The sequence below is a fragment of the Pseudorasbora parva genome, chromosome 6 (assembly GCF_024679245.1).
Source record: "Pseudorasbora parva isolate DD20220531a chromosome 6, ASM2467924v1, whole genome shotgun sequence".
Classification (NCBI taxonomy): domain Eukaryota; kingdom Metazoa; phylum Chordata; class Actinopteri; order Cypriniformes; family Gobionidae; genus Pseudorasbora; species Pseudorasbora parva.
This window is the reverse complement of record NC_090177.1, coordinates 18819215-19033249: the sequence shown is the minus strand read 5'-3', so window position 1 is coordinate 19033249 and position 214035 is coordinate 18819215. Positions and strand designations below refer to the sequence as shown.

Sequence of the window (214035 nt, the reverse complement as noted above, 5' to 3'; positions counted from 1 at the left end):
ACTTCCATATATATATATATTTTCCACACTGTGGAAGTCAATGGTGCCAACTTGAGGGTGAGTATACATATATATACATGTATGTATGTATGTATGTATGCATGTATGTATTACAAAGCATTGATGAATTACAACCATTTATAGTTTAGATCTATGCTCAAAATGGGTGACAGTTACCAGGTTAATGTTTTAATAACCCAATCAAAATAAAGACAAATGACTGTCTTCATTAGTTTAGTGGTGAGGTTATACCTGAGCCTGATTGTAATGACTGAGTGCAGTGCGGGCCACTCTTTTGCACTCCTCCTCCAGGGCATTCAGCTGCACTACCCTGAGGTCTTTTTCCACCAACTCCCTTTCGGTTAGCAGCTCTGCACACACAAACACAGATATAATACACACGTTTAGAACCAACTCTGCTACTAACCATGGTTAAATATACTTACATTACCATCCTTTCTATATTAACATTAAAGGGCTAAAGGATATATATATATTTTTTTTTATTTTATTTATTTATTTATTTATTTATTTATTTATTATCTGTTTACCTCTGTTTTTCTGTTCCCTTTCTTGTTTCTCTCTCTCCTCCCTTTGAGCTCTCAGGTTTCTCTCGTTCATCTCCATCTGAGCTCTCTTCTTTTCATTCTCATTAATTCCTTCTCCCTGACCGAATGGGCATAAACATATTCATAGAATATGAATAGAGGTGTCCTGGAGTGTGACATGCTGTATTTCTGATAAAACATCTTTTTTCTATTATAGAATTATTGTTCAGTTTTTAATTGAGAGAGTACATTGAATATTAAACTTTTCAAACAGGTGCATAATAATTGAATCCGAAAAAATACATGCAGAAGTTCATAAATAAGAATTTATGACCCTAACCCTACACATTCAAAATCAAATGTAAATTATAACTTAAAATGCTGATGAAAATGTTATGTCCATGCCATTTGTTGCTGTAACAGAATCCTATAAACACTTAAAGGGTTAATTCACCCAAAAATGAAAATTCTGTCATTAATTACTCACTCTCATGTCATTCGACACCCATAAGAACAGAGCTCTCTGACCCTCCATAAACAGCTATTTAAAGTCATCTTTTTTTTACTTTGTAAGCACATATAACAGGTCTTAGGGTGAACAATTAATCCGTGCAAGTTAATACACAGAAAAAAATTGCTTGCCGCAGTAACTTTAATCAAAATCTGAAAAGTAACTTCCGGTCTGGAAACTGCGTGCGTTCCTTCTCAGATAATATCATTTTGACGGCTTGCGGTTTAAAATGCTTAACCACTTCCGTCCAACCATTAGTCTGTTATGAGTGTGAGATGGAGAGGAGGAGCGCTGAGGTATAACCCTGCACACTGTTCAATATTCCGTTTCACTTGGAAATACGTCACAGGCACAGCACTGAAAAAAACTCACTCGCTCCTTCCAGTTCACAGGGACTTTAATCACCACTTTCAAGGACCAGAAAGATACTCATTAAAATAGTCCATGTGACTCCAGTGGTTCAACCTTAAAGGGGTGGTTCCGTGGTTTTTTGTTTATGGGGCCAGTATACAATGTCTTAATACTTCTTTTTTTTTAAACGCTGTATTTTTCTTAAATTTTACCTTTATTCCACACTGCTGTCTCCACTGTCCTTTGAACGGCTCGTTTGCTTCCTGCTTCTATGAAGACCATCCCTCCGAAAAACGCAATGGTCTTAGATTGGTTAGATGGCCAAATGTAGTTTCATGTATTTTTATTGGCTGAAGTGCCAAGCACAGGTTGTCCGGAATCGCCACGCCTCTTACCCTTACTTGCAGAAGTCACATCTGCAGCGACTAACCCTGAAAGAAGCTTGTTGTAGTCCAAACCGGCCGTTTTTGTAACTTTAAAAGACACTATCTCTGTTTGCAGCCTTCAGCGCTGTTACTTTGCAGATACTTTTTATGCTCAAGCAGCAACATTACACTACAAAAGTTACAAAAGTGAAATTGCATGCAACCGCTCCTTTAATTTAATGAAGCAACAAGAATACTTTTTGTGCACAAAAAAAAATAAAATAACAAAAGTATTCAACTATTTCTTATAGTCTGTGTCAGATGCTGTCAACAGCATAAGACATAAGACATCCTTCATAAAGTTGATCCACTGGAGTCACATGGACGATTTTAACGATGTCTTTCCTACATTTCTGGGCTTTGAAGGTGTTAATTAAACTAGCCTACTGTCTATGGAGGGGTCAGAGAGGTCTTACAGGAACACGGTCTTACAGTTTTGGAACGACATGAGAGAATTATTAATGACACAATTTTCTTCTTCTTTGGGGGTGAACTGACGTTAACTCTTTTACGTTATAGTCTTACCAAAAACACTTGCATACTGGCGGGTCCCAATGCTGAGTCTGAGACAGATATACAGGCATCTGGCGCTTCCTGTCGGTCATAATTGATATCTGCATCACGACTGTCCTCAGCGCGTTGATGTATCGCTCGATACTGTACCAAGTCCAGCGCCAGCTCTCTTCGCATCTCCTCCTCCTCTTTTTTCTGTTGCAGTACCATTTCATCCAGAGATAAGCGCAAGAGATCTGAATAACAAAAAATAGATAATTTCTGCATTTCACAGACTATTATTTTTGTATCTGACTGTGGTCGATCCATTGTGAGAGAGAGGTTTGTAGCCTGTTTTGTCGCAGTAAGTTACAGAGGTAACGTTATTGAGAGACTGAGAGACAAACAACCTCTCAGAGTTGTGTGTGTCTCTGTCTCTCTTACCATGTCGCAGTAAATTACAGAAGTAAGTTATAGAGACTGAGAGACAAACAACCTCCCAGAGTTGTGTCTTTCTTACCATGAGCCATGTCTCGCTGTTTCTCCATCTCCAGTCGTTCCCGTTTCTCCTCCTGTTGTTTGTGGAGCGCGCGCAGGTCCACGCCGATCACGCGGTTTCTGGTGTTGAATATTCGGCTCTTGCGCTCAGCCTCTGCGGCCCGACGCCGCTCCACCGCCTGCTGCACAGACTCATCCACCGGCAAATCAACCTTGTACATGTTCTGTCATGTATAAGCACAATTTCATATTAAAAATCATACTTCATTATTTTAAATCATGAATAGATAGAGATGAAACAATAAAACGTTACTGGTGAATTATCAGTTAGGTTCGACGTACGGCAGTGTGTCAGCCAGCTCTCCTGTTGTTGTGTGAAGCGAAGTTTGGCGTTGCCATGGTAACTGCTGCTGCACGGTGGGTAACAACAACGTAACAACAACGTTATGGGATATGTTTGAGATGTTCTTACAGTTAACTAAACTAAAACCATAAAAACTAATTAACAGAATAAATATAACATTAAAGAAAATTATTTAAATCATTACAAAAAATAAGTAATGAAGTAATTAGCAAATGAAGTAATGCATATTATATATATATATATATATATATATATATATATATATATATATATATATATATATATATATATATATATATATAAAAATAACCAAGCAAATTTTTGATGCAGGATTAAGCTAAAAAAATTGTCATAGTTTTTTAATTGGACAAATCCAGGCTAAGTTTATTCCGGCTGAAATTGTAACGGTCTTTTAAACAAAACGTGCTGTGATGCAAAATTGTAAAATTAAAAACTATGTTTCTTTGTTTACAGTGCGTATTTTGCTGTTAATACCTTACAAAAAATAATCCAGGATTCAAGGACTATGCGGGGACCATGCAGGAATCCTGCAAGAGCAGAATGAAAATCCTACAAGACAGGGTACATTCCTGCAGGAGTCCTGTATGAATGTCCACTGCACATTCACTGTAGGATTCGATTCACAAGATCTCCCAAAAGTGTCTGTAAGACTTTTATTTTGCCTGCATTCTGCTCTAGACAGGGGGGCGTGTACCCGTCTGGACCTTCATTTCAGTGCGCGTTGATGACCTTTTATCAGAATTTTACAGTTTCAGACATGCAATTCAGACGATATATAACATATCTAATTGCCAGTTCGTTTTAAATCCGTTTGGCTCCAATCAAACAACGTCTGGAGGAGAAGCGCATCACAGAGACCCAGAGCATCAGTCTGACACGCCTCTCCTGAGATACAGCAGTCAGCATGGGGTATTTAAAGCTTATCGAGATCGAAAATTTCAAATCATACAAGGGACGCCAAATAATCGGACCGTTTCACAAATTTACTGCAATAATTGGGCCAAATGGATCTGGTAAGTGCTTTCTCAGGCGCTGTAGCCATAATGTTACCGCAGTGAGTCTAGTGAGCAGGGTCTAGTGCAGCATTAATGCAGTCGCTATATTTTTCATAATTTAATAACACGTTATTATTATAAACTGATATAATTTGTAGACAAAGTTCTTAAATAATGAACCATGTAAGCGAACGGGGTTTTTTCTGAAAATGTGTTGCTGTTTTTGTTTTTTTGTTTTTCTAAAAATGTACGTTCACTTCATAACTTCGTGTGTGTCAACTCTGTCAGACGCATTAAAAGCAGGCTATTTTAATTTGATCCATCAAACAACGGTGTAAAGTATTCAGTTATGTAATAATGAGGTTCTTCATTTATGGGTCACACTACGAACCTTCGGGTCAAAAATGACCCGGAGGGCCTAATTAAGATTTTTAAAAAATTGAGTAAAATCAATAATAATAAAAAAAATTTCAACAATATTTTTTCTTTTCTTTTTTGGTGTTTTGAGATAATTTAAAGATTTATAATTAATATTTATTAAATAATTATGACCCATTTTTTTTCAATTTAAATTAATAGATTGAATAGAAACGTCCTAGTCTAGATATGACACATGAGGTGTGAGAGAGAAAAAAAAGAGAAGCCAACTTCATCATTTGTTTTTTTTCTGCTAATTCAAATATTAAGCAATATATTAAAACTATACATACTTTGCAGTGAAAATATAAGACATGTGATGTGTGGGTAAAAAAATAAGTAGCAGGAAAAATGCAAGGTATAAGCAGAATGTCTTATTGTTCATTATTTCCAATCTAATTTAAATTTGTTCAAATGATTTAAAACAACAACAAAAAAATTATTGATAATGTGCTGGTACTCCTGAAGGTTAAAATTGCGTTCTGAGGGCGGGGCGGCCAGAGTATCAGCAATATGTGAGAAGTGCTGCCGTAGTGCTGAATTATGTGACCCTAGTAGGAGCTGTATTGAGCTAAACTGACCTACTTCCTAATCCCAATCCTACTTCTAACCCTACCGTCACTACAGCGCTTAGGGTCACAGAATTCGATGGGTCACAGAATAAAATACTGGTGCGTACCAGCCCTCTTCGAGCACTGTCCAGACATGAGAGTCTTGTTAAAAATGTTAATTAATTAACAATGCCCCCAACTCAATACCTAAAATCACTGCTCTCTAGGGAAGTCAAACCTGATGGACGCCATCAGTTTTGTATTAGCAGAGAAGACCAGTAACCTGCGTGTTAAAACCCTGAAGGATCTCATCCATGGAGCACCAGTGGGAAAACCAGCAGCAAATCGTGCCTTTGTGAGCATGATGTACTGCGAGGACAATGGAGATGAATGCACTTTCACACGCGCCATCATTGGTAAATGTTAAAAATAAAGTTACTAAATTACTAAAACTCCTGAAAGTTGTTACAACTTCATGATAGTAAGTGAAACTACAGCAAATCTGCATTAATTACTAGTTCTAGGAATCATTTTTACCCTGTGAGACTAACTATCTTTATGTTACAGGTTCCTCCTCAGAGTACCGAATCAACAATAAAGTGGTCGGGCTTTCAGAGTACAGCGAGGAACTGGAGAAACTCGGTATTCTTATAAAGGCCAGAAATTTTCTTGTGTTCCAGGTATACATGCACATCTGCTTTTTCCAGAATTATAGAAAATATAAGATAGCCTGTTTCAGATATAAGAGATTTTGTCTGTCTTTGTGTTTTTGTTGTGCAGGGAGCAGTGGAGTCAATAGCGATGAAGAATCCTAAAGAGAGGACGGCTTTGTTTGAGGAGATCTCCCGCTCTGGTGAGCTGGCCCAGGAATATGATCGCAGAAAGAAAGAGATGGTAAAAGCAGAAGAAGACACACAGTTCAACTACCACCGTAAGAAGAACATCGCAGCAGAGCGCAAAGAGGCCAAACAGGAAAAAGAGGAGGTAAACTTACGTCTTACTGCACCCCAATGCTGCAGTGAATGTTTAAATCTTTGCTCTCTGTTCAGGCCGAGAGGTACCAGAGACTGAAGGATGAGGTGGTCAGGGCTCATGTTCAGCTACAGCTCTTTAAACTCTACCATAATGAGGCGGAAATCGAGAAGCTGAACCGTGAGTTGTCCCAGCGCAACCGTGAGATTGAGAAGGACAGGAAGAAGATGGATCATGTGGAGGAAGAGCTCAAAGAAAAAAAGAAAGAGCTTGGAAGAATGATGAGAGATCAGCAGAATGTGGAGAAGGAGATAAAGTGAGTGATAGGTTTATACGCGTACACAGAAATGTATATAATACAGGGGTGCTTCCGCCAAGTATTACAAACAGAAAACATCACAAATATTACAAAATGTGATGAAGGAAGTGTATGTAAGATTGTGGCCAAAACTGGTACTGCAATCACTTTCAAATGATTAATTGAAATACATTTCTTACATACAGTTCCTTTAAAACTGCCCCCCTAAAGCCTGTGGTGAGTTTAGTGGGGGGTGATTGAGAATGAATCGGGGAAAGTCACGTGAAAGGAGGCAATGGGCGCGTCTCAATCAACTCCTTAGTTCGCTAGTCAGGGCACTGGTCAGTACATAAGTCAATGGGCTGACTCTCTGACCAGTGCCCTGACTAGTGAACTAGGGAGTTAATTGAGACGCGGCCAATGTCTGTCTTATAATTTTGGAATAAATGTAAACATGCATAAAACACCTAACTTGATTACTTTTAATAAATTGTAAAAAAAAAATATTTAATACTATATATTTAATACTATTTTTATACTATTTATTATAATAGTATATATTTCTTTGGGATATTTGTTTTTAATGACCTTATATGATTAAACCATCAAATTATGACGAGTATGTTATATTGTGAAGAACAAAACACCATCTGATAAAATTATTTGGCAAAAGAAAGGCAAACTACAGCCACAGTATTAATTTACTATGAAAAAGCATATATAATTCTACAGCAGCAAATAACAAATTGTTATTAAATATTTTTTTATATTTAATTGTTTATTTTAATTTCAGTTTCATTATTTTTTTAGTTTAGTTTTTAATTTTCATTTCAGTTTTAGTTATTTTAATACATAGCTGAAATAAAATAAATTACATTTCATTTTAATTTAATTTAACATATATTTTATTTCAAGTAATAAAAATGTTTTTTTTTATGGTTTTAGTTTTAGGTAACTATTATAACCCTGCATTAGAAAACTTAGGGCCAGATTTACTAACAGATTGCACCAGCGCAGGCATTAAAAAAGTACTGTCAGGAGGATTTCCTAAAGACATGCAGGGAAAAATAGCGCTGAACAGGTGTGGACAGTTATTTTTGCGGCTGACCTTATTGCATATGCATTTGTAGGAGTTTCCCTTTCAGACGCAAAATTGATGGCAGGGGAGTGTTTAAAATGAATGAATCGCACACATAGTGATTTATTAAGGTTTGGGCTCGTTAATTTACTGGTATTTGCACATTATTTACCTCTAAAAAATGCATGTCTTAAACCTGACACTAATTTGCGCTTATCTTGTAGATTGTGTTGGTCATTATGGAAATGATCCGGCTGTGTCAGTAGATCACACGCAAAACTTTCCACTCCCATCAGTGTTTTTCTTTTTTTAAAATTGTGCTCTCACGCTAATGTGCTCTGTTTAGTAAACCTGGCCCTTAAAATATTATAGTTATGATAGGCTAACTATAACTCATGGATACAGTTGGCTAAAGAAGGACTATCTCAACATGGGACAAACACCCAATAGAGACTCTGCAGACCGAGCTGTGCAAAATCTTGCTACGAGTTCAGCGCAAAACCCCAAATAATGCCTGTAGAGCAGAATTAGGACTATACCCCCTGGTAATAACCATTCAAAAAAGAGCCATTAAATTCCATGCCCACTTAAAAAGTAGCGATGAACAGACCCTCCATCACAAAGCCCTGACCTACCGAGAGCTGAAGCCAGAGAACAACGCCCTCGGCCGACTGGTCTTAGAGCTGACGTCACCAACTGACAATAAAAACATAGCCAGACCAAACCAAATCATTAAAACACAAAAAGAAAAATACCTCAAACATTGGACAGTTGCAACAGAGAAACAGAGTAAATTGGAATGCTATTTGGCCCTAAACAGAAAATATGAATTGGCAGGATACCTGAGTAAAGTGAGCGACCCTAAGCTGAGGAAAGTCCTGAGCATGTACAGACTCAGTGAACACAGTCTGAGCATAGAGACAGGCAGACACAGACAGACCTGGCTGCCGAAGGAAGAGCGACTGTGTCCTCACTGCACAGAGAAGCAGCTGGAAACAGAGCTACATTTCCTGACATTCTGCCCCAATTATAAAAACATTAGAGACACATTCTATCCCATTTTCACAACCCATCAGAAAGACTTCCTTCAATTATCAAATATGGACAAACTCCCACTCCTGCTCGGAGAAAGCCCAGCGAACCCAAACCTGGCTGCCAGATACGTGAAGTCCTGTCACGACAAAAGAGCCTCCAGCAGGACAGAGCTAACCACTTTGTAAATATTAGAAGATTGGACATTTTTATTGCTATGTTTATTTTCATGTAATTTTATTTTATTTGTATTATTATTTATTTCGTATAGTGTTATGAATGCTTTGGCAATGTAAAGATTTCCTTCACCATGCCAATAAAGCTATTTGAATCTTGACTATCCTCCCCTAGAGAGAAAGATGCTGAGCTGAATCAGAAACGGCCACAGTATATCAAGGCCAAGGAGAACACTGCTCATAAAATTAAGAAGCTTGAGGTGGCTCGAAAGTCTTTGCAGAACGCCCAGAAGATGTACAAGAAGCGTAAGGCTGACATAGAGGAACTGGACCGTGAGCAGGGGGCCGTGGAGATGGCAAGGCAGGAGTTTGAGGAACGGATGGAAGAGGAAGCACAGAGTCAAGGCCAAGATCTGACACTGGAGGAGAACCAGGTTACCAATCTCAGGAAAGATGAAGAATGTAATTATGTCAATACAATTCAGTGTTTTATTTGACACTTTTTCTGTTATCTCAGGTGAAGCAGTATCACAGGCTAAAGGAAGAGGCCAGTAAGCGGGCAGCTACCTTGGCACAGGAGCTAGAGAAGTTTAACAGGGACCAAAAGGCCGACCAGGACAGACTGGATCTAGAGGAGAGGAAGAAAATTGAGACCGAGGTACATTAAGAAATTATAATAAAGGATTTGCTTTTTTGCCTTATTGAGACAGCTTTCTTAAATCCCTTTCTTTGGATTAAAGGCCAAAATAAAGCAGAAGATTCGCGAGATCGAGGAAAATCAGAAGCGCATTGAAAAGCTGGAGGACTATATTGCAACTAGCAGGTGTTTCAGAGATGATTATAAGATTAATAGTTCCTAAAATCAGATTTTTTATTTAATATTTGATAAACACCCATTTGTGAAATACTTCCATCTGTGTATAATTTGCTTCCTCCTTAATATATATTTATGTTTTTGAAATAAGTCTCTTATGCTCACAAGCCTGTATTTATTTGATTCAAATACAGAAAACAGTAATATTGTGAAATATCATTATATTTTAAAATAATGTTTTTTTTTATTTGAATATATTTAAAAAAAAATGATTTCTGTGATAAAGCAGAATTTTCTTCAGTGTCACATGATCCTTAAGAAATCATTCTAATATGCTGAATGATATGATAATCCGTTATCATCACTGTTGGAAACAGTTGTGCTGCTTAATTTTTTAAAAGGTTTTTTGGAACCTTTGATACTTTTTTCAAGATTAATTGATGAATAAAAGGTAACAAAGAACAGAATGTATTCAAAATATAAATATTTTCTAAAAATATATATATATATATAAATCTTTACTATCACTTTTTATTTATTTAACACATCCTTGTTTAATAAAAGAAAGAAAATAATTTACTGAGCCCAAACTTTTGGACAGTAGTATATATACAGTAGTATTATATTGTTACAAAAGATTTCTATTTTAAATAAATTCTGTTCTGGAAGCACAACTGTTTCCAACATTGATAATAATGGAGTATCAAAATATCAAAATAGCATTCTGAAGGATCATGTTACACTTAAGACTGGAGTAATGATGCTGTAAATTCAGCTTTGCCATTACAGGAGTAAATAAAATGTTAAAATATATATAAATAGAAAACCAATATTTAAAATTTGTGATTTACTTTTTTGCTTCTACCTTCAATTTCATGTCATGGAAAATGTGAATTTTGACCCATCTCTGTGTTTCTCTCACAGGCAGTCTCTGGATGAACAGAAGCGAATGGAAGAGGAACTGACTGAGGAAGTGGAGCTGGCCAAAAGAAGGATTGATGAGATAAACATGGAGTTAAACCAAGTAATAAAACACACATTTTCTCATACTCTTTGGTACATAATATCACCAAGACTTTGCTTTCATTGCTGAGATGATTCTGGTCACAGGTAATGGAGCAACTTGGAGATGCTCGCATTGACAGGCAAGAGAACAGCCGTCAGCAGCGCAAAGCTGAAATTATGGAGAGCATTAAACGGCTTTACCCCGGCTCAGTGGTGTGTTACTGTGTGTATAGACACATTTTCAGTTTAAGCTTTGCAGCAGAAATTTTGGAAAGAACTTTCACTGTATTGTTTCGGTTATTTGCACTTAAATCCCATTTAAATGTTCATATTTAAATGTTTGTCCGAACAGTATGGCAGACTGATCGACTTATGCCAGCCCACTCAGAAGAAATACCAGATTGCAGTGACCAAAGTCCTGGGAAAAAACATGGACGCCATCATTGTGGATTCTGAGAAAACCGGCAGAGATTGCATCCAGTACATTAAAGAGCAAAGAGGAGAACCGGAGACCTTTCTGCCTCTTGACTATTTGGAGGTACAGACAGATTTTAATAAACAATTCATGAGGTCTAAATTTTCCATCAAGGATGCTGAGCGGCCAGTGGAATGTGTTTCAATAGACACATGCTTCTCTCCCTAAAGGTGAAACCCACAGATGAGAAACTCAGAGAGCTACGGGGGGCAAAGCTGGTGATCGACGTGATCCGCTATGAGCCGCCACACATAAAGAAAGCCCTTCAGTATGCCTGCGGGAACGCTTTAGTGTGTGAGAATGTGGAGGATGCTCGTAGGATTGCCTTCGGCGGACCGTACCGTCATAAGGTTTAAATATGTAGTATAAGTTAAATGTAAAGCACATATCAAAGGATATCGGGTTTCAAACTTCAAATTTTGTCTTAATCCTTTACAGACCGTGGCCTTGGATGGAACTCTCTTCCAAAAGTCAGGTGTGATCTCTGGAGGAGCTAGCGACCTGAAAGCAAAGGCTCGGCGTTGGGACGAGAAAGCTGTGGACAAACTTAAGGAAAAGAAAGAGAAACTAACAGAGGAATTGAAGGTGGCATATAAAAGAACTACAGGGAAACTTCACACACAGCTGGAAGATTTTCCCTCATTTAGGGCTGTCACGATCATTTAAATGTTCTATATAAAGTATAAAATGGCAAAATAGTTTTATGCATTTCAAATTTGTAAAAAAAACAGAAAAAAGGTTTAAACATATTTCTTTACTTTGATTTCTATTAACGCTGTTGTTTTGCATGCCCAATGTATAATACTAATAATAAAGTAATTATTTATAATAGTATCTATGCAATTTGTATAATTTGAGAATATTTTGAATTTCTAAAACTGTTAAAAATTGTATTTAAATTGGATAATAAATGAATAATAACATTTTCAGTGTGGTCTCAGACATGTGGCTGGAATTTAATATGAATTCAATAATAGCGGTTCATGCAAATCATCACAGTTAGAGCAAATAATCTTGATCAAGTGGCTAAGTAATAATTGCGACAGGCCTACCACAAAATGTATTAATTTGTGAAATAAAGGTATTTGGAAGTAAAGTTTTTTGTTACTTTTTTAACAAGCTAGTTTTATATTTTTGTCTTGTCAGGAACAAATGAAGGCAAAGAGGAAGGAAGCAGAGCTCAGACAGGTCCAGTCTCAGGCTCACGGGCTGCAGATGAGACTGAAATACTCTCAGAGTGATCTGGAACAGACAAAAACCCGCCACCTCTCTCTGAACATGCAGGTACACCTGAAAAACAACACCTCAGTCAAGAAGTGACATCAAAATATACAGAATCAGATTTATGTCTTACGTTATTTGTGTTACAATGTGTTTTTTTTTTAATTTGTATGTCTTTGTAGGAGAAATCAAAGTTGGAGAGTGAGCTAGCAAATTTTGGCCCACGAATCAATGACATAAAACGAATCATCCAATCACGAGAGAGGGACATTACAGAGTTAAGAGATCGCATGAACTTGGTAAGAGCTCTGGAGAAAAGGAAGATTTTGCCTTCAATTGCAACCAGATCTGTAATGATGCTCTAATAATGATTGTTATGGCCATTCATAGGTGGAGGATGAGGTCTTTGTTGAATTCTGTGAAGAGATTGGTGTGCGAAATATCCGAGAGTTTGAAGAAGAAAAAGTGAAGAGGCAAAATGAGATTGCCAAAAAACGGTAACCCTCTTAAGGACTGGGTCAGACAGGTTACCAACTCCTCAGTGGACTTCAGTGATATAACTTGTTTTATATGGCAATTCTAGGCTTGAGTTTGAGACACAGAAGACCCGTCTGGCCATCCAGCTTGATTATGAGAAGAACCAGTTGAAGGAGGACCAGGAGAAAGTGATGATGTGGGAACAGACTGTAAAGAAGGATGAGAATGAGATTGAAAGACTTAAAAAGGTGACGGAGGAGGAGAAAAAAGTCTTGACAAGCACAGATGTAAAATCTTTTAGCATGAAAAACTAGACAGTAGCTCATGACATTCCCTATCTCCTCAGGAGGAACACAGACACATGAAGATCATTGATGAGACAATGGCACAGCTACAGGACCTAAAGAACCAGCATCTCACTAAGAAGGGAGAGGTCAATGACAAGAACCGAGAGATGGAGGAGATCCGCAAGAAACTAGGCTCTGCCAACAAGTGAGAGATATTCATATTTTTTTTCTTAATTCTTTCGATCTTTTCAAATACACATAACAGGCATAACATGTCAGTGGAGTGAAGAACACCAATTATCTCGTCATCATGACACCTGTTAGTGGGCAAGATATAAGTGAACATTTTCTCCTTAAATTTGATTCTCCTTATAATGTACAAACGTAACGATTTGAGCGATTGTGGCAAATTGTGATGGCTAGATGACTGGGTCAGAGAATCTCCAAAACTGCAGCTCTTGTGGGGTGTTCTCGATCTGAAGTGTTCATGAACTATCAAAAGTGGTTCAAGGAAGGAACAGTGGGGGACCGGTAACAGGGTTATGGGTGGCCAAGGCTCACTGATGCACGTGGGGAGCGAAGGCTGGAACATGTGGTCCGATCAAACAGATGAGGTGCTGTAGCTCAAATTGCTCAAGAAGTGTGTCAGAATACACAGTGCATCACAGTTTGTTGCGTATTGGGCTGCATAGCTGCAGACCAGTCAGGAAGCCCATCCTGACCTCTGTCCACCGCTGAAAGCGCCAACAGTGGGCATTAGAACTGGACCACGGAGCAATGAAAGAATGTATCTTGGTCTGATGAATCACGTTTTTTACAAAACGCTTTTACATCACGTAGATGGCGTGTACATTGCTTACCTGGGGAACACATGGCACCAGGATGCACTATGGGAAGAAGGCAAGCCGGCCAGAGGCAATGTTATGGTTTGGGCAATGTTCTGCTGACAAACTTCCCAGATCTCAATCCAATTGAGCATCTGTGGGATGTGCTGAACAAACAAGTCCAATCCATGGAGGCCCCACCTCACAATTTACAGGACTGAAGGGATCTACTGCTAACATCTTGGTGCCAGATACCACAGCACACCTTCAGGTGTCTAGTGGTAGCTGTTTTGGTCAGGGGGACCCACACAATTTTAATGTTATGCCTGCTCAGTGTATAAAGTTAATACGTTATAATTTATTATTATTTATTACATTTAGATTTATTATAATAATACGAATATTTTTGTGTGTAAAATGATTTAGTTAGTGCTGGTTACATGCATACAATATTTGATGTAATGTTATGTTATACAATACATGTGTGATATGTTAGAGAGCTGACGCAGCTGCAGAAGGAAGTAACCGCCATTGAGACCAAACTGGAACAGAAACGCAGTGACAGGCACAACTTACTGCAAGCCTGCAAGATGCAGGACATAAAACTGCCCCTCAAATCAGGGACAATGGATGACATCAGCCAGGGAGAGGTACAGACAAACACATACATACACTTTTTTCACACACTCATGAATTCTGCTTTTGCAAGCACAGACATACACATCGATATGTCTACATAGGGAAGCTCGCAAGTTGAGGATTCGATCAGCAGCCCGAAGGCATCAAGTTCTGTGCATGCCAAAGAGGCTCTCATAGAGATTGACTACAGCAACTTAAATGAGGACCTCAAGGTAATTTAAATGTATGAAATATTATGAATTTGTCATCTGACAAGCAACCTGGAACAAAAGCTATGTAAAAACTTTCTATAGGATGCTTTGTCCGAAGACGAGATCAAGGCAGAAATGAACACCCTACAGCAGAGGCTGAACGAGCAGCAAAGCATCCTGCAGAGAATCAGCGCTCCCAACATGAAGGCCATGGAGAAACTCGAGAGCGTTAGAGACAAGTTCCAGGAGACCAGTGATGGTGAGCCCAAAAGTCCAGGCTCATCTCTCTCTAGCAACATGTTGAGCACATGAATGCAGCGGTTGATTTCGGCACACTAACGAATGCTTTCATCATAACTAACAGTGCAAACACAAAGTAAATAAGAGATTCTTTGATTTTAACGGGAGTTTTGGCGAGAGTTACTGATAAACTTGTGCTGTTTGATTGACACCTCCAGCTATTGCAAAGGAAGCATCCCTTGATCCCTCGATCCTTTAATCGATGTGTGGTAGAACAACTGGTCTAAATTATAACCGATCTACTTTTAATGTGCCTTTCAGAGTTTGAAGCTGCTCGGAAAAGAGCCAAGAAAGCCAAACAGGCATTTGAGCAGATTAAGAAGGAGCGGTTTGACCGTTTCAATGCCTGTTTTGAGTCTGTTGCCACTAACATTGATGAGATCTACAAAGCGCTGTCACGTAACAGCAGTGCACAGGTTCATAAAAACACTCTGAACTCTGATCTCACTTTTTAAGATAATCCTACAATTAAACAAGGAATTTTAACTTAGTTTAAGGGATACTTTATATCCTTTCAGGCATTCCTGGGGCCAGAGAACCCAGAAGAGCCATACTTAGATGGAATCAACTACAACTGTGTGGCTCCAGGAAAGAGGTTCAGGCCCATGGACAACCTGTCAGGAGGAGAAAAGACTGTGGCTGCTTTAGCTCTGCTTTTTGCCATTCACAGGTGCCATTTATGCAATTCTAAGTAAGCTAGAATGGTTTTTCCACACCTCAGATGAAAATAAAATGCATTTCTGTTCCCTCACAGCTACAAGCCTGCACCTTTCTTTGTCCTGGATGAGATTGATGCTGCTTTGGATAATACCAACATTGGCAAGGTGTGTGTATGTTAGCTTATAAGAAGCTCTTCCATATGCAAATATGTGGATGCAGATATGGCATAGATTTAAAATTGGTTTTTAACTTCTTACTCTGCAGGTGGCTAACTACATAAAGGACCAGTCAGTCCAGAATTTCCAGGCCATTGTTATCTCTCTCAAAGAGGAGTTCTACACAAAAGCCGACTCTCTAATAGGAGTTTACCCTGAGGTTTGTATTTCAGCAATGGGCTGTATACCCATGCAAGAGTTCCACCAAAATAAAACCCATCCCACCCTACTGTTATATAGTTATTGTATGCCGTCCTTTGGAGAGATTGCAACTTGATTAACTTTTTTTATTTTTATGTTTTTATTTCAGTTTAAGTATTATGTTGATTTTTAAAAATGAATAATAAATTGAACCTTTTCATTTTTTCACAGCAAGGAGATTGTGTCATCAGTAAGGTGCTGACCTTTGATCTTTCCCAATATCCGGATGCAAATCCCAATCCTAATGATTAGGTTGTGTTGATTTGAATTTGTCGGTAGACAGCTGAGAGATTGATCAATAGTGACATGTGAAGGCGAAGGCCAAGTATGGTAACCCTTACTCAGAATTTGTCCTCTGCATTTAACCCATCCAAGTAGGTGCACACACATTAGTAGTGAAGAGACACACACACTGCAAACCGTGGACACACATACCCTGAGCATTTTTGCTGCGGTGCCTGAGGAGCGATTGGGGGTTAGGTGCCTTGCTCAAGGGCAACTCATTCGTTTTCTGATGGAGTTGAGAATCGAACCTGCAACTTTAGGGTTACTCTTAACCATTAGGCCACAACTGCCACAACTGATACAATAGTATCTTTTAAAAACGTTGTAATCTTTGATGTTTACATAGATTTTTTTTTTTCTTTTAATACAGGATGTTGCTATATTACTACATAAGTGCTATATTGTCTGCTATATTGTGTTCCATATAGAATGCATGATTGTGTAAGTATTCTGTTGTTCTGTGAATATGGGATGCATATGAACAGGTTTTTTTTATGTTCAGTCAACAGAACAGTCTAGATCAGTCAGTGACATGACTCATGTTTTGTCTAGACTAGGTCTCAATTGAGAACATATTAGCTGCCTATTGTCAAATGTGCCTTGTGGATGATTCATGATTCATTCAGTACAATGTGGAATGACCAGTATTTATGAAATGTTTTTTCTTCTTTGTCTTTATGGGAAAATATGTTACGTGTATACCGTATTCGAACTGAAAATAAGAGCTTGTGTCGTGCTCATGGCATGTTCCACAAATATGACACCCTTTTCCTTTTATATTTTTCCAGGATTATAGGCATAACTCCCATTATTTGTTCAATAATTCCCATAGAAATAAATGAATAAATAAACCATCTGAGGTTCATAATCAACATTTTCTGAACAGCATCTCCTTTCTTCCGTATGGAAGCCTTTTGGTTAATCATAATTAAAAAGCCTAAATGATTCCAATAATTCATAATTATGACCACTTTTTAAAGACTTTTAAAATCATAATAATGACTTTTGTCATAATTATCACTTAGTATGTCACTTTCGACTAACTCATAATTATGGTTTTGTATGTCATAATTTTGGCTTGTTCTAATTTCTACTTTGTCATAATTATGACGTTGCCATAGTTCATCATTAAGGGCATGGTAACTTTGAGTGGCAGGTGGATAGCCATTTATCCGCCGTCTATAGTCGTTGCGTCACTTAAGCTCCACCCACATCCCGCCTCTTTGCCCATTTTCTGTTATCTGGGAGTGACACACGATGAAGTGCTATCAAGATGGCAATGGCCAGCTTGTCTCTACTTTACGCTTTTTTTCTGTCAATGTTCAGAACAGTGTCATGACAAATCCTGTCCACCTGTGAAATCTTGTCCGCTTATAGGACCCAGCTTGGTAGCTAAAGCTGTTATACTATGAATTCACTGCCATACTAAGTACACACACACACACAAACACACACACACACACACACACACACACACACACACACACACACACACACACACAAAAACATTTATTTGAAATATGTAATTGATTGCTATAATGGGAGCAATAACATGTTGTAAATAATTTCAACTGATAAGTAATAATACCAATACAAAATCATGACATAATGTACCAATAATGTAAATAATAAAGAATAATCTTTTTAAATAATAATACAGAATAATACAGAACAAGTGCACAGCATAAATAGATTAAATACGAGATATGATCGTATATATCTTATATACTTTTATAAACACTTGTAACTTCAGTTATATACTAATAGTATATAAAACATATGATTTGCAGAGATACTTCACCGCTTTTTTCATATTAAACTATGTTATTCCCTTAACTAAGTCGAGTTAATACATACCTCTCTCGTCTGAGTGCACCTAATCTTTCTGACGTGCTGTGACGATCTGATAGCATTTAGCTTAGCCCACTTAGCCCAGTTCATTCACTATGGTACCAAACACAGATCAAGTTAGAAGCGACCAAACACCTCCACGTTTTCTCTATTTATATACAGTTACACGAATAATTGAACGACCTAGTATGGTGACATAAAATAAAACGTGGCGCTTTTCTAAGCGGATTAAAAAGGAGAACTATAATGTATGGCGGAATAGCACTTCTGAGAGTACTTCGACTCAGCGCAGTAAAAAGTCACGCCTGAAAAATCCTCCCTCACATCGCCCCCTCCCTCTCCTTTGTTTGGTACCATAGTGAATGAACTGGGATAAGTGTGCTAAGCTAAATGCTATCAGAGCGTCACTGTGCTTTAGAGAGATTAAGTGCACGCATGCACTCAGACGAGAGAGGTATGTATCAACCTCCCGCGATCTCTCTTGAAGCCAATATGGAAGTAATGTAAACTGCAATTCCTCAACTGGCCACTAGAGGCAGGCTCCAGAAGGGAGCAGAATCTAAATGAGCCCCATGTTAAAACGCCCAACTTTACAGCAGAAAAAATACATGTTTACAGCCTGGTACAAATCGTGTTTTTTTTCCCTATACGGCTAATTTTGACCTTCATGACAACTGTGAGGGGGGTGGATTTTTTTCAAACTCATTCGTTTACATTATATAAAGCCTTAAAGTTCTGCATAATTACGGGCATGGTTATAGGTGGATAGCCATTTATCTGCCGTCTATAGTCATTGCGTCACCTAAGCTCTGCCCAAATCCCGCCTTTTTGCCCATTTTTTGTTATCCGGGAGTGACACGTGACGACTCGCTCACAAGATGGCAACACCCAGCTCGCCCCTACTTTAAGCTTCAGAACGGCTTATTGGAATCCTATGGGTGACATCACGGATACTACGTCCATATTTTTTTTTACAGCCTATGGTTTTAGTTAAGGGAATAACATAGTTTATTATGAAGAAAGCGGTGAAGTATCACTTAAAGATTATTTTACACAATTTAAAAGACGAAAATCTAAACATGATTTTGTAAGAATTGTAATCAGGCTCTAAGCAGATTGCCCATTAAAAAGTTCTTTCAGCCAATTGAATCACTCTGGGGTCCTAAGCGGACAAGATTTCACAGGCGGACAGGATTTGTCTGTTTTACTGTCTATGGATTTGTCATGACACCGGTGATTGGTTCTGCGCAGATTTTGCTCATCTCAAACAAGCCTACTTTTTGTTTCCCGCAGTGACACTTGCTCTGTGTTTGCATGCTTTATCACAGCTGAAGTTAAATAAATGCAATATTTCTCAAATACACAGATGTAAGAAGACATTTGCATTCAATACTTTATGTTCTGCTTAATAAAGCATCTGTTTGGACAAGAATAAAGTTTAACATATAAACCTACACTATCAGTGAAGCGGGGTCTACAGTTTTTAATCAGTTTTAGTTTGATAAACATGACAATATAACATTGCGACTACTTGAAGAGGTTTTACTGTTATAAATAAATGATTTGTGAGAATTTGTGGTTTTAGAATAAACACAGTAACTAAAAAACATTAAGAACGATATGCTTGATTTCATAACTTATAGCTTCAGTTATATACTACTAGTATATGAATATGATTCGCAAGACATTAAATACTATTTTAACACAATTTAAACAGCAAACATCGAAACGTGATTTTGTAAGTATTGTAATCAGGCTCTGAACAGACTACCCATGAAAAGTTCTTTAAACCAATAGAATCGCTCTGGGGTCCTAAGCGGACGAGATGTTTTTTTTACTGTCTATGGGTGCGTCTCAATCAGATCCCTAGTTCACTAGTCAGGGCACTGTTCAGGACATAAGTCAATGGGCTGACTCCCTGTTCAGTGCCCTGACTACTGAACAAGGGAGTTGATTGAGACGCTCGCTATGACGATTTTACAGGGGGGCAGGATTTGTCAAGACACCGGCCAATCGTGGATCCAGCTGTGTCGTCATCAGAGCTCGTGCAGCCAGCCGCCGATTGGTCTGCACATCGCTGTATGAAGAAGTCCGTCGAACTAGCATAAGAGCTCCAGTTACTCCTTGCACTGTGGACTGGCTTAATCAGACTATTTAAAACCACCGCTGCTTAGATTTAAATCCCCCCCGCAATGGACAACATTAAAGACGGGTGGTTCACCGAAACATGCACATTATGGCCTGGCCAAGCGATGAGTCTTCAAGTGGATGAAGTATTGTATCATAAAAAATCCAATTTCCAGGACGTGATGGTTTTTAAAAGGTGAGTCCTGGTGCAAAGTGGCTCAATTTAACATTGTTGCTAACTCGTCGTGTATCCTGTCAGCGGATATGTGACGCTATGGCTCACAAGTAATGATTTTCGCGGAGGTGTCCGGGTTCATGAGTGTCTTGCTGTGTTGGTGCTAACTGCATGTAGATCTGGCGTGGCATTGAGAGTTGAGACTATGAGACCGCGTTGGTTTTGTACTTTCAACGTGTATTTTACTCAAAACATAACACTGCACCAATTCTTATATGTCAGAACGTTAAGCATGTACGTAATTGTACTAATTATAATCACCTATAACTGTCTGGTACATTAAAAAGAACACCATGTCCATGCCCTTTATCTGATGTTTAAACTCTTATTCAGTCATTAGATTCATTCACAGTGTTCAAAAGATATAAGGCTGCTGTTATATTATCTGCCCTGAAAAGCAAGGAATTTGTATTTGCACGTGCCAGGTTTTGCCCATTTGGATGTGATGAGCTGTCATCTCAAATGACATGCTTGGTTGCAGAGCTTAGTAGAATGCATTGAATGAATCTGTTGTTTCTTTTTATCTTTTTGCTATACCTTTTCATTGTTTTATTTATTAAAATGAACATGAATGATCACATTATTGCTTCTCCTCATACAGTAAGACATATGGAAATGTGCTGGTTTTGGATGGGGTCATCCAGTGCACAGAACGAGATGAATTTTCTTATCAAGAAATGATTGCCAATCTTCCTCTCTGCTGCCACCCTTGCCCAAAGAAGGTGCGTGATTTAATTTTGTGCTTCATGTAAATGTGATTTTGAAGAACTGAACTGGGTGTTTCCCCTCATACTGCTTGTTGGTCTGGGAACGCCCCGTCACGTGGTGTGAATTTAGCCCGTGGGGAAAACCAAGCCTGCAGCACTCCTCTCAGAAACTGAAGCCTCCGCGCCTCGATCGCCCCCAGGTGACCGCTCCCAGTATAGCCGCAGCTCCGTGTTTTTTAACGGAGGCGAGGCAAACTAAACAATCAAATTACACTTCAAATATTTTTCCCCCAAAGTTAGTTTATGCCATTGTAGGCAGTTATCACAATGATTTCATTTCAAGTGTTAGTTTTTTAAATAAGTTTATTTATAGTTAGTTATTTGATGCTATAAAAACGGGTGTGTGACGTGTGAAGTTGTCACTGAGGCACTAACAGACTTTTTTCAGAATTTTTGGGAGCAGATTGGAGCTTTAGCTTTAATTTCTACATTTCCATAACTGTTTATTTCACACCAACATAATTAATTGTTCTGCATCTGTGAGAGTGTGGGCGGGCTTTTGATATCGCAGCTGTACTTCCTGCTCTCTACTGCACGACTCCGGTCCCGAAATCACTACTGCGCAGACTCTGTCCCAAGATGTTAGCGCTGTGCAGGCCGTCTGAATGCTTCAACTCTGCTCTGCGGAAACGAATGAAGATGCGGCATCCATATTTTTTACGGTCTATGAGAAAAGCAAAACGGCAACCTCCCGTAATCTCTCTTGAAGCCAATACGGAAGTAATGTAAACTATAATTCCTCGACTGGACACTAGAGACGGGCTCCAGAAGGGAGCAGAATCTCATTGAGCCCGATGTTAAAATTTCCAACTTTACAGCAGAAAAAAACATGTTTACAGCCGTGTACAAAATGTGGTTTTGGTCTATATGGCAAATTTTGACCTTCATGACAACTGTGAGGGTGGTGATTTTTTTTTATTTTTTATAACTCATTAGTTTACAATATATTAAAGCCTGTACCGCCACTAAACAAACACATTATGAATTTTTCTACATCCTTCCAAATAATCACACAGAACCAGAAAGAAGGACAAAATGGCTACAAGAAATAAGAAAAAAGAACTTAATCCTATAAGATTCCTATAGTAGTGTTTAATACTTCTGTGATGTTCTGTAATACCTCTATTGTACTTATATAGGATGTTCCCAAATACTGGCATTCCTATAGGATTACTATAATATTTTGTCCCGAAATACTACAAGATTCCTATTGTTGTTTTTCATAAGGGATGTTTCATTCACATTAGCGTGCCGTGATCAGCTAAAGGCTCGCTCCCTACGGGCGTGAGCTGTGAACTGATCACCGTAGGTAGGAATGATCTAAACACTTGTCCAAATTTGTTTAAACTTTCTTTAAATGTCAATACATAATTAAAATGTAAGTACTCAGTATTAAAATCAAGTGACTCTAGACTTTTTAATCTACAATAAACACTGCTCATTATTTTCGTTCGGGACGAAACAAATGGATGGCTTGGGCGACTGTCACTCTCTCTCGCTACCGTGGCAACCACCGCTTTCGCTACAGGATCTGCCCACACATGCGCGCACCCCTAGGAAGAGCAAAAGGATTCAAAATGCACGGTGCCGGGTTTTGCAGTCAGCGCAGGCAAACACTGCAAAAAAAAAAAAAGGAACACAGTAGGCCTACATGTAAAGGCAATGCACAAAAAGTCTTTGGATAAACAAAGAAATAAAACGCGAGTAAATATCAGCGTGGCTTTCCAACGATGTCGAGAACCTCAAGGGGCTGAAAATAATCTTTCATTTTGATTATACATTTTTTCGGTTTATGTTTTCATGAAGCATGTATCACTAGCACATGTAGCTGCCTAATATAGCATAACATTACTTAGCATAAAGTTACAATATTATACACTTAGCCATTAGTAGAGATGATAAATACTCTATATGTTTAGCTCAAGTTGATCACTGTTGTGTTGAATTTCGCAAAATTTAATGTTTAGCTAGTACACTTCATCCAGGAACTTTTTTTTAGAACTAAGTTAGCTTTAGCTACTACTAATCAACAATGCTTTCATCATGGAAACTCTTACATGCAAAACACAGTATATGTTATGAATCTTACACGAAATTCATCTTCATCACAGTATAACATGATGAGAAAAAATTATCAATGCTACCTGTTTTTAGCTTTGCCTTATAAATATAACTAGCTCGTTATCGAATTAAACAAAAATATATTTTAAACTTTACCAGTATCGGTATTCTAGCTTGATAGTGAGTACTAAAAGACATCTTATTTGTTTATATTCATACTGATAAAGTTCGTTTTTTTTTTTTTTTTTTATTATTACATGTGATTTTGACATGATGTCACTACATGCATACCGCTCCTCTCAGGTAAATAATGCTTCTTCCAGCTGAGCGGTCGGTGAGGCACGTTCATTTATTTTGTGGGCGTGGCTTTTGAAAGAGCCCAGAAGGGAGAAGGTGGAGTAAAAGGAAATAATGAGCTGTCTTTAAAACAGTCGTGAGAGGTCTGCAGACACTCAATTTTTATAGTTTCTTTTTTAGAGTACTTGCATTTTAATTATGTATTTATATATAAAGAACGTTTAAACTTATTTGGAAAAAAAAGTTTTTTAACCAGTTCTTACCTACCCTACCTTTAATAGTTTGGAGTGAAGGATATGTACAATTAGTAAGTGACAAGGTTTTATGGAGTTAAAGTATGCAACATATGTGAAAGTTGATTGAGTTATAGGGTAATATAATTACCCTATAATTATATATAATTATATATTATATAATTCGCCACGCCCCCAACTATGACTAGATGCCGACTGTATGTATTCCTGTCGTTAGGTTCTCATCATTGGTGGAGGAGACGGCGGCGTCCTGAGGGAGGTTGTCAAGCATCCGCTGGTGGAGTCTGTTGTTCAGTGTGAGATTGATGAGGTTTGTATCAAACTAAAACTTGATAAACTGACCGTAAAGACATATTATAAAATATTACTAAATATTTCAAATGTAAAAAATAAATAGTTTATTTATTTATTTGATCTATTCATCAAAAAAATCCTGAAAGAATGTGTCATGGTTTCCTCCTAAATCTTAAAGGGTTATTTCACCCTAAAAAATTAATTTACTACATGATTTACTCACCCTTAAGCCACCCTAGGTGTGTATGACTTTCTTCTTTCAGACGAATACAATCAGAAGAATATTAAAAAATGTCCTAGCTAATCCAAGTATTATAATGGCAGTGAATGGGAGCCCAAAATTTGAAGCTCAACAAAGTGCATCCATTCATTATAAATGTACTACACGTGGCTCCAGGGTTGTTAATAAAGGCCTTCTGAAGCATATCATGGACAAATGTCCATATTCAAAATGTTATAAAGTAAAATATCTAGCTTGCACAAGACCGCCTTCTGTATTCAACTTACAAAAAAAACATAACTGGCATGACGTCGGCCGTAGTGTAAGTTTTTAATTGTGAGAGGCGCTACACTTTCTTCGTATGTTGAATACTAAAGTAGAAGGTCCGGTGGAAGCTAGATATTTTACTTACTTTATTTTACATGATAAATGTGGCTATTTTTCCTACACAAACGCATCTCTTTGCTTCAGAAGGCCTTTATTAATAATCAGAAATGTTTCTAGAGCACAAAGTCAATATATTATAATGATTTCTGAAGGGTCATGTGACACTGGAGTAATGATGCTGAAAATTCAAATTCAGCTTTGCCATCACAGGAATAAATTACATTTTGAAAATGGTTTTTAATTGTAATCATATTTGCATTAAAAAAAAATCTTATATCAGTTTACCATCTCTAATGGGTCTTGTGCGTTTTAACCTTCTCAAGTCTTCTGTTTTCTTTTATGGTTGTTGTGTGCTAAACAGCTGCAATGGCTGTTTCTCCTAGTTTTAGTTTTTTAATTTACATATTTATATTTGGTTAATCTCATCTTATTTTATCTTAATGTACAGCACCTTGTGCTATTTTTGTATTTTCCAATGTGCTTTAGAAATAAATTTGACTTTGACACATTTAATGAATCAGAAACAGAAACATTTTTTTTTTTTCTCTCTCTCAAATTATTTCATGCTTTTAACATGCTGATTAATTTCATGAATCACATTTTCTCCCAGGATGTAATAAATGTTTCCAAGAAGTACCTCCCGGGAATGGCAAAAGGCTTCTTCAGCCCCAAACTTACTTTGCATGTAGGCGATGGCTTTGAATTTATGAAAAAGAATCAGGATGCCTTTGACGTCATCATCACAGACTCATCAGATCCTGTCGGTATGCAGCCCACTGTGTGGCGTTGAAGTTTCTTCTTTGCATTGGTAAATAATGATTTAGCCATTGACTCCCAGACAAAACATGGTGTTCATTTCAGGCTGATCTCATATCACCCTGTCACAGGTCCGGCTGAAAGCTTGTTCAAAGAGTCTTACTATCAGCTCATGAAAACGGCACTTTGTGAGGGAGGAATTCTCTGTTGTCAAGGTTGACATAACTGTAGCTCTAGAATAAAAAAGCTCAAAATAAAGAATATGAATGACCCGTATGTTGCATATTTGTAATTTTCTGCCTGATTTCAACAGGAGAGTGTCAGTGGTTGCATTTGGAGTTAATCAAGGAAATGCGGATCTTCTGTAAGACTCTCTTTCCTGTAGTGGACTATGCATACTGCACCATTCCAACATATCCAAGTGGACAAATTGGCTTCATGCTTTGCAGCAAAAATCCAGTAAGGTTTAGTTTTGTTTGAAAAGCTTTACAATTCCTTCATTACTTTGACACGCGTTGTTGTTGTTATTCATACTACTGTTCAAAAATCTTTTTCAGCAAGGATGCATTAAATGGATCAAAACAGTAAAGACATTTTATAATGGTACAAAGGATTTCCATTTCAAATAAATGCTTTCTATTTGAATTTTGATTTGAGCAGCAAATCAGCTTATTACAATGGCTTCTGAACGATCACGTGACTGGAGTAATGATGCTGAAAATTCAGCTTTACCATTACAGCAATAAATTATATTTATTAGATATATTAAAATTGAGATGTTATTTTAAATTGTAATATTTCAAAATATTAGTGTTCTTACTGTATTTTTGATCAAATATATGCAACCTTGGTGGTCATACAGACCCCAAACTTTTGAACTGTAGTGTATTATATAATGATAATAATATTAACATTACTAAGTGAAATTAATCAATTTGTTTATTGCAGAAAATAAATTTCCGTGAGCCAGTACGAGAACTGACAAGGGATGAGATTGAGGGCATGAGCCTGAAATATTACAATCCTGAAATCCACCGTGCTGCGTTCATCCTCCCAGAATTTGCCAGAAAGGTGAGTCGCAGCTCATTGTTTTCTATTCATTGTGCTTTTTACTTTGCATCTGTAGGGAGAGTTAAATGACCCGATGTTTACACAGGTACTAAGTGAAGCATAAATGGCTTCATTGGTCCAGTCTTGTCAACACGCTGCCTTCTGTGAAAGCGGAACAAAACCCTCAGCACAGTCGCAGTAGCTCCCACAGCGCATCCCTCTCCGGCTTGGTTTTGATTGGTCAATGGATGGCTACAAGTGCAAATGCCTTCTGTGGGGACATGCTCTGTTTCTCTGTCCATTTCCATCGGTTCTTCCGTCAAGTCTTTTGAGTTTGTTTTTGGTTTACTTTTACAATTCCACTTCCCGCATAAGAACTATACAAACAGACAATCATGCATGTTCTTTCTCTAACTCGTATGAATGAAAAAAGAGGGCAACTTTCCACCAGAGCTTTACTCACTCAAACAAATACACAGGTATTTTAAATAAACTGCATATCTTCTCTATACACCTAAAGACTAACCGGTCAAAGACAATTATACATTTTCTTAACATGCTGTTCAAAGGTTTCATATTATGGGTTAGTTTATTAGCACTAAACCATTGTCAAACAAAAGGAAATCCTATTTAGTACTGTAATTTTTAAAGCTATTACTATAAAAGTTTTTTTTGTGTCTTCATTTTTACCCTGTAAAGATGGCAAATCCGTTCTCAGTGGGTGGCGACTTGTGTGTTCTGGCTCTCATGAAGAATTCTGATTATGTGATGTGTAGAGGAAATAGATGTTTGGTATGCAGCCTTTGAGTGATATTCTATAGTGTATTACAAACATGCTTATGGTCAATGGATGGGACAATTTTGAAGTGTCTTTTAAAGTTTTTTTTTTTCTTTTAAAATACTGGAAGTCTCCAACGTTGTGACTATTTATTGTTGAACATAATCATGAAGGTTTACTTCAGGAAAAAAACAATGAACAGCGTACTTGTTGGATAGCTGATGATGATCATGTCTGGTTGCATTATAGGACAAACTATTTTGTATTTTGTACTGTTAAGGTTTACTATGTGGAGGGTTTATCTGTACTTTTACCATTTAAGGAAGCAAATTTCATAAAAAATAAAAAGTTGTAATCACAAATTGTTGATCTAAATTTACTGCTACAGTTAAATTCAACCATGACGATGGACAAGTTATTGTAAAGTGCCATTCTGACCACTAGAGGGCGTCATTGTTACTAAATGCGCCCTACCTACATTGTGCATGTGATCACATGGATGAATGATGTCTTGATGTTTCTGAAGGTTATCAGGAGTCACTTAGCAGGAATCATGGCAGGTACATATTTGTGGCATTAATAAGTATCTGTGCTCTTTATTTTAAATTGTATCTAAAACGACACTTTCGCTAAGAAAGTGATAAATAAGCGTCAACATATTTCAACTAGCCTACGCAATTAAGTAGGCTATGTCTGTTTTATATAGGCTACGTTATTGACTTTTTTTTTTTTTTTTTAATTGCCTAACCAGGATATAAACCATAAATACTGGCTCAAGTTGTTGTTTTTTTAGCTTTTGTCGATATCCACTATCAAAATTAATAGAGGCTATAAAATACATCTTTATGTCCACTTTAAGCACTTTAGAAAAGTGGACAGTGTTAAAGCTACAACACAAAATTGTTATACAACAGACTATGTTAATTGTGGATGTAGGCATTAATTATTGTTTTATATAAAGTAGGCTAGTTTTAATGTTTAAATCATGGTCATTGAAATGTAAACTTTTGACACATTTTTTATATTATTATTTTATAAAATATTATTTATTTTATTATTAATTAGGACTAGCCTGAAAGTATTACGTTTGCCAAATAAGTAAATGGTAGGATTTATGAAGCAGTGTTATTTTAGTTGGCTAATCGAGATAGGCCTACTTTTATTTATATTTTGAATTAATGTCTAGTTCCTTTTTACATTTAATTTTCGTTAACGTTTTGGTAAGTTTGTTTTTTGTATTTTTGTCATTTTTATTAGTTTTGGCTTTAGTATTTATTATTATTTTCAAGTTAATTTAATTTTTCCTGTTAATCTAATTGAAACTAGGCAATTTGTTTAGGCCTATTTCAAGTAGCCTAACAAAAATATGTTTTTTAATAGGCCTAGTTCAATTTTAGTAATCAAAACTCCCGCTGAGACAACAAGAGAATGTGGATTGGCATTTTACTCTGACGTCTGATATGTTTGAAGTTGGATGGGAAGTGAACGTTAGATGTGTTTTGCATCTGTCAATTGGCGTGAATTCTTCAAACGCACTTTATCACGATTCGGCTGGGGGCAGCTCATCTCAATGCTGTGTTAATCTCTACGGAGCCCCGGGCCCTGACGTCTGCCAGTATCTGTCTGCTGTGAAAAATGTGCTAAACCGCGAGTATTAGGGCTTCTAGCTACATGTAGGCTACTCAGGCGGGGTGTGTGTATGCATATCCAAAGAGGTGTGTGGGTGCCAGGAAGCTGACCAGAATGTGAACATCTGGACCCAAATTACAAAAGTATGCGTTTCATTTTCCTAACTGGTAGGCTACAATTTTTCATTCATTCTGGTTTAATTACAGCGCAGTATGAACACAATACACATAGACTGCGTATGCACGGCAATTTTGGTGTACTGCGATCAATCTGCCTATATTTAAACCTTTAACTCGAAATTCAATTTGGAAAATGAATTGTCTGATGACGTGTTCACCGTGAGGGTGGGACAATAATCCCTCCGTCATCATTCACATGATGATGATCAACAGCAAAACGACAACAATCCAACCAGTTTGCTAAGGATAAAATCAAGTCCACAACACTTAAAGGAATTTAGCAGTGATATTGTTAGGCTTTTCTATTTACAGCAATAGTATAACAATATAATATATAGTTTTCTAGGTAAAAACTGCACATGAACGCCCTTCTATTTCAAAAATTTCAGATAGCACGTGAAGGCAGTATAATTAAAGGGTTAGTTCACCCAAAAAGGAAAATTCTGTCATTAGTTACACACCCTCATGCCGTTCCAGACCCGTAAAACCTCAGTTCATCTTCAGAACACAAATGAAGATATTTTGAAATCCGATGTCTCAGAAAGGCCTTCATTGACACCAATGTCATTTCCTCTCTCAAGACCCATAAAAGGCACTAAAGATGTAGTTACAAAGCCCATCTCACTACAGTGGCTCTGCAATAATTTTGTGAAGCGACGAGAATATTTTGTGTGCACAAAAAAAACAACCAACGAAATAACGCCTTATATATTGTTGGCTGATTTCAAAATACAGCATCGTAAAGCTTTGGAGCTTAATAAATCAGCATATCGATTCATGAAATCATGTGACTTCGATGATCCAAACCGCTGATTCGATACACTAATTCAGCTCTCAGTGTTTTGAAATTGGCCATCACTATATAAGTCGTTATTTAGTTGTTGTTGTTTTTTTGTGCACAAAAAACTATTCTCGTTGCTTTAGAACATCATTGTAGAGTCACTGTAGTGAGATAGACTTTGTAACGACATCTTTAGTGTCTTTTATGGGTCTTGAGAGAGGAAATGACATTGTGGCCAATGAAGGCCTTTCTGAGCCATCAGATTTCAACAAAAATATCTTAATTTGTGTTCCCAAAATGAAAATGAGTTCTTACGGGTGTCGAATGACATGAGGATAAGTATTAATGACAAAAAATTTTTTTGGGGGGTGAACTAAACCTTTAAGAGAAGTATTCTGGCATATTACTCTGAAGAAATTGACTTGAACGCGCACGATGTCATAAACACAACCTCCTACGTTGTAAAAATGAACTTCACTAAAGTTTCACTCAGCTATACGTCACAATGGGGAAGAAAATATTATCACTAGGCCTATTTCCATTCCATGCCGACTACCATGCCTACATGCAATGCCTGCTATGTTGTTGTATATTGTTCCACTTTTAAGTTAGAGGAATTTTCCAGGTTCAATACAACTCAAGTAGCAAAAAAAACCCCCATAATTTGCAGCTTAATGCTGATTAGCAGGGGTCTTAATTCCCAAAATATTTTATTGCCATTTATATATATATATATATATATATATATATATATATATATATATATATATATATATATATATATATATATATATATATATATATATATATATATATATATATATATATAAATGGCAATAAAATATTATAAAAATATTTATATTAATATATTAATATATATATATAAAAAAATAAAAAAATAAAAATAAACCACATCTCTGCTTTTCACAGGACTTAATTTAAACTAATCCCCTCTTAATTATAGTGAGGCATTTACAATGAAAGTGAATGGGGCCAATTTATGGATTTGGAAAAAAAAGAAAGCTTATAACTAAATTCCTCTTAATACTATGTTACTTGAGCTCTGAAGATGGTTAAATCATAATTCTACAGTCATTTTCGTTATTTTATAATGACAACTAAATTGTATATGAAATTTAAACTTTACACAGAAATTGTCAGTAAGAGTTTGATTACTTTGGAATTATGATGACATATTGTTTATGTTTAGTGGATATACTATTGAAATAGTGAGTATTTTCATGTTATGGATTAGCCGTATTCATTTCTATGGTAAGTGCCTCATTGCTTTTTTAAGAGAAGGAAATTAATTTTAATGGTAATCAAAGTTGTTGTTATTAATCAGTAATGGGCAATAGTGATTATATTGAAGAAAATCTATAGCCTACTGCCTTAAGAGACCGTTTTCCATACTGTTAACTTATCTAAATGTAAATGTAAATCTTTACATTACATTAGCTTTTTTTCCACCATTAGATTTACTCCTGTAGTATTGACTCATAATCTCTGTGCATTTTGTGCTGTTTGTCTCGCTTGATATTCTTACATGGTAAGATTTGCGGTTACATTTCCATAAAAGACTTAATTCTTGTTATTCAGCCCCTTTTCATCCACCAATCAAAAGCAGATTTTCTTTTCCTGAAGACAGTTTTCTCAGCTGTTCCAGGTGCCAGACGGTTCAATAGCAATCTGAAGGAGAAGGAGGAGGAGTTGTGCTTAATTACATGTTGGAATGAGAGCATACTGCCACTGACTGTACACAACAAAATGGCTTAGTTTGATTTACTTGTATTGATATCACAATGCAGCTGAATGAGAACATCACGTAATTACAGCGTACGTCTAACCGTGTACTTTCTAAAACATGATTCGCTGCCTGCATGCCATTTCACTCCTCATAGATGTAAATTATAATTAGTATAGACAATGAGAGGCCCACAGAACTTTTCAGAATCACTTCACGTTATCGGTAGATCCGTCGTCATCAGTGTTTTTTTCTCCTCGCATCCGCTTAAACTGAAATTGGGACCATTTTTAGAGCTATGACGCGAGCATTGTGGCGCAGTCCTCCCCATCGGCACAGTGTCTGGTTTGTTGGGGGGTTAACTACTCAATGCTTTTGTTAGTTCCTAAGCCTCCTACTCCCCCACCCTCTCCCCTCCGTCCCTCTAACCGCTGCGTCAGTAAGGGACTTGAACGAGAGGTATATAAGGACCCTGCCACCTGAAGCTCTCAAAGACCAAGATCTTTCCAGCTTTACTCTGCACTAGGAGCTACACAGACTTCGAGGTTCCTGCTTCGCTTCTCTGACTGACCTTTCTGCGCACTTTAACTTCAACTATTTTGTCAGTATGCAGCTTTTGGCCAGCCTAGTGTCTCTCTTGCTGGTGCTGTATAGTGTCAGAGCAGCAGCTGTGCTTCCAATCGAGGAGAGGAACCTGGCACAGAGTAGGGTGAGTGACTGCGATGAGCTTTCTATGTTTTTCATGCTTTCCAGTTGTAGCAAGCAGATGTTTGTATTTTAGACACATCTTGATGTTTACCATCCAATTAACAGACCGTTCAGTGGCCATATTATTGTGAATAGCTGAGACCTTTAAAAGCGTAAAAATCGAGTTTCTTTCTTATCAGGAGCTGAGTAAAGAGCGTAAGGAGCTGATCCTGAAGCTGATCTCTGGGCTGTTGGATGGAGCAGACAACAGCGTGCTGGCCGGGGAGATTGCACCGGTCCCCTTGGATGTGGAGGAGCCCTTGGAGTCCCGTCTGGAAGAGCGAGCCGTTTACAACCGGTTATCACAACTGCCACAGCGCGACCGCAAAGCCCCCTGCAAAAACTTCTTCTGGAAGACCTTCACATCGTGTTAACGGTGCCAGTCCTGCAACGATCCAGCGACCCTCCCTGAAACCTGACATGAACTGTGTAGACCTCCACTGTACATACCATCTCCAGTGTCTGAAGAAAGGTCTCTGTGGACTTACTTTGACACAGTCTGTTTGTTAAAGACATTGATGAATATTTATTTATTTATTGATTGATTAAGCTATTTATGGACCTTTGTTGTTTTTCAGCATTAAAAAAAGAAAGAATAAAGCATGGTTATGATAGTTTCTTTTTTGATAAAAGATGTCTCTTACTGTGGTTAACATTGAGAAAAGCCTCAAATTACAGTATGTTTACTGACTGATGAATAAATATAACTGATCATGGAGCCAGATGCATTACAGATTGTGTAATTGTGCTATATATAAACGTTTTACCAAAAGAAGAAATCTTGCAAAGGCTATTTGTTATATTCCCGTCTGGCACTTTCACAAGCCGTGATTATTTTAACACTTAATACAACAGATTAATTGATTGACAGTTTGTGTGGTGGTCATTTTTACTTGTCAGTGAACTATATGTAATTGCATTTGATGAGAGGGTGTGCTTGAAGTCCCTAAACCCTTGTCTATTAATTATTTGCTGGTAATTACTAAAAATATTAAGCATTACTAAATTCAAAGCATTACTAAAATATCTTTCGGTTTGCCTTTTTTGTTAAACAAATGCAGATGCCATACATGGGGGGCGGGGGGTTGGGGGGGGGAGGCGGGGTTAGAGATAATCTGTCAAATACAGGCATTTTCATTTTGAGTGTATTTTGAACGTTTCGGTTCAAGTGCATAAAACAAGGTTTTGTCCCGTATTAATGGCACTTATGCTGCAATCATGCTTTAACAGAAAAAAAATCTAAAAACTAGTTAGACTTTCCAGCTGTAAACGCATGCATTAGGACATCAGTACAGTTGAATTATTTGTCCTCCAAGTGGAGGCATATATGGTTATTCAAAATGTGTCAGCATATGCAAGTACCGAGTTACTTGCGTCATTGCTCTTGAATATGAAACTAGTTTGCGTAATAAATGACATGAAAATGCATTGGAAATTGCGTGGAGCCATGTGCCTCCTGGATTTCCTATCACCTCTCTACCATCCTTTCAATTGAAATGACCAAAAAAGGAATGTAGTTATTTGTTGTATTTTGTAAATCATTAGTGTTTAAGATAAATGCTAGATATATGGTCACAATGCGTATGGTCAGAAACATACGTTATACTGCTACAGTAAGAAAAGAAAACTTGCTTTGCTTTGAAATCTCACTGAGGTGAAAGTACAGAGTGAGATAAAAAGTTCATTAATTGTTCAAACTGCCACAGATATATAACTATATCTCTCTTTAGCTTCAAAGTTCAATTTGTGAATGACATGACTGTTCATTTAAATATAACACCTAAATAAAAAACACCTTATATGTTGGCAAAATCTGCTGTTTTGTCACCAAAGGCCAACCATATAATTTCCTTGGTCATACAATGATTGCATGAAATTTACTTGGTGTGTGTGTTTGTGAATGCCTTTGCATGTCTGTGTGTGTGTGACACATTGGCAGCTGTTCTACACACAGCTGAAGACATCACTTTATAAATTGAAAGAGAAAATGATGTCTGCGGGAGATATTTGATGTATTTGTTGCTGTAGCGTTGGGCTCACCCTGACCTCAATATTCCTCTATTCTTCAATAAGAGCAAAGGCTGAATCCAGATGATCGTGACAATGTAAACTGGCTGCTCTTCTCTCACAATATTGATGACAGATAGTTACTTAAAGGGTTAGTTCACCCAAAAATGAAAATCAGCACATGATTAACTCACCCTCAAGTCATCCTAAAAGTGTATATGACATTCTTCTTTCAGACGAATAAAATTGGAGTTATTTTAAAAAAATCCTGGCTAATCCAAGCATTATAATGGCAGTGAATTGTTGTCTCGTATAAAGTCCATCAAAATGCATCTATCCATCATATAACTGCTCCACGGAAAGCCATATGCAATTCGACTTACCACAGATAGGGCTGGGCAACAAACTCAAGCCCCTCTTCTCTTATATCGAAATCTTCTCTTTAAAAATTCTCATTTTAGACTCTTATTCATAACCGGTGTTTTATTTTGCTCTTTCCTCAGCGCTTCTGCGTTCAACAATACGCATACGTCAAGGGTCAAGAGTTACTTTTTCGTCGTAAATCGATGCGTACGGCAATCCTCCGGAAGTAAGTTATTTTATTCTATAAAGTTTTAAATATGGATATTTTTCCTATACAAACATGCCACTTCACTTCAGAAGGGCTCTTTGAACCCCTCGCAGCCGTGTGGAGCAGTTATATGATGGAGAGATGCACTTTTATGGACTTCATACACAAGACAACAATTCACTGCCATTATAATGTTTGGATTAGCCAGGATTTTTTTAAATATAACTCCGATTGTATTCGTCTGAAAGAAGCTATACACCTAGGATGACTTGAGGGTGAATAAATCATGGGCTAATTTTCATTTTTGGGTGAACTAACCCTTCAATCTCTAGATAGACATAAGCAAAATTTCCGTACAGAGTGATTCTGACCTTTTACTGTCGACAATAAAAACTATTTTAAGTTGACAAAATGGAACTTGCAAGGTTTTCTTGCCTAAATATGGTGTATATTAGAGTGGAATGGCTCAACCAAGAAAACATTTAGGGCGAGACTTGATTGTGTCAGATTGATTGGGAATTGATTGGATCGTTGGATTGCCCTTGCCAGTAAACAAGGCAAGTTGCTGCAAGAGGGAGAGAAAGTTATTTTGATGAAAAATTATGAGGGCACATGAATTTATTTAATATATGTGTGCACTCTGCAATAATAAGTTTTAATATATTGGTATGCACCCCAATATGCCATCGGTGGTTTGGATTTGATATGAAGAAATATAGTAAAATAATTTAATCAACTGTGGGATCATTGTTGTTATTCAGCAGTGGCATATGATAATGCAATATCTTATTAAACTGAGTCTTTGTTATGGCATTCATATATTTGTTGAGTTTGCTTGAAAAGTCAGATGGGGCCAAATTTAATTAGATAATGGAACAATACACATGCTGGTCTTGCCCAGTACAATGTTTATGAATGAAGACAAAACAAACATCAATACACGTGAGGAATTACATATCAATCATATTACCATGCAATATGGTTTTGGTTATTCCACGACGAATGGCACATTTTCTAAAAGTATAATGTTCTTTTTGTTCTTTCTACCTTTTTAGGCAACAGATGAATGGGCTGCGACTCAAATAGATGACTCTAGGATATGTTTTATTTGCTCAAAGATTTGTGTGAAGCGAAAGAAAAACTGCCCATTATACAAGTGCCCTGAGAACATTGTGAGGGGACATCAAAGCTGCTGCTGGTAAGCAAAGCATTTTGATTGCTTTGCCTTTGATCTGAAGGCATGCTCCCACCTGAACCTAAATTTGAAATTCATATGTAATGTGTTGCATATTTATATTTGGGAATTCTCAACTGACTCACTCCAGTATTTCTAGTAAATGTGAAAGTAAACTATTATAATTAATCAATAAAATGCTGAAAACAAGAAGGACTGACTCATCAGTCAATAAAATAAACAGTAAAATAAAATTAAGTTGAGTATTTTTGTAGACACAGAACCACATAAGGTAAATAGAGGTCACTGTTTTTGGTCAAACGTTCTGGGTTGTTTTCTATTTGTCAACTTCATATAAGAGGCGGCCCTTAAAATCCAAATAACGTCAGTCTCTGTCAAGCATGGGTCAAAATAATGATTAATTCATGTGTATTTAAAAGAGCTGTAGCAAACTCATCAAAGCATCCAGTTTAGATCATACAATCAGTATTATAAAAAATATCTAAAAGAAGCAAATCTGATATTACAGATTATTATATATTTATCACATTTACGCTTATTATAATGAGCTGTCTAAATTAAATGTATCATTTATCATGTTTTCTTGTTTTTTTAGACATAAATATAATTAAATGAGGTTTATCCTTAGTGAGGTTTTATTAACAAAGTTCGGGAGGTGCATGTTCTCGTAATTAAACCTAATTAAACACAAGTGAAGTTTAATCGATAATAAGAGGTGCATATACAGGAGATTTACCTCCTTTCGTTGACAGTTGGCATCCCTCCACCACCCCATCTTCTCACTTTGATAAACTCTTATTAGACGTCAACACAATCCATAATACAATGCAGTCTAGTTCTACCAGAAAGACTCGGGAGGCCGGATGAAGTAACAGTGAGTTAATTTCTTAACAGACCAGCAAGTATAGAGGTTTTTTGGCATAGGTTCCATCCTTAGTGCTCGTCCCAAGGGTAACGGACTCTGCATTTCCTGCCTGACGATGAAGGTAGGTGTACAGCCAAAACCCCCTGGGAGGTGGGGAGGATGGAGGTAAATGTTGACGCCACATCTGCGAATTCAGACATGTGTAAGTACCGATCTTTTATACTCCAGGTATTAGGATTGGTTAGGTAGGTCTGGATGTAATAAGTGACGTAACATTGAATCTTCCTGTCAGAACTAATGCTAGAGCTTTAATTTCCAGACTATCTTTATCACACGGTGATACTTTGGGTTTGATATAGTGCTTTTAACAGACCCTATTGCCATCCAAAGCGCTTTACACATCACCTCACATTCACCCACCGACAGCGATGTCAGCCATGTAAAGCAGCTGGGGTTAGGTGTCTTGCTCGAGGACACCTCGACACTTGTTCAGGTGGAACTGGGGATCGAACCACCAACCTTCTGGTTTATAAACAACCTACATGAACCACTGCCGCTCCCTCAGGGTCAAAAGTCCTTCCCCGGAGCCCTCCCCCGGACAGCATGACAAAAATCTTTACTCTATTTAATTTGATGTAAGTGTGAACATGTGAAAGTAAATAAGAGAAATAACAAATTTTGCTTGTGAAGTGAACTTGTCATGGGGCTGACGCTTTCGTGTGAGCCTGTTGTCGAAGCACCAGTTAAAATGAGCCAATTTTGATTGGCCAAGCTTTATGGACATCGTGATGTGGTGTACTCCATAAATAGATGCCTGAAATGCATGTCACCAGAGTCAATTTGTCTGAAGAAGTTGTCAGGTGTGGCCAAGTGCTTGGCAATGTGACACAGTGTGTCTTTCACTTAACAGGGAAAGTTTCTTTTCAAAATAAATTTCAGGTTAAGTTTCTTTTCGAAATAAATTTCGACACTGCATCGTGGTGTTGACGCTGTGGGAACTTCCACACAAACTTCTGATCAGATGCAGATAGCATTATAGAGCTTGGAAGATCCAGGATATTTTTTTTATATAACTGATTGTGTTGAGCTGAAAGAATAAAATCATATACACCTAGGATGGCATCAGGGTGAGTAAACAATGGAATAAGTTTAATTTTTGGGTGAACTATCCCTTTAACAGACTAAACTGCAGACCAATATTTTCAGACACACACTTGAGAATAGAGAAACACAGACAGGCGCTCAAACATACAGCTTCTGAAGACAAAGGAGCTAATGATGTGCATTTTAGGCATCTATTTATGGACTCAGTAATGCACTTTCACTTCACAGCGTCCACAAACCTTGGCTAATTGAGTTTGCTGTGCTTCAGACACAAGTTTACAAGGCTCACAAGGGCAACGCAGCTAGGCCTATTGGATTTGCAATCGTGAAAAAAAGTTTTCATTCATTTGTGTATCATGTCGACAAGGTTTAAATCGTTTTACTTTTTAACGAATTTGTTATTCGTTTTAAAAAAAACTTCTGAATAAGGTGTTAGGTTAGGCCACATCCCCTGCTATCTTGCATAAGGGATATTTAAAAAAAATACTGATTAAAAAACACATAAATGAAAAGTTACTTATTCAAAGAGTTACTTATTCAAAGAAACTCAGTATAGCCAATATAACGTTTATCAGTAGGCTATATGTGTTCCCTCGTAGACTGAATCCATGAATCCAGCACCATTCACTACCAGCTGAGCTCCAGGCATGTTCTTGTAAATCAATCTATCTACAATCTCTCCAAAACAATCCATATTCGTAATCCCACCTCCATATGTATTCTTAATTTAGACATTATTTCTCACAGTTAAATATTGTCTAAAGGAGCAAATGTCAAACATTTAGTCTGCCATAGGTGACAGGAGAGCAGAATTTTTTTTGAAACCTCATTTTTGAAACGTTTTCCTCCAAGCGATTGTGTGAAAGGCTGACACAGGCTGCGCATTTATTATGATGCTCACGCTCTCTTCAATTTCAATAACACTGTTTAGAAAGAACAAAAATATGTGAATGGTAAAATGATAGCAATTGAACACAAGTTATTTAAAAAAAAAAATGATTTTCAGATTGCTTTGCCTTGTTTATCCAGAAACCGTAATATGGTTTGGCTGAAACAACCATAAGGCCCCAATCAAAATGTCTTGTTTCTTTTCTTTTGATAGACTTCCTTTTATCCGCAGGCGAATGGTGAGTAATGTTTCAGTGCTACGTAAATGCCATTACACTCCATGTTAGATCTTTGTCATATGGTCAGAGGGCATCTGGGAGTGCTCTCACTTCATTAGTTCTGCGTTGTCTGTGTGTGCTTTTATTGCCACCAGCAATGTTTTCTATCATCATCAATAATTCTTGATTTGGTTCTGTGGTGACATTTGAAGGTAGGATACTGAAAAGACATATACCATGGGTGAGTAACTAAGACATTTGAGTACAAAGGAAGAACACAGAGGAACATGAATGCCATTTGTGAAGAGGGAAATATTGCCACTGGTCATCAAAAATCTATATTTGATGTTTCTAAATTACTTCAAGTTTTTGTTCATAGAGTTATTTGCCCTTCATTGTGCTGTAGTTGGCTCTGCTGGCACCCTAGATGTAGGTCAGCATAATCTCTGCTTTTCTGATCATCAAAGAACAGAGTGAGTTTAAAGTTGTTGGCTTGTCAATCTTTGTTCATCTTCGGAACATGAATTAAGATATTTCTGATGAAATCCGAGAGGTTTCTGAGCCATCCATAGACAGCAACGTCATTGCAACTTTCAAGGCCCAGAAAGGTAGAAAAGACATTGTTAAAATAGTCCATGTGACTACAGTGGTTCAACATTAATGTTATAAAGCGACGTTACGACGTTAGGAGTCTGATTCAAACAAGAAGAAATTGTTGAATAAAGTTTTGTTTTTGTGTACAAAAAGTATTCTTGTCACTTCATATAATTAAGGCTGAACCACTAGAGTCACATGGACTATTTTAACAATGTCTTTAGAGGCCTTGAAAGTTGTAATGACGTTGCTGTCTATGGATGGTTGATCAAAAATAGCTTAATTTATTTTCTAAAGATGACAGTTCTTACGAGTTTGTTCTTAAGGGAAGTTATTAATGACTTTTAATTTTTAAGTGAACCAACCATTAAATTGGTATGCTAGTACATCATTCCCGTCGTTGGATTGGCCACCTGCTTCTCCCTGCCTTCGGCCTACTGGGATAGACTCCAGCCCTATGACCCTTCAGAGGTTGTATAAGGAAGGAAGAGTACTTCATTAGCTTACATGATTGCATTTAGCCACTTAACCTAGCAGCGACATTACCCAGCAAACATTGGTTTTACGGCAACATCATGTTGCTGGCCAAAAATAGTTGCGGTCAGACAGTATACATCTGTAAAATTCTGTTACACAGAACTTTTCCTAAAACAGCATTCAGATATTTCCATTCAAACTTTCATATTGGAACTATTTTTCAACCATGACGGGACGTGTCGAAGGGATGTCTTTTCAGTGTTCATTAAACGTCCAAATATTTGCTGGGTAGCTGCACAGATATATTTTGTGATGGTCTTATTAGAAAGGAAAATAGTTCATAATTTTATTTAGCTCTCTGTAATACTTGATCCGGATTAGTCAGTTGGGGCATTGAGAGGTCAGATATTTCCTAATATTCGTTGTTACCATTTTAATGCATGTCACATTTACATTTTTTTTGATCATCCTCTGCCGAAATCCAGTCATTTCAACAGGAACAAACACAATCAGGTAGTTCACGTGAGGATGACAGATTTCACATGATGAACCATAAAATTACCCACTAAATTTCTATGAAATTTCGTTTATGTCACCACACTGGAAATCGTCTATTCTTGATGTCACTTCTGATCGTGAGCATGCGTTATTTTGTTTCGTAAAAGTGATGGTCTTGTTGCTTGATATTTTTGTACCTTGGAATTTATGTTTTTTCCCCTCTAAAACATATACAGGTAAAATTACTTGAAAATAAAAAATACAAATAACATGATGAGTAAATAACAGAATATTCATATTATTTGGTAGCCTGACGTGGTCATACTCAGTTCTAGTCAGAATATGAGTCTGAAACTGCTCCATTGGGCCTAAGCAGGAAAGACCTCAATTGGATAGACCGACAACCAATCAGAGCAACGAAGCATTGTAAAATGTCAACATAATTCAACTGCACTGTGTTGCCAAGTCCGCGCTTTTTTCCCCGCGGGTTGTTTTCTATGTTCGGGGGTTGAAGCGACTATTATGAGATATATAGACCCATGAGTGTGAATTTTAGCAGGCAACCTTGCCAAAATAACACATTTTACCCCCAAAACCATTTTTTTTTCATGAGAAATTGTGAAGGTGAATGCAAATACAAACAAGCTCTCCGTTTAGGATTCGAACAAATATAATCCAAGCACCTTTGATGATGTGCATGATTACGTTACTGTTTATCATCTGTCCATCATCGTCTTAAGCCCGCCCTGATGATTTCATTGGTCTGAACAGTTCCTGTTCGGGGATAATTACTCCTCTGTGGATCAAGGCCAGACCGAACCGCCTGATCTAAAAAATCTTGTGGGCGGGGCTAAGTTCGGCTGGCATCCAGGCTAATTATTTGGTTGCCTACATTTAAATATATAAAGAAAGTAAACATCTTGTTTTAATTATTTTTTTAAAATTATTATTATTTTTTTACATTTTTAATGCAATCTGTGAGTTCACCATTGAATTCTGTGGTATCAGAAGTTTGCCTTGCATTTTCATACACAGCCTGTATTATTCCACCAGATTGAAGGGTCTGAAGGGAGTAAAAATGAAACAGTAATTGCCTTCTCATAGACACAAATAATGAAACAAGCCACAGAATCAAACCCTTGTCAATATCTCAAAGGGCATGATGAGTTGGAGGGTGACAGAATGGGCTGCATAGACCTAAAGTTTTAGATTTTGTGCTCAACAGCTAATGATGCCTGATGTGTTTGTGTGCTGTGACTGCATTGCTAGTCAGCACCAGCTAAAAGCATATTATTATCCCTCTCAGCGCACCCTACACCGCAGCGAGAGCTGAGAAAATTAGATGTCACAGACATGAAGAAGGGATGCAGGATGCCCGTAACCATAGAGACCCTGCCGATCACAGAGGGGACCAGTTCAGGAGGAGGGACAGTGTCCTCGTAAGGGGCTTATAAGGGGACAGAGGACACAATCCTGACGTTCCGATGCCTTTTAAAATAGGTGCTGAGAATATAAGAAAACATGATCCCAACCAGTAGTTTCAGTTTAGAAGCTGTCCACAGTTTCTATTCTGTAGATCACTGGGACCACTTTGGGATTAACATGCATTTCATATCTACATAATATCAGATATTTTAAGGAAAAGAGATCCAGTTGCGCTTAATGTAAACGTCATCATATAGAAACTAACAACATTGTTTCCAAACATTAAATTTCTCGCAATAAATTATTTTGTATTACATTTTTATTTTTTCAGTGGTGCGGCTACATTTTCTTTATCCTAATTGAATTCAAAGCCGTTCAAAAAGTAATTGTAAAGTACAGTAAAAATAAAGGCAGAAATTGAATATCAGAAGTTGTGAACATTACTATTTTTTTATGTTTTTAAACAGAAATATCGTGAAATATTATTTCAATTTAAAAAAAAATCTATTTGATTACACTTTAAAATATATATTTTTTTATGTGATGCAAAGCATTCTCTAGTGTCATATGATCCTTAAAGGGATAGTTCACCCAAAAATGAAAATGTGATGTTTATCTGCTTAGCCCCAGGGTATCCAAGATGTATAGGTCCTTCTCAAAAAATTAGCTTATTTTGATAAAGTTCATTATTTTCCATAATGTAATGATACAAATTAAACTTTCATATAGTTTAGATTCATTGCACTCCAACTGAAATATTTCAGGTCTTTTATTGTTTTAATACTGATGATTTTGGCATACAGCTCATGAAAACCCACAATTCCTATCTCAAAAAATTAGCATATCATGAAAAGGTTCCCTAAACGAGCTGTTAACCTAATCATCTGAATCAACTAATTAACTCTAAACACCTGCAAAAGATTCCTGAGGCTTTAAAAAACTCCCAGCCTGGTTCATTACTCAAAACCGCAATCATGGGTAAGACTGCCGACCCGACCCTGTCCAGAAGGCACCCTCAAGCGAGAGGGTAAGACACAGAAAGAAATTTCTGAACGAATAGGCTGTTCCCAGAGTGCTGTATCAAGACACCTCAGTGGGAGGTCTGTCGGAAGGAAAAAGTGTGGCAAAAAACACTGCACAACAAGAAGACCGGACCCTGAGGAAGATTGTGGAGAAGGACCGATTCCAGACCTGGGGGGACCTGCCGAAGCAGTGGACTGAGTCTGGAGTAGAAACATCCAGAGCCACCGTGCACAGGCGTGAGCAGGAAATGGGCTACAGGTGCCGCATTCCCCAGGTCAAGCCACTTTTAGGCTACAGAGAAGCAGCACTGGACTGTTTCTCAGTGGTCCAAAGTACTTTTTTCAGATGAAAGCAAATTTTGCATGTCATTCGGAAATCAAGGTGCCAGAGTCTGGAGGAAGACTGGGGAGAAGGAAATGCCAAAATGCCTGAAGTCCAGTGTCAAGTACCCACAGTCAGTGATGGTCTGGGGTGCCATGTCAGCTGCTGCTGTTGGTCCACTGTGTTTTATCAAGGGCAGGGTCAATGCAGATAGCTATCAGGAGATTTTGGAGCACTTCATGCTTCCATCTGCTGAAAAGCTTTATGGAGATGAAGATTTCGTTTTTCAGCACGGCCTGGCACCTGCTCACAGTGCCAAAACCACTGGTAAATGGTTTACTGAACATGGTATTACTGTGCTCAATTGGCCTGCCAACTCTCCTGACCTGAACCCCATAGAGAATCTGTGGGATATTGTGAAGAGAAAGTTGAGAGACGCAAGACCCAACACTCTGGATGAGCTTAAGGCCGCTATCGACGCATCCTGGGCCTCCAGAACACCTCAGCAGAGCCACAGGCTGATCGCCTCCATGCCACGCCGCATTGAAGATGCGCCATTTGACATGCATTGTACGAGCAACGGTTGGAGTTAAAAATCTTCATTTGTGTTCTACGGAAGAAACAAACACACCTACATCTTGGATGCCCTGGGGGTAAGCAGATAAACATCAAATGTTCATTTTGGGGTGAACCATTGTAATATGCTGATTTATTATGAATGTTGGAAACAGTTGTGCTGCCTAACATTGTTTTTATACCTATGATACTTTTTTTCAGGATTCTTTGCTGAATTTAAAGTTAAAATCCTATATTGTTACATATTTTGTAACAATATACACTATACAGTTCAAAACTTTGGGGTCAGTAATTTTTTCTCTCTCTTTTTCTGAAAGAAATTTCTATTTTAAATAAATGCTGAGCTTTTTATTCATCAGTGAATACTGAAAAAAAAGCTTTGCATCACAAAAATAAATTATATTTTAAAGTATAATACAAATTTATCTTGTAATAATGTTTCACAACATTACTGTTTCTTTCTGCATTTTTGATCAAATACATGCAGGTCTGATGAGCATAAAAGACTTCTTTCAAAACATTTAAAAGTTTTCAGACTTTTGACGGTATATATATTTATATATATACAGAATGAAATAAAACATTGTTATCATAACATAAACTAAAACGTTTTTTTTAATTGTTTTACAGTGTGTGTGAAATTAAAAATTACAGTACTTGAGTTTAGTTGTTTGCAAATAACTAAATTAGATTTTAGATTTCTTAGCAACGTTTAAAATTAATACCGTTGGTGCATGGCTTGTGGACAATACAACTTAATTATATTTTAAACCACAACCACAAAAAACTCTATTTTTCTTTGTGAAATGATTAGCCAAGTAAACTGAATCACAGAGCTTGATAATTACCCCGTAATCTGAGCATTTACTGTTCAGTTGTGCAGTGCACTGAATCACTGTGGTAGGCTACTGTCATCAGGGGCGTAGCACCAAATTTTGGGCCCTGGGTACAAACCATCTTGCTGGGCCCCCGTACCATGTATGTGTATGTATAGAAAACTGACTTCTAAGGCCCCCCCCCTGCCTCGGGCCCTGGTTACTCAGTACCCTTTATCCCCCCAGTCCCACGCCCCTGACTGTCATTGAGAGGTAGCCAAAATTTAGATAATTATTTGGAAGATCATATGAAAACAACAGCCTGTTTTTTTATAAGCCTCAAATTTGTCGACATGTAATAACAAGCCATGCAGTTTTCTGCTCTAGAATTAGCATAATTACTCTTTGACTAAGTGTGTTTATCAGGGGAACGGATCCAGATTCAAGCTGGCCTCAGCATTATAAGGGAAATGAAAGTAAAGCAGCGTTGCTAAAAGCTCTCCTTTGACATTGCGCTTGTGTAAGTCAGTATCACAGATAGTCTGCTAACAAGCAGAGTGGTTGTTGTAGCAGCAGCTCATTAGCTGCGCAATGACTCTGTCATATCCCGACTCCGTCTCTCGTGCTCTGTGCTGTAATTACCGAGAATGGACTGTGGAAAGAGGGAAGGCCACTAAACACAATATTGACCGTCTTGTTTAAGCACAGAATTGACCTGTGAGACGTGTGCTTTAAATATCTCAATCACAGACGGGCCACTTGTGGAGCAGAGCAAGAAATGGTCCATCTGTCTGTAAAACGTCTGTAAAGCGTTGCTGCAGAAAGAAAGGAGAATTTCATATCATTTGCTGTAATGAAGTCATCACAGTCAAGACACAGACAAAACGACTGAACCCTAATGATACAACATGATTAGAATGAGAATAGTTGTTTGCGATGTCTGAAAAGGCTACTGCATGTCTAAACACCGGATGAGCACATGGGACAACACCCATAGCCTACATACAGAAAGAAAATACTTTCCCCTATTTATGAATCATCAAATGATATAACACTATATTGAATAATACATTGTTTATATATTAAAATATATTAAATAATACATAAGGTTTTTCATATATTGTAAAAATTATTTCATAATACAGATGTACATGTGATAAGATTTGGTAATGCATGTGTATAATATATTAGCCTAGAAATCTAGACGCACCCTAGCGGCAGATAATCTAATCTGCCGCGAGTATCATCTAGCAATTTTCCATACCTTCTGAGCTGTAAAAACCAAACTCTGGTCAGGCCAATCACATCGTGTATAGAATCGGTGGGCGGGGCTTAACATAATGACGGCCGAGTTGCGCTTGCGTGCTGGTAAACACAGAAACTGGCGAACGGCGGTCTTTCGAATAAGCTTTGACCGCGACTCTTGAATACTTGGAGTTGAGCTTTTCTCTAAGAAAAGAAAAAAGAACGGCACTTAAGTCATTGTTAAAAAGGCATGATGTGTTCGGAGTTTTGCGGACCGGATACAGCGAATGTTTAATCTATCAACGAGTTCCCTTCACGTTGCTCTGATTGTAGCTATCCTATCACGTGCAGAGGGAGTTTGAAAGACAACCGTTTATCCGCCCCTCGGATTGAGCCCTGTCTATGGTGAGTTTCCAGACCAAACATCTTCATGTGGGTCTGGTTTGTCAGGCTAATAATATATTGCATTTATTTACTCACGCAGTATAAACACATAGATAAATATCTAATGTAATATATTTCTGTAATATACTATTTAAATTTACTTACATTATAATTGTTCCATATTTTTAAACTGACAGGTTAACAAAAGTACAATCACACCAGCATGTAAGTTAAACTACTGAAGTATTTAGCAACGGGACTATTACCGCTGAAGAAAAAGTATTACTTTTTAAATATATTTAATTTTTACTTTTGAAATACTTTAAAAAATATTTACTTATATATAAGTCTTAATGATGTTCGGCTAATTGTCAACCTATTCTTTAACACAGCGGTAACCCCAAAAATTTACATCCTATTAATACTGAGCAAAACACATGAAATAACTATTTATTTTAACATTTAGTTCTCCTTTAACAGTCTGAAGCAAAGCATGCTGGGAACTAGAAACCGCTGTAACTCATTCTGTGAAGTATGTGTGTGCAAATGTGTTTACAATATATTCACATTTATATGAGAACATGATTGTGCAATATGTGTACACATAAAGGATAAAACTTTAAATTGGCTGGTAAAGTGGATACTTTATGAATATTACAAGTAATGTTTTTTTTGTCTTCAATTCTAAATATTTAATATGTATCAATAGCCATACATGGTCAATGCATATACTGCCATATATTGAAAAATATAGGCAGTTAGGCACTTGTTTTCCATTTATTGAAATGTGTTATGCATATTTCCATATATTTTTATGGTCAGTGCTGGTGATGAATGAGGGAATCTCAGTGAGAGAAACAATAACATAAGCAACATAAGTTAGTGTCAGCAGTGCAGAAATTCATTCTGCATATGAAATTTAATAATTCAGAGTTATGAAACTTCTTTGCATAAAAAAACATAATTTTGAGAGAAATTAGCTCTAAAGGCATTATATTGTGATGACATTATTTGTTATTAGAAAGGTTTTGTCTTTTATATACAGCTGTAAGCCTGTTTCCAGCTTTCTTATTAGATTTCTGCATGTTTGAGAAAATACATCAGGGGTGTAAACCAGAAATGCCATGGATAAACACAGGGAAATGTAGGCTCTCTTAAAATGGGACTGTAAATAGTGTGTCAAAACCAAACATTACCATATCAAATACATCACAAGACACTTGTAAACAGCTAAAGACTGTGATTTAGTTTTCGTCTTCATTGACATGTCCCCGCAGTCCAGCATTAAATACACTTTGTCATGTGTTTTGGGCTTCGGTATTGCCTCATATGTCAATCACAGCTATTAAAGTAATGGACTTGCTGCAGTATCTAAAAATGTCATGGTTTGTATTGATAATGAGTGATCCTGAGGTTGTGATGAATAAAGAAAGAAAGTTAAATAGGATTTTTTTTGATGTGAGGCCAAATGAAAAACACCATGAGTCTCCATCTGCAGCTGTATGGCCTTTTAAACAGTACAGCTAATGATAGGGAAATTACTTGTGATAAATCGAGGCTGAATCCCCCCGCATTGAGGTTCGCCCCGATGTCGGATTGCCATTACTCTTTCAATTTAGTCCTTGATGCATCTTTCACAGATTTAAGTCCCCATATGGCCATTTCCGTTCTCCTGCGAGCCTGTGGCCGTTTGCCAAATCAGTGGCTCAGCATCAATGACGGAGAGTGAGGTGGCAATGACGAGAAATGGTGCCCAGGTGCAGCAATCACAGCTTTAGGGTAGAATTCAACTTGACATTAGTTTAACCAGACTATTGAATAATATCTACCCTAATTACAAACAACAGGACACCCATCATTAGACACAGAAAACACACCAAAAATGCTTCAAGCACACTCAGCAATGCGCACTTCAATTACACTGGTAGAATGAAGTTAAATCTATAGGTCTAAAGTTGCATCAAACTCCAATTAATCCAGTTGTCTGAATTCTTAAAAACTCTTATCAAAAGATATGAAACAGACGAGGAGTGGAAAAAATACATGCATATTTATTGCAATTACATCTCTCAGCAGCCTGTTCATTTGAGATTTCAGTAGAACAAATATAGGGCCTATCAAATCAGTACATTTCAGTACAAATCAATACATTTATTTCTTTTAAAATGCGTATTTACAAAATGTTTCACAGATATTTTATTATTATTAAAGGGTTACTTCAGCGATTAGCATATGGCTTTGTATCAGTAGAAACCCTGGAGTATATTCAAATGATTGTGCTTTCCCCCCTCATATCCCGCTGAGACAAGAGATTTATGCATTTTATTTCTGGAAAAATTCCTCCTATGATGCCAAAGGCTAAAGACTACAGCCAGCAGAGGGAGCTATTTCCGCATGTTTTGAACCTGCACATGGGGGATGGGAGATCACACTAAAAGCTCAGCTCGCAGCTACAGGCACTCATTTAAACGGAGCTATGGTGAGCAATGTAAGTCTTTTAACTTCTCAAATTCATTTCAATGAAAGTTAAGCTTGCAAAGGCATGAACTGAAACGCGCCAGACTGAACTCGCGTTGTGAATGTATGCCGCGAGTGTAGTCGCGATTACCTCAGCTCTCATCATGAGAGCTCATCAGCTCATTTATCTCACTCCTGCAGCGAGTATCAGTTCTGTGATACTCGTGCGGTGACTCACTCATTATATTGAACAGACACGTTCAGTTTTTAAAGGACAACTCCGGTGAGAAATGAACCTAGGGGTAATTAACAGATGGTTACTGAGTAGATCGTTCTCTGGGATGCGTTTTAATGAAAATCGAATGTAAAGAGTTTTATCTCTAAAAACAGATTAGCTTATAACGCTAGTCTATAGGGCACAGGGTCGACACAGGGTGGTAAAATTAAATCGCTAGTTAATACGACTAACAAGGCTCAAAATAGCCTCACACTAACACGGTAGCATAATGAGGGTCCCTACATGCAAACCGAAGCATTGAGAACTTTGTAAGTGTACAAACAGTTTAATAAGAAGATAATTTATAAGCATAGTGCCTTACACGTCTCGACTAATCGATCCACAAGCGCTGTTCTAAGTGAGCTGGTCGATAGGAATTAAGTTTGTGAAATGTAATAACATGGACATTTTTAGTTTTATTTATTTATTTTCTCTGTTGTGTTCAGTGTTTTCTTCCGGAAACAAAGGACCATTGAGATTCCAAGTCACAGTTCATCACTTAGCAGAGCGCTCGTGGCTCGATGAGTCGAGACTGTTTTCCAAGATGGCGCCTGTCCGTGAAAGCGTAATGTTCTATGTTTATAAAGTGTCTTCTTATTAAACTGTTTGTACTCTTACAAAGTTCACAATGCTTCGGTTTGCATGTTGGGACCCTCATTATGCTACTGTGTTAGTATAAGGCTATTTTTAGCCTTGTTAGTGGTATTAACTAGCGATTTAATTTCACTACTGTGTGCCCCATAGACTAGTGTTATAAGCTAATCTGTTTTTAAAGATAAAACTCTTTACATTCGATTTCCATTAAAACGCATCCCAGAGAACGATCTACTCGGTTACCATCTGTTAATTACCCCTAGGTTCATTTCTCACCGGAGTTGTCCTTTAATTGTAGTGTCTTCAACTCAGTCACAGTAATCCAGTAGCGGTGGCTTTGGGAATGGCCTCACAGGGCAGTGAAGCATTCCGGGAATTGTAGTCTTTCATCCCCATGATTGAGTCTTTTCTCAGTCTAGAAGGCACCAAATTCAAAAATAATTTCACATTTCTACTACATTGATGACCCAGTTTAAATACAGATTCATCTTCCCAGCGCTCAAGTACCCCTTTAAAGTAAGAGTGGGTGCGGGCCGGGCATTTGTAAATTGAATGTGCGAGGCTTGTGGTGTAATTTTATGTGATAGAGCACACTTTTATCTATCTCCTAAAAGCTTGCCAACTCTTGTGTGTAGCAGAAGGATCAGATTTAATCAGTTGTGTAGGGGAATTTCTACCACACTTCACTACAGAGCAATGATGCAAAACATTCATTTGTTCTGGAATCTGACTACATATCTTACACAAAATTTTCTGGCCTATATTTGGTAGCTGTGCTGCAGCGTAATGTTAAACAGTTTTGCATCAGCGGAAGAACTCCCGTTTGAGAACTGTTAAAGAACCCAAAAGCCATGAAAATGATTTGTACTGTATTCTGAACCATCAACATGTTTCAAGGATATCAACGTGACTTTAGTTCATTCGTTGTCTTTATGTCTCTACAATACAACTGGGACAGAACCGTATTTTAACATTAACAAGCCATTTAAGGCTCATTTGTACTGTTATGGTGTTCGTATGTGGTACTTTTATTCAAATATGCTGCTGTTAAGACAGGTTAAGAGGCCAAGGAGCACCAAATCACAAGGGACCATCCAATTTAAAAGGCAGCTATACAATAATCAGCCATAACATTGTGTTGGTCCCCATTTTGCTGCCAAAACAGCCTTGAGCCATTGAAGTATGGACTCCACTAGACCCCTGAAGGTGTGCGGTGGTATCTGACATCAAAATGTTAGCAGCAGATCCTTTAAGTCCTATAAAGTTGCGAGGTAGGGCCTCCATGGATTGGACTTGTATGTTCAGCACATCTCACAGATGCTCGACTGGATTGAGAGCTAGGAATTTTAGAGGCCAAGTCAACACCTTAAACTCGTTGTTGTGCTCATCAAACCATTCCAGAACCATTTTTACTTTGTGACAGGGTGCATTATCCTGCTGAAAGAGACCACGGCCACCAGTGAATACCGTTTCCATGAAAGGGTGTACATGGCCTGCAACAATTCTTAGGTAGTTGGTATGTGTCAAAGTAACATCCACATGGATGGCAGGACCCAAGGTTTCCCAGAAGAATCATCACACTTCCTCTGCCGGCTTGCCTTCTGTGTGCATCCTGGTGCCATGTGTTCCCCAGTTAAGAGACACACACGCACACAGCCATCCCTGTGATGTAAAATAATTCACAATTTATCAGGCCAGGCCATCTTCTTTCATTGCTCCATGGTCCAGTTCTGATGTTCACGTACCCACTGTTGGCATTTTCAGAGGTGGACAGGGGTGAGCATGGGCCTGCACTGACCCTGTAGCACTTTTCCTATCTTCAGAAACTTGGACATGGCCCACATTTCAATTTACCCTAGCACGCAAACTTTTGATGACCAACCAGAAAATAATTGGAGTGTCAGAAATTATGGCACATTTTGAGGCCCCTGGTCAACACGCTGATTACCCTTCTTTTCTGGTTTCTGACACCTGACCCAAAGGTAGTAGACACACCAATTAATTCTTAGAGAAAAATATGAAATCCTGTTCTATTACAGGAAAACCGTGAGGCTGCAAAGACTATTTCTTTTTGTTTGTTTGTCAGTTTATGACACAGTTAAACCATGGGGAAAATGAAATTTTGTGAAATGGATTGTTGTGATTGTAGTAATTTATTTTTTAAGCTGGGCAAATGGAAAGATGGTGATACTGCTGATTACCTCGTCAATCAGCTGAATAGAAGCTATAGAGAATTTGAGTGTATGTGTAAATAATATAGCTGACAATGATAATGATTATAATTTTTTACATTCTGGTTGTTTGTATTTTTAGGTCACCTTATTGACTTGCAGAAAATTACAGTGTTAACGCCAACACCTTTACTTCTTCACAGGATTTAAACAACAGAATTGAAACAAGCATCCGATAGTGTGTTTTTTATGTTGTATTGTACATTTAGTACAACATGATGTGTGTGATATTTCAGCAGTGTTTCTGTCATTGCCTAAAGTCTCAGTCACAAGTGTGATTTTGTCTACTTCTGTTTCTTCATTGGTATTATTGATCTTGGATATGTATTTTGTGTTCACAGTGCTCCTGTTCCAGATCAAAGTGACAGTACTAACTGGTGTCTTATCAGAATGCACTTCATTATATGGTACAGCAAGCATTACTGGGATGCCCAGAAGCAAGGTTTTGAGGCTCTGAATATGTGCATGCAAATATCCTTTTGTTAGTTTCGTTGGATTCTGTGCAAAATTGCTAGTTCTTGCTTGGATCCATGCACTTCTTGTTTCCAGGATGAACCTGAGATGTTTTTTTCAATTCAAAGCTACACAAAAATATATAAAACAAGGCTAATGGGATAGGATATGTCTACCATGGCTGGATAGAATGATGAATTGTTTTAATTATAGTTCATAAAATGCTTCATGCTGTCCTTACGGTTCTAGTGCACACTCATCAACAGAAGATACAAGTACTAGAACAATGACTCATCTTTTCAAAATGAACTCCCTCTATACTTATAAAAGGAAGTAAAGAGCTCTAAACAGTGTTTGAATTAGACATGGGCTAACAGTTACTAATGCACAGACAAGAATCCGGTCTCTGACGTAGAGTCACTTACAAGTAAACAAATGTGTAGTAGTGATTGTCTAATTCGCTTCAAGTGTTGTATCTAGTCTCTTAATGAGTCGTGGGTGTGTTTTGTGCCTAACATGCAATATACCAATCAAAGTGTCATCTCCCATTCCATTTAAAAGCCAGGTGTGCTTGCACCATGGTGTATTGTTATTTACATGGTGGAATATAGACACCCTCAGGACTTTATTTTATCGTCTGGAGCGCATGGCGCAGGTGTACTCAGGGCGTGTCTGAATTCACTTTTGCTAGTTTAATGACGAAAAATGGTTGGCACGCCAGGTTCATGGTCCAAAAGGATTGTACCTAGACTCCTAATGAGTCATGGGTGTGCTTTGGGTGTAATGTGCAATAAACCAGTCAGAATATCATCTCCCATTTACTTTAAAAGCCAGTTGCGCTTGCACCGTGGCGGATTCACTATTTACATGCTGGAATTTGCAAGAGACTGAACGAGGAATCCTTTTATTTTTAATATTTAAAAATGTTTGTGCGCTGCTGCCCCTGTGTGTGTAATAAGCAAAATGTATGCGTGTAGACCCGCCCATAGGCACATATTACTAATGCACCCTTTAAATAATAATAATTAAAAAAATTGCGCCATTGACTTTAGGACATGTTTTTGTTAGTCAATGGTGCAGTCGTTTTCAGTAGCCACAAAATAGCAACACGCCAACAATGTGCAATATTAAACTAAGTGGCACTGTAAGTGATAACCCAGATAGCAAAATTGCTCTGGCCCAGATCCGGCCCACACTTTACACTTTCATCTGGCCCACTACCCGCGTGGAATGATGGCACTTGGGCGGTCCGCTCCCGTTTGTCAGATTTAGGCCACAATCAAGCCATAGCAACGCCGCATGTCAGCCATGAACAAAACGCATGAAGCAGAACTGGCCCACATGTGTCGGGCTGAAACCAACAAAAAACCTTCATTGCATTGCGCCGGGTGTATGATGGGCCCTAAATGAAAACAGTCGACCATTCAGGTGTCTTTGGAATACTCATTTCAATATAATACAATTTGGGACACACTTATTCAAATTTTGAATACTGTTTAGGATCGATAGGATGCAAATTGGGATGCAGCATTTATTTACAGATATGACGAGAGTGACATATGTATGTACACAATTTCCCCCGAAAAACCATCCTGCTATGTCTAAACACTTAGTCTCAGTTATAACACTTATAACAGGCTTACCATCAGGGATGGAAATTAGCACCCGCCACCAGCCAAATGCGGGTGATTTTGAGTTGTGGCGGGTAAACTCGCTTCACCTACCGGCCACCGTGGCGGGTAAATAAAAATAGCATACTGTTTCCCCTCTTTATAAACGTACTCGGTTACTTTCGTAACCTCGGTTCCCTGAGAGAGAGGAACGAGTATTACGTACGGGAAAAACTCCTTTTCTCGAGAATGTGAAGCAAAACTTTTAATAAAGGTATCTATGTAAAGCGCAGTGAGCTGCACGGCCATAGCCCAGCGCGAGGAGCGCTCTGATTGGCCGGGCTGCGGCAACTGCAGGAACCTATGGTGAGGCGGCTGAGAGGAACGAACCAATGGGGGGCGTTCCAGAAGCCCGCCGAAAAAGGTGCTTATATTTGCATACAGGAGGCTATATAAGACCCTAATTCGCCATAGGTGTCAGGTTTTAAGATCGACTGAAGCGATACCTGAGAAGCATAAACACGGCACGGAACGTAATACTCGTTCCTCTCTCTCAGGGAACCGAGGTTACGAAAGTAACCGAGTACGTTCCCTTTCGAGAGAGGTTCCTCGTATTACGTATGGGAACACAATGTAAAGCGCCGTGTGTGCTGACTGACCCAGTATACCCAAAGCACATGTTATAAACCCCCGAGACACCGACAGAGGCGGCTTATAAGGGGAATGAAGAACCGGAAGAGTCGGTTCGTTTGAACAGCTGATCGGACATAGTCGGATCTTATGATGAATGAATAGTGCTTAAGGACTAATGTGTACAGGCCAAAATGTAAGGCAATCTGTTTGCCAGGGTCAAGATAGAGCCTAGATGGAGAGAAGCCCTGCTTGTAGAGCTGGAACCTCCAACTTGTAGAATCTGATAAAAGTGGACGGAGAGGCCCAGCCTGCCGCCGCACAGATATCTTCCAAAGAAATGTCACACGACCAAGCCCAAGATGAGGCCATGCCTCTAGAGGAGTGGGCTTAAATGCCTGTAGGACAGGTTAGGTCCTGGACCTATATGCTAGTGGGACTGCATCCACTATCCAGTGTGAGAGACTGTTTCATGACAGCACAAACTTTAGTGCGGCCACCGAAGCAATGAAGAGCTGATCCGACTGCCTGAAGGGGGCGGAGCGCTCTAGATACAATCTCAATGCTCTGACTGAGCAGAATATGTTTGCGTCTTATTCTCTCTGAGACGCGGGTTAAGCAGTGCAAAGAGCTGCATACTGAAGGGGTTGATAGCACTTTCAGCATAAAACCATGCCTCGGTTTGAGCACAACCTTGAAGTTGCTGGACCCAAACTCAAGACAGGAAGGGCTCACGGAGAGTGCAGGTAAGCCACCCACTCGGTTAACCGAGGCCACAGCCAGCAGAAAAACGGTTTTGAGTGATATGTGCTTCAAGCTCGTGTTCTGAAGTGGTTAGGAGGGGGAACCCTTCACGGCCTCCAAAACCATGGCGAGGTCCCAAATAGGGACCGAGGTAGGGGCAAGGCGGGCTGAATCTCCTGGCCCCTTTAAGAAAACACACAATAAGATCACTTTTCCCTAGTGAATGTGCCGCGATAGGAGTCTGATCTCGGCTGCCCTAGCGATTTTATGTACATTATCAAGACGTGGTGGTTCTTATGCCGTAAGTCTTGAGTCTATGACAATGACTGTACTGATAAGCCTGCCCCTCGAAGGCGAATCTCAAGAATGGCCTGTAGTGGGGGTGGGGGGTTATCGTAACGTGAAGTATGCGTTTTTCAGATCTATTGAGAAAACCCAATCCCCGGGGCGAATGTGCGCGAGGATTTGTTTCACCGTCAGCACCTTGAAACGAGCGTGTCATAAGTGCTTTGTTCAGATGCCTGGAAAATGGGCCTGAGACCGCCACCCATTTTCGGCATGAGGAATTAGCGACAGTAAAAACCTGACTCGCTAGCGTCGGGTGTACTGTTTTCGCCGCTCTCTCCTTTAACAGTCTCAATGCCTCAGCGAGAAGCACGTGACTGACACTGCTTCTTACAGAGGGCTCGACCACGGCTTGAATCGCGGGGTCTGCGAGCAAAACTGTAGCGAGAACCTCGTTTTATATGTTCAACACCCAATATTATATACCAGGAATGGCCTGCCAGGCCTGGGCTCGTAAAGCCAGGGGTTGAATTAGATTCGGGGGCTGGCCGCTTAGTAATAGGGGCCTGTTAGCCGGGTTGCTTGTGCTGTAACACTGCTTTTAACACTGTGGGGATAGTGTTAGTTTTGGCGGTGCAGGCTTTGCAGTGGGCGCACGCCTCACATTTATATTGTGTGTGCGAGAGTGAACTTTGTGAAAAGTGCTTGGGTGCAGGAGTGCAGACTGTAAAGTGGGCACATTTCCTACATAGAAAGCTCTTTTGTGTGTAGTGTAAACAATGTGCAGTGGCGCACAACCTACGTAGAATACCCACGGTGCAAACCAGTGAGCAAATCCACAGGGGTAAACGCACACAGCATTAGTGTGCAGACGAGCGTGTTTAACACAGGCTAGTTGACTGCAATATTTCATCTCCAGTCACTAACTTAAGGGAACTGGGAGAATGTAAGGAAGTGCGGGTGGTATGTGAGCCATTCCACAATGCCGTTATGCTCTAGTCTAGACTGAAAGCGCGCATGCAGACAAGCGTGTTTGACCACAGGCTAGTTGACTGCAATAAGGCTAGTTGACTTTATATGGTGTAATCCGGCCGCGGCGGGATTTATTTGTGATTTTGTGAGGCTGAATTAACAGTGCTTATGTAGGGGTGCACACTGTGTAGTGGACACTTTGTCTACAGTGTAAAAAACCTTTCCAGCCGCCTGAATAAAGGGGACTGGAAGTGATAGAGTGAAAAAAGGGCTTAGCTTGGCAGCCATTTTCCGACGCCCTTATGCTCTGACAGTGAGCGCGTGCTATGACGTAAGCCGCGCTCTAGTCAGCAACGCGCTGTGGAAGGGGCGCGCGCTATCATGACAAGGCAGCCATTACAACTTCCTTGGCAGTAAGCGCGCGCTGCAGCGACATTGTTCTTGACATACCCAACAGCCCGAGCTCGCTCGTCTAACTTACTCTAGTATTCTCTGTCCGCAGCGCTTCAGCACGGCGGCGGTAGAATGAGCACGGCGAGAGCTTCGGCTCGAGTTAGTTTATTCACTCTAGTATTCTCTGTCCGCGGCGATAGAGCGACAGGACGAGAGAATTGGAAGCGTGAGGTAAAACTCTGTCCGCGGCGCTTCTAGCACGGCGAGAGCTTCGGCTCGAGTTTGTTTATTCACTCTAGTATTCTCTGTCCGCGGCGATAGAGCGACAGGACGAGAGAATTGGAAGCGTGAGGTAAAACTCTGTCCGCGGCGCTTCTAGCACGGCGAGAGCTTCGGCTCGAGTTTGTTTATTCACTCTAGTATTCTCTGTCCGCGGCGATAGAGCGACAGGACGAGAGAATTGGAAGCGTGAGGTAAAACTCTGTCCGCGGCGCTTCTAGCACGGCGAGAGCTTCGGCTCGAGTTTGTTTATTCACTCTATTATTCTCTGTCCGCGGCGATAGAGCGACAGGACGAGAGAATTGGAAGCGTGAGGTAAAACTCTGTCCGCGGCGCTTCTAGCACGGCGAGAGCTTCGGCTCGAGTTTGTTTATTCACTCTATTATTCTCTGTCCGCGGCGATAGAGCGACAGGACGAGAGAATTGGAAGCGTGAGGTAAAACTCTGTCCGCGGCGCTTCTAGGACGGCGAGAGCTTCGGCTCGAGTTTGTTTATTCACTCTATTATTCTCTGTCCGCGGCGATAGAGCGACAGGACGAGAGAATTGGAAGCGTGAGGTAAAACTCTGTCCGCGGCGCTTCTAGCACGGCGAGAGCTTCGGCTCGAGTTTGTTTATTCACTCTAGTATTCTCTGTCCGCGGCGATAGAGCGACAGGACGAGAGAATTGGAAGCGTGAGGTAAAACTCTGTCCGCGGCGCTTCTAGCACGGCGAGAGCTTCGGCTCGAGTTTGTTTATTCACTCTAGTATTCTCTGTCCGCGGCGATAGAGCGACAGGACGAGAGAATTGGAAGCGTGAGGTAAAACTCTGTCCGCGGCGCTTCTAGCACGGCGAGAGCTTCGGCTCGAGTTTGTTTATTCACTCTATTATTCTCTGTCCGCGGCGATAGAGCGACAGGACGAGAGAATTGGAAGCGTGAGGTAAAACTCTGTCCGCGGCGCTTCTAGCACGGCGAGAGCTTCGGCTCGAGTTTGTTTATTCACTCTATTATTCTCTGTCCGCGGCGATAGAGCGACAGGACGAGAGAATTGGAAGCGTGAGGTAAAACTCTGTCCGCGGCGCTTCTAGGACGGCGAGAGCTTCGGCTCGAGTTTGTTTATTCACTCTATTATTCTCTGTCCGCGGCGATAGAGCGACAGGACGAGAGAATTGGAAGCGTGAGGTAAAACTCTGTCCGCGGCGCTTCTAGCACGGCGAGAGCTTCGGCTCGAGTTTGTTTATTCACTCTAGTATTCTCTGTCCGCGGCGATAGAGCGACAGGACGAGAGAATTGGAAGCGTGAGGTAAAACTCTGTCCGCGGCGCTTCTAGCACGGCGAGAGCTTCGGCTCGAGTTTGTTTATTCACTCTAGTATTCTCTGTCCGCGGCGATAGAGCGACAGGACGAGAGAATTGGAAGCGTGAGGTAAAACTCTGTCCGAGGAAAAACTCCGTCTGTCCGCGGCGCCTCCTCAGCGCGACGGTATAGTGACGAGAGCTTCGGCTCGAGTTCGCCTATTCACTCTAGTATTCTCTGTCCGCGGCTGTAGCGCGACGGAATGAGAGAAGAGTGGGAACAACTCTGTGGCAGCGGCGGAAGAAGAGCCGCGGCGGCGGCAGAGTGAAGAGAGCTTCGGCTTGAGTGTGCTCATGTCCTCTAACATTCTCTCTTTCCGCGGCGCTATTCAGCGCGACGGGACGAGAGCAGAGGGAGAGTGAGAAGAGCTCCGTCTTTCCGCGGCGCTTAACGACGCGGCGGAACGAGAGAGTCCTCGAGTAGAACAAGCCTGTAAGCTCTAGAAGTGGCGTTGCAGCGGCAACACAAACACATATAACACTCAACATAGACACAGTTTAAAGGATATATAACGCCGGATGGCGTAGCTGGAACGGCAGAGAAGGCGGAGAGGGAGTCCGTCGTCCTCAGCTGCAGGTTCCGCTGGTGCCTTTTCAACGGCGGTGCTTCTTCCGGAGACCAGCGAAGGTATCGCTGAAGGAGATAAAATCTGACACCTATGGCGAATTAGGGTCTTATATAGCCTCCTGTATGCAAATATAAGCACCTTTTTCGGCGGGCTTCTGGAACGCCCCCCATTGGTTCGTTCCTCTCAGCCGCCTCACCATAGGTTCCTGCAGTTGCCGCAGCCCGGCCAATCAGAGCGCTCCTCGCGCTGGGCTATGGCCGTGCAGCTCACTGCGCTTTACATAGATACCTTTATTAAAAGTTTTGCTTCACATTCTCGAGAAAAGGAGTTTTTCCCGTACGTAATACGAGGAACCTCTCTCGAAAGGGAACTGTGTTCAGTGCATGCGAGTGCGGCCGTATGTCCGAATATGACCAGTCGTTTTCGCCGTCATTACCCGGATGTAGTGCCAGAAGACGCGAATAAGAACTCGCGCTCGCGCTGAGAGAAGGTCCGTCACTGTCATCCGGAAGCGCGCACTCGTCTCACAACGCGCAAATATTGAGTTATCTTTCGAGTCTTGTGCTTAAACGGACCAACTCACACAAAAAGTATGCCAACATGTCTATCTTGATGAGTATTCTAGCAGACATAGTCTGAATATGCCTTAAGAGGACTTTATACAGTCGAGAAAGATGACGCATATCCTTCTATTAGGTCTTAAAGGGGAAGTCGCCTTTACTCTGTTTAATGTCAAACAAAAGGACATCACTCACTGCTCTTGATTGAATAGCTTTTGTAAGTTTATTAAGGATTAATCTTTCATTTAAACAGTTAAATATGCAGTTATTTTACATTTGATTACTTTATTCAATTTCTGTACCTTTCTGCAGGCCAGTAGACCTGTACATTATTATTTAATACACACATGAGTGAGGTCAAGTTAAACATTTTAGTTTGAATTTTATTTTATACTGTGGGTTGTTGCAATGTGCTAAATAAATATTTGCATAATTTGTAATTGTAACTTTACTAAAAATCAAGGCATTGCAATTGCATTAATTAATATTAAAGTTTCAAATAATGAATCACAGTCATAGCATTAGCCATAAATGCAATGGATAATTGGCATAATTTCTTTTAGTGCTTCGGTTTCAGCCAATAATTTTTATTTTGGTGCATCCCTACTGACAATGTTCTGCTATCTATGTCGTCAACACGCTTCAGGAGATGCCAAAACTAGTAGTTTCATTGTTGGTACTAAAAACCTAAAACTGGAAGCCATAAAAGACCACAAATCATCCAAATGCCACATCCAGGTAAAAAAAAAAAAAAAAAGAGCACACAGAGCCCTACTCATTTAATGAAATGTATATCAGTTCATGGTTTGTGTGTGTATTAGAGTGAAAGAAAAACATTTCAGTATTTCATTGAGATTTGAGATTAAATAAACAGCTTAAGTAGTGTAGAGCTTGTAGTATTAATTTTCACGTGCAGTTACACATTGTCGGTTATAAACAAGAAAGTGGCTGGTTAAAACATTGAGTGGCTGGTAGATTTTGAAATCCACCAGCCACTGTGGCCGGTGGACAAAAAAGTTAATTTCCATCCCTGCTTACCATAGTGAATCAGGGTAAGACAAAAACAATTGGGTACCTTTAAAAAAAATCTGATTTTGTGAAAACATGCTTGGATCACTAGATTTTTATGGTTTTAATTTTTACATCGTCATTTTAATCCACTTTGCAGCTGTTTTTTTCAAATTATGGCTTTTTTTAAAGAAGCCAAATATTTCTCTTATAGCCACACTATGTAACTTTTCCGTCTGCTAGAGGGCGCCTATTTAAAACAAAGGCGTAGTTTGCTGACGCCAGGTTTGAGAGCAGAATGGGGACATGTGGTCTTCAACTCACAGCCGGTGGAAAAGAATCAGGATAGGACTCAGGCAGAAATCATGTAAATGGATGTGATTATTAATGTTACTGTAGAATGAAGCAGAGCAGGACCGAGTGTTGAGGGAGCTGAGCAAGGCCGCTGGAGCGATTGAATGGCAACACACGGCTCACAAGCAGCGGGACTTTTATTATGACGGGACACAGTCGCTGGCGCAATTTCCATGTTTCCAGTCATGAGTGCGAGGTAACGCAGCTCTGTTTATCATATTTGATACATTTAGGTGTGTTTAAAATTATGTTATGATACTCTGTGTGTTCGTTCAGCGGCTGCTGTGACACTTGTTCACACTGCTAAGAGTAAAGAGTTTCTGCAGATAAAATAAAACCGGAAACCGAGGGTAACGCAGATATGACGCAATTGACAGGTGACTTCCTCAGACATCCCAGTTCCTTGGTTAAAATAGCAATTTTCTTACAATTTACAAATAGTTGGAAACATTTGGGATATTGTAAGAACTCAACTGAACAATATAACAATATAATCTAGTGTTTTTTGGATGTTTTATATATTTGGATAGTGTGCCTTTAAATGTTTTTCCAAATAGCATTAAACCCTTAAATCTTTTTCCCTAAAACATGCAGATGCCTTAAGAGGTTTCCAGTCGGAGTACTCAAGGGAGTCTCATAAACCAATGTGAACGTTTGTTTCCTCCTTCGAATCACTTCAGCTGTGTCCCAACAACCTGTGACCTCTCAAGCAGGCGTGATGGCAGAGGTCAGCACATTACACCTGACAGCCACAATCAGCATAGGCATGTGCAGCTGGAAATTACCATTGTCATTTATGAGAATAATTATTGTAATCCCCTCATACATCAGCCATTACCAGCATAGTGTATTGTAAATGAGGGGTCTATTATAAGCTTGTTTATGGAACATTTGTCGCTTTATTCACTTAGTCTCTCTCTCTTGCTAACCCTCTTTCTCTCTTTTCTCACTCATACTGAAATCATCTTTTTAAATCATTAAATAACCATCTCATTCTGTGCCAACACGTTTAAATGAAAGGGACTGTGGCATTACAAAGGCATTTAGAATTAATTCTGCTCTCAGGGTAATTGGCACATGCAAAAGCAACAGGCTTTCAGTGTCACCTGTTGTTTTTTCATCACAAACATCTGTCTGTGCGCACCGCAACGCATATGTTTGAAAATGTCACAGGGCTGTAAATACCTTTTTCATATAAGTGTGACTTACTTTTATACATTTGCAGTTATGAAACTTCTCTTAGTCATTATCACAACATAGCCAAAAGTGAGCAACAATTGGTGTTAGAAAAGCCTATTTATAATATTAATTTGGTCCATTTTTTAGCAGGATGATAGATGACAGTTTTGTTGGAGTCTACGCCATGATTAATATTTGTTCTTATCACACTTTTTCCTTGTATGCTAACACACAATTCACCATTTTCTCACAACTCAATCTCGGAACTATACATACCAGCATATTCAGCATCCTCAGCCAAGTTGCTTTACCGTTTTGGTGACCATATTTGCCATACTACATAACATTTTTTTAGTCTTCTGACAAGACTTCCCTCCCCTAGGCAGTCGTCTCTCACTTCTGAAAAAATACCAAATATACAACAAATGTGCTACAAATCATTTTGACGATTATGAGTTGAAGTGTACGACGTGCTACAGTATTTACTGTATAGTAAAAGAAAGTTCATTTAAAGTACTGCTGTTATGTACTGTAATTACACTGCATGTGTAGTATAAAAAACATTCAATGCACAAGTACATGGTCAACTATAGTGGTTTGTATTTCATCAGGAAAAAATGTCCTTTGACCCTGTCTCCTTCATTGTTCTTTCCCCCTCCTCTTCCTCTTTGTCTCCCATCACTAGGATTCATTTTCCCAAGTACATCATTACCTGTGGCCCTAATTATATTATCCAGTGTCCATATTATCACATGTCTTTGTTTTTCGAGAACTAAATGACTGGTTTGGGAAATCAGGCCAAATAAATCAGTTCATCAGGGAAAATATGATTATCCTATCATTACAGTGTCACTAAAATGTAGTTGTTTATAAAGTTTGTAATGTTAAATTGAAACTATGTGGTGATAAACCGGTTTATAAATACCTAAAATATACAGTGGGGTCAAAAATCTATTTGTATTTTTCTTCATAGTAAATTATATTGATAGTAATTTGAGTGAAAAATGTAAATGCATTTCAGAATATAGTCCAAATACTCTACAATGAAGGCTACTTATTTGATCAGTGATTTTCAGAATTTTTTTTTCAGAAGGTTTTTCACAGGTATCAGACTTTTAGACCTCATTTAAATAAGCATTGTAAAACTTGGATGTTTGATAACTAAGATATAAAGAAAGATTGTTATTACAATTTATGATTCTATTTTGTTCTTTTGAGTTAATTTCTACAAACTAAAGTTGGGTTTGCATGTACACAGAAAAAAATCTATTATTGACGACCGGTCAGAAGGACACATTCCAAAACTCAAGAGTTCATTGCTGTGAGAATACTATGTATATAATAGTCAATATAAACATCAGAATCAAATGTTTGATTTACTTGTTCTGAATTTGTTTACTGCTTTCTTGTGTGATTGTTTCTCTTCTTGTTTGTAAAAAAAATATGTTGTCAAGCTTGACAACAGATTAACTTCACTCATCTTCAACCCAATAACTGATATTGACACTTGACAGAATGGACGATAATGAAAACCAAAAGTACTGTTGCTGTTCAGTGCCGTGTTTACACAGAACCATTTACTCAGCTGGTTCATTAACCTGGAGGACATGAGAGTTCTGCAAAGGTGATAAGGACATTTTTAAGTTTGTGGTGTTCTGGAATGATGAACAGGTATGCGACATGTTCAAATGTGTTCACTGCGATGTGTTAAGTTTGGAATGGGAACAGTCCTATTTATTGTGTTAGAATTGTGAAAGCTATATTGTTATCAGTGATGCACCTTTATGTTTTGCTGCTGTTTCAGTGTATCTTTGGCTTTCGTCACCCTGCTTCCATTAGCTTTTGGCTCAGAGCTGACTGGACTATATGGAAGCTTCATATCACCAAACTTCCCAAACGTCTATCCTAACAACCAGCGTATGGTGTGGAATATTACAGGACCAGAAGGATACAGATTACGCCTCTATTTCACTTATTTTAGTCTGGAGCCATCTCATCGCTGTGAATATGACTATGTTCAGGTTAGATCCATGTTTAAAACAGCAATTTAAAAGTTGGGTCATTTTATGGGAAAGAAACTTTACAAAGTTTAACATAATATAAAATGTTCAGTCTTTTTCAGATTAAAATAATCTTTCCTGTTTTACAAGAGAATAATCATTTCAAAATCAGATGAAAAATTCTGTCATAATTTACTCACTCTTGTCTTGTTCCAAACCTGTAAGACTTTCATTCATCTTCAGAACATATGAAGATTGTTTTTAATAAAATTTGAGCCAGTTCTGTACTCTCCATTGACAGTCTACATAACTACCACTTTGACGCTTCAAAAAGTTCATAAAGAGATCGTAAAGTGAATCCATGTGAATTAGTCCAAATTTTATGAAAAGACACGATTGCTTTTTGTGATTTAGGCTTTTATTCACCTATATAAACATTGATAAAACAGCACCTCAACCGAACCTGCTTGACATGCAAGAACAAATCTCATTGGTTCTTTCGGAAGCGCAAACGTTCTGTGTAACACACGAGAATGAACCTCATTGGTTCTCATACGTCAAGCAAGCATGCTTTAGCTTCCGTTTACCACAACTGATGTATGTGTTGATAAATGTTTATACATTTTAAAAAAATGCAGGTCTCCAATTGAAAATTTCCAAATGACTGATCACATCTAAAAAAAAAAAACAGTTGGCCGAATTGAATTTCTGTGAATTAAATTGCATCAATTCACAGAATTTCAATTCGGCCAAATGAAAAATTTGTCATTTTACAGAATTTCAATCCGGTCAACTGAAAAATGTAGATGTGATCAGTCTAGTGACTGATCACATCTAAGTTTTTAAGTTCAGTTTTTCAGAAATGTTCAATTGGAGCCATTTTTTGTATGTGAATAAAATCCTAAATTAAATCTGTTAAATCTGTTAGCGCATAAAGCGATCATGTTTCTTCCGAAAATTTAGAGTAAACCACTCAATGTCAGCCGTAGGCCTATGTTCTGTTTCGTTTAAAGGCCAAAGTATACTTCACTTTTTACACGTACATAGGAAGAGCACCACTGGATTTTTGTAATCTTCAAAACAATGCAACAAACACCTGTATATGCTTACGAGTCAAAAGAACTTTGCAAGGCTGTGCGTTTGACTGTGTATCATAAAAAAGTGTACTTTCTGCTTTAATCTTCCTTGTGCTAGTTTTCACTGTTTCATTGATTGGTCCTGTTCACCTGTTGTCCTCTTAATGAGCTCATTAGCTCTTTTGTTTGCACTTTGTATTTAAGCCCTTCCTTGTTACTGTATTGTTGATCATCTAGAGCCCTATTCGGACGGGATTAGTTTAACATGGGGAGATGGGGGTAAAGTAATTAGAGGTTCTCGATGATTTTAACAATGTTTTTTCCTACCTTTCTGGACCTTAAAAGTGTTAATTAAATAGCTAGAGGGCTCAGAGAGCTCTCAGATTTCATCAAAAATATCTTAATTTGTGTTTCGAAGATAAAGGAAGGTCTTACAGTTTTGGAATGATATGAGGGTGAGTAATTAATGATAGCATTTTTTTTCCCGGCACTTTAAGATGAGAGTATAATTTTTTAACATGTACGTGAGTGTATGAACATGCAGTCGAACGCAGATCCTTCTTTTGACTATACACGTACATGCGTTCAACACATGCGCAATATTGAATGATTTCTAGCCACAAGTAACAACCCATGTAAATACTGCAAAAAAGCAGCATTTTTATTTTTTTTATTTTTTACTTATTTGAAGCATCAAAGTGGTATTTGTGTAGCTGTCAATGGAAGGTAAGGAATTGCTCAGATATAAAAAAAAAAAACAAAAACATCTACATTTGTGTTCAGAAGATGAACGAAATACTTAAGGGTTTTTGAACAACATAAGGGTGAGTTAATGACAGAATTAATTACAGAATTTTCATTTTTTTCATTTTGAACTAACCCTTTAATGTTAAAAAAAAAAAAGATTAAAAAAAACATTACTTGATCCATAAGTTTACAAATAGATTTATTTGAATGATTTATCAAATGAAACACTAAAATTATATAATGTAGATTTTTACTAAAATACATCAGTATATTGATAATCCGATCGAATATTTAAAATATCAAAACACAGTAGCCAAGCATGTGTAGACCTAAGTGCCCATCTTTCCAGTAAACCTGTTGCCTATAAGCACCATTTTAAAGTAATAGCAGAAAACTCAAACCCTGATCATTTGATTAAACCTTTATCATGAAATGCCCAGTTAGGTCAATGCTGGATACCGATGTGTGTTTATAATAATTACTACTTGCTGAAACTTTTAGGTCTTTACAGAAGGAAAAGAGACGGTTCGGTTCTGTGGCGAAGCAGAGACAAATTACGGTGATGCGCCCAAAAACACTGTCATCTATTCTACCAGCAACACCATGTCCGTGCTCTTCAGATCAGATTACTCCAATGAGGGCCGTTTCACAGGCTTCCAGGCATTTTTTTCTGCTGAAGGTGATGGAAACAATGGATTCACAGCATGACTCTTCCTCTGTCTCACTGCATGATTGTTTATCTCTCGTCCTCCGTAACATCTTGCTGTAAAGGCTAAAGGAGATAATAATTTAATGCTAAATATTGAATGTTTACTAATTTTGTATAGTCTAAAATGAAATGGGTTTGAAGTGTGTATATACAATATATCCTAAAATCGTTTTAATTGCATCTAAATACTTTAATTGACCTTAGTGGATGTCAAAATCCAAATGAGAACTGTTGCTAAACGACCCTTTTTTACTCTTTACAGACATTGATGAGTGCCTGAGCACTATGGATGGAGAGCCTATGTGTGACCATAATTGCCATAATTATGTGGGGGGCTTTTACTGCACTTGCAGATTGGGATACCAACTCCATGATGATAAAAGACACTGCCCTGGTAAGGCTGATATCAGAACAGATGAAACCACTGGCCTGTAGCTTTTCTGCTCATTGATTATGAATTGTATGGGACATTATATAATACAATATATTATGTTGTGTACATTCATGTTCACAAAATAGCCAGTTATAATAAATTCATTATAAATGGCATATTAAGTACTTGAATAGAGAGTGCTTATTGTTTTCTATTCAGATTCAGATTCTTTTCACAAGTTTGTTTGCCCATAACAATCTTTAAGCTATTAAGGTTAAATGTATTGAGGAAGCAGCTTCAACTTAGATTTAATATGAAAAAAAGTATTTTACATAGATAGGCTACTTGCATAAAAACTTGGTTGCTGCTGGAAGAGTTGTTACTGAGGCCAGTAAGGGGTGCTCACTCTGTGTGGGTCCTAATGCCCTGGTATAGTGATGATAAGAACACTATACTCTGTCCTCGGATGAGATGGTAAACCGAGTTACTTACTCTCTGTGGTCATTAAAAATCCCAGGATGTCCTTTGTAAAAAGTAGGGGTTTAAGCCCGGCATCCTGGTCATATTTGCCCATTGGCCTCTGTCCATCATCATGGCCTCCTAATCATCTTATATACTGATTGGCTACATCACTTTGTCTCCTCTCCACCAATCAGCTTGTGTGTGGTGAGCGTTCTGGCAATTAGCGGCTCCTAGCAATAAATTTAGGCTCCAACTAGTTAATGACCTTATGCAGACACTAGGGATGCACGATATTGGATTTTTGCCGATATCCGATATGCCGATATTTTTCAGCTCATTTTGGTCGATGCCGATACCGATGCCGATATATGTTTATTTTTTCCCTTTGTTTGGAAACAACACCATTTTGAGCAAAAACAATTTTTTTTCATTCTGATTTCAGATTTCTGAGGTCTCCTTACTAAAAGGATTCTTGTTGTAGATAAATAAATGTTAATAAAGTTCTTTTTATGATAAGAGTATATTAAAAGCTCTGAAAATAACAATAATAAAGTCAGTAATTTTTCACCCCAGATGCAGCTGTAACCTAAATATTGTATTTTTGGATTTAACGTTTGTGCACATGAAGTGGGGGTGGCATGACATCCATTGATGCTGTCTTTTAATTCTACAATTATTGTAGAGCTCCTTGGATTATGTTTCATCATCCATTTCATAAAATTTTATTACAGATTAATACACTAGATAAAAGTATTTAATTTACAAGTGTCATGCTTGTGATTTATGACATCATTACTGATTTGTTTATTCAGAACAAGAAGTAACTTCAATTTATTTGTGTATTCTACTTTTCATTGTATTAGTGTAACAACAGCGCACCCACTACATGTATAAATATATAGCGGTCTAGCTGGAGGGCACTAGGACCTGGAGGAGCTTCTGCTGCTGTGGAGGCTGCCGCACGCGCTAGAGAGTGGGACTGGGGAGACGCGATTGGGCATGTTTTGGGCTAGTTTTGTTGTGAAAACGTGGCAAATCTGCTGCTGACGGTCACGTCCTTCTGTACCTGCATTCAGAAATTCAAGGCAGCATTTAAAAACAGTCAATATAAATCACTGTACATGCAATGTATTTTCTTGTTTTCACTTGAAGAATGACTGCAGTGCTGACATGGTCTTATCGCTGTAGCACTCCTTGCACACGTGAGTTATTGCAGGCACATATCAACACGTTATCATATCGGCAAGGCATATCGGCATAATGTTTTCATATCGACCGATGCCGATTTTTATATTTTAAGCGTTTATCGTCCGATTCCGATGTCGTGCCGATAATATCGTGCATCCCTAGCAGACACATAGCTGAAGTGGACTGATATCGTCTTGGTCTGGAGCGAGGTTTACGTGAGGTAACACAGGTTGAGCCCAACAAAAGTAGCCCAATGGCCAGTTAAAAGTATAGTGGCTAAATTCTCCACAAAATTTGTACATCTGGGGAGTGTTTTGGGGGTGAAAGAGCGTTGAAATCTTATGTACAGGCCAGGGGTAGAAATCAACTGGCAAGAAAACTGCGGACTTGGCAACACTACATGCATACATACGTAAATACATTAAAATACACAAGGGATAATGGGCAAACAAGACACCCATGGCAACAATCAAAGAACTAATAAACAAGAAAAACTACAAAGGACTACAAAACATGGCGTAAAACAGGAAGTAACACGTCCACACAAGACATGGGGAAAACAAGACATGAATCATGACACTGCCCATACAGATGAGCCTCGGCTGGTTCTGGTGAAAAATGGCTGCTGTTGCATCATTCAGGTTGATTATGTACATTGTTGGTGGTTGAGGAGATTCCCCCTTCCGTGTAAAGCACTTTGAGTGCTGAGAACTGTGCTACACAAATGTAATATCAGTTATTATTATAATGAGCTATTCGGAAGCTTTAAATACCTTAAGTGTGCAGGTGCTTAAATTTTGTATTTTGTGCTTTAATTTAATCACTATTTCTATACTCTGTGCTGCACCAGAAGTTGGTGGCTCAAACACTCTGATTGTGCAGCTCTCTTAAAGGGGTCATGACATGGATTTATTTTTATAATTTCAAAATGTTCCTTGAAGTTCACTTATATGTAAATTAAAAAAAAAATTGCCCAAAAAAAGCAAAACAAATATTTTCAACCCTCATTCTGACTCTGTGTCTGGAATGATCCGTTTTAAGGGGCGGCTCCTTTAAGGCTTGTCAGTAAACGGCCACTGTTATGATTGGCTAACATCATTGCATATGACAGTGGTTTTCAAACCTGTCCTGGAGGCACCCCAGCCCTGTACATCTTGTGTGTCTCCCTTATCAGACACACCCATTTTTAGTTCTCTCAGTCTCCTGATGAGTTCACTCAGGTATGATAAATGAGGCAGGCACATAAAATGTACAGGTCTGGGGTAACTGAAATACATCTTAGAAAATGGGGTAGTCTTATGTTTCCAGGGTCTATAATACACCCGCAACAATGGGGAGTGCTAAATATGTGTAAAACAAATGTTCCGGCCAGGACTGATGAACGCAAACAACTCTCATTAAACAGACAAGAAGTAAAAGCGTCTGCTTTGAAGAAACTGACAGGCAAGTGTGTCAGTAGCTGAAAAAAGAAATGAGAGGTTGCCCATAACCAGAACCGTCATCCAGCTGAAAGCACTAAAAAACGGCAAAGAGCTGAACTTACCAATCGGCGAGGCCTATCATTTTCTTCTGTCAGCTATGCACTGACGCACTTGCCTGACCTGTCAATATAATAGAGTAGAATGATGGGGCTTGCCCTCCGACTTCAGGGAGAAACTGCTGTCTTTTCAGCGCTGTGTGATCAGCCTAAGGAAAAAAAAAACATTAATATCCCCAGGATCAGATTTGTTTTTTGACATTCCATTATCTGTCACTGTACATAAAAAAGGTGAGCAATCAGTCATAGTGAAATCTACTGAAAGAGAACTTCATGTTATTGTTATGGTCGCTATGCCAAAAGTGGTTATTTTGGAATGTGATTGTTGTTGGTACATTTCACTAGTATTTAGCCTACTTTAAACACTAAAATGAAACATTTAAATAAATATCCAATTTTAAAATTATTTTCAAACAAAGTAATTTTCTTTAAAAGACAAAATTTGGTCTTGTTCTATTTACAAGAGGTACAAAAGGTACATCTTGAAAAGGGTGGGTCATCTAATATTCAGGGTCGTCTTATATTCAGAACTAAACTGTACTTACGGTTTGTGATGGAGCTTCTGTCAGTACAGTTAGGTATTTCATCTTTCAGCTAAAGTTTCTTAGTGAACTCTCTTCCTTCCCAAAAAAAAAACTATCTATTACGCCTGCAAAACAAAATGCTCCAAACAAACATCACTGATGCATTAAAGTGAATGTTCTTTCTCCGTTCCATTTGTCCTGTTGTCTACAGACTAGCGCATGGAATGTCATAAACATGTCATAAAAATGGAAAGTCCGAGCTTGATTAAATTGTGTATTATCATGCTTTTCACTTGAGAATACTCATCCAAATAAATAGTTTGTTTTTTGATTGTTTGGTAATCCTTGAATCATTATTGAGTTACTAAGATCTTTTAGAATTATTTATACATTATTCACATTAATTATGAACCTGTAGTGTAGTTATTAGTAGTCCACTGGGAGGTATTAAAAATAGTATTGATTTGCTAGTAGTGAACTACCACATTCAACTGAGTACTATTACTTAGAAATCCATTAATCAGAGTTTATTGTTAATAGTATACTAGAATGTTTATAGTGTGTTACTCATTTGTACATGTGTAGTTATTTATTAATGACGGAACAGTATTCTAAATTGTTACCAATAATTGCTTTGTTTATGATGAGGAGGATGTTGTAAGCTTTGAAATTGGCAGGATGTCTTAATGGTACAAAGACCGCTTTGTCAAAAGATTAGGCCCAAGGCAAATTAGATTTGACATGAGGGATAGTTAACCAAAAAATGACAATTATATCATCATTTTATTACTCTCATTTAATTCCAAAACTATAAGACTTTATTTATTCTATGGAACACAAAAGAATACATTTTAAAGACTGATTCTGCTGTTTCTTGCGTCCATACAAACAAAGCAACATTGAACCACAAATACTTTTTGTACCACAGAGGAAATTGTTATACCACTGATATATCCAGCAACAAACAGCATTAAACTCATATATGAGTTTTTGTCTGTAATCTAAGATATGTAAACATTTGTACTCAGAAGAAACCCAACTTTTAAGTCCTGAACAAATCCTGATATGTTTAGGGCATATTGTCATGCAGCTCTGAAAAACATGATTTATGCTCCAGTATAGTGACTCTTGTACATAACAGACCAATGAAACGACGTTCACAGCAGCAGGCGGTGCAGCCACGGCTCACCACACACTATCTATCAGCCCTGTCAACAGCTCTTGATTGAGCTAGCATAGTCTATAATCGAGCAGGAAATAGAGTCACCAAATAGTAAAGGGGTTTGTTATATCATTGATAGAGTGGATACAACTAACTGCACAGCGTTTTCCGATATAAGCCAGGGTTGTGTGGGGTTTCGAATAGGCATATTTACAGTTTCGACCTTCAGGTTGTGAAAACTTTTGGCAGAAAAATGGATTAGTTCCAAAAACTCCTCTCATTTAACGTGCTAATGTTCACTGCGGCTCTGGACAGCGCTAACTGGCTTTAGCCTGAAGCACGCTTCAGCAACAGACTGATGATACGGTGGGCAGCGTCTCGCTAGTGTGCCTGTATAAAGCAGTTGATCTCTGTCACTCCGAGCGAGTCCAGGTTAATTACCATTGGTTCCTGAGGGAACGGCATTGTAGAGATCAGTTGAAAATTGATACCTTTTTCTAGCTGTAATACTGTGCTAATGATGGGTAATTAATCACAATTACCAGCCCAGACATGCCTCTTAATTGTTTTTCATTGCTAATGGGGAAGATAGAGACATCACATCATATCACACCGAAGGGAAGACAGAAACAATGACTTGTGTCTGAATCATTTAATCATAGACCTTTGCCCTCCTCAGCTGAGATTCGCCATTTACAGCAATTACTTGTAGCATCTGCACTTGTTGGAGTTCAAAATAAAAAAATCTGTAACCATTAAATGTCCTGCTTTTTCCAAAAAAAACAAAAAACAAAACAAATGTGTTAAAAAAAATGGGACATTCTAAATGTTACTCCTGCGCTATATTCCAAATCTTCTGAAGCCACTTTTTGTGAGAAATGTAAGCCATTGTTCATTGAAAATCTTCCTCAATCATTGAGTCAATTCATGAGTGAATGTTTGACTGAATCAACTGATTTGTTTAAAAGATTCGACCCAATAGATTGATTTGTGCCTATTGAGTGTGTGGGAAGGTTTTAAGTGAATATTACTTTTATAGATTCAGTAAATTATGCGTTTATGAAGTATAATTTTTTTAAACTTTCAAGCTTAGGATGCATAATAAACTTTTTATTGTCCTTTTTCTAGTCCCCATTACTTTTAATGGCATGGGAAAGAGCAAACAAAGAAATGTGTCTTTTGTGTTCAATGGAAGAATGTAAAAGAAATAGATTTGGAACAACATGATGTTGATGACCTTATTTTCATTTCGGAATGATATAGAGGTCAAATATCAAAGCTAGAGTCCTAAAGCTTTCTGATGATGCACCGTTTAGTTGGTAATAGCATGCAGTGAACTATCTGGAGCCACCAGGGATTTTTGCATCTAAAGTGGTTAAGGTTTGAGTAAAGCTGTTCATTTATTTTTTTATTTTTTTGCACAACTCTCATTCATGATCTCATTCAAATACAAAATAATAATAATAATATAATAACAATAATAGCAGCAAATTTACCTGAAAATCTGTGCTGCTTTGCCTGCTTCCTAACCATTTTTAGCTGTAAAAGTTTGCATTTTCCAAAGTATTTAATTGTCATACATGTAATGTTTCTCTTCATAAATGTCACTCTAAATGCAGTGCAGAAAGCACTTTCTCTGGCCATTTTACAGGTGGAAAGGTTTATTTACCCCTGAGTATCCCAAATCAATGTTGCTATTTCCTGTGTGTTAAATCTGGCATGGATAGTTGTCTGTCTAATGCTTGTTTGTGTGCTTTTGACCATTCCCAGTGGGTGTGAAATGCTTTTTTTCCACTTTAGTTGAGTGTAGTGGGCAGGTGTTTCAGGAGAGGTCAGGAGAACTGAGCAGTCCAGAGTACCCAGGTGTTTACCCCAAGATGAGCCAGTGTGATTACACTATCAGTTTGATGGAAGGCTTCCAAGTGACCCTGGACTTCCAAGACCTGTTTGATGTGGAGACTCATCCTGAAATCCACTGCCCTTATGACATCCTCAAGGTTTGTTATTTCACAATCAGCAAGCTCTGACAACACTCCAGCTAGGATGACAGTTCAAACCTAAAACAACAGCCATAATAGCATGTGTGTGGGGACACATCTGAGTCACTTTAATGGGGTTATTGTGGGTCCTTTGGTAACTCTATACTTCTACCTGATTAAATGGAGATTAAAAAGTTTGCCAAGCTTATATATATATATATGTATATATAGTCTTATCTAAACAGATTACATGGAATATTACACTCAAAAACGCAATTTCGTCATCATTTAAAAATATATATATAATTGTATTTTTTCTGTGGAAAACAAAAGAACATACTCACTTCAGTTTAGGGTTCAATTCTCATTATAAACTAACTATTAACTAAAATGGTTGCCTTTATTAAATTACTGCTTATTAATAGTAAGGTAGTTGTTAAGTTTAGGTTTTGGACAGGATTAAGTGATGATGCAAAATAAGGCAAAGTCTCCCTGTGGTGAAAATCAAGTTTTTAATGTTGTTTATATGTATATGTGGTGTTTTTAATGTGCTTTAAGACAAACCATGTGCAAATTCAGAAGTCAACACCACTGCTGAGTATTTCGTCTTTAAAACGCCAGTCTCAAAAATGGTGAGCTGGTGTTTCTTATGTCACAAACTACATTGTAACCAATCAAGTCGATGTTCCTTCAGCATTTCATTAACTACGAGCTCTGAAGCAGGGGAGTCTCAAGAGAAGCTAGGTTATCTTGGTATATTTTTCTTTTGATATGAAATGTATGATGGGTACTGTTATATGAACTATATGCCTTTTTCCACTGACATTCTAAGTTTTTTGTAACATTAGCAACACATTATTAGCAACACTATTAGCAACACTATTAGTTGTTTGATAACATAGTCAAGCCAAACGCTAATCATATTAATTACTGTTATGTATCCGACATTGTAAAAAGCAATACCATCATCGTGCAGCATTTAGTTCAGTAAGTCGACGGAGTGGATCTCTGAGCTGTTGTGAGTGAGTGGGAACGGGGCTAATTAGCATAATCACTGACCTTCATAGTATACTCCATAAAAAACAAACAAAACAATTATAAAATATTTGTTGTGTTCTACAGAAGAAAGAAAATCAGACATGTTTGTAATTGCATGAACGACAGAATTATTTTTGGGAGTTCACTATATTCCCTATACAATTCCTATATTATGTTGTTGAGGGTCAATTTGAAGAAGAACTTTAAGAAAATTGTGTGTATTACTCATTCATGTGTATTAAATGTAATAAAATTGTATATGGTTCATAAAATCACCACAAAGCAGTCATAATGCTGCACTTTATATTGAAAACTCATTTTAAGCTTAAGGAAGATTATTTACAGTACAAGTACTGTTTGAAGAGACACATAATATGCCTTCTAGTGCTCTTGTTGAGTGTTAGAAAAGATTGGTTTTAGAGTGGTTTACACAGAGAAGATTGGCTCTCCATGAAAATATGCTTGAGAAGTGTTTGAGTTTACCGATTTTTATACTCTGCATCAAAGCTCATTTGATTTTAATGACTGAATCCTATTCCTTTTTAATGGCTTTAAACATTTTGTTATGGCTAAGCAAATATGTAATCTTTGAGTTTAGCTGTTTTCCCCTCAGTGCCTCTAAAAACAAAAAAGGTCTCCTTAGCACTGGCGTTGAGAGTCAGACTACTCCACTAATCACTGACCTGAAGGCTGTTGAATACATAATGTATGCTCTCTCATGCCCTCCACAACTACCTATTATTTCTCCTCACCCTCCTAATCTCCCCAGAGACTTATTTATCTGCTGCCATTTGTATCCACTGACAATTCAAACTGTTTTGTTTAAGATCACTGCAGGTGGAAGGGAGTACGGCCCATTTTGTGGCAGGACCCCACCAAAAAAAATAGAGACAGGAACTCACAAAGTGCATGTAACCTTCCGCACAGACGGTTCTGGGAAAAACAAAGGCTGGAAGATCAAGTATACCAGCACAGGTACATTTACAACCCCTTTTCTGTACCTTTATGGTAATTAATGTATCCAATGTATCCTACTCTTATTTGTATATTAATCTTACCTGCATATTATCTTAACTTCAATTATAATAATATTGGCTTTACATTTACAAAACAAACACTGCAACATGCATTTGTAGAAACGAGAGCAGGTCCACAGTGTTCCGGCTTCAGTTGCCAAATGAGTGGTCTTGAGCCGAAAGTATACTTTTAGTTTTTTTTTACTCTTTTGATGACAGAATTTGCAACACACACACACACACACACACTGTACGATGACCCGTGCGCGTAAAAAGGTAATTATACTTTGGGTTTCAAAGTTGCCATTCATAACGTTGAATACAGAGTGCAACAGTTGTTTTAAAATGGAATGATACATTGTGTAAGGGATAGATTTTAATGCACAACGTGAAGTTTGTATGGAAATCTCCTAATGCACAGCTAGCTTTGGATTATCCTGCTTATACCATGGTTATTTGCCAACAATGACAGCTTTAAGGAATAGTTTTCCCAAAATGTTTTATTTGATGTTATCTGGTTACCCCCAGGGCATCCAAGATGTAGGTGTGTTTGTTTCTTCAGTAGAACACAAATGAAGATTTGTAACTCCAACCGTTGCACTGTACCAGTCATATAATGCATGTCAATGGGGTGTTTTTCTATGAGAGCCACTATAAGAGTAAAAAACACATACAAATCCATATTAAACCCTGTGGCTCGTGACAATATATTGATTTCTTAAAACACGAAACGATCGGTTTCTGCGAGAAACCAATCAGGATTTATATATATATATATATATATATATATATATAAAAATACACAGGTCTATGATGGCATTGGGAAGTAATAGCATTGGTAATACTGGATGAGATTCGTCTGATACGAGGTAAAAAAAAAGTGTTTGTCTTACTTTTGTGTGTGTGGATTCTTTCTCAAGCATATTTCAAGGATGATGAATGGTGTTCAAGCTAAAAAATAAAAATAAAATAAAAATCTGAAGAAAGTTTTCAGATCCGATGGCTGTCTGCAGACATTTTGGACATGACACATTAAGAATCACATACACATTTAAATGACAAGTTAATGGTCTGGTTTCCAGAATGTGTGTTTTCATTATCAGTGCTCACTGTTCCCTGCTCTCATAGCCCAGCCATGCCCAAACCCTGTGACTCCTCGAAACGGACATATCCAGCCCAAGCAGTCTCAGTACATCATGACAGACACTTTCAATGTCACATGTGATCTGGGCTATGAATTAATACTGGTAACCATTTTTCCTCTTTCACTTTCTCTAAGATTTTAGAAAAAGGGCTTGGTATGCTATATAGAGAGTTAAAAGTGACTTTGTGCGTCTTAAGGGGGAGGAAGTTTTGCCCTTTTATCAAGCCACATGCCTGAAGGGTGGATTTTGGAATGGACCGCTGCCTGACTGCATCAGTAAGTTGCTCAAGAAAGCCAGATAAGCATGAAGTGTGTATAATCGTCAATGGGGGTTTACTGCTACAAAGAGGAGGTATGTTTTAATACCTCAGGTGTTATTTCAAGCTGAAGTGAGTGAAATTCTGACTCTGAACTCAGAACATATTTCTGTGATGAGAAAGGGATACTTTAATTTTATTACAAAAGCATAGTTTTATTACAACATTTCAGATATGCAGTTTATTGTAAAAAAAAAAAAATTATAATGGAAAAGGAAATAATAAATGCACTTGGTAAATTGACTATGAGAAAGTATACAACAATATTTTCTTTTAATTTTTTTTGCATGAAAAATCTAAACATGCAAGTACATTAAAAACGACTTCAGAAATAGTCTTTAGAAGAAGATCAGTCTCTTGTTTTCAGAGAAATCTATTTTAAGATTTTTTTGAGACGTGGATTAAACATGTTGTTTTTATGTTTTATTTTGCTTCGAAAGTAAATTTTATTTAATGTAAGTAATTTCAACACCTTTATTAGGAAAAAAACCTAAAATAAGGATTAAGAAATTATTGTGAATAAACAGAGATTAAGAATTGCGTATTAAATTATTGATTTAAAAAAACGAGTTGTGATAGGACTGATAATAGTTTATTAAAAAAACACCTTAAACACCTTATTTGCTGAAATAACAAACACAAATAATAAGACAAGACAAAATAAAGTAAGAAAAATAGAACCAATTAAATTCAAAATGAAAGAAACAAATAGCAAGTTTTAAAAAACAAAAATTTATTAAACTTAAATTAATATGATTGGGTTTTGGCAACATTGTGCCTATAAACTGTGTCAGTTACCAAATGTCCCTCTTTTGCAGTTGTTGATTGTGGAGAGCCTGTACAAGTGCATAATGCAAGTGTGAAATTTACCACAACCAAATATAAATCCGTGATCAAGTATTCCTGTGATGAATTCTACACAATGGAGGCTGGGAAAAATGGTAAGATGCATATGTCACAGTACAGTCCCTGACAAAAGTCTTGTCGCTTATCAATTTTCTAGAAATACCTGATATTAACCTGACTTTTAATAAATTAATTGGTGTTAGAAATAGCTCATATGAAAAGCTAAAACCCTCCCAAATGATGTTTAATGCACTGAAATAAATAATTTTCATAGAAAAAATATTATCATTTAATCAAGACAGAAAGGTCAAATTTTGGCAAGACAAAAGTTTTGTCGCCTATACAGAAATTGAACAAATTTACTGCAAATACAAAAATATGTCAGCGAATTAAGTTGTGGTGCTGTGAGATCCAAATGTAATATCTTGTATGACTTCCATGAGCTTTAAGGACTGCATCCATGCGGTTTGGCAAGGATTCATACAATTTATTGATGAAGTCATCAGGAATAGCTAAGAAAGCAGTCTTGCATGCCTCCCAGAGTTCATCAATATTCTTTGGTTTCGTCTTCCATGCGTCCTCTTTCATCTTACCCCACATATGCTCAATGATGTTCATGTCTGGTGACTGGGCTGGCCAATCCTGGAGCATCTTGATCTTCTTCGCCTTGAGGAACTTTGATGTGGAGATGGAAGTATGCGATGGAGCACCGTCCTGCTGCAGAATTTGGTCTCTTTTATGGTTGGGAATAAGAGATAGCTAAGATTTCTTGGTATTTTAGACTATTGATGTTGCCTTCCACCCTGCAGATCTCTCGCACACCCCCATACTGGATGTAACCCCAGACCATGATTTTTCCGCCACCAAACTTCACTGTTTTCTGGGTGAATCTCGGATCCATTCTGGCTCCAGTAGGTCTCCTGCAATATTTGCGGCGACTGTGGTGTAATTCAACAGAAGATTCATCTGAAAAATCCACCTTCTGCCACTTTTCCAGCGTCCATCCTTTTAGCAGGCTGTGGGCCTTGGCAAATGCCACACGGTTTTTCAATTGTCTTTTGTTTAGTGCTAGCTTCTGGGCACTGATTCGACAATGGAGGCCATTTCGAGACAGAATCCGACAAACAGTTCTGGTTGACACAGGGACTTCAGGTGACCAGGTCTCATGGAGCTCTGCTGCAGTGGAAAATGGGCTGGCCTTGGATTTTCGAGCCAACAAACGGTCCTCTCGAGCAGTTGTCTTGCGGGGTCTGCCTGACCTGGGCTTGTCAAAAACGTCTCCAGTCTCTTCAAATCTTTTTTTTATCCTCTGTACTTGATGCTGAGACACATTGAAGGTGTCTGCCACATCAGCAGTGGATCTGGTCTTCAGCCACTTGATAATCAAAACTTTAGTCTCAGGGTGAATCTTAGGCATGTTTGCAGAGGTCTAGTAGCAGTTGATGTGAAGGTCTAGTGTACTGGGGTTCTTTTTATACACACTTGAGACCTAATTGATCCAATATTAGTCACAGGGGAAGCTCATATGACAAGGCGACAACACTTATGTCTTTGCAAAAATTGACTCAATGAGCTTTACCAAGCTGTGAATATTAGAATACTTTTTGAAAGTTTAGTTTTTCACTGAAACATTATCACAAAAGCTGGTGGGATTAAAATGAGCCATTTCTTGTAAAAAAATCTTGATTAGAAATATATTCCAGCGGCACTTTAGGTCAATTTGTACACAAGCGACAAGACTTTTGTCAGGGACTGTATGTGGACTTCAAGACACTGCACTATGAATCAATCATCACTGGAGGTTTGCAGCAATCGTTTTTCCCCTCTGAAATCAGGAGTCTATACCTGTGCACATGACGGCTACTGGAGAGATGCCCTAGGTGGAAAAATACTCCAGATATGTTCACCCAGTGAGTTTTAATTTTATGCATATGGTTTAACAGATGGTTTATGATTTTTAATATACACTACTATCAAAGGTTTGGACACATTTGACTGAATTTGTTTTACAGGATCTCAAAACCTTCTGATCCAAAAAGCTTGTGCTTGAATGCTCAAATTAGTTGTGTAGACATGCCAGTATACACTTTGCCTACATTTAAAGGAACACTCCAACGTTTTTAGAAATAGGGCTTATTCAGCCTCTTTCCTACATTTAGATATGTGGGCAAATGTATTTTTATCTCAGTGAATGCATTGTTTTAGTTTGGCAAGGTCATCGCTAGCTTAGCATAACATAATGAATGCAATCCTATGTTGCCAGCTAGCATGTCCAGAGTAAAAGTGATCAAAAAAGAACAAACCCACCTAATTACTTCTTGTGGCCTGCATATTCCCAACGAGTACAAATAGCGACGCAGATTAATGCTGCCTTCATGTGCTATCAGAATTATCATAAATACGAGTTTCCTAGGCAAAAATTGCACATGAACACCCTCCCATTTCAAAATTTGAATGCAATAAGCTCGTAATCATGACTTCAGAAGTGGGAATTATCAAATTTCCGATAGCACGTGTAGGCGGAATAAGATATTGTCTTGGGACTATATTATGGGGAAGCACAGGCGAAGCACTGCTACTTGGGCACGGAGATATCACGCACCACATTGCGATCGCTCAACAGCTGGAGAAGGATGAGAGCCGTGATCACTTAATCTGCATCGCTATTTGTACTCGTTGTGAATACGAAGCCCATAAAAAATAATTATGTGGGGGGTTTTTTTGGGATCCCTTTTACTCTGGACATGCTAGCTGGCAACATAGGATTACAATCAGTATGATAAGCTAAGCTAACAGAGACGCTGCCAAACTAAAACAATGCATTTGCCCACATATCTAAATGTAGGAATGAAGTTGAATAAGCCCTATTTCTAAAAACGGTGGAGTGTTCCTGTAAATGTCTTATTTTTATACTGAAGTTTTTAAAGGGATAGTAACAAAAATGACAATTCTGTCATAATTTACTTACCCTCAAGTTGTTCCAAACCTGTATGAATTTCTTCCTTCTGCTGAACACAAAAGAATATATTTTGAAGAATATAGGTAACCAAACAGTTGATGGGCCCTGATAGTGTGCAGACCTGTTATATAAAGGGTGGCTCAGATATAGGATGTTTTTTTTTATTTGTTTGACGCTTAGTGCATCATAAAAATGGAAGTATGAAAATTATTTTACAGATTGGAGCAGTGCTTCTCCAGGGGGTCTCTATAAAACAGTCAATATATTGCTTATTTTAATTCTTTCTTTTATTATTTGTGTATGTGTGTTTGAAGAACCAGGATTTCTTTAGCCTTACTTGGATTTTTTTTTTAAAGTGTGTTTTATAGACCTGGAAATTTATGTAAATTAATCAAATAAATTAGCATTTTTAGAATTTTTCATCAACATTTTTTAGTTATGCCAACCTCTAAAATTTCAGTATCATATTATCCATTAAATAACAAAGAACTGGAATAAAAATCATTGGGCCTTTGAAAATGTTTGGTGTCAAAAAAGTTGTGAAAAAAATTAGCTTTGTGTCAAAAAATGTTACTGGTAGTTTATATCAGTATCATATTGCTGAGTCTAAACACTAATCTGATGTCTAATCTCTGAAAGTTTGTGGACAGCCTGAGAATAAGCTATCCAAGGTGATTGGCGGGGAGAACGCAGAAAAGAACGAGATTCCTTGGCAGGTCATGATACGACTGGGTCCCAAGTTCATCGGTGGCGCTTCTCTCCTGTCAGACAACTGGGTCCTCACTGCTGCTCATGTCCTGAAAAGCTACGCAGACACGTCCCAGCTGCAGCTGAAGATGGGCTTAGTCAAACAGCAGGACAATGAGGCGGTAGTTGGCATTCCAAAGAAAATCTTTATTCACCCTCAGTACCATCACGATAACGTTAACTTCAACCATGACATTGCCCTAATTAAATTGGAGCATAAGGTACCTGTCAGTAAAGCTGTCATGCCTGTGTGTTTGCCTGGGAGGGAAGAGCGGTTTGTTTTGAAGGCTAATGACGTAGGGAAGGTGTCTGGGTGGGGTGTGTGGAATACAAACAGACCAGCATTATTTTCCAATAATCTCCAGTACGTATATTTACCCGTTACTGATTTTGAGGACTGCAAGGCTAAATATGACTCCGTAGTGATGGATAAAGGGAAACTAGTAGTGACAGAGAACATGATATGTGCTGGGCTTGCTCAGGGAGGAAAAGATTCCTGCCAGGGGGACAGTGGAGGGCCTTACGCATTTTTTGACAATCAGAGTAAAAGCTGGTTTATAGGCGGCATTGTGTCATGGGGTCATGGCTGCGCTCAGGCTGGGTATTATGGGGTTTATACCAAAGTGAGCAATTACCTTCCATGGATTGAAGAAATCATGTCAAAAAACAGTTAAAACAGCAGTAAAAGTCCTTTAAAGTTTGGCCTTGATTTGACAGGGATTTATCATTGGGCAAATTATTGTTAATTACTTTTACCTTGAAAGCTTTGCATGTGTCTCAGTCAAACATTTGTTTTGTTATTATTTTAATAATCTTGGTTTTGTACCGCACTTTAGTGGGCACTTGCCGTTTGTAAAAGTGCTATATAAATAAACTAAACTAAACTGACATTTTGTGTTCACTTATTTGTTTTTGGTGTATACAGAGTAAATAAAATATACACTTAATAAAGAAATACAATAGAAAATATATAAATAAATAAAATAAAAAATACACACTTTTAAACACTTGATCGCATGTCAGGGACTATACTTTCTAGCAGAAAGATGCCAGTAAATGAATTTGCTATTATAGTTTAAAGTTTAAAGCATAAACAACAACTTCAACTCTTCTAGGAAGGCTTTCCACAAGGATTAGGAGTGTGTTTCTGGGAATTTTTATCCATTCTTCTAGAAGCGCATTTATGTGGTCAGGCATTGATTTTGGACGAGAAGGCCTGTGTTGCATAAAACACGGGGGTAAGCAGATAAACATCAAATTTTCATTTTTAGGTAAACTATCCCTTTAAGATCACACTTAGGTTTCCCTTAAGTGGAAATAACCCTTAAGTGTCACTGAAATGTCATAAACCTAGAATTACCCTGAAGTGTCTATTTTTCACTTAAGTAATCCATTAAAAAATTATAAGTGTTGCAAAGCACCTAACTATCATTTCCCTAATTATAACATGGTTTGGAAAACTTCACCTTAAGTGTTAAATGGAGCATGCATGTTCAATCCAAGTATTCTAACGAGACACGATCAGCCGCTTTATATGATAAACAAATTGTAATTAAAGCGGTTTTCCCATAAACATTGATCAATGGAAACGCAAAATGTATGTGTGTCACACAGAACCATTGGTTTGCCTTACCTAAGAGAACCCACTCTTAAGTTATTCCCTTATGTGACCTACTAATCACGTTCTCTAAACCCTTAACCATTTAAAAATACATAGTTAGGCTATCAAAATCTGAATATACACTCACCTAAAGGATTATTAGGAACAGCATATAAATACTGTGTTTGAGCCCCTTTGGCCTTCAGAACTGCCTTAATTCTACGTGGCATTGATTTAACAAGGTGCTGAAAGCATTCTTTAGAAATGTTGGCCCATATTGTTAGGATAGCATCTTGCAGTTGATGGAGATTTGTGGGATGCACATCCAGAGAACGAAGCTCCCGTTCCAACACATCCCAAAGATGCTCTATTGGGTTGAGATCTGGTGACTGTGGGGGCCATTTTAGTACAGTGAACTCATTATCATGTTCAAGAAACCAATTTGAAATGATTCGAGCTTTGTGACATGGTGCATTATCCTGCTGGAAGTAGCCATCTGAGGATGGGTACATGGTGGTCATAAAAGGATAAACATGGTCAGAAAAAATAATCAGGTAGGCCGAAGCATTTAAATGATGCCTGACAAGCACTAAGGGGCCTAAAGTGTGCCAAGACCCCCACACCCTTACACCACCACCACCAGCCTGCACAGTGGAAACAAGGCATGATGGATCCATGTTCTCATTCTGTTCACGCCAAATTCTGACTCTACCATCTGAATGTGTCAACAGTAATCAAGACTCATCAGACCAGGCAAATCTGATGAGCTTGTGCAAATTGTATCCTCTTTTTCCTATTTGTAGTGGAGATGAGTGGTACCCGGTGGGGTCTTCTGCTGTTGTAGCCCATCCGCCTCAAGGTTGTGCATGTTGTGGCTTCTCAAATGCTTTGCTGCATACCTCGGTTGTAACGAGTGGTTATTTCAGTCAAAGTCGCTCTTCTATCAGTTTGAATCAGTCGGCCCATTCTCCTCTGACCTCTAGCATCAACAAGGCTCTTTCACCCACAGGACTGCCGCATACTGGATGTTTTTCCCTTTTCACACCATTCTTTGTAAACCCTAGAAATGGTTGTGTGTGAAAATCCCAGTTACTGAGCAAATACTCGGACCGGCCCATCTGGCACCAACAACCATGCCACGCTCAAAATTGCTTAAATCACCTTTCTTTCCTATTCTGACATTCAGTTTGGAGTTCAGGAGATTGTCTTGACCAGGACCACACCCCTAAATGCATTGAAGCAACTGCCATGTGATTGGTTGATTAGATAATTGCATTAATAAGAAATTGAACAGGTGTTCCTATTAATCCTTTAGGTAAGTGTATATCTAAGAAGGCCAATACAGGGATTCCTCCAATTAAAGGACAAAAGGTGGGCACTGACTGGTGTAAGAAAGTGAGAGATACACTTTATTTCTGATTACACATTACATATACAAAGTACTAATATTTTTACTCGGAACATGACACATTAAAAGGACATAATGAAATACACATGGCAAGGGAATTAGTAAACCCTTATAAAAGGTTAAAAACTCAATAGCCTATACTTCACACTCACGTCCTTACATCATAAATTGATTGATCACCACAAATGTAGTACACAGCAAGCCACACACACGACTGTGATAATGTAGTTGATAATGATAATGAAGTAATCAATGAATTCCACTCAAAGAAAAACTCAAAGAACGAAACAAAATACAATAATAAATAAAAAAAAGATTAATAATAATAATAAAATAATATTTGCCCCGGTTCTCCAACCTAGGTGCTTGGTCTAAACAAACACATTCATTACTTTAAATGTGGAGGCAAAAGAAAACTGGCTTACAAACTCTCCTGAATCTGAAGACACAGATAAAGACTGCACAATTGTGTCCTTGACAACATGACCACACGCCACTTTACTGCATCAATTCATTTAGAATCAAACTCTAGAACTGGTTGTCACACGAGAAGTTTCTGTAAACAATTAACGTCTCCACAAAATGTCAGTCTCAGACAGCCTCAAACAGTGGTGCTTCACACTTTCATTCCCCCACGCTGTTGAAACGCAGTACTAACTCGCTAAAATGGTTCAGCGCACTTTAAATTACGTCACAATAGACGGCTGCCCTGACGTTGCGTTTGCTAACACAGCCTACATGACCTCACCTCACATCCACCACACTTAGTTAAGGGGAAATCATCAATTAAGGAAAAAACGTAATGTGCTTTATGCAACCGGGCACTGGCTCACAATCTCCGCTCTAATTCATCTCAAAGGTGTTCTGTCGGGTTGAGGTCAGGACAGCCCAGTCAAGTTCCCCCACACCAAACTTTCTCATCCATGTCTTTATGGACATTGGTTTGTGCACTGGTGTGCAGTCATGTTGGAACAGGAAGGGGCAATCCCCAAACTGTTCCAACAAAGTTGGAAGCATGAAATTGTCCAAAATGTCTTGATATGCTGAAGCATTAAGAGTTCCTTTTATTGGAACTAAGGGGCCAAGCCCAACCCCTGAAAAAAACCCCACACGATAACTCCCCCTCCACCAAACTTTACACTTGGCACACTACAGTCAGGCAAGTACCATTCAATTGGATTACCAGACAGATAAGCATGATTTGTCACTCCAGGGAACACGTCTCCACTGCTCTACAGTCCAGTGGTGGCGTGCTTTACACCATTGCATCCGACGCTTTGCATTGCACTTGGTGATGTAAGGCTTGTATGCGGCTGCTCGGCCATGGAAACTCACTCTATTCACAAAGCTCTCTATGCACCTTTCTTGAGCTAATCTAAAGGCCACACAAAGTTTGGTGGTTTGGAGCTATCGACTCTGCAGAAAGTTGGCGACTGCTGTGCACTGACCCCGCTCTTATTTTACGTAGCCTACCATTCTTTCACAAATGTTTGTAGAAGCAGTCTGCATGCCTGGTGCCCATGCATGCCTTTATACACCTGTGTCCATGGAAGTGATTGGAACACCTGAATTCAATCATTTGGAGGGGTGTCTCAATACTTTTAACAATATTGTGTATATACATATAAAAAAACTAAAATATTTAGAGCAGTGATTGATCTTAGTGACTGAATCACTTACTGATTGATCAGATGTGACTTTCAACCAGCATAACAAAAAACTATTTTTAGGAAAAAAAAAATATTCTTTATATTTTTATGTAGTGGCAGTTTCCTGAAAGCTAAAGACAAAAGAGAGTGTGCTATATTATGAATTATTTAACGTTGATTCATAATTATTTTCTTTAGTCAAAAAATGAAAATGGCATAAACCAGTGCTTATTTCATTTACATAAAGCCATTGGTGTTGATGTAGAGGTGTTTGTTTAAAACTCAAGTAAGGTCAGGCATTATGATTTACAGTCATTAAGTTTTTATGCATTATGCATCTGATCTCAAAGTTACTCTTGTTGTCTTCTATCAGCAGGGACCGTATGGTCTCTCCAGCTCGGTGTAATTACCTCTCCAGTGCTATTTTGGCCCTGTGGAGTTCTAATCATTTTCAAGCCTACTTAAACCTCCTTCCTATCGCAGGAACTCAAGGTATGAACAGCTAAAAGTTTACTGCAAATACAGCATGCATTCAAAATGACATATCATCATACCTACATTCATAACTTCATAACAATACCTAAGACACGCATCACTAATAGTAGCCTATTGCTTGGGATTTGAACAAACTCTTAACCCTACGAATAAAATGTTGTGCTACATACATGAGCGATACCTCGGATAGCATCACTTGTTGATTAGATGTGTGCTATAATGATTTTTGCCTTTCACGCATTATTATGATTGAATTGATGGTGTTAGCAGAAAATATCAGTAGTAGCTTGTGAGTGAGTCATTCATTCATTCAACGGATTTGTTAAAAAATACTATCTCATTCAGGAAAAAAAATGTAACTTTCTTCATTAAATCATTCACTCCAAAGATTAGTTCAGAAAAAAATCTCATTTAAAAATTATACACTGTGTCACATTGATTCATTTGATTTATTATGGAACCATTTTCATTAGCGGAGTAGGAATAGACAAAATAGCTTTAAATATTATGTTTAAAATGTGAGCTACTCAATACAGAAAAGCCTGAATAACGGCTGTGATTACTGCCGTCACTCGTGCTTATGAATATGAAGTTCACACTTGAGGAGAAAAGGCACATCAGTTTTATTCAGAGACCCAAACTGAGCAGAAATATACATTTTGTTGCAGTTATTATTTATATGGGGGAAAAATAAGACTTTTGATAGCTTGTAATGTAAATCAATTATATTTTTATAGGCCTGTAAGTAACAGACTATAGGCCATCATAAAATGCACAGCCTATATCAGTTGTCACTCTATAAATGATGTTTTTATTAAACAAGGTTCGGGAGGAGCTCATTCAGATAATTGACACAGGTGGAGAGTACTTAGATAATCAACAAAAGAGGTGTATATATACACGCAGCTGTCTTACCTCCATTTTGTTGACTGTTTATCAGCATCCCTCCACCGCCCTGTCTCCACATTTTGGTCTTTTTAGTTTCAAATCACTACTTACATGTATGTAACTGGGGGGTACTCTGGGTTCAGGCCGAAGTCTGAGCTCGAAGCCCTCCCCCCGGACAGCACGCCAAATACGCATTTAAATTTACTTTTTATAAATTATATGCAAGTGAAACCAATAATAGTCTAGGTCTTGTCTTGAGACCGGTCTTAAGACTATTTTTTGAAGGTCTTGGTCTTGACCACATTTGTATTCAAATTTCAAGATTTGTATCACAAAATTTAATATTGTTGCAAAAAGTTACCTGTATGAGATCTGGGTTTTTTAATTAAGCAACAGCACAAGAGCAAGAGAGCCGTTTTCACAAATTTGAGCATGACTGGAAACATGATATGGCTTTTATACTAACATTTAATAAAAAAAATTTCTCAACATTATTTATGCATACCAATTCAGATGCATCTTCTGTACCACATCTGCAGTGCAAAAATGATTTTTGTTGTTAATGATTCATGGTAACATCTCTATAGTGTCTTATTCCAATTATATTTATTAATTCAAAATCAGTCTCGGCTTCTCATGTGTTAATGTGGATCTTTATTATGATATTAAAATAAAATGTTTATACATATTAATTCTATATTAATTTAAGGAGTGTTGGTCTGGTCTTGACTACAACACTAGTGGGGCAAAACTTGCAATGCAATACAATGATGATGGAGAGAAATATCATTTTATAGATAAATAAAAAAACAACAACCTTTAATTGGTTTAATTGCTTCTATTATTCTCCTCAGTTGTAAGTCGCTTTGGATAAAAGCATCTGCTAAATGACAATTAAATGTATTCTTATGTTTAAGAATAATACATATATTTGTATGTTTACTGTAATATCATTAAATACTCCTTAGAAATGAATGCACCAATATGATACAGTATAGGTTAAATATATATATATATTTTATTTTACTTCGACTCATTCTGTATTCTCTCTTTCTCACTTTTCTAGACTCTTTAATATATTGGTCAACCTGTGACTCTCAGTATGCTAGCAGGATTCAGTGAATGATCAATGCACTGTGGTTGTGCCCTGCATGACACAGCCAATCCATCATGCAACAACAGACCCCGGTTGAAGCTGTGGTCACGCTTGTCTGGCAGAGAGTACATAATTCACAGTTGATTTGCTTGCTTCTGGTGGTCAGTGTTCAATGATGTGAGGGCAAGGTTGTCGCAGTGTCACACATTGATGCGGCACACTGACATTTATACCAACAATCAGTGGCAGCTAATAAAAAGGTTCTTTAAAAAGAGCATTTAATCTTGCTGCTTATTTCCTAATATGTCAAATGCATATTATAAAGGATGACAGATGAAGACTTAACCTATAATTACTACACATAAATAGGAAGCTTCTCAAAAATACAAGGTATGGCTTTGAAACCATCTTGTCTTTATTTCAGATTACTGAGGAAACATGTGTAAAACCATCTGTTAAGGATTTTACGTCAGGAAGCCAGGAATACATAAATACCCGTTTAATGAATTCCTCAGGAACATCTACATCCCTGTTGAAGTGACATTCTGATCACTAGCACATAGTCTAACAATGGCCAGAATTCAAAAATTCTAATCAAAAGTACATCACAGCCACAAAAAAAGCACAAGACAGGCTTTACAACCCCACCCAACACATGCTCATTAGAACGTAGGTAGTACTACATCCGCACAGAAGATGCTTTAACAAGACATTCTTGGTGAATTGGAACAGACTAGCAGGTCTCTTCATTAGTTGATCAACAAATGGAAATTTTATCTACGTGCATTACCATTTTGAATGCTTTCTGACAAGCTAAAATATTTTTTATTCATCATGGAACTCGATAATGCAGTTTATATTCATGCCCAAAAAATAAATGTCAAAATATAAGTTTAAAAAGAGTATTTTTATATCATTTGACGTTTACTCTAGTGTTGTGAATAGCTCCACAGCAAAATGTTCACCCCATGGGCTTAATTGCTAACATTTCCAATTTGACACATTTAGTGAACCTTGCAATACCACTGTAATACATTGCTTCCCGGAGCAACATTATAAAAGCATTAAAAGCTTCTATTAGGTATTAAAATGTCATTTCTGCCAGTGCCAGCATATATTACAGGTGATTAAATTAAGATTGGATATGTTGTATTTGGTACAATCAATAATGAATAATTTAACTCCCCTTTGAAATAATGATTAACATTAGATTTTCAGTCAAATTATTTGCTTTATTTTTTTTCACCAATTAACTTGTAAATTCCATAATGTAGGATTGTTATCACCAAACAATTTCCTGAATAACTGGTGATGTCCTAAATGACTTAATGGATAAGAACCAATTAATTTGATCAAATAACCAGTACCGGTATCTAAAAAATAAAAAAATAAAAATGTTCGAGCTCAAGTTTATATTTTTGACATGAAATGCAATGAAGTAGTCCAAGGACATAGACTAGAATAAATGTGTTGTATATTGTCAGTGTGTGTTTTTTTTGTGGCGTTTAGATCGGGTCTCTCTCTCCGTTTGTGGTTGTGAAGTGGTCTGGTTTCGAGCGCTGAGAGATTGCAGGGCTTGAACTCGCTGTAGGCGTTTACTGAGCTCACTTTCACATGCCTGGACCAACGCTGATGTCCTTTCACTGTCCCAGCCCAACACCTCCATCATGACCCCCTCTCCTTGCCTCGCCACCATCTGCATAAGCAAATACATCAATAATACTAAATTAGTACTCTTAATTAACCACACACACTCACACAAGTTTACCTGTTTTTATTACGTCATTATTCTATTTTCATTAATATTGATTAATTAATAGGTATTTATCTTTTACACATTTTTATATGTTTGTTTATAAATGACATATATACTCCTGTCTTATGTTCATACCACTGAAAAGAGTGAGTGCCCCCTACTGATATATGACTGAAAGTACATGTTTATATATTTTAAAATGTTCAGTAAACATGATCAAAGTTGATCCTAAGGTATGCAATTCCTAATTTTCACAATCCAATCAACTCACAATGGATAAAATCAAGTTCTGCCTTCATTTTTTTACTTGAATATCCTGTTACACTCTGAAATATGTCAGATTACAGAAATAGAATGGGCTGTGAACTCTCTAGTGTAAAATAGTCGTGGCCTAATGGTTAGAGTGTGAACTGGCAACCCCGAAGGTTTGATTCTCAAAACCGACAGGAAATGACTGAGGTGCTCTTGAGCAAGGTTATCAATACTTGGCCTTCACATGTATGAGGGTACATGAATTTGAAGGCCATACTCTTGAGTCTTTAATCAAAAGAACATCCCCTCCTTCTTGCAGTGGCATCTCTTCTCTGATGACATGTGTACTGTCATAAGGGCAAGACAACCTGTCACTTACTTAAGACCCCGGCAATAGCAAACCACAACCACCCAGTCAATTCCCAATGGACAAAATCAAGTCCCGTCCTAAATTTTTTTCTTGTACGAGAATGTTTTACTCAGATATACACAATAAGAAAGAAAAGACTAATCACAACTTCTGTTTCATGCAGACTTTATGAAATTGTGGGAGATCCTACAACACTGTTGTGGTTGGATATCATACCTGTAGCTCCTCATTGGACAGTCTGGTCTCTGGGTATTTTTTGTCCTTCAGAACCATTAGCGTTGTGGAACTGAACCCTGCTGCGGCCTCCACCTGCACCCCATCTGTCTCATCTAGTTTAGCACCTGCAGCAATGACAGTGGTTAACATCCCGAAAGCGTTGGAAAGATTAGGGCTGTCACAACATTAGATAAGCCGTTGATCATCCAAGCTGCTACTTTTCTTCATTCCACCAAGTACTGATAAAATGAACGTGCATGAACTGGTACAATATATGGAAATATCTCAGCGACACCATCTAGTGGCAGCAGAGTCAAAGCAACACAGTAAATAACCTGATGTCACTGTTTACTAGGTTATCTTACATATACTTCTGATGTCTAGTCTCTAATATTCGCTTTAAAGAGGACTTATGCTTTTTTACATTTTCTACTTTCTTTAGTGTGTAATGTTACTGTGTGAGCATGAAAAAGGTCTGCAAAGTTATATAGTTTTCAGTTGTTCAAAGTGGGCGCACAGTGCTAAATTTAGTTCTTTGTCGCTGTTTATTGCGTTTAAACAGTCAAATACACACAAAAATTCATCTAAATACAGTCAGTTATGTTTTAAGTGAACTAAAACGCACGTGTAACAGTTTAATGGATTGGTGCGTCAGATCTTAAAGTGACAGCAAATTATAAGATAATATTAAAAATATCGATATGGCATGTTTCCCATATGGTATCGATGTCAAATTTGTGGCCAGTGAAAATGCTGAGTGGCTAGTAACTTTAGAAAACCACTAGCCACATTTGCTGGTTAGCAAACATGTTAATGTCAAGCCCTGGCTGCAACAATAGCCGAACAGTAGGAAATGAATACACTTGTATGTCCCCTTCGAGCTTGGTTCGGTGCGGCACAATTACAAAACTTTCTCGGCCTGGAATTTTCAGCGCGGTTGGCTAACCATGTTGAAATGTGATGGTAGAATGCATGTAGTGATGTTGTCACTCAGGATTGGCCACTTGTTTGTTGTATCTAAACATCTGACCATCCTCCATAACACGGTCGCTATTTACATCTCCTTATGTCTGTAAACGCTTGCGTTACCAAAGCAAAGACTGATGTATTTATATTGCAATCCAAAGAGCTGTTATCAGCCCCACAGTGGAAAATTAAACCATATCTATATCTGCTGGGCCGGCTCAGCATGGAATGGATCGGTTAAGCAACGAGAACAGTACGGCCTGACGGTGGAAAAGCTGCAAATGTATATGTGAAAAAATGTTTTTGAACATTTAAGCATGAAAATCTATTCTAGTAGACCCCGAAAACCAAATCAAGAGTTTGTAAAGGGCATAATATGGCATCTTTAAACATATTCCTACTTTCTTCCGGTGAGTCCAAGGCGCCTTCTTGCTCCATGGCTTTCAAATAGAGTCTCAGTAACTCTTTGGACTGTCTCTCTTCTTCCCTGCGGTCCAGCATTTTCTGCAGCGTGTCCTGTAGAACATGGGTTTTCTGCTGAGAGAAGTCCAATGCTGCAGCCAGATCTGAGCATGCCACATCAATCAAACTCTGGAACACATTTTTATACAATTATTCTCTGAAAACCACAGAAAAACATTGGCTATTTACACAATATAATCATACATGTAAATTATAGTGGTTAGATATGTCACAAAATACCAAGGCAGAATCAAACAGACCTGTAGATCTGCCTCGGACATGAGGATAATACTGGCCAAGTTCTGTCTGAGCTGCTCTGCCAAACTGTGCCAAGATTCAAACCCATCAACATCATCCTTTCCATCTACCTCCAGATTATCAGACTCTCTGCAAGGCTGTGCAGTCCCTCCATCAACTAGACAAAACAGATCAGTTTAGATTAGTAATGATGAGCTGAACAAATAGTAATAAAACATCCTGGAACAGGCTAGATCTCACTTTGATGAGTATGCATCCATATTTCATCGGCATGCAACAGCATAAATTTTGTATTTGCTGGGAGACACAGAAAGTAAGCCTCGTCTTCTACGATGGTCCCATCTTCTTCTAGCACCACTGAGGTTGATGCACTGGGACTAAACCCTAGAGCTTCACCCCCTGTGAGAGATGAAGAGAATGCGTAAAATGGCAAATACAGCATAGGATGAACTGTCAACCTTTAGAAATGAGTAATGGCTTATTAGATTTATTTTGCCTGCTTTTTGAGTTATTTAATAACTTGAGTTATTATTAAACTTAATAAAAAGACAAATTTAACCTTAACTTTATTAAAAACATTTTCATGGATATCCTATCCAATATTTTTTTTCCAGAGCTATGCAACAGAATGTAAAAAATTATATTATGGGCTTATTGTATGCGTGTGTGTGTGTGTGTGTGTCAAAAGCTTACTGTATAAATTCATTTGCCTGTTTTTTTTCTATGTGTTTGTGTTTCTAACGGCGTAACGTACTTAAAATAAGGCAACTTTCACCTAAATTCAGGATGAAGCAATTCAAGCAAACTCATTGATTTTCAAACCTACCTTTTAATTTGAGTTGATCCAGAGAGGTCACCGCCAGCCCATAACACTTCTGTCGACTAATGTTACACACTTTACATACTTTTAATTCTGTCATAGTCAAATTTCATAATTTAGTATCTCCAGTGCCTCGCGATTTTTTCTTGGCTGTTATTTTTGTGTCTAAATACTCATAAATCACGTTACAATATTCCCACCAGCTGTTTGACTGTATCTCGCGAATTGAAAATAAACATATTTTGGCTTCCGTGTTTTTGAAACGTGTTTGAACGAATTATAACAGCGTGTGCCCTAACGTGAACGAATCGTTCTTTCTTTTTAGTGAATCATTTAAACCGATTCACAAGGGGCGGACTGAACTCTTGGTAAAATAATAATCCCGTGGAGCTTTGAACTGGTTCTTTGAAACGAACTGACTCGAACGTCTCGTATCTTTAGTTCAGACCAGAGCCATTGAGAGAAGAATGGTTGTGCTTCAGACTAAAGCAATGGAGCTCAATTAAACAGTTAGCATTGTTAGCTTCCTGGCTAGTAGCTCTGTGAAGATGGCATCCTCGGACCAACCTGACCCGCAAAATCAGGTAGTTGATAAAATTCCTCCAGATAGAGACATATATTTTGGTTGTTCAACCGTGGACCTGCACAGTAAACGCACAATTTGTCACGTTTTAATTACTGAGATGCTCATAATATGGCTGTCCCATGCTTTGGAAAAAGTTTTAGCTGGTTTGCTAGCGTCCTGCTCACTGTCATCTGTGCAGATAGACAGATGTGTGTGACAGGTGCAGGCCACAGACAATTTTCACTGCGGGTCTCAGTGAGTCAGGCTCTGTGAAAATTAAGCACAATGGGGACAGTTATCACCTATTATTTGTTATGTTCAGTCAGGGGTCATTGATCCTGAAAACATGACACAGGTCACATCAGGGGCGTAGCCATCATTTCAAAAGGAAGGGGGACAGAAGTGTCAAGTGTAACTTAATACCTATTTTTTTATTTTTTTATTTTACCAGTATTTTACCTTTTTTCTTCTTCTTATATCTTGCTTTTTCATTTGGCTAATATATCAATATGCACTGCTGAACAATAACCTTTCGTTTTGTATTTTAAAATATTTTTCCTAATGCCAATTTTATAATTGGTTTATATACTAAAAACAATTGTGCATTCTCATCATGGATTGTATACAATGTAAATAAATTAATTTAGATAACAGAATAAAGAAATATATTGAGTAAGAATATATTTCAAAGTTTCTATACTGTAATAAAAGCTATGTCAATTAGCACTGCATTATTCATATACTTCATTGTTATGAAAAAAATCCCCCAAGATGGCTTGAAAACCACACATAAACCATATATTGTTGTAATCGTGTGTTTATTGTTTCCACATTCAGTCAAAACCAAGCCTGCCACGAGTCTTGAAAACTGAGGCCAAAGCTTTTCAGTCGCCCTCTCGTGTTTGGAAGCAGTTGGCTATAGGTCATATAGCCTACCTTCTTCCATGAAGTGAAATGGGACATAGACAACAATCAAATTACATTTTTGTCAGCTATTTTATGCTATAAAAACAGGGGTGTGAAGTTATGACAGACATCTGAGATTGACAGGTTCACTGAGGGATGTAGTCACTGAGGCATTAATGGAATTTTTTCGGGAACTTCGGGAGGAGATTGGAGCTTTAACTTTAATCTCTACATTTCCGTAACTGTGTATTTCACAAAAATTATTGGATTAGGCGGGAGTGTGGGCAGGACCCTGATATTGCGGCCCCACTTCGCATTCACTACTACTGTGCACAGAAATACTTGGCAAATCTTGGCCGGTGCCGATAATTCTTAATATCTAAAAGTCAATAACCGATATATTGGCTGATAATTTTAAATCCTAAATTGATTATTTTTGAGAGCCTGGTTACAAAAACAAAAGTCTCACCAAGCACACAATTATGTTCTCATTATAATTTTATGTAGCCGATATGACATACTTGTGCTGCACATGTTGCTCTTAACTGTATTTTCTGTATTTATAACTATAGTTGTATTTATATAATAATATATATAATATAAATATATAATAATTATAACTGTATTTATAGGGATTTCAATCATATTTTAAACAATTCAAAATCATCATGGCGAACAAAGCATCTTAATTGTCTTAGTTTAAGGGAAATAATACAAATAATAATAATAATAATAATACAAAAAAGTAGTATTCAGATTTAAGATTAGGATATGAATCTTGGCTGAGTATTTGTATGAAGTTTTTTCTATTAAATATTAAACATAAGTTTGTTAATAAATAATTGCATATAAATGTGGGTGAATTTTATTGACCGTTTAAGATGCTTCTTTTTAATTTCTTTATTGCCTGGCCTGTGTTCATAATTCTAGTCAACAACGGCTGCAGAGTTTTGTTCAGTCAGTGTGTTAACTCTGTTGTTTGGGCAGTGTGAAAATGACAGTTATGATTCTTAACATACTACATTTATCTATTGCCAACTTTAGAATATTTGAAGTGTTGCCATTTGTTGGGACAGTGTGAACCAGCCTGAATATTAAGGTTAAATGTGTGTGCTAATATTTGCCCTGTGTTTGGCAGTATTAAGACTCTCAGTCTACTACCTACATAGCAGACAGTGCAGTCTAGGTTATGTATTTATGCAGGTATAAAAAGTGATGTGAATATTATTGATGTAGGCCTACACTTTTGTTGTCAGTAAGATTTTAAAAAAAAAATGAATTTGCGCTTGATGCTTTTATTTAGAAAGGGTGTATTAAATCCCTATAGGGTGTTCAGGGAGTTTCAGGGACGCTAGCAATAGCAAATGCACTCTCCAAGGCCACGCCTCCTTTAAAACACATGACCACCAGACCAGGGCAGAGTCTGCAAAACATCACGAGACCGAGTTAAATTACCTCACATCTCAAAGCATATAACATTATAATAATAATGAATGTAAACTAGGGCTGTCACTTTTTATTTGATATTCGAATATGCATTCGAACATGCTGTGAAATATCCGTAATCAAACTATAAATAAACTGTCCGGTTTTTAAAGTGCCATGTAGTGCAATTTTTTACATGGAGCACTGTAATCGGTTTAAAAGTCCAATCTGAATGAAAATGTTCCATATAAACACCTCAAACGTAATCAAAATGAATGAAATTGTAATCGTTTTGAGATGGGTGGGATAAACCTTTTCATGAATCGATCAAACGAAACATTTCACCATGTAAACGACCTGATATATATATATATTCTAGTAATCAAATGTAAAATAACACTGCATAGTTTATCATAAATAGCCTAAATTTATGCTTATTAAAGCTGAAGTTATTCATTCAAGAGCTGTGAGTGATTTTTGTCTTTGCATTTGGTTGTTTAATTCGCAGTAATTCATCAGCATGTTTATTCACACTGCTGCCTCTTTAAGACAGATGTGCAGATCTATAGGCGACTGATAATAGGCAGATGCTCTACATTTTCTCCCGACTATATCCATAATAACTACGTCCATTTTAGACACAAACTGTATTGTGTTAAAGCTTCTCCAAGCCGGTCATTTTGACATAGATGTTTGTGTACATTTGATCCTTTAGACACGAGTGTGAAACCGAAAGTGTAATTTGCTCGTCTCGTTGCGGGCTGTTTCAGAGCACGCGCGGCGACTTGGGAACAATCTCTTGCGGACATTTTTGTGCTTTTAATCGCTCTTTTTATTATTAAACGCATCCCACAACCAACAGTAGCTAGACTGTATTTTACAACAATCACTGATCGTGCTGATTTTTTCATTTCGTTTGAGTTTTATGGAGAAATGACAGCGTAGGCTACTGCTGCAAAGGGAATTAAGTTGCGCTAGACATAAAATTATTATTATTATAATGTTTGGAAGCCAAAATCTAAAATAAAATAGTCTAAAAAGACTAAAATAGTCTAAAAAGACTATCACAAATCTAAAGTGTAACCAGGCTATGTTTGAATGTTTAGTTCTGTCCTCGGCTGTCGTTTGCGTCTCTCTCTCTCTCTCTCTCGCTCTCGCTCTCGCTCTCGCTCTCTCGCGCTCTCTTTCTCTCTCCCTCTCTCTGGTCACGTGTATTTTCAAAAGTACCGACAGCAGAACCGATAACATCCGAGCTTATCGATACAACGGTCTTTCAAAATTTACCTCCGGGGCCGTTTAATACCGGTTTTTGGTACCCATCCCTACATTTAAGTGTGTTGAAAATGATATTATGACGTTAGGCTACTCCGTGCGTTCACTTGTTCACACTGCTAAGAGTAAAGCGCTCCTGCCAAATAAAACCCGAGGGTAACCGAGGGTAGCGCAGATATGACACAATTGACAGGCGACTTCCTCAGATGCTATGCTGAAACGTCCCGGTCCTTAGTTTAAATAGCAATTTTCTCACAATTTACAAATAGTTGGAAACATTTGGGATATTGTAGGTACTCACCTGAACAAAATATATAACACCGGCCTAGTGGTTTTTGGATATTTTACTGCAAAAATACTACATAGTGCACCTTTAACATGATGACGGTAGAGTTGCATGCTACTTGAAAATAAAGAAGCTGGTGAATGGCGTTCTTTCGAATCGGCTTTGGCCGCGACTCTGTAAGACGTGGAGTTAAGCTTTCCTTTGATAAAAGAATGAAGAATGGCATTGAAATAATTTTTTAAGAAGGGAAGATGTGTTCTGAGTTTTGCCGACCGGATACGGCGAAAGTTTAATCTGTCAACTAGCTCTGCTTCACCTTCGTTGCTCTGGTTGGTTGTAGCGCTATACACTTGCGTGCAGCGCCCCATGGATTGAGCCCTGTCAATGGTGAGTTTCCAGACCAAACATCTTGATGTGGGTCTGGCTTGTCAGGCTAAAGCCCCGTTTCCACCACAGGAACTTTACCCAGGAACTAGGAACTTTGGGTGGTACTTTGTGTGTTTAGACCGCAGGAACCAGGGTCTAAATGAAGTTCCGGGTAAATATTTCCCCCCCCAAACGGCCCTGCTCGCGAGGTAGTACTTTTTCAAAGTTCAGGAACTTTCGAGGGCGGGACTTGGGCGCTGAACATGCTGATTGGTTGAGCTCACGCAGCATTTTTAAGTTCAACAGGCATTTTTAAAAGTCTTTTGCGAGGTTCGTTCTGCGTTCAGTAAATATCAGTCTTGCTCTCTGTCTGGTGGCGCGCGGTCGTCTCAGCCATCTCACGTTCAATGTCCGTAATAGCTGATAATAATATATTGTCATTTTAAATCTAGCTTTAAGCTTTCTGAATATGCTGCATGCTGCTGAATCTGCATATTAGTGCTCTTTTCTGTCGTTGTTAATTACCTCGTAAACCTATACATAACCAGCAAAAGCAGCACAGCTTGAATCTCTTCCATACTCGTTATTAATTTTTTTTCACCATGTAAACGAACTGACCGATTACTTTTAAGTGTGCGTCCTTACATGACGTGACGGCGTCACGGCGCGCGCCGCGCTCATGTTGACAAGAGAGGAAAGTAAATTTTTCTGAGGGGTAAACTTTTTATTTCGTGAGTTATGAAGATAATGTTGGAGTAATGACACAACGTATATTGCCCCGGGCAGTTTTTACTTTAACTGCGCGCCTGACAGAAGATTTTTTTCTCTGGGATGATTATTACACTTTACAACAAATAGATATAAATAATACTGTATTAGTCCTGGTGGCCGTTAAGAGTTGCTATGGCTACAGTAAACACATTCAGCTGCTGGAGAAAACAGCGGCGACATTTTTGATGCGGCAGACAAACTGCATGTGACAAAATGATTGCGATTGAAAGTCATCACATGTAAACATCAGATCGGTTTAGATAACGTCTCATGTAAACAGTCCTTTCAATCGGTACACTTAAAAATGATTACATGTCCTTCACTGATTTGGAGGAGCAGTCGCGTGCAGTCCTAACGTTACATCACCGGACTAATTTGCCTAATCTTCTCGGAACTTTATCGCGAAACGCAGACAGCTGCAGGTCTGGGGGGGAGAAAAGTTCCTGTAAAAAAGTTCCTGGTACAAATTGTTCCGGGTAATTTTGGTGGAAACGGGGCTTAAGTCATGTCTACTTTAATGAGGGAATCCTGAAATCTCAAAAACTGCTTGTTGAACTCAGAATTAAGTAACATATTTCAAATCAGCAACAAAATCTGACATGGACTACCCTATAAATGTTGTTTCTTACATTCAAATAGCACAAAAAAAGCTTTTTTTCATACTAGATCCTCCAATGTGCATGTGCAGTCCTGTCTGTTTCTATAGCAAGCTCAGCTTCAAGTGGCAGCTGCAGTGATGTGACAACTATTATCAATCAGTGATTGGCTCTTATTTAGAAGGCGGGACTTAATCCGTTTCATTTCCCCCCATTCGTAAGTAATATGAGTGCACCATCTTTGTATATCTAAAGTCTTTGCTTGTACCACCTGACTGCTGCAGATTTATTTGGCATTGATAGTGTTGTTGACAGACAGAAATTGCCATAGAGTCTGGGGACATGAACAGCTCCGAGTAGAACGGTAGGGTGCCATCTCATAAATATGACAAGGTAAACGCAGCATATAAGCTCAATGTTTTGGTTCACGAAGAACTGTAAAAGATGGCTGCTGTTTGTTTACAGTGCTCTGTGACTGTTTAATACTCTGCTTAGCCTCATGGAACATGCTGAGGACATGTGATGTCTGTCGTAGGTTGAGAGACGTGTAGCGCATCCTATCATTGCATTCGGAACGGATCACATGATGAACAGTTTTTTGACCCTCAGACTTCCACAGAAGATATTTATATAATATATATATTTAGACCACTGCTGTTATTGAGTAAGTCCATGTCAAATCAACCAAATTTCAGAAACTTCCAAATTTTGGCTCTAGCTAAATTTTTTGATTTTGTTAATATTTTTTTCTGAAGAAAGCCAAACAAATAGTGATGAAACATAAAAGTCAAAATATTAAAAGTAATGGATATAAATGTAATATTGACTGTGTCCACAATTTTCTATTCCAAATTTTAAATTATATTTGAAGCCAAATTACAGGGGGGTAAAATTACTTTTTGATTGACTGTATTTATTTTATTTTTAAACAGATAATTTTTTACTTTAATACTTCATTATTTACATTCATGCAAACTTAGGGTAAAAAAACACAAAAGATGTGCTGTTTTCCATTTTTGAACGGTCACTGTTGGAATAGGCTGTAATTCAAAAAAAGAGGGCTAAAGTAAACATATTTCATTTTGAAACCTAATCTCTGTGTAAAAATAAAATAATGATGCTGCCATTTTTTAAAGTCATTTTTACTCCTCTGTAATTTGGCTCCCAATTAATTGGCTCTTGTTTTTAAATCAAAATCAAAAAATGTAGCTGGGGACCTCTGGTTGAGTTGACATGGAATGACCCAATTGCTATCATGTTGTGAAGAGAATTTCAACCAGTAAAACACGGTTGGCTTTATGAAAGTTTTTTTTATAAACACTACCTCTTTAAATGTATCACAAAAAAATGACAATAAATAATTATTTTTAGATTCTTTTAAAAAATCCTGAAAAATACAATTTTCATTAAGCAGCACAAACATTATGAACTAAAAAAAAAAAAAAAAAAAAGTTTCCTAAGCAGCAAATCAGCATATTAGAATGATTTCTGAAGGATCATGTGACACTGAAGACACTGAACTTTTACTATTTGTTTTACTATTGTAGAAAAAAATAAAACTATAAAATATTAAAATAGAGATTGTAATAAATTGTGATATTTCATTGTGTTACAAAAAAATCTTGAATTGTGCAGACTTACCCAGTACTTAGTGCTCTCAAGGGGATCTAACCAATGGTATAATCCACTGATTAGAACTAAAACTGTGATTGTGAGTGTTAATGGAATCTATAGCAATTAGTAATGCAACAAACACTATAGTCTTTCAGAAACTGGGTAGATCCTATCTGGATCTTATCATTTCTGTTCTTTCCCGTTTTTTAATGCTTTTGAGAGAAGACCTTTTTGCTCGCCAAAGCTGCATTTATTTGATCAACCGTTTTCTATTTAAATATTTTTTTAAATGTAATTTATTCCTGTGCTGATAAAGCTGTATTTTCTGCAGTTATTAGTCCAGTCTTCAGTGTCACATGATTGTTCATTATTCTAATATGCTGATTTGGTGCTCAAGAAATATTTATTATTAGGCTTAATATTTTTTTAATGGAAATCAAGATAAATATATTTTTTGGATTTTTTTATCAACAGCATTTATTTGAAGCAGATATCTTTTTTAACATTATACACTTTTGATTAATTGAACACATCCTTGCTGAATAAACATAACATTTTCTTTTTAAATACGTACACGCATCTTACGGATTGCATCTTACTTATTTAACATTGGCGTACATTTCTGGTGAGGTATTATTCATGTTCATAGAATTACTATTTAAAGGCCTTTTTTCATGTAGACAGTATGAAAGCTGGCTGCACAGAATGTATTTTTCCCCCTCCTGTTAGAGGTGTCATTTAAGAGTCAAGCACTGTGCTGTATTGTAGAAGAATCACATGTACGCCATACGTTCGGCCACTAGATGGCGCTGTAACACAAGGCTCCTTGTTTCTTTCAGAATGCTGCTCCTGCCAGAGAAGACACGGCTCCAAGAGAAGCATTGGTAAGTTTTTACGAGTCCTGCACGCTACCACTCATTATTCACTACAAAGAGACTTGTTGAAACACTGATTTTTTTTTGCATTACCGTTGTTATTATTATTACTAACATATGCAATAGGACAAAACAAAGGTTGTCACAAATTATATTTTGTGCTTTTTTTGTTTTGTATTGCCTGCTGTTTAATTGGCTATTTTTTTATAATGTAATAGTTCCTGCTCTGAAATATGATTGGTGAACTCAAGCCACGTTCAAGGCCGATATTTCGTGCTTATTGGCGTATTTTATCAAATTGCTTTTGTTGGTGTGTTACAGAAGCATTAATCAAGTTGAGGCTGTATTTTATAGATATTTTTCTTATTGGAGTTTACTTTGCAGTTTTGACAATTTTTGCTAAATTTAAAGGAAATGAGCATGTTTAAAAAATAAAAAAATAAAAAACTGTGATCTGTAATTATATGAGTGCCGGGTAAAATTTAATGTAAGGATTATTAGTTTTATGTGAAACTTTTTGTGCTGCCATTTTGGTCGGCACAAAAAGGACTGATTGGACTGATTTTATATCTCAATGGGACTATCCTGGTAAAATAAAAGATAAATCAAATCTAATGTATATTTATTCAGCAAGGACACATTAACTCTTTCCCCGCCAAACAAAGAATTCTCTGTTATTTGTGTGAACGCTTCCCCGCCAAACACAGAATTTTCCGTTTTTTCACTGCTGTTTCACTGTCAACTGACGTTAAGGAGGGCTATAATGCATCTTCTGAATGAGTACAGAATCTCCTGATCAAAACACACACGAGGAAGACGCAATAAAACAAGCGATTGTATGCAAGCAGATGCATATGAAAAATAACGTGATCAACATTAAATATCATATAAATCAAAACGATCTAATGTTACTGAATGAAATGTGGACCCAGGAGAAGCTACAGGACTGTGAAAGTATTAGGGGTGTTGATGGACTCGATCTACTCCATCTGTGTTTGACCATCGTTCTGAATCTGATTTGGATACAGTCTTTCACAAAAATGTGATTTTTCTCAGCTTTTTGTTCAAAATGTTGCTTTTTTTATTAAACTTACGGATATTCAAGAGTTGATAAAAAAGAATGCATGGAGCTAGAATAAAAAGTTTTTTTTTATCTGTTTGTTTAAAAGAAGAGGGTCAGCTCTTTCTTTTGATATATTGCATGCTTAGATATTCATAAAACAAAATATTCTATGGCCTATTAAATTTTCGTGAAAATGGTCAAAAACCCTTCATGTGGCTGGCAACTGTTTTTTTGTTGTTGTTTTTTTTATGCTGGGGGGAAAGAGTTAAATTGATCAAAATTGACATTAAAGACTTTTATTTGAAGATTACTTCAGATAAATGCTTTTCTTTTTAACTTTCTATTCATCAAAGAATCATATCACAGTTGTCATATATAACACTGTTTTCAACATTGAAAATAATAATAATAATAATAATAATAATAATAATAATAATAATAAATGTACAAACGGTAGTTTATGATCCTGATTTTTCATTAACTGTAATCAGTGTTGCTTTTCTTTAGATTACTTTGAGTAACTATTAAAGTAACATGTCACTTTTAAAAACAAAATATCTGATTTAAGTGTCCTTTGTTTTCCCATTTATCGACTGACACATCTCCTGTTTAAATGTGAGCAGGCATTTACTCATCTCAATTCAACCATGTGAATAAGCAAAAAGTATTTTAGATGAACATCAAATTTGTTTCATTTTGTTTGTTTTCTATTGCCAAAGTAAGTGCGTTGAACTTTCTTCTCCTGCTTCCTATTTTTCTGCAATCCAGCAGTTGTCACTTTTCGTATGTTATTAATATATTTAAATCCATACAATCAAGCCCAGCCCAGGGTTTGAAAAAGTTACTTCAAAGTAACTTAATACATTCATTTCCATAAAAGTAACTAAGTAACTCAATTAGTTACTTTTAGGGGGAGTAACACAATATTGCATTACTTGTAAAAGTAATCTTCCTCAACACTGACTCTAATGAAACTGAAATGGTATTTACAAGTAGGTACTGTAGTTTTGTGAACCGACTGTATGTGAATGTAAGTAATCCTTACCAATCCCCATAGTGTGCTTCTCAGGAGCGGAACTGCTTTCTTTCTTTTATTGCTCTTAAACCAGGCAGTTCTTGGATTATCTATGGCACATTTACTATCATTGGACAATTAGACTGTGCATTGTTCGGTTTTGTGTGATGTGATTTTCTGCTATGAATGATATCTAGCCATGCTCAAAGCACTGTCCTTAACAGCGGGGAAAAATGCCGATTATTAAGGCTTCTTGGCTTTCTAACTGCTTGACAAGTCCCCCTTTTTTTCCTCTGCTTTTCTCTTTTTGATGAGCTGCTCTTTCCCAGTTAAGTGGATTATTACAGCTCTGGATAATTCATGTCACAAGGCATTATTTGGATGGGGTGAATAATTGAAATCTGTGTCTGAAAGGATTTGATGTGGATGAGCGGAAGGGGAATAGTGGCAGGGCTGGAGGGAGGCTCTGGGCGCGAGTGCCGGGGTGTCAGGCTGGGGACACCAGTCATGTTAACAGGTTCTGACTCACCTCGCCGGATGGGCGGCCCTCGCTCCTCAGTGGCAGGCGACTCTGGCTGGAGTGTGAGCCAAAGCAGGTTTGGACCTGCGCTGCACTCTGGCCTGTCACTCAAACCCAGTACCAGTCGCGTTCAGGGTTGAGCTCCTGCCTCCAGGGGTTGTGCTTCCTGGCCTGTCCCTCTACCACACACTGCACACAGGACTTCATTATTTCTTTTTTTTTAACCGCCCACTCACTTTTTCCTGTTCTTAACTTTCTTCTCATTTCATTTCATTTCCTTTCCTTTCTGTTCTTTTTCTTTTCTTTTTTGGTCCTTTCCCTTTTTACATTTTCACTTTAATTTTCTTGTCCCTTTACATTTACATGTTCCTACCTTTTCGATTTACATTTCTTTTTCCTTTTCCTTTTCTTTTATTTGTGTTCTTTTCTTTTTTTATTTACTTTCCTTGTGTTTTTTCCTCTTTACATGTTTAGTTTAATTTCCTTTCTCGTCTTTTTCTTGTACCTTTGTCCCTTTTACACTTTAATTTGCTCCTGCCTTTTTCTTTTCCTTTTCCCTGTACATTTCCCTTTCCTCTCCTTTTCCTTTTCTTTACTTTCTGTTCCTTTACCTTTGCGCTTTCCTTTTCTTTTTTTCTTTTTTTACATTTCTGTTTTCTCTTTTACATTTCTGTTTTTTTGTTCTTTCCCTTTTATTTTATTTTCTCTTCCTCTATAATTTCCTCTTACTTTTCCCCCATTTATTTTTCTTTTGCTCTCTTTTTATTTCCCCCTTCCCTTTTGCCTTATCATTCCACTCACCTTTTCTTTTTTTCTTTTCTCTACTATATTCACATTCCTTTACCTCCCCCCCCCATAGAAGAACACTTTGGTTCGTTTTGTGATTTTTTTTTTTCTAACATTTTATAGTCTAAAGAACCTTTTTGCACTACAAAGAACCTTTTGTGCAATGGAAAGGTTCTTTGGATATTAAAGGTTCTTCATCTTCAAGTGTGTACCCTGAAAGCCACTACCATAGACAAATCAGCCTTTGTATTTATTATTACATCTTAGATTGCTCCTACATTCCCAACTGAATAACATATCTGAATTAGAAAAAGCCAATGATTTAACCATATTCACAGTGGAGTTAAATATCACCTCAGGCTGTCAGAGAACCAGTGCTGTTTGACTCACAGAATCCATGTTTGTCCGCTCTCTTGTTTGCCTTTTAGTCTTCTGTGGTGGGCTTTCTGCCTCAAAGGTGTGTGAAAGGTTAAATATCTTTCCCTCCAGTGGTGTTTTGCGGTACCCTTCTGGGATCCACCGCTAGTAGTGACTGTAACGTTCAGCGTGTTGGCATGGTAACTGCCGGCTCCATGGGATGCTTTCCAGCCCTACTCTGCCCGCTGGGGCTCCACCGTGCGCCCCAAATATCACTGGCCTCCTGTGGAAAGAGCGAGGGATGCAGGAGCAGAGGGAGGAGGTGAAAGGAGGGGGCGGGGGAGAAAAAAAGGAAAGTTGTTAGAAGAACATCCTGGTCTCGCCGCAACTTCAAAAGCTCCCCTTCCCCAGGATATTAAGCAACTGTGATGAAAAATTTAGCAAGCGTTAAATAAGGCGCTTTGAAGTGATCTGTTTTGGCTCTGCAGTCTCTGAATTTCCGGAGCCCCTCTGCTGTCACCACCACGCTGGAAAAAAGAGACAACTTTCCCAAAGCCGAGGAATTGGGGTCTGCCTGACGAGAGGCCAATGTTGACATTTAGACTCTGGCATTGACCATTCCATTGACTTGGCACTCTGTCTTAATTGTACCATTATTTTCTTTATATCAAACACCTTGCTGTTACCTCTTGCCCTCAAGGCATGGAGACATCTGTTGCTCAAATGTTGGTTTTGGGAATGAGCTTCCACCTCGCAGGGATTCTTCTAAAATAACGCTGATAGCAGAAAGTATCGGTGACCCAGGAGCATTCATTTATTTGAGGTTTGATCCATGGGCTACTGTAGACATTTTGGGACAGCATTTCACTTTTGTTTCAATTCTGCAATTCCTGATTATAAAACTTGAAAGTTAATTATTAAGGGAATGAGGGGTGGTTAGCCAGTAATAACCCAAAAGACTTACTCTGTGCTCACTTTCAAACTGTGCTGCAATTTAATTTGCCTGGGGATCCATCCTCGGACTTTTCTCTTTTTTCCCCCGCCTTTGCTCATTACTTTAATTGTAATTGTAATCCTTTATTGGAGCTGTCTGCAGTAAAGGAGAGTTATGGTTGGCATGGGGGCACAGGCCACAGAGATATTTCATGATTGTTGGGGATGATGGTCACTAGGTGGCGATGAGTGGCGGGGGGTGGGGGGGTCTCATTCCTGAGAGACTGCCTTGAGGATCTGGCTGGGTTGATGGAAGCAACCCACATTGGCATAGGGGTGTGCGATATTGACAAAAAATGACATCTCGATATCTTCTGGGATATTATTGATAACGATAATTGTAAATTGTTTATATGTATGCATGTTAAGTTCAATCTTTTGTGTCAAATTCATACATTTTAATCAATAAATTAAATTCTAATAATAAGACACAATAAGGCTGTTACCAATCAAATTAAATCTATTAACTTAATTAATCTTTGCACTGAATCTTGATGTGGAATTTAGATGTATTTACACAGTCTGATTAATGCAGCTCAGAGATGACAAATGAATAACTTGCAATAGGGCTGTGCAATGGCACGCAATTTCTGAATGATTTCAATATGCTACTTCAACATTGTGAAAATGTTAAGGTTGACGCATATAGCAGAGAATAAACGGGGCAGACAACTGTTACTTATGTGATTTGCTTGATGTTAAAAAGTGTTATTAAAGAAGTAACTTGTGAAAAACAACTCCTTGCAGTCTCATGCTGTCTGGCACATACATTTAAACTGAAGTGTGATCTCTTCAGTTCTTTTTTGTGTCTTGTTACACACTCGAACTGTCAAATACACACAGTTATGTCAAAATGGCTGTCTTGATGAGTATAGACCATTTCAGAATGTTAGTGAACAATCGTAAAATGTTACTTCAGGGTGGCAGAACGCGAGCGGCTTCTACTGACAAACTGAAGAGATCAGCCGGCTACTGTAAACAGTTACAGAGTTAAGAACATTGTTGTTGATTAAAGTTGAGAAACTATAACGAAAACGTGTTGTGTTTGGGGTTTCGCCATCAGATATACAGCAAAAGGTGTAGGATTGTATCTCTTTTCTTCAGAAAATAGTAAATATATCTAGCAAAACCTGTGGGTGAGGAGGCTAAAGCGAGTGGACGTCGTCAAAAGTGGCGCAACAGAGAAGTGTTCTTAAAACGGTCCATCTACAAAATCCTAGCGGAGGATAATTATCTTCAGCTGGGGAAATTCGAGACGAATATTAGTAAACTTTAGATCTCTTTTAAAGATCGAACTCATTGCCAGTCACTGCCTGAAGTAAAAGTAGGAAGAGACAGAACTTCTAGTGTCATGTAAGCTACTGATCAAATGTCAATGGAAGAAAAAGGAAAAGCAAAACATAGTTGTAGGCTGATGGATGATAGATGCGTGTACCACATTGGCTTCATCATAACCACAAGTTTAGTTTGAGTGAATGGCCATAACGATAGCGGAGTAGTGCTAGTCTACAGCACGCTATTCTTTTGACCGTCAGAATCTCACGTCTGTGCCATCTGATCTGACCCCGACTCAGAGCAACAGAAAACGATCATAGCCTTTTGAGTTATATAACAGGGAAATAGACCATCTACGATAGCCTAACATATTGTAAGTCAAACAGCAACAGTCACTAAAATAACTACTCAATGGTAGGCTGAGGCTCATTTAAAAATTATGGTATTAGACTAGTGCTACATCTACTGGAGCAAGGTTAGGCATTTCATGTATTGCTATCTCCTGAATTAGTTAATCAGTCCCTCAATAATCATGTTAACCAGGTCTGAAACCCAAGCAATTGACAACCCCCTGCAGTCTCTCTTGGAAGTGACTTAAACTGCAATTCATCGACTGGCTCCAAAAGGAAACAGAATCTCATTGTGCCCCATGTTAAAATTCCCATATTTACAGCAGAAAAAAACATGTTTACAGCCTGGTACAAAATGTGGATTTGGTCTATATACCAAATTTTGCTCTTTATGACAACTGTGAGGGGGTGAATTTTTTTGTTTTAATGCATGCATTTAAATTATATTAAGCCTTAAAGTTCTGCATAATTAAGGTCGTGGCCACTTGAGTGATTGGTGGATAGCCACTATGGTCGAATTAGGCGTGCGTGGTTTCAGCATCCATTCACCTCAGCTCAACCCACCTCCCATTTCTTTGGCCATTTTTCATTATCTGGGAGTGATGCACGATGATGCGTTTCGGCCGGCTTCAAAAATGCTCTTCGGAAACCTACGGGTGACGTCATAGACATTTCATCAATACTTTTTTACAGTCTATGCTTAAAACATCAAAATATATTTTAAATGGGATATTCAAGTCACTGTTAATGAGTGAGTCATTAAGATTCAACCGATTCATTTTAACGGCTGATCCATTCAGGAATGAGTGAGTCATTGAATTATTCATTCAACTAATTCAACTCAATTTTATACACATTCAAAGTAACACCTGCTGTGTGTTGCTTAGAGATGGGGGACATACCTTTTTTTTTTTTTTTTTTTACCTTTTTCATACCTTTTGCCACCTTTTCTTGAATTTTGGGGACATTTTAGCATTTTAACAGACAAAATCATGCAGACTATAGATACATGCAGATATATGCAGACTAGTCTATCCTACTAGACTACACGTAGTGTAAAGTTCATAGCTAAAAAAAAAACTATAAATGTGTTATTTGAAAGAAATTAATACTTGTTCAGCAAAGATAGGAACAGCATAACAATTATGTTATTCTGAAGAAAATCCAGCTTTTCCACCACAGGAATAAAAAATTTTTTTTTAGAAAACAGTTATTTTAAATTGTAATATTTCACAGTGTTGCTGTTTTTTAGGGCTGGGTTTTAAAACAAATTTCACGGCTCGGTTCAATTCCTATCTTGATTCAATATGTTATTGATTCATTTGGATGTATATCAGATACATTACATTACAAGTATAATACATATTAATAATTTTTTATGACATTTTCTACGTCAGTTAATTAAAAAAATAAAAATTAACATTTAAATGGTGGCTGTCATAAAAGAACATGTTTAGGTAAATATAATAACTATGTAATATAAATATATTTAGCAAAATGCTCCTCTCAATAGAGTTTCTTTTACTAGCGAACTATCAAGATACTTACTTTTTGGTAAGTTCTGTATATTTGTTCTGTATCCTTCTGATGTTCATTCATTATTTCGTGCCATAACTAGAAAAGCGGAAGATGTTCATGTGCTCTCTACTTTAAAGTCGCTACAGCGATCTGTCACAGCAAAAAAAGAGCATAATTTCACTTTCATATTAAAAGTTGTCAAGTGATCTTTATTTATGTAGTGCTTTATACAAAAGAGATCATTTCAAAGCAGCTTCACAGGGATAAACTGGAAAATAATGATTCATTGTGTAACATTTCTGTCAGACGGTTAAGGTATTTGGGCCAATCACAATGCACTGGATTGCTGGCCAATTAGAGCACAGCGCACTTTTCAGAACGATGCATTTCTAAAAAAAAAATGCTGCATTTCTGAAAGGAGGGGCATAGAGGAGCAAAAATGATGTACAGTATTTGTAAAATTATGACTTTTTTTAAACCCAAAACCACAAACACATTGCATTAAATAAAATACACAAAATAATGATCCATCATATGACACCTTTTACATTTTTAAATTAATCTTAAAGACCTTTTGAATGGTAGTATAAAAAATAATAAATGTTAGTATATATTTTTTTATTTTTATGGTAGTATATATAAATTGCATATTATCCACAAATTCAATGTTTAAAAAATATGAATACAATAAAAATATCCTGTTAGTTAGGTCATAGTTTAGTCATAACTAAACTGTGGAAGCCTTTATCCTTTTCATACAGTATGTCCATTTTGGAAATGGATAAATAGGTTAAGGAGTTATCGAACTCAACCCACACGTGTTTGCGAGATGTGGAAGTTTATTTTGTGGTGTTGCAGTTGGCACTGTCGTGTCCTGAGCTGTTTGAGCTTGTGGTTAATGATACAGGAAAGGTCTGCGGTTTTATTGTTGCTGTGTTGCACTTTTCCACCCCCACCAACCTTGTCCCAGTCGCTTTGGTGGGGCTCTGTGTGAATTTTCACTGTCACGTCCAAGGGCGAGCAGCACAGGGTCAGCTAATTGCTTTTATAATTATGATTTCACGTCAGATTTATTGTGCATGCTTGAAGTCTGCAGATCAGGGGCTTCGGAAAATGTGTTTACAGCTTTTGGCTCGAGTCATTCTCCTGTTTCAGTCAGCCTTTTTGACTCAATTTACCAGATTAGAGGTGAATAGATGAGACCTGGCCTGCTCTTCAAGCCCCACTGTGTATAATTTCACAACTCCATCTGCAAAGTCCCCTACTGAATGTGTTTGTTTACTGCTGTGAAATGCTCATTAAATGAATGAGGGATGACACAAACCAGAAATCCCAGTTTTGCGTTTGAACCGTGAAATGGCGTCTCCAGAATCCTCAGTTGTTTTCGGCCTGCCTCTATGACACAAGTCTGAGTGATTGTGCTATTTAGCCTCTTTTCAAATAGTTTCCATAACTGTAAATGGTTAGGTTTTTTGATGTTGGTCATATATATATTTTTTTGGTTCTCTTTGAAAAGGCTGAGAAGATAAAGACGAGTGGCGCCCAGATTCCTTTACATTGTGGTTTTGGTCTCGTGTGCTATTGGACCAGATTTCTGGAGCCGGTCCCCCTGAGGCCAAATTCAGCAGATTTATGGCCGGACATCTTCCCACATGAAAAGCCCATTTCTTTTCTTTATATTTTCTTCAATTTTTTTCTTTTCTTTTTTCTTTTCTTTTTTTGACAGTCAGTTTTCGTTTATAATCTGTTAAGGGGGTTCTTTGCTGAGATATGAAATCTTCCAGTTTTTTCATGTTTCTCATGTCAAAGTCTTTTAAATACTTCAATACCACAGCAAAAACTACTAGCTTAACTTATAAATTTCAAACATTATTAAAGGCAAGTGAACAGTCACAGAAGGTATGTATAGGCTTATAGGCTGCTGTCACATTAATAACTAATGCACTGTTCCAATATACACTGTTTAAAAAAATTAAAGCAACACTTTGAAAACCCATCAGATCTCAATGAGGAAAATATAATGCTGGACTGGATATCTATACTAATATGGACTATGTAATGTTTTATGAACGAAAGGATGCCACATCGTTTGATGGAAATGAAAATGATCAACCTACAGAGGACTGAATTCAAAGACACCTAAAAAATCAAAGGGAAAAAATCAGGCAGCAGGCTAGTCCAGTTTACATTGCATTGCAGCAACTTAAAATGGTACTCAGTAGTTTGAATGGCCCCCACATGCTTGTATGCATGCCTAAACAATGTCGGGGCATGCTCCTAATGAGACAATGGATGGTTTCCTGGGGTATTTCCTCCCAGATCTGGACCAGGGCATCAATGAGCTCCTGGACAGTCTGAGGTGCAACATATGCCTCCCCAGACCATCACTGACCCACCACCAAACCAGTCATGCTGAACGATGTAACTGAGAGCATAATATTCTCCACGGCTTCTCCAGACCCTTTCAGGACTGTCACGTGTGCTCAGGGTGAACCTGCTCTCATCTGTGAAAAGCACAGGGCACCAGTGACAAATGCTAATCAAGCTCCACGGTGCCGGGCAGTGAGCACAGGGCCCACTAGAGGACATTGTACCCTGAGGCCATTTTGTAGGGCTCTGGCAGTACTCATCCTGTTTCTCCTTGCACAAAGGAGCAGATAACGGTCCTGCTGATGGGCTAAGGACCTTCTACGGCCCTGTCCAGCTCTCCTAGAGTAACTGTCTGTCTTCTGGAATCTCCTCCATGCTCTTGAGACTGTGCTGGGAGACACAGCAAACCTTCTAACAATGGCATGTATTAATGTGCCATCTTGGAAGAGTTGGACTGCCTGTGCAACCTCTGTAGGGTCCAGGTATCGCCTCATGCCACCAGTAGTGACACTGACCCTAGCCAAATGCAAAACTGGTTATAAACAGTCAAAAAAGATGAGTTGGGAAAAAATGTCAGTGGCCTACACCTGTGAAACCATTCCTGTTTTGGGGGTCGTCTCATTGTTGCCCATCTAGTGCACCTGTTGTTAGTTTCATTAACACCAAAACAGCCAAAACTGATTAACAACCCCTTCTGATAATGAACTGACCAGATCAATATCCCGGGAGTTTACCTGACTTGATGGTATTTTCTGATTAAAAAGTGTTTCTTTCATTTTTTTGAGCAGTGCAATAATATACATTTAATTTATTTCTCATTTGTTTACGTTCGCTTAAGACATAAACGACTGTGTTTAGGATCACGATCAACTAGGATCAGTTTAACTCCTAAATACCATAGCCAAAAGTTTTGGCAGTGAAACATTTTTGCTGCTTCAGTTGTTGTGGTGTTGATTCACATTGTTTCTATATTATTGTGCAGAAGTGATCAAATGCATTTAAAATAATTGCAAAAATCTTTATTGGCTAAAAAAGAGAAGAAAAAAATACTTTATCACACATCCCAAATTTTTTTTGACCCTGGCACAAAATAAGCAGGAAATTGCTACAAAGAAAATTGCACCTGAAAGAAGCATTTAACTGATAATCAAGAAGTTCAAAAGCGTCCTGAGACCATCCATGTGTTGGGTTGCTTTTCATCCAAGGGAGGGGCCTCTCACAATTCTTCTCCAAAACACTCCCATGAATAAAGAATGGTATCAATACGCAAGATCAGCTTCTCCAAACGATCCAGGGGCAATTTGGTGATGATCCATGCATTTGTCAGCATGATTGAGCATCATGTCACAAGGCAAGAGTGATAATGAAGTGGCTCGGAGATCATTAAATTGAAATTTTGGATCCATGGCCAGGCAACTTCCTGGATTTTAATCCTGTGGTCAATCCTCACAAGACCAGTGGACAAGCAGAAGCCCACAAATTGTGATCAACTTCAAGCACTAATAAAGCAATAATGGTTCACCATCAGTTAGGATTTGGACCAGAAGCTGATTTTGAAAATGATTATCAAAACCTTTAAACTTATGAAATGCTTATGACAGTTTTCCAGCATACCTTAGAAACATGTGAAAAAAAAAGTAAATATCTTCAAATACTAAAGCACCAAACACAACATTTGACTGAATTCAAATGTACAGCTTGTTTAAATTTTCTAAAATCTTCTGTTTATTTCAAGGTTTAAATTATATGTTAGTTAATATTTTTTATTTATTTATAATAATAATCATAATAATAATGCATGTTCATAACACCCATGGTCACCTCACAGGCAAAAATACAGATCACTAGACACAAGACAAAGTTTCAAGACGTTCACTGAAAGCCAATCTTAAGTTTCAGCTAAACAGTCGGTCTGGCAGACAGGTAAAGTTGATTGTCATCCACTTCACAATGAACATGAATACTATGTTTTCTCAAAATATAACCAAGAGGAAGCATATACATAATGAAAAGAAGTGGGCCCAAAACAGAACCCTGCGGAACACCAGTGGTGACTGTAGATGTTCTTTATTTAAAACGTTTTAATTTAATACAATGAGTGGGTCCAGATAGATTATAACCCTAGATATATATATATATATATATATATATATATATATATATATATATATATATATATATATATATATATATATATATATATATATATATATATATATATATATATATTATTTTATTTATTTATTTTTTTATTTTTTTAAATGGCATTTTTCTATTTTTATATGTTAATATTTTATATAAAACAACAAAAAAATAGTAGCCTGACAAGCCAGTCCCACATCAAGATGTTGAGTCTAGGAACTCAACCATTGACAGGGCTTAATCCGAGAGGCGGAATAAACTGTTGTCCCTCAGCATGCAATAAGATAGGGCTACAATAGTGTTAATTTCGTCAGACGAGACTAGACGAGATGAAATATGTTCGTCAGTGACCTTTTTTTCCATGACTAAGACGAGACGATGATGAGACTGCACCAATGTCCAAAAAACGCTGACTAAGACTAAATTAACATGCATTATTGTTGACGAAAAAGGGTGAGACTAAAATGTTTTGCATAAAATAAAAACTAAGATTAAAATCTCATTTAATTTTCGTCTACAATCGTCTCTACTTTTTCATCACGAGACCAGAGCTGTTATGCCTTCAAAATATTCCGAATGAGTTTGCGCTGCTGCTCAAGTTCAGATCTCATCTCAGTCTCATATTCCTGCCATCCTGCGGCTGCAACACGAAACTACATGAGCAAGAAAACAGTTGCCAACGGCATTTTGCATGAGTCACACGTCAGGCTCGGACTCACGCTCTCACTCTGGCAAAGTAAATCTCACATCAAATTTGGCTGAAATGGTATTAGAAATAATCTCAGAAATAATTTATGTAAAAAAAGACTAAAATGTTTTAACTAAAACTCAATATATCTTAGTCAAGTTTTCTTTTGACTAAAACTAGACTAAAATGACGAGACTTTTAGTCGACTAAAACTTGACTAATTAAAAAAAGATATGTGTGACTAAATATGACTAAAACTAACAAGGACATTTAGCACGACTAAGACTAAATAAAAAATAGGTGACAAAATTAACTTCGCTGCAACGAAGAAGGTGAAGCGGAGCTCGTTAAAAGATTTAATTTTCACCGTATCTGGTTAGCAAAACTCTGAACTCATCTTCCTTTCTCAAGAATGACTTCAGTGCTGTTCTTTGTTCTTTATCTTTATCTCCTCAAAGAAAAGCTCAACTCCAAGTCTTCCAGAGTCGTGGCCAAAGCCGATTCAAAAGGCCGCTGTTCGCTAGCTTCTTTGTTTACAAGGAGCCGTCATAACTCTGCCAACATTATGTTAAGCCCCACCCACCGACTTTTTACATGATGTGATTGGCCTGACCAGAGTTTTTTTTTCCAGCTCACAATCCAATAGAGAGTTGCTAGACTACACTCGCGGCTAATTAGATTTGCTACCGCTAGGTTGTGTCTAGATTTCTAGGCTATAAAAATAGGTTATGAAATAAAAAAGGTGCTTTTTGCATCAGTTTTACATTTATTTATGCATTTTTTATTTTTTATAGAAAGAAATGCACAGGCATTTTGACTTTTTGCTTAACTTTGGCCACAAAATAAATTCAAAATGTCCGCCTCAGCAAGTATCCTTGTTAAGGGTATGTGTCGGTTGTGTGTTGTAAACAATTGATGAAGGAAATGGATGCGTGTCATTTAGGTCCATGACTCATAAGGGGTAAAAGGGATAGCAGCCTTGCGTACCGGCAGCTGTTTGGGTCGCCAATGGTGACCAAACAACAAAAGAGAATGAAAAACTGACTTTTGTAGCTTTAACAATGGGTGCGTTTACATGCACGTTTTTAAGCCGATTATGCCTAATAAGCCGACAATGAACATTGTCATGTAAATGTGGTAACCCGTTTTCTTTTATCGGAGTAAAGTCATAAACGGCGTAAGCATACACCGGTCGACACAGGTAGTTTTTTGCCTCTTACCCTGATTTTGCGCTACATGTAAACACATTATCCTGCTTTCTGTCGGCATATTGAAGTGCGCATGTGTGATAGGTGACAAAAACGTAAACTTGGAGATTTAAATTCTTCCAGACAGAGCGAGCTAGCGCTTTACATGAAATAAGGACATATATAACAAACGCAGACTCTTTTAAGACCCAGAAAATTGTAAAGATGTGTTCTCATCTCATGCAGCAGAAATAGAAGAGGTTCAGTCAAAACGCTGTAACTGCATGAGGGATAATATTAGCCGTAAATCTCACGCTGACATGGTGCACATTCTATTTAACATCACAACTAACGTAACATTTGAAAAACTCAGATACGGATATTATTATTTTTGACGTCACTACAATGAAATAACCCGGTTTATTAATAAAGTCATGTAAACGCGGTTTACTTGCATTGGCAGGTTTTTTTTTGAGTTATCAGCTTACTGGTGTGCATGTAAAAGCACCCAATGATACAATGTATTAATTAATTATATTAGTTATATTTAATTTATATAGACGAGTGAAGATTGCTATTTTAAATTTTTATTTTTGAATTTCTATACCTGTTAAATTTACCTAAAAAACAAAGCACTGCTTATTTCAATATTATCTCTCTTCTATTGTATTTATCAATGCTTGTAATTTGTTTTATTTTCTATGCAGATTCATTCCCCTACAAAATCACCCCTATTATTCTAGAATGATTGATTCATTTTCAAATAGAGCTATTCAAATCATCTGGTGAAAGTTTTATATTGCAGCAAAACAAAATATTAAAATGTATGTTTGTTTGTTTTTTCAATATCGTGCAGCCCTAATGACTAGCCTATATTATATTATGTTATTATTATTTTATTGAATGTCTGGTACACAATATGTAATTTTAAATCCTTGTAGGAGCTGCATTTGTCTCTATTGTTTGTCTCCAAATGGCTCTGGTTTCTTAACATCATGTGACGTCCAGTATTTTGTTTGTTTGACGCTCATGTGGGAAGATTCATTAGATTTGTCAGGTGAGTCAAAGCTCAAGGAAATCAATTAAAACTGCCTGAGTCACCAGCGTCTCTGGTTATTTGTCCATTTCTTCTGATGACCGACTACTTCATCAGAACGAGGCTTTGCTATCTGTCAGTCACAAGCTTTCATGATGGTTTCGTGTTTGCTTGTATAAGCTGATAATTAAAGTTTGTGTTCAGTTTGACCGCAGAGTGAATGTTTGTTAGGAAATTGTTTTGACATCTAGCCTGTTAAACATTACAATCTGTGACATATTGTTCTCAAAGCCAAGATTTTCCAAGCCAAATACACTTGCTTCATCTTACTTCCTTTTATGGCCTGTCAAAATGACTGAGAATGTCTTGAATTTAGGAAATTGTGGGTTATAGACCATTAAATTCTCCAAGGTTCCTTAATTAAATCCTCTTTTATGAGGTGCGTCTCTGTTTGTCAGTGCGTATTTCTCCCCGTCTGCTGCTTTTCCATGGGTCTAGATTAATTTTGTATGACACAGTTTAACGTTACACTATCCTCCTTTCACATTGCTCAATGACCTGATGAGGTCTGGCCGCACTGCATGGAAATGCAGTTTATTTTCTGCACTTTCCTTCAGATGTCTGTAGTTTGCCAACCACTTTGAAGGCAGGTTTTAATTGAACTCTTTGATTACCCAGAAATCAATAAAATATAATTCATACTTGTCCCGTAATTTGTAAAGTCCTTGCAAATATATTAATGCCAACAGAACTGCAAGTACAGATCTGTAATTTCTAGTTTTGCTGTAGCCTGCTGAACTGTGTCATTATATGTTGGCCCGACACGATGATGGAAATATGACAGGATTTTAATTATAGCGTAGCCGTGTTTTTAAAGAGCATGGAAGGAGATCTGTGACACCAGTTTGGGTTGCGCTTTGTAATTACTTCCGTTTGATGTGAAGGTTCTCCTTGGCGGCAGATACGAAGTCGAGCAGGCACGTCGAAGAGAGGTATAAGCATGTGATGGAAAGAGAGGGACTCGCCATATGACTGACGATCAGGTCGAATCAGTGACTGCCTTCCCCCGTCAGCGCTCTTGAACGCACGCACACACGCGCGTACCCCTCACCCTCCAATGTCACTTTCAAGGCATAATTACTCCAAGTTGTGTTGATTAGTCTAAGAAGCAATTATGCCAGTTTTTCCGCTGCAAATGAGGAGACATGATGGCCCCCTGATTGACAGGAAACATCTCTGCTTTAATAAGTAAATGACTATGGTAATGCAGGTACAGAGAGCCTTTGATATGTCAGCATCTTTTTCGTTGCCGGCCCTGTCCCTGTGATTTTTAATGAACAGGAGTGGGACTAAAGCCCTGTGTTTTTAACTCCCAGGATCTGTCAGGAGAAAGGGCCGACCGGCAGCCAGCGTTTAGTTTGGAAACGTCTCGTTTTTTACAGCCGTTCCTCTGATTTCTGCTAGTGTTTGATCAAATGAATAAGGGAGAAGGGAAAAAAAAGAGTCTCCTTGGTGCACTGCGAAAGCCAAATTTTTCTAGTTGTATCTCTTTGAAGTGCGCAATTATGTTTGGAAGTCTAGAAATCAGAGAAAAATGCAATGTAATTGACACATTGGGACTGTTCTTTATCTGCCTGCGCAGTAAGTTATTAGCTGTTAATTCATCTGCCAACTCCCCTGCAGCGCCCGTTATTTGTTTAAATGGAGGGATTCCCATGGTGCATTTGTAACTACACTGCTGAAATGCTCCTCTCTATAATTATTTAACATTACACGCTGACTTATAGTGGTTATCGGTGCTGGAATATTAACATGGGAAGAGGCAAGGCTGTTTAATCACGACTGAGACTTTGGGCCAGAGTTGTGTTCAGGAGCACAGGGTTTGCTATGATCTGCTTTTGAATACTATGGCAAATGCTAATTTCCTTTCACAGTACGTAAAGTTTGGCCTGATTTGAATGTCACACGTCGGAAAACCTCTCTTACCAATAGGACAGCAAGGTTTATGGAAGACCCGCTGATGTGGCTGTTGTGCATTAGGTTTGGTCTGATCCTCTGATTCCCATCCAGAAATAAGACGTTAGTGTGCAATCAGGTAGTCTACTCTTCACTTCTCTTTCAAGTTCACTCCATTGTACTTTACTGTACTCTACTGTAATCTTGTGTTCTATTTTCTACTGCGCTAGTGTAGTCTTGTCCAGGGGTTTTAGGATGGTGCTGTTTATTTATTTGATTGTTTACTATGTTTGTTTATGCATTAGAGATGATGCATATTAATGAAAATCAGTATAAAAATACAAAATGTACAAAACATGCTGGATCATAGCAACATTGCTAAGCTACCTAGTTGCATTTCCATTACCTTTCAGATTGAAAATTGAAAATATGCCCAATGGAAACGTGTCAATTTCGCAAAACTGCAATGGGAACATTTTTTAAAGATGGCGCGGTATGCTTGGACAGAAGAAGAAATTATTCATTGTCGCATTGCACAGCTGAAAAAGTGAGTCTGTTCATCTGGAAATTCTGAAATCATAGTTCCTCTGTGAAATTGTGTACTATAGCCTACCAGAAACACCTCATAAGTGACCGCTCCCAATTATAAGGGGCTTTCCTTGCCATTAATATTTGGATAACTGCCTATGCCTCCTTTGATTAAAAATTACGGCTAGTGCGGTAGCTGGGATATACATAAACCTACCAACATCCGTCGCAATGTTTTCTATAATGACTTATTGTGGAGGGAAAAATGTATGTTTAAGTAGCATAAATAAAATCAGTTAATGAAACGGCAACATTTCAGATTTTTTTTTTTTTTTAAAGAAAAAACATTATGAAATATTGTTTTGCTGAAATGTCATGGCAACCTGTCTTCTGTTTGTAAAATTTGTGGGGGAAAATTTACAAAATGTGTATTTAGAGGTAACTGTAAAAGTGTGTATTGTTAAAACTACACTATGTAACTTTTCTGTCCGCTAAAGGGAGCCTATTCAAAATGAAGGTGTAGCTTGATGACGCCAAGTTTGAGCTCAGAATCTTGGGACATGTGGTCTTCACCTCACAGCTGGTGGAATAGAATTGGGATAGGACTCAGGCGGAAATCATGTTAATGGATGTGATTATTAATGTTAATGTAGTATGAAGCAGAGCAGGACCGAGTGTTGTAGGAGCTGAGCAAGGCCGCTGGAGCGATTGAAGCGCAACCCACGGCTCGCAAGCAGCGGGACTTTTATTATGACGGGACACAGTCGCCGGCGCTATTTCTGCTTTTCCGGTCATAATGCAGCTCTGAGGTAACGCAGCTCTGTTTATCATATCAGATACTTAAAGTTGGAATCGTCTTTTTCTCCTTATTGTGACCTATATCCGAGTGAAACGGCCTCTGAAATTAGAAAAAATTTAGGGCGGGGCTTGATTTTGTCCTTCGGGAATTGATTGGATCATTGGCAGTTGGGCATTGCTAACAAAATGGAGGCAGATTTGAATGCCTTCAGCGACTGGCATTTGAGAGCGCAGAAACGATACAGAGCGTGATAGCCCCACGCCATAGTACAAGACCAGGAGAGGAGAAAAGTCATTTCGAGGGGGGAGGGGAGGTTAATGTATTCGATTAAAGATTATACGGGTAAATGAAGTTTTAAAAATTAATGAAGTGCACAGGTTAATCATTTATAGTAAACACTACAATATTACATATAAAAAAAATACGAATTGTAAAATTTGATTTCGTGCCGTCTTTAAGTGTGTTTAAAATGATGTTATGATGTTACTCTGTGCGTTTGCTCAGCGGCTGCTGTGACACTTGTTCACACTGCTAAGAGTAAAGAGTTTCTGCAGATAAAATAAAACCCTAAACCGAGGGTAACGCAGATATGACGCAATTGACAGGTGACTGCCTCGGACATCCCAGATCCTTGGTTAAAATAGCAATTTTCTCACAATTTACAAATAGTTAAAACATCTGGGATATTGTAAGTACTCACCTGAACAAAATATATAACACTGGCCTGGTGGTTTTGGAATATTTTACTGCAAAAATCCTACATAGTGCACCTTTAAAGTGTTTGCTCACCCAAAAATGAAAATGATGTCTTTTATGACTCACCCTAATGTCGTTCCAAACCCGTAAAACCTCCGTTCATCTTCAGAACACAGTTTAAGATATTTTATATTTAGTCCAAGAGCTTTCTGTCTCTCCATACATATGTATACGTATGTAAGGTATACTGTCCCTTTCCAGAAGGACCAGAAAGGTAATACAAACATCATTAAAGTAGTCCATATAACAAAAACTACGACTTTATTCAGCATTGTTTTCTCTTCCGTGTTTGTTTGTAATCTGCGTTCGCGACTGCGCAGTGACGCTGCTGATGTGTTAACTGGTGCGTGCAAGCTTCGTTTACAGTCAGAGGGAGACTGCATAGTCGCAAACGCGGATTGAAAACAAACCAGGAAGAAAAAATAATGCTGCATAAACTCGTAGTTTTTGATATTTTGGGACCAAAATGTTTTTTCGATGCAGTTTCTAACTAAACCACAGATGTCACATATGGACCACTTTGATGATGTTTTTATTCCCTTTCTGGTCCTTCTGGAAAGGGACAGTATACCATACATAAAATACTTTTTTTTTCATACTTTTCCTTGCGAGTCTCTTACAAGGGGATCATTATCAAGTCTGAAAACCTCTGGCCTAGTCTACTGTACTATTGTTTAGTTTAGCCTGGTCTGTTTTACTTTGTTTTACTCTACTCCTCCAGTGCACTTAACCGTACAGTCCAGTGTACTGTAATTTTGTCTATTCTACTCCAGCTCTCACTACTCTAATTCTCTCCAGTGTACTGTACTCTAGTCTTCTTTGCTCTGCTCTAACAGGATTCTCAAAGAAGCATGCCGACACAGCCTTTTATACATTATTCCACACTTTTTATTCTTTCTGTAGGTAGCCACTTTATGGATTAGTTCATAAACAGGACGCCCGCCCCCCGAATAACCTCTGCGGGCACATGCGTGTACCGCCACATAAATGTAATAGAATCATTTGCACCAGCACTCTCAATCCCTCGCCGTAATTTATGCGGATTGAATAAGTGCCGTATTGTGGAAAAGCGCGAGTGGACCAAACACTCATTTGTCACCTCTAATAAATGTTGGAATGTAAATTATGAAGTTATGCTTCAGATGTAAATGCACTTTGTTTCAGTCTCTTAATGCAGAGGCCCCCTCGCCAATACATTAAGAGAGTGAGTGAGGTCGGCAGAGAGAGAACATAAAAATTCAGTCTGTTTTCACAATCAATAATAAGCTCAAAAAGGCTCAGATGGAGGAACATTATGAAATATTTGAAGTCAACTTCATAAATTATTGCTGGAAAACTGGCATGTACACTAAAATGTAAATACATTAATGTTATTAATAATGAAGTGACTAATAGTTCTATCAAGACTGTAATAGCTGTTTAATAGAACGTGACAGCAAGAATATATTGCACTTCGCTCTCTGAGATGGGATGGTGCAGGACATTTATCAGCGCTCGTTCAAAAACACTATTTTGATTATTTTGTTCAACTAATTGCCCACCCCCCTTCGAACCCAACATCTTACCCCCTCAAAGGGAAAAAAACACGAGTAATAGATATTAATTAATACGTGTCAGTTTTAACCAGTTTGATGAAAAATAATGTAGAGAAGATGCTAATAGGCTTCTCGTTTCTCTCTGTGTGGCGCTGGTAGATTACAGCTTTAACAAGCCAATCAGGAATCAGTCAAGTGAGCTGCATTATGGCATGTAAAAAGTCTTATAGAGTGAGTGAGCTCCGTAAATGTACAGGAAGTTGTAGAAAAAAGATAATAAGAATAGGTAGAAAATTAGCACAAGTGCAATTGCAGTTATTATTACATATGTATGTGTGTATTTGATATGCAAGTGTATGGGCACCTGTTGCTTCCCCCTTTGTGAGCACTAGGGGCTGCTGGAGACTGTATTATAGATCCGTACTTGCTCCACTCAGAGTAAATCCCCTCCGAGGGCCTTTAACTATGCGTTTTATAGGTCTCGAAAGGGCAAAGGCGCTGCTTGAACTTGCTTATATAAAATCGCAGTTGCCTCTGGGCTCTAGTAAGTGCAGTGTTGTTGATGAATTCTCTTTGCCATGCCGATTGATTCAGATGTGTGTGTTCTGTACAATCAAAAAAAGTAGAGTCCGTCTGAGGACTCGAATGTATCCAAAAAAACACCTTTTTTCTTCTTTATATATCATCAGGAGCCCTATCTTAGATTCTTTCTGTTTTTTTATTAACACTTCTTAGAAGTCAGACGAGAAACAGGAACCCGCATGTATCTGCTAGCTGCTGGCAGCCTTGTCAAACACCTGGACCAGTGGCCCGAGGGCTTTAAGTGTTGTGACAACAAGAGAATGGCAGACAGGCCTAAACACCCAGAATAGGTGCTAAATGTGGCACGTGTCATCATTTTGGGTGAACTCCCTGGTTAATCAGCAGTGGTCATTTCTGGAGAAAAGCTGGCCATGAAAGAGGTGGGGAAAAGGTGAGAACTGTCAGCAACCTCAGAGACCTTCCTGTTATTTGTCACAACTTTGCTCTTATTGTTGCTGCATTTTCTTGAAGTTGAAGATGAGGTCGTTGTTGAGAATTGTCATTTATTTCATCACAACATAGGATGACAAAAGAAGACATTTTGAAGATTGTACTGGCCATTTTCCCCCACACACTTAGAAAGAATGTGAGCTGAAGATTTAGAGCTTTAGAAAACCTTGACACAAAAAAAATATTGTACAAATATGTTTATACACTATTTTTCAAAAGTTGTACTTCAGTCAGTTTTTTTCATTAAAGGGTTAGTCCACCCAAAAATGAAAATTCTGTCATTAATTAATTATCCTCATGTCGTTCGACACCTGTAAGACCTCTGTTCATCTTCGGAACACAACTGAAGATTTTTTTTAAAAATCCGATGTCTCAGACAGGTCTTCATTAACACCAATGTCATTTCCTCTCTCAAGACCCATAAAAGGCACTAAAGATGTCGTTACAAAGCCGACAAGAATAATTTTTGTGCGCAACCCCCCCCGAAATAACGACTTATATAGAGATGGGCTGATTTCAAAACACCGCTTCGTAAAGCTTCTGAGCTTAATGAATCAGTGGTTTGGAATGCCAAAGTCACGTGATTTCAGCAGTTTGGCGGTTTAACACGTGATCCGAATCATGAATCGATACCCTGATTCATAACGGTTCGAAGCTTTGTTTTGAAATCGGCCCATCACTATATAAGTCGTTTTTTCTTTTTTTTTTCTTACAAAAACTATTCTCGTCACTTCATAAAATTCTTGTAGAGCCACTGTAGTGAGATTAACTTTGTAACAACGTCTTTAGTGCCTTTTATAGGTCTTGAGAGAGGAAATGACATTGGCGTCAGTGAAAGCCTTTCTGAGCCATCAGATTTCAACAAAAATATCTTCATAATTGATCAATTAGTGACCAAATTTTCTAACCCTTTTTCAAACTAACCCTTTAATTCAGCAAGGACATTCAGCAAATTCAGCAAAAATTTATCAAAAGTGACAAAAAAATTATCAAAGTATCCACAAACATATTAAGCAACTTTAGAATGATTTCTAAAGGATCATGTGACACTGAAAACTGGAGTAATGGCTACTATTCTGCATTACATTTTAATATATAACATAATATAACAATTATATTTCACAATATTACTGTTTTTACTCTATTTTTGATCAAATAAATGCAGCATCAGTGAGCAGAAGAGACCAAAAACAAAACTCTTACAGACTTCAAATTTTTGTAAAACAGATCTGAATTCTGATTGAATAAAATGTGTTCTGTTGAAAAACATGATTTTGTCTTTGAAAACCTTTATATCGAAGTAAAAATTCTTTTTTTTAAATTAATAAGTCCACAAAACTGTCTGAATAATTTGGTGTAGGTTATAGAGCTGACTCAATGATTCGGTCCCAGTTATTTGTCACACGGATGATATTTTGTATCCCACAGAAGAAAGTAAGTCATATAGGTTTGAAGTGATTTGAGAAACGAATGAACAATAACAGAATTTGAGTTTTTGATTGAACTATTCCTTTAAAGGAGTTGGGGAGAGAGCAAGAGAGAGTGACGACAGTCCCATGAGACTCAATGGAGAGGTATTGTCATGTGTTTTTCTCAGTCAAGGACAGCAGGAAATGTCAGAGCAGGTGTGTGTCTGTCAGTGAGTGGCCTGCCAGTGCAGCCCCTGGGCTCCAACACGCCATGCTGTGACACTGGAGCAGGACACACACACACACACACGCACACGTCTGAATCCTCATGCCCCATAAAGCCAGTGCAGGTCACCTCCGGCCAAGACTCACGTAGAGCCATACGTATTGAGCACATATTGCATCCGATACTGCAACAAAGCCAGTATGAATTGTAATAATTCACGTGTGTTTACTATTAATTAAGTTGCTTTTAAAAGGAAAACTCAAAAATGAAGAGTCTGTCATCATTTTACTCACCCCCACACTGTGGAACGCAAAAGAAGATAGTAGTGAAAGATAGATAGTGGAAAAATAGTTCCGTTTTTTTTTTTCCTCTCCATACAATGAATGTTGATTTGGACCCCATTGACTGTCATATGGACAAAAGCATTCCGTCTTTTGTGTTCCACAGAAGGAACAAAATCATACAGGTTTGGAATGACATGAGGGTGAAAATTCTGTCATCATTTATTCATTTTGGGTTGAACAATCGAGGTGTGTCTATATGCAAGTTACCTTTGAAAGCCAGCCTGATCTGTCAATCTAGTTTGAACTCTCGCATGTGTTCAGATCTCTGCTTGTGTATTCCATTGTGTTTTGGTGGTTATTGTTGCCTGGGCAGGGTCAAGAGAGTTTTTGCACAAACTCAACTGATTTATACGCAGGTTTGAGAACAGGGTGGCACCATCTAACCGCAGACATGCTTTGGGCAATAATGCAGTAAAACCTGTACATTCTGGCTGAACCTTTAGAAATCCACCATTATTCTCGCAGACAAGCATTTCTCAGATTCTGTGGCTTCGGTTGAGTAACAGCAATTCTCCATATGAGTCAACAAGCATAAATCACTCTGCTACGCTTTTATTTTGTACCCCTTCCAACCCATTTTGCAAGAAAAACAAAACCCAACTCATTTTTTTAATGCGATTTTAGTCACTACAGTAATTAAAATGTTCCCAGTTGTTTGGATGCACTAAATTAAAACTGCAAACCTGAATAGTTTTTTTATTGGGTTGCTGTGCCACAGCGGTTTTGAGGGAGGCCTAATCTTATTGGTGGATTAAACACTTACTACTCTTCTCAGTCATGTGACTCTGATTGTGGCCTGAGTATCTCTTTAAATGCGAGCTCCATTGTCATCTAATCGTTCCTGACAGCTCTGACTATCACAAAGCCTGGGAGGCCTGTCGGTTCACTTGGACGAGCCACACGCTTTCCTTCGCAACCAGTAGATGGTGGTATTCATCTTCTGAGATGTACCCATAGAGCTGTGGGAGGCCAGGTTGCCCTGTCTTTGTCTGTTTCCTTGTCTGATCTCTCTTCTTTAAACTTTCTTTGCCTTTTTACTTCCTTCTACAAACTGTATCCCCCATACGGTGCGCTTTTGTTTTACTCAACGCTTTATTTTTTGCTCTCCATCCAGTTGTTTCCACCCTCAGACTAATTGAGAGGAGGGTCACAGAGCAAGAAAGTCACAGCACCAATTCTTCGCCTTTACGAAGACCGCAAAACTGTTGATCCGCAACGTGCAATAAGCGTCCCGAGCTATTGAATACAGGCCGCCGTGAGATGATAATGTCAGCGGAATGTCACAATCTGTCTGCCGGTGGCGTGGCCGTCCCCTCTCAGTGTCATATTGTGCTTATGCCTAATCAACTAACCACCGGAAAGCACATTTCCCTTTTAATTGTCAATGTACTATATGTCTGTTATCTAGTTTAGTGTAAGAGACGGCGGCACAAAATTGTACACTTTGATTTTGTGTGTGTGTGTGTGCTAGGTGGGCGTCTGGAGCGGAGAGGGAAGACACTCGTCAGGGTTATGGCAGTCGTTGCTGACAAGAAGGCTCTTCCTTCCTCTCCATAAACCCTGCATTGTGCGGTTTGGACATGAGTGCACCGTTGTTGCCATTGGTGCTGTTTTCATTTTGCTTCAATTAGCTAATTAGATGTGAAGGGTGGTAGTGTCTCTGAAAATGAAGGACAAGGATCCAGCGTCGGGTTTAAGACCGCTTTTGTGTTTATCTATGAGCCGGATCGCAACGTGTTATTAGGATGTGCCACCAAGTCATGATAGGCTGCTATTAATTTATGCCCTGTTTCCTTTAGATTGTCTTGAAATCGGATGTTTGCTTTTTCCCCCCAGGTTTTGTTCCGAATTACACTGGCAGTTTGTGTGTGTGTGTGTGTGTGTGTGTGTGTGTGTGTGTGTGTGTGGGCATGTTTTTGTGACATATGAGGACACAAATGTGTATAATGACATGGGTATGACACGGTTTTTACAAGGAGATGGTGACTTATTAGGACATTGGCTATGTCCTCACTTTTCAAAATGCTTATAAATCATACAGGATGAGTTTTTAAAAAAAGTCAAAATGCAGAATGTTTCCTATGATGGGTAGGGTTAGGGGCAGGGGCAGTGTAAGGGGATAGAAAGTACGGTTTGTACAGTATAAAAACCATTACGCCTATGGAACGTCCCCATATGTCCCTTTTATGTGTGTGTGTGTGTGTGTGTGTGTGTGTGTGTGTGTGTGTGTGTGTGTGTGTGTGTGTACGTACGCCCTGCTCATTTGCAACTCGGAGACATTTTGCACGTCCTGTCACCGAATGTCATCATTGACTGTAAAAGTAGAGAAAAAAATGCCTCAAATTACAGGAAAGCAGCACTGCATTAAAGAACAAAGAGGATCGATGGCAGTACATTAAACTTTATACAATTGGGGGGGAATCAACTAATTAAAATTGATTACTCTTGCTTTGTAAAAGTGTTTCTGAATTAAATTATTGTATGAAAACATTTTGACCAATTGAGGAGCTGAGGAAGTATCCATTACTGGATTACTGCTGGAATATTTGCGGTGAGCTGGGCTAAGTACTGTTTTTTTCCCCCCTCACTGCCGAGTCCAGGAGCCACAGTTTCATCTTTCTGTCTCTTTCTCTCTTATACACACACATTTCACACTTTTTTTTTCTTATCAAAAAATGTCTAAACAGATTGTTAAAATGTTATCTAAAAAAATCTATTAATATTTTTTTAAGGTTAATTTGACCTTTAGACCTCAAGATTCATCTCATTTTTTTTAAAGTGTGACATTTATGTTATTCATTAAGCAATATTAAATTAAATTAATTTAACCATATGAACTAGTATTCTGCCTTATATCGAATGCCTCTAGTACACAGATTTTACCCTTGAGTATGTCCAAAATGAATGGTAAAAATCATAATGAATGTATTTAAATATACCTTTTTTTTAAGATTAGACCTTAAGATTCGTGTCTTTTTTTAAATGTGTAAGATTTGTTATTATTTATTAAGCATGTTGTGTATCTTTTTTCTCTCCCTGAAGAGATCAGAATAAATGAACACCCCCAAACTATCTCTTTTTTTGTTTTTTTAAAACCACACTGAATTAGCCAAATGAACTAGTAGGTCTTATATCAAACACCTCAGTGAGCCGGCAAAATGCGTTGGAAGTATAATTCCGGCACCACAGACACTTTGGCTCTCTCATTAGCGGAAACAAATGATCACATGTGAAAGCTGGACATATCTCCCAACAGTTAATAATAACGATTAAGATAAATTTGCCCCACATTAACAGAAATGTTTCCAGCAAATGCTCTACTTTACCGTGTTCTATTGATTTACATGTTAAGAGGAAATATTTCAGGTCTGTAATCGAAAGTATTGAGTACTAGTTAGGCTAGTGTTACAGATTAGCCTGGGCTGAGTGAGGCAAGTCGCTGGCAAACGTCTATGTTTGATGAGCGCATGTGCATCTGTGTGTGGTCAAATGTGTGTCAGTGCCGCCATAAACCTGTGACTCTCCACTAGAGATATAAGGATTAATCATAATTGTGATTTCCAGACTTGTAAATAAAAAGTCCTCGAAATACAATTTTCACAAGATCATGTGTATTTCCCTAGTCAATATTTAAATAAATTATTATTATACATATGTGTGTGTATGTATATATATGCATTAAAGAACATATATATATTTGTCAGCCCTAATATATATTTGACAGACCTAATATATATATATATATACATATATATATATATATATATATATATATATATATATATATATATATATATATATATATATATATATATATATATATATATATATATATATATATATATATATATTAGGGCTGTCAATCGATTAAAATATTTACTTGTGATTAATCGCATGATTGTCATGAGTTAACTCGCGATTAATCGCAATTTAATCATACATTTTTAGCAATTGTAGAAGTATCCTAAATTAAGTTTTTAATACTCTAATCAAAGATCATAGATGTTTATCAAAGAATTTTTTTCATGTCTCTTAAGCCTAAATGTAAAAATTAAGAGTAAGCAGTGATTTCTCTCGTTTTAAGAATATAAAGGGAGTTTTTACACTGGCAGTTTAATTCAGAGTAGCTGTCATGCGGACCTGTGGTTGCACCAGTACCATACCATGAACTGCCGGTATTTTGTGTGTGTGTGCCGAACTGGGCCGCGATTCACGTGGACAGTGTGAAGAACACGGACGACTCGGGAGCGCGCTTGTTCAGAAAAGTAACCTGTGCATTCGTTTTAGCCAATTGTAATGTGTTTAGTTCAATAAAACATACTGTTTACTGTAAGTGGTGATGTGTTAATGATTTACCTCATAATGAGTGAGAATGAGCTTCAGTGCATCGCGCTCGGACTGCAGAGAATGTGCTTAGTGAAAAAACACACTTTTCTTTCTTATAGACCTGGAGTCTAATAAAAGTTAAACAGAAAATATGGTAGCTTGTAGGCAATGCACTTTTGGTTTAGAATAGAAATGTTAATGTCAACCCTTTTTTTCTCTATTAATGTTTGCTGCTGCATCCATGTCAAATCCAAGTCATCCAATCATGGTGGAAAGTCTGTTTGGTGGAAATGTTGTCCAGATATACATTTTTTAATTTAATTTTTTTTAATTTATTTAAATTTATTTTATTTATTATAGTTATACCTAATTTTAACATATTTATTTGGATAATCACATATAATTTATTTGAAGTAAGAATCCTTATCCACATCCAGTCATTAGAAACAACTAAAAGTTGTGAAAAAATCATGGAAGTTCTTTTGTGGAAAGTCTGTTTGGTGGAAATGTTGTCCAGAAGGCTTTAGTTCCTTCATACTTTTGCTTATTTTTAAATCATTGTATATCATATAACAGAACTGTCTTTTTCTCTGCTGTTGTATGTATTGTTTTTTTGTTTTGTTTTGCTTTGGTGGTAAACTTTGTTGTGACCTTTAAGTCGTCAAAGTTCAGAACATTCATAAAAAATTGCCTCCACCGTGATTTGAATATCAGCGCTGTAATCGCAGATCTCTGTGCTCAATCCACTCGCAGCACATGGAAAATGTGTGTCGCTCTACTTTGTCATCAGTAATGGCTCTTTTTGCATATATCTATTTATCACGAATGTGACCTTTTGAAACTGGATTTGGTTGCATAAGGAAGATGGGTAAAGGCATAACTGACTGAGATATTCCCTTTTCATGCACCTTTTTCAGTAGTTCAAAGTCGTAAACAGACTGCACAGTTATCCTGAAGACCGGTTGGAGTGACTGCTAAGATTTTTGTGATGATGATGAGGTGGAGGCAGAACATTTTAAAGGGATAGTTCACCCAAAAATGAAAATTCCGTCATCATTTACTCACCCTCATGTCATTCCAACCCTGTATGAATTTCTTTCTTTTGTGGAACGCAAGAAAATATTTCAGAAAATATTTCAGGATTTTTTTTATTCAGTGTTGTTTTGGACCCTGTGAACTTGCATTGCATGTATAAAACATTTGAAATGTTTCGTTCTCTTCGGCAGGAAGGTTTGATATGGCATCAATTCTTCCAAAAAATCACAGTCAAAAGAAAAGAGAGCAAAAATAAAATACTGCTATATGAAGAATGGTAAAGGTTTATTGATGTAATGTCTGTGTCGTGTGGGTGTGGAGTTGATCAGTAAGAATTGATTTCATACAGCTGTTTAGATGAACACACTCTCTCTCTCTCTCTCTCTCTCTCTCTCTCTCTCTCTCTCTCTCTCAGTTTGCTCAGTGGGCTCTCCTCGATAAAGGTCATTTAAAGCGGAAGTTGTCATAATTAGAAGAGCCTTTTAAGATCTAATTATAAAAGATTAAAAACAGCATTTTGTGCATCAACCCATCAGGAGTTGAAAGGAATCTGACTGCATGGAAACCCGCATTGCGATTTCAGAGAGTTGGAGCGCTTAAAGCGTCCCAGATATCCATCTACGTCATGGAATCATTCACGAGAGAGGTTAATTAATATAGAAAGTCGACTACGGTCTCTTTCTCCCTCTCTCTTCTCCTGAAACCATTGTTTTGTAGGAATCTGAGACCAACCTAACACAATTGGATCAGTGTCTATTAGGCCTTTATTATATCAGGGGTGCTTCTTCACAAATGTACAGGGCAATTTGAAATGAATTGATTCACGCTGAGACTGGATCCCCAGACCTGCTAATGATTTCCTTTTAGCTTCCTTTACCCTTTCCTTTTAAGTGCCAACTGATGGCCCCCACCTTCTGCTGCGGTAGCCCTTGTCCTTTCTCACGGAGCGGTCATTACTGTCAACAGTCCTGTAGCCGAAGATCAAACTCGTATACAGTCAGGAACACTTTTTGGTCTACGGCTTCATTTCATGACGTCACGCGGCCCTCCGTAAAGTTTAGATTTGCGCAAGTGATTTGTCGTTTAAGCAACAAAAGATAGGCACAGCTATTCACTCTCAGAAAAAAAGGTACAGTGCTGTCACTGGGGTGCACTGAAATAAGTTACCTGGTTGCCTTAATTTTGAGTTCATTGAAATTAAAAATTTGAGTTAATACAATAAACATTTTTGAGAATCAACCACACTGAAAAAAAAATATGTTCAAAAGTTATGTTTTTACATTGTTTTAACTCGTTTAACTGCCTTTGACTCGTTTTTTAAAGTCAGTTTAACATAATTTAAGTTGAAATAAACATTCAACTTAAAAAAGATTCAACTTCAAAACATTCAACTTCAAATAAACAAGTCGATTGTACTGCAAAGGTTTTTTTTTTTTTACAGTGCACCTTTATTAAAATATTATTAAAAGATTTTAATTGTGTGTGTTTTATTTGTGAAGATGCAGTGAAACATGCCAAATTTTGTTATTTTCAACCAGGTTCTTACTTTAAGTTAAACTAACAATATTTTTTTTACAGTGTGGTACCCTAAGGTACATCACTGAAAAGGTACTCCTTTACCTTCCTCACCTCTACATGGTGTATATTAGTTCTTTAAAAGGTACATATCAGTACTTTAAGAATGTGTATTAGTACATTAAAGGTATATAGTAGTTTTGTACCTTAGGGTACCGCCACAGTGACTGCAATGTACCTTTTCTGACAGTCTTCATACATATATCATGATGTGACAAAGCTTAAAATTAGATTTTTTTTTTTTTTTTTTTTATGCACATTTATGAAAAAAATTAAACTGAATGAAATCTGTAAATTGTGTAACGTATTTTGAAACAAAAAATGTTCAAGGTGTGTCTGTGTTTTTGTTTTTGGGTTAAGAGTATATTAAAAAGGCAAAAGATATTAAAAATTATAAAACTGATAGACCATTTGCTGTTTTGAATCACTATATTTACACGTATATTTCCATGCATACTTCATTATATTCTCCAATTGAGAAAGACCCCTCTAACTGCCTTTTAAGTGTACATTATTTGTAGTTCTTTATGATAGCACATTTTTTTCCCATTTAAAAACAAAACAAAATATAAATATTTAATATATAAGAGAAAGGAAAAAAAACATTTATTTAAGAGTGTTCATCCCTACCTCTTCACACACACTTTTGTGATAAACTATTTTCCCCATCTACAACTGATTTGGCTTAATATTACTTTTGTAAGTTTGTTGCCTTAAGCAAAAGTATATTTCCCTGTTTGACCTGTTTGCAAAATTGCAAGGGAAGTTTTCCTTCTTATATCTACTTGGCAGCATCTATAAGCAAAACTTCCTCTTTAATTCTTACAGGTCAGCATTTATTTTGTGTTTTCCCCCCAAAATTGTTTTAATGCTCTTATAATAGGAAAAGAGAATTGACTGGTTGTTCTTAGAATTACATTTTTAGGTTAAGTAGGGTAAAATCAGGAAAATTGGGACACTTTTTGACATTAAGCTGACAGTTAAAATGCGGTGTGATTAATCTGAATTCACCCTGTATAGACCAGATATTGAACTTTTAACTTGTTTAAACGGGACTCAAATGATGAAAGCATCATACGAGGTTGTCTCTAGAAATTTGGCGGCCCTAATAGGACATTTATATTTCCCTCCCGATCAATATCATCATGTTAAGGAGATGACCACCTCCTCCAAATTTAAGGCGAGTGTGAGGCAAAAGTGCTCTGTTAAAACTCGGTCCGATCCAAACTCAATAAACAACACGGCACGATTCGCAAGACCTTGTCCAGTCATCATGTTCACGGCAGGCTTGTCTCCAGACGTGGCCCTTAATGTTGCTTGGCCCCTATGATTGAGTTTTCACCACTTTTTAGGTTGCACCTGACACTTGATCATTTATCTCATTTGTAAAGATTATCGGTTAGAACAGGGAGCACTTTCCGTGCATTAGCAATTTTAGCCTTACAAGAAACACTAGAAAATAATGGTTGATTAACAAAGAGTATTTACTGGTATTCAGCAAAGAAACATGCACCCACCTTTTTAATTTGAGTTAATATTTTGCTTGCCAAACCAAATGTGTCTTGTACTGACATGCAGTGATACAGCTCTCCCCCTTAAAAGCACAATCGTGCGCTGCTACCTTATACGACGACGAGGGTGATCTATACGTCAATAAGTAGACAAGACTAAAATCTGTGCAATGTGGTTATAATTGATTGAGATGTCTGGGTGGAACTTGCATAAAGCAGCCATGTCATCTGCAAAGAAAAGCACTTTTCTTCTCCCTGAAGAACAGACGTAACACTCTTGAAAAATAAATGGACATCGCCCTCATTTGTTATCCCACTTTGATCCCATCTTTTAGAGAAGTGTTTACAAGAATGCCGTGCCCCTTCCATCCAAGTAAAAGCTAGTCTCAATCACAAAAAGGAGTCGTATTTCAAGCCAAGGAGCTGCGACTTTGACCCCTTTGTCTTTATAATCTTAAATGAATTTTTTTTAGCTGGCGGTGACTCAATTGAGAATGTTCTTTTCCTGTAAAATATGATTTACTGTACGCAACGTCATTTTTGTGCAGTGAATAAAGAAATTGATGGTTTAGGCAGTTTATGTAGTGTTTATAGAGCGGGGAAAGCGCGTTTCTGGATTGTAAAAGGCACTTCTCGTGTGATTTTTCTCGAACAACTCAAAACCCTCATCCATTCAAATACTGATTTTCACTTGCGACTTCTCAGAACTGAGCTAAACTGGTTGATTTGAAGCAGGATGTGCTTCAGTTTGATGATGTGGACTTTTTCTTGTCATAAGTTTCTAGGTGACATTTAATATGCCTTCACCTTAGTCAGAAATGAATGGGTGCCCAGGGCAAAACCCGCCCTACAAAAACCACAACCTTTTTTTCCCTTTCTTCTCTTTTTTTATTGCAATTCCCTGAATTTATTTTTTACATAAGTAATTTTCCTGTAGTATTTTTTTTTGCCCCATTAAATATTTCATAAAGTGTTCATTTTCAAATATATATATATATATATATATATATATATATATATATATATATATATAAAAAATGAAAAACCATCACAAAAACAACAACAACAAAAAACAGCTGTGGATCATCCAATAAAAAAATATGTGAACTACTTGCAGAAAATGTAAAAGATTTTTACTAAATGTTTTCTTTTAGTACTGTCCTGAATAAGATATTTTACATATATATTAGCTGGTTCTTTTTAAATGACTTGATTCTTAATATTGTGTGTCATTCTTAATATTGTATGTTGTTTATTATGCAGGACTTTTTTTTGAGATGCTTGTTCTTAAGTCCCATTTTTTTCTGAGCAGTGCCCAATGTTCAGAAAAAATCCTTCACATATTTGAACACTCTCCAGCAATAACTGCTAGAGAGGGATCAAGTATGCAAAAGATGCTGGAAAACTGAAGAATGTGCAGGACCTGGAGGATTTTTCTAAAGAGCATTGGGCAGTTTAACTGCTCAAGACAAACAAGGGATCAAACAACAAAAAAACACCCATGGATCATCCAGGGAACTACCCTGTGTATTGAGAATCAAGGGTACATTAACTTTTGAACGGGGTCATTTTTATAAATGTGGACTACATTTAAAAGAAGTTTATTCTTTGTAAAATATGATATAATTATGTAAACTATTACATACTTATTCAGGAGATTAATAAATTAAAAATAACATGCATTTTGTGCATTATGATCTCTTATTTTGTTAAAATTATTCCCGTTTTCACACATTCTGCAAGCGATTCACATACTGTTTGATTGTATAATTTTCATAAATTAGACTATTTGACAAACAGATGACGGTGTGCTTCTGTTTTTTGGTGATTGTCAGAAAAATATGCACTTGCAAAGGCAAAAAAAGCCTCTGAAAATGACCTCTAAGGCTTCATTTCTGACACTGATACAGAGATCCAGAGATGTTCAGAAAGATTCAAGTAAACCATTGTCCACATGTGTTCTGAAACCAGGTGTGATTGGAGTTGCGTTCTGTGCAGACACTGCCTCAGATATCTGAAGACGAATGCGACCTGCCTGCTTGCTTATTCCAATTATCGGAATCATAATCTCATGCCGTTCCCTAAATCGGCAGTGCCCCCCGTTTGGTCTTCCTTCTTCATCCAACAAAGTCAAAGTTGTTCCCCATAAATTGAAGCTGAAATCAATATGATGTGTTTTTGAAAGGAAAACCCGGTCCCCGACTCACTCTGTCTTGATTTGTCGCCGCAGAATTATACAGCCGGCCCGACTATTACACATTCTTCTCAGCCTATTTTCAAAATGCAATCCTTTTGGATTGAAACAGGTCTTTAGTATATGCAATGCATTACCTAAAACGGATTACCACAGACAGCGCGCTCAATCACTTTTTATCTTTTGCCGCTTAAAGAAAAAGAACAGTAATCAAAACCTTTCAACCTATTAGAGGGATGACTTTTACAATTGAATCACAGGGACCACAGGTGCGATAACGAGGCGGCTCGGCTTTATCCTTGAGTGTGCGTTTCCCCCCCTATCTCCAGATGTTATTTCATGTTTATCTGTTCTTTAAAAGCACCACTTCAGAGCCCGCACTTCAAATTCATGCTATAATGGTGTTTGAGGAGGAGACCCTTTTTTAATTCTAGGAGAAGCAAGCTAAAGTGGCAGATCAAGGTGCATCTCGAAGGAAAACGCGATGGAATCGATGGGAACGGCGCTGCACTTCCGACTACACGTGTTCTGATGATATTTAATTTTCTAGTGCATTAACACTCAGTCATTACAACATGCTGCCTAGGTGATTTGATCATAATGCATTTTGTTCTTTAAGAATCGCTGAAGTTTTTAGCCAGGTATTCTGCCGTTATTAGATACAGATGGGCACTTCAGCATTAAGTATAGATTTTCAGTCCCTGCTCACTTAAGGCTAGGAGTTTGTCTTAAAGAGGATAATGGCAAATTAAACTCCATACCCCATTTGTTCAGCAAACCTTGATGGGATAATTTTATAACTGCTGATTCACTCATTTCCTAGATTTATCTCTAAAGTGGTTTGGTGGTCTGGCCTCCATATACTTATTGGGAGGGGAGGGCTATTTTATAAGTTCCTGTTGTTGGCTGATGATATACCTTGGGGAGTTGAAAATGTACAATAATTCAGCCGCCTTGCAAGAATTCCTGAGTCTTCCTCTCATTTCCAGAGAAGTTAATTTACTGATGACTTTCTATTATACTGATGAGCTCATTTCACGCTGCAAATGTATGATTATTTTTCCCCCCCCCGTCTTCGCAGATTGCCACGGCAGTGAGGTTTCTACAAAACCAGCAAGTTCGTCAAAGTCCCCTGGCAACCAGAAAAGCTTTTTTAAAGAAAAAAGGTGAGTATCAACAGTATGTTCCTGAACCTAATGTGTGAAATATTGCGCTTTTACAGGCAGAACGGCTACAAGATGGCTCATTTCCAAGAATTTGACCTTAAATTTGAATGGCCAACTTGAATGGTTTTGTTATTTTTTTCAGGCATGATTAGAATCAGTTTATTTAAAAAAAAAACATTTTTGCAATATTTGGTTAAAAGGACAGTCCACCACAGAAATTTTATATATTTGTTTATATAAATTCCAAACATCCTTTTTTTGTAGAATGCGTAAAGAGAAGTTTTGAAGAATGTCCATGCTGCTCTCTTACTTTAATTTACAATAAAAGTAAATGGGGACTGATGCTGCCATAACGGATTAAAAAAAAATGTTAATATGACTAATATGATAAATGTTCTGAAGCCATATGAAAGGTTTATGTGGCAAAATGATCTAAATTTTGTTTGGCAGGCATGTTCACATCTACTTCCTAGTTGTTTGGAAAAGAGCAGCTTTTACATTCTGCTATAAAAACGTTTGTTTTTTTCTTCTTCTTTTTTTTTTTACCATCTTGCACGTCATAAAGATTTCAGGTGAGTAAATAATGACAGAATGGTCATTTTTTGGTGAACCATCCCTCAGTTTTAGGAACAGCTTGTAGTCCAGTGTCCCAAGATTTTCATGGGGTGAGGTCATTTGCTTTTAAGGGTCAGGGGTCGAGGCCATTGTTGCATGCCCTGGAGGGTCAGGTAGGGGTCGATCGGACTGCAGAGAGCTTGATCCCAGCTGTGTGGATAAATGACCCATCGGTTTGGACGCTTCTTTGGGATCCAGAAAATTAATATTGACAAACCCTCCTGCACTTTCAATGGAATTGTCAATTATGCTACCTCCCAGCATTTTAAAGCTTTTACTTAATTTAGCTGTTATCATAAATATTAAAGCGCTGGAATGCATCGGAAAGTTTTATCGACCAGAGAAGTAACGTGTTGTGAGCATACATATGCATTCACTCTAAATTCAGAGCAGTTTAGGTATCAATCAATATGTGTGTTTGATGCATAACCCACCACTATCTCTCCTATAGCACAAACCCCTTTCAGATCAGATCACCGGTCTGAGTGTGTGCTGGATAGTAATCAATCCTTACGCTGTATTTTGATCTTTTTTTTCTTTTCTTTTTTCAAAACCAAGCACCGAAAATGACATTGTGATGCTTTAGTGAATCACTTTGGGGGCGGCAGTGATGGAAACCGAGAGGCACAATGTAATCTGTCTCACTTTACGGCTTATTTGAGTGTTTTGCAAGCAGGTCTTAAAACTTAAAAATCAGTCACATAAAATGACGATCACTTCGGCGCTGAAATGCATATCATTTTTAAAAATAAAATATAGTCCTTCACAAAGGTCAGATTAGTTTTATCTTGATTACATTTAAGTTTAGCAAGGTCAGCATTGCCCTTTATAACACGATAACTCATCTCTCTCCGCACAGTATTGATAATTGTAAATCTTAGCAGAGCTATGCTTATCTGACATACAGTACTCTCACGACTTTTCCTTTTAGTTCTTATTTAAAATGAAATTTGTTCTGTCAGGACTAATTAATGGTAAAGGCAGGTGGATCTGGCCTACGATGGTGCTAGTGGAGGGGCAGAGGAAAGCGAGCCTAATAGCTCAATGACCGGTGTAGGTAACTGGAGACAAAATCCATAGATGCCGGCTGCTGTTGTTCACATCAGTGGCTTATTATGACTTCTCAATATCTTTAGCATTTTCCTCGGTCAGTGCTTCTCGTTAGCAGAAGATCGGCTTCATTTATAATTCACAGCTGGGTTATGCGGCTTAATATGCAGTATGTTCACGGCGAAATGTGGTTATATCATGTACGACTGAAATTGTACCCAGCTCCAGGTATTTGCAGGTTTTGAGCGATATGCATCGTGTTTGTGTTTTGTAGCAAGTGTGTTTGGTGGTTCAAATGGATTTCTCAAAGGGGTGCACTGGTACATCAAATATTAATATGCTAGTGTGTCACCGTTTCATGATAGGATAGGTCAACCCCCCAACTGTAGTCAATAGTGTTCAATGGGTCCCTGAATCTGACTGAATGTTTCATTACGCTTCCTAAACATGATATACAATTATTATATTCCCTCTTGCCAAACATTTTTTTAGTTTATTTTTAGTTTGTTACATTTTATAGTACTGTTTATTTATGTTTTGTTTAGGTTTTTAAATAAAAATAATATTATCAACAACACTATTGAGAGATTTTCTTTTTGTTACACTGTAAAAAAAAAGGTTGTTTTTTGTTGGTTTAACTTAAATAGATAAGTACCCTGGTTGCCTTTAAATTGTGAGTTTATTGAAATTAAAAATTTGAGTTGATACAATGAAGGAAATTTGTTTAATAAATAGAAACTCAAAATATTTTTTTATCTGAACCACACACAAAATTTGATAAATCATGAAAATAGTGCAGTTTCACTGCGTCATCAGAAATAAAACACACACAATTACCCAATATGCTTACAAAATCTTTTAATACATATAGTTTATTTAGTGTGTGTATATGTATAAACATACATATATATATATATATATATATATATATATATATATATATATATATATATATATATACATATATACATATATATATATATATATATATATATATATATATATATATATATATATATATATATATATATATATATATATAAAGTATATTTAAATAATATTTTAATAAAGGTTGTCGAATCTCAAAAAATGTTCATTGTATTAACTCAAAATTTTAATTTCAATGAACTCAAATTTTTAAGGCAACCAGGTAACTTTTTTTCTAAATAATTTTTTATAGTGTAACCTAAAGTTTAATATTTATTAGTATTTGACTTGTCCTTTTTCTCAAGCTGCATGAATTCCAGAAAAAAAAACTGATCATGTGGTATTTCTAATTCATACATACATCAATCCATGTATAACTCTCTGTTTTGTTTTGTATGCATATGTAATGTATATTTAGATTGACTTTGACCCCTCCGAACAGCTAAAGCAGGTTGTAATGGGGAACACGGTGAACTCAGGACTATCATGGCAATGTGCCCCCAGGGTGTGTTTGAACATCAATAGATCTATAGCTGGAAGACTCGGCCTTGTGCTATTGCTATTCTAATCTGATGTTGTACTTTTTATGCGGGCGTTTGGAGATCTTTGAACGAGGACACTATTTCCAGGTCACTAGCCTTTTAATTACCGACCCTTGTAACCGAGAGGTTATTGATAGAACTCAGAGCACAAAGCTGTTTACAACCACAGCGGACGAGTCATCACCAATGCTTCAAGTTTAATTTCTTACGTTTTCTCTGCTCGCTCATGCAATTTTGGGTGGGACGCAGCTGCTTACACCCTGAGGACGACTTTGCTGTGATATTACCACTTGTCACGTAGTTATGAAAATATGCTAAACATTGGAATAAACAACTATTCAATATCCTCTCAATGGACGTTCCCAATGGGACGATAAGACCATCTATCAGATGGCTTAATTAAGCCAGTATGATTTGGGAATGATTTGTAAGTACTGTATGTACAGTTCATAATACCTGTCGTTAAGGACGGATTTCGGATTAAAGTCACAATGACCTTTTTGTTTTAATTGTGCTTCGCAATCAGCAACCTTTTGTCAACATGCAAACGTTGTTTTCTTCTTCTTCTTTTCTGACTAGTACCAAATGGCAGAAGAGCACAGACTTTAAAGTGAGCCGGGTGTAAATTTGCATGTGCTGGAAAATCGTCTTGTGTCAGCACGGAGCCATTTCTACTGAGCCTCACCTTCAACAATGTAATTATGTCACAATGTTGTATCACTCTGAAAGCAACTCGTGCAATTTGAAGGGTAGGAGGGAGACTAATCTAGAAGCAAAGTGCTGAGTAATCTTAAGCCAATTTCTCCTTATTAAATTTCTCCTGAAATTTACCATTTTCCCAGTGCCCTGCTGAGCTCACAGAAGCAATTTTAACGTGCTGCTCTGTGTGGTTCATGCGAGTGTTTTCAGCGTCATTCCTGGAGTTTGCTCGAAAGTTTAATTTGATTAACATTGTTCATATTAAAGCATGCCTTAAAAACGCTAGCTGAAATGACGGATCAGTGGTTATGAAGGTGACCTTTAATTTTCACTGTTTATGGCTAATACCTATTAATTAGGGATAGGGTTAAGCCAAGTTCATTGTAATAATTGCTAAATGCTGGAACAAATTCTTCAATAGTAATAGTTGATGTACTCGTCTAGATTATCTTTGGCATTTAAGAGTTTTTTTCTCTGTCTTTCACACTATAGTTTTGAGCATCAGTGCTTAATTTAACCATGTGTGCTCCGTTTTATCTGTTTGATCCGTTTTATCATTGCATTTTATTGAGACAGCTTTTTGCCACTGATAAGTGCAACGGTTTCCAAGATTGTTTCTTATATATGTACTGTACACCCTTAGCCACATCACTAAGCCTTAAGTACCCCTTCATCAACCCCAGACCAGAAATGTGTCCCTTTTAACTCACATTATACTGTATATAATTTAGCATTATCTTTAATGTTATTAAAGTGGCATTATTACAATGAGTCACTTTTAAACTAAAAGCAATCAATACTGTGGGTGAAAAATAGACTCACCCAGTTGCTTGGAAGCAGTATGAGGAATATAGGCTAGAAGCTGATATTTTATAACTGCATTTAGTTTGTTATTGGTAGGTTTTATAACCTGAGACATTTGATGAGATGGAAATATGAAAGAGCGGTGAAGTGTGAGATGAGTATAGAGCACTTTTGCAGAAATTGACTTAAATCCACACAAATTGAATAAATGTAGGCTATGCCTATTATTATATAGTTATAGTCTTAGTTCCTTAACAAAATAGGTACACAAGCTGTCATCTACAGAAAATTGCATTGTTATTTTTTTGACTGCACTGATATTTGAATTTATTGTTTAAATAACTCAAGGGGGTCAAAAGGTCCACAAGAGATCGGGCCGGTAGAGATCAGCTCTAGCGTCACCCGAATCCGCTGTAAAAAAAAATCAAACAAAAAAAAATCATCCGCCTACCACCCACCCGCATCTATGATTTACATATCCGCAACCCGATCATCACATTCCAATTATTCAGATTCTCGTAAGCATGATGAAATCATAACATGAATTACGCTGCTTTTAAAAAAAGTTCTTCTTTGGCGAAATTCATTTAAACCAGGTGTCTGCAACCTTGGCTATATGGCGCACAGAGTAGTAGGCTAATTGCTGGGACGTGAGCAATAGCGAGAGATGTGTTTGTATTTAATTCAGATAAAGTACATCGCACATACAGATCTACATTTTGAGGTAATCATTCATCATAGTAACACATCTTGTTTTATTAAGTTAGGAGCTGTAAATATGATTAAAGTGTGAGATTTAAATCACGCAAAGTCAATGAAAACGCTCTGAAAGCACATGCTGAGCATTACGCGCACACAAAAGTAACTCACTGACAGCTTGCAGCTTGTTACTTTATTACGCTTATCTTTGAGAAAAAAAAGTTTATGGTATATCATCCCTGCATTTTGGAGATATCAAGTAGGCTACTATATATAAAGTTCCATTAAACATTCTACATGGGGATGCATGTGCAAACTTTATGCTGTTTGCTTCATGAGCATCTCTTCAGCACACTGACACAAACTAAACTTAAATGTTCAACGTCGCATCCTGAAGCTCAACACTTGGTTGTCTTCATTAAAAAATAGCGAGACTATTATAATTATAACTATAATTATACCAGTGCTGATGCTGCTTTCTCTCCCATTGTGGTCTTTAATCGTGAAATTAGCTGAAAACGAAAGTAAAAGAGTAACATAGACCTACGTTCAATGCGTTTTACTGTGAAAAGAGTATTTTTGGAATTATCATTTTTATTACTTGACATGCCCGACCCACGGGTTAGCAGCAGCGTACGTGGATATAACCGCAATCTGTACGTAACTACCGGCTACCAGTCTCCCATATTTCCGATTCCAAGCCAGTTTTTATTGAGAGCGACACAGAGGCTGCATTTCCAGGACCACATTTCTAGAACCCTAGCAATGATTTAGTTGTTTAATTGATTAAGTTGAATTGATATATTGTCCTAAACAACCCCTAGCCCTAAACCATTGGTAACCCTGTTGAAATTTAAACAAATTTAAGCAATTAAGTTTAAAATGGTGGTGCCTGCTGTTTTGTTCAAAATTAGGTGGAAAAAGTTTGAGTCAGGTCTCCTCTGTTGGAGTACAGTTGGCTAGATGGTGCTGTCACAAAAAAAACCCCCAAAAAACAAGGGTCCTAAAAATGCGGTCCTTAAAGTAAAAAGTAAGTAATATTAGAGACACGGGCTATAACGTCAACTGCGTGTTCACAATCTCTTCTCTTCAACAGTGAAGCGACACACGAGATACTTATATTGCGGATAATTCAAAAACAGTTTTGGAGCACCACTGATCTGTAAATTTGCACCGCAAAAGCCACTTCTCGGTCTCAAACAGCTTGAGTGTCAAAAAATACCAAAATCAGTGGCTCACTGCACTTAAACGTTCAAATGCTGTTGTGTAGTAATATTTTGGGTCCGTGCATAAACTCTTAATAGGACAGCAGTCTAATGTTCTTGCTGCTGTCTGTCATGTTCATCAAAGAACAAAAGAAAATTACTGAATGAGATCTTGACTGAATGAGTTGTAGAACTTTAGTTGTAAGCATTAATCGGTGTGTATTTGAATTTTTTTTACAATGAAGACTATTCAGTGTTATTTTACATTTGATTACTTTAATGTTTGTATTATTTCTTACCTGAATTGCCTACTTTTAAACTTAGCCATATGATAAACTTAAAGCAATGCTTATTTCAGACGTATCTCTCTTTATTATATTGTATTTATTTGTGCTGTTGTTTGAAATTTGTTCCTATTTTATTGCTTTTTACTTGTGTTTTCTTGTGTTTTAAAATAATACTTTGTGTTGAAGAAAAGCACATTTTTGTTAGTATATGCTATCAATTATAGTTCTTAGAAATAAAATCAGAATCTGCAAAAATCGGTATCGGCAGGTCACTTACCTAAAAACAACCGGAAACGGCCAAGAAAATTGCAATCTCTAATTTCAACCTATTTAAGAAAAGAGAAAAAATAATAATTTTAAGTAAAAATATTTTTTGACTTTTATGCCTTCATTTGATAGGATATTATGAAAGGGAAACAAGATCAGGAAATTACATCAATGAGGCGCCAATGCTTTTTTACATTATATGACATTTCTGTTTTATAAGTTTATAAAAACGTTCAAATCTTTTCAAGTGCTACCTGGTTGGGAATCAGTATAAGGTAATATTATAAGGTGACGTTGTTGAGCTGTCTGTCATGATGCAAGTAAATGAGAGGAGCATTGTGGACGTTACAAAGATCAGAGATCAGATTTCAGGTCAGTCACTTCCCCCAAACAAAGACCTAAATATCCATCCATCTTAATTTCTAATACAGTTTAATGGCATATTTATGTAAATATTTTCCAGTTTTGCTCTATATTAACGGTGAGAAATGTCAAAGCTCCCATAAAATAAAACAATACCATCTTCTGGTGGAGTGGGGAGTTAAATTGGATTCCTGCAGCAGGCAGCCATAGTGGCGGGCAGCTGATGAAGGGGAAAATAGGAAGCACTTTGATTACATGTTGCAGCGTCTTTACACAACAATCTCTCCTACACGTATTATTTACATGCCGTTATGCTCTAATCCGTGCTGAAGGATACCTCCGTGATTTCCACCCCTTTCACTCTCTCAGTATTTCTGTCTCCCTCTCTTTTCAAGGGGAATGTGATTGGTCTCGGTAAGCATTCAGAGATATGCGCTAATGTTTTCTAAGCAGGTCATTTTACAGTGTAAATTGTGAATTACTGATCTCCCAGTACATCATTACATCACTCTTAGATTGAGTTTTTCCAAATGTGGGTGTATATGTACTTATTATCTAGGCTTGCGTTAATTGTATGAGCTGTCCTTAAAGAAAGGTGTTTTAAAGAAGCTGCATGTTATCACTGCACTGTAATTACTGTGGTCTGTACAATTTTACCAATAAATCCCAAAATTATCGTACTGAGAAAGCCCTGTAAACTAACATTTCTTAGATTGAGCCATAACTGCCAGAAAACTAGCAATGTCTCTGTATCTTGATTTTCACAACTTGAGGTACACTACAGGCATGTGGGTTTAGTGATGTCAACTTAGTGGGTAGAACTCTGTCATCACTTTACAGTGTTTTCAGTGACTGTTTTCAGATGCATTTTGTCCGCATCAGTTCTATATTTTGATTTAAAGAGTTTATTAAATAAACATTTATTTTATTATTTTAAGTTTCATTATTTTATTATAATAATATTATCGTATATTTAACCAATTATTTTTTTAAACGATGTGCTTCTTGAAACGCAGATATACCAATATTTTATAAATTACTATTCGGCTGTGCCAATGCTGAATTTGCATTTTGTTGTAGTTTAGTACAAGTTTTCAGTATGATTTTAATGTTTTGTGAACAAATTGAACTGCTGACTCTTAAGAGGTTGTTATTTTTAATGAACACATGACAAATTAGTCTTAAACTTGTGTCAACATTTTGAATCTCAATCTTTCAATGATTCATTCACTGTATGATAAGTTAGTACTTTAAGTCATTGCTACACTGTATACCTGCAGTTGGCAAAACTAAAATAAACTGAGGCAATTGAAAGTTTAAGTAAGCAGACTTTTTTTTTTAATCATACATTTTAATTGCTCTGAACTTGAAATATTTCAGTAAGCTAGTGCCTAGTTCATACATTTAACTTAAAATATCATGTAATCTGAAGTAATTTTTAGTAGTGGAAACTTGACTAGCTTTAAAGGAACACTCCACCGTTTTCAGAAATAGGGCTTATTCAACTTCTTTCCTACATTTAGATATGTGGGCAAATGCATTTTTGTCTCAGTGAATGCATTGTTTTAGAAAAAGAAAAAAAAACATAACAGAAACTCTTCTAAACTAGCATAACAAAGCATTAAACACTACTAAATCTCCCACTTGATGTAAATCTTGCACACAAAAAAACATATTATAGCACTTCTTTTTTGCATTTACTGTCCCTTTTGAGATCATACTGGAAAATAGAAACCCCAGCCCAGTTTCGGTTAAATGTAAAGGTGTATTTGTAGTAAAGTTTGTTGTGTTTGGAAGGAAGAAGACAGGGGTCGGCTTTGACTGGGACTGGGGCTCTCTTTATTCAGTCTTTTCAAATAAACAATAAACACACGTGTGTGTGTGTGTGGTAACTCAGTTTCTCCACGATATGGATCGCTCCGTTCTCAATCAGACTCTGTGTCAGGCCTCTCAGTTTCTCTGCTGTGCACGCGAAGTCCCAGTCCAACTCTCTCTCTCTCGACTCTCTCCCGGCCGTGGCTTAAATGCGCTCTCTCCACGCCAATTACTGCAATCAGAAACAGGTGTTCGTCATCTGTGCTTGACCTACTTACCTGCCGCTCCCCTCTGAGCTCTCTCTCCCGCTGCAGACCTCTTAGAACCACGCCCCCTTCGCCACAGTATTATATATAAAGGTGTATGTATATATGTATGCTTTTGACTGTACTGTCACCTTTGGCTTGGCTTGCTCAGTTGGGGACACTAAAATGATGATCTGAAGTTTTTCAACTAAATATACAAATACAATTAATTAATTAGGTCTTATTTAATTCTATAAACTATATTACTGATCTGCCAACATTGTCGCTATAGACCATTTCAGAATGTTAGTGAACAATCGCCTCAAGATACTTCCGGGTGGCAGAACGCGAGCGGCTTCTACTGACAAACTGAAGAGATCAGCCGGCTACTGTAAACGTTTACAGAGATAAGAACATTGTTGTTGATTAAAGTTGAAACTATGATGAAAATGTGTTGTGTTTGGGGTTACGCCTTCAGATATACAGCAAAAGGTGTTGGATTGCATCGATTTCCTTCAGAAAAAAGTAAATATATCCAAAAATTCGGGAAATTCAAGACTAATATTAGTACATTTTAGATCTCTTTTAAAGATCAAACTCATTGCCAGTCACTGCCTGAAGTAAAAGTAGGAAGAGACAGAACTTCTAGTGTCATGTAGGCTACTGATCAAATGTCAATAGAAGGAAAAGGAAAAGCAAAACATAGTCGTAGGCTGATGGATAATTGATGCGTGTACCACACTGGCTTCATCATAACCGCAAGTTTAGTTTGAGTGAATGCCATAACGTTAGCGGAGTAGCGCTAGTCTACAGCACGCTATCCTTTTGACCGTCAGAATCTCACGCCTGTGCCATCTGATCCGACCCCGACTGAGCAACATAAAAACGATCATAGCCTTTTGAGTTATATAACAGGGAAATAGACCATCTACAATAGCCTAACATATAGTAAGTCACACAGCAACAGTCACTAAAATAACTACTCAATGGTAGGCTGAGGCTCATTTAAAAATTATGGTATTAGACTAGCGCTACATCTACTGGAGCAAGGTTAGGCATTTCATGAATTGCTATCTCCTGAATTAGTTAATCAGTCCCTCAATAATCATGTTAACCAGGTCTGAAACCCAAGCAATTTACTAGCGTTGCCATAGGAACGCTTCGGCTTTTGCCACCCGGACGAGCGTTTATTGCTGTTGTGACGTCATGGTGAATTGTCGTATATGATAAATTAAAATAAGCTGATGACATCACTATTTTCTCCAGAACGACTGTACAGCCAAATCAAATTTTGTTGCAATATTGTCCTGTTTAACACTGTGAAGCTGCTTTGAAACAATCGTCATTGTAAAAGCGCTATATAAATAGAGTTGGTTGATTGATTGATTAATTGTACTAAAGCATAAAAATACCATATGTTTGCAGATATGAAGGAAACATGCTGATTTCACATACTGATGTTCTCTGAAAAACAAAGCTACAGCCAGTTATTTTACTTTGAAATGTGCGTTCCATGTCAGAATGTCCGTTTTTGTTTTGGTCTGTGCGATAACGCACGTTGCCAATTTACCCAATTGTGTTTCACCACCACAGGTTTCCATCTTAAAATATCTATGAACAGAAACACATTACAACGTGGATAAATTAACTCGGCGTACAGTGTGTCCAGTGAGTCTCCTCATCTTCCATTGTCAATTGTGGTTGTTCCTGTTAATTATGTGCATTGAGTCTGAGGACACGAGGGCAGGGTAAACAATAGAGATGCTCCGATCAGCATTTTTGGGGCCGATTACCGATCACCAAGATCATGATCTGCCGATTGCCGATCACTGCCGATCACAGAATGGCAGGGGAATGGGAGTTTGCATCATTTGTTGAAATGAAACTAACTCTAAATTAAAAAAAAAAAAACTGTAGAAATGGGCTAGAGTGAAGATCTTGAAGAACCACCAAGTGTTTCTTTTAAAAAATGAGATAGCTTAGGCTACTGTAGGCCATCTTTCCCAAATAAAGCAGAGTAAAATAAAATGATTCCAAACAGAGGGGTTTGGCAGACCAACACGCATCAGATCAGCTTAATGGGATGTAGCATCTTAAAACACTGATTATATTTAATTATTGGCAGCTATATGTAAATGGCTACTGTCACAAAGGACAGTTTTTTCCTGTTATTATTATGAACATCTGATGTAGTTAAGGAAACAAATACATCAGATCCAAAAAATAAAATAATGTAAGGTACTGTATGCCAATGCCATTCTTTCTAAATAATAAAGGTGCTCTGATCAGGGTTTTTGAAGCCGATCACTGATCACATGAAGCAGTATCTGCCGATCTGATCACAGATACGACTTATTTGAAGCTAGAATTATTTAAAAGGAATTTTACAGACATTCATTCAGGGAATTGATTATTTCTGAAAATGGGGGAATTCCCCTTGATAGATGACTCTTGTTATATATTATCTCACTTAAATCTTTGATTATGCAGTGCATTTTTTTCCAGCTAGGTCTAACATTAGTATTGAGGTAAGAGATACTAAAGAAATTTAATAAATAATCAAATGTAAATTGGTCCTTACAAAAGTTGCAAAAGCTACTCATTACAAAAAAAACAAAAAAGTTAGTCCTTACAAAGTTGCAAAAGTTAGCCATTCAAGAGCAGTGAGTTTCATTAAGGTTCATCAAACAACAAGACAAAGAGAAACTGAGAGACAGCAGCAGTTTATTCTACTGCTTACACTTTAAGAGCGAATACACCGAGACGGTTAGACTACATGCAGTTACACACTCGCGAGTCACGACAGGGTTTACGTGCATACTCGTCAAGAGTAGACGGTAAATTAGTACATACATTTTTGTGTGTATTTGACCATTGTAGCGCAATTTGTGTTTGCAAGCTTTTTGTGAGATGGGCTGTGTGTGTGTCAGGTGAGTGTGTGTTAGATTACGGTCTCTTTTAGAGCGTGCGTAAGTGCTGAATGAACACTGGCGATACTTAAAAATAAATGCAAATGATAAACTTTAGGGACGATGCAACATTGTGCCTCGATTGTGTAAGTGGCAAATACTGTGTCAACTGTGCAGCTCGATTTTAGTTGCAGATGCGATGCGCTGATGTGAAGCCATTTGAGGATTTTGAGAGTGAAAGAGAAAGAGAGAGAGAGAGCGCGCTGTTTGTGAACTTAGGTCTCACAGAAAGTTTTCAAATGACTTTGTGAGTTATTTAATACAGAATATGAATTGTACCTCACCTTCATCATTTTAATTATTTTACCCGCACCGGAAAGAGAATGGGACTGCCGCCTCTGCATATCATGCCCTCACTCTCACTACAGGCGCACATCTTTGTGTCGTCAGCATTAGATCGGTTTATGAGATCGGCCTTTTTAGAGACCGCCAATCAATCATCCCAAAGCGATTATCGGCTGATTGAGACTGGTTGCCGATCGATCGGAGCACCCCTAATAAACAATATTTTGAATTTGGACTGCAATACCCATTTCAACCCCTAGCTGCCATCTTACATACAGCACATTTAAGTAAGTCTTAATTAAAAGAAACAAGTTCATAAAACTCCAAACAATGAAAGAATTTAAATGCTTAAAATTTCAATTTTAAAAACTCAAAAGAAAAAGAAAGTTTTAAATACTCATAAAAGGTCATTTGTTTGAACTAATTTGTTTAATTTGAGTTGACTCTACTTTAACCAATTAATTATTTTGAGAGTTGGGGTTTACAGTGTATCTCTGATTCAAAGAATGCACATTTCTTTGGGACTATTCACACAGAACTCGGAAAAACGTAAAATGGAATGGGGGGAAAATACAAGATCTTGTGACTTCTTTTTTATAATCAAACTTCTTTTAACATGAGCGCTGCATTTTTAGAATGGTGTCATGTTGCAAAGTATACGAGATGTGAACACAATGGTCAAAGGTGTTCGTCTAGCGCAAGTATTCATAGAAAAACAATGGAAAAGCAGCGAAGAATGCAAAAAAAACATGTTCTGTGTGAATGGCCCCCTCACTGTGTTATACGTGCGCTTGACAACATTTAGTTAAGTGTACACACATTCTCCACAGAGTTTCTTTTCTAATAAATTATATTTTAATTATGAACAACATTAAATTGTGTTCTCACTCAGGGGAAATCACTAAAAATGAAGTGTGCCCGCTGATACATCGTTATCTTAAAAACTACAGGCTGAATTTTTCAGATGACTGCTAGTTGGCAGCGGTACAGAAATTACTGTCCTTCATTTACCGTCTCCAGTTGTGTAATCAGGGATGCAATTCTGTAATTTCCTTAGCTTTCTCAACAGATATAATATTTCTATATTGTCCTGTCACAAACTTCACACAGTAGCTTCCTGCAAACTTTTAAGTGGACGTCCGGGTGCGACACAAGCTGTTGAGTTGAGTGCTCAGATCTCTGACCTCACTAGTGTTCTTCCTGTAGTCATTTCATTATGCTCAAAGGGCCATGAGGGACACTGGTGCACTGCAGGTGTAATACCGCTCACACCATAAAGTTAAAGAAATGGTTCATCATCCCTGATATTAATAGGAAAGTGTTTGCAAGTAAGGTGATGCGACTCACCTCTTGGACAGGAATGGCAATGACCAAGGCCTGCATAAAAGACAAAGGGATTGATGTGGTTATAAATTACTCCACGGCGCCACCTAGGCCAGTCGCTTTTCACTTTGTCATCAGGAGAAGGCGATAAAGCAGGAAAATGACCAGAGTCCTCTTTTTTTTAATACATAAATGAATACGCTATGAGAGCGGTCATTATTTAAGGCATGCAATCATGTGGGACATGGACTTGACATGTGGAATCTCACAGAAACGCTCTCGGTGACCTCCATTTTTACGACCTTAAGTATTTTTCTTGTTGTTCAATCTGGTATTATTATAATAAGTAGTAATATTCACGAAGCAAATTCGTCCAAGCCTTGTTGGTCTGCTGAAAAAAGAGCAGGCACCTTTGACAGCCTTTCAGTAAGCAATTTTATAATTGTCCCTGCGAGCTTGTTCATACGCTATGAAGTTCACAAGTGCCAAAATTGGAAAACTGCACTTTATGGCTGGATGAGTCGCCTCATCACTCTTTAAAAAAAGGGTGGAAAAAAAAAACATCCTGGAAATAAGAGCCCAGAAAATAGAGCCATAAATAATACAGAGAGCAATGGGTTTTCCTTTAAATAAATACCGATCAGGTTTATGTTGAAAGACAATAGAAAACGTAGCCCAGATATGCAGTTTACAGTATTTATAGCTGTAATATCGTGGTGCCACCACCGTAATTTCATGCCCCAATGAGAATGGCAAGGTCAAAGCAAATGCTTCGACTGAGCATCTGCTAATATGGTGACTCATAAACAGGCTCTGCGTGTATCAGGTGCACCAAATAATACAGTATAATGAAATACAGAATAGCTTTCCATTATTGTTCTTTTTTACGGTGTCGTCATTAGATGTAATTTATGTCTTAAAAAAATTCATCTACCAGCGGGTCGATCTGAAATGGAGGTCTGAGGGGTCATTCCACAGGTTTTGGAAACCGTAATAAATATCTTGTTTCCTTTTTTGTGTCCTTTTCCTTTTATATGTAAAATTCACTCTTGTTGTCCTTCTTTTAAATTGGATCTCAAAGGTCTTTCATTTGTCGTCCCATTTTCTTTGTAATAAAGGCATCAGAGGAGACAAAACAGCTGAGTGAGTCCGAAAACCCGAAAGAAAAGCAAACGCGTTAATGAATTTGCATGCATCTTATTCGGAGGCACGGCGGACCACTTTGTAGTTGCGCAGTGGGTGCTATTTAAGAATTCAAATGACATTACAAATATGTACATATTTGTTCATTACGTCCTTAGAAAACGACCTGCTCGTTCTGAGGTGAACTCACAAAAACGTGAACTTCCTGAGAGTGTCTTTACGGTGAGGTGAGTGAGAGGAAATGAGAGGGGGGCCTCAAAGTCTCATTCAATAGTCTGCCACCAAGCAGTCTAGTGTGGTCAGATGAATAGGGAGTCCAGGGACACATTATTGCTTATTGGACAGTACAGGCTGACTGCACCAGCTCAGCACATGGACATGGCTGCTTCCTGGCACTTTGGATGCCATGGAAGACAGGATGACCAATATTTGCCTTAAATTATTCAACATTTTCTCAGGGCCATCTCAACCTCCACAGAAACTGCCCTCCTTTTAACTTTGACCTCGACCTAGAGATTTCCACAAGAGAGGTGAAACTGGCTACATGGTCATTTTATTGAAATTGGTGGCGGTATAAATTTTGTTAATATCATTCTTGACAGTAAAGGAGAATATGGTTATATGTAGAGAGATCTGCGTCATAAATTCTGGACGTTAAAGTTTTGCTGCTGTGTCCTCTTGCTATCTCAAGTGGAAACCGATTCAAAAACCTCCATAAAATGTTAAATAACTAGGTCATTTTTATCTGACTACAAATTCTGATTGGATGAGCCACATCTGAAGTGGTTATAAAATACAGATAATTGCTTCCCCATGGCTGCACGTTCTCTGTTATTGCGCCTTAAGTTGCAACATTTGTTTTATAACTATAACAGTCTGTAGTTAGCTAAGAACTACACTAACGTTCAAAACATTTTAAGGGGTGGTAAAACACGATTTCACTTTTCTATTGTTAGCTAGTGTGTAATGTTGTTTGAGCATATGCAACATCTGCAAAGTTACAACGTTCAAAGTTTAAAGCACAGGGAGATATTTGCTTTTAAAGAAATCAATTTCTAAGGACTACAGACTTTTCCTCTAGGGTTGCTGACATCATCAGCCCCAATATTTACATAAACCCCTCCTCATAAACGGAATGCACGATAGATCAATATTCACCACTAACTAAAAGCATTTCACCTAGCTGCCTCAAGATCTCTCACTGTTCTACATCTGCGTTTGATGTACGTACTCGTCGACGCGCCTGCCTCGAGATCTATCACTGTTTTACAGCTGCTTAGACCCAGATAGATGCAGGAGAGCAACAGACAGTGCAATCTTGGACTTATTTACCACTTAACTTATATTTTATCCTGCTATTTTTGTTTGTAATAAGAACGCGTCGTGTCATCTAAGCGCTGCGCCTGCAGCAGTCTTTACAGACTACCGGTAAAGGTACGGGGTTTCAGAGATACGTGAATAGGCAGTTAGCGAATCAGAACACACTGGGCCAGCTAACCAATCTGAGCCCATTGCGTATTTTTGAGGGACCGGCTTTATAGAACCCAGAAACCATCAGACCGTTTTTACAAGGAGGGACAGAGCAGTGTAGAATAAAGGTAAATTTGTATAAAAAATACAGCAAAACAATAATAATGTGAAATATTATTTCAATTTAAAATAACTACACTCTAAAAAATGCTGGGTTGTTTTAACCCAATGTTGGGACAAATATGGACTAACCCAGCAATTTAACCAAGCGATTGGCTTGTTTTAATCCTGGGGTTGGGTTAAAGATTTGCTTAAGACAACCCAATCGCTGGGTTAAAACAACCCAACTGCTGGGTTAGTCCATATTTGACCCAACATTGGGTTGTTTTTACTCAGAATTTTTTTAGAGTGTAGTTTCTATTTTAATATGTCATAAATGTAATTTATTCCTGTGATGGCAAAACTGCATTTTCGGCATTTCTCCAGTATTCATTGATGCTCAAGCATGTCGTTATTATTATCATTATTGAAAGCTGTTAATACAATGATATTTTTTTCCAGGACTATTTAATGAATATTAAATTAAATTTAATTAAATTTACACAATATAAAATACATTTGAACAGTAGCGTTTATTATTTAGAGGAGGACTGATTTGTTTTGATTATGAGGATAATAAAAGCCAGTTAAGGCTTTTTAGCCACAGATTATTATTGTTATGGACAACAACAGTGGTAATATACCTACGGACAGCAAGCATTTTTTTTCACTGGCCTCACCTCACTACTAAGTGATACTTTTTTCATTATATATTAATTTTTTATAAATGTATTTCTGTTTTTAATAGACATGAACTTTTCTTAAAGAATGACTGATTTTTACGCAGTAATTCCGATAATTAAACTCTCCCACAGTTATAAATTGGAAGTTTTACTGGAAAACCGTGAAACGCAGCGATAAAACCGCGTGATTAACCATGCAACCCTACCTCCACTGCGCTCTTGTATTGTTTTGCAGTGTTGTTAGTGAGGCTCTATGAAGTGTGACTGTGATTTCATACCCAGCAGACAGCAGACAGGGCTGAACAGGCTCAGACTCTGTTCTCTGCCAAGCTCTTAGCTCTCTCCGCTCTATTTAAGCACATGTGGCACTGGCATTTGCCACATTTATGATGTGTGTATTACAGCGCAAAAACAGCTTGCTGTCTGCTCTTTAAACAGCTCAATTTGGAGCAAAGCTCAGCCTTTTGGCTCTCTGGCAGGCAGCCGTGCCGTATGAAAGCATGTGGAATAGAGTAGTGCAATGCCCAAGGGGATATCTCCAGTAAACAGAGCAAGAGCGCGCGAGAGAGAGACTAAATACGCAATGACAGACGTGACACACTCCAGTCTACTGTGGACAAACAAAGGTCAGAGGGAGTGTGTGTGTATTGTAGGATTCAGTAGATTTATTAAATTGATATGTGTAACTTACAGTTTAATAGAAACTGGAGCCTTTTTAAACCATTGGCTCTAAATGGAGATGTTAAAGCATTTGGGTTTTATGTGCCAATTGTAGAGGAAGCCCATAATGTTTTCCCCGCTTTTATGTCTTCATTAAATGTCAACGCACAAGTACATTCGACTAACAGGCTTTTTCCGCCTCTGTATTTCCTTTCCTAGTGTTTCTCCGGTCTCTTTTTGCCGTCTGCCCCATCACCGCTCTGTTTAGGCCCGCATCGAGATGCTTAATCAAGACAAGACGCAGACCAATGACTGCATGCCGTGTTGGAAATAAACCAGCTTTTTTTTCTTTTTCTTTTTTTCACAAAAGGAAATATTAATATTAGATCTTTTTTTCCCTCTCCTGTCATTTTCCATCAGAGACCTCTATGCAATTTAATCACCACTAAAATCATTAAAAAAGATCTGAAGATTAAATTATATTGGCATTTGCAAAATTATGTAATACATTTACATTACAATGAAGAAATTAAAATAATGCATTTTATCCGTCTGGGGTTCCGCTGAGCTCTACCTGGGGAAATATAGCGGCAGGAAATGGACAGGCTCTGTTCTTGAGATCTGACTGTAATGGAGAGGAGCTCAGAGCTTTGGACCTCCAGAGCTGCTCTTCCTGGACTACATCTGCCGCCTATAGTGCTATTAACCTAGTTTAGCAAGAGTTTTAACGTTTAGATTCATTTGCAGGTTGAAAAGGACAGTCAAGGACACACTTCCACTTATATCACCACTTTTCCCTCTCCCATTACACAGTTTTGTACGTAATTTCATTGAGTTTTCAGGCATTTAATTCTGTAGAACTGAGTTTCAGTCTTCAGACAGATTATCTTGTGTGTGACGAGGCATTGATTCTTGAATACTGGGAGATGAAAGGTTACAAAACCGCAGAAACTGTGCCAAAGCATTATCTATTTTTTACCTACAAACATTCAATTTTCTCTCAAATGAAGTGTTTTTCCTTGCCCGCCACTCATACTGTCAAATACAAAAGTAGTCAAATATTTATGTCAAATATTTATTACAAATATTTATTAGCTAGAAACCTTTAAATTAAAGGGATAGTTCACCCTGAAATAAAATGAAAGCCCTCTTTTTCTCACCCTGCTGTTGATTTAATGCCCTATGTCTTTCTATCCCTTTCAGACCTCAAAAGTGTACATTTTAAAATAGTGCACATGCTCCTTCCTATAATGGCAGTGGATGGCGACCAGGTTAAAACATTAAAAAAATTATATCAAATTATGACGCAGTGATACAGTGAGACACGCGTCTCTAGGCATACTATATGGTTTCGCGAGAAATAAACTATTATTCAGTCAAAACACTAAGCTCGGCCGTTACTCTGTGCGCTTTCCTGTAATGACTGGTATGAACCGTTAGCTCATGACAACTGGTACACAATAGTCACTTCATGAGCTTTTATTATTAGTATTGTATTATTTCTTATCATATACCTTATAAAAAAGATGAGAGTCACTTTTTTTCTATTGAGCCTGATTTTTATAAATATGTTGCGTGTGTGTTTATCTTGGGTGCCATGACAACAGTGCATGAGCTTCGCACCTGCTGACGGTTCGTAACGTTACCAGTCTTTACAGGAACAGAGTAACGGCCAAGCTTAGTGTTTTGACTGAATAAAAGTGTATTTCTCGCAAAACCTTATAGTATGCCTAGTGGATAGCGCATATCACTGTATCATTGCGTCATACTTTTGTATAATTTTTGTAATTGCCATTAAAGGAAGGAGTGCGCACAGGACTATTGTTTAAAATTTCCGCTTTTGAGGTTCTAAAGGGATAGAAGGACATAGGGCATTTAACAGCAGGGTGAGTAAAAGAGGGCTTTAATTTCAGAAAATTCAATTCAAGAAAATTATCTAAAAATACCAAATTATTTATTAGCAATTCTGTGAATGAAGTTTTTATTTTATTTTTATGTTTTCATAAATATCTTATGGTAGTGATGTGTTTAATGTCAGATCACGTTCTTTCTGTGCAGGTCTGAACGATGAGGAGGTCGATCTAGCCATCCAGCGGTCCGGTAGTACGGAGGAGCCGCTAACTGTCGCTGTTCCCGGGTCCGCGCACATCACTCACCCTGTTCCGCCGGCCCCATACAGTGAGTATAACCACAATCGCTTTTGCTAGGATAGGTGGTCTACCCTTGTAACCCCTCCTGCCATCCCTTGTCTGTATGTTTTCGCGGCCCATGCTCTCCTCAAACATGACACGTCTACTCTAGTAGATTTTCTCTACCAAATGGTGCGTGACTATATTAAATGAGTCCCCCATCGAAGACGTCTCCTCTGCACTCTCATAATCCTGTTTAAACCTTCGCCTGTACATCACTTCAAAACAGCTTGGAATACTTTTGAATGTCGTGCAGATATTTTTAGAAGCACCCAAAAATACAATAACTGTTAAGCGAGTGTTTTTCAAAGGAAATTGAAGTCGGACAGCTTTTTTGCATAGGCACACAATTAATTCCGACACGGCCTTGCGATATGATGTCCGCACCATTACGACAGTCTGTGGTTGGTTGGCCTGCCGAGGGCCTTTCTGCAGCCTCTATCTTTATTACCTCTGCGGGTTATGAGCTCCAGGCCGGCCGCTGATTTACCAATCCTGAATGAAGTTCGCATAATGCTTAACCTGTATGACAATGATTCCAGATGTATTCCACCCTCATTTATTGCCACCCTGTCCTTGACTCCCCGCCATCTCATGTTTTGTAATGAAAGCGATGTTGATGGGATGGCCATGTAGTTAGGCTTTAGCCCCACAAGAGTGGGGGGTTTTATATCAAAACGGCTATGAGAGAATGGCATAATGAGGGGAGAGTGAGGAGATCTTCGCGGGGGTCAGGTTGGAAAGAGGGGGTCCCTCTCTTTGATGTCCTTGTTATGGGGACGATGCGTTGGGACCTGCATCCATCTCTGTCGAAGTAATGGATACTCTGATCTCTATTTTCAAGCGGCAGAAGGACAGTAGGGCCTTTTCTGAACCCAATAAATTTGAACGGAGATTGGAAAAAAGGGGAATGGAGGCCATGCTCACACCTTAAGTGACCAAATAAAAAGCAGGAGTGGAAAGTGGAGGGCTACCGATGTGGAAGAAGGAGTCCTGTTTGGATCTCGAGTTGAAGTACGAGATCGTTCAGGGTCTAAGCTCAAGGCCTCTGAATTTGCCCAAACTGTCATCATGTGTTTCCTGCACACCATGCACCCGCAAGGACAATTAGTTAATGTGGTGTTTACCATTGATACAAAAAGTGATATTGTCAAAAGTCCTTAAAATGGAAGCTTTAAGAAGTTGCAGGTTTGCTGATGTTTTGATGTGTTTGAATGTGAGCTCAGCTGTCAGACAGATTTGATCCTCAAGGCACTGTTTCTTGAGTATTGGGAGAAGAGAGATTCCAAAAGTGCAGAAAAGTGTATATACCAAAGAATTTGTTAAACATGATGATGTTTTTACAATACAATTATTCAATTTTCTCACAAAGTGTTTTCCTTTGCTTATCATTCAGTATGAATGAAGAGCATCAGATACTTAATTAATGTCAAACATTTCATTAAATAGATTTAATTTAAGCTTTAATTTACATATAAACATTCCTCAACACACTGACATCAGTTGTGGTAAACGGAAGCTTAAGCATGTTTGCTTGATGTGTGAAAACCAATGAGGTTCATTCTTGGGTTAGCACGTTTGAACTTCCGCAAAATCATGGAGGTTTGTTCTTGTGCATTAAGCAAGTTCCGTTGAGCTTCTGTTTGTTCTCTGATCAATGTCTATATGTGAATAAAAGCCTAAATTCAATCAGGTCGGATCATTCAATCATGTCTCTTCAGAAAATTGTGGCTAAACCACTGGCTTCATATGGCCCAGTTTTATGATCTATTTATGAACCTTCTTAAGTGTCAAAGTGGTAATTGCATGGTAGTTGCCAATAGATGGATCTCTAAGATTTAATTAAAAAATATCTTAATTTGTGTTCCGAAGTTGAACAAAAGTCATGAGGGTCAGTAAATAATGACAGAATTTTTGGCTGAACTAACCCTTTAAAATGGTAATATATGTAATGTATACATTATATATTTTAAATGTATATAATATAAAATAAATACATATATGCTTTAATCTTGGATTTAGGAGTAGTTAATGATAATTAAATACTATTTTAATTAAAGAGAAAATAAAATGCTACATTTGTGTGAAGAAAATTTTTGTTATCTAGTGTAAATGCTGATATAAAAAAAGCTTTGTCCCATTTCTCAAGAATCAGGGCCAGAAGATATTATTTATGGTGTTCCTAACAGACCTCTCATATAATTAATCAGATAAAAACTGCGTGTTCAGTTGCACATTTTCTGTTTAGCAAAAAATGAAAAAGTAGTATTGCTTTGCTAGTCTATTAGCACGCCTGTCTATTTGTATTCAGTAGAGCAGATTCAAACAAATTACAGTAACACACCTGTTCCGCAGACCTCGCTATGTTACAAAATGGAGCATTTTGTATCTGACATGTTGACCTGCCAGAGCCAGGCTTGCTTTAATTACTTCTCTGTTTGGTGTGCCGTTAAACATTTGCATGATAATTTCTCCCTCCTTTCTGTTGGCAGAGCCTTGCCAGATTGCTTCAGCGTGAATTGAAACTGCTGCTCTTGCTTTCACAAGCTGGTTAAAATATAACGTAAAGCTGAAGTGTGTCATTTATTTAATACTACAACACTTTCTCATATTCAACTTTAATATGTAGGGGTGTAAGCTAACGATACACTTGTGTCACCATTCGATACTATCACGATACTAAACTCACAATACAATATTTATTGTGATATTTTAAGACAAAATAAATGATTACTTTTTTTTATTATTATTTAAAAAATATTGTTATTTTATTCATATCAGGAAACAAATATTTCCCCATTGCATTCATATACATTATATTACACAAATGTAACATTATACAGGTCCTTCTCAAAAAATTAGCATATTGTAATGCACACCAAATAAAATATTTCAGGTCTTTTATTGTTTTAATACTGATGATTTTGGCATACAGCTCATGAAAACCCAAAATTCCTCTCCAAAAATTAGCATAATTCATCCGACCAATAAAAGAAAAGTGTTTTTAATACAAAAAAAGTCAACCTTCAAATAATTATGTTCAGTTATGCACTCAATACTTGGTCGGGAATCCTTTTGCAGAAATGACTGCTTCAATGCGGCGTGGCATGGAGGCGATCAGCCTGTGGCACTGCTGAGGTGTTATGGAGGCCCAGGATGCTTCGATAGCGGCCTTAAGCTCATCCAGAGTGTTGGGTCTTGCGTCTCTCAACTTTCTCTTCACAATATCCCACAGATTCTCTATGGGGTTCAGGTCAGGAGAGTTGGCAGGCCAATTGAGCACAGCAATACCATGGTCAGTAAACCATTTACCAGTGGTTTTGGCACTGTGAGCAGGTGCCAGGTTGTGCTGAAAAACGAAATCTTCATCTCCATAAAGCTTTTCAGCAGATGGAAGCATGAAGTGCTCCAAAATCTCCTGATAGCTAGCTGCATTGACCCTGCTCTTGATAAAACACAGTGGACCAACACCAGCAGCTGACATGGCACCCCAGACCATCACTGACTGTGGGTACTTGACACTGGACTTCAGGCATTTTGGCATTTCCTTCTCCTCAGTCTTCCTCCAGACTCTGGCACCTTGATTTCCGAATGACATGCAAAATTTGCAAAAAATCTGAAAAAAGTACTTTGGACCACTGAGCAACAGTCCAGTGCTGCTTCTCTGTAGCCCAAAAGTGGCTTTACCTGGGGAATGCGGCACCTTTGGCCCATTCCCTGCACACGCCTGTGCACGATGGCTCTGGATGTTTCTACTCCAGACTCAGTCCACTGCTTCCGCAGGTCCCCCAAGGTCTGGAATCGGTCCTTCTCCACAATCTTCCTCAGGGTCCGGTCACCTCTTCTCGTTGTGCAGCGTTTTTTGCCACACATTTTCCTTCCCACAGACCTCCCACTGAGGTGCCTTGATACAGCACTCTGGGAACAGCCTATTCGTTCAGAAATTTCTTTCTGTGTCTTACCCTCTCGCTTGAGGGTTTCAATGATGGCCTTCTGGACAGGGTCGGGTCGGGTCGGCAGTCTTACCCATGATTGCGGTTTTGAGTAATGAACCAGGCTGGGAGTTTTTAAAAGCCTCAGGAATCTTTTGCAGGTGTTTAGAGTTCATTAGTTGATTCAGATGATTAGGATAACAGCTCATTTAGAGAACCTTTTCATAATATGCTAATTTTTTGAGACAGGAATTTTGGGTTTTCATGAGCTGTATGCCAAAATCATCAGTATTAAAACAATAAAAGACCTGAAATATTTCAGTTGGTGTGCAATGAATCTAAAATGTATGTAAGTTTTATTTTTATCATTTCCTTATGGAAAATAATTAACTTTATCACAATATGCTAATTTTTGGAGAAGGACCTGTATTTAGTAGTTTAAAGCTACACTATGTAACGTTTCCATCCGCTAGAGGGCGCCTATTCAAAGTTGCCTAGTTTGATGATGCCAAGTTTGAGCTCAGAATCTTGAGACGTGGTTTTCACCTCACAGCCAGTCGGAAAGAATCGGGATAGGCAGGAATCATTTTCATGGATGTGGTTATTAACGTTAGTGTAGTGCAGAGCAGGACCGACTGTTGTGGAGCTGAGCAAGGTCGCTGGAGCGATTGTTACGTAAACACACGGCTTGTGAGCAACGGGACTTTTATTATGAAGGGACACAGTCGCGTTACCATTTCCGCTTGTCCGGTAATGAGTATGAGGTAACGTAGCGCTGTTTATCATATTAGATACATTCAAGTGTGTTGAAAATGGTTATGACGTTACTATGTGCGTTCGCTCAGCAGCTGTTATGACACTTGTTTACACTGCTAAGAGTAAAGCACCTCTGCAGAATAAAACCAGAAACCGAGGGTAACGCAGAAATGACACAATTGACAGACGACTCCCTCAGATGTCCTAGCTCCTTGGTTAAAATAGCTTTCCTAGACACTCAAAGCGCTTTTACATATAGAAGGGGGGATCTCCTCAACTACCACCAATGTGCAGCATTCACCTGGATGATGTGACGGCAGCCATATTGCGCCAGAATACTCAACACACACACCAGCTGATTGGTGGAGAGGAGGCAGAGTGATAAAGCCAATCAGTGTATGAGGATTATTAGGAGGCCATGATGGACAAGGGCCAATGGGCAAATTTGGTCAGGATGCCAGGGTTACACCCCTACTCTTTATCGAAGGACATCCTGGGATTTTAAATAAACCACAGAGAGTCAGGACCTCGGTTTAACGTCTCATCCCAAGGACGAGGATGTGTAAGAACTCAACGGAACAAAATATATTACACCGCTTGGTGGTTTTTGGATATTTTACTGCAAAAATACTACATACACTCTAAAAAATGCTGGGTTGTTTTAACCCAATGTTGGGTCAAATATGGACTAGCCCAGTGATTGGGTTGTTTTAATCCTGTGGTTGGGTTAAATATTTGCTTAAGACAACCCAATCGCTGGGTTAAAACAACCCAACTGCTGGGTTAGTCCATATTTGACCCAACATTGGGTTGTTTTTTACTCAGAATTTTTTAGAGTGTAGTGCACCTTTAATGTAATGTCCGAGAAACGGCGTAAAAAAATTTTTTTCTCATGCAGTAGCTTAACTGTCGCCTTGTGCACATGTACTCTCACAGTGATCGCTATGGTGCACTATGTAAATGTTTTCTTTTTTTTCTTTTACAGTTTTTGGCTTTGCCCCTCCTGTTATAAATGGACTATATACATATACGAATAAGCCATCTAAAACCCTTTGAATAATCATGATATTACTAAAACTAAATGTGATATGGTGAATTAAAGGACGTTTGTGCTTTCACTATAAGGAGTGCCGCTGTAAATTGCTTGTACTTTCAATTTAAGGAGTGTCATTCTGGCAGCCCGTGCGCTTCAGATGATCAATGCAATCAATCACAGTTCTAATCACAAGAGAGCGCGTCAAAATGGCTTTTCCCAAACTGTAAATGGTTAGATGTGCATTTACTTATTCTCATGTTATTTTCACGCATCACGCAATCATTTGAACGCCCATGTTTACAACAGTAGGCCTATACGCGTCGTTGTAAATCTGTTCATCATATAAAGCCATCGTGTCTCTTCAGAAGACTTGGATTAGACCACTCGATTGATTTATTTAAGATGATTGACATTTTTGGATCTTTTTAGTTTGAGAGGAATGCACTTTAAATGGAGGTACAGAAATATTTCTCTGGTTTTCTCTGATCTTGAAAAACATCTTCATTTGTGTTTTGAAATTAAATAAAAATCTTATAGGTTTGAAAGTACATGATGAGTACATGACAAATTTTCATTTTTGAGTGAATTGTAACTCATTGTAAACTAACTCTATATCGCAAATCATATCGTTTACATCAACGATACATATCGTTGCCTTTTAATATCGCGATAAATCCCGACATACAATGTATCGTTACATCCGTTACATCTCTATTAATATGCCACCAATACACAAGGCTTTGCTAAGTTGACTCTCTGAAAAGCTTTTTTTAAAACATTGCTGGTTTGTTTGAGGTTCGCGACCAGCACAGCAACATTGGTTCAACCAAGGACACAAGTTTGGGCCGAGGCTATCTTTTTGCCCTAATGCCTAATTTTTCATTTCCTGATACCTAGGTAGATTGATTTGTGACTTTTTTCTTTTCTTTTTTTCATACGGTTTATTATCAGAATGTGGACTTGCGTGTTAAATAACTTTTATCTTATAACTGTTAGCAGCATATCTGACAGATCTCACTCTTCGGATCATGTTCTTTGTTTGTTTGTTTTTTCCCTAAGTTTTTCTCCTTCTGTCAGGTCAACTGTCTCTTTCTGAGAATGGGTGAGCATGTACTTTGATGTGGGCTTTCATTTCCTGATAGCACATGATAATACTGCGCTTCTGACATTCACACCCCATCTATCCGCTTGTGAGCATTTGTGCGAGGCTTGAGCAGAAACTGTGCGACTGATCTTTTAAACTATTCTCATTTCCATTTCTTCAAGATCACAATTACCCATAACAGAGTGATCCCACCACCACCCCCCACACAAATATTATAAGCGGGAGTTTCCGTTAAGCTCAGTCACAGCTTATGAAATTGCTCATATTATGTTTTACAGTAATGTGGTACTTAATCTAGAAGTGCAGATCTAGTTTACGCTTCCACAACCACGTGTATTCAGTACCCTACCCCCCACCCCCCACAAACCCTTCTAGGAACAAGAGCTTAAATTCATATAGGCCTAGTACTCCAGTGTTTACATTTTTTACAGTAGTTTAATGCAAATGATTAAGCTTTAAGGGGTGGAAGTACAGTCAGTGACTTAAAAATAAATATTTTAATGTAAATATTTAACATTTTAAATACAAATATTTACTTTTCGTTAAATATATTTTGCTGTATTATTCAATCTGCATGTGGATAATTGTTTCACTCATGATATATTTTTTAACCATCATTTTGACCCTACACCGGCAAAACATGAGATTCAAAATATTTAATAAAGTACAAATCTGTAATTTTTGAAAAGGCATGCAAGAATTATATTTACTATTTTTCAAAGAAATAACAATAAACAGAAGTGTTTACCTACATGTATTTTTACTAAACATTTTTAAAGAGGTTATCATGGCTTTTTAGTTTGTAGGCTATTTTCTACCCCGGTTTTGAGCCTTGCTCCTGGAATGCTGGGTTTTTATGGGCGTGCCACATTGAAGACTTGAAAGTAAATGGAAGTAAACAGTTTTGGTCTATGTTATTTATTCATTTATGTCAGGCACTAGTCATTGGGCGGGCTACAGAATTAGGATTTGTCTTGACTCTGACGTCACGAGGACGCACATTCGCAGAGCGATTGTTTGCTGAGCCAGCTGTCAAATAAAGCTTTTCTTTGACTAGCAAAGAAGTTTTCAGCTCTGAAATTTTATATATCAAAACCTTAAAGCAATGTTGATTTCTCAACTCATGACCCCTTTAATATATAAAACAATATGAGGGGCGTTCTGTGAAAATATTTGAGTGTTCATGCAAATGAATCGCTAAATCAGAGTTTTGAATTTAATTTTTTTAACGGATACTTTATAATGATTCACGGAAATCTGAGAACTTTATACTTTTTACTTGGATTCACAGTCCAAGTTCCCAGGACCATCTTAAGAAAAAAATTATTTTACGAAACTCGGAACTCTACTTTTGTTGCTGGATGAGGCCATTGAATATTCTGTATTTGTGTACATCACAGCTTTGTTTCATTTTCATGTCAAATTAAATATGGCCTCAGCTTTCCCCAGGGTTTGGCTAATAGATGGGCTTCTTGCTTTTGTGTGTGTTCCTGCAGGTCCCTCAGGTTACAGATGGAGAGACTACAGTGCCCTGGCTGTCATCCTGGCAGGAATGGCCTTTGGCTTCTATCATCTCTACCGGGTACGTGTGAAAGAGCAACCAGTAGCATATTTCTCCAAATGTATGAATTATACTGAGAACTCAAGAATTTCCAAGCACTTCTGCTTTATTGTGAGTATTTTATATTGATGTTGAGTAAATCACTGAGGTAACAGTCAATCTGTCCAACGTCAGAATGAGCTCATCTCAACCCCTAGATTTTTTCTTTGTTTTCCCTTTCGGAAAAACCCGGCGACAGCACTCTTGTGCTTTCCGATACCATGACCATATGATTTTGTACGTGGGCACAGATGGGTGCGTGGGCCCTCAGGCCCCGTTGAGTTAGAGAGAGACCCCATTTCTCGGTGACAGTACACCCACACTGCCCACAGGAGCATGTGGACTCTATTACTATGTTTTATAAGAGAAAGAAAATGGAGCTGTGGCCTTTAAGAGAGCATTTGCAATGGCATTGAATGGAACTCCCATGATGTCATGATTAGGAACTCATGTTTAGCTTCCTAAGCTTCCGTCTACCCTCAGCCACTTCAGTCAGTCAGTTCCTCTGCTCCTCTCAGCACACATGGGTTTATAAAGCCAGACTCCATCTCCAGTAGCCCACATGACTGCTGTTATTAATGTAGTGAGCCATTTTAACAGAAAAAGTCACATTTTCCTTGGTCAAGCGAGTGTTTTACAATCTGAAACTGTAGCTTGTTCAATACTTAAAAATGATCTTTTGAAAATGTGACATCAACTCTCATTTTTAACAACTTTCATTTTCACTCATTCCCATTACTGGTACTTGACAATAAAATGTGCAACAAAAAAAGGACATGATTAGAGATGACAATATAATAGAGACTTGTGTGAGCTCTTTTGACTTGGAACCAGTGCTTAATTTGAGCTGGATCCTGCTGGATCCTGTTCCAGAAAATGTCAGAGTTTAGATTTTTTGCATTCCGGCAAGGGATGTCAATTTACTCAAATTCCCATGATCGATTGTCATTTAAATTAACGATCAATTAATCGATTCATCGTTATAGCCTTGACAGTGCGATATGGGTCTACAGCACTGGCATATAGCCAACAGCATGACAGCGTGTGCAAATGCTGCTCAAAACACCATGTTTCTCAACAAATGAATGAGAAGGATTGGATGAGAAGGATTATTAATCTTAATAAAGGGTTAGTAGGATTGTAAAACGAATTGATGTGATTGATCATTTAATTAAATTATTTCTTTAATAATCAAATATAACCTCTAAAACGACGTGTCACCGACACTGCCTCATATGCGTGCTGGTCAGAATGTGTGTACATGCTCTTCCTGGAACAACGCACTAAAAACGGCAACTAAGCCCAATGAATTCACAACGATTTATTAAAATAGTGTTCTCGTAAAAATTATGTAATATGACAGTCCCAATCATAGTTATTATTAATTGTGCATTGCTGTTTGAGCAGCACATGCTCACCACGTTTACCAGTACACTGAAGCTCTTTGCTAGCGCATTATTTATCTCATAGAAACGCATCCTATATGAGATAAATCGGATATATACAAAATAAAAATATTACAAATTATATCTGCACAAAATGACGTTAATATACAAGTGAACTTGAACTGTTTCGTGCGAGTCAGAATGTGTGACTCAGTAATATGCTGAAACTAAAATATTTCACAATTTTTATTACAATATTGCTCTCTTTATAATTGTATGTAATATGACAGTCCCAATCATAGTCATTATTAGTTGTGCGGTGCTGTTTGAGCTGCGCACACTGAAGCTGATCACAATACGCTTTACTTCCGTGTTCATTCTTAACCAAATACATCCTATTTCTGTTTCGCGGTTGCGCAGCACGCCACACGCATGACCCTGCTTAATCGTTCGATAAGTTGAAAATTAATCGATCATTGATTAATCGTTGACATCCCGAGTTTATGCCGGATATGTTTTTAAACAATCCGGCATAAACAACTGCATTACATGGTGACAGTGAAAGGTTATGTTTTGCCATTAGCCCCTTAGCATATATATTTTTGATCAGCTTTCTTAAGTTTAGAATCACTCACATTGGTTGGTGCTTAGGGCAGCACAGGGTTAGTTGTAACCTTCATGGTTTAAAACCTTCCACACATGCCAGGATGAAGAAACTTTGTGTATTTACTAGCTGCCATATCAACATTATTTTGAGAAATTTTTTGGGGGGGAAGATATCACATTTATTGAACATTTATTTAATCATAGCAAAAGTACATTTCTTACTTAAGTCAATTTTTCATCTCATTTTTTGATTAATTCTTTTAAGAAACCATGGGGCATGTTGTCACATTTCACTTCCAGTCTTTCTGGGTAAATCAAGAAAAAAGTATACACTGTATTAATGAAACAAAACCACATATAATTGTACTAGACGAGTGGAATTAATGTGGGAAAAAATAAGTACTCTGGAAGTGAATTTACACAAACTGAGAAAGTTAAAAAGTGCTGTTAGTTTAGGTTGTGCCCCGCTCTCCCCTACTGCTTATTGTTTTGCATGCAGTAAAACATAACGTTTGGAGTGAGTGTTAACCTGATTAATTATTGTAATAAAAATATCGCCAAAAATGTCCAAAAGACTGTCGAGCATATTTTAATTTTCCATATCCACGAGTAAGGCTGATGGTGTTGCTCATTAAGAGATCCCGAAGATAGAACTGCTAATACTAATTAGGATAGCAGGAGACACGAGCAACAGGAGTTAGATCAGTCAACAGTTAGATTCTTTGTAAAAGAATATTACTGATCAACTAAATTATTTTTGGTTTCAACGTAGCTATATATATATATATATGTATGTATGTATGTATGTGTATATATATATATATATATATATATATATATATATATATATATATATATATATATATATATATATATATATATATATAAATAATATAGGATGGGAAGGATGCTCTTACAGTTGTGCCTTCACCGTTTAGTGACGTAATTTCATGTTACGGGAAAACATGAGTTGTATGGTCATAGCGCCTTTTAATTGCTGATTTACAAAATAACCTGGATTGGACCTGGATTAGAGGGCTGCTACCCGACCAGAGCCCGTCAGGACCCGAAAAACTCACGAGTTTCGGGTCAGGTTCGGGCTATTAATTGAACAGCCTCGGGTTCGGGTCGGGCTCGGTTTTGTAACTAAGAAAAAATAAATTGTCTATAGTTTGCATGCTTTGCCTGCTTGCTGTGTTGTGACCAGAAAGAGAGAAAGCACATACGCAGATTAAACATGCACGCGCACACATGTAAATATATAATTTTTATATTATCATTATATGATAGACTATATAATTTGTATTACAAAACTGTTTTGGGCATCTGCAACCGCTCTCGCACGCTATTTCGGTCACAACACAGCAGACGACAGAAAGCAAACATTAACTAACTATGAATAACGCAAAAAATAACAGGGAAAACGTATCACCGTTCCATGCAATGATGCAGGAGAAGCTGCACTCTGGAAGAATTACAATCAACTGTCCATGCCGTTCTCTTCCTTCATAACTCATACTGAGAAGGATATATTTGTGTAAATAGTTTAGCAACACTGCACAAACCTTTTGGAGTTTAAAGTTTAAATTTCAGAGAAACCGTTACACCTGTCCGACCACTGCGTTTGTCAATGTATTTGTTTACCGTTGCAAACAATCTTTAAATACAACATTGTAACAATGTTTTTAAAAAAAGAGGAAGAAGAATACTGCTTAGACTCGTGTGTTTTATTTTGTTTCTTCAACTTCAAGGCATAGCCTACGTCGCGCTCAGGGCAACGTTAATAAACTCAATACATACAATCCACACAGTTTCCCCACCGCTCTCCAGAGCATCCAGCGAAAACACACGAGTCCTCAGCTTCTCTTCCTCAGTCCTCTTGTGGGACTCTCTTGTGGCTTTTATACCGCCTCTCCACGCCAATGATTGCAATCAGACAGAGGTGTTTATCATTTGCATTTGACCTAGGCTACTTGCTTACCGCCGCTCTCCCGACACTCTCTCTTCATGCAGACCTCGCTAAATCACGCCCCCTCCGCCACAAATATATTGCAAAAATGGTAACGTTATTTGCTGTGTGAAATGGACCTTGGGTTTGGGTCAAGTTAACATGTAAGTGTAATGGTAGGGTCGGATTAAGCATAAAGGTACTGGCCGGGTTTAGGCTTCAGTTTAAAGCCTGTGCAGACCTCTAACCTAGATATGTTCTAGAAAAATGGCAACCGCTCACAGCATTTGTGAAAGTGACTTTTGCCAGGCAAGCACCACCCACATTTTCTTTAGAACATACAAAAATGCTGAACAAGCCAGACCCACATGAAGATGTATGAGCTAGATGATAATTGAACTTTTGCCATATCCGGTCGGGAAAACTCTGAACACATCTTCCTTTCTTAAGAATGACTTCAGTGTTGTTCTTTGTTCTTTTCTCAAAGAAAAAAAAAAGCTTAACTCCAAGTCTTCCAGAGTCGTGGCCAAAGCCGATTCGAAAGACCACTGTTCGTCACCTTCTTTGTTTACAAGTAGCAAGTAGCACGCGGAACCTCCGCAACTCTGCCGTCATCATGTTAAGCCCTCCCACCAACTCTATACACGATGTGATTTGCTTGACTAGAGTTTGGTTTTTCCAGCTTGCAAGTCTATGGAGAGTTGCTAGACGGCACTCGCTGCTAATTAGATTTGCTGCCGCTAGGGTGCATCTAGATTTCTAGGCTATGTATCTCATGCTCTCTCACACACACAATTTGTAATTCTCCAGTCCCCCGTGTGTGTCTCTCTGCTGTTCATAGGATCTGTGCCCGTGGCTGGAGGTACAGTTCCCTGGTGCGAGAGCTCACACTGCTGTCATGTCAGAGGACCAGCTCACCGATGCGACCATATGCCCCGTCCTCCACCCCTACTTTATTTATGCTATAGAGTACATTGTAAACAGCGCTCACAGCAGCTCTCTTATTAACTACCCTGGTGTTGACACTCATTCTGATTTTTTCAACTTAAAAGTGTTTATTACTTATGCCGGTGTCAACAACAGTTGCGCTGCTGTGAAAACCTGTTAAGGCCAACTGTTTTCCAGACGGAGAGCCTGCACACACACATTACGCTTTACAGCACCCAGCTATTCGCCAAATGCCATGTTAATCTCCCCTTCTATGTGCTGTTTGTTTGTCGAGGGAAACAAATCGATGTGTGCTTTTAGAAATAAAACGGCAATGGCGTGTGAACCGAGCCGCAGCTAGTGGAAGCGCTAGCCGTCTGACCTTTGCTTCTTATTCTCAGTGTTTGGAGATGTTGTTCTACAAGGCTTAAACTCTGACAAGCAATTGTCCTCAGAAGGTGACATGTTCAAATGGAGAAGCCAGCCTGTGGGCTAAAAGACTTAATGATGTTGAACCCAGAGTCATGCCCCGATGCTTAATTCTTGGCCTCAGTGTCAGCCATTGAGGCAAATTACTCTGGATGAAGTGAGAAAACCGCAAGACTTTTGAGAGGGATTAAAAAAACAAAAGGTTCTGTTTTTTTTTCAGCATGAATGCAGGCCTATTAATCATAATTCCTATAATGATGTTTTATCTGTCGTTGCCAAACACAATACTGAACTTGATACTGTGAATTCAAGCACAAACACTAGTATTGATTTTCCCCTTCTTTTGTCTTTGTTTTCTATTTGTTTGATATTTTGTGCTGATGTACTAGAATCTATAGTAAAACATAGTAAAGCAAAGTCTTTATCTAATATCTACCTTCCCTTAAAGTCTGATTCATAATTACTTAATTTAGTTAGAAAAAAAATAAAACAGCCATTTGATTCCCCGCTTGTCGTTTTTTTAGAGAATGTTAAAGGCTGCTGTTCATCATTTTAAAATTTTCTGTTATATAAATATTAAAAAAATATATTTGCCCAAGAGATTGTCACGTAATTGTGATTATTCAAAAACACTGTTATTTTGCCAGAAAAAAGATAAAAGTTTGGGGTTACTATGATTTTTTTGTTGTTAATACCTTAAAATTAAAATTACTTTAAGGCATTTATAAGGTTACAAAACATTTCCATTTCAGTTGCAATAATCAGTTATTTTTAACTTTCTATTCATCAAAGAATCCTGAAAAAAAGTATCATGGATTTCACAAAAACATTAAGCAGCACACCTGACGTCGGAAAATGGAACGACTACTGAAAATTCAGCTTTGTCATCTCAGGAATAAATTGCATTTTAAAATACAAAATGGTTACTTTAAATTGTAATATTTCTTAATATTTTGACAATATTATATAATACAAATACATGTAGTAAAGCTCTCATAATGCTCTTTAAAAAAATATATGAATGTAAGAAGCCTTCAGTGAGGGTTAAGTTTTGGTTTGACTATGCTAACGCTAATAGATTAGCCTTTTGTCTCTTTGTCGACGTAGCAACAGAGCATGTCCTGGTCCACAGGCCTGTTTTCCCTGTTCCTGAGTGGAATTCTAATAGCGTGCCATGTTTTTAATTGCAGAAATACATCCTTCCCCTCATTATGGGCAGCAAAGAGGACAAGAAGCATCTGCAGCGGATCGAGAGCAACATCGCGGATATGAGTGGCACGCTGACACAGACAGGTGAAGATTAATATCTTCATCACTTTTTCCTCCTTAACATTTTCCTTCATTTATCTGTCGCCAAAATCTGCTCACATTTTACAAATGACGGTCCTGTCATTTTGCTTTAATTTGAAATTGCTTGTTTACTGTCAGCTCAGCTTCAATTAATTACGTTTCGCTGAAAAGCTCTTAACCTCAGAATATTAATGAGGGGAAGAGGAATGACAGCGTTTCTTTTTTTTGCCGCCTTAACTGCGTGGCAAGAAAGTTCATTTTAATTTTCGGCGTGGTGGCATGGCTTCCCGGTTGGGCCAGGACTGGGCTGGTGATTAAGTGTGCTGTGACAGGTGCGTCTCCCGCCTTGGACAGGTGAGGAATCTCAGCTAGGCTGTCAGAGAAGGATGCCTCTCTTCCTCTCTCCTCCCCCCCTCTTTACTCACTACGCAGCCGGTGTAATTAAACATCCCGGCAACCATGAAAGCGGGACACTTCCCGAAGAAACTTTGTCTCGTTAGTGCCGCAGTCGACTTGCAGCTGGGTGGCTCCTTCTGTGTAAACGACAATTTACTCTTGCAAGGTTTTAAAAAAAGACAAAGCAGGATAATATTCCTCAAATATTCTGGCTAGGGTTTTGTTCTAAACCTCTGAATTATTACACTTCTACAGTTAATTCAGCCTTCTTAACAGGAAACTTCAAGGGTCTTTTTGTATATAATTTTAGCCTTAGGAGAGCTTTTACTGTTTTATTATTGTTCAAATCTTTTTGTATTATTTATTTTTTTAGGTAAGGTTAAATTTAAGATAAAAGTAAATATCTCTTTGACCGAATATTGAAAATTCTTAATTTGCTATCTGACAGTCAGTGATGCAGTCACAATATTTTCATGCTGAATTGTAACTGGTGTTTTTTTTTCCCTTACATCTATTAACATATTTGATAAATGGTCTTATCTTCCTTGCATATATTTAACCATTAAAAATGGGGATGTCCTGGGAGATTAAGTTCTGGCTGATACTGATAAACCCATATTTCTTGATAACAGATAAATATCCAGTATTAAAATTGTTTATTAATTTGTATAAATTTATAGAATATAATATTTTATGTGCTACAAGTTAATTTAGGCTTCACAAAATTGTAATGTAGTGATGTGATGTGATAATGTACTGATTAAAAATAAAAATGTATATTCTTTTTAAAAATTTAACTGTTAAATTATTAAATTAATTATATTATTAGTGTTTTTGAAGATTAACCTCAGGTGAGCATTAGATTTAGAGTGCAAATGTCATTTTGACAAGTGAATATTCTCTGGCTGCCTTGGGCATTACAAGGAATGACATGGAGGTGCAATCACATGAAGTGGAACAGTTTCTACAGTGGAAACAACTTAAAACACATTTTTTTGTATATATAATACATAATTCGATTTCTAATTCTGTTTTTATTTCTGTAAATGAACAATAACAAGAAACCATTGTGCCTTTATAAAATAAAGAAAACAAACAGGATGCACATTCTGCCATCTGTCTCTGTGAAATTGAGCATGTCAAAAAATAAACCAAAACTCAGTGTATACTTGCCTCACAGACATGAGATATATACCTATAGAAAGCTTGAAATGTCAAGCAATTGTCAAACAGATCAAGTGGAAAACAAATATTCTCAGATTATGTAAACCGTATGAAACGTGCATATAGGCACGCACCACTATCGTCAGGATCGTCAACTTAATCTCTGCAGCCGAAAACGGAAATGTTTAAACACAACACACTCCTTGCTCTTTTTTCACAACATAATCATAATTTGCCGGTGTGGTGTAGCATGTTTTATGCGTGCACTATATAGGCATTAAAAGTATGATTTATACGGCTTATTAATGTACACGTGTGATTAGTTGACTAACCGCTTAAATGAATGGCTACTAAATGGTTCTAAAAATCTTAAACTGAGGGCAGCCCTGGAATTTTCAACAGGCTTTCCATTTTTTCTTTTTTTCTTTTAAAAAAAGATTGAAGCCCTTTCATTCTAGGTTTCACACATGCTAAAAACTAATTTTATTTAGTTCTACAAATAAGTGTTTCCTGTACTGCTGTTCAGCGTCACAGTAAAAGACATCAAATTGCATTTTATTATTTCTAGATATTTTACATCTGTTTACATATAATTACATATTTTATTTTCAGTTGTATGCTTTCAGATTGAATTGAGTGTAACAAGTTAAATGGCTTAGTACTAGTTTAAAAAAAAACCTCCCTACTGCCTTAACAGATTTCAGCTACAAAAAGTTCTTCTTTCCTGGCTAGCTGGATACCATGAAAACATTTGAATGTATGTGAAGGTGAAACAGTATATGCAAAGTAGGAACTCTTAAGATATAATAGACAAAAGACTTGTTGCTGTTGTTTATAAAAGACTTCTTTAGAATATGCTTGCCATTTATCCATATTAATATTTGACTTATAAAGCTATGTAAATAATCTAGATCTATACATAGACTTCTGATCTCAATGTAGTCCTTTGTTATGCATATAGTTTTTGTTTTCATTATCCAGGAGATCAATATTAAGCAAATTTGGGGCATATAGGAGTGATTTTAGTTGGTTGTGTCTGCATTACATTGTCTGTTGCCTAGCTTTTAGTTTGGGGAGGGTTACCGAAAGGCCAGTCGATTGTGAGCCATTGCGTGCAAGCTTGATGTGGGTTTCTTTATCTGATTATCAAATGAGCCTCTTCATTGCCATTTTGGTTCATATATGCAAAAAAAGGTTCCTTTGTGTTACGCTGTCTGTCTAGCCCTCATTTTGTCTGGATTTAACAGGATTCCTGTTTTGTTTAGCAACACATTCAGACGATAAGAGTATTTATTATTGTTCCGTGCTGAAGCTGCTTTTCATATTTCCTTTTGTGAAACACTTGTTCCTGACCATCTCCTCCCTCTCCTTTCTTCCCTCCACCACTCTTGTTTTCTCCTGGAAGAGCCGTACCTACCCCCAGTCACTCAGTCAGTCACGCCGCTGATCTAATTTGCTGTGGCTGCAGTAGCCAAGTTGCTATTGTAGTTAATGACTGTTTCAGTTAACAGTTTGGGAGAGGGTTGCAATTACGGAGTGAGTTTCCCCCACTTCTCACAACGTGAGTAATAGCAAGTGACTGCCGCTCTTGCCAATTGCCCGCTCTCCTTTGTTAAAGTTTGTGTATTTCTCTAGTGCCAAGTGTGCTGGAGTGATGTATTCCTTTGAATGTGACTCCATTACTCTTGCAGCCTTTGATTGTAGGCCTTGACTCCCATTATGATTTCCCAACAACTTTCCACACGCAATTAATGAACAGGTCTTGGAAGCACTTTGTTGCGCACATGCACTCACACTCGTGCTGGCTGTAATGGAATTGTACTAGCTGCTTGGTCTCTTTGTCTGCGGAGAGCATATTGGTGACCAGCTGGCCAATAAAGCCTCAGACAGGCCCGGACATATGCAGTGTACATTATATTGAGGTATTTACTGAATAATTTACGCTGTACACACTGTCTGCCTCATCGCAGCAGCTGCGAAGCCACTTGCAGGATCTCAAATTCTTCCAATTGTTTTCTCCAAAGAGAACGTTTGTAGAAACCCGAGCCACACTAAATGGACGCATTATTTCTTGTGTTTTGATTATGAAGCGAGTGTTTGGTGGGTTTAGAGGTCTAGTGCAGTTGCTACTCATTCTGAGTGTAATGTCGCAGGAATTGCTGTGGTTGACGTTGGCAGTAGTGGCATTCCTGCTTGGAACAGAGTTTTGCTTTTAATTTAGACCTTTTAGCTATTTTATTTAAAGAATAGTACAAAGATATAACAGGAATGATGGGTTGAAAAGAATTAAAAGAAGGTTGTGAGATGTTGTGAGCCATATTCAAACCTGCATGACCCATTTGAGCATCACTGTTCAAAGATCATGGTGACGTATAGACCCAGCTCTATAATTATAAGTAACTCTTCTTTCTTCCTTTAAAGAGCTAGTTCACACGAGAATAAAAAAATCTGTATTAGTTCTAAATCCCATATGGTTTACTGAGGTATGAGTTATTCTGTAGCCACATGATTGGCCACATTTTGTGTTCCACTGAAAAAGAAAATGTGTACTAGTTTGGGAACGACATTAGGTTGAGTAAATGGTGGCATTTCTGAGTCAACTGTTTTTTTATGTTATGTTTTTGAAGACATTTTCAGATATCTTGTTAATACTAATATAGTCATCTGAGTTTGTGCAATCATTATTATTCAGCAAGAAGAACAGCGTCTCTTGTTCTGTAAGTAGTTACCTAATGAGACAGACAAAGGCTGCGAGAGAAAGAAACATGTAACAGCTCTTAAACAGAAAGTGGAAAGGCTGTTTCTGTGAAAGGAGAGCCCTGGAACTGTGCGCCGGAGAGCCAACAGTCGGCAGCTAATAATATCTGCTGATGTTAATCCAATTAGAGTTGATTTAACACTTTACAGAGCATGATTTATAGAGGCGTTTATTGGTTTTCTGTAACATAATCAGTTTGGAAACTTAATGCATTGTTTGGGAATGCATGTGTGACTGGAAACAGGGGGAGAGCAACTTGTGCTCTGGGTTATTTGAAATGATACCCCCATTAATAACACCAACTCTGGCCCTGCTAGGGCTGTTTTTCTTGGGCTTTCTCTAATCCTCGGGACCAGCACAATCTGACAATAATTCAATCTTCAGAGAGGGAGGAAAATGAGCTGTATTTAGTAAGATTAGTGAGGACAGTAGTGTCTAGCCCTGCTGCCTCCCAAATGAGCGGCTTTTTTCCCATCTTGTTGATTGTTTGGAGAGTTTGATAGAGCCTGCATTTCAAACCCGTGCTAATGGAGGTTAAGAGACCTTGATTTGATATAAGAGCAGACGTAGGTGATTAATCTTGTATAAATAGAGGTGTCTTATATTACTGATTGAGCTGAAGGCTAAATCAAAGAGAAAACCACTGCGTGTTGATTGTCGGTAATGCTTTTAAACAAACAGATACGTCGGTTTGCTCTGCATGGTTCTCAACTAAAGCTGTCATTCTTGCTTGTGAAGTTCTGGTAATATTTTTGGGTGTAGACTTAACTTAATTTTGTGTTTTTGGATGCAGTCACCCAATTACAGACGACACTGGCTTCAGTGCAGGAGCTGCTGGTCCAGCAACAGAAGAAAATTCAGGAACTGACACAAGAGCTGGCTAACTCACAGGTAATCACAAACAACACACACTTGCTACAGTGGTAGACAGAAGGCTTTACATTTGAAAATGACAAGAATTTTGTCATCCATAACACATGCTCCTTACATGTTGTTTCCCATATGACTTTATTTCCTCCATGGACCATGAAAAAGATATATTGCACAAAATCCAGTACACTTTAATTTATGTTAGAGAACTCCAAAACTGGCAAAAACCATCATGAAAGTAGTCCATATGACTACTTCGGTCTTATAGTTATAGTTTTATGTGAAGAACAGCTAATTTTAAGTTGTTATTCAGTGATAATCTTCCCCTCAGGTTTGACTTGAACGTGTGAAAAGAACTGTGATGTCAAACCGCTCTGTTATTATTATTATTATTATTTTGCATGAAATAGTGCAAATGGGATTTAAAGGAAGTGTATGTAAGATTGTGGCCAAAACTGGTACTGCAATTACTATCCCCTCTCCCTCTCCACCCTTACTCGAAGTTGCTAGATTGGCTGCAGGATCCAGCAGGAATGTTTGTAGCTGCATCTGTGGTAACTAGAGCAAAACTCTGGCAAGCCCGGATGCCGAAACTCTACTGACTTCGAAGATTGTTAGATAGGTGGAGGGCGGAGCTTCAGGCCAAAACACATGTCAACATCAACATCAGTTGAGGGCTGCAACAACAACTTTTAAATGACTATCCTGGCCGGACTACTGTTGTCAGGGATAAGTATTTAAAATTAACATGATTTCTTAATGTTTAGTGACATATCAGGGCCATTTTGTGATTAATTGAAATACAGTTCTTATATACAATTCCTTTAAGAACTGCAACAGGAGGAAACATATTCAGCCAATGACTTTAGGCCTTTTCTGATCACACTTTTGTGTTCTTCAGAATATCTCAATTTGTATAAAAATAAATAATACTGAATTTAGAACAAAATTAGGATAAGTAAAAAAAAAAAAAAAATGTTTTGGGAGTTATCTATTTTAAATAGTGCCCCCGTAGTGCTATACAGGTAGTTGCAGTAAATTGCCATATGGGGAGACAAAGCAATATTTTGCTTTGATTCAATCGGAGTGACTGGGTAGAAAAAAACAAATCATACAATCAGAACATTCCTCCAGTTTTTGACATTCTTGTCACTACAGACCAGACTATGTCTGAAAGAATGAGATGCACAGATTCTCTATGGTGCATTTGTCAATGGTAGTCAACAACATTTTCCTGTCAGTATTTTTGTTGCATAGTCATCATCAGAGAACAAAATTCCATGTGCATTATGTAAACCCTATCAAACTGTGTAATCTGCTGGATAGAAATGCATACATTCATTGCCTGAAATACCTTTGCAATAAGAGAGCGCATCTAATCAGTGAAAAAGGAAGCATAAAAAAAGTTTAAGGAATTTAGTTATCTAAAAGTTGCATTCCTCCTAAGTTTTGTGATTTTTCTCAGATATAATATGAATGATAGTAGACACTTGTTTTTGTTTTGTTTTTTTATCTGTTGAATTTAAATAAAACCGCCATTGTGCATTTTCATTGCGGCATTCAGTTTCACGGGCGCAGCCTCTATAAAACAAGGCCACTTTGAGTTTAAAACAACACACATTTTTCAGGGACATTGAGACTGATGCCTCACCCTGATGTGAATATTAGCAATGACGGAGCTCATATGCCATTCAGAAGAGAAAAATGTGCATCAGCAGGACAATGCATGTCATGGGAGCTCCATAAAGAACATGTATGGCCATCTCCAGAACGCTCAAGCAAGTCATCCAGGGACAGGAAGTGAGCCCACGCTGCCACCCCCTTCTGATCTCTTCTCAATCTGTCATTTGCCTTTTGCTAATTTCATCTGGGCTGACAGCTGATTTAAAACCCCACCCATACTGTGACAAAAACTGGACTAGTAGGATTTTCTTTGAGCCCCAACTTTGAGTTTGGGGTGTGTCAGTTAAATAATTAAAAAGAAAGGAAACTAATTGTTCATAAATAATGTTTGGAATGTTGCCTTTACAATTAGTTTGTATATTTTTTGTGTTGTTGATAAACTGTGCTAGGTAAATTACTCTAAATAAGTAATTACTAGCTACTATTACATCTTTAACAGAGTAGTTAGATTACTGTACTGATTACTTTCTCTATTTAGTGCGAATAAGTCTCAAAATACTCTGTCGATTTTGATAATGCATACGTGAAGTCAAACATCATTCCAAACTTTTAAGTGTCTACTTTTATCTGTCTACACTCACAATAATAACAAAATGTTGTGCTTTTTGTGAAATAAAGAAAGCAAACATGATGCGCTATCTGCTGTCTCTCTCTCAATGAAGTCTATTCTGATACTTGTCAGAAAATGAACTGTACCTTAGTGAATACTTGTCACACAAACATGAGACATTATGTCTAAAGAAACGTGAAATGTCAGGTTTTAATTAATGTAAATCAAATTGAAATAAATATTCTCTGTTTTATTTAATCTGTTTGAAAAGAAAGAGTTGTCAGTCATTTCGCGAGCTGCCTCATTATCTGCTAATGCAGCCATACCAGCAGAGAGCGCTTTCTATTCAAAGGCAAATTTTGACACGGTCCATGCAATCAGTCCCCGCATCCGTATCAACTCGATGGATGGGTTATCATTTTGTTGTACTAGCAAATAACTAGCATCACTTCAATGCATGTAAAAAAATGCACACCATATTGCTGTTCCTGACTTTTTTATATATATACAGTGGGGCAAAAACGTATTTAGTCAGCCACCAATTGTGCAAGTTCTCCCACCTAAAAAGATGAGAGAGGTCTGTAATTTTCTAACTATGAGAGACAGAATGAGAGAGAATATACAGAAAATCACAGTCTTATTTTTAAAGAATTTATTTTGTCTGATTTTTAAAGAATTTATTTGTAAATTATGGTGGAAAATAAGTATTTGGTCAATAACAAAAGTTCATCTCAATACTTTGTTATTTACCCTTTGTTGCCAATGACAAAGGTCAAACGTTTTCTGTAAGTCGCCACAAGGTTTTTACACACTTTTGCTGGTAGTTTGGCCCATTCCTCCATTCAGATATCCTTCAGAGCAGTGATGTTATGGGACTGTCGCTGGCAAAAGATTTTATAAGGGGTTGAGATCTGACTAGGCCATTACAGGACTTTGAAATGCTTCTTATAAAGCCACTCCTTCGTTGCCCGGGCGGTGTGTTTGAGATCATTGCCATGCTGAAAGACCCATCCATGTTTCATCTTCAATGCCCTTGCTGATGGGAGGAGCTTTTTTTTACTTCAAATCTCAACAATACATGGCCCCATTCATTCTTTCCTTTACACAGATCAGTCGTCCTGGTCCCTTTGCAGAAAAACAGCCCCAAAGCATGATGTTTCCACCCCCATGCTTCACAGTAGGTATGGTGCAAATCAGCATTGTGTCTCCTCCAAACACGACAAGAGTTTTTACCAAAAAGTTCTATTTTGGTTTCATCTGATCATATGACAGTCTCCCAATCCTCTTCTGGATCAACCAAATGCTCTCTAACAAACTTCAGATGGGCCCGGATATGTACAGGTTTAAGCAGGGGAACACGCCTGGCACTGCAGGAGTCCCTGGTGGCGTAGTGTGTTACTGATGGTAACCTTTGTTACTTTGGTCCCAGCTCTCTGCAGGTCATTTACTAGGTCCCCCATGTGGTTCTGGGATTTTTGCTCACCGTTCTTGTGATCATTTTGACCCCATAGGGTGAGATCTTGTGTGGAGCCCCAGATCGAGGGAGATTATTTGTGGTCTTGTATGTCTTCAGTTTTCTAATAATTGCTCCCACAGTTGATTTCTTCACACCAAGGTTCTTACCTATTGCAGATTCAATCTTCCCAGCCTGGTGCATGTCTAACATTTTGTTTCTGGTGTCTTTTGATAGCTCTTTGGTCTTGGCCATAGTGGAGTTTGGAGTCTGACTGTTTGAGGTTGTGGACTTGTGTCTTATATACTGATAATGAGTTCAAACAGGTGCCATTAATACAGGTAACGAGTGGAGCCAATAAGTTGTTACAGGTCTGTGAGAGCCAGAAATCTTGCTTTTTTGTATGTGAACAAATACTTATTTTCCATCATAATTTGCAAATAAATTCTATAAAAAAATCAGACAATGTGATTTTCTGGATGTTTCTTATTCTGTCTCTTATAGTTAAAACTACACTGTGGGATATTTTCCCCCATCTAGTGGTGTAAAGGTATATGACCATCCAGTGAATATTAGTTTCAGTTCCTCTCAATTCCGATTTCGTTTTAACTCCTACGGTGGCCGATGTAGTCCAAGATTAACATAGCAACCCCCCTCTTCACATTCGACATGGTGCCATCGAGTGTTAAAATGCGAAAGGTGAAGCTTGAACTTACAGGTATGTCCCTCTTTGGCTAATGTACTTTCAAGATGGAGGGCCAACATGGCGACCGGCATTCGAACCCCTCACCCGTATGTATTTTCAATGGCATATTATAAACTTACGAGAATACTTTATTACGTGAAAGAAGTAAATATACATTAATGAGCACATATATTTTTGAAAGAACTAAGTGTTTTTAGCTTAGAATAAACTAAAAAAGTTACACAGTGTAGCTTTAAAGTGTACCTATGATGAAAATTACAGGCGCCTCTCATCTTTTTAAGTGGGGGAACTTGCACAATTAGTGGCTGGCTGATATATATATATATAATTTTTTTTTTTTTTTATCATCTAGATTAAATGGATATATAACAAATATAGATATTATTTTTACAGAAAATAAATAAATGCATACATCCATATGATTTGGAAACTCAGAAGTAAAACAAATTCTCAGGAGGAACTTAAGGCAGCTTAAGAACAGTAATTTAGCTAATGTTTTTCAAAGCAAAAGACTGTCACGGCACCCACAGTAATATTCAACAGTAAACAAAAGAGTAGAATGCACGGAAGTATACAGAGTTGTGGTCTCTCTTTGTTGCTTGTCTTGTGGCAGTGCTGATTTTGCTGTCTTTATCACATGCTAATTTAATGCATTATGGTGTAATTATCTTTCAGAAGAATTCTCCTCATGATGATGAGGCCTTCAAATCCTTTCTGAAGACATGTGCTTATAATCTATAACGAATAGTCATCTGAGGAAAATCGCCTGCTGAAAACATTGCCAGAATGTGAAACTCTAAGATACAGTTTGTATCTTACAATACTATGATAAATCATCTTGTAACGTTCTCCAAAAAGCGCTTTGGAATCGCAATCGAGGGCATGTTTTATGTCCACAGCTTGTTAAGCACATGGGTGTTTTACTGAAGCATCTGGATCCCGTAGGAAAGCATATGCAAACACATCTGGCCTGGCACAAATTGAAGTGAAAATATGAATCTCTCACCCTTCTGAAGTTTGCTAGAATTGCAGACTCACCACTACTCTCACATCCCCCAACCTTCCGCCACCCACTTGAAGTAAACTGACTTGCCCCCAAAATGATCTATGGTTTACCTCAGACGCTCTTCTGTTAGTTCCAGAAAAAAAAATTCACAACATCGATCTATTGTTCTGCACACTTTCAGTCATAATCCAGCTGTCCTAAGTCTAGCAGAAATGACTAAAATGCTCTGTCCAATTCCAGATTTAATTAAAAAGCTTCATTTGTCATGAGTGCCTTGCTGGAAAGCAGCAGTGTGTGTAAAGTATACTTCACATCAAAACGCCTATTAAACAAATCATAAAGTCTACTTCATGCTGATCTTAAACTTTGTTTTGAGAGATGCGGGGCCCTGTTGTCTAAAGCCAAATGGGAAATGCGGGAAATTATTTTCAGGTCCATGAAATTAAGGACACGTGTTAAGCCTTTTGGTTGTATATTGTTTTCAGTGTGCGGTTTTCTGAGTTGCCTTTTCAGGGTGACTCAGTCTGTGCAGAATGCGCCAAGCTTGGCAATTAAACTCTTTAATGCGGAAATGTGTATTTAACCCGAAACACATGGTGACTCCTGTTTCCTCAGCTGCTAAGTAAACTATATATATATATTTAATATTTAAAACCACACAAATAAAGTATGTTCTCTGATGTGATCACAGTGGGCCTTTTTCTCTGAACCAATCGCTTGGATGTCCAATACTTTGGATGTCTTTATGCTTATACATGAGTTTATGCTTGTTTTTTTTTCTTTCATTTCAGTAGATTAGCTACATGCTTTGTGTTTAAATGTAATCATGCACACCTGAAACTGTTATTCAAATGCTGATTGATAAAGTCTTTGTTAACTGACTGTCAGTCAGTTGGAACTTCTAAAGAAGTGTAGTTTTATTGCATTGGCAGGTGCTAAAAATGACTATCACTTTTTTCAATGGAATATTGCTATTTTATTTTTATTTTGTTTATTTTTATTCCATAATTTTAAATGAAAAATTCACTCCAAATGGAAATTTACTGTCATTTACTTACCCTTGTGTTATTCTAAACCTGAATGACTGACTTCCTCCTGCAGAACACAAAATAAGATATTCAAATACATTTTTGTTTTATGAACTGTCCATTTAAGAGTAGAGTCCGGCATTTTCAAATGTAATTTTTTTCTGCGCAATGGATTTGTAAAACTTGTTTGCTATCATTGAATTGTACTGTGGAGTAGAATGTGTATGTTTTTTTTTTTAGCTAAAGCACCTTGTTCTCCTTTGATAATATTTAATATTGAATAACAGGCAGGATGTTGTATCTCATTCTCCACATATATAAACCGTTATCATCAAGACTAGTTAAGTTTAATTGCAGTGACGTTTGAATCCAATGATAGCTGTCTTTATTAGTGGCTGCTCGTGGAAGATTAGGAGCGCTTCGCTCTCTTCTTCCACTGCAGAAGGACCTGCCACTGGGAAAGTGAATAAACAGGCTCAAATAAATTATACCAGTGTTTTCACTAGAAAACACTCCCTTGGGATTTATTTTTGAACTGATTCCACCATAAATATACAAGCATTACGTGGTGGAAATAGCATCCGAGAGGGAAGCAGTGAATTAATTTGCTTTCAGACATTTCTTAACTCGTCTTGTTAAGATATTATCCGTTGTTAATGTTCTGCAGTTTGCTTTAATGTATTCCTTGTCTGACTGCTGCTGCTGTGGTGTAAGTATGTGCATATACCTCTCTTGTACGGTACGCTCCACCTCCTTAAATAATTACCCAGACTGTAGCGAAGCTTTGTTCACACTTAAGAGGGTGACGGACCCCGATCACACTGCACTGACCCCTCTGACTGGATGACTGCTCACACAGTCAAAGACATGCAGAGAAAGGCCTTTAGCAGCAATTAAACGGTCATCACTGAATGTGTGTGTGCGTGTTCGGCTCTCAAAATGAAGAATTGCAACCGCGGAAGTTTAAACACCGCCGGCTGAGAGGTGCTTTGTAGCCTCTGTTAAAATATTATTTAGATTTTATGTCCGAGAAGTGTAAGCTAAGCCTCCGAAGCAATTAATTTTTTTTCCCCGTTACAAAGGTAAAATGAGCAAGAGGTACATTCCAGCCTTATTATACCGGGTGCCGTGGGGAGTATGGGATTAAGATGGCCATAATGAGGTGAGGCCTGTAATAAGAGTGTCTTCACCAGGCCTAATGTGCTCGGCTCGGATCAGATGTGGCCTCTTCGAAAATGCCACACTTATCTGAGGGCTTTAGGTGCAAAAGGAGACAAAACCGCCGTCCCTTCCCAGCCCTCGCTGTAAATGAGTCTGATCCTTTTCAGATGTGATTCAATTAATTTACTTTAGATTTAATTACATGTGGAAGAGTCCGAGTTATCCCTCTCCTCTCGATAGGGGGTCTCTGCTTTCTAACTAGCTGCCCCCGGTGACTCCGACGTTCTTAATTACACTTTTATTTTCCTTTTCCCCCCAGTCCTTTTTTCCACTTCCTCTTCCTGCTTTCCTCCGCCTTGGGCGGGCAGAAGAACTGGAATGGGATTAGGGGGTAGACGAGGGCTGTTTGTTGTGGACGTTTCAAAGAGTCAGTGGCTCCATAGCCTTAAAGCAACAGGGTTTGCTTGAGAGCCCAGTTTAATCTGTCAGAACGTTTGGAGTATTAAAATAGAAATGTAAAGGTGCTACAAATCTCTTTTTTTCTCTCTTTTCTCTTGAAGAGGGATTTCTTTCATGAATTGACATTACCAACCACCTGTCTATTTGGAAACAAAAAAATGATGGATGGATTTTTTTGGCCTTTTTTTTTCTCTTGAATTCATTTGCTATTCAAATGTTTGCTGGCCACTTCAATTGGCCATCATTCCCTTCAGCAATTCATCCCATGGCAAGCAGTTAGTGATAAGGCTTCTTTTAATAAAAACCTCTCTGACTTGATGAATACTTCCATTGTTGTGCCCGAGACCTCTTATCAAACACCTCTGTCCTGCTCAAATCAGCAGTCTGCAATATGGAAAAATATGTAAAAATGGCATGATTAATTCACTTAGCCTTTTTCTGAAAGATCCTGACCTTATGGGTGGAGAAGGTAGTAGGGACTTGTCAGTATAGTTGTGGTTTGATATCATGACTGAGGACATTCACGGTCTCATAATGGCAGTTTGAATGCATCAGATTATTTATTTTTTTCATTGAGTAACTCTGACGAATCAAATTAGAAAAAGTCACAACACATTTGTGCACAGGTTTTGGTAAAAAAAGTCCAGATATGAGAGATTTTTACATTCTAGGACAAATCTTCAACTTTAAAGACTATAACAAATCCACCTTTTAAAGTCACTTTTGTAACCCTAGGCTAGGTAGTGTTTTAAAAGATAACTAAGATTATGTGTAAAGGGTTTTTCACATTGCGCTTAACCCCGTGTTATCGACAATCTAAACACCAGTTTTAAGTAAAGTAACGTCTCTCGTGTCATTTAGAAGCAGGGTTAGCACTGTTTCCGGCTCCAAGCTTGTACAGCGTGGAACGGTGCGGTGTTACTATGTTAAAGCTAGATGCTTAACCTTGTACATATTTGCATGGTTTGGACAGACACGGAAACTGCACATTACATATGAGCAGTAAATTCAACGTTTGAAAGGAAAAATGTCCAATGCTGACAATTTAAGTGAAGAAGAGACAGTTTCATTCTTACCTTTATATATTCTGAAGTATCCATTCAGTATGAACTTGATATTACAGTCGGCAATACAAGGATGCGCAATGCTAGAGCTTTTATGCAAACTGGTCGCGTGCTGCGTTCATCAAATCAATGACCATGCTAATATGCAAATAAGAAATTTAACCCAGGGTTTAGGAATGTACAATGTGAAACATCAGTTTATTAATAAATATTATGAATAAATATTTCAAGTGTGAAAAGCCTTTAAGTAGGTTATGAATTATCTTTGGTTTCAAGTGGTAGGTAGTAGTAGTCCCAGTCGGTAGTTGCCCATAGTAGTAAATAAAAGTTTATTTTTTTTATTTGTTTTCAGAACGACAATGAGGATGATGATGATTTTTGTTTTGTAATTTTGTCTCTTCAGGCCTCATCTTCCACCAACCGCATGCTGGAGTCTCAGAGCATCAGTGAACTCAAGGCTGAGATTGTGTCTCTTAAAGGTCTTCTTCTCAGCAGGTAACTATTTTCAATGATTAACCAGCTATGACAATAGACAGTAGACAATAACAATAGAACTTAGTCATAATAGACACCATATTTGATTTGACTGGGATGATAATGAGACTGAGGGACATTCATTCAAATTGTTGTGTATGTGGGTATCAGTCTTAAAGCTGATGCAGCATTAAAAATGTCCATCAAAAGAGTGAAAATTAGATAGAACTTTTTGGAACTATTTTCTAGTAAATTTAATCTACTTAGCATCTACTCTAAGGTCTGCCATCCAAAAGCCATTCATCAGCAGTTACAAATATCTTTACTTTTACAGAGTGCTCAAAACTGTAGTAGATGTTCCAACATGCAAGATTTTGTATTATCACTATGTAAATGAGCGGGGAGCGTTGTTTCTCACTCAGGGCAGCTGATATTTGTATTCCTTGGGATGGTTCGGCAGATAAATGTGTCTGAAATGGTTTGATCTGTATGTGTCATATCGTTCTCTTCACCGGGGCATGTAGCTGGAACCGGCTCATTACTGGTTAATGAGGCCTGATGCATTCAACAGGTTCCCTCAATGCCCCAAGATGGATCTTCCCTCACTTTCATTAATGTTTACTTGATTATGTATGTATCATGCAAATTGAGATCTAAATAATCTCATACATCTGAAATACACAGATAAAAGCTTTCATTTGTCTGTTGTTTCACTCTCATTAAACATTTTGAGCTGTAATTACCTTTTTCTTTCAGTGTCTGAATGTTTTATCTGGTCGACCTTCTCAAGATGTGAGATCTTTGCTGTAAATACAAACCACGCTCACCATCTGCTCAACTTGTTGCCTCATATTCAAACAAAACCATGCTGACAGTATATATCTGAAGTTGCTTTTGAATTTATTTTACCTTTGTTGTGAAAACATGCTTTGTTTTGAATCAGATGCCAGGTGTGGCATACATATGGACATCGCTCATGTACTTCCATATTGACAAATCTGCGTGTTTCCAAAGCAGAATCAAATCAGAATCAAGCCTGAGGTGCACAATGTGCACTCTTTTGTGACGGATTTCAGAAAACAGTTAGAAGAAAACACTTGTAATTTTCTATTCACGTCCTCTTTCTTCTCAGGAGACAGTTCCCTGCTTCACCTTCCGTTCCCAAAATCCCATCCTGGCAAATCCCTCTCAAACCTGGCTCATTGTCCAACCCACCCTCCGTCAACCACACCAACAGCAGCAGCGACATCTCTCCTGTCAGCAATGAATCGGCCAACTCCTCCCCCATCAAAGAGGGCAACAGTTCCCAGGCCACCCCGTCCGGTTCACACTGCCTGAACGGAGACGTGGGCCTGGGCTCAATTCTCCCTCTGGACCTGAAAGACCAGGTCCGGATGGAAGTTCAGGGGGAGGAGGAAAAAAAAGAGGACGAAGAAGAAGATGACGAGGATGATGACGTGACCCATGTGGATGAGGAAGACCACCTGAGCGTGCAGACAGAGGACAGGAGAGGAGGTGACGGACAGATAAACGAGCAGGTGGAGAAACTCCGGCGTCCAGAGGGGGCGAGTAACGAGAGTGAGGTTGATTAGAAAGTCACCCACAACCAGACTTCATCCGTCCAATCACCTGTTCCCAGGCTTCCTGAGAGTTCATTTAAGTTCAGATATCACACTCTAGTTGCATTAAAATGGCTACCGTGATCATCATTTAACACTGTACGAGAGCGGCAGCTGAGGGGGATTATGTTCCTTTCACTGCAGTTCTTTACCCTTTTGACTCTTCAACATGTAAACTTTCAACGTGCAAAACCAGACCGTCGGCACAAACCTTCTGCATGCCTGAACAAGCACAGCGGCAGACATTTTTGGAAAGAGAACGAGAGAATTATGACTTCTTTTGTAGTCAGTCAGTCAGTCAGTCAGTCAGTCCATACATTTCCCCTAAATGCTAGCTAGCTCTTTTAACAGAGACTGTCGTGCTCCAAAAAAAGCCTGTTGAAGTGTACTATAGCACTTCAAGACAATACAATTGTGAACAATTGCAGTGTAGGGGACTATAGCAACAAATTAGAGGTACCAAAGAATCAGAAAAGTAGGCTCTCTTGTCATCTGAGGCCGTCGGATTCGTTTATATGTCATTTCACGGTCCTAACACTGTTGGATCAGCGTATTCTTTGTGGACCTTGCTATAGACATTATACTCTGTCATAGTGAACCAACCCCTTCAAACGTTTGAGATTGTGTAGTACACAGTGCTGTAGCAGTCTGTGTAACAACGAGGCCTTGTATTTTGTGAACAGAGTGCTGTAGGATTTGAGATTTCTGTGGAAGAAAGAAAGAGAGAGAGGGTGGGAGGGAGGGAAAACATGTATGAGAATACAGACAATGAGGCGAAAGAGAAATGTGTTTGTCTCAGTCGTATCTCTCCAGTCTCCAGCAGGGTAGCTGATTTAGTTTATGAAGTATGTTAATAATCAAATGATCGACAAATAACAGATGTATTAGTTCATGCGGCTTGAAATGTCAAGGAGGCTAAAATCGGAAATCTAATACTGAAAGCCTGTTATATTGTATTATATTACATGACAAACCCTCCAGTCCAAATTATATAGGCCTCCTGCAGTGAATAATCTTAACATGAAACGGTGCTGGGGTTTTGTAATTAAACTGTGTAAAACAATGGATGCTTCAGCAGAGGTGCTGACAGTTGTGCTTTTCTCTTTGGGGGCTTTTCTCTCAGAAAGTCCTGAGAGAATAAAAAAAGACGCAAAAAAAAATTCCCCTGTGATGCAAATGGAGAGTAACGTATGAATATTTAACTAATGAAATTACTCACTCACCAGCTGATGAGAAACAATGCTAGAGAGATCCTGGAGTGAGAACTAGAGTCTCAGATCCATTGTGACATTTTCACTTTTAACAAATGACCTTCAGAGTAACCGGATTACAGCGCAGCCAGGTGAATTTTGGGTTGGTGGCGGCACAATGCGAAGGTACAATGAGAGAGCATAACCTGTCTGGCCGTGTTTGTATGTTTTCTTACTTCCTAGATTAGGGATGACTTAACACTAACCCACACAAGAATAAAAAAAAAACCTGTGTGCGTTTGTTTGATATGCAGTGACTGTTTTTGTTTGTTTTTCTCAAATTTGGCCGTTGATTTGAAAAGCTAAAAATCCAAATGTGAAGTGAATGTTAGAGGAGCAGTTCAGCCAAAAAATCCAAATACAAAAATCTCTTATGTCATTTCAATCCTTTATGTTCTTTTTTCTTCTGTGGAATACAAAATAATACATTTTGAGCAATCATATTTTACATACGACCACAGTTCAATTTTGGAATTTAACAGATGTGGTTGGGTAAAAAATATGGCCAGAGAGGTTCTCGAGTTAACAGTTTAAGGATTGTATCAGGTGAACAAATCATTCAGATCTGTATCTTATATTGGAGATTAACAGCTGTAGTCACTTTATGTGAACTCTCTCTCTTAACAGTGGAAAAAACATACTGGAAGAAAGAAAGAAAATCCACACAAGAAAGGCTGTTTGGAATGACATGAAAATTAGAAAATTTTGGGTGAACTTTTCTTTTAAAGGAATCAGTGAAGTGCATTTGATCTTGAAGGTAAACTGCATTGGATCGGTGTCAGAAGTGGCATTCCAGAGTTGGGGATAGTTAGCTAGGAAGGAAGACCATCGGCTTCAGAATGAGACTGAGCTTTAGTGTGAGTGTATGTGCATCGACCAGTTTCGCTTAAAACCATATTCAGGAGTTCCTGCAACTGGCAGATTGTTTTTGGTAGAGCGGCGGCAGAGGCCTTCAAACAACTTTGTTTGCTGATTTTAGCTAATCATTGTAAAGCTGCTGTGAGGGCTACTGAATTAATCATGATATAAGCCACAGATTCAGTGCCTATATCTGTTTTTAGATGACATTCTCATCTCCAACTGTTTTTACAACCGTTTTGTTAGAAATTTACATCCCGCTGCTCAGTTTCAGCAATTCAGATTAGGGATTTAAGCATTTGTTGAATTTTGAGAGAGAAAGAGAGTGTGCGTGTGTCGGATCGGTTTTATAAGTACGTTTAAGTCAAAGGTCTGTACCAGTTTGTCTAATCTGCACAGTGTTAATGTATGTGGATATTGTTGACACCCTGCTGGTATGTGTCTCAGAGAAATTCTGCTATGAAAAGATAAATGTACATAATTGTAATAAATTTGATTTAACACAAATATCCTTGTTTCTACTGTTGATTTTTTTTTTTTTTTTTTTTGTAACAATGTAACTTTGGTATCAGTTTCATTGCGACAAAAAAGACAACATAAAAATGTTTAATGTAAATATCAGAAAGGCAGTGAAACTGCTATAGTATACATTAACAAAATATCCATTAATATAAATGATTTGTATATAATATGTTTGTTTGTTGTGTTGGAAGTTAGGTACCTTACTGATCCAACATCAGCAAAATGCCCATACAAATACATTAAAGGGGTGATGGATTGTGAAATCAACTTTCCCGTGAGCTTTTGATATATAAAAGGTCATGGCAATATAAAAATATCTTGTAAGTTTCAGAGCTGAAAACTTAATATTTAGTCAAAGAAAAGCTTTTATAGACACCAGGCCCAGAAACGATCGTAAGCGCAACTTGACGTTGTGTTGTGAAACACCGCCTCTGCAGAATAATAAGCACGTCTAATTCAGTAGCTCCTCCAACCGACTCATAGAGGTGATCCGATCACGCTAGCCAGCAGCAATAAACATGCCGAAGAAGAAAGCAAGATATTGCGCTATTCCTGGTTGTGGAAGAACACAGTCGCTGCATAAGCTTCCTTCAGATCCTAATATTAGGAATGTGGGAAACTTCATTCATTTTTAATAAAGTTCCAGCTCATGTGGGGAAGACATTCGTGCGTTCGTTTCATATTACTGCAGAATCATTTTTAAACAAGTCTCAGATCAATGCTGGATTTGCAGACGTATTGAGATTAAAACACAATGCTGTGACTTCTATATTGGATCCAACAGGAATGGTGCAACACACTTATGTGAGTAAAACTGTCAGTTTTTTATATGTAATAGTAGTCCCGGGGCTGTGGGTTTTCCAGATTGGCTACCAAAACGTACGCCCGTCAGCAGGCCGTTGAATCTCAAATAGTGAAATAATGTTCCTTTTTTGATCTGAGTGCGTGTGCACGCACGGTTTGCGCTTATATCCACCCATTGGGTTGGCCAAGTAATATTCCAGTCAATCTCTGGTGGATGAGAGACAAATCATTGTGTTTGTTTGATAAAGACGTTTGCGAGCCCTGTGGTCGAGAGAATCATTCCAGTCTTTAAATCATGCCGCTTTCAAAACAAACCCTCCCTCATGTGAACTGAACTGACAGGGGACATGAAGCTCATTAAATATGCAAATCTTATCCAATCCTTGCCGTCTCCAGTGCGGCACGCCCATCAAAACCAGCATTTTGTAGAGAGCCTCAAAACCAGTGGAGCAAATAGCCTATTACTTATTAGTTATGATGTTTTGGAATGTAAAAACCACACAAACGTCATTAGTTGACCTCAGACAGCAGTATAAAAAAAATAAAAAGCCAGTTTTTGACTCCTTTAATACAATTTAAATTATGCATTTCAATTGACAAAAGTACAAATTATGAAATTTCAATTTTTTACATATTTTGTCTGTATAATTTGCATAAGTAACAAGTGATGTTTAGCAACCTACACTGTCAGAAAAAAAGGTACATTTCTGTCACTAGGGCGGTACCCAAAGGTACAAAACCGAAAAGGTACTAATATGTACCTTTAAGGTTCTACTATACCTTTAAAGTACTAATTTGCAGTCTTAAATTACTGATATGTACGTTTTAAGGTACTAATATGTACCTTTTAGGGGTAAGTAAGGTACAAAGATGCACCTTTTCACTTTTGTACCTTAGGGTACCGCCCCAGTGACAGCACCTGTACCTTTTTTTCTGAGAGTGTATAAGAAAATGTGTAAAAAAAAAGTTTTTGCAATATTAACCAAGGACTTCATCTTATTTTAAATCTTACATTATATACGCATTCTTCTTGGACTCCACTTTTCAGTGGACTCTATTAAGTGAATTTCAGTCGATAAACCTTGATCTTAAAGCAGCGCTGTTTAAAAAATGTAAAAAAGGGCCCTATTCCACTGTAGTAAGCAATACAAATATTCCAGTGCATTATCAAGTTTATGAATTTAATTTGTCTGTCAAGGTCTAAATGATCAATAGCCTTGCACATATTGATGTGGTGTATAAACTTCTCAAAGGTTCGATACCGCATCCCTTTGTAATCCATTAACCTCTCCCCGGAGTTCAGGCCAGGCTCAGATTTATAGGGGCTGCTGTAATAAATGCACTTGTACATCATTTAGTGTCTTATGGGACAAGCAGTGCATTCCTGCCCAGAAAGCCTTCTCCATCCCAATCTCCAACTCTTTAGAGTGGTAGGTGAGACTCATTTTGCCCCAACATGACTCATAGTAACAGGGTAAGACATTAGAAAGCTGGAGAGGGAAACACAGGGAGGCTGGTGTCTGTATATCTTTCCATGATGATAAAAAGAAAGGGGTATATAGACGCTGAAGGTGTCTGCCCTGCTTTTGCAGAGACTCGGGAGCTTCAACCTCATCATTCGGCTTTACTAAACAGAGTGCGCTCAATAGGCTGCTGCTGTATTGATGTGTGCTGAACTCCATTGTTCTCCTGAACTGAGCACTCAGCAGGTTAGAGGGGCTGAGTGTCTCCTTGGATCAATGCAAGGGTTGTTAGCCCTTCCTGCCCCAGGAGGTTCGCTGCACACAGCCTGCGCTCACAGCCCGGGGTGCTCATGGAGGAATTGCAATAGGGACACCACATCACCTCAAGTACCAATTGGGATTGTCTTTTGCCATCCGTTAAAAAGCCATTAAAAAACAAGAAGAGACCAGTTTTAACACTACTCAATTGACGTTTTATTTAAATATTCTGATATGTGTACTTAATTTATTTGATGAAAATGAAAGCTTAATTATATAACAATATATATAATTTAAATGCTTTATAGTATATTTAGGCAAATCTTTTTTATTTACAAATATTGTAATTTGAAAATATTGTACATTTATTTATTTATTTATTTATTTATTTATTTATACAAGTTATCATTTACATACTTTATAATTTTTCATTGCAATTGAATCTTAAATTATTTGTTTATTCATCATGGACCTCTAGGGGGTTGTATGGAAGCTTGTTTCTGCCACAGAATAAAAATAAAAAAGGTAATTGCGACTTTTTCTCTCACGATTCTGAATTTTTATCTCAGAAATGTGTAATAAACTCGCAATTGTGCGTTATTAAGTCAGATTTGCGAGACATAAAGTCGCAATTGTGTATTAAAAAGTCAGAATTGTGTGCTATAAAGTCGCAGTTGCGTGTTATAAAGTAAGCAATTGCATGACAGTTGCAGTTTCTGATTATAAGGTCAGAGTTGCGTGTTAGAAAAAGTCAGAATTGTGTGCTATAAAGTCGCAGTTGCATATTAAGTCAGAATTGTGTGCTATAAAGTCGCAGTTGCATATTAAGTCAGAATTGTGTGACAAAGTTGCATATTATAAAGTCAGAATTGCGTATTACAAAGTGGCAGTTGTGTATTATAAAGTCAGAATTGTGTGTTATAAAGTTGCAGTTCTGTGTTATAAAGTCAGAATTTTGTATTATAAAGTTGCAGTTGTGTGTTATAAAGTCAGAATTGTGTGTTATAAAGTTGCAGTTGTGTGTTATAAAGTCAGAATTGTGTGTTATAAAGTCACAGTTGTGTGTTATAAAGTCAGAATTGTGTGCTGTAAAGTGGCAGTTGTGTGTTATAAAGTCAGAATTGTGTATTATAAAGTTGCAGTTGTGTGTTATAAAGTCAGAATTGTGTGTTATAAAGTTGCAGTTGTGTGTTATAAAGTCAGAATTGTGTGTTATAAAGTTGCAGTTGTGTGTTATAAAGTCAGAATTGTGTGCTATAAAGTCGCAGTTGTGTGTTATAGTAAAAATTGCGTGACAAAGTCGCAGTTGCGTGTTATAAAGTCAGAATTGCGTATTATAGTCGCAGTTGCGTTATAACATCAGAATTGCGTATTATAAAGTCAGAATTGTGTGACATATAGTTGCGTATTATAAAGTCGCAGTTGCGTGTTATAAAATCAGAATTGTGTGCTATATATTCGCAGTTATGTATTATAAAGTCGCAGTTGTGTATTATAAAGTCAGAATTGTGTGCTGTAAAGTGGCAGTTGTGTGTTATAAAGTCAGAATTGCGTATTATAAAGTTGCAGTTGTGTGTTATAAACTCAGAATTGTGTGACAAAGTGTTGTATTATAAAGTGGCAGTTGCGTATTATAAAATCAGGATTGCATGCTATAAAGTCGCAGTTGTGTGTTATAAAGTCAGAATTGTGTGCTGTAAAGTGGCAGTTGCGTGTTATAAAGTGGCAGTTGTGTATTATAAAGTCAGAATTGCGTATTATAAAGTCGCAGGTGCGTATTATAAAGTCAGAATTGTGTATTTTAAAGTCGCAGTTGTGTTATAAAGTCAGAATTGTGTGTTGTAAAGTCGCAGTTGTGTGTTATAAAGTCAGAATTGTGTGTTGTAAAGTCGCAGTTGTGTGTTATAAAGTCAGAATTGTGTGTTGTAAAGTCGCAGTTGTGTGTTATAAAGTCAGAATTGTGTGTTGTAAAGTCGCAGTTGTGTGTTATAAAGTCAGAATTGTGTGTTGTAAAGTCGCAGTTGTGTGTTATAAAGTCAGAATTGTGTGTTGTAAAGTCGCAGTTGTGTGTTATAAAGTCAGAATTGTGTGTTATAAAGTCGCAGTTGTGTTATAAAGTCAGAATTGTGTGTTGTAAAGTCGCAGTTGTGTGTTATAAAGTCAGAATTGCAACTTTATATCATGCAATTCTGAGATGTAAAGTCGCAATTTTGAGATAAAAAGTCGCAATTATCTTTTAAAATGTTTTATTCTGTGACGGAAACGAGCTTCCATAGGGTTGGGAAACTTGCATTTGAAAAAAAAAAAAAACCTATGCAGGATGTGCTACAAATAAAACTAAAGAAACACTTTTAACCCTATACATGTTACTTTCATCACTGCAGTGCTGTCAAAGTGAAATTAGCACACCTATTACAGATACCAGACTATTCCAGTCATATCCATCTTTATTTTTAACAATAGCACAGCAGGTGTCCCATTAAAGCAGTGTCCCTGGACACAATCCCAGTCGCCGGGGCAGAAAACCTCTCCAAGTTCTCTCAGCTTTGCATGAGAAAGGTCAAGCCTAATTCTACAGGGATGGACCGGAGGGGTGACTTCCTCCTTCCGTCTCAGATAAGATAAGCAGGAGCGCACGCAGTGCTGCATGTGTAGGAGGGAGCATGTTTGATGTTGTGCTAATGTGGGTCCAGACCTCTGGAACACCACTGGGTATCCTACACTCAAAGGGAATCCGCTGATGGACAGATGGTATCACGCACTACAGGACACTCGCGCTGTATGCTGCTGGAAGTTGGTGACATGCTATGTTGCGCTTCAATCTGCAAAACAGTTTGGTTTCCATCATAGTCCTGCAAGTAGCTTAGGCACACATCTTATCTACATTTTAAGTGACAAGTAATTTTCCACAAAAAAAAATCATAATGGCTTATCCAGTACAAATAAATGACTTCCTGCGTTTTTTTGCCTCAATATCTGAAATCAAATCACAAAAAAAAAAAAAATATATAAAGGTGCGCTCACATAAGCAAAATAGAATGTGGGAAAAATGTGTAGCAATGTCTGAAAAACAAAAAAAATGCTACACTTCATTTAAGGTGTAATTATACATTTAAATAATAATGATTACCAACATGTTCTTCTTATAGGGTTAGGATTATGGTTGGTTAATTATGTTTAATTTACTGTTACTGCTATAGCAAGTACATGTAAAGTGTAACACACTCTGAGAAATAAAGTGCCCCCCCCCCCAAAAAAAAAGCTGATTTCTTGAACCAGATGGAAAATCTTTAATGTAAAAATCCCATTGAAATGACTGTATTTTAATCATATCAGTTGTATTAAAAGACAGATTTTAAAGAAGGATTGCAAAAACAAGGATAGAAGTCAAAATACAAATAAAATAATAATAATAATAATATATATATATATATATATATATATATATATATATATATATATATATATATATATATATATATATATATATATATATATATATATATATATATATATATATATATATATATATATATATATATATATATATATATATATATATATATATATATATATATATATATATCTCCTTACCAGTTTACATTCAATTGTGAAATAAATGACTATTTTGCCTGTGAAAATTCACAGAACATCTGTAAATGTCATCTCACTTTAAATCTCTATTTTTGTTGTAGGGCAAAACGTATTTCAAGCTGAATGTGATGTCCTGGTATAAAAGGACCACACTTCTGGGAGCTTGAGTTAAGGTGAAAATGGGCCAAGGTCGCATGAGACCGCCTGCATAAGACCTTTGTGGGCTAAACCCAAGTGCAACAAAGCCGCATAGTCATAAAGCACTTTGTCATCACTTATATGATTGTTCAATCGAGCAGGATTGCATTTCGCCCTGCTGTGTGGCTGCTGTCACTTGATGTTCCTCTGGCCCTGTTTCAACTCTAAATGGAACAAACACCCGCCTCATGCGGCAAGCAACGTGGCTCTGGTGGTTCAAACTGTGAGGTATGGAAGAACGGAGGGTGGGGTATGAAAAACAGAAAGCGGGAGGAAAACAATAGCATGGTGTGAAAGAGAAGAATAAATCTCCGGGGAGCTGAGAGGGCCATGGAAGTGGTAATACTGGAGACAATATTTATGAATTGGCCTGTAATGAGCCATCAGCGGCATGGCGGATATGAGTGCTCCACCGGAGAAAAATGCCCTTGTCCTACACAGACCAGGGAGAGCATCCGCGTTATAGTGGGTAGAATGGATTATCTGGGGGTGGTTGTCGGTTTGTTGAGGGCTCGGGACTGCAGGCGGTGACGGGGCAACAGGTGCGGCCCTCGCCGAAGCTTGCAAATTAGACTAATCGCATACACCCTTGCATGCGCAGCACCTGAAAGACGCCGCAGGCTCTGAGGAGGAAGTGAAAGCGAAGGTCGGCCTGGTGCTGACTCTCCATTCGGTCGTCTTTCCTTATCGCAGTCTTTCTCTGTGGTTTATTTTCCACATGCAAATGCAGACTACAACCCTGGGAGGATGTGCTGTATGACACCGACATGCTACGAAGCCTATGCGCTGCTATAACTCGCTGCCTAAACCAACAGAGCTGCTTTTAGCTTAGAGCAGAGAGTTTATGCCTTAATTAAGACGATGAATACCACTGCTAACTTCCTCATCACAGTACCTGTGTAATTACACCAGCTCTGCTATATCCTGAAGCTCAGCTCTTAATGACTGTGGAATAAGTAAGATGTCTGATGCCTGGAGAAATAACTAAGTCTCTTGTACAGCTGGAGGGTTGCTCTGTCATTAACGTGTTTATTAAAGACTGTTCAGAAATGTGCTGCTTGCATAAAATGCTGTGTGCTTTGCAGCCGTGCTAAAATGTTGTTAGAAACAATAAAGCCATTAAGAGACCCAATATGAGGTCAGAAATATAGCTTTCGTGGCCCTCAAATGTGGATTTTCTCTTATACTTTGGATCAAGACGCACAAGTCGCAATATGTATCACGTCGTGTAGCAACTAGACGCGACGTCGTTCGGTTTCTATTTCTGTTGCGTCGTCTTTGTAGCCCTGCCCACTACATAACCTCATTAGTTCAAAATCCTGCAATCACACAACTGTACGTTAAACATCAAATATCTTCTGACTGGCTTCTTATGGTGTAGCTCAGCAGTTTCGTGTTTAGTGTGGACAGACACATTGGTTGTTGCTGGAAATGTGTCAAAGATTGTTAGTCTCACAAGCCAATGTTTTGACCATCCAAATTAAATTTAGTGCACAGATCTTAATCTGTCCATTTAGATAAAAAGGGTCCTTCTGAATGATTTTAGCTATCATACTTCACTGGAGTTTGTGTCATTTAGAGGATAGTATTATAAGATGTGTCAAAAGTAAAGTTAAAGCACACTTGTCTCTTCACATTCAACCATCTGAGACAAATTCTTGAATATCTAAGTTTTCATGTCGTGTACAGACTTTTTCCCCTCCACACGCAGTAGGGTGTGATCAATTATATTGCCAAAGGTATTGGGACAGCTCTCTAAATGATTGAATTCAGGTGTTCCAATCAATCTCAGAAAATTGAAAAAGTCTACAGAAAAAGTCTACAGGCAAGCGGCAACCCTTCCGCGATCTCTCTTGAAGCCAATACGGAAGTAATGTAAACTGCAATTCCTCAACTGGCCACTAGAGGCAAGCTCCAGAAGGGAGCAGAATCTTATTGAGCCTCATGTTAAAATGGCCAACTTTACAGCAGAAAAAAACATGTTTACAGCCTGGTACAAATTGTGGTTTTTGCCTATACGGCTAATTTTGACCTTCATGACAACTGAGGGGGGTGAATTTTTTTCTAACTCATTCGTTTACGTTATATAAAGCATTAAAGTTCTGCATAATTAAGGGCGTGGTTACAGGTGGATAGCCATTTATCCGCCGTCTATAGTTATTGCGTCACCTAAGCTCCGCCCACATCCCGCCTTTTTGCCCATTTTGTGTTATCCGGGAGCGACACGTGATGACTCGCTCACAAGATGGCAACGCCTAGCTCGCCCCTACTTTAAGCTTCAGAGCGGCTTATCAGAATCCTATGGGTGATGTCACGGATACTACGTCCATATTTTTTTTACAGTCTATGTCTACAGGTGTATAAAATCAAGTACCTAGGCACGCAGACTGCTTCTACAAACATTTGTGAAAGAATGGGTCGCTCTCAGGAGCTCAGTGAATTTAAGTGTTGTAGCCGTGATAGGTTGCCATCTGTGCAATAAGTCCATTTGTGAAATCTCGTCACTACTAAAGATTCCACAGGCAACTGTTAGTGGTATTAACAAAGTGGAAGCAATTGGGAACAACAGCAACTCAGCCACAAAGTCGTAGCCACTGGACTCTAGAGACATGTTCTCTGGAGTGACAAATCACGCTTCTCTCTCTGGCATGCCAATGAACGAGTCTGTGTTTATGGTTTTAAGGAGAACAGTACTTGCCTTACTGCATTGTGCCAATTGTAAAATTTCCTTGAGGGGGGGATCATGGTTTGGGGTTGTTTTTCTGGGGTTGGGCTTGGCCCTTTAGTTTCAGTGAAAGGAACTCTTAATGCTTAAGCCAAGACATTTTGGACAATTTCATGCTCCCAACTTTGTGGAAACCTTTATGATGAATTAGAGCAGAGACTGCCAGCCAGCAGGCCTTCTCATCCAACATCAGTGCCTGGCTGACCTCACAAATGCGCTTCTAGAAGAATGGACAAAAATTCCCACAAACACTCCTAAAGCCTTCCCAGAAGAGTTAAAGTTGTTATAGCTACGAAGGGTGGGTCAACAACTCCATATTAAATCCTACGGATTAAAGAGTTAGTTCACCCAAAAATGAAAATTCTGTCATCATTTACTCTCCATCAAGTTGTTCCAAACTTGCATTTCTTTCTTTCTTCTGCTGAACACAAAGGACGATATTTAGAAGAATGTTTGTATATAAGCAGATCTTGGGCCCCATTGACTACCATGGTATTTCCCCCCCTACTATGGCAGTCAATGGGGCCCAAAATCTGCTTATATACAAACATTCTTCCAAATATCTTCCTTTGTGTTCAGCAGAAGAAAGAAAGAAATGCAGATTTGGAACAACTTGATGAAGAGTAAATGACAGAATTTTCCATTTTCAACTATCCCTTTAAGAATGGGATGTCATTATGAAGGAGAATTTACAGAGTGCTTGACTCTTGTACTGATTTTGATCTTGATCAAACATGTATGCACCTCATGATGGAAATAACATTACAACATTTATTTCCACCAAGAGGTGCATCAAAGAGTAAATATATATATAATAAATAAACACTAGTGTCAGCGATAACTTTCCTTCATCTTTTTCCATTCTGCATATATCACATTGCTGGTGTAGTAGGTATTACATGACAGTATTTTAAGTGTGTGTGGAGTGGGGAGACCAGTGGGTATCAACCACCATTATGTGAAAGATTAGCACAAGCCTCATCCCACCTGTTTTCACTTTTCTTTTCATAAAGGCCGCAGCTGCTGCACCAAACAAGGCATTTTAAAAGCTCTTATTTACCCTGACCCAGATCACAAGGATGCATTGGGGAAATTCTGTCATGGTCATCGTGCAAACACGCGCATAGCTGGTGGCTTTAGAGACTGAGCAGAACTGCAGAGCTGAATGTCATCATATATTGTGTGGTTTGTCAAAAGAGCTGCTTTTCTACTTCTCTTTGTTCCCTCTCAATCAAGACTGATTTAAGAGTCAGTTAAATGGACGAAATTGCTAGCTGGCTTTTATTTCTCCCTCCCTCTCTTCTTTCATTCAATAAGGTTCAATTTGAAAATGGTCTGGTTTGTATCCTTAATATATGAACGTGCAGGTGCTTCTAATCACAGAGGCAGTGCACACATACTGTGACAATGTGAAATATCGCGATTTATCGCTTGCATTTGCGTGATGTTTTCCAGCGTTGATTGCCTGGACGTGTAATTTCACAGGGCCACGTCTCCATCTGTGTACACCATTTTCTCTAAGTATTGAACATTTTCATCTTTCTTCAATACAAGCTAATTGGATTAAGTTTGAGCAATTTTCATATTGCTGCGCATTGTGCCCCTGCGTGTATGGCTGCCAGGCAGCTCTGTTTTATAGCTCCGGCGCGCGCTGTCAGCCCCGTGTTCCTGCCGTCATCAAGGCGCTAAGGACCACATCAACCATCTCCGCTCATTCTCAGCAAGCCTGCTGGGTTTTCCCCCGCAAGAAAACCAACCAATTCTCGGTGGAATCGTGCTAAATTAACCAAATTTACAGCTTGGCACTTAAGGATCTCCTTAGTTGGTAAGTAAATGGCCCTTGCTGTCGTGTGCGCGTGCATGTGTGCGAGAGAGTAATGCCTTGTTGCTCCCAGTACTCTCTTTCTGGAAGGAGTCGTAAAGAGCTAAAACATCTCCCCAGTGCTCCGGAGACGGAAGGCTGCTGAGCCTTTAAGCAAGCTGATTGTAATGCTACAGCTCCCAGCCCGAGAGCCAAAGTCTGCTAAACCAGTTTTATTCAATAATTTCAACATATTTTCAGTCCTCCTATGATGATTAATCCTTGATCAATGATTTGAAAACGCACCATAATGAGGCCCGCACAGAGACTTCACTGCACCCGGCAGAAAGCTCTGCAAATATATGCGAGATTGGAGTTTGCCAACAGTCACTTGGCATTGTGATGAATAATTTTTTTGTGATCAATTATTTTCACACACACACACACACACACACACACACACACACACACACACACACACAAAATTATGGCTCAGTCAGGGGGGCCAGTTCTCTTCTGGCCAACGAACACGTCGTGTCAAAAATCATTTCATCACAAATATACAATATGCATACTGATGTGTGTGTGTAACTTATGATAAACTTATGTGTGTGCACTTATGTATAACACAAATATGTAATATGAATAACACTATTTTACTCTAACACTAAGTGTCCTTGTTACACACTTTACCACCCCCACCCCATACCAAGTATGCTATAGAGTAGAAAACATGTATTTTTATTTTATTTTTAGTAATTAAAAAATTTACATTTTACATAAATTCAATTTCTGTAGAATCTTAATTGGCCTTTATACATTTTTTAAATGTAAATTTCCATAACAAGGGTGCATTTGTATTGCAATTTGCCACTTTTGAATGTTTGTGATGATATAAAAGATTTAAAATCACGCATGATAAAGTTTCAATTACCCGTAAGAAAAGTCTTTATTACTAACACACAGAGAGAGGACCTGTTGTCACTTGCACAAAATTATTAAAAGATTGTGAGTTTGGCATTTGTGCATCTCAGATCGACATTCTTCACTTGTTTACGTGCAGCTTCAAGCAAAAACTTGCCTGATTTCGACAGGTGTGCATTTAGCTTAATGTTCAGATAAGAGGATATTAAATCATTCTGAGCCTTGTTTTTGCTTTTGTGTTACTCAATTTTGCCAAGAATTGATTTTTGTCTCTGACTACGCACATTTAGAGTCATATTTATGCTGAAATCTCCCCTGATCCAGAACATAATTGAGCATTTCTCCTCATTTCAGTAGACATGAATACAGAGAATAGCATTTGTACATAGCGGGCCTGTGACATTACCGCCAATAAGGTCTTGTTAAAGTTAAATTGGCTGAATGTGTGTCTAATTCTCTTTTTCCTTTGGGGTCCCTGAACTTAATTTTTCACACAAGCAACAGCTGCTACCAGAGGCATGGCAGCTTCCTTATGAATCTTTTTTTTTTTTTTTTTACTGACCAAAGGTCTCTTTAAATAAAGCCATGCATGAATGGAAATGGCAAAATGAATGTGAATGCCAAAGGTTATTGGAAATGGATGAGATTTACAAATGCAAAATAAAAACAGAACAATGCTACAATTATATGCGTAAATTGAATGGTTCTTTCGATGTCTATGACAAGCATATGAAATGTGATTTGTAACCAAACAACTGTACACTTCAGAATTGTCATAAATACACCGTTGTTATGATTTGTTTGTGGGTGTAATGCTATTAAACAGCACAAAAAGAAACTAAATAATACACACGGCTTTCCCCGTGAACTCGATTGCTTGAACCATTATGTGCATACTAATATGTTGTGTGACCACCGCTGTTGTGACATATGCACAAAACACCTGTCGCATGTTTCTGGGCCCCATTGTTCCTGGTGTGTTGCTGGTGGGTCTCACACAACCTGTTCCTGCTACATCAACCCTCAGTATGAGTCAGATTCAGCTCCGGTATGACTGCACACACATGCCTCATTATAATGGAAATGACTAAATAGTTAAAAAGTTAATGCACTGCTGTGTGTGTGTTTGATGTAAAATATGTCAGGTAAAAAAGCTCAATATAAAAAAATGCTTAATTTTAATTCCAGACATGGTGGTACCACATAGTTTTTGGACATGTAAAACCTAAAATGTATTCAAATACAAGTGGGCCCATCAACTGTTTCAAAATTTTCTTTTGTGCTCAATAGAAGAAAGATATTTATAAAGGTTTCGAAGAACTAAAGGGTTCGTAAATCTGAGTAAATAATGTTTAATGAATTATCCTTTTAATCCCTTTCTATCAGAACCAGCATTAACACTTGTAAGAAGAAGCTCGTCTGTTTGATCAGACCACACGGGCCAGCCTTCGCTCCCCACGTGCATCAATGAGCCTTGGCTGCCTATGACCCTGTCGCCGGTTTACCATTGTCCCTTCCTTGAACCACTTTTGATAGATACTGACCACTGAACACCGGGAACACCCCACAAGAGGTGTATTTAACATGTATTTAAAGGTGCACTATGTAGTATTTTTGAAGTAAAATATCCCAAAAAACACTAGGCCAGTGTTATATGTTTTGTTCAGTTGAGTTCTTACAATATCCCAAATGTTTCCGACTATTTGTAAATTGTGAGAAAATTGCTATTTTAACCAAGGACCCGGGACGTGTCAGCATAGCGTTTGAGGGAGTCGCCTGTCAATCATATCTGCATTACCCCTCGGTTTTATTTTGGCAGAATCGCTTTTCTCTTAGCAGTGTGAACGTCACAACAGCGCCGAGCGAACACACAGAGTAACGTCATAACATCATTTTAAACACACTAATATGATATCTAATATGATACACAGAGCTGTTTTACCTTATAACCATGACCGGAAACGCGGAAATAGTGCGGGCGCCCGGCGACTGTGTCCCGTCCTGTCATAATAAAAGTCCCGGTGTTTGCGAGCCGTGTATTGTGTAACAATCGCTCCAGCAGCCGTGCTCAGCTCCACAACACTCGGTCCTGCTCTGCTTCATACTACAGTAACGTTAAAAAAACGCATCCATGAACATGATTTCTGCCTGAGTCCTATTTTCCACCGGCTGTGAGGTGAAGACCACATGTCCCAAGATGCTGCGCTCAAACTTGGCGTCATCAAACTACACCTTTGTTTTGAATAGGCGCCCTCTAGCGGACGGAAAGTTACATGTGCACCTTTAAAATACGTATTTGAAATACAAAATACTATTTTGTATTTTAAAGCCTTTGGAAAATAATGTAATGTGTATACGACAATTCACCATGACGTCACAACAGTAATAAACGTTCGTCCGGGTGGCAAAAGCCGAATCATTCCTATGGCAACGCTAGTAAATTGCTTGGGATTCAGACTAGTTAAAATGATTATTAAGGGATTGATTAACTAATTCAGGAGATAGCAATACATGAAATGCCTAACCTTGCTCCAGTAGATGTAGCGCTAGTTTAATACCATAATTTTTAAATGAGCCTCAGCCTACCATTGAGTAGTTATTTTAGTGACTGTTGCTGTTTGACTAACAATATGTTAGGCTATCGTAGATGGTCTATTTCCCTGTTTAAAATCTTAACCTGTCTAAATTCCTGTTTCCGGAATCAACAGAGTCGATTCCAAGAATTGATTCCGCACTGTTGTTTTCGATTCCTTTTCGAATCTTCTTCTTTTTTTTTCTTTTTTTTTACAAAATCGATGGAGGAACCTAGTTCCGGAGTGACTGCAGGATACAGGGATGTAGAAAGTATCCTTCTCCGAAACTTTATTTGTAAAATGATGATACATTTCCATAACTCTGATGAATTTTAAATGATGGATTCTCCTGAAATGGCCCATATAGCCCAGAAGTATGCGATTTAGCCTAATAAATAAAAAGGATAGCACATTATTCATGGATGTGCATTTATTGCATGTTTAAAACTACATTACATGCCTAAAATGCATGTGCACAGTTAAGTTAAATGACTACGTTCAAATAAGTGCTTTTGCACAGAATGTACGAGGCAAAATAACCACAATATTAACAAAAACAATAATATAAGAGTGCTCTGTTTATTTGTCAATCAGATGCGCGAGCATGTTGCGTTCATTACTATAGCAACATAGACTCGGTCATTAAGCTGTACTCTAGTCTAGGCGCATTTTCTTTCAGTTATCAATGGATTAAAGAAAACAAAGGAAAATAGAAAATTAAAATAACACCCTCACATCTGCATCTGTAAGCAGCGCTCAAAACCTACCGTTGTGGACAACAACCATTTCACAATTTAAAATTGTGAAATGGTTGATGGAAATTGAGTTTTTGTGTGCAATTGCCCACGATGCAATTGCACGATCTTTATTTTATAAAGACTGGATGGAAAAAGGAGTTTGGGCTGTAATACATTTAATGGATGAATATGTTAAATTATGAAAATCTTAAAAAAAAAAAAAACCGTTTAATTTGGACTGTTCATACAGACAATATTCTTTAGTTGCTAAAGCTATTCCTGTAGCATTGAGAAATCTAATTAAAGGTATATTGCAATACTCTTCTGTAATACCCACACTTTTGGATTTTTTTTATTGATAAGTATAATTTCTTGGATGAAAAATGTAATAACAAGGTTTTGAGATCACTTATTACAAACGAATATTTTCCTCTTCCTTTTAAAAGAAAAAATCTTTCTCCAAGGTTTTCAAAATTTGACACTATCAAAGTTAGAACCAGATACTTGTCATTTCCTTTGTTACCTAAAATGAAAGAAGTACATTTCAAAACAATTAATGATATTTATCCATGTAACACATTTCTAAGAGTAAGGTTTAATTTGGATAGAAATGTCTGGACATTTTGTCAAACAGATATTGAATCTCAGGAACATCTTTTTTTACATGTAATTGCAATTGTATGATTGTTAAATCCTTTTGTGACCGATTATGAGTGGTTGGAGACAAAAAATGTAATTCCTGCCTTTGATTATCATATTGTCAAATTTGGTCTCTTTTTGGAAAACAAAGATATGGAATTTTTGTATAATAATATGATTGTAGCCAAATTTTACATACACAAATGTAGATTTGTTAAAATTTCTCCATGTTTTGAGGCTTTTAAAAATGACTTTAAAATGCTATTTAAATCCTTAAAACAACTTAAAATGAGAAGTGCCTTAAAGCTCTCTAAATTAGGCTACTGGCAATATATATGGATTAGCCCTTCCTGAAATCTAATTTACTCTTATAATTTTCTATCAAGTTTTTTCTATCAAAGCATTATTAGGTAATGGCCCAAATCAACTTAAAATATATGAAGAAGTATTTAATTTCTTAAAAGACACTTATTTAAGTAACAGGATTTAGGTCACTACTACCATAACGTTATCCACACTCCAATCCAGAAGGTGGCGGGAATGCACCATTTAAGTTTGGTTGCCAACCGCCATTACATGTGAAAAGAAGAAGAAGAACGTCGGGCGCTTTTTCAACTTCATGCGCTCGGAGCGCTCCTTCAAAAACGTGTGGCGCAGGCTCAGCAAGCGGTTAAAACGCGACGCTCCCAGGGCTCTCTGCAGCGCGCACAACGCTCTCTGCCAACCGAAATACATTCAAAAAAGGCGCCTCTCGCTGCAAAAACGCGTTCTGTGTGATCGGGCCCTAATCTTGTTTACATAAAATAAGCCTGCTCCCGAGCAGGTTTAAGCTTACGGACCTGTTGGCTGTTGCTAAGACAGCAAGTCCAGGTCGAGCTTCGAAGAACCAAACAATCCGAGATCAAGCCAAATCGTCAAAGGTCAAAGCCAGCTACCGTTAACTGAGTTAGCGACGTACGAAGAACGAGCCCCTGGTGTTTACATGTGATGACTTTCAATCGCAATCATTTTGCCGCATCAAAAATGTCGACGGTTTTCTCCACCAGCTGAAATGTGCTAACTGTACGTTAGCCATAGCAGGACTAATACAATTTTATATAAGCTATTTATTTCCTTTAAAGTGTACTAATCATCTCAGAAAAAAATAATTCTTCTGTCAGGCGCAGTTAAAGTAAAAATGCCTGAGGCAATACACGCTGTGTCATTATTCCAACATTATCTTCATAACGCAGGCTGTCACATCATGTAAGGACGCACACTTAAAAGTAATCGGTCAGGTCGTTTACATGGTGAAAAATAGACTGTAAAAAAATGAATAACGAGTATGGAAGAGATTCAAGCTGGGCTGCTTTTGCTGGTTATGTATAGGTTTACTAAAGAGGTAACGTTAATTAACGACAGAAAAGAGCACAAGCATATTCAGAAAGCTTGTAAAGCTAGATTTAAAATGACAATGTATATTATTATCAGCTATTACGGACATTGAATGTGAGATGGCTGAGATAAACGCGCGCCATCAGACAGAGAGCAATACTGATATTTACTGAACGCAGAACGAACCTCGCAAAAGACTTTTAAAAATGCTGGTTGAAATAAAATGCTGCTAAACCAATCAGCATGTTCAGCGCCCAAATCCCACCCTCGAAAGTTCCTGAACTTTGAAAAAGTACTAACCTCGCGAGCAGGGCCGTTTGGAGGGGGAAATATTTTAAGGGAACTTCATTTAGACCCTGGTTCCTGCGGTCTAAACACACCGAGTACCACCCCAAAGTTCCTGGTTCCTGGGTAAAGTTCCTGCGGTGGAAACGGGGCAGATAGGCCTATCGGGGTAAGCACATAACGTTATATCTGTGCAGCTTTTAGTGGGCAGGAATAATTGGAATGTTGGAGGTGAAAAAGAAGCGAGGGCGAATGAGTTATCGATGCCATTTGTGTTATTATAACTGCTGCAAAAGGAAATTCAAATTCACACTTGCACATTGGCACGCAGTTTATTTGTAGTTTTTGTTTTATTTCCTACAGGGCAGTAACCTGACGTGGTCATACTCATACGAGTCTGATACTGCTCCATTAGGCTGTGATTATGGGGCGTTTCAACCTAACCAGGAAAGACCTCAATTGGATAGACCGACAACCAATCAGAGCAACGAAACGATGCATAAGGTTAGTTGTCAAACGTCAACAGAACTCAACTGCACTGTGTTTTGCCAAGTCTACGGTTTCCCCGCCGGTTGTTTTCCATGTCCTCTGGTTGAAGCGACCTCAATTATGTGATATAGACCCAGGAATGCAAATTTTAGCAGGCAACCATTGCAAAATAACACACATTTTACCCCTAAAATGACATTTTTTTTCTGGAACTTACCAACGCGATCATCATTTCAGAGAGAAATAGTGAAGGTGAATGCATACAAACAAGCTCTCCGTTTAGGATTTGAACAAGTTCAACCCTAGCACCTTTGATGACGTGGATGATTACATTTCATGTTTATTATCTGTCCGTCGTCTTCTAAAGCCACCTCTGATGATTTCATTGGTTTGAACAGTTTCTGTTCGGACATCTGTGGATCAAGTCCAGACCGAACTACCCGAGCTCAAATGTTGTGGGTGGGGCACAGTTCAGCTGGCGTCCAGGCTAACAGGGCAGGGGAAGGTAATATACAATGAAAACAAATTTCTAAGCAGTTGCACACATCTAAATGCTTTTTGGCATTCAGAATAGTCCCAGATAGATTTCAGCCTTATAGGGATTCCTGCACTGAATTGCCAATTTCACAAGTATTTGGTGTATTTTCAAAATACTGTATTTATATTTGAATACATTTGTCCACACAGTATTTTGTATTTAAATACATTTTTCCTCACAGTATTTTTTTTATTTGTTTTTTCATTGTATTTCCATGTATTTATGCCCATCTCAGAGCATTTCTGTTGTGTTGAGGCTTAATTTCATTGTGTTGTGGCTATGGCTGGGCGGTATATCGATTATATTTTTTTAGAAGAGATATGGAATGAGTCAATACCGTTTACATTGATATACAGTAGATTGATGCGAACGCAAAAATAGCGGAGGATGCAGAGTGAGCTGATGCTGGGAAACTGCATGATACAACTAGACGTGCCGGTAAACGGTAATGCTATATATCACAATAATGAACATGCACAATATTGTTATTGTGGGCTAGTGTTGTCAAAAATATCGATATTTCGATATATATCGATACTGGAATATCTGAAACGATACGATTCTCAGTTTTTACAGTATCGATATTAGCTGCGCTCTCCTCTCCGACCGTCAGCGAGCTGACACACACCGGCATATTCTCACTCAGCCCGGTTAACCTCTGAGCACGGCGAACGCGCGTTCTGCTGGACTTTTTCCTCATGACAGTGTGTTAGTGTTAGTGTGTGATCGGTCTGAATTTCGCGCGGGATTGCACATAAATTAATTCTAGCTAATGCCCGCAGATTTCGTGCTCCACATCTGAAGCGCACACACACATAGCCTACCCTAATAAAGCTGCCTCTGACATGATACAAGTGCAAACATTTGCTTCCTTTTCCAGCATATTATTGGTCAAATACACTCAAAGAATTATCAGTGCACATCTGGAAGAGTATTAATGTAAACACAGTCGCAAACAGTTCAGGAAGAACGAGTAACAGGAACAGTGTGGATCCATGCGTCTGTTAGTCTTAAAGGGACCGCAGTCATTTGCTATTCAAACTACAAAAAGACAAACGATCAACTGCTCTTGACTGATCAACTTGTGTAACTTTAATAGTTTCATCTGTACGCTATTGAATTTTTTACAAAGAACATTATCCAATGTTGTTTTAAATGTAATTACTATGCATTTTTTAAATTCAGTTTCTTATCTGAATGTTAGACCTACCTGAAAAAATAAAGCAGTCTTTTTAATTTTTATCTTCTATTCTATTGCATTTATTTGTGCTATTGTTTGTAATCTGTTTATTTGTTCTTATTTTATTACTGTTTACTCGTCTTTTTAAATTCAATTTACCATTCGAAATCAAGCTTTCTTGTGCTGTGTGTATGCTACTGCAACACAATTACCCTATTGTAAAAAATACATTGAGATGGCAAAAATTTGTGAGATAATTTTAATAGTAATTGATCAATTGATCAATAATTGTTCAAATCAAAATGATGCCCAACCCTAAGGAACATGCTGGCCACATGAATTTTTAGTAAAAAATAACAATGAATAATAAGTTCTGTTGTCATATTAAGCATCTTATCTTATTTATTTATTTATTTTTTTACTGTGGTATCGATTTAGTATCGATATATCGATATTTTAGTCTGATATCGTATCGAAGTCATAATTTTGGTATCGTGACAACACTATTGTGGGCACTTCGAAATACCATGAATAATTATTTATTACAAATTTAGATTTTTAGAAAGCATTTTAAGAATACTTTACCCACCAGTAGTTTAAAATTAACAACACGTCAAAGAGGAATGCGCACTGATGTAAACAGACCCAACGGTTCTGATTCTTTGTTGTTCAGTCACACGCTTTACAGTAAGGCTCAATTGTTTACCATTGGTTTATTCATTAAAGGTGCACTATGCAACTTTCCGTCCACTGGAGGGCGCCTATTCTAAACAAAGACATAGTTTGACGACGCCATGTTTGAGCGCAAGTATCTTAGGACGTGATCTTCACCTCACAGCCGGTGGAAAATAGGACTCAGGCAGATATCATGTTGATGGATGAGGTTATTAAAGTTACTGTAGTATGAAGCGGAGCAGGACCGAGTGTTGTGGAGCTGAGCACGGCTGCTGGAGCGATTGTTAAACAAACACACGGCTCGCGAGCACCAGGGCTTTTATTATGATGGGACGGGACACAGTCGCCGGGCGCCCGCACT

The 214035-nt window shown here is 37.9% G+C and overlaps 7 protein-coding genes and 1 long non-coding RNA gene across 9 annotated transcripts in view; 6 read left to right on the top strand and 2 right to left on the bottom strand.

The window, feature by feature from the left end:
* Positions 1–3216, bottom strand: part of ribc1 (RIB43A domain with coiled-coils 1) — a 7989-nt gene extending 4773 nt beyond the window's left edge. Inside the window, exons 1-5 of one of the 2 annotated variants that reach the window (XM_067445979.1) lie at positions 3139–3216; positions 2848–3049; positions 2361–2584; positions 552–666; positions 253–371 (exon numbers count right to left, since the gene is read on the bottom strand). In XM_067445979.1, the coding sequence (XP_067302080.1) occupies positions 253–371; positions 552–666; positions 2361–2584; positions 2848–3046 (657 nt within the window). In that variant the 5' untranslated portion in view covers positions 3047–3049; positions 3139–3216. The remainder of the gene's footprint in view (positions 1–252; positions 372–551; positions 667–2360; positions 2585–2847; positions 3050–3138) is intronic. The other variant, XM_067445980.1, reaches the window with a different exon arrangement.
* A 656-nt stretch (positions 3217–3872) lies between these two features.
* On the top strand, positions 3873–16699 carry smc1a (structural maintenance of chromosomes 1A). Its single transcript, XM_067445974.1, has 26 exons — positions 3873–4223; positions 5401–5589; positions 5741–5853; positions 5954–6157; positions 6223–6461; positions 8905–9163; positions 9247–9387; positions 9470–9552; positions 10468–10567; positions 10654–10761; positions 10901–11086; positions 11194–11373; positions 11462–11608; positions 12170–12307; positions 12427–12543; positions 12635–12741; positions 12828–12969; positions 13068–13213; positions 14329–14482; positions 14573–14683; positions 14765–14921; positions 15224–15378; positions 15481–15632; positions 15717–15786; positions 15887–15997; positions 16210–16699. Exons 1-26 carry the CDS (start codon positions 4115–4117, stop codon positions 16288–16290), a joined length of 3699 nt encoding a protein of 1232 aa, XP_067302075.1. The 5' UTR covers positions 3873–4114; the 3' UTR covers positions 16291–16699.
* A 3479-nt stretch (positions 16700–20178) lies between these two features.
* srm (spermidine synthase) lies at positions 20179–27756 on the top strand. Its single transcript, XM_067447242.1, has 8 exons — positions 20179–20497; positions 21138–21258; positions 24133–24225; positions 25427–25580; positions 25704–25787; positions 25886–26031; positions 26521–26643; positions 26729–27756. Exons 1-8 carry the CDS (start codon positions 20367–20369, stop codon positions 26744–26746), a joined length of 870 nt encoding a protein of 289 aa, XP_067303343.1. The 5' UTR covers positions 20179–20366; the 3' UTR covers positions 26747–27756.
* A 4455-nt stretch (positions 27757–32211) lies between these two features.
* sst7 (somatostatin family member 7) lies at positions 32212–33350 on the top strand. The gene is made up of 2 exons (XM_067447241.1): positions 32212–32442; positions 32621–33350. Exons 1-2 carry the CDS (start codon positions 32341–32343, stop codon positions 32852–32854), a joined length of 336 nt encoding a protein of 111 aa, XP_067303342.1. The 5' UTR covers positions 32212–32340; the 3' UTR covers positions 32855–33350.
* A 13070-nt stretch (positions 33351–46420) lies between these two features.
* On the top strand, positions 46421–62161 carry LOC137078566 (uncharacterized). Its single transcript, XR_010905314.1, has 3 exons — positions 46421–46707; positions 61482–61632; positions 62031–62161. It is a non-coding gene; the product is annotated as an uncharacterized lncRNA (long non-coding RNA).
* Positions 62162–64262: 2101 nt separating this feature from the next.
* On the top strand, positions 64263–83327 carry masp2 (MBL associated serine protease 2). Its single transcript, XM_067445973.1, has 11 exons — positions 64263–64286; positions 64420–64636; positions 66940–67117; positions 67410–67541; positions 74194–74390; positions 76238–76385; positions 77555–77673; positions 77768–77846; positions 78706–78828; positions 80569–80643; positions 82332–83327. The coding sequence occupies exons 1-11, from the start codon at positions 64276–64278 to the stop codon at positions 83111–83113; spliced, it is 2061 nt and encodes a 686-aa protein (XP_067302074.1). The 5' UTR covers positions 64263–64275; the 3' UTR covers positions 83114–83327.
* Positions 83328–89252: 5925 nt separating this feature from the next.
* On the bottom strand, positions 89253–94952 carry dffa (DNA fragmentation factor, alpha polypeptide). Its single transcript, XM_067445972.1, has 6 exons — positions 94682–94952; positions 94096–94254; positions 93858–94012; positions 93537–93726; positions 92170–92294; positions 89253–91271 (listed from the first exon to the last, which is right to left on the bottom strand). Exons 1-6 carry the CDS (start codon positions 94773–94775, stop codon positions 91056–91058), a joined length of 939 nt encoding a protein of 312 aa, XP_067302073.1. The 5' UTR covers positions 94776–94952; the 3' UTR covers positions 89253–91055.
* A 141-nt stretch (positions 94953–95093) lies between these two features.
* Positions 95094–191510, top strand: pex14 (peroxisomal biogenesis factor 14). The gene is made up of 9 exons (XM_067445971.1): positions 95094–95259; positions 103316–103360; positions 138959–139043; positions 159252–159371; positions 167708–167793; positions 174297–174399; positions 179508–179605; positions 189098–189189; positions 190301–191510. Exons 1-9 carry the CDS (start codon positions 95224–95226, stop codon positions 190758–190760), a joined length of 1125 nt encoding a protein of 374 aa, XP_067302072.1. The 5' UTR covers positions 95094–95223; the 3' UTR covers positions 190761–191510.
* The last annotated feature ends 22525 nt before the right edge of the window (positions 191511–214035 follow it).

Bases quoted from the DNA above. Each gene is read 5' to 3' on its own strand.
- smc1a (XM_067445974.1), top strand. From the start codon at position 4,115: ATGGGGTATTTAAAGCTTATCGAGATCGAAAATTTCAAATCATACAAG. The intron at 11,609-12,169 runs GTGGCATATAAA...TTGTCTTGTCAG, and splicing joins AACTAACAGAGGAATTGAAG to GAACAAATGAAGGCAAAGAG. The intron at 12,308-12,426 runs GTACACCTGAAA...ATGTCTTTGTAG, and splicing joins ACCTCTCTCTGAACATGCAG to GAGAAATCAAAGTTGGAGAG.
- srm (XM_067447242.1), top strand. From the start codon at position 20,367: ATGGACAACATTAAAGACGGGTGGTTCACCGAAACATGCACATTATGG. The intron at 20,498-21,137 runs GTGAGTCCTGGT...CTCCTCATACAG, and splicing joins GACGTGATGGTTTTTAAAAG to TAAGACATATGGAAATGTGC. The intron at 26,032-26,520 runs GTAAGGTTTAGT...TGTTTATTGCAG, and splicing joins TGCTTTGCAGCAAAAATCCA to AAAATAAATTTCCGTGAGCC.
- sst7 (XM_067447241.1), top strand. From the start codon at position 32,341: ATGCAGCTTTTGGCCAGCCTAGTGTCTCTCTTGCTGGTGCTGTATAGT. The intron at 32,443-32,620 runs GTGAGTGACTGC...CTTTCTTATCAG, and splicing joins GGAACCTGGCACAGAGTAGG to GAGCTGAGTAAAGAGCGTAA.
- masp2 (XM_067445973.1), top strand. The intron at 64,637-66,939 runs GTTAGATCCATG...TGAAACTTTTAG, and splicing joins GTGAATATGACTATGTTCAG to GTCTTTACAGAAGGAAAAGA. The intron at 76,386-77,554 runs GTACATTTACAA...CTGCTCTCATAG, and splicing joins GATCAAGTATACCAGCACAG to CCCAGCCATGCCCAAACCCT.
- dffa (XM_067445972.1), bottom strand. From the start codon at position 94,775: ATGACAGAATTAAAAGTATGTAAAGTGTGTAACATTAGTCGACAGAAG. The intron at 94,013-94,095 runs GTGAGATCTAGC...TGTTTTGTCTAG, and splicing joins ATGGATGCATACTCATCAAA to TTGATGGAGGGACTGCACAG. The intron at 93,727-93,857 runs GTCTGTTTGATT...AATGTGTTCCAG, and splicing joins TGTCCGAGGCAGATCTACAG to AGTTTGATTGATGTGGCATG.
- pex14 (XM_067445971.1), top strand. From the start codon at position 95,224: ATGGCATCCTCGGACCAACCTGACCCGCAAAATCAG. The intron at 167,794-174,296 runs GTACGTGTGAAA...TTTTAATTGCAG, and splicing joins GCTTCTATCATCTCTACCGG to AAATACATCCTTCCCCTCAT. The intron at 174,400-179,507 runs GTGAAGATTAAT...TTTTGGATGCAG, and splicing joins TGGCACGCTGACACAGACAG to TCACCCAATTACAGACGACA.